Source organism: Blennius ocellaris (assembly GCF_963422515.1).
Source record: "Blennius ocellaris genome assembly, chromosome: 4".
Lineage (NCBI taxonomy): Eukaryota > Metazoa > Chordata > Actinopteri > Blenniiformes > Blenniidae > Blennius > Blennius ocellaris.
In genome coordinates this window covers 15,671,632-15,959,989 of record NC_137653.1, presented here as the reverse complement: position 1 = coordinate 15,959,989, position 288,358 = coordinate 15,671,632, and the positions used below count along the sequence as shown (strand labels likewise).

The window sequence follows — 288,358 nt, the reverse complement described above, 5'->3', positions numbered from 1 at the left end:
GTTCATAATACCAAACTAAAACTTCCAACATTATAACCCATAAATCAGAGACTTTTAGTGTCACTAAAGCCCTATTGCACGGGATTAGTATTACGTAGAGACCAATGGCAATTTGTAATAATTGTGGAGGATGTCTGCTGTTGACAGCATTTTATAGGAGTAGGCCAATACACCACAGGCCTATGGACCATTTGCAGAAACAGCAAAATGAGACAAAGAAGAAGAGGTACATTTTGGGGGAATATTGAGACGGATGATACGCATAGCAGCATGCATTAACAGACTTAATACAAACGCCCTGACAGCTCATTATGTGGACAACGCTGCTCACTGTTCTCAAGTTACATTGCTGTTTTGACATAATTATTGTTACCACGACGATTACATACCATGTGACAACAGCGGATGTTGCAACATACACAGACGTGACATCATATCAGTGCTCTGATGTCAGTAAATTTGAGTAAAATACAAAATTTTCATATCCCGTTCGAATGCACTGCAAAACAGACGTGGGGGTGGATAATTCACAAGTTACCATTGGTCCCTAGGTAAAACTAATCTTGTGTAAAGAGGGCATAAGCTTGAGAATGGCCACTATACTCATTATTATTGATTGAAACAAAAAGAACACACCGAATGTCACAGCAGTGGTTGGTGATGGGTGACTTCTGCACCACAATACATAGAAAACAGAATTAGTGCCCCAAAACTGATGTCGCAAAACTGCCCTCTGTGTAGATCACCTAAAGAGATACACATATGTACATTCAAGCTATAAGGTTTGTGCAACATTAGATTTGGAATTGTTCAAACCATGACATTTACACAATGTATTAGTTAATCAACTTGTAAAGTACAGATGTAGGTGTTGTTGTTTACATTTCATTTTCTGACATTTTGCCATCACTTGTTTTGCTGCTTCTTCTTGGGCGGCAGTTTTGTTCAGAGTAGCGTTCCCCTCTATGAATGTCCAAGTATGGATGCCACTTCTCCGATGGAGTACATAATGATTTCAGACGCTGCGGGTACAATTAGAATTATGAACATGGACACATGCAGGATTACCCAAAACAAACTTTTCTTTCTTACCTTCCACAGGGTTCCCTCTGCTCTTACTAATTTATATCCAGCTATGAGTGGGATCCAGATAAGAACCGATCCAACCATGGCCCAGCCAAAAGTGTGACCCCAGATTGGGTACTGGATATTTCCATAGACAGGAGGGACTATGGTCATCAAAGACCATACCAGGATCACCTACACAACAAAGTCAAAAATGCACAAAATTCAATATATATGGTCTCAGTAACAATGATATCCTTATAGGGAGTTTTCTTTATTTTATCAAGTCACATTATAGTGTATGACCACGATGCAATGCAAACTAGCAACTATTAACACTTACTTGACAACTGCAGGCAACACAAAACATCTCATAGTCACTGGCAGATAGACTGATTAATCCTCTGTTTTTATTTACTTCAAAATATATTGTTGTACGGAACTATGTAAAATACTCTTTAATCTCATAACAACTGTTGAATTATTTGATTTGTATGGTCAGGCCTTTAGCTCAGCCATCTTTGATACGTCAAGCTAATTGCAAACATCTAACTCAAAAAAGAGTGAAATATTTAAAGATAGAAAACAGATACTTTTAAAACTCAGTATTTGATATGTATCTGCTAATGTTATTGTTCAAATTCTCAAACTAAATATAAATCCATGTGAAATTGATTTCAGCTTCTAAATTATACTTACTTTTCATACAACAGAAATGAAGTATACTATAGAAAAGCACAATATTAAAGTCATAGTCACCACAACGACGAGGGGGCTAATGATGAACCAACAAGCTCGCCACAAGAGCCAGAAGCAGAAGCTCTTTTCTCCAATCATCATCTCAATGTCTTTGATGAATCGATTTCCACCTGTGATGCATAAAAAGTTTGCTCAGATTTACTTTTCACAATGATGTTAATATCAATTGATTTATCTCCAAGTGCGAAATCCTAGAATAGAAAGTTTGTGTGATTTTATCAATTCTTTTCATGGATTTTACACACACACACACACACACACACGCACACGCACACGCACACGCACACGCACACGCACACGCACACGCACACACGCACACACTCACACACTCACACACTCACACACACACACACACACACACTGGTTGCTAATTTGGTTGAATATGTCAGCTCATTACATTTTATTTACCATATATGTAGCAGAAGCCAATTATCTCCATCAGAGCCAAAATGAGGATCACCCAACCACCAACGAATTGGTCAATTAGAGATACCCAGTATACTCCTGCCTGTGTCAAACACACAAACTCATTTTAACACATTATGAAATTAAATAGGATACTACTGTCAGAATTATCTTTATCACTTCTTGCAGACTAACTGTACCTGGGTAACACAGGGAAGACCCAAGAGGAAGATGATGGCATTTAACAGTATAGCCAATGTGGCACGTTTAGATTTTAACATTTCTGGGAAGGCATCTTCCAAACAGGTGATAATCATCTCTGGTGACAAGAAGATGAGTGAGGTCAGCGATAAGTACAAATTCAATTTTCCACAAATGAACAATGTTGTGATAGACAACTATCTTTTCTTTTTTTCAACAGACAAAATACGAATACAACAGTAACGCAGATAAAAATCTGACCTATGAATACAAACATAGTGTCCAAGCCAACATCTGTGAGCATGAAGAAGAACATAATGGACCACAGTGGGGAAATGGGAAACTTGGCGAGAGCATCTGGATAAGCGATGAATGCCAGACCAAATCCTGAACAAAAAGTGGATAGAAATAAGATTGGAAAACATTTCAAAATCTTTTGATTTTGAAAAAACAAAAACAAAAGATAATGTGTGGTATAAGTCACCGACCGTCTTGTACGACTTCCGAAACAGGCTTTCCATAGACGTGAGCCATGTGTCCCAAAGTTGAAAATATGGCAAAGGCTGCAAATATACTGGTAGCTAGAGAACAATGAAAATAGTCTCAGAAAAATCGATGAAAAAAATCCATTGCTCTATTTCACTTGAATGAACCTTTCCACGTCGAAGAATAAATCTTTCGAGATATCCAGCAGACATTTGATGGTTTTTTGAGATGCATTTTTGATGTCACCATTTGGGAAGAACTAGAGTAAAATATTTCCAATATTAAATATTATGGCTTTGATATTTCAATAAAATATTTGCAGCAGTACGCACATAACAAATCAAAAATGAAGTATTGTACCATGGTTAGCAAACGTCACAATGATTGAGTCCAGGAGATTGTTGTTGTGGAAGTTACAGTAGGAAGACAGAGCTGTACTTCCACCGAATCCAATAGACAAGGAATAAAAGGTTTGGACTGCAGCATCTTTCCAGACCTAAAACAAATCATCCATGATTTAAAAGATGAGTAGAGGAGAGAATGCAGCACAGCAGCAAAGAAAAAAATTATAGCTTGTTCTGAAGTATTTAATCACCATGAAATTGTTTTTAATCACTCTGGAATTGTCAAACTGATAGATAGATTTTGGACACAGTGTTGTGAACAAAGAAAGTTGTGTCCTTACCACCGCTTCGGTGAGTTTGGTCAAATTGATTTGGGAACCAATGAAGAAGTCAAGTCCATCTTTTGCTCCCTCTAATGTCACGCTTCTGATCAGCAGGATGAGAATTACTATATATGGAAATGTTGCTGTGAAATACATAACCTGGAAAGACAATGCAGAGATATGAACACCAAGCATGTTAACCGGCATCATACTGGCTCAAATTGTAAAACTGTTTACCACACCCATAATGGGTAAGCCTCATTCGATTCAGGATCGTAGTGGACTCACTGAATGCCTCAAACTGTTATGTTTGCATCCTAAAAAAACAAACTGGATATGAGGTGGATGTTACTGTACTTTGCCTGATGACTTGATGCCTTTGATGAGTGCTGCAGCAACAACTATGGAGCTCAGGAGCAGACAAAGAGCCAGGTGCCAAACTACTGCTCCTGTTTCATCAAGACCACTGGATCTCTGCAGAGCCACAATGCTGCGAGGGAAGAAAGGGACACGCAATCTCAGCAGTATGTTAAGCATGTACACGTTTGTCTGAGTTTGTGCACATGTGATATTTTGAACAAGTGTGACATTTACTCCCAATACTGTTCACTTGGACTCTGCACTGGAAAGGTGGTTGCATTCAGTGTTGAGCAACTGTTGTTTTCCTGTGTCCAGTTTACCATTATGTCACCAGACATATTATAATGCACTGAAAGAAAAGATGAACAGTGGGCAGGGCAGCTTGCTTATACTATACTAATATATATATACTAAAATTGTGAAAAGGTACCTCTAGGTTTGGTGCCACAGTTACTGTCAGCCCAGCTGAAACAGTCAGACCAGGGAAGACTAAACTGCATGGAGGCGAACATGTAATACAGGCTATAGGCAACGATGACGTTGTAGTATATTGACACAAGTAGGTTTAACATAACCATTGAAAAGCCAACACCTGGAATGAAAAAAGATTAAGAGGCCCTTATTAAGAATAGAATAGAATAGAATAGAAATACTTGATTAATTCCAGGGTACATTCTTGTAGTAGTTCACACAGAAAGTAACACGGAAGAATTCTCCTAAACTTAAAAAAAAGTGTCATACAAAAAAGTGCGTTTGCCTCATCGGTCAGTCTCCCCTTGATATTCTGAAGAAGGGAAATGCGGAGCAGTATTTTTGGCCTGTTCATAAACACTGCGACATTGACTTCTCTCTGAAAAGTAACAGCTGACTACAAAAGCGAAGGCGGCCACTGGAGCATCATTCTGGGTGAGTCACTTCATCATTGAGCACAACAAGTCCTTCCAAGACAGTGAGATGGTAAAAGAGGTATTAATTGAAGCAGTAGACTTTAAAAACAAACCAAAGATATGTCAAGAATTACTGATACACAGCGCAGTGAAGCCGTGGCCGAAGAGTTGACCCGGAAACATTGGAACGATATTGCAGACTGCGAGTGTTTCTCACTGCAATTGAACAAATCTACAGACATGAGTGACTCCACCCAGTCGCTCATTCTTATTCGGATGGTGTTTACTGATATGACTGCAAAAGGAGGGCTGCAGCCAGTTGCTACATTCATGTGCTACTGTTTTCGGGAAGAGGCTGAGGTTGATTCGATTGCATTATTAATTGCAGCACTGTTTCCCCTCAATTCATCTGAAGTGGAGGACATTTTGACACTACAAGCTGACAGTCATCTTAAGTCCAGGGCTCATGGACAAATTCTCATTTCCCACCCACAGAGAAAAAAACTACCTCAACATGAGAAAATGTACTACTGAATGACTGCATTGATCAGCTCCAGCCTTTTCCCACATGAAGTATATTAAGTCCAAATACAATTCTACCATGACAGATGATCATTTGTTAGTGTGCTTGAGGCTGGCAGCAGCTACTGTCCAACTTTGCATCCCTGGCTGATTCTAGTCAGTGCAAGCGATCAGAGTGAGGTATGACAAAAAAATAAATAAAAATAATGTAGAGAGTTGTATTGTACAATTTGAGTTAAGTGCATATAAGGTAAGCTACACCAACATATGTGGTGCAAATAAAGAATGCTCAATATTAAAAAATCAATAAATGTAGGTTTTCCATTTTATAGTAGGCAGATCATTTTGACTTGATTATTTTAAAAGTAACTCGCGTGCTGAAAAGTTGTGTGCACCGCCGCTCTACATGATACGTTATGGGTAAATCTCGTATGTCTATAATCTGGCTTTTTTCGGCTCACCTTGTAGTATTGGTACTGCTCTCCACATATTGATTGGCCCCTGGCTGCAGAACTGACCAATAGAAGTTTCCAAGAAGAAGAGAGGTGTTCCACATAAAAGCAACATCGTAAAATATGGAATAAGAAAGGCACCTGGTCAGAGGGATAGAGATATGTTTACATTTTCCATGGTGTCACAATTATGTACTTATGTTGCACCTAAAAAAAAAAAAAATAAAAAAAATAAAAAAAAATATATATATATATATTCTTACCTCCTCCATTCTTATAAGCCATATAGGGGAATCGCCAAATATTTCCCAGACCAATAGCATAGCCAATCAAAGACAACATATACTCTGTCTTGTTGGTCCAATTGCCACGCTCTGGATTCTCATCACCATCACTTGTTTGAGATCCCTGCCAAAAACAGATTATTCCAAGAGTACAATTGTACCTAGCCTATACGTTGTTTAAACCTTAAAGTCTAATAAGTTAAATCAACAACTTTCAGTGGAATACAGTTTCGCCAATAATATAATCTCCAGTCAAGCACAATGTACAAGAAAAATATATCCAGGATTCCCAGCTCTGTGGGGTTTGCAGTGAAACTGTTGTTTCTGTCATGACTTGGTTTTTTGGAACGTTGTCTTACAGCAATAATTCACTTACCTTGATGTAAACAAAGTTTAAAACAAAAGATTTTCTTTACGTTATTTAAGATTATGACAAACCTGTTCAGAATAAACAGGAGGATAATCAGACTTGTTTGAGCTCCATTTCCGCATGTTGCCTTGTCGGTTTCTGCTGCTGGTCTGAATTCACTTCCCCCAACCAGCAAAATAGAAAGGCAGGGCTGCTGCCTTCAGGCAATTTTGATTTTAATAAAAACACTCAACCAGTCACTCTATTAGTTGTCTTCTAAACCTTAGACAACGCAACCATACCTGTGTGCATTTCAACACCTTTTGTTTGCCTTAACGTCTACAGTAAACTTTAGTAATTTACATCTACCTTTATACATGTTCTTTATTGCAGCACAAAACAGTGACCCAAAGTCAATTTATTTTATGTACATTGCCTGAGAGCTCATGAGCTATGTGTGTTTGTTGAGCACACAAGAACTGTATGTTAACTTAAAAATAAACCTCACTATTTTGGAAACATTTCTTGAAGAGCAACTTTGGCACCAGTTACATGAATAGTCATTGAGAACATTTTCTTGAGTCTTGACAAAGCATCTGGGTATGCAATGAAAGTCAGGCCAAATCCTGAAAATAAGAACAAAAAAAAGTAATCACAGGCTACAATAAGATTTTATCTAGCTGGTGTTCATGTGGTTTGTCTAGCTGACCTTCATCCACCACTTCAGCAACAGATACTTTGTAGACGTGAGCCATGTGACCCAAGATTGAAAATATTGTAAAGCCAGCAAACACACTGGTCCCTACAAAGAGAAAAGAATTGTGAATAGGTGGGAATGGAAATGTCACTTTTTTAAGCTTTGAATCAAATACGGATCATGAGCTTACCACAATTAGTCAGTGTGATTATAAGTGTATCCTTGAACACATGTTGCGAAAGTTGTTAGAAGAACAAAGAGTTAGGACTCTGCCCCAGAGTGAAAAAAAAACATCTGTGGGGCAGCATCTTTCCAAACCTAACGCACACCATGACACCTTTAGTCAACAGATATTATATTATATGTACTTGTTTAGTGCGTAAACTATTTACCTCTGCTTCTGTCAGCTTAGTCAAATTGGACTTTGAGCCAATGTAGAAATCCATCCCCTCTTGAGCACCCTCTAGTGTCACACCTCTGATCAGCAGGATGAAAATCACCACATAAGGAAATGTTGCTGTATAATACACCGCCTGGTGAAACAGCAGAAGGGTAACTTTATGAGAAAAAAATAGCAACTTGTAGTATTTCAAATTCATTTGTGCATTTCATTTGTACAACATACAGTACAGCAGTGGATAGTAATAGAAATAATGCTTGTTCACGTGTATATATATATATATATATATATATAAGATACATTTTTAACAACCATTTTGCAGGCAGATTAAAATACTGCTTAATCGACTGAAGACAAAGTGCCAATCAATTTAAATTGAAATACTTGCTTAACAGTCTCGTCTTCTCTTTTCTTCTTTTCACTCATTTTGGCTTCTGCAATTCATCTTTGCTTAATAGTCCCTTGAAAAACAATGCAAGCTACAATTTTCTTGAATTTATAAATCCAACTCCTGTATGCTTCGAATAGGATATGAAATAAACAAGTTTTGGAAAAGAGGGACATTTGGCCACCCGACACGATATGGAAGCAGATGTGGCTCACAAATCAATTTGAAACGTATTAACAGAAATACTTTTTAATTTTCATGAAACTGCATTTTTTGACTTATGAATAAAAATGAATGATCAATCATCCAAACTACATTTTCATTTTCTTATCTAAGGCTGCTTATTCGGTGACTTAATTAAAATGAAAAAGAAAATTGACGACTAAGTTTTAATTTTCAAAAGACACTCCAGCAAATAGTGACCAAAATTCATTTTGAAATGTCAAATTTGAAAGTTAAAATGCATTAGCAACATGACGTTGCCACACATTCTTCAATTCCCCTGTCAGTGCTGTTGACACCAGTGCAAACGGGCCAGACCTGTGCAGGCCAGTCATTGCAGGTTTCCTGGAAGCCTTATAAGTCTGAAGACTGGCCATGTGGCTCATTGTCTGATCAGAGATCTGTCTGTCTGTCATGTGATACCATCTGTATGTGGTACAAATCTTCCCTCTAAATCTCTGGAAGAAAGCCTACGGTCCCTCAGTTAAGCAAAGGTGACGAACCTGTCTTCTTCGGGTGTTGTCTTCCTGGGACACATCACAAATATGTGGACATAAAATTATATAGATTCTTATCCATACATTCTTTTATCTAAGACTTTTAACCTCATTTCAATCCCCCACTGTTTTCAGAAGAGAGGTGGATTGAATTGAGATTAAAAGTCTTAGATAAAAGAATTTATGGGCAAGGATCAATATAATTTTATGCTCACAAATATGTGAACGTAAAATAATCTTGATCCTTGGCAGGTTAATGGTTAACTATAGTTGTCCATTAACCTGCCAGTTTCATCAACATGTAACACACACTGATCCTGGTCCAACTGCTATGGCAGTCTCACCCTGCAGTAGAGGCACCAATCTCCATATGTTGACTGGACTTTGGCTGCAGAACTGACCGAGTGCGCTCTCCAGGGAGAAAAGAGGAATTCCAGCCACCAGCAACATGGTGAAATAGGGGATAAGAAAGGCCTCTGGTAGATAGATGTGGTAGCACAGCAAGGTTAGATATAATAGAATGAGCATAGTGATATCAGGTAATGGCACATCTGTTCAGGATTTCAATATTATGAAAGAAAACATAATAGTGTTTTTCCACACTGTTCAGTTTTGAAATGCCAAAAGAGAATTACTTATTGGAGAAGCAGAACTGTTTTAGGTAATTACATTTGCAACATTATGTATTTTTATTTTATTTTGTATTATTAACAAAGGTTGACAAAACAACAAAGACAAAGACTCCATCCTCGTACAGTTGTTTAAGACATCGTATAGATCAGAAACTATGTTTCTCGACTGGCCTAGGAATGCCTTGGTTTGCCACCAGAAGAGCTGGAGGAAGTATCTGGGGCGAGGGAAGTCTGGGCAACTCTGCTTGGACTGCTGCCTCCGCGACCCAGCCCCGGATAAGCGGCAGAAAATGGATGGATGGATAGATCAGAAACTAGAAAGGGGACTTCTAAAAGTGCTTTCTATATCTTAAAACACATTCTACAACATACAATAAAATGGGTGAAATTAATAAAAATAGCAATGTCATTGTTCATGTTTGTTCTGGTGTTTTTGTGTGTGTCCAAGGCCACGTTTACATGTACCAGGGTATTTAAAAACCAGTGATGCTTCTCTGCCATTGGGCCTTTTTACATTTACACATGAACGCAGCTACGAGTTACAACAAACAAGGATTCCTGAAAACTCAGTCCACAGTTGAGATCTGGAAAAAACTTTGTAGCTCTGTTTGCATCTGAACAGGGCAGGGGGACATTTTTTTGTCACACTTTATGATGTTGTATTTTTTTTTTTCAGGGTTCTGATTGGCTTAATGCTTCTCGTTACACTGCCCCCTACAGGTTTGATTGCTCATAGTAGCTCCAAACCAGGTAGATATGCAGGTCCGGGTCAATGAAGGCTTTTTCGTAAACGTAGAGGGGAAATATCTGTTTTTGTAAAAACCTAGGTACATGTGAACACGACCTAAATCTCCCCTGTGGCCGAAGTTTTCAAGAATGATCGTTTGTGGTGTGTAAATGCAAGGCCCAAACGCAGAGAAATATCACCTTTTTTTTTTTTAACAGCCTCAGGCTCTTTGGTTTCCCCTCCCCATTTCTGATTGCTGCACCTGGTGCCTTTAATATATAAGGGACTTGTCTTGTGTGTTCTGGTTGTTGGTTGGTTTGTGTTTATACTTCCATGTTTCTGCCCTCCTGTGTTTTGTGTTGCTGCGTTACAGCGAGTCTGAGTCTCTGCCCTCCTGTGCTGCAGCTTTCATCCTTTTGCGGAATTTACCTTTGAGCTGTCGCTTCCCTGTGCCTTTGCAGACTGCTACTACAGGAGGACTTTGTTTTTGGACTTTTGTTTTGTTTTTGGGACTTTAAAATGTGTTGTTTTTTTCAATGAGGGTGTCGGGCATCTCTTGTCACTTGTTACTAATTGTTACTTGTGGAGCCATTGTAAAGCAATATGGTATTAAGTATATACTAATCCCCTGAATCTATTTCTGTCTAAATTATTAGTGAATAAAGCATATCTGGATGTATTTATGAGAAAAACTTCAGAAAAGTGTTTTCAAAAATTAATGAGTGACCAGTGAAGTGAGGGATCTTTCTCAATTCATACCTCCAATTATCAACACTAAATACAGTATATCTATGACTGGAGTCTGGTGCTCTCAGTTTGAGACAATATTCTATTGGGTCCCTCTTTTCCACTCTCTACAGGTTCTTTCACCTCCAAAATTCCAGAACTAAAATATAATAAGGTCAATAACTTCACTGTAATGTACTGTGGACCAATGAAACTCTGTCCTCTGTCGGTCCTGCTGATCAAACTACAGCTATTAGTTTGACAAAAAAAAGACTGTATTAAGTGTACGGTACTGCATTAAATAGATTACACCGCAAAAGCATATATTTATATAAGCTAAAAACAAAAATAGATAAATAAAAGAAAACCAGACAAATTAAATTCTCATTTATGCACAAATCATTATTGTTTTACATATATTTAACAACTACATGTGTTTCACAATATTCATTGACGCTGTTCAATTCATTCATGAATGTTTAAATGTGATACGTTCCTACTGTAATATATAAATCTGGTGAGTCATGTATGTATACCTCTTTTAACCTCTGCACAATAATGAGTTTTTTGTTTCAAAGGTTCAGAGTTCAATACATTGACGTGATAAATGAGTGACTCATTATTTCTTTGATATGCCTTAAGCTCAAAAACGTATACTCTGCTGTATTGCCACTGCTCCACTGTGCATGTGACCAATAGCTTATTTTGGAAGGAATGTGTAGCTCAGTCTTAACCGCCATTCAGTTACTTTGATATAATGTAATGTGATTTTTCTTTGGTGTAAAAATTATAAAACCTGTTTAACTGGGATACAGCTGGGTCAAACTCATTACAGGCTGTTGTTTACTTCATTTATCTAATCTTGGTCTTCATACAATCTATTCGTGCTTACTCTAGATGGAGTAAATAAATGGAAATAATGTACAAGGCTTTTCTCAAACATAAAAGATGTGACAGTGAAATCACTCTCGTTACATTCATTGTGTTTTCATTCTCAAACCTGAGAATAGATTCCTGAAAATTATTGCTGTAGTTTCGAGTTGAAAGCAGTGAGTAAACAGTATGACATGTTTTCTGTGTGCGAGTCCTGAGCTTCTCTTTTCTTTAAACATAAACAGACATCAGAGCCTTGATTCTGAGATCTTATTCACATCCTCTTCTGGTCTTCTTGGGTTGTTCTCCCCCTGATGGGAGCTTTGTTTTGAGTAACGTTCGACTCGGTGGACGTCCAGGTAGGGGTGCCAATCTTCAGATGGGGAACTCAGTGATTTCAAACGCTGGAGAAAGTAAAAGCCGCATCAATTTAAGACCTGGAGACTCTTTACATGATGTTGTATATTGATAACACATGAGCCTACGAACCTGCCACAGGCTTCCTTCTGCTTTTGTCAACTTATAGACAGCGACAACAGGGATCCAAATGACAATAAATGCAATCATGCACCATCCTAGAGCCAATCCCCAGGCCGGGTACGGGATGCCATCATAGGTAGGAGGAACAAAGGTTATCACCGACCATATGAAGATCACCTAGACAAAGAGAGGAAGTTCAGCGGCTGCTGGATGAGATAGACAGAGGATTCCCCATTTCTTCATGCATTTTTGAGTAGTGTTGAGTGCATAGTTTATATACTAAATAATTGGTGAGGTTGTGCTCACCACCATGATGCAAGGGCTGATTAAAAACCAACACGATTTCCACCACAGCCAGAAAGCAAAACTCTTCTTGCCAATCATCATCTCAATATCTTCAATGAAACGGTTTATTCCTATAAGAAGAGAATCAACATGCTAAAGTGTTAAGTTTAAGGTCACTTTCATGAGCACATGAATCAAATTTCTCGAAGACAATTTTTACCGTAAACGTAGGAGACACCAATGACCTCGAAGATAGCCAGAATAAGCAGCACCCAGCCAGCAGCAAAATTGTCCAATAGAGTTACCCAGTATATCCCAGCCTATCACAAATACACACACAGAAATAGATGTACACATCAAGATATTGTGTATCTTGTAAAACATTATAATATAACATATATTGTTTGATGACCTGCGCATTTGTTTTTGATGTTCATGTAGTTAATCTTATTTTGACGTCATTAGCTTTATTAGCATTTCTTTAAAAGTAAGAACAGTAAAGTCAGTGTTTCAACAACATCTTTGGCCAACTGTCATAAAGGTTTGTTCCTACTACCACAGCTCTTTAAAACCTATTACAACACAGCTCATCTGCATCTCTACCAGGTTTCTTCAAAATCTCAATATCCCAGCCATGTTGCTATCAGTATATTATCTCTAATATACTAAACATACCATAGCTGGGATATTGGTGACAATGCAGAAACATTTTTACAACATTATTTTACGTTTGACTGGTTTCTTCCTCGATATAAACAGAAGGATGTTGTTGTCATTAACATTTTCACAAGATCGATCTTTGAAATTCTTCATAGATACATCAGGGACATGAATACATTCATTTTAAGGGATGCATAATTGTAATCTAAAACTAAATGACATATACATGCAAAATTTACATTTGCATGATGCATTCTTAGAAACAAGTATTTGTGGAATTTACTCATCTTGTCGAACCAGATAAGTTCCTTTCCCATGCTAAAAGTAAACAAGTTATCCAGTTCCATGTCAGACGCATACAATGCAAAGATGCAGTGAAGCAAACTTACACTTGTGACACATGGCAGGCCCATGAGAAAGAGGAACGAAGCTGCTGCGATAGTCAATAAACCACGTTTGGACTTCAAGGTTTTAGGGAATGCATCAATGAGGCTTGTAGTTATAACCTCTAATGACAAGAAGACACAATTGAAGTTAGAGAAACCTTACGATGGAATGTTTAATGTTTTCAATATGAAGTATAGCATCCACTAGAAGATTGTAATCAGACCTATTCCTGCAAACTGAGAGTCCAGACCAACGGTCAACAGCATGAAGAAGAACAAAATGGACCAAAGCGGAGAAATGGGAAGCTTTGACAGAGCATCTGGGTATGCAATGAAAGTCAGGCCAAATCCTGTGTAGACACACAATTAAAGTTATCAAAGACAACCTCACGAGAATTTGTATTTTATCTTAGTGATGCTTTGTGTATCTGACCTTCAGCCACCACATCTCTAACAGATACTTTGTAGATGTGAGCCATGTGGCCCAAGATGGAAAATATGGCAAGGCCTGCAAACACACTGGTCCCTAAATAGAAAGAGAGTACATATTAAATATATATATATATATATATACCGTATATATATATATATATATATATATATATATATATATATATATATATATATATATATATATATATATATATATATATATATATATATATATATATATAATTTTTTATTTTTATTTTTTATTGTGCTCGTAGTCAGGCTCTTACCAGAATTAGAAAGTGTGATCATGAGGGTGTCCTTCCACATATTGTTGTGGAAGTGGTTATAAGAGGAGAGGGTTGTGACTCCACCCCAGGCAATAGAGAGTGAAAAAAAGATCTGTGTTGCAGCAGCTTTCCATGTCTAAAACACATAGTCACACATTCAGTCGGAAAGTTTTATTTTTGTGTGTAAACTGTGTTTGGTCACAAAAAGCTGGAGGTTTACCTCTGCCTCTGACAGTTTAGTTAAATTCGACTGTGTACCAATGAAGAAATCAAGCCCATCTCGAGCGCCCTCTAGTGTCACTCCTCTAATCAGCAGGATGAAAATCACCAGATAAGGAAACGTTGCAGTGAAATACACAACCTGGAGAAACAACAAAAACATATATTTGTGCTTAATTAACAATTTCCATGCACCAGTATCGGCACAAGTGATCAACTTCTTCTTCTCGAATTTCTGGGTGAAAGCTATTTTTCTTAGAAGATGATAGACAAAGACAAATGCACATTTTGTTCTTTGATTTAGCTGTAATATAGAGGGAAGCATTTCTAACAAGCGCTAGTTAAGAAGAATGCTATGAAAGTATGTGCATCACTTTGAATTAAAATAGTTAGCCTTGCTTTAATGTATCAACTACGCCTTAATATCTCTAAATCCCCATAAAGCTAAAGTTATGGACAATATCTTTGTAGGTTGTACTTATATCCTACTTAACAGGTGTCTGTATCAGCATCTTCACATGAAATAGTGAACAGTGATAATGAATTGTTATTTTTAGATTGATATCTCCAATTTTTTTTAATCATTTAATGGTATTCTAGTAATGTAGCTGTGTTGACCTCTGCTGATCGTTACAACTGGGATGTTAAAATCGGTTTGTTGTTGGCTCTCTAAAGTAAAATAGAGTAAGCCTGCACAAGTCTGTCTTATTTAGTTTTTCACAGTTTGTAAAGCCGTGGTTTAGTTAGGCATGCACTGACCATTGTAACTAACTGTCAGTTGAATTAAATGTCAGCAAGATATTAAACACTTGCTGAGGACGTCGATGAAACAATAGTCTTTTCTGTACTGTCTCATAGTAAATAAGTACCAGATTTGTCTCTATGTGGTGTGACAGTTTAGTTTTCGGAATGAACAGATTGTTTGCCAGTAATATGCACACCGGATGGATGAGAACCTGATTTGTGTAGGGGGTTGACTTACTTTGCCTGATGACTTGATGCCTCTGATGAGCGCTGCAGCAACAATTGTAGAGCACAACAGCAGACAGAGAGCCAGCTGCCAAATTACAGACCCTGTTTCATCAAGACCGCTGGATCTCTTCAGCACCACAAGACTGAGCAGGGAACGGAAGGAGACAATCTTTTATACAACAGTAGTATGAAAACTGAGTGTGTGTTCATGAGTTTGACGTGAGCGTACAATCCTTACTTCCAGTACTGTTCACTCGGGCTCTGGACTGGCATATGGATCCTATCGGACTCAGGACAGGTTATGTTTTGTTCAGTCCAGTTGGCCACCACCACACCACTTACATTACAATGCACTGAAATAAAAGAACATATGTGTCAATGCACAATCATTATACCTTTAATCCAAAAATATGGCTTAGTAGATTTCTCAAGAATGACCACAGTATTAATCACTGAGCCTGACAGTCAAACCAAAATGATGTCATTGTGGCCCAATTACATGAAAATGCAGATCGTGACTAAACACATGATTTCATCAACAACTCCCAAACAAAAAATATGAGATAAACAGAGCACCTATTGGTGTGGTGCTGCAGTTACTGTTAGACCAGCTGAAACAGTCTGACCACGGCAGAGGATTTTGCATGGAGGCGAACATGTAGTACAGGCTGTAGGCGATGATGACGTTGTAGTAGATTGATGATATGACATTAGCAATGACCATTGCAATGCCAACACCTGTAGAGATTATCCACAAATGTAAGAATTTATATTTTAATGATATTTCAAACAATTAGAATTTTCTTTTTTCAGTCCATCAAAAGAGCATAATTTCCCCTAAAAGACAGAAGCATTGGTTTACTGAGTAGGATGAGAAATGTGGTACTTTGGTTAAAGAGTAAAAAAAAAAAAGTTAAGGTCTTATGACTGAGCTAAATTGTTTACATAGTTGTCCATTAACCACACTTCTCAGTGAACCATGTCTCACCCTGCAGTAGAGGCACCATTCTCCATATGTTGATTGGACCTTGGCTGCAGAACTGACCGAGAGCGCTCTCCAGGAAGTAAAGAGGAATTCCAGCCACCAGCAACATGATAAAATAGGGGATGAAAAAGGCCCCTGGACAAAATGAAGAAAATGTTGGAATGAGAATGGTGTTGTCAAGTAATAGATGGGCACATGGATTTGAAAGCAAACACTGGCATACCGCCTCCATTTTTGAAGGCCAAATATGGAAACCTCCAGACGTTCCCCAGTCCAACAGCATAGCCTATCATAGAGAGGAGGTACTCGGTCTTGCTGTTCCAGTTTCCACGCTCATTGTTCTCGTCTCCATCATCTGCACTCAGCTCCTCCTTAGAAAAAAAACCATGTTTTAAAGTGGTTGAAGTTGCAAACATTATTATGTTAATATTATGTTATTAACATATATTATTATTATGTTATGTGTGTGTGTGTGTGTGTGCGTGCGCGTGTGTGTGTGTGTATATATATATATAGAGAGAGAGAGAGAGAGTGAGAGAAAGAGAGAGAGAGAAGTCATATTTACAATAGTCACAGTATTTAGCAGTGCTAGGACAGTGGTATTTATATGCATATTCTTACATATATCAAAGTCATTGAGTCATGAATTACTTATTTAAAATCCACAGAAAAAGTTTAGATGTTCTTACCTGATTGACCACTGCAGGATTTTTGAATATTAAATTCTTCAAATTGTTCAAGCCATAGTTCTTCATGTTGTTTGATTTGCTTCTCAGAGCTCTTCATCCCTTTATGACACCTGTCTCGTAAATGTTGTCTTATAATGCCCCTTTCAACATAAAGGAGTGATGTTTCAACCAATCACCTGTCTAGATCCTCCCTTAAGGTGTGTGTGTGTGTGTGTGTGTGTGTGTGTGTGTGTGTGTGTGTGTGTGTGTGTGTGTGTGTGTGTGTGTGTGTGTGTGTGTGTGTGTGTGTGTGTGTGTGTGTGTGTGTGTGTGTGTGAGTGTGTAATGCAAAAAGACAACAGAAGCACAAAGTTGATGCAAGTTATCGTCACACTCACTCAGACCAAGTCAGGGAATGTTACATCAAACTATAAATAACCAGATTTTCAGACTTGAAATTGCAACACAAGCTGCTATCACTCCACAATGTCATGTTGCCAAATTAGTGTATAAGCCTCATCTCTCGTATTTCTTAGAGGAGTACCTGCATTTTATCTGATAAACAAAGGAGTAGAGCTGTGACTGTGTGTGACTCAGGTGGGACTGTAAATCCTTGTTTCTACTTCAAGCCGCTGCTGTGATGGATGATGAGTAGAAGTCATTGTGGTTAATGACATACACCCATAATGGTAATACTTTTGGCATGCGTATGCTTGGGACCTGCAATTACATATCACCGCAACCTTGTCACATTATGACTGGTGGTATCTGTAAAATATCTACTCCACTTTTATGATTACAACAGATACACAGTAAAAAAAAAAAAAAAGTGTTAAGTTTGCTCTTAGAGAGTTGAATTTAACTCTGTTTCAGATCATGTTTTGTCCCACTCAAGAATGGACAGTGTTTTCATCAGCAGTGTGTTTCAAAACAAGAGCTGCTTCCACATCCTCATGAGATAGCACTGCCTCAGTGGTCAAGGATCTCAGCTGACCATGGCCTGGCCCACCAAGTCAAGAAAAAACATAATTTTAGTGACTCCTGCCAACACATTTGCTCAATATATTTAGTTATAAATTAGTAAACTTACTTTTGGGTCATTTGCAGACTGAGGCACCGCTTTCTTCTGCAGTTTTTCTTCAGCTGTTATGCAAGGTATCCTGAACCACTCTTTGGATAGTAGAAGTGCTCCTATGTGATTAAATAGATGCAGACTCATTATGACATCAACATTTCTCAGGCCAATTTTGTGTTTATTGTTTTAAAAACCTTTTTGTAACTTTTTAGAATATGGGTCTTCCAGATCAGGGAACAAAGCAACTTTCCCTTGTGGATACTTCACTCTGACACTTTTTGAGGGGACGTCCTGGTGTTTGAATTCAATGATGACATTCAATTAGACATCATTAGAAACAATCAAACAACTAACAATGTTTCTTCATACCCTCAATGCATGACTCTTGCATGTGTTTGTGTCATATCAGGAGGAAGTATGTTGATCTGAGGATTCTGGTGGCATCTTTCAGAGATTTGGGTTTTGCATACGCTTGCACCGGGCTTTGTTGTTAGGATGTTTTCATTCAACTTACCATGCATAAGACAGGAAAATAATTATGTAAAAACATTTTCCATCCAGTGGAACAACATCAAAATTAGACTGAACAACAATGTCCACTCACTACTTTTGCCTCATAGTTTATGTGTCATGGCCTTTTAGGTTGACTTCTTTCAGCAGCGGTTGCTTCTTTAGGAGGGTCACATGAGGTGAAGTTTAGAATGACACTACTGTCAGATGCTACTGAGCATGACGGTAATGAAGATGATGATTGGGAAGTATCTGTGTTAAATCACTCTATATGAAGTGCTGATCCTCCCATCCAAACCCTCAAAATTAATATGAACATGTGTCAATGATTAGCAAGTTCTTCATTGCTCAAGATGACTCGGTAGGTTTCGGGTGACTCCTTCACTACTCCTTCAAAAACGTCTGCATCAACCTCTGTGTCAGATTGATCATACACCGTTCTATCGAGCTGTTTGTGTTCTTTGTACGTTACATTTTAGGCACACTAAAGTAAAAGGAAAAATAAAAAATGTTACACATTTTGAAAGAACAATATCAACAGGTGATTCCCATCCATTTTAACACACATCAGAAACAATTGTCGTTCCGAAAGATTAGGTACCTTAATCACATTCACGTTCAAGTCTTTGGTGGTGTGTAGTATGTAGTAAGTTAAATTGTTCAAAGTGCTACTTTTTGTCTCGGCCTGCATGCACAGTTTTAGTTATGACACAGAAAGCGCAGTCGCTTTTTCTTGCCACAAGAGAGAGTAGCTCCAAAAGAAAAGGGACTGAAGAGAAGAAAAAAGACTTCTGCTGCTGATTGATGAGCAGGACAGGAGCAATATGTTGAGCAGTAAAATACTTCAACCTTAACACACAGAATCCATCATTCATGTGTGCAATGCAGCACTTTGCTGCGGCAGTATGAAGACAATAAAATAACAGGTTCGCTCCTAATCCTGGGGAATGAATGTTTCACTTCATCGTCTCTGCTACAAGCTAATCCATGTGCTTCAAGTGAATAAGATTGGCTCGCAATTAACGATTACAATACTAACAACAATTTTGTTGCTAAAACTATGACATAAAAGAGTGCAGCCACATATCAGCACAGCAATACGGTGTTGAGAAATTAGGAACGTTTACTTTATCTACCTGACAGATAAGCTACTTGTAGCAGCATTTTGGCAGTTTTAGCTGCACACAGTCATGTTATTTTTGTATCTTTTGATTTCTGTGGCACACTTTGGTTAATTTCAATCCTGTGTCTCCAAAGTGGGACATTGTATGACTCTCATTCAACACTGGCGTTTCTTTATTCCCTCATCTACTGTTTCATTTCTCTTCACTTTTGCTTCCAAATTAAAAGTGAAGTGAAAATATTACTGTGACACCACCAATGTCAATTACATTGTTGTCACAGCTATACAGTAGGTGGTCATGGTCATGGAGTTCATGCAGAAATCCATATCACAGTTGCTTAGGGAAAGATGGAGATGCATATCTGCTACATGTTCTCACTGTGACAGAGAGCCTGCGGTCTCAACTTGGTATTTTGCGTGTCTAACCTTTGGTCGGTGACGTTTGGCCACAAGCTTTCCTCGAAAAGCTCATAATGTGTGATAAGGATTTTTCGGTGGAACCACAGAAAAGAAAACAGTGCAATTCCTTGTGTGTGCGCGTGTGTGCATACACTCCCCCCCTTCCCCTCTCTGTCTCTCGCTCTCTCTCTCTCTCTCACACATCTGATATGTGATGGTCTATGTTCCAAATAATCAACTGATGCAATAACCTCTCATTGGGGATTTCCAGTGTTATTTTTGAGTTTCGGTTCATTTCCAGTCACCAGCAAGGATTTGTTTTTGCCTTTAATTCGGCTGGCTTATTAAAGACTATTAAAAATAATCTAATGTCTCATTTGTATGTCCACAATCTATTTCTAAAATCTGGGCCAAATGCAGACCATAGTTTTATGGTGATGTTGAAGTTGTCTGTCCTCCTTTTTTTGCTCCTTCACACTGAAATACTCCTTGAGTGTTGTCATCTGTGCTTCATCCCTCTCCCTGGTGCATATATGCGTTATCCTCAATTGTCAGTCACATGTTCATCTCTCATGTCTGTGATTTCTATTAGAGAATAGCCTGCCTGTGAAATCTGGTCAATCTTTTCTCTCTGGTCGGCACCTTTGTCATCCCCTTTTTTTCTTGTCATTTTGGATTACCTTTGACTATTTTCATTGCTTCGGTGACTGACTACTTGTGTACTGGACCCTGCTCGAAATGGCCAAAACCTGTGTGTTTCTACGCTATGTGTTTTTGTCCTTTGCCTTAACCCTGTCTTCATTTGACCATGAGATCTTGAATGTCAAACATAAGCAAATGTACTGAAAGAGTGGTGTATCGATGGTCCTACCAAAATTGTGTAAATATTTCAGTCTCTGGAATGATTCAGCAGTTCTTATTCTTTTTTTAAATTTTTTTATGAAAATTATATATCAACATGAAGAATGGGATGCACCGAGTACAGTGTAGGACCAAAGAGAAGGCAAACTCAACATGAAAAGACATCAGAGCCTTGACTCTGAGATCACATTTACATCCACATCTGATCTGTTTGGGTTGTTCTTCCTCCGATTGGAGCTTTCTTTCGCGTAACGTTCCCCTCGGTGGACTTCCAGGTAGGGGTGCCAATCTTCAGAGGGGGAACACAGTGACTTCAACCGCTGCAGAAAGAAAGCAGCATGAATTTGAAACCCTTATGCCGGAAATGATATATAGAATGCACATATTCCACAAACCTTCCACAGGTTTCCTTTTGCTTTGCCCAGCTTAAACACAGCGACCACAGGGATCCAAATGAGGATGAAAACAACTATGCACCAGCCCAGAGCCAAGCCCCAGTCTGGATATGGGATTGTTCCATACAATGGAGGCACAAAGGAGATCACCGACCATACGAAGATCACCTAAACAGACAAGATATGAAGCACACATTTTAGCAGCTGCTGGCAGGAAATAAAGATAAGTTTTCTTTTCTCTGTGTGCTTTTGGGGAGTGAAAATAGTTGTTGAACTCTTAAATTGACACGAAAACAGTTAAACACTCTTTTGAGTCCTAATCAGTGTGAAAGTTAGTGAAGATTTTTATAAAATTCCTTTCATTTTAATAAAACTACTTCCTTACTTTTGTCAGTTTGATGTGTGTTAATGGGCATTATTGCCGAGCTGCCAACACTGCATGGGTCAGTCTCGTGTCTAATTCTTTCTTGGAAGAGTAGCTGGAGCTGGAGTCTGTGCGTTTTTTTTTTTTTTTTTTAAGAAAATGCTTCATGACCTGAATGTTTGCAGTGCCCAACTCAAACACTAATGACTATGAAAAGACGCATAGTTTTTTCCCCTCTTTTTTTTTGTTACACTCCAGGTTGATTAAGGAGCCCCTAAACATTAATTTAAACTGACTTTGTACACAGAATAAAACAGAGGGGATATGTGCTATAGCAGGATGTGAGAAAAGCTGCCCTTTCAGTAATTTCCTCAGAGACAGAGTCAGAGCATTTTTGAAAAGTTCTACCTTGGAGTCATTGAAAAAGCTGTTTACTTCATAGCAGCAACACTGTTAAGCTGTAATACTTTTTTTTTTTTTTTTAAGTTAGAACTCAAAAGAAAGAACAATTTGTGAGTTTTGTACTTACAGCTATGACACAGGGGGTGATAAAAAACCAACAGGCTCTCCACCACAGCCAGAAAGCAAAACTCTTTTTTCCGATCATCATCTCCATATCTTCAATAAAACGGTTCAATCCTGTCGAGTGTGAGAACAGTTTAAGATCATCTGTAATCTTACATTGGTATTTATATAAATGATCATTTATACTGTTTACCATATATGTAGGAAACACTAATGAGCTCGAAGAGAGCCAAAGCAAGCAATACCCAGCTGCCGACAAACTTGTCAATGAGAGTTACCCAGTATATCCCAGCCTGTCATCAAAACACACGTACAGACACAATGTATGGCGATGAGCAAGTGATGTGGCTGATTTCAAGCATCCAACACATTGAAGCAGACTTACCTTTGTGACACATGGTAGGCCCAGCAGGAAGAGGATGCAACTAATTAACACAATCAGTAAACCATGTTTTCCTTTCAGTGTTTTGGGGAATGTGTCACTCAGGCTGGTAGTTATCACCTCTAAAGACAACAAGACAAAATTGTGGATTCAGCAATCAAACCGCAGAGGCATTATTGTTTCCCATATTCAGCTCAAAGTGTAAAATCAAACCTAGTCCTGCAAACTGAGAGTCCAGACCAACGGTCAACAGCATGAAGAAGAATAAAATGGACCAAAGTGGAGAAATGGGAAGCTTTGACAGAGCATCTGGGTATGCAATGAATGCCAGGGAAAATCCTGCAAAAAGACATTAAAACAAAAACAAAAAAAAACATCATTGGAAGCCACCTGTTGAAATGAAATTGTCAGTTAATTTTGCTGAGTTAGTTTATCTATCTGACCTTCATCCACCACTTCCTTTATAGGTATGTTGTAGATGTGAGCCATGTGACCCAAGATTGAAAATATGGCAAAGCCTGCAAACACACTGGTCCCTACAAAGAGACAATGAATATTACATTTGTTTGAATGAAAGTATAGATTAGATTTTACATAACAAAATAAGGAAACAGATAATAATGTTGGTAATCAGACTCCCACCAGAATTAGCGAACGTGATCAGGAGTGTGTCCTTGAAGACATCGTTGTTAAAGTGGTTATAAGAAGAGAGGGTTATGACTCCACCCCAGGAAATAGAGAGTGAATAAAAAATCTGAGTTGCAGCATCTTTCCACGGCTAAAACACACAGACATATACAGTTTTATTTTACATCAAACAACTGTCATGTGTAAACTGTGTTTAGCTGGGGGTTTACCTCTGCTTCAGTCAGTTTAGTTAAATTTGACTCTGTACCCATGTAGTAATCAATCCCAGTTTGAGCGCCCTCTAACGTCACACCTCTGATCAGCAGGATGCAAATCACCACATAAGGAAACGTTGCAGTGAAATACACAACCTGGAGAAACAACACAAAGGGAACTTTGTGAACATGTGATAGATTGTATTTAGAAAATCACCATGATCTTCAGTCTGAGTTTGAAATATGGAGAAAAATGTATATTGTACTTAACGTAATGATCCATAAATGTTGTACTATCTATGTGTTTGATTTTGTCACATGGATGAAGAGGGTCACATGGATGAAGAGGGTTTCTCATTAGCATAGCATAAATAATAAAAAAAAAAGATATTAGCGAGTGTCTGTCTGTGTAGTCAGTACTTGTAATAAGCCAAATTTGCCCCATTGTATTCTTTTATATACCGTATTTAGAAGTTAAAGTGCTCTGATGCTGGAAAAACCAATGCCGACTGGAGAACGATTAAGCAAATGCCCGTCAAATAATAGTATCCAACTACAAAAAAGCATGGGTGCAAAATTTAATCTGCAAGTAGTTTCTGTCAAGGACAAAAACATATACATTGTAAAATGCAATAAATTTGTAAATTAGCATGCTTGGACTGGGTATTGTGGATTCGAAGCACTTTATTTGCAAGTGGTGTGAGTGTCTGGGAGCATGTCGGATAATAATAATTATAATGATAATGACGATGATGATGATTATTATGATTATGATAATAATAATAATATGATGCTGTACGTCATATGTGGGGCATATTGACTTACTTTGCCTGATGACTTGATGCCTCTGATGAGCGCTGCAGCAACAATTATGGAGCTCAGCAGCAGACAGAGAGCCAGCTGCCAAATTACAGACCCTGTTTCATCAAGACCGCTGGATCTCTTCAGTACCACAAGACTGAGCAGGGAATGGAAGGAGACAACCTTCTATACAACAACAGTGGTATGACAACTGAGTGTGTATTCGTATGTGTGTTTATGCGTTTGACGTGAACGTACGATCCTTACTTCCAGTACTGTTCACTCGGGCTCTGGACTGGCATTTGGATCCTATCGGACTCAGGACAGGTTATGTTTTGTTCAGTCCAGTTGGCCACCAACACACCACTTACATTACAATGCACTGAAAGACAAGATCCATGTCTCAATATTATCACTATTTGACATGTATTACTGACTGTCGCTGTCACTGACGTTCCAAAACCTAGTATTTATGCCAAAAATACTTGATGGTAATACAAAGATTTATCAGAACTTCACAAAAGTAGCAGATAAACTGAGCACCTATCGGTGTGGTGCTGCAGTTACTGTTAGACCAGCTGAAACAGTCTGACCACGGCAGAGGATTTTGCATGGAGGCGAACATGAAGTACAGGCTGTAGGCGATGATGACGTTGTAGTAGATTGATATCACAACTGTTACCATGACTGTTCCAACACCAACACCTGGTGGGAGATCAAGCAAAAAGAAACATCAGAAAATATAGTGAGCAAACAGAACTTCTCCCCTGCCTCTGGCTCCTGAACTGAAAATTTGGTATATTCTTTATGGAACTGTTGCAAGCAAAGAAATATGTGCAAGTTACCTGTATGTGTTTCAGGTGAAAGTATTATAATAAATGTCACAAAGACAAACTTTAGGCCAGTTGTGATGTAAAATGTGAATAGCGAGACTTCTATTGTGCGCCATCGGCCCATCCAACCACCACCAACCACTCACTCTCACACTGCAGTCACACAGGCAGTTCAGGGTTCGGTGTCTTGACCAAGAACACTTGGGGTGTCTCATCTCTGGCCTACATGCAGGCAGAGATGGGACATCAAACCTGCAACCTTCCGATTGGGAGACGACCGCTCTACCAACCAAGCCATGTTGCCATTTATATATTATATTAATGAAGTTGTGAGCTGCGTTTTACAATATATTTTTAGCCAGTAGTATTTGACAAATGGACTTGACTGTAGCACACACACTGCACCATCTAAGAGGTACAATAGTTGTAGAATCTCAGGATCTCCTTTTATACACATGCTGATTTTCTTATCATTTGGATCCGGCTGGTGTTTTGCTAACACAATTTCCTCTGTTGTGAGGGTGACAGTATAGTTTCATTATAGCTCTACCCTTAAAGAAATCTTTGTTCTTAGAGTGGAAAGTCACTCCATCACATGGGAGGCAACATTTATTGGCATGAAGTGGTAGACTGAGTTGTAAACCTAATACCTCAGGTAAAGCATGTTTTAAAAGAAAGGGTTAAGGTTTGAAGATTGAGCCATCTTTGTTTACATAGTTGTCCATTAACCACGGACCTCATTAAATCAGGTCTCACCCTGCAGTAGAGGCACCATTCTCCATATGTTGATTGGACCTTGGCTGCAGAACTGACCGAGAGCGCTCTCCAGGAAGTAAAGAGGAATTCCAGCCACAAGCAACATGGTGAAATAGGGGATGAGAAAGGCTCCTGGGGGGAATGAAGGATTTTATGACACAGGTAAGAAAAGAAAAGCTCAAAACGAATCATTACAATGGGGAAAGGGTTGTCAATTAAAGAATAGGAAGGAAAAGTAAACACTGATATACCTCCTCCATTCTTGTAGGCCAAATAAGGAAATCTCCAGATATTTCCCAGTCCAACAGCATAACCTAACATAGAGAGGAGGTACTCTCTCTTGTTAGCCCATTGTCCGCGTTCAGGCTCCTTGTCAACATCATCCACCTCCTGGTCCTGCTCAGAAAAGATAGATAGATAGATAGATAGATAGATAGATAGATAGATAGATAGATAGATAGATAGATAGATAGATAGATAGATAGTCTTACCTCTTTGACCACAGCAGCATTTCCAAAAATTAAACCCTTAAAATTGCTCAAGCTGTACTCCTTCATCTTGTTTCACCTGCTTGTTAGAACTCTACATTAATATTTCAAAGGACTCCAGCAGGTTCATTTAAAGTGTCTACTTCAAACACAAGTGAGAGATTATTGAACCAATCACCTCCTTTGGTCCGCCCCAGGAGGTGGGTGTGTGTGTTTCTTGAACTACAACAAATGCTGCATGAAGGTGATGGAAGTTTCCATCACACCCAGTCAATCTGAGCTGGTTAATGTTGCTTTAAATGTCTCGTGATTACTGTTGCAGAACGTGACACCTATCCTCTCTGAGTATGACTGATACAGACACAAAAAGAGTTGAGCTGTATCTGTTTCTCACTATCTTGTGATAAGTGTGCATGTGTTGTCATCACAACTCTTAATAGTGGTGCAATAAATACAAATCATTAAGGTCAATGATCTGTACACGTCATGACAATCCTACATTTTGAGCACCTCCTTCCTAAGCACAGTCAAAGCAAGTCCCAGGAATGAGAGTGATTTGTGTGTCCAAGTCAACAACACATTTGGTGGTCATTGTCTTAATTATTGGCAGATAGCTGTCAGACATAAAGTAAATTAAAGCAGCTGTATTGCAAAGGCCTGCTGCTTTGCAGAATTTATCTACACCTTGTAAGCATTGAGGTTTATCAGTAATACCTCTTGTTCCTCATGCGTGTGCTTTTGGGAATTGTCAGTGTATGGGTTTACGGGATTTCTGCTCATTTTATTACAAGATTTTGACCTCATTGTGTTGCTCATTACGTGACGTGGTAAGTAAATAATTATTTCTTCACTGTTACTGTCCGTAAGGCGATCCAGGTGTTTGCACTCTTCACCTGTATTTATGTCTTGTATGCCCCTATATCAACATTTTCAAAGTATCAAAGCATTCTTCATTGTTACAGTAAAACTGGTTCATTACTTGTTTTACATAACCCTCATGTGGACGACTCAGATGATCACAGCAGTTGTTTTGCCCATACTGACACTGCAGAGGTTAACGGATTTAAGAGTGATTAAGTTACATTCATGATGGATGGATACTAGGACTTCCAGGTTCCAGGTTATTTAAAAAATGAAAGCAATTCCAAACTAAATTACATTTACATTGTTTTTATTTAGAAAACTATCTGAATTCTGACTAGAATTTATTTCACTTCAGAACTGTCACTTTAAGTATAATTAAGTATGTTTTTGCTAATGATTGAGCTGGACTGTCACTGCTGGCACTGTGTGTGTGTGTGTGTGTGTGAGTGTGTGTGTGTGTGTGTGTGTGTGTGTGTGTGTGTGTGTGTGTGTGTGTGTGTGTGTGTGTGTGTGTGTGTGTGTGTGTGTGTGTGTGTGTGTGTGTGTGTGTGTGTGCGTGTGGCTCGCAAGCATTACCGACAAAGTTTGCGCTGCTGAGTTTTTAAACATAGATTGAGATGATGTGTTGGTTTGGTTGGCAGGTTTTAAGTAGAAAGAACATTTGAATGACTTCAGCGTCAAAACAAAAGATTTTCTTACAACGCCGATGAACGACTACATATCTGTCTCTGGGTGCCTGTGGTTCATACTTGTTCAATATCTTTATTCTTTGAGTCAATAACAGCTTTCCTGTATGTCATACAGATTAATATAGTTATTGCACAAACAGCATGAGTTAAAGTGGTCCAGCCTTTGTGATGTCTTATCTCAGTAGATGTGACCTTTCTGGGCACTTTGGATTGTTTTCACTTCCATTTCACCATTTTCTCTGTAGGAGGTGTGTCCTCTCCAACCTCACACAGTTTCTACTGTCATTGTTCACATTTGTATATGAGTAGGATACTTTTTAAAAGCGCTCACTGTCTGTCATTCAATAACCCATCAGACAACAAATGCATGTGTGACTGAACGGTGGGTGGATTTTAATGAAATAAGCTTCCAATTTGAAAACATGTAGATTATATCAGTCGAGGCTGTTTGCACAAAAACGTCATTTGCAGCATTCGTTCCAGACGAATGCGTCCTTTCTGGACAAATTGCGTTGCAGTCCATTAAACCATCCACTCACAGTCACCACACACTTTGTGCAGTGGCAGGAACACTTAACGACAAATAGCTGTAGAGTGAAACATAGGTAACCATTGTCTCTTAAAATAAAGAAAAAGCACACAGATTATTTAAATAAATCCTAAACTTTATTTGGTTTGCAGTGGGCTTTAGGACAAAAACCCTTTGTCTCTATGATATAATCTATCCATGCAGTGCTTACAGTAACTTACAAGAGCATAACTCATACTACAATAAACGATGAAGAATTTGTCACATGGGACTATTTTTGTACGTCTGAGATAAATGATGATTTCACTATGGACAAAGATGATGTCCAGGAGATTCAAGCACTCATAGTATCCCAATGCAATATGATATTTTTATGCAAAATACATGATAGTACAGACTGTAGAATTTGATAAGGTAATTCTTGATTTTACATTATATATGCAAGATCCCCCCCCCCCACCCAAATCATCACTGTGAAACAAAAAATAGACTAAAAGGTATACAAGAAGAAAAAGTAGTTTTGAAACAATAAAGATTATAAATGACATTAATACTCTGAAAAAGGCCTCAGGATCCGCGGATCGTCACATGCAGCTGATAAATTCAACTACAAACATAATGTGCTTTCTATTTGGGGAAAAAAAATAGTATGGATACTCATTCAAGGATTAAATCTAAAATGAATAAATCAATGTGCAAAATAATTGATGCAATTAGTTTAAACTGCTGAGACGCACAACAAAACTTCTTCACAATATAAAGTAGTTGGTCTTTTCATATGACTAAAACCTGGAGTAACTTTCTAACTATCTCCTTCCAAACTGCAGTGATTTGACACCAAACGGCATGTATATAACTAAAGCTGTGTTCATAAACATGCTGTCAAAAACGGTGTCATACACTTAGACCTCGATGGTTGAAGCCTGGCGCAGGCAGAGGGTTGACTCTGACGGGATGTCCTCACGGCCGATCTCGTTCCCGTCCAATCGCAGCGTTCTTAGTTTGGAGAAATTGATCACATCCACCACATCACAGAAACTGCCCACAGTGAACTCTACAGCCACCAGAGAGAACAGAGGTTGTGGTGAATTAATTAATTCATTCATTCATTTGGCAAAAAATACCTAATTGGTGTTTATTGCTAACATCTCAACAACAGTGTAGAAAATACATCTTGAACATGACATTCTTTGTAGCATCATTTAGAAATGTGTGTACAAATGTTAGTGAACTCACACTTTGAAGAAAAAAAAACAACAGTGCAGGGATGTTTTTAATAACTGAAGACATCATAGCAACGATGGCCCGTTTCAGCCGCTCACCTTTGATCTGATTGGCTTGCAGATAAAGATGCTGCAGCGTGGAGCTGACGGACGGGATTCTCTCCAGTTTGTTGAAGCTCAAGTCCAGCTCCACCAGCCCGGTCACATTGAACGTGTGAGGGGGGATGCCTTTGTCTGTGAGCTGGTTGTGCGCCATCCTAACATATTGGAGTTGAGTGAAACCGCCCAGGAAGCCATCGGGTAGAGAGTTGATGGAGTTTGACTCGAGGTAGAGCTGGTGCAGATGTTCGGGGAGACCTTCTGGGACCTGAGCCAGTAAATAAACACACACAGCACATTTTGATTGGACAGGCCCTCTCACCTTGACATTTGCAAACACAGATAGAGAGTTACCTTTGTCAGCTTGTTGCCGCTGATGTCTAAAAGTGTGAGCTGGTTTCAGCGACGAGCCGATGTCTGTGAGAGCATTATCATGGAGATACAGGATCGTGAGGTTATCCATACCCTCAAGGTCTGCAGGCGTTACCTAGGCAACCATTGCAATCATTTATTGTCCAACATCTCTCCCTCAAAGTGCAAGTAAACAGAGGATGGAGAACAACAGTGTGCATGGCAGTCGTTTACCTTTTCAATCTTGTTATGGTTGATTCTCAGGTCTCGTAGGGTGCGCGGCAGGCTCGGAGGAATGCTGGTTAGATTGTTGTGTTGCAAATATAAACGCTCAAGCGCCTCCAGCTTCAGAAATGCCTGCAAAATGAAGAGGAGAACCCAGTACTCTCCACATACTTCAATAGCTGTGAAGCTCGCAATTCAAAATGAAACTATATCAAGTCACGGTGATTTACATAGTATTAAGACAATGTGTTTCAAGTTTTGTGGTTTTTAAAATGTTGACTCTTGTTAGCCACATTTATGTTGAATACTATGTGTTTCTATATGTAAATTCAGAAAAAAAAAAAGTACTGTTATATTAATCAGATTACATAAAGCCTGTGTCTTTTGACATTGAAAGCATTGGTCTATTTCACTGTGACAAAACATTTTTGCTCATTATTGCCCACGATTTAATCAAATACAGCTTCTCCTTTTTTCAGCTTGTCTTTTGTCAAATGCCAATTAAGAATTAGGAAACATATATATGTCCTACTGTCGCTGAAACAAGCTTATTTGTATTAGAATTTAAAGACATAAAAAAAGCTCTTCCAGTCATAGAAAAAAACAAAAACACAACACATTTTCATTAACAAGCAATAAAAGAAAGCTGGCACAATCTTCCAGCCACCTGACAATCATTTGGACCCGCATCACAGCTTTAGGGCGCACATGTGTGTCTGGAAATGCCTGCAACCAGATGTAGGTTTACCTCCTTGCCAATGGCATCAGACGTCAGCTGATTGTGATGCATGATGAGCCACACCAAGCTGGTTGCGTTGGCGAGAGCAGAGTCCGGTATAGCTGTGATGGCATTATGCTGGAGGTACAGGTATTTAATGCGGGAGGAAATAGTTGGCATAGTCGTCAGGCCCCGCCCATCACAGTACATTGCAACGGAGAAAGAAGGGGGGCAGTCGCATTCATCTGGACACTGGATGGCAGAAGCATCTGCCTGCAGGGATGACATAGAGTATGCCTGGCCCCTTGGTCCATACAGCCATCCCAGGGGGTCCGGTCGGGAGAGAGATATTGGGAGTAGGGCAGACAGGAGAAAGACTATCACCGGACGCATGGTCAAAGACTCCAATGTAGACTAGCACAGAAAAATGGAGAAACACATTGGTGTTAACAGTCAAAATAAATCATTCATAAACTGGCCTGCTGCAGTTACAGTTACAGTCACTCTTTCAATATCATCAATCCCACACCACACAGTTAGTCAATAGTAAAACACATACTTTTTGTTTGTGTTTAGTTTACAGGATACTTGTCATACAAACAGGACACCAATGAAGCCACTGAATTATCAAAAACTAAAAAATACCTCACACCTCTGGAGAGCAATAAAGTTATTCTTGCTCTTCTGTATATTGTTGTAAGCTCATGACCTCAAATCTGACCTCACTGATGAACAACCAAAGAAGCCACACAGATTCTGACTCTCTTCTAGAAATAACAGCATGCAGAGAGGCACATTCTTGGGGGTCTTAATCCACAGGGACACAAATAAGAAAGAAAGGGGGGGGGGAAGTGTTGTCCTTGCTAAATGCTTCTCATTACTGCCTTTGAATTCTGTTAAAAATAATAAAATCAATGCTCATTATGTACTGAACAAAAGACATGCACATGCACACACCTACCTGAGGAGCGAGACTGGCCCTCCTTGTCCCCTCTCTCAGACTCTGCTCAGAACTAGAGGGGACTCAGACAAACATTTCACCCAACATTTCTCCCCCTCCCTGCCTCTTTTCCGTTATGCCAGCCCCCTCTCCACCCCTATTCCTGCTCCTGTGCCTGTGACTACCTCCACCCCCTTGTCCAGTCGCTTGCACCCCATTGTCTGTGTTCAGGAATGGCAGGAGCACCCCACACCCCACACCCCACTCCAGAGCCTCCTCTTTCCACTAATGTGAATGATGTGTGATGCAGTGGCCCTGAGGGATTGTTCCCATCTGTGGGCTGCACACTCCAGCCAGCTGAACCCCACTTCTTCACAACAACAAACCAACCTTCAGATCTCGGTCTAGATCACTGATTCGAGATCTTTGGACCACTGATTTACTTTTTTCTTTCCTTTACTTTCACAACTTTTTTCTGCCAAAAAAAAAAAAAAGTATAAAAAAAAAGAAATAAAGATGTCCTCATAATAAACAGGCGTAATGTGGTCATTCAAACTGACAAGAACGGGTTAGATTAAACAAGATAAAACAAAATGTAATGATTTTAGAAAATGAGGGTAAAAATTAGTCTTTCTTTGTATTTCTTGCTTTGGTTTGTATTGAGTGATGTAACCTCCAAATGGGCAATGGGATGGGTTGAAGAAGAAAGGCAAAGAAGGTGAGTATGAACTTTAGTTTTCTCATGCGATATAAATAGTATTTCAGGCACCTGATGTCCTAGCCGACAGACTTCCCTACTGCTTGTACTCATTGACTTGATTCCCTTCCCTGCTCTTGTAATAATTACTATGTCTGGAAGAGGCTGCTGTAGATGCTTGACTCATTAACTCAGTGTGCCCGTTTAAGGTCGACAACTCTGGATAAAAGAATCAAGCAACATTATACATTATAAAAAAGGAACATATTTTCCATGAAACTGAAGTTTTTTGTGATCAAAAGTGCGGAAACTGTGAATGTCAAAAAATGCAGGAATCATTTTTATTGCTTCATGCAGTCGCTGGGCTTACAATCTGATAAGCAATGCAAAAAAGATGCCACAAAGGTCAAAAATTGTTGCCAACAGTCCAGACTTTGCACCATATTAAATATGTATGATTTGAATACAGAGTGGAAAAAACCTAGAATATAACAGGGAGGTTTCTGCAGAGCAGTTCAGTTCAATGCTGGAGACAATACATAAATTCAATACCTGGAACTGCACAGTTGAACAGAACTTGTGTTTTTCTGCTTTTATTACTGCAGCTCTTATGAATGACGATATACTGCAGATCCATGTTGTCTCACAGGTGTGGAGACACGCTTCAGAGAATTATTAGACTACATGTTCTCAAGTGGTTTAGATATTTTCTGGAGCCGTGTTTGTGCAGCAGTGCACTTTCTTTGGTAACAAACATGTAGAAAATAAACACTGACATGCAGCTGCACAGGGCGAAGGGAAAAGACTTGGAAAAATGTAACTATTAAAAAGAGAAATTTGTTTTTGTTCATTTTGTCTATAAGTGGGACAACTTTCTTAAAATAAAATAAGCATTTTCAAATACTGCTCATGTGGATTATCTGATAATGCAGAAAACAAAAGATGCAAGTATTCAGCTTCTTGATTAGAAAAAGACTCCCGTGCCAAGGAGAAAGTGTAATGCTCAGAGTGGATCCAACTCCAACAACCTTACATCTTGTAAAGGGTTAAATGAAAACATGTGTGACAGTCCTGGTTTTGTCTGCCGGGTCTGGATGTGGGCCTCTTCCTGTCTCTGGATTTTCTCTCCAACTGCAGCACCATCTGAATCCGTGAGCTCAGCTTGATCTCTCACTCCTCCAAACAGTCGCCTCCATCTATCTCCTTGTCAGAGTTTTATTTTAGGCCGACTTTTAATTATGAGAAGAGTTGCAAAAGTGTATTTTAATTACACACAGTTATAACGTGTTTCATTTGTAGTGTGTTATGTATGTACTATGAGGGTTTTGTCATCCTTGTCACGAAAAGCTCAGTTTCACTCTACATTGATCCCTCTCCGTGATTTCTTAACATTCACTTGGCTTGTTTGCAACTCTGATGTGATGGATAGTTGTGCTCTATAAACTGGCGATGTTAACCTCCAGAAGCCTCTTGTAAACCCAAACCATTACAGACAGGCTAAAATGTCTGTAATGGTAATAAAAATTTGGTAATAAAAATGAAAAACTCTTGTGCGCTCCCCCTATGTAAAGTCACACTCTGCAGTGGAAAATCACTCCACCATCAGCCAAAAAAAATGTATAGCACTGCTCCTATTCATAGTTTTCCCTTATTCATTGCTTTCCCTCTACACTTCTCTGCTTTTGCTAAACATACAGAAATAGGTTTGGAAATAAAATCATCCCAAGTTGGAAATACGCTTACATCCATCTTCATTACTCTCTTCCTCATGTTTCGGGTTCAGAAGAAGCTGGAACATATCTCAGCATGGATAAACTCCCGACAGGCTTCCAGTCCATCACAGAGAGATAACACAGTCAAAGGATCCTCTATGTGCACATTATCACTTACAGTCAATATACAGTCACTGATTAACCTCACAAATGTGGTTGTGAGAGGAAGCCAGAGTGGAAAAAACCCAGACAACCACAGGCATAACATGCAGCGTCTTCACAGAAACCCCAGTTGGACAGCAACTTCAAATCAAACTCCACAATGTTTGTATATTTAACAGGGATGGTTCACATTAATAATCATTGTCAGAGTCAATTATTTTCATCTGTCGTCTCCGTGGAGATGTTACAGAATGCTGAAAAATTGATTGTGAAAACGAATCAATCTGTTGCATCACACATCCTCCAGCTTCATGTCGCAATGCACTGAAGTAGGTGAAGGCTGCATACTTCCTTCGTTTACAGGATACAGGTCTGTCCCTGGTTAGGAACAGAAAGACGGACTAACGCACAACACTCACATTCACACAAATGGGCAATTTAGAACCAGAAATGACCCACAATAGGATGTTGTTGAACTGTAAGAGAACAGAACAGTGGCAGGAGAAAGCACAGTGATGCACAGTGGGTGGGTGGGTGGGGTGGGAAGAGATATTCTTGCTGTGAAGCAACAGTGATAAGCGGTACACCACCAGTGTGAAGTTTGACCAGAAAAACTATGTCAAACAAATTACTGAGATTACTGAAAATAATGTGGATAAACTAATAGAGGTAAGACAAAAAAAGAACCGGTTATACAACATGCTACAACAGTTTTCAGTGTTCATGCAAAGCTATGCTCAGCGAACTGCCTTCTGGTCTCAGAAGCTCAAAACACTTCTTGGAGTGTGTTGTCAATCTTTTTGGAAGTGTAGTCACCAAAATGCAAACATAGCACTTTAAATCTCTTGCAAATCTTTTGAATTACTACATCATATCTGCTCTTGATATGTTTAAAGAAACTTCTTGTGTAAGTTGGCTGGGTGCCTCACACATGTTACCCAAGATGGTTCTTCCTCATTGCAGCCATTGTGTCCAATGTCTGAGAGTAATAGGTTTTATAGCCGACTCCAATAAAGGGGGGGAAGAAAGAACCAGATGTCTTCAGTGCATTGCAGCTGTGCAGGAGAATGGTTTTAATTAAAGAGCTCTCCTCTGTTGTGTTGATGAGTGATAAGTGTATAGCCTCTTAGTGCTTTTCAAGTCAATAGTTTTTTGTATTTTCATTGATAAAGGCAGATCAACCAGTTTCACAAGTAATCCTGTATAATAGCTGAAAAAACCGAGAACGTTGGGCAGTAACTTAATGTGTCTCTTCCACAATAATGAAGACACGAGAGCCATCTCAGGTCTGATACAACAGGCTTTGTGGTTTCTATGAAGAAATTCCACAATTGCAGTTACACTGGAATTGGTGAACATTTCCGATGCAACGAGACGGCAGCCGTAATCATCAACAGGTCTGCACAGTGCTCTCGAAATCCTTTTTCAAAAAACACAGTGATCGCATATGTTGCAAGAATGTCGGCAAAGAATCTGATATTTTCGTTTCACAATGTATTCAAATGGTGTTACGGTCATAAAACCTTTTATATTGTCGTGTGGCGCCCTGAAGAAAATCAAAAAAGGAGTGTACAGAGGTGAGTGTGAATTCTAAGAAATGCATTCATAGACCTTCAGAGTGAGCTTCGACAATATGGGTTGGTAATTTGAGGCTCTTTAATCCGGGAGCAAGAATCAACCTCACGATTAAAATATGAAGAAGACCAATGTTTGCAAAACGTCCATAAGCCACAGTTTCATCCAAAGCAGAGCCCTTTTGAAATGCTATGTCTTATGTTGCAATAGTGAAAGAAAGAAATCCTGTACTAACATGTACAGCCTACGTACTGCAGCATGTGATAGACGAGAGCTTTTATTACGCATTAGAGCTGCATGTCGACCACAAGATACTAGATGTAAGAAAGGAACAATTTGATTTGTGGGTGTTCTAAATTAAATGAATGCTTCCTAGTTCTAGAAATGATGATTTAGGTGAAGGTTCGGAGACTTGCAGCAGGCCATAAAGCCATACATACTGCATATAAAAGTGATTGTGTATCAGTTTTATCTGTGTTGATCTTACTATGGAAATTTATGAAATTGTTTAATTTGCAGTTTAGGTCCTGGTTCTCTAGTTAAACCAAAGGTAATGCTCTAACTGTGCATTAAGCCGGAGAGCCTGTGGGTCCTCTCTGGTGAAACACCATAAGAGCATTATTCAGTGTTTTAGCTGTGATTTCATCTTTTGCATAGACTCCAATACTTCACACGTTGCAGTGAGCAGTCATATGAGATCAAAGCGTTTCCAATAAAACGTCAGATTTCTGTCTTTATGAGACGGTGAGGTGGTTGACCTCTGGTGGTTTCAGGACAGAGCGATAACAGATCTATGCAAACAACGTAAAAAAACAAAAAAAAACAGCGATGGAGCTGATATAATTCAGAGCTGTGGGTAATCCAAGCACTTCAAAGTGAGAGATCAAGTTGAACTCTGGGAAGCTCCAAACACATGCACCCCTCCACTCTCACCCACTCATCTAATGCCCGGGTCACGAGCAGCGCTGGGCCGGGATCAGAAGATCAGAGGCCCTTTCCCTCTCAGCCCAGGCTGTGAACTCCTCACTGGAATGTCACATAAATTATCCTTCTGAAATCGGGTCCTCGGGGACCCGCCTACAACCTAAACTTGCAAAAATATCGCCGCTTGCGCAAACTTTTACGGAATCAACATCAATACATACAAACACAGGCTTCATGTTGAAGCCGGCGCATCACAGGAGTTTGACTAAACTATTGTATTCAGATGTTTAGTCATCTGGCTGCCATACTGATGTCTGTTAAATGTGCAATAATACAAAAATGCAGAGTTTATGATCACGCATCCATCCTGTAGAAATGTTGTTTCAACCAAAATAAATAATGGAGGAAAAAAACACAACAACAACGGAACATTCTGTAAAATCTCAAGCTCTGTGATGCGTGGCAGTCATGATCAGCCATGATTCCCTTTAAATACACACTCTGTCTCTCATTTCCTGGACAACAAGACCCACTTTAACCTTTTATTACAGAAGATTTTGGAGAGGGAACATGACAACAGTTGTCTTTTATTCCTGTACAGAGAGGCTCATATACGACAAAGTGCAAGCAATCCACAGAGAGACGAGCATAGAGTTAATGCTTAATTCATCCCAGCCTGTTTGTGTTATTCTTTAGTCTTCAAGCTGAGTTCTCTAATCTATACGTCACCTCACAACAGAGGGAAACTATCTCAGTATGTTACAAACAGAGACAGACGTTCTCTTGAACATGAGCAACTATCAAGTCGATATGGTGAAGAGGACGGAGGTTTCTTGAAAAATCACTCGGTTAGATTTTAGGTAGATGTGTCAAATGATTGCCAGATGAGTGTATTATGCAGTGCTGAAGAGGAAGAGGATAGTCTGTGATCTATTCTATCAAAATACCGCAAAATACAGATTGGTCCTTCAATATAATGAACATAAATGTGCAAGAATGGAAGAAGCAAAGTTACAATTCACATGCTCTGGAACGACTCTTAACCCAGCCTTGAACAAAAGCTGATGCAAAACTGATTCTTGTCTCACACACACACACACACACACACACTGAACACTGAAATGGACAAATATTGTGAATACAACATAAAATAGAAGAATAAAGTGAATAAAGAAATAAAGTTTGAAAATATGGTTGAAATACTGTTGTTTTTTTTGTTATTGTTTATATATATATATATATATATATAGTGTGGCTCCTTCAGGTAACTTGAACCATGGCACCCCAGGGCAAGGGGGCAGAGACACCATGAGATAGAAAGCAGATGCCCAAGTAGACACACATGCATAATTCACACACAGATGTTCAAGATTACGCCATGTGCAGCTTCCCTGCGCCGTCTCACATAGATAAAAGCAGCTGATTTGTGTGAGAAGAAGAGTTATTTAAATCACCCAAGGAGACTTGCAATAATGAAACAACGCACTTGCGGAATATACTGCTTCTATAGAGGCTATTTGTGTGCTTCACTGAGAGGACGAGTAAATATAAGACACACTTGTTTGTCTTCAGTTATTGCTGCCGTTATTGTCGTTATCCATTATGAAAATGGATGCACTTGGTTTGGTTTTAATGTGCTGCTTGGTGTTCAGCCGAGTGCACTGTTCAAGATTGAATCCACAGCGCCATCTCGTGTAAGTGGTAGGAAGTGAGAGAAATTGAGTGAATAACAAAACGACTTTGAGGATAATCGGCGAGATCTGGAGTGAGTTACAATAAACCAGCATGTTATCTGGTCCCAAAACGGAGACAGAACTCCACAGTGTAACCACAAAACATTAGTAACACAAGAAAAGAGAGAGACAGGGTTTAAAAAAAAAAAAAGAAAAGAAAAACACATGAATGGTGAGGTATGAATGTGAATACCACAAAGTGGCTATAATGACAGTTGTTGTATTGAAAAAATGATATAGTTTTATCATTGTCCTCCGTAATTTTACAATCTTTGGAAAGGTTTGTTTTATACATAATTAAGCATGTAATGCTTTGATACTTCATTGATTAAAAAAACCCAAACTCTACCAGATGTATAAAAAAGAAAAAAATTACATTTTGCATTACTTATTTATGTTTCTCTATGATTGGTCCTTGTTTAAACTACTTACTTGTGCTTTTCTTACATGAAAAATATAAAAATTCAAGTAAATGGAACTTAATTTAGTTTCTTTTTAAATGTTGTATCTTCATTCTATCTCTCTGTGGTGTTTGGGAATGCTGATGGTTTATGGGTATTGTAGTATTTGGTGTTTTGAAATACTGAATAAAATACAGGAAAGACAACAAGAACGCTTTTTGTTTGTTTGGATGAATTTAAAAAGATTGTTTAAAATTTCTTAAATTGTCAATGTCCGAAGAAAAATCTGTGTAAAAGTTTGAAGAAATATGTTTTTATTTCAATACTAGATATATTTCTGTAAAGACATTAACCTGAATCATTTTTCTTGATCCCACAGTTAAATTTGATTTAAGTTAAATATACTTCTCAGATGTATTTTTCTACCTCGAGAAAGGTCACCAGCATTAAACAGTACAAATGAATAAAGGTAGAGATCAACCATGATGAACATCACAACCAAGATGTCAGAAAGTCAGATCAGGATTTTTAAAATGAAATAAAAATACAAAATAAAAGCAGCTGCTGACACCTCCTGCCTAAAACCCCAAAACTCTGAAGCATTGTATGTTTAAAGCAGCTTTAAAAAATAAAAACTCAAATTTGTGTGAGCCAAATGTTGATGTTTCCACTCTAGTGGCTGCATTATACAACTTGTTGAGTGAAATGCAAAATTGTGTTGACTTTTGCATGTCTCTACAGTATCTCACAAGCTCGAGGATTTGCTCACCAAACAGGTTGGGAGCTTCCAGGTACATCAGACTTCTTCTAAAAGTAATTATCATGAGAACAAGATGACGCATGAAGAGACATTAAGCGATTAATCACATCAAGCGTGAAATGACAGCTTGTTGTGACAATAATATATCCACCTTTTCTCAGCATAGAGGAAGTCTGTAGAGATCATTGCATTCACATCAGTTCAACAGGAGTTGGATTTTCATTTCTTCATATGTATCTTTTTAGTCAAGACTAGAGTATTAGACTACATAATGTTTTATTCATCTGATTTTCACAAATCCTTGCAGTGTTCTTTCATTAATTTTTAAAGTTACTTTAAAGCTGTATAGTACTACAGGTCCTTCTTTAAAAAGTATTGAATTTACCACTAGTTAATATAAACAAACAGCAATGAGTTGCTATGAGAAATAACTTGTGCATTACTTTTTTGTTTTTGCTATTAAGTCGTATGTCTTAATATTTAAGAAAAAATTGATTAAGGAAATAATGATAGTCAAAAACTATGATTAAATGATATCAGGAGTAATGACTCAGTCATCCTCCAGCAAACAGGAGTTTTAGCCAATAATGCTAAAGATAGCAGCTGCTACAGTGGCTACTGGGCCCAGAGAGAAACAGCAGCTCCACACACACTCCAAAGGGCAACTTAGTAACTCCAAGTAATCTAGAAAAGTTGTATTTGGAAGTTGGGAAAGGATCAGAAACCCCCCCCCCCCCCCCCCCCAAAAAAAAGGAATAAATACATAATCAAAGATCAAATGCCTCATATTTTGATTAATTAAAGTATGTATATGTCCTTTTTTTCAAATATGAAATATTAAAAGAGGCAGTCTGAAAGAGTAATTGACAATGCTACGTACAGAAAGGCTGGGAGTCGTATTCACACATTCATACACACTATGGGAAAAATGTATCAAATAAACATGGGACATCCCATTATGTGTGCGATCCTGTATGGTTTTCCTAGAGGGAGCTCTTCACATGCTCTGATCAGTAATGAAGGGCCTAATTTGTTCTTCTTCTGCTCCACCTTGCCCCTTTTTCTCACAGCACTCCAGAGAGAGGAATCTGGAACCGTTTTTCTCTCTTCTGCCAGATACACACACACACATACAGAGAGAGAGAGAGAGAGAGAGAGAGAGAGAGAGAGAGAGAGAGAGAGAGAGAGAGAGAGAGAGAGAGAGAGAGAGAGAGAGAGAGCGAGAGAGCGAGAGAGCGAGAGAGAGAATGGTCTCTTTGGCTCCCCAGGTACTTTGTGGCTTCAGTGCCTTGAGGCAAAGAGTACCATATACTGCAAGACACACACACGCACGCACGCACGCACACACACTGATCAAAAGATTCCAACACTTGCTCTCCATTATTGAAATGCTCTCCAATACCAGTTATTCCTGATTTCTTTTATTTCTTTCTCCTCTTTTTCTTTTTCTTTTTTTAAATCTTTCCAGTGTCAGCAAACATGTTTACACCAAAAGTGTGTCAAACTGTTAACCGAGGGCTGTGAGAAGGGGGGCAAGAAGACATGAGTGTGTGAAGATTATGTAGGAGGTCTGGGGTCTGGGATGTGGGCAGTGTTTGAAGAAGAGGAATGCATTAGACAGTAGGACAAACATTGCTGGTAGCTTAAAAACACACACAAACACATGGAAACACGTTGACATACAGCTCCCGGGGGTTTCATTTGGAATTTAGGACATCCTGTCTCTGCTGTGTTGCTCCTGAACAAACAGGTATGTGTCATTTTGCTACTTGTTTCTAATCTGTTTGTCACCCTTTCCTGTGCAAGACAGGCAAAACTTGACTTGATTGCAATAGAATGTGTTTTCCTGCAACAGTCATATCATTGCAATGCTGTGATAATGTGCTACTCTGTAGTGAGGAGGGGAACTAATCCTTCCTGATAATCCTAGATCTCAGTTATATAATAGCACGGTTCATGCATGGTCTTTCTGTGCAGACCATCTGCGAGGGTGTTACTGTAGCCATGTGTGAGGGGAGGATTCTATTCCTCATGTTGATAGGCAAAGTTTGATCACAGAGAGAAGTGAACGCAGAAGAAATCACATCTGCTTGTGCTGCATTTCAAAACAATGCTTTACAGTTTTTCAACCATTTGATTCTAATTTTTCAATTTATGACAGAGGGGATAAAAAAACCAGCCAATGACAACAATAGAAAACTGTTTTGTTTGGACATTACTGAGGTTTTTTGTCTTTTTCATATTCGATACTTTCACTAAGGTCAAGTCGGTTCTTAAAGGGGTACTGCAGCTACAAAGTCTTTCATGAGACAAGAGTAAACATGAGTGGCAATTTGTGACATGTAAAGAAACTCCCAGAGGAACAGATTAAAACTGTTTTGACCACCACTAACCCTTTGCTATGTTGGCATTTTGACACACTGACATATCAACCTCATTAACTGTCATTCACTTTTGACTGAATTGAACCATAAGCGAGAGTTTTGAACAAATGGAAATTTTACCTCATTGTAAGGTCAGAAGAAAAATAAAGTACTAGTAAATCTGTTGTGACTATTATATAAATATTTTTATTTTACAGCTTTTCAAAAGGTGCATTTAAATGTTTTCCTGTGGCTCTGTTGATGAAATTACAAGTGAAGTCTGAGGGGTCGACAATAAAACTTTATTGGAATGTTAATGGATTTCAAGGTCGTCCATTCAGCATAGCTGTTTTAATCAGAGAGATAAAATGACAGAATTTGTCTTTAAAGTCAATCTGTCAATCTTTTATGAACCCTTCATTTCTGCTGAAATACTTCATCCCATGTGTCACCAGTTGTTTTCATGGCTCTCCTGTGTGGCTGCATGCTGGTGCTGCTCTGTGCTTTTGGCTCTGCGCGGGCCACTGTTGACCACGACATGGACTACGGCGGCGTCCCGCTGTGGATCAACCGCCTGCTAGGTGAGCCCAGCGTGATGAGTCTGCAGGGCCGAATGGACCCGGCCTGGTTCAGAACTAACAACCCGCAGGGCTGCCCGCACCAGTGTGACTGCCCAATCCAGTGGCCCACTGCTCTCTATTGTGACCACAGAGGTCTGGCACACATCCCCGACAGCCTGCCGGTCACGACGCAATACCTTTTTCTCCAGGTAGGACAAACACTGACACACGTTCTTTAGTGTGTGTTGCTGTAAAGTGGTCTGCCACTTATACCTGAGGTGGTTTCTCTTTTCCTGTTGACATTACGGATCTTTAACTTCAGCTGCTTTTCACGACACTGTAGGAATAGTGTTTCTGTATAAAAAGAGTGAAACAATAATACCTGTCTCGTGTTTTTCCAGGCAAACAACATCTCATCCCTGTCCTCCTCTGTCCTGGCCAATGTTACTGGTTTATACTGGCTGATCCTGGACCACAACCAGATCCAGAGTGATAAGTTCGAACGGGCCTCTCTGCAGAACCAGACCCAGCTGCGTTACCTTTTTGCCAACCACAACCGCCTGAGGTCAGTCCCCAGTGGTCTACCGGCTGGACTCAAACAGCTGCGATTGGCTCACAACCGAATCAGCAGCATCGGCTCAGGAGCTTTCCAGCACTTGCATAACCTGACGGTGCTGCTGCTGCAGGGAAACCGGCTGCAGACCATCTCAGACGGAGAGCTCAAAGGTATTGTTATGATGAGTCAGTCACATTTTTCTCACCTGCTGTCACCTGAGAATGAGACACTGCGTTTCCTCAAGAGGTTAAAGTATAGTTTTGCATGTTTGCTCAATGCGGCACGCATCATGAGTCATACCTAATTCCTTCGCTCTTCTATATCTTCGATGCATCTTGGTTGATGGCTGAAGGCAGTGTTCACTAGTCTAACATTCACACTTCTCATGATCAATTTCCTTCAGCTGCATGTTTTTGGACTGTGGGAGGAAACCACGGTATTGTGAAAAGAGAAAAAAAAAGGGCAGGCAGGGACAACATGCTAACTCAGCACAGAAAGTCTGAAACCCAACTGATCTCACACTTTCGTCAGTCTCACTATGAGGCGCCAGTGCTAACCACAACATGCAGTTGCAATAATGAACATATGAAGAAAGCTGTCAGTGATACGTTACATTGTAGTATTTACACAAACAATATCAGAATTGCTTGTAAAAGAAATTAAAAGTGCAGATCCTCACCTGATATGTAACCTAATGTAACAGACATTAGCGTTGAGAGTGCTCACACTGATTTAATCTGTGTTTGAAGTATAAATATCTTTATTTATGTCTTGATGTGTGCATTTCTAATTATGCTCCTTAATTCTCACAGGTCTGGGAAGTCTCAGTCTTCTGGACCTGAGTGGAAATCTGTTTTCATCCATCCCAAGATATTTACCTCCCTCTGTCCAGCAGCTCTACCTGTCAAACAACTCACTCTCTGGCCTGGATGAAGACAGTTTCTTCGGGTTCCTCGACCTGAAGTATCTTCGTCTGAGTCACTGTGGTCTGAAGAACCGAGGCATCCACTCGGGTGTTTTTAACTCCTCCAGCCTGGTGGAGCTGGATCTTTCTTATAACAAACTCACTTCCATTCCCACGGTCCCAACCACGCTGCAGTACCTCTACCTGGAAGCAAACAAGATTCAAGGTGAGAACCACAAAGAGAAGACAGCAGCCACCTTCAGAAGCTATTGAAAGGGAGGCGATGACTACTTTTTAAACTAAAAAATATACATTTCAGAAGCCAATGTGATTTCAAAGCAACAAAGAAAAAAGAGGAAGGTTTTAGAATGAGCCATGATTTAACTAAACAATATACAGACATGATAACTTTTTTAGTACAGATGGAAGTTTAGCATTCAACAAATAATAACTTACATTTTGAGAAAAAAGAATGTGTGGTAAAAGTTCTCTGCCATCAATACTCGTCAAATGTTTGCCAGCCGGATTTTGTTAGTTAGTGAAGGGAAAAGGGAGGAGGCCGATTCCAGTAAAATGATCTTGTGTTTTAGTGCTACTTCACGGATGCTGGTTGAGGGTTTTTTTTTCAGAGCTAATTTTAACTTTGGAGGGTCATGGAATCCAGGAAGCCCATCTAACTTTGGTGCACATACAATGTTTTTTGCACTGGGGATATTGACACGATTCATATATCATGTCTATGAGGAGCGAATTGCTTGCACGTGTGCATAGAATGTAAATCTTGCCATTCAACAAGTACAATAATGGTGAGTTATGTGTGAACTCCAGGGGATGTCTGACAATCCCCCGCTGTCAGTGGGGCAGAAGAATTGTGGAAAATGTGATGGGAGGCTCTCATAGCCCCTTTGAACATGGTCGCCCCTCTGTGCTGTATATGAACCTGGGAGGGGCTGCAGTAGGGTGAGGCGAGTCAGAGAGAAAGAATGGGGGCCGGAGGAGGGACTCAGAGGAGGAATTCAAGTGAAATGCTGCTTGGATGTGAGGAAAGTGGGTTAGCGAAGAAGCATGGAGAGTGCTAAGAACATCTGTGAAGGAGGTACAAGTGCCAGAGGAGCCAGAAGCACACGCTGTTCCTCTCTCCAGTCTCCCCTTTCCTACCCAAAATTTCAGATTATATTGCAGCGCAGAAACCTCGGCAGCCACGGGCCAAGATGTGAATCACACAGCCACCGAGCAGAAATGACCTGATGTGTGGCTTCGGTTCACTGGTTCTGGCAGAGTGAACGTGTGCTCTTGTTTCCCGACCTATGATGCAGCCGGCAGCTGAGCCATGTACCAGTGAGACAGACAGACAGACAGAAAAACACTTCCGCAAAAACATACACCTCATCGTCTAGTAAGTAGCCCGACAGCTACCGCAGCTCCCGTCTGCCAAGGCCCGAAGTCTGGATTGAGAAAAGCTCTTCTAAAGGCCTGAATGAAAGCACAAAGGGGTGTTGTGGTTTCCACTGCCTCCGTTTTTCACCACAGCACCTGCAAGGCACCTAATGGTGAATGCAGACTTCTGTATACGAGAGGAGGAGAGCTTTTTGCAGACTGTTTTGATTGGACAAACATTGAAATGTGGTTGGAGTGTTTCCTGTAATGATTTATGTGACTAACATATGGTACATGATGTCAAATCAAAGCAGCCTGGACTCGTGCAGAAAACACGCTCTTGTGGAGACGGTAACAATCAGATTGCTGTCGATGAAGAATGATGGGTCTTTAATAACCAATTAATGTTATTCTTGTGCATTTCTCACCACAGAGTTCAACGTAACAAGCTTCTGCAGAGAGGTGGGACCTTTGTCCTACTCTATGATGAAGATCCTTCGATTGGATGGAAATAAATTGTCCTACCAGCTGCTGCCTCCCGATTGGGTCTTTTGCTTGCGAGTGCTTCATCGTATTTATATTTGATCCCATCTTCTGAACATGGATCAAATATGCAAGTACCGAGCATGACTGGCCAAACTCACCTCAAGCTACAAAGAAAAAAGAATGAAAAAACATGTCTCAGCTTTATATTTCTGCTTTGTCTTCCAAGTCAACATCTGCGAATGAAAATAACAAAAATATAATTTTAAAAAGTGACAAAAAAAATTCAAATGTCTTCAATATGGATACAGACAAAAAGCTGGAATCCAAAAAGACAAAAAAGTTATTACTCGCCAGTGTCATTTTATGGTACTGAAAAGAGTGAGGATCAAACGATTTCCCATCTTGTCAGTAAAACCTTTTGGGGTTTCTTTTCTCTCGCTGGTTCTTTTCCGAGCTATGTTTCATTTGGGTTGAACATCTGTGTCTGATTACAAAATAGGAAATGGGACAAACCCTCCTCATTTCTGACTTCATTGAATAATCAGCTGTGGTTAAACAGAGATGTCTTATTGCAAAGGGAAAGAAGTCCGTCAAACTTCAGTGTCTTTCACCACAGCGGATGTGACTCAGTTCGCTGGATGGAGTTTATAAGTGCAATATATTGAATAATGGCGTAACATTATATGTCTTTATCGTCACATATTATCTACCTTGATAAAAAAAAAGAAATGTTTGCTGTTATGTAAAAATTAGTAGAATTAATAAATTCAAACTCAGTATCAAAATAGATGGACCTGTAACACTGATCAAATGGTGATCAAATCTGTAATGTAATGGAAATCATTGTGCACAGTGGACTTGGAGTGGTGCTATAATAAAGGAAGCATGAGCCTGTCTTGTGTCATCTCACAGTTTTTAATAATGGAACACGAGCATCCATTCCAATGGGTGCTGCTCTCCTACCGAACAGACCAGAGGGATACATCACTCAGAGACAAAAGACTGTGGAGTAGAATCATTCTCCACTAAGGAAATGAGAGACACGCAAACCTATTTTCAGGTGTCTTGAGCAGGGGGACAAACACAATATGTCGGTCAAGAACTCCCCAGTCTTAACAGATGTGTTAAGTCCTTGTGTTGCTTTTCAAATGACAGTAATATGTGTTGTTGTGTCTTCATATTGTGGTATTTTTGTTGTTATGATTATCATAATAATTCAATTACATTTTATTTGTATTTGTACAGAGCCAATAACATTAGTCATTTAGAGGCACTTGAACCAAATCAATTATTTCACATGAGTAAGCATAGGTAGAAAGGGAAAAAACTCCTTTTCCATGAAGAAACCTGCAGAACCGGGCAGCTTTGCGTCATTCTGTTTCGGGTTATGGAATAGAAAGAGAGAAAAGGCGAGGGCAGGGAAAGAGAAAACAAACAAAGAAACAAGTCGATGTCAGACATCAAACTAATGGACTCACTGCAGACTTCCCCGCAGACTAAACCGATAGCATCTGAACTAGAAGATGACCAGCCTGATTTGAAATCAGGTAACACTCACATAAAGGAGATTCAATGTATTTTCTTACTCAAGATGACATGTGACAGATCTGTTTATGTATTGTGATTATAGAAACGAGTGTAGTAGTCAGTGCATTTTAGCACAAGTCAAAGAGGTAAAAAACTACTTTTTTTATGGAATAAAGAGGAAACTTCAAATCATTTATGATTTGTTGGCAATAGAATGAGATGTGGTTTTTGACAATTGGTTCTTAATTGATATAGGAAATTCTTTATTCCAAAAAAAGGTAAAATAAGAGACATAATGTTGAAAATTACTTACAATAGTGTCGGTAATATCTATATGTTTCATGTCCCCTATATGAAGACAATACCGGATTTGGAAGTCTGGCAGTTGACAAATACAATATCAGATATTTTATATAACTGGGCATGAGATCTATTTGGCACCAGTAAAGCCTTTTCACACTATAAACTCTTTTGGTTTAACTGTTAAAAACAAATTATGAGGAAAAAAGTAAAGGTAGAGAAATTATTAGGTTGTTTTTTTTATTTTATTGATAATACATTTTAATTTTTGGCCGTTCATATAGAGTAATACAGACTATATATATGAAAAAAATTGGACACAGATCCCAACAGCTTTAACAAAACAACTTTTAATGTGAAAAACATTAGGAACTTGGAGTGACGAAGCAAGTGGTGTTGGAGAAGAAGGGCTCATCCTCCCACACTTGACATAGTTCATCTTGTAACACTTTTTTCATTTGTTCTCCATGATAAAAACATTAAATTAAAACATGTTTCTATTATTTTGAAAGAAGATTCTAAATATATTTCTTCCATTTCTTCAACAGTCATGTACACAATCCAGTCGCTAAACGTCTCAGTAGAACAGTCCTGTCCTGGAAACTCTTGTATGTTTGCATCTCCATGTGCACTGTGTTCCCTCAATAAATCTACTGTCATATTTTCCAGGTGACACCATGTCTTGTGTGTTTCAGACTGGTGGTATGTCTGGATCCAGTTTTACCAGAAGTCACTCACACAGACTTCTTCACAGGGATGAAACTGTCCACCGGGTACACGTGAAGTCATGGCAGGAGGAGGCAAAGTGAAAATGAAAAATGTTATAATAATTGACATGGTACAACCACACTCATCGGACAGATCAGTTTGTTGGGCTTTTTCCCCAAATATGGTCACTAAACTAGATATATCCTTATAACAGAATAAAAAGACGTGCATTCTTTCCCCCCAAAAGTGAAAATCAACAAATCTAACCGGGGCACATTGGGGACCGTTCCAATGACGGCTCTACTTTGCAGGATGAGTTCTTGTTGTTGAAGTGATTTGGGGTGTGAACCCTTCTCCCTCACACATGTACATCAGGCCTCCATCACATTCCTAATGTTCAGAACCATAAAGATCCAAAACCAGGCACACATTCACGAGCAGTGGTAACAGCAGCATCTTTAGACATACTGCACTCAGCTGCAGAGTTTTATTAAGTGAACGTTCATAAAATAGAGAATTAAAGTTTTTAGCAATTGCCACCTGGCTGAGTTTCTCTTGAAGGGACAGGTACTGCAGAGCCAGATGACACAGCACTGAGGAATGACAGTGATTCTGCTGTATTGACCTCATGCATTCAGGCAGCCATTGCACTGGCAGATGGCAAGTGAAATATTTTCCATCATTACCTCCAGGCTGACTGTTTTTCAGTTAAGAAAGTGTAATTGAATGTTTATCTACAAAAATTTTGGTGAAATCACACCTAAATATATGACTGACCTGCACATTGAACCCTTAGAGGGATTTCAGTGTCAAATTGTAATGAAAAACTATGTGTTTTAGTGGATGACACTTCTTCAGCCAAACTCCAAAGCAATATTATTTATTTTATATCTGTGGCTTCAATGCAGATAATTTCATTTTTGTTTTCATTATGTATTTTGTAGTCAGACAGGATTATCTTCATGTATCATCCTGAAGAGAATGAAACCTTGGCCGGTTGAAACCATTAAAGTTCTGGGCATTCCTCTTCTCTGAAACCAAACCTTTACCTTAGAAACAACCAGTCAAAACAATCTGCTATGAATCTCTCTCTCTCTCTCCTGTGTCCAAACAGCTATATTAAGAGCTACTATGATCAGGACTGCTGAAATAGCTATCACATCTGTGTGCACACAGACATAAAGCCTATACAGAACGATGCAATTATGTAAGATATGACCAAGGCAAATATTTCAACTGAACCCAAAACATGAGGAAACTTCTGTTTGATAGATCATGTTTTGTTGTAGCAATTCTTTTTGAAAACTCGTCTCTTTATTTTCCTAGATGGACTCAGATTTGTAAAGAGCAAGTGTCTGTAGGCTGAGCAGCAGAGTATGGGATGATAAAAACACATCAAACCAAACAGCTTTTCTTTGCTCTCCCTATTGACTTTTATTTGAAGTTATCTGCTGCCGTATTAGCGCCTGATTATCAGCACCCAGGATTGGACCTTCCAACTGTGTCCGCTCCTAGAATAGGCATGACATGTTTGACTGATCTGGACGGTCAGGCAACAGGCTAAATTAAACCTTGTGTTTCACAAAACCAAGTTGCAGCATCATTTGGCCTGCATCAGAAAACTGATGCCCACTGGTGCTCGGTGGGCATCTCAACAAGACAGCGCCTTCGATTCTGAACATGTGGAGGGAAGTTTCATGTTCAGAAATTAACCCAGATTCTTCCTACAGTGTCTGTCTGGCTGTGCTGCATAGACATATTAGCTGATATCCAACAAAAGGTGGGTGAAGAGCGGGATAAACACAGGTAGACGTACAGCCTAAAGTATTGTTACAACGAAGACGGAATCTGCTGAACAAAACTGTTTTCAATTATGTACATCGTTTAACATTATGTCACCGATCTTTTAAGGCATTTTATTAGGTATTTGTGGATCCCAGTCAGCTTTCTATTGATTGGTTCTTCATGTGCCTGTGAGATTAAAAAGTGCAAGACATAGAAAGGGTTGAGCAACACACAAGTAAACCATTTCACAACCAGCTAATAGAATAGTATAGTGTATAAATAGCGATAAAAAGTTTCAAGAATAATTTTGAATCTTTTCAATATTTTATAAGCTGTATGTAACTACAATAATCCAACATGCATTGCAATGGATATATCAAAAAGTTTTTGCATAGTGGAAGTTATGAAAGTTGCACTGCAGTCATTAAAAACTGTAAAGCATGTGAACTGTTTTCATCTTTTGGCCCAACGTTAATGTGAGTGTAAAGCAAACCAGACTACACAGCTGCCTTTTATTACTTATTCAACTTTGGTTTGGATCAGCGAATCATACCACGAAGACATTCATCTTGATCAAAAGAATTTTGGGACTAAAGGCATCATAAGGTCTTCACCTTTTTTCACTTGCTGATTTGATTCTGTCCTCATGTAATAAGACTTAAGGTAAATATTTGCACTGATTCATCAGGAGTTTGACACTGAGATCACATAAGAGCTCTTAACTAAATTGAGAAGATACGGCTCCTACAAAGAGCTGACAGCAAAAAAGAAAAAAAGAAAAAAGAACTCACAAGTCGTGACAAAGTTTTGCAAAATAAATAATTGTAAATCACAAGATGAGCGCATGATAGTTGTGATCCATCTATTACCACATATTACTCTGTGCCCTTTAATTGACAAGAAAATACTTTGCGACTGACTCAAAACCTGGTTAAAGTGAATTATTTGGGCAATTGTTTCATGTTGCTTTAAATGACCTTAAGTCACTAATGTTCCAAAACGAAGATGATTTACAAACCTCCACAGCAGACAGAGACGTTACAAAATTACAAAGTCACAGGCACTGTGTTGTTCACCGGTTTCCACCGATAACATCAGAAGGATCCAAATGTTGCTGTATTTGCAGGACACAGTTCTGAATAGTGGCTCTGTCACAAAAACAACTTTCTTCCCCTAAAATTAGTGTTAAACAGCCCAAGCTCAAATTAATAGTGGAAATACATGGATCAATTGTCTCTAACGCTTGTACACCCTTAAAAGCGTTGACAGGAACATCGGGACCTCCCAGCTTTGTGCGGAGTCCGCTTGTTGCTAGGTGGAGAACTTCACCCTAAATCCAAGGCAGGCTTGTAGGGCTTTTGTGGTTTTGGCCGACAACAGAGGAAACCGTTAGTTACATTCACAGGCCTGTTTACAAGTTAGGCTCAGACCTCCAGCCCTCTCATTAGACACACACACACACACACACACACACACACACACACACACACACACACACACACACACACACACACACACATAAGAACACACAGCTGCTGTCTTGTCCTTAAGGTCTGAAGAGAGTATCGTCCATTTTACAGTTTCCGGGATGCAGTTCAGGAAAAGACTTTTATTTCCAATGAAATTAGACTTACTTCCCAAATCAAGGCACAGATGAATTTGTAAATGCTATTTCAAACATGGGCTTGGTGCCATTTTACTCTGATAGTAACACACTATATACTATATTTTTCCTCAGTCAAGACATTTGTTTTTCGAACTCACAGCCTTCATTACACGATCAAACTTGAAAATGAGATTGAGAATAACTTCAGCCATGTCTGCAGAGTTCTTTATAAGAGCTCTTTTCCCACAATCCCTGTACTGCGCTCGGGGCAGTGGATAATGCAGTTTAACTCAGACGTTAATAGTTGTGGTTTCCCCCCATTGTATTTACCAAAAATGACGTTTTCAGTTATCTTGCTGACGAAGCATCATGAGAAGTGGGAACAATCTGAAGTCATGGCGGTTAGGTATGAGAGGTTTTTGATGTTTGATGTGGAGTTGATGGTCTAGGTTGAACACTGTGTGTGTCATGTGCTGTTCCAGTCTGTATCAGACTTTACTCATTTGACCAAGGAATACTGACACGACAACTAATGCAGCTTCGTTTGTGGAACACATATCCGTGGAAAGCACAGTACAGTAACAGTTACATTTGCAGCTATAATAATGACACATAGTAGTTTTACCATCCGCCACGTCATGTTAGTAGTTAATTATTTTGTTTCTAAACTAAACACTCTCATATTGATTATTTGAAGGACTTATTGGTTCAGTTTTGTTTACAACAACCTACGCTCTCAAGATGTCATCACTATTTGTATTGCCTGGGTTCGTACAGAATCAATAAAAACAGATTAATTTTATTCTTCACCATCAACCTGGAATCAATTCCAACCAGACCTGAAACTGTCCGAACTGATTACCCAGGGAAAATTGAATGTGAAATTGAAATATCTGTCTGAAGGATCTTGTTATTGTTCTTGAGCATTTGTTTAAATGGCACTTTGTCTCATGTGTCTTTGTATTTTTGTTTATTCTATCACTTTATGTGTAACTTTAGGTAATATGTGTTTTAACAGAACTTGTGTCTCAGAAATCTTACATGTCTAAATGAAGGTCAGAAACAGTTTACAAATAAGAGTGTACATAATTTAGTTACCAGTCTTTCATGTGGTTTTGCTTGCCGGTGGTTAAAGATGGATTTCTAAGCCCTGCTCAGCAAAAAATAGAAAACGATGTGGAAGAAGGAATTGTTAGTCTTTGTTGTGAAGAAACAATTTTTGTTCATTATCGTTTTTATTGTTTGTGTTTCTGTAAGATCTTTGTTATGATTGTGTGTTTCATACGTCTTTGTTTCAAGAAATCTTTCATTTGTATTTACACTATATTTCCTTTGATGAGTGAACTTAGCTTTGTTTAACTCTGGCTTTGTGGTATTTTTGCTTATTTTTGTTGATCTGAAATTTCACTTCAAAATAACGTCTTTTATCTACCTGTCACCTTTGATGAAGAGCATTTGAACGACTTCTGAAAATATCAGGGCTTTTTTTTTTCTTCTCATGAAAGTCTGTCAGGGTGCAAAGTTTCTTTCTACATTTGATCAGTTGGACATCGAGTATCTATGATTTATGATTAATACACTTGTTAATTTTTTAAATAATAAACTTGCACAACGCTGTTGTGGAAAGCTTAAGTTTGTAAAATCAATAACATCCCCCTGATGGGCATTCCCATTTGAAGAAAGAGAGAGTTGGAGAAACCTATACATTTTGAGTATGTGGAGTATGCTGTCAGGATGCTGTTTCATCTCAGCGGTAAAACACTTTGCAGAGTTTTCAGTAAACATGGGAGAGAATCTATTACAGTATTCCCCCTGCTGTTCTCCCTCATGGGAGCTTTTCTGGCTGAGGCCCCAGTGCAACCCCTGCAAACCAAAACAGTTCAATAATCCAAATCACGCTGCAGTTGACAGAACAGGCCGTTCTTGGAAGGTTCTCAGATTATTATAAATACGAAGTCTTTTTGGGCTCGAGCCTGATCCTGAATCGTTCTTTCCCTCTGCAAGGAAAACATCTGCTGTAGCATATAGTGGCACTGATGAGGATTGCTGCTCTGAGGACTTTCTGCAGTAGAAGCAGGTCATCATATAAATATCTCTCTCTTGGAATCAACAGGTTCGATTTAAACAAAGTGCTAATATTCAGCTGTTTCTGTCCACACACAGCTGACCAGTGCCGGTTACACTCCAAAAGCTATGTGATTTTGTTTCCACATGTAAAACCAAACCACAAAGTTCGACCTTCAAATGTTACCTGTCTGATCTCAGCATGTAACATTTGATTGATACAGCACATGAATTGCAAACAAAGGGTGAAGCAAAGAGATGCATTGAGAAGAGTGTGAACTGTCATAGTTTCACACAAGACAATGAATATCTGACACAGAATGTGATGATAGCTGAGGTGGTTCGTATCTTGATTTAAGTGTATGTTATTATGGGTTTAATTTTGAAAGAAGAACAACACTTTCAAACACACACACAAAATAAAGCCCAAGTCGATGTCCAACAACATCCATCTTCTTTTCTGCTTAGTTTGTACAACCGAGAGTCTTCATACCTCCTCTTCTAAATGTAACCTCTTCAAATGGCGCCTTGCAACTTTGAGCATGATTGAGTACCTCCCATATGGTTGAGATCGTTACTCCATCAAGAAGATTGAGGCGCACCACCCACACAGAGAAAGACCAGCTGTGATCTCATTCTGATCCAAAGGTCAGAACCATATGGGTGTGGGGACGGAGACCAACCAGAAAACAGAAAGCTCAGTTCAGCTTCACTACAACAGATCAGAACACGACAGCAACCTCGTTGCTGCAGCCACCTGTCCACAATCTAATCCCACAATACCTACTCACATCAGGACAAAATGTGTGAAACCAGACACTGGTTTCACACTTGACAGAGAACTCTTCTGGTACACGCCCTCATGTGATGATGCCAAAACCAGCACATCATCTGAAAAAAACAAACACAACATCCTTTGGCTTTCCCGCATTATGCCTTTCTGATATATATCAGTATATATATGTATATTTACAAAATAACCACAGCTATAATCAACCCAATCGAATAAATTATACTCTGACCTACAGTATAATCACATCATATTGACCTTTTTACACGATACGTTGTTTATCTGATGAAATATGTCTCAGTGGCATGGAGGTGCAGTGGCTAGCAATGTTTGCTCAAAGCCCCCCAAAAAACTTGGTTTCAATCTGAGTCGAGACACTGAGTCGAGTACTTTATTGGTGTGTCAATAACGTACCTGTTGAAGTAATGATCAATGTTACAGACTAAATTAATTACAAAGGCGATGTCCGTGGATGTTTGTTCTTTAAGGACTACCTTTGTACCGTGTTTTCCCTCCTTCAATTACCAACCACTTGTGAGCGACTTGTGGCCACAGACCAGGCCGGCCACATTTCACGTCAGTCCAGTGCCAAACGGTAGTGAACGACTGACAATTTGTGGCCACCTCATTCAGAAAATGACCAAACTATACAGTGTCAAATGTTTGATTTTGACTTTGTGCTTATAGTTTTGAGATCCTTTCTGATGATATAATAATATAGCTGTGATACATGAAACATTGAACAAACTCATGAAAGGCTGCTGTGCGCAACTGTTTCCAATGATGTCATTGCTAATGGAGGCCCAGAAACCGTGATCCTCTCACAGTGAAATGAGGGCATTGCCGTTGATCACAACAGCTGAGTCATTAAATCTCTTTCTAGGACTCTATTACATACACAGAGGTCGAAAAAAAGAACACCCACCCAAAAAAGAAAACATGACATATCTCTCACACCTTTTTCTTTCCTCACTGTGTGTGTGTGTGTGTGTGTGTGTGTGTGTGTGTGTGTGTGTGTGTGTGTGTGTTGCATTTCCTGAAGTAGCTAGTTAGTTCCAGATGTTTAGCCCAGTTGCACTCAGTATCCCAGTGCTGATGTCACGCTGAGCAGTTGGGAAAAGTCGTGAATTTGAGGGAAGCAGGATAAAGAAAAGTTTGTATAGATGTGTGAAGAGACCGTTTCCCTCATATGTTTGCCTCATTATCGCTCGGCTGCAGCTCACCCAACTGGAATGCAGGACAGCGAACACATGTCCACATCCTAGCCCCTGGTGACAGACACACACACACATACACACACACACACACACACACACACACACACACACACACACACACACACACACACACACACACACACACACACACACACACACACACACACACACACACACACACACACACACACACACACACGGACTGTTAATCTTCACAGTGCCACCCAGTCCAACTTCCTGAAAGCCCCAGCTCAACACCCTTTGTCTCAGCTGGACTTCGGTAATCAGAGTTTGCCTACACAACAGGAAAAACACGTCCTCCTGGACATCCAGCTGAAACGGAGAAGATGCCATGGAGTAAACGAAGAGAAGCTGCTAATAAAAAGCACATGACTGGATCTGTGTGCAGTCGTCTAAACAATAGGGGAGCGGGAAGGAGACAGAGAGGAGAAGCAATCACAGCAGGGTTGGTTTCTAAACAGAGATCCAGTGTTCACATTTCTCACAGGCGTCTGATACTTGTGCAATCAGACAAACATCCAAACATGTACCTCTGTTTTCCTGACACAAACACTCTTGATGGGACAAAACAAAAATAATAACAAACTGTGATGCAGTTCAAACAGACGAAAGAACCTGTGGTTCCCCAGAAGGAATTAAGATTAAATCTGTTCGGCCCTCAGCCAAGCAGAGGGGGAAAAAGACCCACTGTGACCTTCAGAGGGGGAGAAGAAAAAAAAACCCGGGAACAAGCCCAAACAGCATGCTTGTCCACCAAAGGAAAGAGACGGAGAGGGGGAGAGGGTGGAGAGGGAGGGGAAGGTTATGGACTGGGAGGGAGAGAGAGAGAGAGAGAGAGAGAGAGAGAGAGAGAGAGAGAGAGAGAGAGAGGGAGAGAGAGAGGGAGGGAGGGAGGGAGGGGTAGGGAAAAAGTAATAGAGGCAGAAAGAAGAAAAGACACAAAACTTGTGACTTGACAAAAGAGGGCAGGTACCAAGGGCAGGTAAGATGCTTCTTGTTGTTTCCATCCAGGCTGCTTTTTGATGCGATATGATCAATAAGATGAGAATATTAACAGGAGCTTGTTTACGTGTGAAACCCAGAAGCACAGAGAGGCAGTGTTTGGGGGGGGGGGGGGGGAGCTGGAACAGCCACAGCTGAGCCATGCTGGTGTGTTTCTCCAGAAACACTTTGCCATACAAGTGGTACTCTGTCCTCCGAGGAGCTTCTGCTCTCTGCAGCTCATCTGCTCTTCTCGGCTCCTGCATGCACACCTTCATTCCAATGTTTTCCATCCACCCATGGCTTAGAAGAGATGCCTCTGCAATGAAAAGAAAATATGTGGAATAGCTTCAATTGTGGTTCACTTCAGTCGTTGCCCACTTTAGCTGGTGCAATTAGATGGACTTTCAAGCAGACACGCAGAGAACCACTATTTCTGCTCCCTGGACTCTGCAGTGAATTCAGAAGGACGTTATTAGGTTTTAACTAGAAGTAAATACTGGGGGGGAAAAAACAAGAAGAAATGTTCTGGGAATGAGTTTAAAAGCAATTGAATAGACTCAGGTTGTTTTTTTGTTTTTTTTAGGTCAATGGAAGAATGTTTCTGTAGAGAATTTCAAAAGTTGTCTATTATTGGGGGAAAAAAATTTAACTGTTGATCTTGGTGGAGTTGGCTGATGATCAATACAAAGAAGCAGGGAGTGAAGCGCCCAGTAAGAGAGAGAAAAACAGACTCTCTGCACAAGTGGAGACTGTTGTAATGCTTCTCTTTATTCACAAGGTTTTGTTTTTTTTTGTTTTTTTTGGGGGGGGGGGTTCTCATTGCTTTCTTTATGCACCTGAGGATCACTCTGTATAAAGATCTTCTTGAGCAGAGAGACCATCACTGTAAACTCTGCAGACAGTTATGTCTGTGCTGTTGTGCATATTTCCTAATATTTTAAGGCTGATAAGTGAATTCTTCTGTGAACGAACCACCCTTTGGTTCATGCATTTTTTTGTGGGTTTTGTTTTTCTTCCCAAAACACTGGTGATGATTTCTGGGGGAAAGAATGCCAAAACAAAACAAAGGGGTGAAAGGATCTGATCATCACTCTGTGTAGACAAAATGTCTCGTTTCAAGCTCATGATGTACACAAGCAATGCTCATATAGGCTGCTCTAAAGATTTCCAGACTGTTGTACTGTGGCTTTTTATTCATTGATGAAATAATCCTGCATGCAATCCTCATAGGTCACAGGAGGCTGGAGCCTGCAGGCAACACGGGGCAGAAAGGCGCAGAACAGTCTGCACAACTCATGATACACCAGTTTAAAATCTAAATATATTTGAAATGGAGTTGAGTAGAAACAATATAAAACATTGTCAGCCCCCTGGGATTAAAACCAGTCTTGGTTTCTTGCATTTACATAAGTTAAGGCAGGTATCTTTATTATGAGAATCATGACAAGTTGATTTCTAGTCTTAGATCCTACCTGTATGACAAAGTGAATTGACTTGGTGATATTATAAGGTCACAATGGATATCTTTGTGGTGCTATATGGCTGAATTCTTTGAAGTTCTGTGTGATCAAAACTAAAGAAAGAAATCAGGATCTGGTTAAAGGGCATGAAACATGTCAAATTAATGGTGAGTGAGTTATAGTATTTTTTATTGTCTGATTCCAATTAAGAAGAAATATCAGTGTGGACAGAATATGTGTGTGATGAATGTGTTGTCTGTTGCCAAGCTAATTTGTATCAGATTTTCTTACAAAGCAAAAAAAACAAAAACACTGCAATGAGGCAACAATCTCTGAAACTGAAGTGGAGTAAAAGCTGGTTCTGGTTTTGAACAAGCTGCTGTGAAACTCTGAGAATGAAGATGAAGAGAAGTGCCAGGGAATGCTGTCAAAGAAAATGTTCAGATCTGTTTATTCAAGCCTGACAGACTCTGAGCCTCATTCCTGTTGTGGATTTATATATGGCCTTCATCATATGGACCAGATGCTCTCATATTCAGACCAAAGGGATTTCAAAAATAATGGTGGTTTGTTTAAGTTGTGTAGCCATAATTTACAGCAGGCCTATACTGACTTGGTACTATGGACCCATTTCCAATGAGGTTTTTAACTTCAGAATTAAGAGATGTTGTTTTTGAAAAGGAGCAATTCTACTGATTCTTCTATGGAGATTATAGTTTCTCGTTATGCATGTGCATGTTTTCTCCTGGTACACTGGGTTCCTTAAACAGGCCAAAAACATATATTTGAGACTAAATGGTGACTTTGTGTTAGTGCCTTGTTTCTGTACGGTGGTGTGATCGAGTGGCCACCAGCCCACAGGGTACCTGGCTTCAGGCACGAGCTCCAGCGCCCCACAACCCTCAGTTGGATAAAACAGTCTGGAAGATGGATGGACAAAACCTGAAATACACGTCTGTTTTTCTTTCAGTCTATAGCAGTGGATGATTCTACAGTGTTCAGACAACTTAGCCAAATGATGTGTTCAACACACCTTAAAAAGTAACAAGCTCAAATATGCCAATTATAAAATTCCCTATTTTTTAACAACTCTCAGAGGATTTCAGAGCACTCCAACTCCCTCCGCAAAAAAAAAGAAAGAAAAAGAAAGAAATTCTCAAGTGAAAAACATCCTGTTTGTTAATGTTAAAATATCCTACTGATTTTAGGCCCGAGAGTTTCATTGGGACTTCAGTTCAGAATCCATCAACATTTCTCTTCTTTAAACTTTCACACAAGCGGTTTTCCCTGCTGCAGCTCTCCCTCTAGATCACTGCTAACAATAGAGCCTTTATCCCAGAACATTCTTCCCTCCTGAACCGATTTCCTGTATCAGCGACTTTTCTTAAATTTAATCAAACAAATCACTCCTCCTCAAGACTGCAGTGCTGATTCTCTTTCCAGCTTCAAGTGCCACACTTCTAACCTCTGCCATCCATTTTTACATAACAAACTTGAATGGTTATGTAACTCTTGTATTTTGATAATATGACAATTTCATCATCCAGATTTTACAAATGAAGAAAAATAAAAAGACTTGTGAAATCCTCCAGAGCGATGGACATATTAGGACTGTTATCTCTCAATGGACACAAACATGAATAGTTGAGCTCGACAGGACAGTGTATCTGGGATGCCAACATTTCCCCGTGTTTCAAAAGAGATCAACCTAATTTTATGTTTAAAAAAATTAAAAGGTGGAATGACCTTCACCTGCCAATCCGAGACATACATATCACCAACAGTATGTTAAAGAGATAGAGGCTGGAGGAACCACTCCAAAAGTCATCATACTAAAAATAAAGATAACAAATGAACCCTTTTTAATTAATGCTTTCTCCGACTCCTTTTCAAGCATATTAAACCTTTATTGTCTTCATTGTTATTTCTTGTTTTTTAATGTGTCACATTCATTCATTCATTTTCCACCCAAAAAAAACACCTTCATGAGCAGCAGCTCTATGACAAACTACTCCCACTGAACATATAATCCCTTCAATAAGGGCAATGCCCCAGTGGATTCGTCTGCTGACTCAGTTTGCAGAGTCAAATGGAAGTTCAGAGTCATGATGGCAAGATAAATAAAGGCACAAACCCAGAAAATCATGACAAGCTGAACAGTTGTTAATCATCCGCTCCGTTGCTTGGCTTGTGTGAATTACTCAGTTGGATGGCCAGTCTGTAAAGAGACTAGCTTTTGGTCCATCAGAAGCAGTGACGTGCCGTGAGGTTCATGGCTGGTGAGTCACTGACTCCTCTGGACTCAGATTTACAATTGTAAGAACTGAAAAGAGCCTCTTATTTCAATATTCATCCAACAGCATCAACTGGTAATGCTTCATATTCCATCAACATTCCTCTTTCAATTACACTTACACCAACACAAACATAAACGCAGGAATACATTTGTCCTACAAAGAAAGTTTCTTTTATAGAAATGGATAGAGCACCCTTCTTGTGTCCACACAATTCATATTTACTGTAAACAAATGATTATTTATTTAAATTTTTACTTCTGGCACGATGCCCAATTTTAATAAACCTGCCTCCCCCGACCGCACGTCACTGATCAGAAGCTTTGAGGCTCCGCAAATGTGATGCTTCATTCACGCAGACATGCTGCAACACCTTAGTAGGTTCTCTTGCTGCTGGCTTATGACGAGATATGACAAGAGAACAGTTAGTGCATGCTTCTTTCCACCCAAATACATAAATGCTGTCTCAAACATAGACGAATTGAAGCTGTGTGACTCCCAGTGGGATGCTTATCAATTTGGATGTTCTAAACTTTGAAATTGTACAGAAATAGCTGAACACAATACATTGATCTGTCTCTCGTCTTTTAGTCCTCAATATTGATGCGATAGGAGCAAAAAATCATATTAATAATAATAATAGGTCCCTCTGTAACAACAAGTTTGATCAAATCATAATGGCTGAACCACTGGAGTAGCTCCAAAACAGCAGCTGTTGTGGGGTGTTCCCACACTGCAGTGGTCAGTATTTTTCAAAAGTGGTTCTCGAAAAGTAATGGAGACCTGGCAACAGGAGCACTGATACACATGGCCATCAAAAGTTGGTCTGTGTGGTCCGCTCCGATAAATAAGTTTATGTAACTTCAACTGCTGCAGACCTTAAAGCTGCTTCTGGCACACACAAAAAAACTGTCATAAACACAGTTTATTACAACATACCTGTAGACTGGCCTCTGCGGCCATGCTGACCTCTGTCCACCACCTGAAATGATCAAAAGGTTCTTTATTAACTTTAACACAATTAATGCGTTTTAACATTCGTCAACACTTTAGTTCAGACTTAAAATAATTTTTAGTTGCTTTAGTAACAATAACAACAGTGAAATATCTCAGTATTCTTTAGACACCTCATATTTCCTCATCTCTAATCACCACATTGATTACCATACTTTGAGAGTGATTGTGATAGTAGCTTTGACCCCAGAAATTCATTGAGATCTGAAAACTCAAGTACACAAATTTAAAACCATTGAACTGATCACAGTCACCACATGGGCCTGATAGAGTTCAAATCAGGTATTGACGTAATATATTAAGTGGCTGCCACATGCAGCTAAACATACTGTCATCCAGCTTTGGACAGAATTGTTTACAGCATTGAACTTTCAAACTGACACATTCTCATGCTCCTCTCGAAATAGAAACAGCCCGAAGGCACATACCAACAATGACTAAAGGAAGTTTAAAAAAGTAACGATGACGGAATCGGACTTTACAGAAGCAATACATAAGCGTGTTGACATGTGAGTCAGCAAACTCCCGCCGAGCAGGAGGCACTAAAACGAGCAGTTTAAGCGATTTTTAAAAATGTACTACATGCATTTGCCGTGGAGGAATTAAAGGTCAAAAAAACCTTCTTTTCATTCACTTTCGTAGGACAATGAAGGCTGGCACGGGACTCCTCTCTGCATTGGCCGTGTTCCTCTTGATGGGACTGGTCTTAACTCAGAGAACTCGGCCAAAGAAGCCCACCAAGCGCCCAGCTACAACCAGAAGGCCTTCTGTATCGCAGCCCGAGCCCAAGGAGCCCACAGACTTCCCCCCACCCATCCTGGGGCCTCCTTCCATGTTTCCCGACTGCCCCAGAGAGTGTTTGTGTTCCCCAAGCTACCCCAACTCTCTCAACTGTGAGAACCGCAACATCCGCAACATCCCCGTCATCCCATTCAGGACTCACTACCTGTACCTGCAGAACAACTACATCTCCGAGGTGACGGCGGAGCCTTTCCTCAATGCCACCGAGGTCCGCTGGGTCAATCTGGCAAACAACCGCATCCACCGGATAGACAAACAGGTCTGACGGTTTCCTCTGAACACGTTCTTCAGTTGAAACAAGGACTGCAAAAGGTCATTTCTAATCCATTTGTTTTGCAGGTATTCGATAAGGTCCCAGCACTGCTGTATCTCTACGTACAGCGAAACCAGCTCAAGGAAGTTCCTTCAGGTCTCCCAACAAGTCTAGAACAGATTCGCCTTGGTAGGAATCGTATTTCTAAGATCCCTGCTGGCGCCTTCAGTAAGATGGGGAATCTGACTCTGCTGGACCTGTACTTCAACCAGGTGAACCTGACTGTTATGGCTTCTACACTGTTGAGTGGTGTCACATGGAGATTTAGCTAACATGAGTGTATGTATTGATCTATCAGTTAAGTGACAGTGACCTGGGAAAGAACACATTCAAGGACATGAAAAGCCTCATGCAGCTGAACTTGGCCCATAATAACCTGAAGAAGATGCCTGCTGGAGTACCTGGCAGCCTCATACAGTTATTCCTAGATAAGAACCACATAGATGACATTCCAAAGTAGGTGTAAAGTACATTTACACACAATTGATGAGCATGTACGCATACACACGTTGCATGTGTAATACAATTGGTTAGATAGATAAGATATTCATCTTGTGACTTATGGCCCTGGGCAGAAACTACTTTGAAGGCCTTGCTCACCTGGCCTTCGTGAGGCTGAACTACAACCAGCTGAATGATAAGGGAGTTCCCAAAGGTGTCTTCAATGTGTCCACGCTGCTGGACCTGCAACTGGCCCACAACCAGCTCACTTCAGTCCCTCTCATCAATGGTCATCTGGAGCACCTACATCTCAACCACAACAGCATCGAGAGTAAGCAACCACTCCCAGCCTCCCGAGTCATTGCTGGGAACCTTCATCTTGAAAGCCGAACTCCATTAAAACAATATTTGGTCTTAAGCCTGCAGAGATATTTTCCTTATGATTTTTTTTTTTTTTAAGTAAATTGGAAATGTTTGGTTTATTATTGTCAACACAGCATAGGCCCACATCTGCTCGACAGCCATGTGGGTTTTAATGCCTTCGATAACTTCTTTCTTGCGGTGTTTCTTGCGAACTCCCATTTTACTTTACATCTTTGCTCTCTACAAGCTTTTTGGGAGTTTTTAGTAACTCCAAGCTTTTGTCGAGTCTTTGCTAACTAACTCTCATCAACTCTTCACTGTGCCAATGTTTACAAGTTTTATTAAGAATCCTGCAAAATAAGCATGCTAAAACAACATATGGGCACAATAAGATTTCAGTATCATTTTGCAGGCGATTTACTACAAATAACAATATCAGTGGCATTATGTGCAAACAAGTATTCAATTGAACTTTGTGTGCATTAGGGTGTAACATAGAAATGATCCGATTGAAATGTTTTTTTTAAATGCATCGAAATTGGAGGTACAACACAGAAAGTATCTTACATCAAAGTCTGCAAACAACGGCTGTGGCGAGCCAACTGATGTCTCTAGTCTTGATATCACTAGTGATATATGAGATAGTTTGCTTTTCAAATGTGGTAAAAAAATAAATAAAAAAACAGAGACAATAACAATCAACTCGTGTTTTCAGACAGTGGTTCATAATACATGTTGTACATGAAGCCATGAGCTATATATTCCAGATTCATGAAGTTAAACATGCTAAATATGTAGAGTGTGTTGTTGTCAGGGCATCCTGTTGAACACGAGATCAGAGTTCAACTCCAAGCTTTTATCAAATTTTCACTAACTCCTTGTTAACATTCATTAAATCAGCCGTGGGACTTCTCAATCAACTTTTAAAGTGAATGCCTTTTTGAAACAATGATCCACAGAATAGCATTATGTTGGCGATACCCTGCCTTTAATTTTCACCTCATTATTTGAGAAAGTAAGTAATTTCTTTCAACTGTTGATATGACTGCACCTATTTCAACACTAAAGCTGTACACATTGTAAATGACAAAGCTCTACTACGGGTTTGAAAATCCTTTTTTTTTTTTGTAAATCACACACATAAACTTTCTTTTAAAAATAAAAAAACTAAAACAAAAAAGCATAAGAAAATTAACTGTCTGGTTTTAAACACAGATGGATGTTTATTTTCTACTGCGGTGAAAGAACCCATGTATTTGATGAACTGAGTTGTTTTCATTCAAGTACTTTTTAACCATAGACTAGTTTATAAATCATTACTCAAATATAAAGAAATAAACAAACAAATAAATAAATTCATTAATTAATTAGTGTATTTTCTATATATATTTTTTTTTCTTCTAGGCATCAATGGCACCCAGATCTGCCCCTTCAACCTGCAGGCTGACATGAGTGACCACAGTCTGCTGCCAAGGCTAAGGTTTGTTTCATCATGTCACATCTTGTTTTTGAACAATGCAACCTGGTAAAATGGGATTCTTTGACAGGAAGTAAACAGGAACTGAACAATCCCAATATCGGGAACTACAAATCTTTTGAAAGTTATTTAAACGACATGCTAAAGACCTGTTCTGTTGCCTCAGGTATCTGCGCTTGGATGGAAACCACCTGAGTCCTCCCATCCCTCTGGATGTCATCATGTGTTTCAGACACCTTCACTCTATTGTCATTTAGGAGAACTCTTCCTGAATGCCAGAGGGCTTGCATGCACATACAAACCACAAAAGCACATGTAGACACAAAAGCGCCAAAACTCCGCCACAATGTAAAAAAGTACATTAAAGACAACACCCAGGTTTGATGCAGCTGTGGAACTACGTAACCAGAAGAGGGACCATGTGAAGCTGATGAGACGTTTCACTGGATGTAATCACAGGTTGAACTACAAACCTGCTGCAAAGCGGATACACCAACATGCAGAGTTGGGTTTTTTTCTTTTTTTCTTTTTAAATAAGTGTTACTGTTTATCAGCCATTAATTGTTTACAATATTACAATGCAACGGAAAAAAAAGAAGAAAAAAATTGAATGAGCTAAGCTTGAAAATACAGAAACATTGACGGACAAGCTGCAGACACTGAGAGTTATGTTCACTCTCACAGGTGATCAGAGTGGAGCATCCACTGACGACAACACATACAACTCCAGTGGAAGTCAAAGAAATCCTGTTAAACATAGCTACCGTGTAGTTATGACCGTCCTGAATGTGCCTGTGATTTTCAAGGTACTCCATGTAAAAAATTTCATTTTATCCTCCTTATTCTTCTTTATATTATTCTTGTGTATAAAGAAGCTTTGTACAAATAATGGAAAATAAAAACATTTCTTTAAATATTTGATTTCCATTGTCTGTGACTTTCTTGTTTTTGTTTTTCTTCAACAGAAGTCAGATTTTTGTAGCTTTTTTTGCATCACCACACTTCAGAATCAGAAACAGAATCAGGTTTATGGCCCAGTTATAGTTCACACAATGCAAGGATTTTGTTTTGATGACACTCAATGCATATAATGAACTCCATATAGTAGTTGGCCTAAAATCAAATGATTGATATTATGGCAATCTGGTACACTAGTGCTTTGAGAGCACCTTCATGATTATAATACTATGAAACTCTATAAATACAATTCAGAACAATACAATGCAAATAGAAAGTGCATCTAGGAGTTACAGTATTTACATCCCATCCCTTTCTATGACTTTTAATATTTTATAAAAAAAAAAATCAGATGAGAAAAAAAACATGCTTGTGGTTAGTAGCCTTACCTCACATTAAAAATAGTTCTGGTTCAATTCTGTACTTAGTGGTCTTTTAGGAGGTAGAATGCATGTTCTCCCTCTGTGTGTGTGTGTGTGTGTGTGTGTGTGTGTGTGTGTGTGTGTGTGTGTGTGTGTGTGTGTGTGTGTGTGTGTGTGTGTGTGTGTGTGTGTGTGTGCTAGATAATGTTATGACTTCTATTTATGTCTAAATGTCTAATAGTGCAATAAAAAAACTGCAGTATCATTATGACACAAAGGGGAAAATATGCATTCAAGTAGTTTCAGCAAGTGATGGAGGCAAGCAGAAAGGAATTCACAACCTCAAGGAATGAAAACTGGGCTGAAGTCATGACTGAAAGCTGCATGTTGGAAAGAAAGAAAGAAAGAAAGGAAGGAAAGCCTGCACAATCAGACACATTTCTACGTTTCAGAGGCCTCCCTCCCAAAAATAATGAAAAAAACAACTCTTTTTGACTGAAACGCTGTTCAAAATTCTCATATGAATATAATTAATTTGGACTAAAGGATGCAATGTTCACCACCCTCTGAACACACTCAGAGTCTTTTCACTTGGAATTTCATGAGATTAAGTTGAGTGGTGCCCTCTAGTGGAGAATAAATCTACAGCCCAACACAGGTCGGGAATTCCTGAGCCGTGAATAGCTGGCAGCAAGTGTTTCATTTTTTCATCTTTTAATTACAATACAATGAACTTTCTCATTCAGCCTGGAAACTTTGCACTTCCCTCCATTGCTTACAGTTGCCGGGCCTGCAACTACATCATCAGCACAGGTTAGTCCTGTTTCCGTCGGACTTCCCTGATTCCAGTTCCTTCCGTTGCACCTGAATTCACGGCAGCAGCCCAAAGGTCACCGAGGCAGAAGAGTGAGCAGGTCTGGTTGGTGTTTCCAATCAGGACTCGTCAGACAGGAGTAACGTCAGAGCGAGTGGCGTTGCTCCTGCAGGGAAAAGGCGACTGCACCAATCTGTAATTGACCTGAATTAGATGTCATTTGCAGCACAGAGGAAGACATACGTATACCTCGAACTGTGAATGTGCACACACCCTGATTTCATCAACGCACAGGAATCTGTGACGCTGTGTTTTATTGGTAAAGATTTTCTACGGTTTATTCGAAGTGTCAATCAACACTGTAATTAAAGGCAGTATTGGGGTTTTTTTGTGCATTCACTCTTGACATGAACTTGAAATACATCATTTGTGTAGACGGCCTTACGAGTTCCCTTCAATGGGATAAACGATTCACAAGTTCATCAGTGGCTGCAGGCGATTGTCAATGTCAGACACAATGAATTAGCCCTGACATCAGGTTTGTGTCAAAAAAAAAAAACTGGATCTGTCTGCACCTCTAATTTCTTTTTGATCTCACATCGAACGACCTGCTCTCAATTATTCTTCACCACCTTCATTTGCAAATATTCTTAAAATTTCTATTGGTCAATCTGTAAATAATTTGCAATCATTTGAAATCCGCAACTCTTTACTGTGAAGTGATTTACGTAACATGTTTCATTTAAATGAACATATAATCATGTAGTAATCATATTTTAACCTAATTTTATACGGATTACGCAATGCGCATGTATTGAGAGGATGATGAAACTCTACCCATTTGAATCACTCAATAATTACACATCAGACTCGTGACGTAAGAGGGATTTCTCTACAACATGCCACAAAGGAGGAAATCAATATTGTTCTTTTCCCTTTTCTTCCTTTCAGGCCTGGAGTCATGAGATGACAGTTCCTTTAAATTTAGAAACTTCCTCCTCCAGTAATTTCTTTTAACCTCTCACACGTGCACGTACAGGTTGTTGCATGTGTGAATGTGTGCGCGTGCGTCTACATGAGCTGCTCAATACCTGGTGGCATCCCCCTGACTGCACTATAAGAGGAGGCGGCATGGACACACTGACACAGCTTCTCCAGGACGCTTCCCCTGAGTGACACACACATACACACACACACACACTCACAGGTGAGTCTGGAGCTGCATCATGGTGGCAGGTGATGGGTCCTGTACGGAGTTCGTTCGATTGTTGTATGAATTTTAATATAATGTTTCATTACTTTTGAAACGATTAGTTTAACTGTTACTATTGATGAAATGAAAATAACAAGAAAATGCAATTGTTATACAGTTAATTATAAATAGTGAACGTGATTTATCAGCAATACCAATCTTTTGCAGTTCTATCTGATAATTAGTAGAAATTACGTGATTTGGACTATTTTCACGATCAGGCGGACATTGAAATGGACAGTTTAAATTATTTTCGATCAAAGCAAAGCAAATATATCAATACAGAGGAAGAATTCTGTGGAAATGTTGTGAAGATATTTCAAATGTCTAATCGCCTTCATTGCTCAGCCTCCAGATCACCGACGTGATGAAGATGCTGCTCAGCTGCTCAGTTTGTCTGCTGGTCCTGCTCGCCTGTCTGAGTGGACCTGCACAGAGCCGGACTCTGCAACTGAACAGCTGCTCTGTCACCGTTCACCTTCATGAGCTGCGAAGCTACTACTACAACATGCGAACAGCCGTGGTGAGTCTAACACACACACACACACACACACACACACACACACACACACACACACACACACACACACACACACACACACACACACACACACACACACACACACACACACACACACACACACACACACACACGCGAAGAGAGACCAGAGACACCGGCAACGTTATCATCATTTCGTATGATGGACTAAACCTCTTTCAAACTAAACTTTTGACTTTACTTACTCTGGAGCTGCACTAATTGCAACAGAAATAGACAAGTGGATGGTTTAGATGCACCAACGCTACACCAAACACATATAATAGTCATATAAACTACATTGTAAATCTAACCTATTAACTGGGGCCAAATGTAACACACTGGGAATAAGTAACAGAGTAAGATAAACTGGGGTCAATTATAACATAACATAGTGACATTACACAACAAAATGACTATTTGGTGCGACACCAAGCATTTATGGTTCAAGATTTAGGACGGTGTAATGTGATTCAGAAAGAATTCAGGAAGAAATATCCAGAATGGAGACACCCTGTCAGAGTAAACACACCAGAACTGTTTTTCCAAAATATACTTTGTGTTTTGAGCACAACGAGTGTAGTAAACTGTCAGGAAGTGACTGACCCAGTGTGTTTTGTGTTTGTACATGACAGATATCTGACAACAGTGACATCGGAGTGAAACTTCTGGACAAAGCTTTGATCACAGATATTCAGGTAAAGGAGTCCTTGTGTTGCGTTGCCTTTTTATGTACTGTTTATGTTACTTATTCCATCCTCAGAGAACTTTGTATCGCATGTTCTTTTTTCTTTTTTTTGTTCGGCTGCCCTAATCAATTTCTCCCCAAGATGACAGAAACTCAAGTTTGAATTGTGCCCATCTCTAACAGGAGGGTCAGACTTGCTGCTTCATGCGACTGGTGCTGCGTTTCTATGTCGAGAGAGTGTTTGGCAGCTTCAGCGCTTCCTGGCCGCAGTACCAACGCTCCTCCAGCGCTCTGGCAAATGCTTTTGTCACCATCAGAAAGGATATTAATGCATGTGTAAGTGTCCCCCCCCCCATATGATGGTGTATGTACTGAATATATCGGCTTATAATGAACATAGCCGTGAGTTGTGTTCACAAATTCGCTCTGCTCTGTGCAGCACTGCCTCTGTGAGGATGACACCCAGAAGAAAATTGACTCGGTGCATGCTGCGTTCAACCAGGTAAAAAATAAATAAATAAATCACACAACCTTTAAAAAAAACAAAACGTTTTCATATTCTCACAATGAACTGCAGAGGGCGCTGCAGATTAATCATGTAATATGAAGAGAAAGGGATCTAACTATTCAGGCTTTTTGTATGTTTGGATCCTGAGAGTGAGATGAGGGCAAAGCAGCAGGAAAATTCAATCAATCACAGAATGACCCTTGTTATAATTTTTTTTAGAACAAAACATAAAAAAATACTGTACTTTTAAAAACCACTGATCTAGCAAAACAACTTTGTTTTACCTCACTTGTTGTTATTCACTTTTATTTCCTAATTTAAAACTGTAAAATCAACAGAGCACGTTTTTATTCATATAATTTCAACATCGACAAAAAACAGATAGTGAATATGTATTTATTTTTACTCACTCGTTATACTGTTCTTTTGTCTCATCCTGGAACAGCTTGAGATGAGCCAGGCTGCAGAGAAGGCCATGGGAGAGCTGGACACTGTGCTGGACTGGATAGACAGACTCAAAGAGATCAACTGATCTGAAATCTCAACAAACTGCACTTAATAATTTGTTTACTTGAAGACTACAAATTTGAAAGGTACACTTCTGTACCACTGCGCATTTCTTTGTTGGTACATGAATTAACGTAATGTGCTTTATATCCACCAATGTGGAGTTTTTGTATGTAATATTTATAATTACAAAATATATATCTTACATGTAAGAAACAGCAAACTGCTCAAGGGGTTCTGCCACTGTTATTATAAACACTGTTATTATAAACAATGATATTATAAAGACAAAACAAAGCAGAGAAATGTATGTTTTAATATTAAAATGCTGTATGTTTAACATAAATAAAAACTTGTCAATGTGAATATCCTGTAAGGTTTTGTTTATTCAGTAATCAGTGTAACTGCCGTAGTAGAGTAACAGGAAGATATTTACACTACTTTACAGCAGTGGATCTCACAGTTCATTATATTAGTTTAAGAATAAATACACGTCATTCATTTGTACCTAAATATTGCTAATTCCTCATCAAATCTCATCTGACGGTTCAAACAAACATTTTGAACTGATTAAACTTCAAAGAAATACCATATAATTTATATCACTGTCCAGATTATACGCATGACAATACTGTATCACATTGAAATTGGCTCCAACAGCATCCACTCAATGTTTTATCATCACTCCTTCACATGTAGCAGATCCACACGTTTCTCGATAAGCATGTGTAATGTAATTCTACGTAAAGCCTTATCAAAATCTATCTATCTGTACTTGTATGGGTGGGAACATCATGTGATTGTGTCGTCATGACATGACGCTCCCACTGTTGACGTTTTAACCAAGAAAAGGTCAAGAAAAGGACAAGAGCCACATCGAGACTGTGGCTTGGTGGCAGGGCACAGCAGTGGTTTGTATTGTCATCCCACATCATGAAGAGGTTCAATTCTTGGCCGAGGCCTTTCTGTGTGGAGTTTGCTTGTTTCTTCCTGAGCCTGTGGGTGGATCAATCCTCACGCAGCTTCCTCAATAAATGGCGATCACACATCAGACAGCTGAGACAGATATAAGCGTTGCTGTATGAAAGGATGTGTTCAGTCATATTGTAAATTTACTATATAATAAGCAAACTTTTATATTTGTGATGCACCAATTCTCGTAACTTTGCTTGCTCTAGAACAGCCTCCAATCGACTGTCTATCCTTGATCATTACAAACCCATAAACACATTAAACAACTACCAAATGTTAAGTTACACAAACACTGGCTATGAGTCTGAAGCAATCTCAAATTAAACAGGTTTTATCTTTCTGAGATAAAACCTGTTTTTTTTTTCCACACCCGCTAGCCTCAAAGCGAAAGTGAAATTCATTTCTGAGTAGAAAAAGGTACCTACTTTGTTATAAGACCAAAAAACTACAGTTTTAGTAAAAGACAAGTTTTAACAGGATACAAATTTTAATTTCAAATGGATGCAATTTTGTTTTGCACCGTTAAATTCTAACCTTCAGTCTTAACACAAGAAGAAATAAACCATATGACCACTCCTAGATGTTAATTAGATAAAAGCTCACGGAAGCAGGGCTGAGATGGTGGAATTCTAATGACTAACACAGTCAAACCTCATGTGGCTGACATCAAAAACTACCAACAGTCCCTATATGAGACCAAATGACAACCAGGACCAGCAAAAAGAGGAAGAGTCATTTACAGGCACTGAATTAGTCAGGTTCTTAAATTACAGCAGGATGGAAGCAGTCAGCGGTGGAGTCAGTAGAGACTGTCTCCTTCTGAACCGTTTCCCATAATATAATAATAGTATTTAGTTGTTTTTTGTTGGGTGTTTTTGCATTCATCCATGTGGGGGTCAAGACATATGTAAACATTGACAACGTGCCAGTCCATTACAGGACAAACACTGAGAGACTGACAACCACAGACTATTATTCACTGATGCAGGGATTTTAGAGTCACCAAATTCAACTATGGAAGGAAATTGGAATACCTGCAGAAAACCCACACATGCACAGGGAGAACACAGGTAGAAAATGCATAAAGTAATACAGTACTTGGTTGACCACTCATCATCTTTTCTCCAGAGATGTTCACTTTTCACATCTGAAGAGAGCATCTGGGAGAGTTTTAAGATTCACAGAAAAGAGACAGAGACAGAGACAGAGACAGAGACAGAGACAGAGACAGAGACAGAGACAGAGACAGAGACAGAGACAGAGCCAGAGGCAGACATGGAGCCCATAAAATGCACCAGCTTGGTGGAGACATACGAGTCAGGGTTGCACCGTATGCAAAGCTGGAACAGTTTGATGTCTGAAAAAGACAGAGCTCGTGTTGACACAGAAAACCCCCCCAAAAAACTTACATGAAGTATAGACCTTTTTTTTATTGAACGAGTATCATTGTGACGGTACTGTTTTAATATTTGAAACAATACAGTACAAAAAAACAATAGTAAAATGTGTTTTTTTAAGGTACATATTCGAAAGTGAGAGTTTTGTTTTGTTTTTTGTATAATTATTCATCCAATTTGAAAAGAGAGCTCTTGGAGCTGTTCGCTTGTTTTAGTTTTGTTTGTTGTTTTTATCAATATTTAATTCCAGAGATTAGTTTCTGTTTTTTGTGCCATGTACAGTTATTGAAGTTGAAATGCTGCCGTCTCTCCTCCCTGCTGTTAGCTGGAGCTGTTGGTGTAGTGGTTGATTCAAACCAGCCCTCTAACCGACTGATGTAACTCCTGCTGAACTTAAAAAGTGAATCAGTCATTAGACTGACCCACAAAGTGTTGACAGCTCGGTCACACCACTACAAAAATAAAACAATGCTCACATCAATGAAACATCAGAGTTGACAGAGATTATCAAAAGTAATGAAAATGTTACTATTTAAAGTAATTATTTACTTAACAATTATTAATTAGTAAAGTAACTGCAGTATTTTTGAAGATGTAACTCCAATTAAGTAAAATTAAAAGTGGCAAAAGTAACTTAAAGTGGCGACACCATGAGAGAAATAATTCACCCAGCTCTGTCCATTAGAGACAGAAAAACCGACTCAACTCTATGTTAGTCGAGATTGTTTTTCTGTCTCTATATACTAAATAAAGTGTGAAAGACAAAAGTAGTTAGGGAGGCTCCTTTCAAATGGAAGTTTGAGAGAAGAAGTTTTCTCTCAGACCTGAAGGTTGAATGAAACCCATTTCTGGGGCAGATCAAAAGCACAAAAACAACATTGTGTAGTGGATGACTGGAATAAAGTCGAGAGAACGATGAAGAGGAGGCTGAACAAATAGTCAGCGTACTGAACAAACAGTTCAAACGTCAGAGCTTCACATGAGCACCTTGATCGCCAAACAACAAAACACAACGGAGCGTGGGGCCGTGCTACTGCAGTCACCTGCCCTTACTCTCGGCCAAGATGACATCAAAACAACCACTAAAACTATGATTCATCAGCTGAATTGCACCCAGAAACCGGGTTATTTTTCTGCTGCTCGAATTCAGTAATCATATGTTTAAAAAAGCTATTGGAAAATACAGTATGAGCTGTCACGACAGGCAGTGCTTACATAAGTACAGTTAACACCACGTAGGCTCACGAAAATGCCTGCATGCAGGCAGGATACAAAGACACTTGTACACACACACACACACAGTAAAAATAGAAAACCAATATTGGAGAATCATGCTTATAGCATCAAAACTAGAATATCTTAATCAGTAAGTGTGAGTTTTAACTAATTTCGCCTTGAATCTGTGACAAGCTGCAGATCAACTGAACTTACTGTGCAAAAAGGAATTCAATTTTAGCCCTCCTGGAGAAATGCTTGCTCAGCAGACACACAGATACTCAACTTTGGTTTCAGGTTGCAAAAATGTCTTCTTTTAATAAGGCTTGCTCAGCTCTACTCATTTGATGATGCTGAGGAAGTTTCTTCAGCTCGTATTTGCGTACTGTATTTTGCGGTTGTCCCCACTTTCAATACATTGAAATATCTCCCACGGACGTATGATGCATAGATACCGAATGGGAAGCGCCAATCATCAGCGCACATGTTTCCGCTCATGTTTCCCCCAGTAAGTTAACGTATCCCGATGATTAAACAATTCATCGGAATCCCTGGAATTCGCTGGACATCACTAACGTATTCTACGAATGTCGCTTTTCTGTTCTGCAGAATTCAGAAGTGGAAATCCACCCACTCTGAAATCAGTTATCACTTCCATCTCGTGTGTGACTGGATTGCAACAGACTCGCCATGTGCTGATGACCAATTGTTAAAGCTTACACTTCTTTGGCAAAGTTCTTTGACTAAAGTTTTATCACGAGAAAATGGAAGGAACGCTGACACACTTTATCATTTGATATAAACAAAAACAGAAACTGACCTGTGAAGGATTCAGTGACATACAAAACCACACACGTACTTAAGACAAGCGGTGTGAAAGTGAAAGAGGAATGCGGTGAACCTGTTGATAAAGGCAGATTGGTTTCCTCTAAGTACTGTTTTTTGCAGGGACACAATTTTTCAAAGGTGCGGAAAATGTGACGCATAAAGTGGAAAAGATGTTCGGTACATTGTGCAACTCAACGAAAGACAAGATGGTTGTGCAATCAGATACCAAAGATTCGCCACATTTTGACACCACTTCATTTGAATTTTAAAGATGCTGCAGTTTCATACCAGGGGGGCTGAATGAGCTTGACATGATATCAGTGCTTTGATTTCATGTCATGAGCTGAAAGATGCCGCGGCGCTGAGAAACGACATCGGAAACGGGTTGTGTCTCTTTTACCTTGTGAGCTCTGACAGAACAGAGAGGCGCCCTTTCACCGCAGCGTCACCTGATCGTATCCAGGTCTGCTCAGTTAAAAGCGACGCGACACGCACAGGAAATAGCAACACTATGAGCTCCTCACAATCAGACTCCATTTCTGAAAGATCTAATTGAATGTTTGCAAGTTCAAGTCCCACTGCAGACAGGTCACTGCTGTGGGTCACCTGAGCAATGAGCATGACTCCCATCAGCTCCCCGGAGCACCTTAAATGCTTCATATAATGCAAAATTCACTTTCCAATGGTTTTGTAACAATAATATGTGCGAAGGCCCCAAAAGAGAAGACAGATTGTAATGTTCCTCACTTGCTCGCTCCAACAAGCGAATCAGAAATGGCCCCGTCTTGACATCAAGTGGGGTATTAACCAATCCCCCTGGGTGTGGATCCTCCCTTTGATCCTCCCTCAGTCAGACGAGCTCTGCCCTCTGAAATTAGGAGCAGCATTTTGTTTCTGCCCTCACAAACAGAAACAGCTATGGCAAAGGTATCAGTTGCTCCGTTGTTGACTGCATCAATGACGACAGAAGTCGATAGTTGAATCCCTTCGTCTGAGCATCGGAGGACCGAGTGGATCAGTTTTGTTCTCGCAGGAAATTTATCAACAAACAACAGAACTTCCCAAAGTTTTGCATGTGTGCGGGAAGCATTTCATGGAGGACTGCTTTCATAACATGGGCCCATGCAAAGCGAGCTTTGCAAAAAAAAAAACACAGGATAAAGCTTGGATCTGAACCAGCCGTGCGTGACTCTACTACAAAAGCGGGAAATGTAAGTAATATTATTTCATGTTGCTTTACTGCACGGGTGTCAAACTGATGTTCTGCAGTGCTGCAGCCTTGTATGTTTTTATGTCTCTAACCCTGCTTTACTGTGTAGACATACTTAAAGTAATAGACTTATAATTTCCTGTATTTAGAGGCTTCGAATGTCTTATAATGGTGTATTGTAAAATGTATATTTTTGTTTTAGTTTTTTTTTTTTACAATTTTACAATCCCTTTTTGTATACTTCAGTTGTGGTAAAGTAATTTTAGAAATATTCATGTAAATCTTATCAGGCATTTTTGGCTCACTATCTTTTTTTTCGTTATATTGACATTATTTTTACTTTCAATGTATGGCACATATGCATAATAGATCACTTTCTACGGATGCTGAAGTACAGATTAACTGCTCTGGAAATTTCCTCTATCGCCGTCATTGCAGGACCGTTGTACTTCACAGCATCACAGCTCTTGTTTGTATGCATAAAAAATTATCTAATTGCTCACAATGGATTTTCTATTCATTTGTTTGACATAGAAGAATCATCTACTCCCACCAACAACATCAAAAAGTACCGAAGTGTAACGTAGCTGCATCATGGAGCCGTTTGCTGTGTGTCCAGTCTGCACGCCGCCATGCGACGCAGACAGGTTAGAGCTGTTGACAGAAGAACTCAAAGGATGTTGCAAAACTGAGCCGTCGCCACCAGACTTCTATCCTTCCTTTATCCCGGAAGGATGTCGTTATTCCACTTATTGGAATGTTGAGCAGGTTAGTCAACCTGGAGTTATTCATTTGTGAGAATTGCATCCGAAATTGTTTCTTTATGAATCTGTGATTTTATCTTTCTTGTATTTCGACCTGGCCGCCATGTTGGTGTCAGGACACGGGACAGTGTACCTTCAAGATCCACTTTCCTAAGACTTTGAAGGGAAAATGCAGATCTAAGACTGAGACGACATTCAATAAGTGTTAAATTAATTACATTTTTTACCAGAACACTTTTTCAAGCTGGTCTGTTCTCGGCATTGCTCTCACATGATCACAAACTTTCAAAACCAAAACACTAAAACCAAACCCTTAAAATAAAAAAAATATATATAAATTAGTGACAAGTACCAAGATGTATTTAGGATATTTTTACAGGTTTTTTGAAACAGGTATGTTGCTGACATGATGGACCTCATATTTGAGAAAGCCTTTGTGGACCCAACGCCGTAAACAAGTGCAGTGTCGGCCGTCCTCGTCCCAGAGGATTAAACTGCAGTGAGAGCAGCCTGACAGGGAGGTCGTCACCAGGTCCAGGTTCAATCCAGGGCCAGTTTAAAGCCTACAACTTTTTTTTTTTTTTATGTGGATTGTGCAAGTTCAGTCCTGTGTTTCAATTGTGACTTCTTTTTTTTTAAAGGACATTGTTTTATGTAAATAAATGCTCAAAAAGTATCTACAGAAATGACGCCTATGAATTCATGAAATATATGCACATCATCTGTTTTTGAAAACTATACAATTAAAAGAACAGCAAGGTCAAGATCTTAAAATGTGTAATAGTTAAATGTGTCACATGTGACAGCTCATTAGAATTTAAATGTTCCGACAAGAAATGGCCTGTTCTCAGCACAACTCACCAGATGGACTTTTAAAACGGTTAAAATTTGCACAATAAACTTTCAATACAACATTTTGAGACTGCTGAAACCTGAGATCGTTGTAAAACTGTATAATATGGGACCTTTAATGTGGCTTCCCACCGCATACCAGCAATAGTAGTGGTGAATACGGAACAGGGAAGTTCACCAAAATAAAGTGTGATTAGTTAGTTAATAAGCTATTTAAGCCAGCCGACTCCTGGAGCTTTCAAAAGTAGAGTGGTGGGGAGAGAATTTCCATCTATCCATTCGCTCTCATGTTTGTACCAGCTGTCAATTTCATTTCGAGCAGCTAAGGCAGTCTATAGTTCAAGATCAGAGTTGAAAACCTTCTTATTTGGTGAAGCCTGGAACAGGACGACCTGCAAAACCTTCTGAGTGGCGTTGCTTTAGGGTCAGGCTGTCGGAGGACTTCAGGTGCGGGGCTCTCAAACTGTGGGAGGACGAACTCCCCTGAAATTAAACCACGTTGCCACATTATTTCATTCCATTTCAATGAAGACATGCACACCACCACCATCACCTTTTCCTGCTGTTGCGCCCCCCAGTGGATGCCCACTGCAAACTTTGAGAACCACTTTCCAAATCAATGCACAGTGTCATGTCGCCATTGCCCGTTAACTTTGCACATCTCTCTTCTCCTGGTGCCTTTCTCTGGCAGCCAAACGATCTTGGTCTGCATTGCAACCTCAATTAATCTAGAATTATTTGGTAATTTTATTGTTCTGTTTGAATGTATGTTTCGATTGTTCCGCGTTGCTTAAACATCATCCTGAAACGAGGAAATACCGAGTTTCAAGTAAATATCTCATGACAGGCAAGTGATAGGATATTTCAGGGTGTTGTTTCCGCGAATAAATGCAGCTCATGTGTCAAGTTGAACTTTGTAACCTCCGAGAAGGGATTTATTGAAATATTCACAAAATGAAACTGGAGGAAAAGAGGTAAAGCACAAGGACAAACAGAAACGCAAACCAGCCCATCACAAACTCATGATGGAGAGGATTACTAATACTAAATGTACTGCTTTCCTTCTAACTTATCGTCACTGGATACTCACACATGACAACTGCTGTTGAAAAGCATCCGAAGCATTCGGTTACTCACATAAGATGACAGATCACTGTAGATCTCATCTGATCATTCTTGGATGAAATGAGGCGGCACTGATCTTAAATTCATGAATGAATGGAATTTAAAATAAAAACAAAACAAAACATGAGGACATGATACCAAATGCAAAGTCTTTGAAGCAACTCAGACAACAGAGTATAGGTCTATCTTAAGAGTATTAGAAAATGTATGCCTGCTCGTTGGAAACTATACAAATCATTGTTTCTTGTTGTACTTTTGTAATTTGTGTGTGATAAACAATAATAAGTCCCGTCTCACCAAAGGTCACTTTGTGTTGCATTAGATTCCTTGACAGCAATGTAGAGTTTACCACTCGCAGCAGGGAAATCTGGTTTTGTGCATGTTTGCGTGTTCCACCTGTGTATGTGTTTGGTCTTTTATTCTGGGTGCTGCAGCATCTTCTAACCAACTAAAAAAATTTTTTAAAAAGCAGGCTTGTTAAACTATTTACTGACTCCAGCTTGACTGTAAGAATGTGAAAGAAGCGTCACATCTAAATTGTTAGGTTTGCATTTCGGTTAGCCACAGAGAATAAACTGCTCCATACAAAATACAGGAACTCTTGAATGAACTGTGAAACAGCAAAAAGCTATGTGACAGGTAATTTAACTCCATACCGCCAACAGGATGTGCTGTAGCACCACTGCTGAAGCTAAAGCCATAGGGTGCCACTTACAAACAGGCTGTATACCACCAGTCCGTGAATCTGGGTTTGAAGAAAAGCCCCTGTTGAAAATATTAGATTTGGACTAAATTAATAACACTTCAGGGTGTTTGCACTTGTCTGAAATGCAGAAAGTCAACTAATGGCCTCAAGTCAAGTTCCTGTTGGAATCATTAAAAATGCTTCTAGAAGTGTCACGTTCGAGCAGAGGGATTTAAATAATCCAAGGATTGTTGGTGATCAGGGATAATCAACTCCACCCACCTGACAGCAGACCTTTGTATTTTTACTGGATTCTTCCTCCACATGTTTCTCCTTTGAGGCTGCACTCACTCACCTCACTGCATCAGGCCTCCATGTTACCTTCAGTGTGACACAAGGCTCTAAGATAAACAAACTGTGGTTTGAACCTTTACAAACCACCCCCAAAGTTCAGACTGTGCTGTTTACATCCGGCAGAGGTAAGCGCAACAAATGACCTTCCCGGCAAATATTCTGAAAATGCCAGTATTGCCCAATACTAGTGGCCAAAGACAGAGTTCAACTAGTCTGCAATTAAAATAAGATGTAGATAAGTGGGCATTCCATATGACCAAAAAAGCACTGAAGGGAAACCACGCCTCTGTCTCTTTGAAAAGTGAACCAGAAGCTGCTGGGGTGACAATTGAAGAGCCCATAATGGAATTTTAAGAGAGATCACCTTGACTGATTGTCACAAACTCAGAGAAAAAAAAGAAAACCGTTACATGTTTCACATACAGAGGGAATCCACAGCGTCATCACTTTAAAACCACATCTTAGTGGTGACACTGTTTCCATTATTATTGTGAAAAATTAATTGACTTCATTACAAATAAATGCTATTTTAAGCACTATTCATTGGGGGCATCTACCAATTCTTAAGCTTCTGCTATGACTGAAATGTGTGGTCCTCCTACTATTTTTGAAACTACTACTATTTATAATCAAACTCTCACACTGACAAAAAAAAAACTGCTGTTCATTATAATTGTTGTATTATTACTATCCATACTAAAACTGTTAATTGAACTTCTATGTTCCCAATTTCCTGAGACAGGTTTTTTTTAATATATAATTCTACCACTACTAGCACTATCAATACTAATACTATAAATAATAATAATAACAATAACAATAATAATAATAATAATAATAATAATAATAATAATAATAATAATAATAATAATAAAAATAAAAATATCATAGTAAATGCATCAAGTAGGGATTACTGACACATTATGTCATGTGAAATTTTCGGATTTGTTAATGGCAGAGGGTTTTTTTGTTGTTGTTTTTTCCCATGACAGCTCAAGAGTTTGAAGTCAATCAAAAGTTCTCGTACCTCATGGGAGGAGTACCTCATGGGAGGAGTACCCCACTAAAAAAAAAAAAAAAAATCCCCACGTATGAATGTAAGCATATTTAACCTTTTCGCTTCCAGTAAGAGGAGGAGCGTCTACGATTCCTGTTATATTAGGGTTAGATTAACCCCAAAATGTGCACTTTGCTCTCCAGTGAGTTCCCACTGAAAACCTCCCTCCTCTGAGAAGCGTGAGGACCTGATCGACGTCGGCTGATCCAGCAGCGCGCCTCCTCTCTGCAGCTCGTCCAGTATCATGACTCCTCTTCGGCCTCTCCTCCTGCTCCTCCCGGTGCTCCTGGCGCTCCTCGGCGCGGTCAGCTGCAGTCCGCTGTGCAACAACCAGTGCTGCCGGTTCGTGGAGGGCTTCCCTGTCAGGCTGAAGCAGCTCAGGCTGAACTACTCACAAATCAGGGACTTCTACGTGAGTGCAGTTTGCTCTCTTCAGGGGTCCTGCACGTCATTGCTGCTGCGCCCTGCGCGCGCCGCTGCTCTCTGCGCTCCTCGGCCTCACGCTTTTGTTTTCTGTTTGCAGGAAGCCAATGACGACTTCGACACAGCATTGCTGGATCAGAGCGTCGAGGACTCCTTCAGGGTAAGATTTCTCCGCATGATGAAGACTTTGTAAAAACGATCCTTTATGCATACCAGCGGAGCGGTGCCCCGGCTCCAATCAGGATGATCCGGCATCTTGCGCGTGCATAGGGAAAACAAAACATAAGAATAATACTTTAACTGCGTCATGTAAAATGCATTTTCAGATCGAAATATAGCTCTTGCACACGAGTCGATTTCCTAGAGAATGTCACATTGAAATATTTAATTGGATCCGTAAGAATTTAGTCTAACCTTTAATTGATTGATTTACAATTATCTTACATTTATCATTGACATAAATATCTGTTTTCTGAAGGAGACTTGTGAATGTTACCAGCCATTGCAAAGTTGCAATGACAAGACATAGCATGACATTAAACAGCAGTGCAGAAGAACAGCACAATAGAAAATGAAATTCAGTGTATAATAGTAATACTTATAGTTGTTCACTACAAGCTTTTTGTCTTTATATTTACAGTAATTTTATTTTCAAACATCTGTTCCTTCTTTGAAACATCTCTCTGGTTTCTTCATCGTCACACTGTGATCATGTGTTGTATGTCATGCAGTAACCGCTCTTGTTGTCTGCTCTCTGTTTCCTCCTCTCTATTAGAGCCCCTTCGCCTGCCACGCCATGAACAACTTACTGGATTTTTACCTGAGCACAGTTTTGCCAAAAGCTGTGGCGGAAATGACCGAAGACATCAAAGATCTAAAGCCTCACGTGGAATCCATACAACTTATTTTTGACGAGCTCAAGAGTGACGTCACCAAATGTGTGAGTACAACTGACAGCGTGTATCTGAGCGCTACATGTTCTTCATGGTCTTGCTGTGCCGTAGATTTCACATTGAGTGACAGCAGGTATTATACACTGTAAACCGGAACAAGGTGTGTGTGGTCTGCTCATGGTCGCTGGATAAAACCTCTAAAACCACTGTTTTGATTTAAACTATAAAAAAAGATTAAATTATTCTGTTATTAATCTTTATTATTCATTTGCACACAAAAAGGCAAGACAGGAATACAATATTTAATCTGCTTGAATTAGTGCCTTGGGTGACTATAACAATTTTAAAAAAGTTGATTTAAAGAGAGAATTGTCTGGAGTTTTGATCTGGGAAAAGACCCACAGAAAGCGAAATTTGACCTGTGGTAACATCTTCTGTTGACTGCTCTCTTTACAGAGGAACTACTTCTCCTGCAAGCAACAGTTTGACATCAAAAACCTAAACTCCAGTTACACTCAGGTAAGAGTCCAGTCCGCAGCTTCAATGAGATAAATGGAAACGTGTTCTGTGTAAATTGTGCATGCACTTTAACCCGTGGAAAATGACCCACATGTTTGTTTGTTTGTTTGTTTGTTTGTTTTAGATGGAGACTAAAGGTCTCTACAAGGCCATGGGGGAGTTGGATCTATTGTTTAACTACATTGAGACTTACCTGGCTTCAAATCGGCACAGAGGCCAAGTGGAGTGAAGACCTTGCAGACCGTATTCAAAATGTGATTGTATTTCTTTTGCAAACTGTGACTCTCCATACTTCCTGCACTCTCTCCGTTATTTTCCATGATACCGCATGTTGATTTTATTTAGTGTACCTGCTGAACTCAAGTCTCTTGTTCAGAGACATTTGTTTTCATATTTGTCCCAGGGACAAGTGTCAGTTTTAGGACCATTTTAAGTCCGACACAAGAAGGAATCAAACCTACCATTTTTTTTTTTTTTTTAAAGCTGTCATATTTATGGTTTTCACTTTAATATTTCATTTATTTATTATGTGCAGTCGAAGGGCAGCATGGTGGGGCACCCCTCACAGCTGAAATGTTCCTGGCTGATAACTGTGGCCCAAAGAGGCCTTTCTTTGTCAAGTTTGCATGTTCTCTTTGCAAAGACCCGATTGTGAGATGATCTATGATTTTATCTCTGTTTTAGCCCTGTGATACACTAGTCACTTGTTCAGAATGTACCAAACCTTGAGCTCAGTGTTTAGACCCCAGGCTAGTGTGAGCCTGGTCTGGATGAATCATCTCCTAAAGACTGGATGAGAGTATGACTGATTTTTACATTATTATGAATTAATAAATAAAAGCATTTTTATTTCTCAAAGTTGTTGTGATGTGCCATTTATTCAGAGTGGCTCACAGGTGGAGCATGGAACAGTTCATATCCTGCAGCTCTGCTGTAGAGATGAGGAACTTTCAAGTGCAAGTTCAACAGGCTGATGCAAAAACCTCAAACATGACCCATATACATCACTTACCAGCAGAAGCCCTGCTGGTGTATCTTAACTTACCGTATCTTTACTCACCTCAACCCAATGCTATATGCACACTTGCACATCTCTACATATGCATGCAAAATGGACAACACTGAGTCACATAGACACAGATATAAAATGGGACCAAACACACACAGGGCTTTAGCAACAATGGTCTAAAGAGCAAAAAGCTCTCAAGCTGTTCTGCTCAGGTATGTGAGCTTCCAAACAGAGAACCAAGAGGGATATCAAATGGGTGAATTAAATGGGTGAATATTGTAACATGTTCTTCTTCCAGATCTCACACTTGATCTCAGTGCAACAGGCACACATAAACCTCTGAGGCTCCCAACTTGCATGAATCCGAGCTTGACTCAGCGCTTTGCAGCAAAACCACAGTCAGACATCTTATTAGTTTCTTGCTTCGTTTTTGTGTTTTGAGTACTATCATTCCAGCAATGATGATATGTACTGAAACGCTATCATGCATAACATTAGTGCAATAAAACCACTCTATTTTGGTCTGTGCCACTCCTGAGTGATCTTGTGAAAGTACCACATGAATCATCCTTTTTATCTCTGTGGGAGGAATTTTTGAATATATGAAATGATCAAGCTGTTTTGTCATGGTCACATAATGAGTGGTTCTGTGTGTGAAGATTGAAAAGGGTTCATGGCAGGATGATTAAAAAAAAAAAAAAAAAGCAATGACCATAATTCTAAAAAGTAGAACTGCAGGGCACATGAGGACATTCAGTTTTGACGATCCAGAACACTTCAAACTGGGTAAATCACTGATCACTGATATGTTTCCTCAGAGATCTGCTCACAACACTTTTTTTTTTAACAATGCACAACCTCACTCATTCAGTTCACACTTTTAAAACTTTAAGTTGAATTGTATGAGCTCATTAAAAAGTAGTTATGCAACTCTTTCACATCTCGGGCTGTCTGAACATACTGTATATGTGTCTAACAGGAGATAGATAGACAGACCGACAGACAGACAGACAGATAGACAGATAGATAGATAGATAGATCTAACACCCCGAGGAGAAATTCCACTGTCCAGCAGCTCATCAGAAGAAAACATTAAAAGCATCAACCGCACTTCCATTCCTGCACCACTGTTAGTTAAATGAGAAGAACCAATCATTCCAGTGTCTTCATTATATGAGATGTTAGTACCACAAGTCTATACTCACATAACTCTGCAGGGAACCCCACCTTGGGCACCGGCACCAGACAGGATGTCTTCCACAGCTCTGGTACTTTACCTGTCAGAAGAGTCCTGTTGAAGATCCACTGGAGGGGCTCTGCCAGCTGAGCTGCACGGTGTTTCAGTCGCCTTGGACACACTCCGTCCGGGCCCGCAGCCTTCCCTGCACAAAGTTTTCTGAGCTCCGCCCTGACCTTATCCACTGTAAACGACAGTGGGACAGGAGGAGGTGCTGTCCTTTTCAGCCAGTGTTACAGAAGCAACTTGTGGCAGCTGACATCACCATGAGTGGAGGTGGAGGTGGAGGTGGAGGTGGGCGTTGGGGAGGTGGGGATTTGTTCTGCTGCAGCTTACGCTCCACCTTTCTTTTGTAATCCAGTTTTGCTCATCTCAGTGTCCCCGTTAGCTCCTGGCGGACCTCCCCGAGCCTCTCCTTGTTCCCCTCTTTGAATGGCATTTTTTTTTCTGGTTGAGGAGCTGCTTAATGGAGCTGTTAATCCAGGGTTTGTTATTGGGGTAACAGCGCACATTCCTGATTGGCACCAACTCTTTGAGTGTGCGCTTGGGTCCATCCGCACACCACCTCCGATCCCTGACAATAACAGGCAACATAAGGGGTTTGTATGAGGGCTGAAGCAGGACCAGAATATGATCAGATCTTCCAAGGGGTGGTAGGGCGGTGGCAGTGTCGGCTCCCTTGGTGTTTACAAAGGACAAGTCCAGTGTTGCATTCTCCCTCGTGGGACAATCCACATACTGCACTAACCCAGTCAGGTAGGAGGTGGGGATAGTGTCGTTAAAGTCCCCTGCTATAGCAATAAATGCACCCGGGTGCTTGTTCTGAATGAAAGCCGCAGATTCTTGAACGACGTCACATTATTCAATTTTGGCCTTCTTTTAGTGTGAAAGTGAGAGACCATTTTCTTATTTTTGTACTTCCAGGGCAGTTTTTTCCTTGTTCCATCATCTGTGTGGACATCACTTGTTGTTTGTCCAGTTGGTCTCAGGCCAACAAGACAACACTCAAACCCCTCAGATGTTTCTACAATCAAGCACTAAAGGTCCTGGACAGAAAGCCCCTTTGTTACCATCACTGAAAGAATTTTAGCAAATCCAAAATACTCAGATTTGACAATCTAATCGTATCTCCTAATTTAAAAACCATCTTCAAAATTGTAAACAATACTGCTCCACCGCCACTGAAAATCTTTATCAAACTTTACTTCGAACAAACAACCAAAACATTCCGCTCCATGGCTCACAGAAACTGTGCAATCCCCAAACGATCCTCCACATTTGCACAAACAGCCTTTTTATGTAAAGCCATTAAACTCTGGAATTATGACCCTGTCCTCCAGAGGGGGGGCACATGGATGTCATGTTTTCATTCCTCAATTTTTGTTGTAAATAGTAGAAATTTGTCTCAGTGTCATTTAAGAGTGTCTCTGTGAAAAAGCCGCATGTGGGCCATTGAGAACTTCCACGAGAAGTGAAACACAAAGAACAGCAACAAATGGATAATTAGGTCAGTGACATCTACACACTGTTGGGACCTCACAAGACCGCAGAAAAGTAACCAGAACCATTTCATTATTGATTTGAAGGATTGGATTTTTAGTTTTGGAAGTATATTTGACACATTTGGAAGTATTATAAGATCCAAAATCCTTCAAGCTTTACTGTTAATTTTGATCATTGAACTTAATTTAATTTAATTTCCAAATTAATTGTTTACTATATCTTATGAGATTGAATTGGTTATTATTTCATGTTAAACAGGTGGTGCTCCCGAGGTATCAGATTCAATTTCAATAAGATAGTTGATAACAATCTTTGACCATTATTAATCATTATCGATAGCCAAACTCCCAAAACAAAACATAAATGGTACCACATGATTCTTATGAGGTAAGAAATCCCTACACTCATCCCTCACTATTTTAAATCAGGAGACTTAGTAACATTTAATTTATTAAGGGAGAGATCCGACTCCAAAATAAAGATGACTAAAGATATTGTAACATTAGTCAAAGTTTGCATGCATGATGACGCACTCTTATTTGAAAAAGTGATTCAGTAGGATGAATCTTGCAATTGCATCATTGTGCAGAATCAACTTGGAAATATGCTAATAAGTCACATCCCACTTTGCATCATGCAAGCGGAACTACATCCTGGATGGATGGATGGATGGCTAGCTTTAATCATATAGTACAGCATTTTTCAAAACCACATTTTCAAAGCACTTTATAACAAAATCTAAAGAGTGAATACAATAAAAAGCATATAACCATGATGGTATTCTAAATCACGGTAACCAAGTATAAAAGACAATATTCATACTTGTGTGGTTCCCTAATTGGGATTGAAGCTGTAGAAAGCAGAGAGAATCTTGACAGCCTCTATAAATACCTGACTATTCACCATGCATTGTGGTCCACACGACGGTGCTCTGTGCCAAGATTAATGCAAAGCTTCTGTGAATACTCTGGTAGTATTAATGGAGGCTGTAAAGATTCAAACTATTCATGAAGTGTATAAAAGGAGTCAAAACCATACTCAGGAATTTCTCGTTTACTCACACTGAACACTGAAAAACAGCTGTAATGAGCTTTGAATTTAATAAATCCACACTTGCTCCACACTGAACCTATTCTTGCTTGCTTATGTAAAGTCAGGATGGAAATGGACCAAACGTACAGAGAATCAACACACCACAGTTCATATAGGAAGCTTTAATGCATAAAAAAAACCCAAACATCCTGACTCATGAAACATTCTGTGATGTTTTGGATCAAATGGAAATGGACCAATGCTTAGACTTGTTGGGTTTCTCTGGAAAAAAATAAAAAAAATGAAATAAATAAAAACACCTAAAAATGACTATGTTCTATTTGGTGCTATATCAATAAAGTCGAATTTAATTGAATAGAGACACTGATAAGGTGGAGATTGCTACTTAATGTCATGGAGGTGACATGATTCCAACAACAAATCCATTCCATTCACACATATTTATATCACAAAGGGAGTCAAACTTCCCCTTGTTTCAGTGTTTTTCTTGTTTCTTTTCTTTTAACACGTGTCATGTTAAGGCTGACATTTTGATTGAGAGAAATACTGTCGATTCTGACCGTGCCGTTGAAAAACCTCATTCAGGATCAGGACCTGTGTGCTGCTTTCTATTCAGGAGACATCATGAGTGCCCTCATGCCCATACAAAATTCATGAAAACTCCCAAGAGGACACCGTCAATGTAGCGGCTACAGAGACAATGACATGAGATGTGTGTGGCAGGTGATACTGTCAGTTTTGATTTCTAGAACTAACCTCATCAATGCACAAAGCTGTGACACATCCAGCGGGTTTCCACTCAAGATTTGACAAAAAGATAACGCGTTCCAAAGAAGTTCCACATAACCACCATGAACTGACATGACTGCAGACCAGAGGCTTTCAAACCTGTAGTCTTGAAGGGGTTCTTCACTCCACCAAATCTGTGGTTCCAGACTGTAAACTAACTGCAGTTTGCATATCAACAGATGGATGACACATCCATCCGGGGGGTAATCAATGAAGGGATGAGTCTGTCTTCCAGAGAACTTTTCTAAAAAGCGTATCCTGGACTTCAGAGGAAACACGTAGTCTGCAGATCCTGACCGTTAAACTCCTGGAAGTAGAGAAGACCAACAGCCTTAAGTTCCTCAACCTTCACAATCCCGTGCGAATGTGCTATGTCTGTAATTTGTAAAGTAAAGATTCCACCGCAAATTACCTAACGTATTTCTCCGAAAACCGACGTCCTGTGATATACAAAGGTCACATATTCCTATGCGAATACGTTGCAAGAAACACAGACGTGGAGGAGTAATTTACAAAATACCGTTGGTCCCGAGGTAAAACTAGTGCTGTGAGAAAAAGGTCATAAGTGTTAAAATTGTGTCAAAATGTGTCAACATTTTTCAGACTGAGGGAGTTTTAGAAACTAAAGATACATACAACAATGTTTCATCATTGTTACTATGATCAGGACTCTAAAATTGTTGCTGGTTCAGAAACACTTGTGAAGACTTTGTAATGATGGTTAGCTTAAACAGACATCAGCAATGTTTTCGTTTTGTTAATATCCCTGGAGGTCGCATAGCGGGTTTTTCAACATAGATTCAGTAAAATCTCCCCGGGATTCGTCACTGGCTCTGACACATAAATATTTCACAAGACCAACAATACAAACCAATGGTGGAATTCAAAATATACTGACGATGCAGTTATTCAACAAGGAACTGTGCATAGTCAATGTGGAAATGACCATATTGAGCAGAATGTTCAATTACGTACACATGAAGAATGTGACAGACACACATCATTATCATAATGTGACAGGCAATCGATTATATATGGACTGTATCTCATCACGGACATGAAAATAACTTTTTGCTTGTGGGTGTATGTTTTCCAAGAGCTAACAATTGAACCCGCACCTGACAAGTTTTTTTTTTTTTTTTTTTAGCAAAACATCACAATCAAATCATTTACTATCGAATTAAAGATGCTCAGCATACTGCTAGATAACGTGATTCAACTTAAGGACTAAACTCATCACAATCCTATTTAAAGGACATGGACTTCCTCGCCTCTTAATACAAGTCGGGGCCGAACAAAATTACATGAGATTCATATTACTCTCTCACCGGGAGACTGTGGTCCAATACAAGCACCGAGTAAAGGTATTGAACAGGTCAATGAGTGTTGACACATAACAAAGAGACAAAATCTGAACATTAGAAAAGATACTGTGGGTTATATGACAAAAAAAAGAGACTCAAACAAGAGATCTGAAATCTACACTATGTACAATATGTCAGAGACTCAACATGCCTCAGTTTAGCCAAAATGCATAGTGTTTCAAAAGAAAATGGGATGAATCCATCCAGACACACAACCACACTCTCGAAAGTCACCAATTAACCTTGCATGCATGTTTTTGGACGGTGAGAGGAAACCCTTAAGCACTCAACCTCCACACAGAAAACCCCACCAGTATTGGAACCCATGACCTTCTCACTGCCAGGCAACTCGACGTTATTTGCTTCTTTTTTTTTTTTTATCTACTCTTTGGGTTGTTTTGTCACTTCACTTTCAGGTTAGTGGTAAGAACAAGCAAGGTGCTGTTGTTAAACATTTGCTCGAGTAAAAGTAATGTCAAAAAATACTCAAAGTATCTCCTTTCAAACATAATTTCTCTGACATCTGAAAAAGTACAATAAAAAAAAATAATGATGATGAAAATTTTGTTTTGTGAAAAAGATGTAGATGGAAGTCATTCATTTTCTCCATTAAAATAATACATTTGTTGGCTAAAAAGGTTTAAATATTAATTCAAATTGTGGGCATCCTGAGTAGTAGACCATGTGTTGTAAATTGTATGGAAGTAAGGCTGACATAACATATTCTAGTGAGTGTAAAGTGTAGAGAGAGAGAAAAAAAAAAAAAAAGAGTACATATTTTCTGCGAATCTACAATGAAGTGAGTCAAAGCGGCCACACTGACAGCACCTGAGAGTAACAACAATCGACTTTCCAATGTCGCCATCTTTATGTTTTTCCATTTGATCATGTCTTAAAACCTCAAATTCAGTCTGAGGTCTCGGGCAAGAAACTGAACTCCCGACTGGTGTGAAGTGATGCGTGTTTATGTGCAAGACTTATGTTGGCATGCCACTTCAAAGAAGTGTGTTGGTGCTGGTGGAGAAGTCATCTCCTCCCCACGGTTCCTGTTACTATTAAAAGTGTGCACATGAACACATGACATATTGGTGCCCCAGACTGCTCAGGATTTCCCAAGAAACAACATACATTTATGTCTTTGAAGGTCAAAATTCTTTAACCATCAAAGCTTTTTTTACATTTTCTTTAAATCTTATTCTATTTCTAGAATTGCTCGTATCAGATCCGTATTTACCCATTTCAGGCAAGAAAATGGGCCCTGATATTTTGGGGGCAGATTTGTGTTGCATTGCAGCAGTGTTTGGTGTCATATCATATCAGATCATTATAGGGAACTAATGAAATCCTTCCCCGGGAGCTCCAACACTCCAAAAAGATGCGATACAGGTGGAAGATCAATAAAAAAAAAAACATTTCTGAGAATTTGACATTTATCTTCTAATCATTTTCTTCCTCTTTTCAATTGATCGGCCGTTCTCTGCCTGCGACAAACTGTCGTCTTAATTTAGTTTTTGTCATTTTATGAATTGAATTTGTTTTCCATTCATATAGAACACATTTTATACTTTTTAATAGACCAGCGATAAACACAAGAATATCTGTATGGGCATCTACACCTATAGATGATGCAATCTAACGAAGCAAATACCCGTATCATCACTTGAGAGGAAGACGGACATGCTTTCCCGCTCTTGTGAAAGATTTGCACCTACTTCTGCACATACAGGCGCCGCAGCCGAACTCATGTGAAAACGTACAGCTTCAGCAGCTTTGCCGAGATAACATCTCGCTGATCTCTATTCTTGGCCTGTTGGTTACAGGTCAATCAGCCATGGCTTGTGTAAGAGGATGTGTGTTTGTGTGACAATCAGAGCTGGCATGCCACTTCAAAGAAGTGAGCTGTCTGTCGCCACCTCAGCCGAGAAAAGGACATCCTCCACATCCTCCCAGCTCTGAATCGCTGTGCGCGCAACTCCTGATTCATTAAAATCTAACTGTTCTTGTGTTGGACTAAAATATTTATTATTGGGGTTTTTTTTTTTTTTAGTGTTAGAATCTGCGAAGGAGAAAAATTGCTGACTAAAAAAGCACGCGAGTCGAAAATTTGCCTCCCAACTTCAGCATGACCTCTGAACACATAATGGAAGGGGCTCAAACAGGTGATGTGAGAAAAGCACCGTGGGCGGACACACTTGAGTTTTTGTTGCATTTGCCGTAAAGGCATTCAACCTCAGCAGGACTGCCACGATGAGGAACTCCCCTGTCGCCCCCTTTCACACTCACCTGGCAGACAGACATGGCCGACAGAGATGACTGTGGGTTTCGTCACACTCAGAGCTGGAAGCTCAGAGCTGACTGATGCCTCACACCTGAGGAGAAACAACCATGTGCCCTGGCGGGAAATGGGTTTTGAACACCCCAGTGTTGGCAAACGTCTGACTCAAGGCCACTCGGCAGTCTGCAGCTTCGCAAACGCGTATATTCCAGGAGTTCCTCGTGATGGAGACGATGAGACAAGCCCGTCACGGGTTGAGTCTGCGGACGCCTCGTCAAACCCCAAGTCGACCCAACAACCTGAGTCAGACCTGCAGCACGTTGAAAAATTATTCGCAACTCAAAACATGGGATTTCCTCCTTTTTTTTTTTTTAAACAAATTGACAGTTTGTTCAATACAGAAACCATTTGACCGTCTAGTAAAAACCCCATTATGCAATAAACATGCAGCAAAAATTATTTAATGTTTGTGGTAAGAAGTTAAGAATATTGTCTGAAACAAGAAGAAAAGTTAGTTTCATCTCCAAGGAGATTGTATCCTATACTATACAAGTTTTCCATTGGAATAAAATGTATTCAATTTCTTTTTGGGATTTCATTCTGACCATAAACAATCCCAATTTCAGGATTGCGTAAAGATGTTTTGTTCACCAATTTTTTTTTATGGCATTAGAGGAAGAACGTTAATATCATTTGATCGAAATGCAAGAAACCAAACATGTTGATAAAAGCATTTCTAGTGATTTTCAAACAGTCGTTCACACCTTCATAAAATTGTGGACAAATTCAGGATGGGATACACTGAGCGCCAATTCAATTACATATTTTTTGAACTATGTCATCAACGGATGTGTAACATGGATATTTGGGGATTTTCAAATGCGGTTTATGAATTCAAAAAGAACAAAAAAGAGAGTTTATGTTTCTCGTTTTTTTTTTTTTTTTAATCCAAAGCTGAAGCAGACAAAAGTACAGCTAGTGGAACTGAAGAGACTGACAGACGGGGGGGAGAGAAAAAAAAAAAAAAAAAACACATCTGTGCTTCAACTACAAAAACATGTTGAGGACAAAAGAAAAAAAAGAACATTGTCACATTCATTACAATCTTTACAGTGAGAGTTTCCGAGGTGCGACGCAACAAGGTGATACAGACGTGGTTTAACAAAGTGAAATGGACTCAAACGCACAAAATCAATCATTTTCCCCCCGGATCCCGAGAGCAGGAAGTGGAAGAAAACACTGAGCCATGTCAGAATGTGATTTGCTGGTGGTACGTCGGACTGTGCTCCGTGCTGAGCAGCCGCTCCTAAGTCATTCCTTCCCTCCCATCAGTCCCTCCACAAAGAAGAGTTGTTAAAACAGACACTGCACCGCATGGATTGAACTGACACAATCAACAGCAACTCTGGATGGCCACCGTGTTCCTCGCACTCTCCTGAGGAGGCTACAGCTTACATAAACTCACATCTCACTCCATCTGTCCAACACATCTGCTCACAGAAGTCCCCCACGGTAAGGTCGTAGTGGTACTTCAAAGCTGACAAATATGTCTGCATAGCATTGACCCTGAAATATACTCTGGCATCGTTTAAAATTCTGAATCATAGATAAAAGCTTGAACCAAACAGTAGGTAGGGGTTAAAAGCCATTTGCTGAAAGCAATAGTACTAAGGCCAATGTTAAAATGCTTATAAAGTCCATGAAAAAATACAGTATAGTTCGGCTCCTCCTCTCCCACAAGCTACACGCAGGACAAAGTTGGGCCAGGTCCTGCTTTTAAACCTGGCCTCCGTCTCCGCCTAAAACTTTGTACCTGAACCACAAGCACAGATGAAGGTAGGAGAGCAGGGCCTCGAGGTGCTCCGTCAAGAGTGGCACGTGGCCCACGAATGAGTGCATAGGCCTCTGTTCAACATTCACAAAGACGAACCAAACCTGATAAAACTCTCCCAGTCCGAGCCCCGAACATTGGCTATTTCCCTCCAATTGTGACAGTCGGGGGTCCGAGTCTTTACATTCCACTCGTCAGTTCAAAATACATCTGTTTACGTTGTACGTTTGTGAAAAAAGAAACTTCCCTTGTTTTGATTTTTTTGGGGGATTTAGCCGTTGGATACAACATTCACAGGTTTGGGCGCCAGAGAGACAACTACTGCTAATGCTAAGGCTTCGTGTCCCAAGCCAATGTTCTTGCCCCGCTGAGTACACAAACTGATATTTGGGAAAGATCTCCTCCCCTCCTCCTTACTATATAATTATAATCTCTTCACTGGTGTAAAAACACAAAACCAACATCCCCTCCGCGAGAGCGGAGCGGAGGCTGTGTTAAAATGGTAGAGTAATAAAAAGAAACACTCTTACAAAACATTAGAATTTGCCATGAAAAATAAAACACTGAGAAAAATCCATGCAATGCGACTCTCGTGTGTCCACAAATTATTGCTTTTCTTTTCACAACCTGGGTTTTTTATGTGCATGCAGGTGTGCGTCTTTCAGTGGGCAGCAGCCTTTGGGTCTGGAAGAGTATTACTGGCTTTCTTCCTCCTCTTCGTCAGCAGTGGGTTGGTGGAGTCCTCAATGGTCTTGATTTTGATTTGCTCATAATCAACCCTCATTGTGGCCAAGGCACTGGTCATTTCCTCCTGCGGATGGCGGGAATGGCAAAAAATAAGTGAGTCCAAAAGCTCTCATTTATAGGGACAACACGAGGCCACAACACAATATTCGCATGGTGGACTGACCTTGACCTCCTCCCATACATCCTTTTCCTCCTTAAGGACCCGGCTGGTGTGGAGTGGAGTCTGAGGAACCTCCATCGACTGCTTGAGGACAACGCAGAAGAAAACTTAAGTTTCACTTTTGGACGTCTTACTTTGATCCAGAAAGTAAAGACTGAGATGGGGCGAGCAGACGGAAGCTAAGCCTGTCCAATTAGGAGCTTACATTGATCCAAGGATGATTCATGAAGTCTGTGATGGTCATCCTCTGAGTGGGCTCAGTCTTTAGGAGGGTCCTGATCAGCCGCTTTGCTGAAAAAAACAAAAACATTTTTTTGTTGTTTTTTTTTTATATTTATGTTGGTGAAACATGAAAGCAGAACTACTTTTCAAAACTAAAAAGAAGATTGATTTAAAGAAAAACCAACAACAATGGTTCTTGTATACAGGATTAATGGGTTTGTCTCTGTGAACAGGTAAATAATCTTACACCCTGGATGGTGAGCATTAAATGTTCAAAATCAGATGAAAAGAAACTGCAAGAGTTTGGTTTGTGGTGCACTGCGATCTGTTGGAGACCACAAGTCTGTCTATAGCAGGTAGATTTCTTTGAAACATTGCCCTACGCTTGTGTTGAGAAATGCTTGCTGGAGGCGGAGACAGTAAAATTTTACTATCTTTCAATTAGTCATCATAACTAATCCATTCCTTTTTTTTTTCTTTTCTTATCCTATACATGTTCGTATCTGCTACACAGATACGTTTCTATAGTCAGAAAATAAGACACCACTTTCAGTTGTGGCAGATGACAGCAGCAGGTAACAGGTGAAACAGCATCAGTTTCGATTTCTTGATCAGAAAGAAAAGACCAGTTTAACACTTCAGATGCTTTATAACAAGTCAGCGTTTCATTATATTTTTTTTAGAGAAGATAATCCCAATGACAAATCTCCAAATCAACTTGGTTGGGTGGATAAACGTGTGAATGGGAAGGTCGTTTCTACCTTCCTCCGATACGTCGGACCATTCAGGGTTGGGAAACTCGTACTGGCCCATCCTGATTCTCTTCTTCATCCCAGGAGAGATGGCTAGACCGTGGTTCGAATAAAACGGTGGGTATCCACACAACCTGTCGAGTGTTTTCAAATGGCAACGTGAGACACTGCGGTTGCAGAAAGAGTGTGCAGGCGAGAGAGGTGAGAAAAAGGGCCGACTTACAGGATATACATGATGACACCCAGTGACCACATGTCGCATGACTTGTCGTACTTCTCGGGACCCAGGACCTCCGGAGCTGTACACAGCGAAAGAGAAACCAAAGCCCGTTTGTGGACGAGCGACAACGTCGGCGGAATGTGACGGCGTGCACACGGCGAGCGGCTCTTACCGACATAGTAAGGCGTGTAGCAGGGAGTAGCTAAAGAGTTGTGTGAGGTGGTCTCTTTGGCAAAGCCAAAGTCTGTAAGTTTAAGCAGAGCATTGGGCCTCTTTGTGGAATACAGTAAATTCTCCGGCTGCACGGAGAAACCCAGGAGTCACATGAAAGGAGGACAATGTGGTTAGCGTGTCACTCGTGAAGATCTTCAAAGCAAACGAGATCAAGGAAAACTGAAGTGCATGATAAAACACAGGTCATGAAAACGAACCTTGACGTCTCTGTGGGCGATATTGACCGCGTGTAAATATTGGATGGCTTCGCCAATGCTCTTCATGATGTCAGAGGCCTCTGAAATTAGATAAAATGGCGCCGTTAAAAAAACAAAACACAAACATCTTTTTCACAAAGAAACCAGAAGGTGGAACGATCTCAGAATATATGTGTATAGAGTGTTGAATCCAAGACTTATTCATGTAAATAACGTGCGGTTCATTTCACACATGAACACTTTACCTCTCTCTGTGAAGGCCTGATCTCCTCTATCCTGGATTCGACTGAACAGCTCGCCACCGTCCATGCTGGACAAGACAAAAACAGACAATATGCTGGTAAAATTACCACATTCAACTTTCAGCATTCATTTGTTTGATGATTTTTTTTTTTTAAAAAGCTCAACATCTCGTCTTACATTCCACTTCCTGTTGCTAATGCTCCACATTCAAGCTCGTGATGGAAGCAAAGGAAAAGGACAGAAATGGTATTTAACCGCAGGCGAACCAATTATTCACTGACACAGAGAGTGAAGTGCCTCGGTGTTGTGACGTACAAACAACCGGAAATATGATATCTATCTAAACGGCTCCAAGTCGTGTGCAATTATTCATTAGTCTACTACTATATTTTTTGTTTAAATATATTTTTGTGAATGCAATATTGTTTTATTATCAAGTACTTTTGCTCTAAATGTTGTTTTGTAGTTGCAGTCATTTGTCTGTTTATGATTTATCAAAGAGTTACTGCTGCACACTCAGGTGATTGAAGACGATATCGACCACATTTCTCATGTGATCTCGTGGCGCAAAATGTTGCGCAACACCAGGAGCTGAATATTTAACCCCAGATTTGAAACGACCCCACTTCTCCAGACCTGATTTTAAAAATGAATAGACACAACAAAATACATAGAATTTAAACAGAATGTAGCTCGGGTATATCATATACATACACTTTGCTTCCTCGTACAACGTAACATTTGTGGTCAAAAGCAGCACATGACCTGGAAGTCTGTTTGACACTATGAAAACCCTCTTCCTCTGGATTTCTGAAAATGCAGTGACAAGATTTAAATGAGCAACTAACGCACATGCAGTTGTGTCGTGATATGTCCTGTATTGTAAGTGTAGTTTTCCCATAATGAAATAGTTTTTGTTTTTTTAATTCCCTCAACAGAAATCAGGGACGGTGTAACTTCAACCAATTGTTACTATACAGGTGTTGTTTTCGTTTCCACTATGTGTTTTGGCAAACAGAGAACATGAAAATCAAAACCAACAACCCCAGCTTGAACACATGTTTTTATTGATTGATCTAGTGTACTGCCTTTAGTATTCGATCTATGACTAGGAGAAAGAAGGAGAAACCGTTAACAGTGTAAGCAAATGATTTCAAATGCAGCGCTCGTCAGCCGAGGGTGAGAAACTTACAACGCGCTTGATGAGTTTCATTTAATCTTTTATCTCAGTATGACTGCGCGACTTTCAGATCTGATCATCGGCACCAAATTAGTACGCATCTATTGAAAAGCGCACGACCGCACAGGCCAAGTCTACAAGCATGCCCGTGACAAAGGCAGAGCGGGACCCGCATGCTCGGGAGTTGCGGGACAGCCCGGCTGCACTGCAGCACACTTCAAACTTCTCAAAATCACTCACTTATATTCGCGCTTTGCATACTGAGAAACGGAACGCGACTCCATCCACTGTATTCTGACGCAGCATTAAAGGGACTGTGAGAAACAAAGAGCAGCAGGCGACTTCGGTTGCGCAAATCTTTCTCACGTCGTCTTCGGATGCGATCAAAAAGATGAAAAGCAGATAAATTCGAACCACACCTTCATGCACTGCGTGAACATGGAGACAGAATGGTGTGAATTCCCAGCTCATCTCACACCATCGCAGCTGCCAGCTGTTACACCCCGACACATTTTGACTTCGCATCCTCTCACTTCTCATTTAAACGGCAGAAATGCAGTGAGTAAGGGAGATTGGTACATGAATGTATACCGACGAGTGAACCGCAAATGTTTAGGAGAAACTCCCAAACGCACGGAGAGAATGTTATAACCCCACTCTTTTAAGTAGTGCTGGGCAATAATTTTTAAATAAAATCTCCTTTAAAAAAAAACTACTTTTAATGTTCTGCACACTAGTCAAAAGCATTGGTTTTGCTTGTTGTGCTCATCTCTGCATGTGTGGGTGGGTTTGTTGACCACGACCATCTCAATGGAGCCCAAAAGCTGACATGTTGTGTTGGTCTGTTGGTCTAATGATTGATCACACATTATTAACATGGGATATAAACAGACTGCAGTGAGGAGCCTTCTATTGTGTCCTTACTTACAGATAACACAAAAACTGTGGACAAACCTTCACATGCCTATTATTTACCACTGCAGCTCTGAGTGGGGCTCCACTTTCCTCTGGTTGGGACTTTTTTCTGCCTTTATTGCTCCAGACACGGTTTTTGTTGGCAATGCCTTCGGCTGCAGAGACCCGACTGATCAGATGCTGACTGTAGCTCACTATGACTATATATCAGCCCAGATTTTCACAAAAGAAACAAAATGTGTAAGAAATATAAAAATATAGGTGGGGGAAAAAAATACTAATTTCACGAGATGCACCACCATATAAAATTGTGTCATTAGGGGAATTGTGTAACGAATCATCCATTTTGTTTGTGACAAGTATTTCTTCACATTATTCAGTACCTTGGAAAACAATCGATGTTCGAAATACACATTTTTTTTTAACTGAAAAGAACATCACAAACTGCATACTTGTCATTGCGATGACTCACTATTAAACGCTATGCTGACAATAAAATGATAAACACCAAAATGTCACCACCAAATTTCCTTCATTATGATGATAAGTGACTCGGCACAGTGATATGGTGACCTTTTCCACAACACAAGTCTGACGACCCATTTTCACTGAATGAGTCAAAGGCAGGTAGAAAAGAAGAGAGAGAGCAAATTGGTTTCATCAGAAAGTATTTTTCAAATCGGCTCCTCGTGCTGAGCTCATTTTTCTCAAGGAAGTTACTCATCCACATCAGCATGCGACAGTGTGGGAAGCCAGGTCCATTACCTCAACGCTACAAAGGTAACCACAGCGGTAACGCGCACGTGACGGGTCGACACGGGCTTGGTGGTTTGAAATGCTGCGCCATGGAAACGCTAAGGTGAGAAACGTATACCATGCTCATTTCAAAGAAATGGGTCATTTTCTTTTAAGATCATAGAGAACGGATTTACAATAATTAAGCCGGGCGAAATGCAATCCAAGCAAAAACCAAGAAGGTCCCTCACCACTTAACCTGATTTTTTACGGTAATAAAAACCTCCCTTACTTGCCTGCCTATTCTATAAAATGTGGAAATGAATTGAAATATGAGCATTTTGTCATGGAATGTTGATTTCTCCTCAAACCAAGTAACAAAAACCTCTTTATTCATTCATAAAGTAAATGTTTTTAGACAGTGAGGAATCTTTTAACCACAAACAAATTCATAACATAGCTGCTTTTTGTTGAACAAAGATCTCAGCAATCAGCAGGGTTGCCACAGTATTTCAGCGCCACGTCAGTCAATCCGCAAAGTTAATTGTAGGTACCGGTATATTGCGAGCTCAACAGTGGTTGCACAGATGAAGATTATCAGAGAGCTTTTCCATCAAAGTGAATTGAAAAAAGTTGACTGATTCCCGAGAGTGTTTGAGAGCACTCCCAAACAGGTAGCCAGTTGCACAAATGAACTTGTTAGTTTTTTTTCCCCCAATATGTTGCCGCGAGCTATTCCCCTCGGAATACTTGCATTTCCCTATCGTTGCCACCCATTCAGTCCACACTAGTAGCCGGCTGCAGCTTCTCACCCCTACATTTATCCAAAACATGAGGAAAGAAACTTGCTGCTTGAATGGTCTTTTTTAATGAGGAATTATTTAAACAAAATGGATAGAATGCACCATTTAAGCCCCCCCTCCCCAAACTGTATGCTAATAAAGTGCTATTCAAGCTAGGTAGAATGGGTCAAGGTTTGTTAATGGGACCTTCTGTCGACATGTTACAGTTTCAATGTGTGATTGTCGACTCACCACTCCATCACAATCAGCAGACACTTCCTGCTCTGATAAAGGTTCTCATAGACATCAATGATGCGCACAATGTTGGCACAAGGAGAAGCCCTCCAGTGAAGCTCCACTTCTCTTCGGGCTTTGGAGCAGTCCTGCAGCATCTGGACAGACAGAGGTGGGGAGGATGAGGATGAATAACATTAAATGAATGCATAATAGCACTTAACAACCAATAGAACAGAATCGGAGCCAAGGTGAGCATCCCGCTTTCAGGGGAGTGATCAGTTCAGCCCTAAACTAGTCTTTAGACATAGCGACCTCAGAGACGACCACAGAGAGAAGAGCAGTGCTGCCCTCACCTGGCCGATCCTTGCAAAAACATTTTCTACTTTCACTCAGTGCAGTTTGCTTTTAATGTGGCGCCCTCTGTGCAGGACGCCCTGTTAGTGCACCATTGAACTTACAACGTTCCAGGTCTGTGTAATGTCTCTGCTTAATTTCAAATCAACCAATAAGAGCATAATGTGGTTACATCTGTTTCACTTTCATTAAAAAAAAAAAGTATTGCATTATTTGCAAAAATCTTAAAATGATAAATAAGTTCATGTGTCCTAATTTTAGAAGTAATTTAATCAAAATGTGATTGTTCTCCTGAGAACTAAAATTCAAACATATTGTTGTGGGGAATGTGTGAGTAAGTTACAAAGTGTGTATTCAAAGTTAGGCTTCCCCATTTAGGAAGCAGAGGAACTTACTATGGAGCGGGTCAGGTATTATGTGGCTTTGCAAGTTGTAAATAACACAGTGAAGGCCATCGAGATTGTCACAGGAAACTGAGCGACTCCCTCACAGGAGTGAAAACAGTTGCTTGGTCAGTTATTAGTCTGTTGAAACTCCAGCCCGTCTCAAAGTAAAAGTAAAAGTGAAGAATAGATGAAGAGACTGTAAGGAATTATTTTTGTTTTTAAAACCATAGAAACTTATTAAGTGCCAAACTTAAAGTATTAATGGCATTTGTAAGAAAATTAATTGACATTTGACGAGGCCACATTATTATTACATTACAACTGTGTCTATTTTAATGAATTGCATGGTTGATAATGCTATATAAACGTTTGTGTTTGACTACAGATTTAATTACATGACACATATTGGAATCTCGCCAGCAAAACCTTAAAATATCTTCGTTTGATCGATGGAAAAAATTCCGCCGTGCAGCTCTGACAGTGAGCCACCATCTGCCCGTTTGGTGGCGTATTACATTCCATCGCTGCCCACGGTCACCACACAACAGTGGGCTTCATTCCAGTGGACAATGAGTTTTAAGTCTGCCGTCTGATCTCTGATGTGGCCCGGAGGCCTGTGGGTAAGTCCACACGCTTGCAAGAACTCAGGTTACCGGTACTTAGAATCACGGGAAATCGATCGTGTGCGTTTGCATCCATCAAGCAGTAACCTGGTCACTGAACAAGTTGGTAACTACTGACTATTCTGCAACATAATATTTTACTATTCCAATGGGACAATGCCAGGGAACACTTCAATCTAACCAATGTAAAACCAGAAAAACAGTTAATGGTATAAATCTGTAGTTTTCCATTTGTGTGGCAATTAAGAGCTTCTGGGGGGCAAGAAAAACTAAAATACAGAAAACTGAGAGTCCCTTTTCTGAACATTCATTTTTAGGGACTTCGCCAATGGCATGGGCCCTAGTTTCCTTTTGTTTTTATAGAAGTCATGATGGAACAAAAAAAACAACAGAAGGTTGGAATAATATTTCAGTAAAACACATTAAAACTAAATATATCATTGAACTAAACACACACAAAAAATAAACCTAAACGTAAGAGTTGCATTAGGAAGCATGAACATTAGGTAGTCCAGCATTCAACTAGGAATTGGTGGTAGATAAAGCGAGTGTGGCACGAGGCTTTTTTTAAATGCATTTGTTTTTTGGGGGGGGGTTTGTTTTGGGGGAGGGGGCCATTGTGCTTCAAGGACTGTGAGTGGGGGTGTGTAACCGTTCACACTGTGGAAACTGGCCATGGAGCGTCACGTTATGTAACCTTGTCCTCGGCCACAGTGACATGACTGTGTTGTATTTGGTGCTATATAAATAAAGTTGAAATGAATTGATACAAGTTGAAGTTTAACATTTGATTAAAATAAATCGTTCAGGGGGTTCAACTGCTGACCTTAGGCAGGATGCAAATAACATTCAGTAGGGGGTTCAAATCTACAGGACTGTGTTGAAAGGATGCAGAGAATGCCATTCTGAAAGTGCGTGGAAATATGAAATGCATCTTGTATTTATTAAAATTAGTGAATCAGAAGTATTTGATACATTTATTTAAACCAGGTTCAACTCCATAATGTGCATAAAACAAAAATATGATGGTATTGTCAGAGCTTTGAGATACCAATAACAGCAGTATTTATTCCGCTCCTTTAAATCCACACAGAAATTCAGGGTTCTCGCCAGGATTCTCTGGCAGCGAAATGGTGGGACCACTCTTAGTGAAGCCAGGTGTTTTGGAGCGCCCGGGTGGGTGGCCCAGGGGGTCTCTAAGGTTGGAAGCCATTAAGAAGATTCATTTGGCAACCTGGAGGACTATAATCAGTGGCAGACATTTACCCTACGGCACGGAGTTGACGTCAATTAGCGGGACCTTGACATCGCGCCACACTCTTATGCCTCCTTGTCTTGGAGGGTGATGAGCAATGCAGATCCTGCACAGCATTCCTTTAATACAAACATTAAGTAAAGGGAACACACTGAATTAATCAATCTTAAACTATCTCATATAAACTATCAAGGCAGCTGAGTAAAGTCACAAAATGACTTTCTAATCATTTCCCATTATTTTATACGACGTTAGTTGAACGTATATGATCAGACTCAGTGTAACTACATTAGTGCATGTTAAGCTGTATCCTTTACATTAGGTCCTCGGCCCATAATAAAAACAAGTTATTTTATGCTGCTCATTGGTGTGAACACGGTTCATAGATCATAAAATACAGGATACCTAAATAAAGGCAGACGAAAGGCCCGTGAATAATTGTTTTTAGAAGTACATTTGTGTACCGTTTCCATAATAAAAGAGAAAGTTTGTGTCTGAGCTGCAATGTTGGTCCAGTTTGAACGATTTTAATGCATGTTTTAACAGCAGGAGCCGATGGCCCAAAGTGATGCCTTCAGGGACATAATGCGACTCTGATGCGTGCTGCATGCTAACAGAAGTCAACATAATGGCCCGTCACGCTGACATGAACACTGAATACTATGTGTTGAAGCAGGTAACAGTCACGCCATAGAAATCTATTTTTAATAAAAGAGAAACCCCTTTTAAACATTTAACAAGCCACTCTTGCTGCTGACTGTCTTAATGAGTTCAATAACAATGGTGTAGGACGTCACACTGATTCATACAAAAGGTAGACGGGTCAGGAAGTCTAACAAAAACATGGATTAACATTTCATCCCTGCGACTCATGTGAAAGAAGTCGAATTGTACTTTATTAATCCCCTTGGGAAATTTCTTTACCGAATAACCCACCGGAGGGGAGCCATTGGTGGCCACACCGCACGGTGCTCGGGCCAATGGTCTTGCTGAGGGACCCCGGGGGTGGGGGGTGGGGGGTGGCTGTGGGGTAAGAAACCCACGCACACATGGGGAGAACATGCAAACTCCTCACAGAAAGGCTCTGGGCTGTTTTTGAACCCACAACCTTCTTGAGAGAGTGCGAACATCTGCACCGCCGTGTGGCCAAAAGAGCTCAGGTGAGCACAGACGATTACAAACACATTTCATAGAATGTTAATTAATGTATTAATATGCACAAGACTTAACGGTGACTAAAATAAGCATTGAGGAATGGAAATGACAGAAAAAGTCAACAAACGACAATTTGCATGGAGGAGTTATGAATTGCTCTAAAGTGAACTTCGGTGGGATGAGTTTGTTGCTAAAAATATCCCAATAATTTGCCATCTAAAATAACAATCACACGGACAATCCAGTCAACATCTCTCGACACAGCTACAACATTCACAACACTCGCATGTGTGTGTGTGTCCGTCAGATTTCGATGCGTTTTTACAAGCATTCAAGAAGAAACAAATAAGAGGATAACACTGTGATTTAATTTGACTAAAACAAAGTCTTGCAGTGAGTTACTTTATGACAATCTGTTTGTTGCCTTCCGCCCCCACCCCCCTCCCTCCCGCCCTTTTTTTTTTTTTTTAAATCACCAAACCAGAACTGGAAAACCACCACTGAGCCTTAAGAGGTTTCTTCCTGTTAAAAGGGAGTTTTCCACTCAACCGCCGCCTGCTTGTTCCTGGGGGAGTTTTTTTAAGTTATTTTTTTTTCCCTCTTTGCCTTGAAATGACTATATTGTTATTGGCGCCATCTAAATGAATTGATAATTGTGGAAACAGATATTTAATCGCATTATTTTCTGTGTTTTGTCTGGACGGCCTGTGACATAGCTTTCATCACTGCGAGTGTGAGAGGCTCACAGATCAATAAAAAGTGACTGTCTTTGTTACCAGGAAGAGTTGGTATGGTGTAGCCGTGTACGACTGCTTTATCTCAACCCTATACACACACGGCCCAGTTCAACCACCCTTTGGGACAGAGCAAACAAGGGCAGGTCTCAAATCCTGCGTCACAGCGCAGAGAAATGACCACATGAACCCGAGGCAAGAGATGCAGGCAATCTCATCTAATCTAATCATATTCTACCCCTTAATAGAAATGAGCTATACACAATTGATTACTTTAATAATGGGAATACAGTATCACTTTCACTACAAGGTGATTCTAGGGACAATGGCTGAATAAGTAAATAAGATAGGGTATGAATCTTCTTTCACTTTCCATTTTGTAAATACAGTTAAAAGTTATTGTAAATCGTATGTTACTAATATCTATTCCGTTTTACGCAAGCTTGTGTGGACGAACCGGTAGGTTGAAAACTCCCATTTACTCTTTATTGCACCAAGTCGAAGAGGAACTGGATGGACGTGTGCGTGCATGTGCTGGAAAATAGAAACTAAAAATATCAAACTTCCTTCCACAAATGCGTTTACACTGTCCTTTTAACACATGCATATATATTCGCACGAGAAATCACCCCTGTCACCTCTCGGCTGGTGCTTGCGAGGCCACACAGCCCCCCCATCTGCTGCTGGCCCTTTGAGTCCGAACACTGACGCTTGTGGGGAAGGAGGGTCATGAGGGAGGCAGATGGGCACACAATACACTTCCTTAGGCCAAAACAAAGGCTCCTGAGCCCAGCGCAGGACAGCAGGAGGTGGGAAGGAGCTAAGCTGATGAAGCACCCCATCCTCCACCTGCCAAGCACAAGCCAAGTGAAATCCCCGGGTTGATTATGGTGAAAACAAATAAATACATATCACATTGAGGGCAGTGGGTCAGTGAACTGCTGTCAGTAAGGGGGGCACAAAGAGTAAAGGTGTGACAGGTTTTTGTTAGGTTGAGAGGTTTTTCCAAACGACTCTTTATGTGCCTTTGACGATGGTGTCCCCAGCGAAGCAGCAAACATGTTTGTGTCAATCAGGCATGATCTGATTAATAGCGTCAGCTAAGCCTCACCAAACCATTTATCTCTGTGACGTGTGTGTTCGTACACCCATGACTTTAGATGCCGAGAGTTCTGCATCTTTTGTTGTGTTATTTGGACATATGCATAATATTTAATGCAGTCACAAAAGGAAAAACACGTCGGCGTGGAAAACAGACTCACCAACTCATTGGAGATATTCAAAACCAGCTTAGACACCAAGAATTCGCAATTTCAACTTGAGATATTGTTTAACGAAAGATGTACGAATTAATAATAGAGTATAATGTGCCCATGGCGGAAGGAAATAAATAATTGAGGATTTGTGAAGTTCGTCATCACTGTAAACGCTCACTATGCGTTTTCCTCTGCAGTTAAAGTGAACGTCTGTGTTCATAGCTGTGCGGGACTACCACACAGTTCCAAAACAACCCAGTTAATATCAACTGGAGCAACAGGTGAACAGGAAAAGTGCTTGAAAAACAGAAGTAGAAGTCATTCTAAAGGACTGATTTATTCGTTCTAAAATTAACCAATTAGTGCCAATTAGTGCTGAGAGCAATGGGGACTGCTGAAGACCGCAGGTCTTTAGTGTATTCATAACAAGAGCTGGTGAGTGAATGAGGATACGAGAGGAAACAATGATTGTTACGCACAAGCAGGTGACATCCGGGTGAAACCCAGATAACCTTCATGGGAGAGGCTTAAGAGATACCAATCAGTTGCAGACGAGTGGGACTGAAGAAGTGACACACAAGAGCAAAGGCATTTCGCCCCATCTGTAATATTCTGTGAACGTTTCCCTCTCTTTGAACCGGTCCCTCTCACTCCTCCCCTCCGTGAATCCCCTTCTGCCACTGATGCAATAGATACTTGTGGCTTCACTGCATAAATACCATCAGACCAGCGTGTTAACGAATGCTTTGAGATGACAGGGGGCCAAACAAGGTGAGCCGCGCAGTGACAGACTCTTCGGTTATTATAAATCATTATTTCATGCGCTTACTGACGTAAACAGAACTTCTTTCCATTCAACTCTACGAAGAGAAGCTCTAAATTACTCTCGACTAACGCTTCACCTCTTTTTGTAAATTCAAGGTAAACTAAAACATGATCGTTTAAACAAAAAGGCCAAACCACTTCCATGTGAATATGAAAGCAAGAGAGCACAACACATGTTCATGAATGAAGTACAAGACACGGGAAGCGTTCACTTCCCCTTTGCACAATCAACACCAGTCAACCACGTCGCTTCCTTATTTGAAACTGGTCACAAGACTCAAGTTTAAAAAAAAAAAAACACTGCACACATCAACTGGGCCAGGGAATCCGTTTCTGTAGTAGCTGTTCTTCTTCAGAACTCATTGTGTCGGTGCTCAGAAATACTCATGAACGAGGACTAGTTTTTGAAAGGCAAACCTTGCATCCGTTTGGAAATTACTCCGTATCAAATGTACAGTCAGAAAGACCCTAAACTAGCGTGCTCTCACAACCACAATACCACATCCTTCCATTGCGCTTCCCTCACGACGGAGAGATGCAGCAGAGAACGGCGAGGTCCAGCCTCGTGGATGGGTGGCCAGTCCACTCACTCAATATAATGTACGATTCAACCACGTTGAACATAATGCGTCAAAGGAGCTTACAACAGCACTGGGATAAATATTTGAAAGGAGATTGGGCTTAAACTAATCTGTGTTCGAAACAAACGTCAAGTAAATATTTACACAGTGTTCGTGTGAATGCACTAAGAGTCTTTTTTTTTCTAAAGTTGTCTGTCACACTTGGAAAACAAAACAGACTTCAATAAAAACACAGATGCAGTGTCAGAGCTGCTCTGTTGACCACTGGCACTGCTGAAAACTGGAGAGCCTACCTTTAGATTGTGATAAAGTCTCAACTTCACATATATGATTGGAATAGATTTAAAATCAAGTTAATGATCAACTTTTACAAAAACCAAAAAAAGACAGACTGATAAGGTGGAATCAGTAGATTCTTGTAACCCAGACAACTGCCATGCAAAATTCACACATTGAAATTAAGTTTTACCAAATCAATACATAATGATTATGAAAAATGTTGGCTTTAATATTTTTTCCACACCTTGTCCTTCCAGTTACTTTGTCTATGAATTTAGACGTTTGCATGATGGTGGCATGAGTTTCAACTGGATTATAAAAGTGTTTGGGGGGGTTACTTCCTCCTCTTTTTCACAAATGTAGATTAAGTGGATTTGTTTTATTCAGCTCCAATGTTCTTTTTTTTCCCTGTTCGAAATAAAGATACATTCATTTAAAAAAACAAACATAATTTCACCACTTTTACACCGAAACTAATTTAATAACATTTTAGAAATGTGTCAGACTGTTACGGACATCATTACGAAGCTGATGTGAAGTCCACACATCAGTGACGCCGTCGCCGAGGCAACAGGAATGAGAGGTAAACAAAGGTGAAGACACGATCCACATAAATCAGGAGAAGCTCTGAGTCCTGCCAGCTCAGCACTACTTTGGCTGAGTTTCCCCCACGGCAGCGGTAATGTCAGAATATCAACTTTTGCCATGTCTGTTGTTTATATAGACGCTAATCAAGAGTTGAACTCCAAATAGTTTTGGTTTTTTTTCTCGTGTACGTGTCCTGACTGCCGGCGTTACTGAGACAGGTTGGAGTGTTTTCATTTGCCAAAACAGATTCGCTCCTGGCAAAGGAAAGGCCTGACTGTTCCTGTTGCAGACTTCATTGGTTTATTATTGATTTATTGGCGAGGCCACCGGACCAGAGTGGAAAGAAAGAGACATAAGGAACATAACCATCACAAAAACAACAGCAGCAATAACAATGAAGTAGACTTTATCACATCTTCCAATTAAAAAAAAAAAAAAAAACAAAAAACAAAAAAAAAACCAAACAAGTATGTTGTCCCTGCCAAGTAAAAACAGTCTCATAGACAGATGTGCAACTCACTGCTAGTTGTGACCACAACAAAAACAGCATATATAAAATATGTGTCGGTGAAAGGAACATTTGCACAGCTAAATCCAGACAAAAGTCAGAGGGGTCTGGGGTTGAAATAGACTCGTCATCGAGTATGACTCCATGATTTGGATGAAACAGCTGTTATATTTTGGTTGTCATGTCTGCATAGGCTGACTATAACGTATTACTATTAAGATCTTTAGGTGTGTTTATACCCAATAAAACTATCACATCTGTTGGCCTTAATTGAAGAAAAACAGTATATAGGTTTAAAGCAGCTCTATTTAGGCCTGATACCAGCCTCCAACAACACAAATGTAATATGCACATGAGGGATGAGGGAAAAAAAAAAAAAAGACTACTTTTTAGACATCTAAATCACCTTAAAACTCAAGATCGTGTCACTCTATTTAATGCACAAAGAAAGAATTTGGTTTGCTGTTTTTGTTACCAGGTAACAACAAACTTACACAAATACAACTCTTTGTGCCGTTTTAAACTCGGTGCTATTTTCGACCTGAGGGTTGGGCTCTACCTGATTGCTCCCAAACTCTTGGGTGTCTTGTGAACATGTAAATGTAGTTCAGTGTAAGACGACACCTTCACACCGTTTAAGTGTCCCTGTGCCATACCAATGACCCCCAAGTCTGGTCTCGGACAAAAGCCACAATGTCAAAGTTATTGATTTTGCGAGGTGGGTTACGTAAGACGCAGTACGCGACAAGGTTGAAAAGTATTCATTTAAGGGCTAAATTCATGGCCGCAGCCCATCTCCAACCAGCGTATACATACTGTACGCACACCACAAATTATTCAGCTGCACCGTGAGCAGAAAACTCAGTCCAAGAAAAAACTTTTACAAGGTGACATCGCCGCCAGCTATGTTGGCAGACTGCTGGTCCTGGAGTCTTAATGAACTTAATGAATACGAAGGAGAAGAGGCGGGCTCAGCTGACGTTAGTCGTGGAAACAGGGGCATTAGTTCAATCGGCAGAGACGTCTGTGTATTTGGCTACTACATGCCTGCTTTAAAGGGGAGCTAGTTTTAAGAGTCATAGGCAGGGGAGGTGGGGAGGGGCGAGACGATGATGCAATCCCACAGTCCTTTGCAGTGACATCACCTTGCAGACCTTAAAACAAGCCTGTGTGTGTGTATTTATATGCACCATATGCAGATCGCTCACATTTTACCGACTACCTTCTGGTCTAATGTCCAATCAAGAGCCCACAGAGCAGCTCTCAAGGCAGGAGGGGTGTTTTTAATGCATGCCCATGTTTATAAGTATTTCAAATAAATGGTTGTAAACAAAAGCAAGACAATATTTTATGGAAGGCATTTTTGCTTCAAACCTAAAACTCATTTTGTTGGAGCTGGAGCTTCTTTTTCTCGAGGCTATTTAAGTGCAGAATAACTTAATGTTTGAAATTACAATTACAATGTATAAGTTCAATACACAAGCTCATCTGATTTGTAGTATTGTACAAATAAATCCTTACACAAGCACAGGACTATAGTTATTTAGTAGATTTATTTCTGCTTCTCACAGATTGTTACAGGTCTGTAGAGCATTTCCATAGAATTCAGGAGCAAAACAAGATATATACATGTTCACCCAATGCCTCTTTGGATCTCCACTCTATACTCAGGCTGGGAGTTAAGCCAGACCATTTCAATTAATTGATGACTTAATAACAAAAACAAATGAGTTAAAGCAGTTAATTTAATCATGCTTTTCTCTGACACTCCAACATTTATCAGCCCGGATGAGAAAGTTCCCTTCAGTATCTAAATGTGAAGTTGTACTTAAATAAAACAGTGGGATGGGAGTGTGGACAAGAGCATGCCTGTATGCAATGTATAGAACACAGACTTTGCTTTTCACCGATGAGCACAGATGCCAGCTCTAAAGTTAATGTTATTCCTAGTGTTGTACTTGAACAACACACACACACACACAAAAGGATAGTATTAGCATATTTTTCCTCACAGTATAGACAAGTATTTATCTTTAACTGCAACACTGGCTGAGAGTTGTGCTTTCACTTGGCATTAGAGATGGGAAACAGACACACGGCTACTGACTTCTTGAAGGGGGTACAAGAAGGTCACTGGTAACAGATGATAAAATCCACCACGGGATATTATTTTTGCTCCAAGCACAACTAAAGGTGGTGTCGTTTCTTGCCAAAAGGAGTGACAGCCGCTAATAAAACATGTCTCACGTGGACGGTGAAATTCTGGCAACGTGAAGTTTCCAAGAGTCCTGACCAACTTCAATCACAACATTTACGACTTTAAGGCAACCTCCATGAACTGCACAAGCTGCAAGGAGCTTTGAATCGCCTCCTCATGTTAACTTGACTGCATCGCATCCCTTCTGAAAGCCATTCAGAAGTCAACTCACACAAAGTGACTGGAACGAGTCTAAAAGTGTCACCGGTAACAGTGGAATTAGATAAAAAGGTCTTCTGCTGCCGTTCTGCATTTTAAAGGTGCTCTTCCATTCATTCCACTTGATGTTTTCTGATTGTAAAACTAAATCAGCAGGCGACGAGTCTATGATCAGAGTTTCGTCAAGAGAAAAAAAAAAAAACATCTGCATGAAACACAATGATACACACTGGATCTGTCAGAATCTCAGGAATGACACGGCAGTTGAATGAGCAGAGCTGGGCATGTTAATACAAGCAACACTGCATACAGACAATGGTAAATCACAGAAAATGTGTTGGCTGTCTGTCATTTTCACTGATTATTTTACATTTCCCACCAAATGAAGTCAATCTGGAGCCACAAATCATTTCTAACCTTTAAAATGAAGATGATGCACCTCATCAAGCTGTATATATAGTTGTGCTATACATACAAATCCTGTATCTTACGTTGCGTTTTGTCAAATTTCAAAACTCAACTTCCTTTCTATCGCACTGTAAAAACAAAACAGCCACGGCTGAGACAAAGTGCTGAACTTAAAAGGGGGAAGGAAAAAAGGTGGAAGAGATTAGGAGGAAGGTTTGAATGTGAGTTTTTAATTTTTGGCAGCCTGAAACAGCCCGTTCACATTCTCCTAATAGATTACATTCCAGCTAGCTTTATTGTAGTCGGACCGCATGTTCTTGTGCTAAAGGGAATCAGCATCAAGGAGTGGGATGGGACCTGTGCTCTCTTGCAGCTTTACTGCACTGGAGAATTTTGACTTTTTAGCCATTTCTTTAACGCTCTGAATTTTTTAGAAACAAATAAACTGTCCATGTTGAACTCAACTATTTTTAATTTGGATTTACTCATGGGCAGCTTATCATAAAATGCAGTTGGGAATCCTCAAGACTGTAAATTGAGCTTCTTTTTTTTTTTCTATTTCAATGCCACACTTGAACTGCAAGATATATGTCATTTTGAACGATAGCCTGTGTGTGTGACAAACATAAGAACAACATAACCGGAGACCCCCTCGGTCGAGGGCAACCTTTAACTGATAAGTGAACGTGTGGTTTTACTGACGTAAAAAAAAAATACAAGGGAAGAGGCGCGTGTGCGTATCTTTCGGTGTTGAATACACACAGAGAGACGCGCAGCTTAAGGAGTATTTTGGGTTGACGCACCACACAGGTTTTTCCCAGACTGTGATTCACTTGGGAATGATCATGTGCGACAGGGTGCTTTAAACAAACTTCACTTTACAATCCTGTCCGCGATGATAAAGGGAGTCTGAATTTTGCCTTCGGCGGTCTACGACTGCCGTGGATCATGTGTCAGTCACCTGTGAGCGAATAACTGTTGTGACGCTCCGTTTTCGTCAATCATTGACCAACACCCACAGTGATTTGTTGAGGTAGTTCCTGATACAATGCTGTCACCTCACAACCTCCAGTCAGCTCTCGCGAACTCACAGATTAGAGGAAATGGTGTCAACAGTAAAACCTGAGCACAAACAGACAAAATCCAAAAACATATATAATAGGTGAGATAAATTAGGTTCTCTTATAAGGTAGGTTGTTTAAATCACTCAAAGGAGGTAAACAAGTTTCATTCCAGGATGACTAATGATAAAAAAAAAAAAAAACCGAGTGGATAAACAATAGAATTACAAATGGAAACTTAAGTGCTTTGCTTATAAAACATTACAGAGTTTTAGTTTGATTATCGAGTCGCATTGGATATTATAAGAGGTGTTTCAGATGTTCTTCCTCACCTTTGTAGATTAAAGAGACGACCAATAGAAACACTCCCAACATAAAACACTGCTGCAAACTTCAATCACAAACTGGCGGCGTATAGTTAGAGTTTGACCTGTCCAACAATCTCAGAGAACACTAAACATTATTACCTTCGTGAAAGGCAGACCTTCCGACAGCGCTCAGGGCTGGCATCAGACTGAACCCATGAAAAACCCGTTTCTACTCAGGAGCTATTCATACACTGAAAATATTCTGCATGTGATACAAGGATCCTTTTTAGTAAATGTACAGATTTTTCAACAAGAATATCAAAGTTGAAAGTTTTTTATTTTTTAATCTTAACTTTTTTCCTTCTCGTAGTTGGTGGCAGGATAGTCTGCCGATTGACACCATCTTGTCTTCAACTTCTTCTTGCTACACATGAGAGTTAAATACTCATCTCAAAGGTCCGGGCAGACTTTAGTGAAACATCAAACTAAAGGACTGTTAATGTCTAACTTGAAACAAGTGGATGTCTCTCTGCAAACTCTGGAACGAGCTTGTACATAGACGTTAGTGTAGACCTCAACTTGTGCAACTATAAAGACTCACTGCTGGGATTTCTGCTGATTTGTCCAACTGTTGAATCCAATGAAACTTTAACCCCAAGAACACTTTGTGTTAGTTTTAATGGGGTATAAAAAAAAATAATAATTGTAGTAGTAGTATTGAGATATTATCTCATCATTCCTGTATCGATGTATTGTATCGCTCGCTTCTTGACAAGGATTGATCTGATTGTTGAGAGTTAACAGATAAAGACTAGATTCTCTTAATAGGAGAGAAAGACACCGTTTCCTCTACATTCATTTAAGAGTGGTGGACCACCTCCGCACCACTCCTTCAAATCTCTCTCCTTTCCCCCCCTTTAATTAACGTAAACGCACCACCACAGCAAGACCACCTTCACCACAGAGTCCTTCACTGGGTCGGGTACTCGTGAGTTCGGCCGCCAGAATGTTTCATTAAATTTGTTAAATTTATGTTGAGATTGTAGTAATTTTTCAGTACCTATTGTTTTGATCTTACAAAATTATAGACAGTTCCATCAGGTACACTGTGCACCACAACAAAGCACAACTTTCAAGTGTCAATTTAAAGGTTATTATAGCAATAATTTACTGGCCCGGCCCACTCAAGATGTCACTGGGCTGTGGCCCCATGGAGTCAAATCTTATTTAGTATGCACTTCATTGGTTCAGTTATGTGCTTTTAAATAAGTATGTTTCTTCCACAACATATTTGGCGTTTGGTTCGTTCAATATCAACTGGTTGTAGAGTGTAGCACATGTCACAATGTAGTATTTAGTCGTCTTCATTGCATTAGATGTCGCCATTCAAAGTCTATTTTTTCAAAATTTTCCCAGGGGAAGTCCCCAAGATGACTCTCTTTTTTGCTCCATTCATGCTTTTTTTTTTTTTTTAATGTGTATTTAAATCATTTGATTTGATGATTATATAGGAATAAGTGATATAGTATAACCTACTTTCAGTGCATACTTGTCTCCGGTCTTCTTCTGGAAGATTTCGAGCACTTTCCCATTGATGCCCAGTCCCAGCACCTGGTTGGTCACCTTGTAGTCGTCAGTGATGGCGTTCTTCTTGATCTGTAAGGAAGGTCTGGCGTGGAAGGGGAGGAACTGGCCGGCGGGGTTCTGCTGCCCGGCCGGGTTCTGCTGGCCCGCCGGGTTGGGAAACAGTGGTTGGTTCTGTGCGTTCGACAGCATACTGAGAGGTGAACAACGGCTACTTTCCGGCAACGCCGATCGGTCGCTGCTGCTGCGGCGGAGTCTTCCTGAGTTTCGCTGGCTTCTTTACTCAAGTGTTCGGAGTGGGGCAGCGGCCTGGCCCGAGGAGGAACCGGCGGTGCGGGGAGTCGCTACAGGTTAACAAAGTCACTCGGAGAGCCGACGAAATGCTAAGTTAGCTCGTTGTTTGCATGCTAGCGCGAGCCTACGCTGCTCTGTGCGATCCCCGGCTAACTGAGCTAACACTTAGCTTCTCCATCTCCGGCGGGTCCGTCGTCCACCGGCTCCTCGAACAACGCGGAACTTTTCTAAAACATGGCACAGGTCGGCTCCGGGGCCACGGCGGACAACCTGGAGCCTGGTGAGTGGAGGGGAAAAGGCGAGAAAACCCGGTGGACGAAAGACAGACACTACCAGCACGCCAGACACACACACACATACACACACACTTCACTTCACTTTCAACGGACAGCAGGTTTCTGTCTGTGACGTCATGGCCGAAGCTTTTTTTTTTTTTTTTTTTTTTCAGGGCTTAAAGGAGAAGCGCACCTCCGGAGCGGGGCAAGTTTTATGTAACAGTGAGAGTGAGGGTGAGGGCAAAGTTAACACATGAGATACGTGCTTTTTAATCTTTAAACGACCTGGGGTCTTATTTTTTGCTGAAGGTTGGCTGTCACTTCACGACAACGAGCTGTCTGGCCGAGGAGAGCCTCTTGTAATGTTTTGATAATAACAGTAAGAGAGGGGGACAGGAATAGACTCACTAATCTCTGACGGAGGTTTCTCACTGTGCCTCCGGTCATGTTTTTCATCAGCCATGAAAAGCAAAAGAGTGGTCTCAGCTCAAAGACATATGTGCCTGAAAAACAATAAAAAACAACAAAACACTAAACTGAGTTTAACTTTACTGGGGAGCAAGGATGTCAAACGTAGGGCCCGTGAATTAAAACCTGCTCGCAGGAGACTCCAATCTGGTCCGCCAAACCACCAAAAAATGGAAACATTTTCCAAGAAAACATGCTTCTTTTTTTTTAAACACATTTCTTAAGAGTAGCCAACACAACTCTGAGACCCGAGCTGAGATATCGAGGATACTGCCGTGAAAGTAACCATTAAAGATATTACCTAGAATGGCAGTTTCTAAAGAAAGTGCATGTGAGTTTTGAAAGCCATCTAGATTGTACTTGGTCATTACAGTGGCTTGTGGGTGAATCTAGAAAAAATAATAACAAACCAAAATTGTCAAATATCTTCAGAAGCATTTGTCATTGATATTGTACTCCCTCCTGTAAGAGGTAAACAATAACGCAGTAGTACATATTTGTTTCTCAGCACAACTTACCTGAATCCGGATGTAATTGCCCCACCGACCAGTCCCTCGAGAAACGAATGCTTGAAAAAGGATCCTGGGTACGTACTGATGCATCAAACGGCAGTCGAGGAATACAAACGCCATTTTGGCTGCATCGGGAGCAGAAGTGGTTTAATACAAATTCGTGACAATCATCACCAAAGGGGTTAACCGCAAAGCCATATTGTCAGGGAGCCCGGTTACACCTTGCGTTAACATGCGTTTCGGGTGATCAGATCACATGTCGTGAGCCCTCATTAGCCTTTACTTAGTCAGGAGATCCACATTGAGATTAATAATCTCTTTTACAAGTGCGTCCTGGCAGCAGTGCAAATAAACAATAATAAAGACAAGTGTGAACAGACACCAAAGCATTCTCACTCACGTCACTTCCTCTGGGACGCATCTCACCACATATGCTTTGTAGTGTGAACAGTCATGTGTTGCGAATGCATTCCAGGACAGTGGCGTCACAAGAAAATACATCACATGTAGTATGGAAACATCATCAGTGCATGCATGGTTTCATTTAGAAGAATGCACTGGTACTGAGTTATACAGTCTTTAAAACTTTCCAACTTTCTAAAGACACTTAAGAACATCAGCGTCCGTGCCTGGGGGTCTGCAGAGGCCCAGTGTGTTATCGCGCTCTGGGCAGAAGATACCATCCAGCACAAGCTGGATGACTCATCTCATATCTCAACCAGGCCATTTAGCGGAAGTGTCGTAAAAGCAGTAATACAATCTGAACTCAAGTGGCTGACCCAAAACACATGATATGGACAAGTGTAAACAGCCTGTGTCAGGACTCGTCATATGTGAGCTGATCAACCGAAATGCATATTAATGCCAGGTGTAAATGGGCCCTTAATGCAATAGCTATTGGAGAAGGTTTTTGGACATTTCACTATATTTTGCACCAGAAGATTTCATTCAAATTGACTTTATGTTGTGATTATAGTAACATAGTGTAGGAATTGTTTGGCTTTGTGATAATATGTACATTTTCATCATGTATCCACAACAAATAAAAACTTTAAGGTTTGAATTTGAAGGTTATTATGGCACTATTTTACCTGTCTGGCCCCACTCAAGATGGAATTGGGCTGTTTGTGGCCCAACACAATCAGAGCACCAGTTCATGAAGAAGAAAACACAACCAGAGCACCCAGAGGAAACCCACATGGGGAAAACATGTAAACTCCACACAGAAAAGGCTCGGCGGGTATTTGAACACATGGTCTTCTTGCTGTGAGGCGAGAGAGCGAACCACTGTGTGGCCTGGTTCATCTTTTAATAAAATTTGAAAAAAACAAAACAAAATATTTTTGCCTTTATTTTAAGAGCGTGATGTCATGGAGAGCATTGTATATGGCATGTGTTATATTCATTATATGTAGTAAATTAATTGATCAAATGTACTTGTAAAGTACATTTGGGGCAAGTCAAAAATAATTTAGAGTGATTGACAAATCGTAATAGGACCAGATCAGACAGGTTGAGGTGATTATGTTTTTCTTATTAGAAAAAAAAACAAAAAACAAAATATGCTTTAAGTGATGTGAACGTAATGAAGTGATTCAGAAACAGACTAATAAATACAGTAATAAATAAAATGACAAATGCAACTGGAAAAAGAAATTATGAAGCTGAACCACAAATATAAAAATGAACATTAAAAGTAAAAATATACAAAAATAGCAAAACAAAGGAAAAAGCCAGAGATGAATGTGTTATAATATGTTATAATTAGGGACCGAGCCCAAAAGGCCAGGCCACCATTAATTTTGTGTTTTGTTGAAAGCAACAACTAACACTTTAATGCACAAATGAAAAAAGTTCAACATTCACATCCAGTTAAGAAAGTAAAAAGTTGTTCCAGGACTGATCAATTTGCAACATTTACATTCTTAAAACACTGACATGAATTTGCTTTTAACAAAATACTCATTGAAATGCTTGATTACAGTCATATAGTAAATCATATCATGCACATCTGCAGTCATATAAAGAATGTTTTAGTCCCTATTAAATGATGCTTGATTTGTGTATTTATTAGTGACATTAAATGTAGTAATATATGCGGGTAATGTAAACCTGTAACTATCTTTTCTCCTGGTCCTTTCTAGTTTATCATACACCCTTTTATAGTTGTCAACCAAGTGCACACAAAACAAAACCATCTATTTTTAGTGAACACTTGATGACCAATACAAAAGTGCATGCGATACAACGCAGACTGATGCCACACTCTTGATGGACACGTGCACAAAATAGAGAGAAAGTGGTTGTTTTTCCACAATGATCCACTTAATTCTATTTGACTCCAGATATATGAGAACAACTAGGTTATTGAACAAGACACGCAAACGACGTCTGTTCCAAAGTGTTTGTCCTCATCTCAGAACAAACAATTCCTATTGTCAACACTAGATGGCGGACCAGACCTAATTGTGATGAGGTAAAACCATTTCCTTGAAAAGACAACTTCACAGTTTGTTTCAGTCTGCACAGAGAAGAACGTGAGCAGTGTTTGTTATCAGTAACACACACAACCGAATGTGTATATGTTTAAGTTTCTTTGTTAATGCTTTATAATTTGAGAACTGCCTAATGATTGAGTTCATGTTGAACTGAAACTGAAACGAAGTGTTTGCAAAACAAGTGCCTATCAACACAAGATCCTTTGAAATTGAAGGAACCTTTTCTGGAAATGTTGCACAGCATCCTTATTTGTAATATATGGCATATTTAAGACAAGCTTGCAAACTAAATAATTTTTGTTGTTGTTTGTGCTTCGCAGTCAGCTCAATCATGCTTGTTTGTGCACTTGTCGAGTTACGACAGCATTAATCACATTGACCTTTTCAGGATATCTGATTATGTACAATTTCAAGGAAAATAGTGCCTGAATTAGATCAAGAAAAATATTTTCAGAATCCCTATTACAAACAGAATAATGAAGTTTCATGGTGATGTAATGAGATAATCTGTGCTACCATAGTACAGTCTGGTCTTGTTGTCAGTGCAGAAACATATGATGTTGTTTAATGTGCCCCCCCCCCCCCCCCCCCCCCCCCAAAAAAAAGGGTGTGTACAACACCTTCCTGTATTCTAGGACTGCTGGGCTACGCTCAGTTAAACCCCAAAAAGGTTTGAAAACAGACTGAAACTCAAATAAGTTTACAATTTGACTTCAAGGTGGGTAAGATAAAGTAATGGCCTAATATGAGAAAACAAAGCTTGGCTTCTTGGAAATCACCACGGATAGTTTAAAAAGGAGACCAAGCACCAATGTCATCAATTTAAGGTCACGCAAAATACTTACTGTTTATTATGTAATGGGGAAAGCTTGGGTGTCTCAACCTATTAACATGCAGCAATAAAAACATTTCATTTATAGATGATTTATGTACGGATCAGGTATAAACACCCTTAATACACCAGCGGACCTCACTTACATAACCCAGTATTTCAGTCTTAAAGCACTTTGAAATCTTGAGATCATATTTATACACACACACACACACACACACACACACACACACACACACACACACACACACACACACACACACACACACACACACACACACACACACACACACACACACACACACACACACACACACCAATGCTGATGAGGCTCACCCATCATTGGGTTCAGTGGCTTGCTGAAGGAGATTCAGCATGTGAATAAGGTGAGAAGGGAATCAAACCACCAACATAGGGATTGAATGTTCAACCCGGGGAAAAAAAACAACCAGGGGAAAGGACTACTTGACAAACTAGGTGACAGTTTCCCCTCGATTGCAGAACATTATGTGCAATAATAGCATTATTTTCTGGAAAACAAAATAGATGAAAAGTAAAAGTGTGTTTCTATAAACTTCACTACATAATCCAATTCTGTGAGAAATACTGTGCAGGGGGAAAAAAATTGCTGAGTCAGCAAACTGCAACCTGGTTGCATTTTGAACAGTTGTCCAAATGCGTAAGGTGACAGGGAGAAATAGGAACAAATCTCGAATTACCATGTATTGTTGGGGTTTTTATGAAGCCAAGCAATCCATCTACACACACACACACACACACACACACACACACACACACACACACACACACACACACACACACACACACACACACACACACACACACACACACACACACACACACACACACACACACACACACACACACGATCTGGGAATGAAGTGAAAACTTGAATAGCATATTACAAACAATATGATATACGTGTAATTCAAAAAACTGAATCCGGGTGTTGAGATTAAGATTAAGAATAGCATTTTAATATTTTATTCAATAAAGGATGGTTGTCTTCAAAGATATCCTGTTATAAAACACCTAAATTACCCATATCTCTACTGTTTTGCAGAGACACCATGAGTCAATAACTATATCCTTTTGGCTTGTTTTCTTTAGGATCCATTTCAATGTTATTTAACACTGTTACATAAGTGAAGCACATCTCATGTCTCTTAACATACCGTACATAGAGAGTACACCTTTGAAATCACCTGTGCTCAATAACACACACACATTCAAGTGTACATTGTGCACACACCTCAGCACGCAAGGGTGTCTGACATTGGAAACCATTGCCTGCACTTATGAGAACTTTGCGCCGATGAATTAATGCAAGCTACGGAGTTACTTTGCATAGCTCCAGGCACACTTATAGCTTCTACTCAGACAGTGAGGACAGTCTGTTCCTTGAGTGATCACCTAAGGTAAAGTGACATTATTCTCTTCATACACCAGAGAGCTCACCGTGTTGGGGAGAGCGTTTCTGTAATGGATGGGTGACGTGCCATTGTGCCTCAGTTTTCCCCTGTCTACAAACATCAGGAATGCGTGGCCTTTGCACAGAGCAGCACAAACTGGCACGCTGGCATTTTCCTTTTCTCTTCTCCTTCCCAGAAAGCTCCCCAGACAGTCTCTCCTGTTACACAGCACTTCTTTTAACTTCCTGACAGGAATTAAATCTCGGGGGCACGAGGTGCACCTCCCTTTGCATTTCCTTCTCCTCCCTCTGTTCTTCATTAGTGTGATTAAGTCGGGGCAAGTTTGGATCAGTTATTTCAGGCTGGCCAGAACCCCTCTTTCTCAGAATAATCCTCCGCCCAGAGCTGAAACCCTAGCCGGCTCTTGATATAGACCCATGGTCAGCACTGGCTCTGATATGGGATTCTAGCACCTGAACACTCACAAGCCTGCCACCCAACATGGGACCTGCTGAACCTGCTCACCCCACTGATACACACACACACACACACACACACACACACACACACACACACACACACACACACACACACACACACACACACACACACACACACACACACACACACACACACACACACACACACACACAGACACACACACACACACACACCCCTCATGATCTCCTCTTTTGATCCCTTTGCTTTTTTCTCACCCTCTCTGTACGTATTTGAATTTGGTATTATTTTACCCTGTTCTGTCTCATCTCATCATTTTTGAACCATTCATCTATAAGATTTGTCTTACTTCTGCCCTAAATGCTGGATTGGACTCCAACTAATATTCTGTATATTTACAAGACAAACAGGGGGGGGGGGGGGGGGGGGGGTTGTAATCAACATGGGGTTATTTGAGAAGTGCTATGAATCACTTTTTCCAGCGACATCCCACCTTTTCTTGTCAGGTGAGGATGTCGTCTCTGCTGTACCACCCTGTGCAGTAGTAAGTAGTAGTGGGTCCACACGGTAATGGTTTCGTGAGTTCCAGCTACTTTTCTGTCTGTGATTTCTCATTGTGCTGAATTATTGAGCTGGCTCGGGTTGCCAGACTGCAGCCTGTCAAAACACATTTCGACGTGTTTTAGGCAGATGAACAAACCTCGCCTGCTGCATCTGTTACATTAAATACAGCCGTGATGGACTGTTAGCAGAGAAGAAGTGGTGAAGTGAATGGGAGGCCCAGGACAGTAAGGTGTAACGTTTTTTTTTTTTTTTTTTTTTCATTTACTTCACTGTCCTAACCTTTGCTAGGTGATTTCCACATGCAGGAGACGTATGTGTGCTCAGTCTCCCAGTGACAAGCTGTTTCAGGACAGTCGCTGACGAAGCTCCTGCTTTCTTTATCGTCTCTTCTCTCATTCACACTCTCCCTGGCTTTCTCATTTTCATACACATTACCGAGGCTGCAAAAAAAAACAAAAAACCCCAGCAATGAGTCATGGGCATTATCAGCTCCGGGGCAAAACCAGTCTTGTGATGGAATGATACACTTCTAATCTCAGCTCTGCAGCAGGCTGCTCGGACAGGATCTATAGTACAGCCTACAAACTGTGTCTGTAAATGTATTTGTTAAAAAGGGAAAAAAACGAGCATCGGACTACTGTTAGTGTTAGTAATAGTAGTAATAGTCATGGTAATAGTTACCTTTCAAGGTGAAGTAAGTTGTGAGGTCGATGGTACTTCAAGGCTCAAGTGGGCCTAGAATAGCACTCTTGCACGACACGACTTTGTGTATAACTTATTCATGCATTTCATATATTTTTAAGTACAATAGTAGGTCACTCCCGTTATCCTCCTCAAACACATAGGCCTGTTTGTGAATACCATTTAAAAGCCTCCACGAGTCAAGAATAAAGAGTATTTCTCTGCCCTTTGTCACGCAAGAGCACCTTCGCAAACCCAGGCACAAAGAGGAGGTGTGTGCACAGGTTGACAGGTCGCATTTTACATAAGAACTCCACGGCGCCATAGAAATGTGCACATGCATCCAAAACACAAAGGAAAACCCATCTATGGCTTGTCATCCATGAAATGGCTGGCCTCTTCCATCGTGCTGCAGGAAGCATGTGACCAGCAATGGAATCCCCCTTTTCAGTCTATGAACGGAGGCTGAACCGTGTCGTTCCCCGCAGAGACACGAGAGCCCTCCGGAGTCTCGTGGCCCCTATAAAAAGTGACCCGGGATTTGACGAGGCAACTTTGGAAGTGTGCACAAGCGAATCGAAGAAGTGGATTGAAATGACAACGTGCACTTAAAACAATTAAAACAAATGTATCGGACAGGCTAGAATTGATATGCAAATTCTACTTGTCTTTTGAGGTTATTGGGACAGCAACTTGCTTCATGCATGAGCAATTCCTCTCACGTTTTAGTCACATTGACATTCTTGGCCTCTTTCTTGCCTGCCAATAAAAAAGAGTCTGTGTGATGATAGGAGATGATTATTTAGCCTAATTCTGTGGCTCGCCCCTGTTTTGTCCTACTCAGCTGTGAAGAATGCCCTAATTTCATTTGCATTCCGTTAACAAGCAGCCACACACACACACACACATACGCACTCGCACTCCCTTCACTTTAGCACTTGCATGCCAGCATGGCCTTCTCTGTCTCTTGTTCCTTTCTCATATTTGCACATGCACAGGTCTGATTCTGCTGATCCACGAATACGTGGCTGCAGGATGCTCCAGTTATACTGCACAGAGCGAGTCTCTGAGGTTATCGCTGCTTTGGCACCGGGACCGACTTCCTCGCAGACACAACAATGCTTTTTCCTCTCTGTGATTCACTCCGGGCCACTGACCTCGTCCTGTGAGAAGATACACCCTCGCACTCGCTCCGTCATGCGGCCAGTTGAATCTGCTCGGCGCTGAGAAACCCACGGTGATAGAAGTGCAGTCAAAAGAACATGGTGGACTGCTCTGAATGATAACACAAACCCACAATGAATGGTGATAATGAAAATTTAAGTTACATTTATTTTCAGGGTAAATTACATCATATGGACTCGTTCTCTCACCCTCTCCTTGTTTGTGTGGGTCTACTTGACATGTGAACATAAAGCTCACACTGTGTGTTTGCATTTTAATTTTACATCTTGCTGTAATCCTCCTGATGTCAATATTGGTTTTGACCTCACGCGCATGGCTGTGTTATGCTTTCCGGTTTAACGCTCTGCAATATTCTTCATTTCAGTTGACTTTTATAGTTTTTATACATCTGCTTATTAGATTAAATCAAAGCCCCAATGGACACTTTCTATTCCATTCTAAGAAGAAGAATTTCCAAGACAACTTCCTTTCCAAGGGGAACAATATGAAAATGATACCTAAAACACAATGGTATGTATTTTGAGGAGGAACTTCGAAAGTCCTCACCACTGAAGTTTCTAAAATGATTTTCAACAATGAAATATGCATGAAAACAAATACTTTGACATGAGACTTTGGAATGTTTTGTCTATTTTTAATTTTTTTTTATATTGCCTGTGGTTAAACTGATATGGAAAGAGTTTATTGCCTTCCTGATGGGAATAATAGTGAATGATTGGCCTACCTTGTAATGCCAAACCTGGCTCACGTGACTCAGTTTTTATTTACGACCAAACAATCTATCATTTCCCCAAGTAGGAGTTTCCTAATTGTTGACTGTCCAGAATAAATGCTGATACAAAGCACGCGTTATGGCACTGAGTGACCTTGTTAATGGGATGGAAAAAACCAAATACAAACATTTGTGTCTATTACAACAGTTACCGGTAGCTCTTCTAATGAAGCGTGATCTGTGTCTGTCTCGAAATCTATAAATCCAGCAGCTGATTATCTTGTCTCGGTAGCTTTGTTGTTTTGTACACATCCACAAAATAGGCCTTACATTTTTAAATGTGGCTTACGTGGCATAATGGATTTTTCAACTCGACTCGACTCGACTCAACCTTAATTATATAGCATTTTAACAACAACGTGCTGCAAAAAAGTTCAAAATAAACAAAATAAAAGACAATGACAAAACAATGAGAAAATTACAACAATTAAAACAGGAGCTGAGCTTCAAGCTGTGTAAAAAGCCAAGGAATATAAATTGATTTAAAGACTAGTTTTGAAAATGGACAGTGAAGGAGCTTGTCTGATAAGACAACCGAAAAAAACATCTGTCCCCTCTCAGCTTCAGTTGGGACCTCGGTACCTCCAGGAGCAGATGATCCACCGACTTGAGGCACCAAGCACTTTTGCACCATGCCAATGTGGCACATTTTCAGTACGTGTGGCAAATATTTGAATCATTGCTTTTCCTGAATTGACCTCTAAGAAAGGCTGTGGACTCCCTTTTTGAGACTTTGATTTTCCAAAACATTTCAGCAGTGCCAAAAGCAGGCGCATATTTTTAGACCCACAATAAAACAGCCAGTTTCAAACCGATGTTCTCGATTCTAGAAAGTTTGCCATAATTGTTTTTGACATGTGGAAATGCATATTTCAAAAACCCAGCACCCTCTATGGGTAATCAATAGTTCCCCCAACCAGGGGGAGCTCAGGTCACCACTGTAGAGAGACAAAATCAAAAAGAAAAGGACATTGAATATGGAAAGCAGCAATAAGCACATACATGATCAGTAGTATTATTGCAAATATTAATGTCATTTTGTTACTATGGAGATATCAGCATTCGTTCTGCCTCCGTTTACACATTTCAGCTTTATTTGCCTCTGTCCGCCTCCCTCCCTCCATCCTGGGGGAGGCCATTGTAATCCAATAATCCATCCTAATCCAAACTGAGATTACATGAGGTGAAAGAGCCACTTTGTGTACGAGATTATCCTCCAGTTCAATTCAGTCCTATAGTTGATGCTGTGTATCCGTTTACATTCCAGCATGTTTCAATTCACATACATTAATGTCTGTGGATGTTGATATGCTTTGCGTGGTGGAGAATGGGGGCAGAGGTTCTCCTTAATGAACAGCTGTTCCTGTCGTCTCCACTTGTTTTTCTTCATCCCTTTCCTGTGTTGTGTGCATTAGCTGAGGTCAGCCTAGTGCTCTTTAATCCTGCCAGTCTGATCCCCATCACGTTTCACCTCCTACACTCAACCTAGTGCCCCACTGCCCCGGCACGTCTGCTCGACGAGCTTCACCGCAGACTCTGTATTCTTTATCTCGCTGGGGCGCCCCGTGACACCTGTAACTCAGCCCTGCGCTTGACACACAGCAGTGCTTTAACCTACAAACCGGCTCACACCATCACTCCTCTCCCACTGATTAAAGAAAGACAGCTGAGATCGGGCCCCATGAGACAACTCAGTTTAATCTTCATCCTCTCTTGTCTCGTCAATCGTCACAAAGCTGGGAGAAATCTGCTGTGAATTACAACTGGACTGGCGGTCATGTGTTCCTAGAGTCCCGTGCAGTTGCAATCCTTCGCTCCAAACTATTTTTAAGCTGCCCAGCTGGCACCACCGCCACCCCATCACCACCACCACAGGCGCGCACACCCACATAGATGTATGTGCTTGTGAAGGGCTGGTATGACAGTCCTTTGCTTCTCCTATGTCCTTATATGGTCGTATGACCCACACACCAGCATGTCCTACTAGTGTGGATTTCCATTCCTGGAGCCCACTCCTAAAACATACGTATATTCCTCTCTGCCAATCCCGAGTCCTGTCACGCCTTCTACCAAGGAGCTGACCTACTCCTGTCACACATATACAGTATGCCCATGTGGACATGCAGCCTGACACACACCTGCTTATCTATAAGATGTGAACCTATGCCATTTCCACAGAAGTGACATAAATAGATCATTTTTTTACTTATAGTCTATCTATACTGTATATACACAACACTGCAGTGCCTGCCTCACGTTTTCAGTGTACATTTCACCAACTGACAGGATTAGTAACATTAAGCCCTGAACTCTTGAACTTGGGATTTAATGCAGTCAGAGAACATGGTGGATATATTACCACTGCAGGCCCTCCACTGTTTTGTCCTGCAGTTATTCGTTCTCTGTTTGCTATAAGAGCGATGCCACTGTAGTATTTGCTCGTCGAATATGAACATTATGCCATAGCTGGCATCTGTTTACCTCAGTATAAAGAGCACACTGTCAAACCTAAAAACGTAACATTTGAAATGGAAACACGGGTGTTAATACAAAAAAAAAAAAAAAAAAATCTGGACCACCTTATTTATTCCCGGCTCACAGGGGTCTGTAGCTGAGCACAGCTGATCAGTGCAGGCAGTGGAAACAGTGGACAGATCACCAGGCCTTCCCAGCAAATGCAACATGAGACAGACAGTAAAACACGTGTTTTGGGACTTTACTAAGAAACTGAAGCACCCAGAGACCAAACACACCCATGCACAGGAAAGTAACAGTTGTTCTTCGAACCCATCCGTTATAAATATCCTAAAGTATAAGTGTTATAATTCCAGTTTGTTCCAATGATTCACTTCCCTTAAGCAGATTTTATTTAATATACTATCAGATGATATTTTGCTATCAGCATCATTGTCATTGTGAGAGATTGTACACTTATTCTATTTAGAAGCCATCCAAATGTTTTTTTTTAAGTGAGTTTTAATAATCCAACCCAGGTTCTTACCTTTGAAATGCAGAGAAAAATGTAATCATCTGGACCACTGATCCACTTTCTAGATAATACAATGTATTTGGGTTGTTTTCAGTAAAAATTATAAAAAGTCCTTCTTAAAAGGTGTGTGATTGAGGTTTATACATTTATGTACACGTAGTCATGTTAACAGAAGACTATCAGTGATGCAAAAAGGGCCTGATTGACAAGAAAACCTGGTACAGTAAAGGGAGACAATAAGGGAGATGGTAAAAAAAAAAACCACAATGTGGTGGAGGAGGTAGAGAGATTTAACCATCTTCTAAACCACTTTATCCAATTCAAGGTCACGGAGCGCTAGAGCCAATCAAAGCTACCAATGATCTCAGGCAGAGCACACCCTGGACTGTTTTCACATTTTAAGTTAAAAGAAAAACAACATATGTTTGAATAGTCACAAAAAAACCCTAAATGGAATACTGTAATTTCCTTTTTTTTGTTTATTTATTAAAGTTACCCTATTAAAAAAAAAACATAAGCAAAAAACAAAACAAAACATGTTTACATGAACCGAAACAATTTAAGAATTAGAAATAGTTTTATTTGACTTCAGTGGGAGAAGGGAATCGGTTTCCTCAAATGGTTGAACTTAAATTAACCCGTCAAGTTTTACAATGGGAACAAGGGGAAAGAGTTGGTCGGGGTCAGTCCAAAGGCAACAATATCTATTTCTCGACCCTGAGCTGTTGCCTGGCAACCAGCAGACCCTCATGGAAATTACTGCTCCCAGTTGAGAAAATAGTCCAGGAAGTGACCTCCACCTCATAAAACAGTGACATTTTTACACACTGGCTTTTGTATCGATTAATCAAACAACACATGACGTGTATATTAGCGAGCTTTATTGGTGTTTCTTCTTCTCTAAATTCTCTGCATATATGACCGCGTTAATCCAGATGACATGTATAATTTAGTCCAACAGAGCAATCATAATAATGCAGAGATAGAAGCATGTATTTGTACAGCATTTTTCCATGTACGTTTCAAGACGTTTCTATATCTCCCCAAAATATGAATGCTTTTTGCCACAATGACACATTTAAAATCTTACAACAGTTTCATTAATGATCACAAATGTAATGCATGGATACAAAATAAACCACTTTGTTGCTGTTTCAAAGCCAAGTTATCATGTTTTTGACTACTGCCACCAAATCAAAGGTTATTTAGCAATCAATTCAGATCATTAACGCGGAGCTGGGCGACACAAGGCTCCGGGGCCACATGTGGACCTCAGCTCATCCCGGACTGACCCACATAAGACCAAGGGTATAGTATCAATTAAAGGATGTGCATGTTGCAATGTTTATTTATTTTTACATTCACTCATAGTACATAATTTGTCCTTGTCACTGAACCCTTGCTTGTCTTCGTTGTGTTAGCTTGCAGAGCGAACAATTGTTGCTGTTGCCTACAATTAAAAAAAAAAAATTCTTGTGGTGTGAAATGTGAAACTTGTCAAATCCAATTAACATGCTTCTGCTACTACTACTTATTCGGTAAAATGGAATAAAGCTAAATTAGGTTCAGGTGAGGTCTCGGCGTTCCACAGCAATCCTCGTTTTCTATGTGGCGCCTGGGAAAGTTAATTGCTCGCACCCAGAATTAGCGCTCAAAGTTCAAAAGTTCATCTACTTGTTTAGAATGGCATGCAAATATTTGAAGACAAAGTGAAAAAAAGACCCTCGCTGATCCGGCTGAGAGATATCGTGTGTCACGCTGAACATTTTCGATTGTCGACTAGTAAAGAAGTGCACAAGAAAAAAAATGGATGCAATAAAATACAATATAAGTCTATAATAGTGTATAATTAAGAAAAGCAGATTTAGAACAACCATATTAAAAGTCAAGGAATAATTTCCGACAAATAAACACCTACTTCAAAAAGAACTAGACAAACTAAAAAGTCTAATAAAACTGGCTGATGGAGATGATTCTAAGTTTATTACATTGACCTTGTCATCATTACCGCTTTTCTTGTGTGAGTTTATAAAATGTTCATGCATGTTTGATATTAGAATAGGATCATTTTGTATGCAATGCCATGTTTGAAAGTTGGAAAGAGAATCCGATTTCACTATGAGGATAAAATAACCAGATTTACATATACAGTATTTAAATATGTTCTAGCTCTAAAGAACACTTTAACAGGATAAGTTGCTCAAAGAAATGCAAACCTGACGTGGAAGTCAAACAGTAAACTCATATATTGAAAAAAAAAAAGTGCATCCTCCAATTGGAAAGTTACAATGTTCTAATGTTATGAATCATTTATTTTAATTGGAAGTGTGAATAATTCTAAACCATAAAAACTAATCTGCCCTCCAAACAAACATGTTTTTTTTAATACTTACAAAAGCTTTTGTGTTATTTTGCCGAGCAGTTTGCCTTCCTACCATCATGCGCCTGGTGTTAATATAGCCTTGTGCTGGTATCTGTGTTCAGCCATCAGTGAAACATAAACATTAATGTAGTGCACAACGGCAAAGGCTTGAATTATTGATGCCCAGCTGATGGACTGCAACATTATTTTCTGCCTGGTTCAGTTTGTGTGTATATGAGTGGCTAATGTAGAGTGGGATCATCATGAGGGCTCCTGAGGGAAACTCTCCTTGCCTCTCTTCAGTAGGTCAGCGTGTTTCCTGTCAGCAGCAGACGGAAACTGGCTCTCCACTCTGCCACGGAAAGAAAAAAAAAACAAAAAAAACTCTTAAGACAACAATTCACCCAGCAGCTGTTACAAAGGGGACGGGAATGGACGGGAGAAGGAGAGCACTGACGAGAATGAGGCTAATAGCCCCCCCTCATCACACACACACACACACACACACACACACACACACACACACACACACACACACACACACACACACACACACACACACACACACACACACATAAACGTGTTCATAAAAAATCTTGTGTGCACACAACTGGTGCCACCCTGTCCTGTAAATGAGGAGTTTAATACCTTGAGAGAATGTATGAGTGCAACCTTTGTCTCGTGTAACAAAGTGATGCACTGTGTCCTCTTCAGACCTGATTTACTCTAATCAGCATTGAATTGACTTTCCGAGGAGCTGCTGATGGGGAATTATTGGCTCTCATAAGATGTTTTTTTTGTTTTTTTTTCGTTGACTTACAGCAGCACAACATAGCCACTTCCCAGAATTCTTTAATCTTGTTGACCAACACTGGAATGCATTGATTTTTACACTTAAGGAGCTGCAGCGACGGTACAAACAAGCTGAAGCATGTGACAGAAACTGATGACTGCTACTGTTTACAGTCGCAAACACAGACGCAGCACATGCACTTGTGTCATATACATACACACGGAAGAGCGGTCACCCAGGCATTCATTTTGCTTCACCGGTGCAAGTATACTGAATACAAACACAATCAAACTAGGTCAGTTAATGTGAGTAACCTGAAATGTGAGCGGAAGGATTTCAGGAGGCAGATGACAAGGGAGTCTCCCCAAACTCCAGCGATTCCCAGCTAAAGGTTGTGCTGTCTTTTTCCAGGAAACCTGAAACCCACCGTAAATATCTCATTTACCCAGCAACAGAAAGGATGTGACAATACTTTCCAGACTGTGGGTCTCACCAGAAAGTAGGAGTCTGCGGTTTCACCACAGATGATCTATAGATCCAATTCTGCGAGCGAGGTTCGGTGCTTGGGGTGATGACTTGGAGCACTGAAGGGACGTGTTTTAAAGCAAACCTTGGGGCCTTCTGCTCATTTAAGTGTGCGAGACTGGCGTGTATGGAGCCTTCTCGGGACAAACAACTTGGCAGCACTTAGTGAAGCAACTGGTTACTGCCTCAAATGGCAACGATGTGCATATAAGCTCACGAATTCTGCATCTATTTCTCTTTCATTATATAGTCTGAATGAGTCAGCTTCGTTGGTATCACCCTATAATACAGCCAGCGCCAGACAAAGTCCCCTAATTATGGTTTATGCCTTGTACATCACAGCCTAAATCTTTTGAATATACTGTCACCACGTTATACAACATGTGGGTCTAGACAGTCATATCAGCCCCTGCAATGTATTTTTAAAGCAGTTAGAATGTCATTAATTATAGTCAACTTGTATATGTGTTTGAATATCGAGCTTATCAATTATTTTGTGTCATTGCTGAATCCATGAGAATAGATTATCTTCTTTATTCTGATTCTTTCTTGTTTTTACAAATGCAAAATCCTTTTGTTATTGAAGCACACATTGCAAATGAACTCGCGATGCCCTCTTCTATAGTGCATAGGAGACAAAAATCATCACAAAAACAACATCTCCTCGGACCACCTGTTAATAATAAACATATTATACCGCCTCATTTATACAGCTGAGCAAGGTCAGGCTGTGAAAAATAATCTCCACAGAGCTTTTTGAGTGGGTGGGTTTTTAAGATATTGCGAAACGACCGCTTTGATGTGCCCTTGGAGTGTTGCTGTGCAGATCTGCTACCTGAAGGGCTACATGAGAGAACTAGAAAGATGCGATTGTGAAAACATTTAAACTTGCACACACACACACACACACACACACACACACACACACACACACACACACACACACACACACACACACACACACACACACACACACACACACACACACACACACACACACACACACACACACACACACACACATATAGAGAGGGAGACGCAGACACACAGTCAGATTCATTTCTCTAGACAGCAGGATGACTCATCCTCTATTCCAGTCCCAAATGTGACCCAGCCGGGTCATGTAAACAAGACGAGGAAACTGAAAACCTAAATATGAGGGATGCATATGCAGGCACCAAACACACTGACTGAGAGAGCGATGAAGAGAGCGATTGAACCACGAACAAGTTAGGGGGGGGGGGGGGGGGGGGGGCATTGTATGCACAGCAGGCACAGCTCCTCTACCCTACAGTCTGTGTGGAATGTAGATTGGTGGGTGAATGTTCTTGGATCGTTACCCCACCTCTCCAAACGATCTGCATCTGTTCAGCCTGTACAGACATGCGCTCAGCTGTGCGTGTGAGAGTCGTGTGAGCTCAGCTGCGAGTTTGTCATTGTGTGCCTATGAGTAAAAAACAGTGGGCCGCAGCCTTCTTTTGTGCATGTGGGGGCATGTGCTGTGTTTGTGTGTGTGTGTGTGTGTGTGTGTGTGTGTGTGTGTGTGTGTGTGTGTGTGTGTGTGTGTGTGTGTGTGTGTGTGTGTGTGTGTGTGTGTGTGTGTGTGTGTGTGTGTGTGTACTGGTGCAACAGGAGGGGGACTAATGTGGCATTCTCCTGCTGCTTCCAACGCCTGGTTCGTACCTCAGCTGTCCCGGTGGACCCGAGCCAGACGACACTCCTGGCTCTGGTGTGTGTCTGCACTCTGTGACCTGGGACTCTGTGTGTGTGTGTGTGTGTGTGTGTGTGTGTGTGTGTGTGTGTGTGTGTGTGTGTGTGTGTGTGTGTGTGTGTGTGTGTGTGTGTGTGTGTGTGTGTGTGTGTGTGTGTATTGTCCATTTCAGCTTCAAACAAAAAAAGACTTGTGTAACTGGAGAAATTGAGTGCAGCGCATCCTGCATTGAAGCTCTATAGACCAGTGACTCATTGTTCTCGATGAAGCTTCAGACCAGATAACACAAGTTTGACATCCGTGACATCAAATAGGCCTCATTTTTTTTTAATAATGCGAACACACAGGTACACCTGTTCAACTGAATATGAATGCCAGCCAACCTCTCAATCGCAGGGCAACAACCAAGTGTTTCCAGATGTGTATTAAAGGTTTGTGTTCATGACTTATTTTTTAGAAATGTCATTGGCACTTCAGTTTTAATACACTCAATGTAAAGCGTATATTTGAATTGTAGCAAGTGGCAAGGGCCTTTGTATCATTTTTGTATGTGACTCCACGTGTTAATCCCACTGTTGGAAATGACTGCTTCTCCAAATGAGGATTCACAGGATTCACCTTATTCCCACTGGATGATCTAAGTGTTACTCAGCCTCGAGCTGGATGTGGAACCACAAGATCACCGCATACCTAATTACTTGAATAGGCTCGATATTGACATTTGCGAGATCTGTAAAACAGAAAACATTAGAACCATTGTTTGGATGAAGATTGCTTTGATCAGCCTGAGCGTTGGCTTCCTCTGAGACCTTTTGTCCAATGTCAGTGCCGGGTTCCGCTCCACCACTGAAGTAGAATAAAGCAGTATAAAGCTGGATAATGATTTTGTTTTTTGAAGCACAGGTTTTAGACCTAGCAAAGGAGCTAAGAAGATTAAAAGAACAAAGAGACGAAAGTCTGAAAACATTTTAAAGTTTAAAGCCTCCATGCGCAATGAAACTCTGCTGACAAATATCTCAGTCGAGTTATAAAGACAACAACAACATGGATGGGGAAAGAGGGACTATACAGAGACATTGACACATGTTTACACTTAGAACCAACCGTGTAGCAACAGACAGGTCAAGATTTCTTAACCTGGTTGGTAACGAGAAACCTGTCACCACTCTGTCTGTCCTCCTCTATATACTCAGGACTCCAAATCCTGGTGCAGCTCCATATGGTGCGAAGGCTTAGGATCAATGGGAGTTTATTAGAGAGGAGAGGAGAGGAGAGGAGAGGAGAGGAGAGGAGAGGAGAGGAGAGGAGAGGGGCCATGCGATGTGTGTGTGGTCAGAAACATGTAAATCAGTGTGTCAAGAGTGTAGACGGAGGAGCTCTCCACCATATGGTCAGAAGGTGACTGGGTTGGTGTCTAATGGGATTGGTCTAATCTTCTTTCACAATTATGGAAAGACAAGAAGGAGAATAGACCACGTCTTTTCGAGTGAGGTGCCCACGACGTGCGCGCAGGTCATAATTGTTTGTGTGAAAATATATGAAACCTTCAGTCAACATGGAATATCAGAGTGTTCTGTCGTTGTTAAAGTGTGTTCCTTTGTTATCATTTCCGACGACTACGTCTGCCACAGTGCAGGTAATACAACATCTCCACTCCCATTGTTGTTTGCCTACCTATGAGTTCATCTTGACCTCTTTGAGTGTTGATGGAGCCACGGTGACTTGGTGCTGTTGGAAAGATCAAGCCACACCCAGGGCGATAAAAAATAATAACACACACGTCATTTTACCAAGAAGCTTCCTTCATGCTTTCTAAATCAGCTGAACACCTGGTTTAAATTCTGCGTACATACGATCACCCACTCAGCACCTCTCTGTGCGTTCGGTAATGTTGCTCAACCAGTTTCTGCTCCTGCTCCTCTTACGTGGATTCTTTTTCTTCCCTTGGGGCATCAGTCTGCTTCCATAAACAACAATGACTCATGGGTGTCAATGATCGCTCTTTCATAATAATTACCTAAGAGCCATCTTCGGATTTTGTTCGTGTGTGTGTGTGTGCCGTTGTACTTTCACAGATAGTTCTGGATTAAATAAAATGATGAGAAAATACATTAAAGGGATCAATCATTTCAAAACAGGTCACTCTTGGGACACGCATGACGATGCCGTATTTTCCATCTTAAGGCGTCGGTCTTTCAGCGCTTGTGAAAACGTTTTTAGGAACATTTCTGAGAAACACGCAGTAACCATTACACCTCAGGCCACGGCCTGTCAGTCGTACTCTTGACTCTGAAAACACTCGACATTGACTTGATCTCCCAGAAACCCTCAAAGATTATTTTGACATCATTGCTTCTGTCACGATAAGATTAATGCAAGATAAACCACGAATGGGGATCATCAGCATTATTAAGCTGGACTCACTTTACTTCTGTTGAAGGAACCGTGTTCATTTGTCTCGCTTTCAACCAATACTTGACATTTGTGTCTCTACTGTACAAAGGTTTGATCACAGCGTGCAGAGTTTCCTCTCCATGTAGCGTTGCTTCAATATTACGACCGTCAGAAAGATGAAACTGCTGCTTCAAGTTGCATTAACGACACCCTGTTTCTTCAGATGTTCATGTCCACTAAAATATCTTTGGTGTCACTGCTTCATCCGAACATTTCCCAACAGAATGGCTGGCCTCGTCGTCGGCTCGCAAACAGTGTTGCTGTGGTGATGGGATCACCAAACCAACCTGCACTCATTATTTACATCATGTCCTGCGTTTGGATTCAGATGACACACAGGCTGACGTATTTACTGTACTGTGAAGAAGTGCTGCCTCGGTTAAAAGGAAAGCCCCGTTGAGGTCCGAGCGACTGAATCATGGTCGCGGACACACGTGAAGCGCTCGCCTCCATCTGGACTTCGGCCTTTATGACTTTCGTCGAAGGCTGTAATAACCACCGTGTCAGTATCACCGAGCTCTGACTCAGCCTGTAACCCAATAACTGAGTGAAATCCAATTCACTTCATAGTGATTCATTATACTGATAGAACCGGAGGCCATTTTGTTTCTTGACACAGGCCCCAGGTGTCCGATAACAAAATCAACACTGGTAACCATTGGATACACCCATCCTTTAAAGCAGCACTTCAGTCTGTCCATTGTGTCTTTGCAAACCCCCCCCCCCCCCCCCCCCCCCGAGAGAACAGAGGTCATCAAGCATTTATCATCCGAACGCGAGAGAGGTCGGAGAACCGTTTGATCTTTTTGATGAAATCACCAAAGAGCAGCAGATTGCAATTAATAACAATGTTTATTTTATTTTTTTTAGAAAAAGAAACTATCACAACTTCATTTGGTTACTGTACAGTTTCTCTTCTCATCGTCACTCGGTCTTGATAACAGGTTTCATGCTGAACACCAAACACCCTCCTACAAACTCACACCACTAGTACAACATGACAGTATACAACTTTCTCTTTTTCCACATTTGCATTTTACATCCGTTGATATTCTGGAGTGAAAAGCAAGAGAAACCACTTCTATAAAAAAAAAAAAGAAAAGAAAAGGAAAAAAAAAACGGAGACGAGTAGAAATCCCTGACAGTTCCATTTAGAAAATGAGGGACAAGAGAAAGAACTCTTTGAGTGGTGTGGTCCATACCAACATGCACCGAACGTGTTTCCGTGTGTGTGTGTGTGTGTGTGCGTGCGATTTGGACAGCACCATAATTCACAAGATATTATGTGTGTTGAAGAGGTTCCCTGTCCTACATGAGACAGTAGAGGAAAACAGAGACACGGTGGAAGGAGGAGGAGGAGGAGGAAATCTAGGTCAGATTGTGGAGCATGCAGAGACCCCCCCCCACACCCCCCCACCCCTATTTTTTTTTTTTTTTGCAGGCGCACTCACTAATGCGATCTCTCGCTCACGGTGAACACAAGTGCATGCGTGTTCATTCATTCACGTGTTGGGACAACATGACTCAAGGTTAAATGTGTGATTGAGGGATGTACAAAGTATGTCTCCCTGAGAGATTCTTCTCTTCAGTACCATCAAATCCCTCCTCCGTCACTGGCCTTTCATCTACACCGACCCCAGAGGCATCGAATACCGGTAATAAAAATTTAAAAAAATAAGAAAGAAATGATCTTGGCTCATAGTAGACATACCACCCCTTCCTATTTATCACCCCATGATCTTTCTCATCTTGCAACATTTCAATTACCGCTGGAAAATGTAACGGGGGGGGGGGGGGGGGGGGTGCAGCCAGGTAACATTCATACAATCTTCAACGTTCCAACTGCAACTTTCCTGGCATTCGGCCCCACAGGTGCTTCGGTGCAATGACTTGCAGCTCGCCTCGCTTTTTCTCTCCCTCGCTCTATATATATATGTATACTCATTTACGTGAGCTGGCCTCGCATGGCGGTCTCTCGCAAACCATTCGTGAAGTACTGAGAGTGACAGTGACACCTTTGTGACAAGAGTTTGAGTGGCGCTACTGTCCGCCGCCACCCCCCCCATACACACACACACACACACACACACACACCATTTTTCACTCACATGGTGAAACAAAGAGGGGGAGGAGGAGGTCTGTAAATAGGTTGTCCTGTGCCCTCTCAATGTCTCTTGCAGTAGCACCTCACGACTAAAGCGCACACGTATTAACGTCACATATTGAGCTGACATGCAAGCACCGGGGATCAGGAAGGGGGGGGTTACAAAAGGAAAGAAAAGAAAGAGAAAACTTATTGCTGATTTCCCTAAAGCCAAATCCTCTTTAACCTGTATAAAAGGCATATAGACTGCAAGTATTGGACAAACGTGTCAGTGTTTGCAGGTCTCGGACACTTCTAAATGATACTGGATGAAAACGTGGATTTTCTTGCTACCTTTAACCTGATAAAAGAAAAGAAAAAAAATCTCTGTAGCCCTTTTTTCAAGTTTCAATTGTAGAAATATTTGCCCAGAAAGGGTGATGATGACCTTCAAGTGCTCAGAGTGTGAAGTGAGGCAAGTGACAGTGCAGGTGTGCTTTTGAGTGCGTCGCACTAAAACACTCAGGTGAGATCACACACACAGGTTAAAAACATAATCTCCAAGCTGTCCACTCACACGAGGAAGCTTTCTTGAAAAGCATTAACTAAAATCAAACCTCATCAACTGGCTGCGTACAGAAATTCCACAGCCACTCAAGAAAATCCTCTGTAGAAAATTGTTTTTTGTTTGTTTTGTTTTTTTAAATCATTATCTCTCTTTCTCCATTCAGCTAATATTAAAAACCAACCACTGGAGGTGTCGACACCTCGCAGTAGAAAACAAATATAAGAACAACCAAACGGGTTTTAAAAACACTTCCACCTTCATTGTGACTCCTCCTGAGGAGTGCATAAAGGAGGAAATGGAGAGAGAGAGAGAGAGAGAGAGAGAGAGAAGAACAGAGAACTCCCTTTCTCTCTCTCCCTATGAGACAAGTTTAGGTAGGACTGTGCGAAGAGGTATGGCCTCCCCTGAATCTCCCATCATGCTGCTCCTCAGTTTGTTGTTGGCCGCCGTGGTGCCTAAACTCGGCCCCCCCTTCGCCAGGATTGAGGGGAAGGAGGTGCTATGGTGCTCGGGGAGTCGTTTCACAGTAGCCCCTTGGCTCTTGTCGGCCCCGGGTAGGGGCTTGGGGAGCCTGCGATACAACCAAGGGTGTCTGAGGGCCTGGCTCGGGGTGAGGCGAGATGAGGGGTCCCAGTCCAAACACTTCTTGATGAAGTCAGTAAAGGTGGGGTCCTCGCAGCCCTTTAGCGCAGCACTCCACTCTTTGCTTCCGGGGGGGCCTCTCATCTTTCCCCGGCGGGAGCGGGCCCCCGTCAGCACCGTGGCCCCGGTGGGCAGGGTGTTGGCCCCGCAGTAGCGAGGGTGGCCCTTGGAGTTGATGAAGTTCTTTGCCCTTTTGGCCTGCTCCAGGACCTTCTGCGGGGGCATGCCGAGCAGCTCCATGACGCAGGCCAGCTGGTCGCCCTCGTCCTCACCGGGGAACAGGGGGTAGCCGGTCAGCAGCTCAGCCAAAATGCAGCCGAAGCTCCACATGTCGATGGGAAGGCCATAACGAGAGCCCAGGATCACCTCGGGCGCCCGGTAGAAACGGGACTGGATGTAGGTGTACACCCGCTGGTGTTCAAAACAGCTGGAGCCAAAGTCAATGACCTGGAAGAGACGGGGGGGGGCAAACAGTTTGTACAAGTGAACATCAAATGTATGGATGTGCGTCAAGGTGAACTTCCTCCCAGGTGGCGAACGGTCCCGGTGCGTTACCTTGATGCCGCTGCGGCCCTGCTGCTTCAGGAGGATGTTCTCCGGCTTCAGGTCACAGTGGATGATCCTGTGCCTGCTCAGGGCCTCCAGGCACTGCAGGATGGAGTGTGCGAACTTCCTGACCAGCGGCAGACTGAAGCCCTGGAACTTGTTGCGTTTGATGAGCTCGTACAAGTTCATGCTCAGCAGCTCAAAGGTCATGCAGATGTGGTTGCGGAAAGTGAAGTTTTCCAGCATGTGCACGACATTCATGGTGCCGTTGCGGTCGTGCTTGCGCAGGTGCTCCAGGATGCGGATTTCCTCCTGGGCCTGTCGGTGGAATCGCTTCTCGTTGCGCACCATCTTCAGGGCCAGGTGCTGCTGGAGTTTGTGGTCATACACCTTCGCCACCTGGCCAAAGCTCCCTTTACCAATGATCTGCAGGGGACAAGAGAAACGAGTCAATGTGGGTCGTGTGACGCAACGTCATGTGTTTTCCTGACATCGACCACCGCCGAAAACCTTTAAATGTGGAACACCACCAAAGAGAATGTGTCTGACCTTGAGGAACTCGTAGCGGTAAGCTAGGTGGTCATGAGGGACGTGGATGTAGCCGCCCTGCTCATCATCGTAGCCACAGTTGTTGTTGCCTCCAGCAATGGCAGGCCTCTTCTTGGCTTTGGGTCCAACAAAGTAGATGTCCGGATACGAGTGGATCTCTGTCTGCTCCAGGGCGGTGAGCTGAGGCCGGTACAGTCTCAGAGCCTGGTCCGGCGTGAGGGGCCCGCACAGCTTGCCGGAGTTGCCTCCGTTCTCCGCTCCGTGTGGACCCGAGGAGTCACCGGACCCCTTGGTGGATTCAGTGCTGTGTCAAGTGAGCGCGACGGAAAAAGCAGAGATCAACGACTGTCACGGTTGGTATTCACGTATTTGGGCCGTTAAACACTGCCGACTGACGTCTGTTATCACGATGTGTGTGTCTCTCACCTGTCGACGCTGTGCTCCTTGGATCCGCTGGAGACTGTGGTGGGTTTACTGGGGGTCTGGCTGGTGGTCCCACTGTTCTGAGTGGCCGCTGTGGTTATGGCATTAACCTTGCGGTTGTTGGTCGAGTCTTCATAAAGATACTTGACCTTCAGCTGGCCGCCTCGCACGGTCACCTGATCCCTCATGACAGTCTTGTTACTGACGACCTAGTGGAGGAAACCCAATTGTGTAGATCAGAGGTTTGGAGCTGCAATGGCATTTAAGTGAAAACAGGTTTCGTGCCTCCACCATTCCACAGATAAGTATGACAAAAAAAAAAAACACAGGACGTGTCTGTATGTTTTTTTTTTTTTAAAGAAGTCTGGATTAATCCCACAGCAAATCGAACAGTGTCGGTCGAGCTTCTTTTGGGTCAACCTTTAATTCAAACAACAAACTTAGTCACAGACCAGATCATAAATTTCAGGGATGTGACTTTCAGTTTGCGAACCAGCCCAACTGGCTCGACATCCAGTCAGGCAGTAAATGTTACGGAATGACAGACCCACCCCCAACTCAAACACATGCAAGACGGCCCACGGCTCTCCACTTCAGCACTGGCTGTTCGCTGTGGTGTTTAAGTACGCTCTCAAAAAAAAGCAAACAAACAACCTGTTAACTTGTCAAGCATTTAACTTTGTGAAATTATTTCAATACTTGGATTAGCTTTAGGCTGCCAACAGTGGCTGCCCACTGTCACGCTGCTGGAGCTAAAAAAAATAAAAAATTTAACTGAACAACAGTGAATAACTACGCGAGTTTACAATTCCTTTTCAAGAGGTCTGCTCCTAGACTCGAAAAAGAGGCAGATGCACCTTGGCTTGGCAGGACCTGCGAGGTTACAAGAGTTTAAGGAAAGGCCTCGAGTCTCGCCAGTAAACAGTTTCATTTTAGCAACCCCCAGGAATCCATTCCTCCTCGCTCCGTTTCTCTCTCACCAGCAGAAACGGCCCTCCACAAGATTATGGAGCGCAAGGGAAATGATGGTCATGAAAGTTAGATTATACTCTTAAAACTATAGAAGCGGTGTGGCTGTTAAGACACACTAACTCAGCACGGCCGTCAAATATAGACTTACACTGAAGAGGCATTAATTCGCTCTCTGGCCGTCTTTCTCTTGAATCAACACGTCTTTTTCCACTGGTTCAAGAGTGCAGAGGCCATTTGGTTCTCATGTTGTCTTTTCACTGTACGCCAGCTACATTAAGCCATATTCTGGAGCTTTAGGGATCGAGGCCAAGGGGATCGATGGCTCAAACCGTGTTGACTCAAAGACAACACAACGAGGAAACACACATTTAAAGTAGGTGCTGACATCGTCCACTGAAGGAGCGCTCCGCTGGAAGCGTGTTTGTGTTGTAGGTTTGCGTCTCAAAATAGAGCTGGAATGCAGGATTGGTTTCCATACGTGTAACCATATAGTCTTAACTTATTACAACAGCCCTGCTGCTGACCCAGGGTCCCATGCAGCTGTTGTCCCGAAGCTGTGCTGCAACCACAGTGAATGTCATTGATCGGGTCCCCCCTCACCCACCACAAACGCTGACACCGAAATTTTTTTTTTAAAAAAATCAAAGCTTTCTGCATGTGCCGAGCACACTGCGATATATTGCCAACTAGCAGGGTGAAGGGAGGATGTATTTTAATGAAATATTGAAAAGATGAGCGGGAGAGGAAGTGGAGAGTGTGAAACTCCCCTCAGAAAAGTGTAACAGAGGGTGGAGTGTCATTCGAGTGCAAATCTGTATGGGGCAACAGATGGAGGGGAGCTAATCTCTTTGCTGTCAGAGAAACACCTAAGCATGTCTACCTCCTCCTTCCCGAGCACAAATGGGGTTGCGCAACTTAACACATGGCGTGGCCGCGCAGGCTGTCGTCACAACAAAAACAGACGCGTCTACAAGCTGGGTCGCCGTCACAGCGAAACCAATATCTGCTCCAGTTCCGAACACCGTTCCTCCCTGTGTCTCTCGACTCTGTACGCCGAGATTCAACGAAACCATCCGGGGGCAGTTTCTTTGAAAACGTCATCCCATCTTCTTCCACTGAACAGGGATGACATTGGTTTATCACTTTTAATGGAGCATGAGGCATCACAAGAGTCCTGAACATGCCGAACTGGGGCGAGCCGCCGTCAGTCACATTCAGCAGAGGACAGTACCTCTGTGAGCGTGACAGGAAATACAAAGGAAGAAGGACGGGACTAGAATAGAAAACGAGGCCTCACCTCGGTGCGAGCCCACTAGCGGTGGATTATACGTGCTCCAAGAAAGGGAGCATGGGGGAGAATGTTGATTGGCGGTTTTGTTTGTGGGTCACATTTTCAAGCCCAATAAATCTTTACAATGTATCAAACCAGCCTCTTTTCTTTTTACTCCTGGAGGAGGAGGCCATATGCTTGTCTATGTGTGTGCGTGTGCATCGTTTGCCAACGGGGCTTTCAGAGAGGGAACATGAAGTGAAGGTATTTCACTTGGGATTATTTGACAATTCCAATAATCTCTTATGAAAAGGAATCTCATGGAGGCACAGTTCAACGTGATGGTTTACATATATTATAACGTGACTTGGTGACGTTTGCGCTACTGGTAATTGTCTAATGATATATACAGAAACAAATTAAAGTTAGAAATACTCCTATAACAGTTGTAAGATTGGACAACAACAAGGAAATGCTTTTAAAAACATAGGGATTTCCTGACTGTTTTTAACTAAGCATGTGACTGATTACTAATGTACTTTGTTCAGCGCTGCAGCACTAGAACTCTGTACGCCTGATAGCAGCAACTGTCAATAGCAGCTGCCGTTGTGCCAACAACAACCCTAATCTGTTTTAATGTTTAGCAAACCAATACTGCAAATAGTAACAGAGGCGGTAAAACTACACTTCCGACAAGTAGGTTAGACTTTGCTAATATTTTATGGATCACGTGTGTGCTTAATTGTGGATGCGGGAAAATCCACTACACCCCTGACAAACATGCCTGACTGCATGCAATAAAGTAAGTCTGATTTGTGATTTATCCATTCATCATGACAGATGGGGGAAGTTGTGTTCAAAGACAGAAGAGACAGCAGTTTACTGCGCAATGGTAAATCGCTGCAAAAGCTACACTGAAAACACAAAATGGTCTCCTCCCTTCAGGAGAGCTTCCCGATGAAACGAGCTTCCTTGTTTGTCCCCGGGCCGTTGATCGCTGCTGCTTGCGCGATCACGTTGTCTTCACTTGAAGGATATAAATCCTGACTAACTTCCCATGTCAGAGACGTAGAACCCACCCGGTGCAGGAAAGAAGGGGGGAAAAAAAGCCATAGAAGTGATGGATAGGACGAGGGGGTGAGCAGGGAATATCTCTCTGCGGAACAGGATGTCTGGACACAGTGCGTGCTTCAGCACAGGAAATGGAGCTTAACAAGCTTTGTGTGCGTGTACGTGTACGTGTACGTGTATGTGTGTTTGTTTGCGACTTTACTTACTGTGTGTTTGGACATCGGGGGCAGCCCAGACGGACTGTTTGTGTCAGTTTCTTCTTTAAGAATGTGGTCTGTCCTCATGTACGAGTCATAGAGACCATCGCCGTGGCGTGCTGAGGGGACAAAAAAAAAAAAAGACAGTAAGTCAGTGTAACAACACAGGCCTGTTAATTCCGCAGCGCACACACGCGCACATACTTGGAAAGAAAAGCTGCGCATGACGTCTGAAGGCAACGTCTACAATCTTAAATCTTCTCCACGGAGACACACAATCACTAGTTTGCTTAAAATGGGCAAAGCCTCATTGATTATCTCATCAATCACACGACCAATTCCAATAACTACCCTGAGGACACAAATGGCACAGCCAGACAAATCCCTCAGGCCAACCAAAGCAGGCACGCCTCATTATACTGATCTGTGTTGACCAGTGCTGATGATTATTGTCTGCCTCAACACACCTCGTCCACATTTACTTTGAAAAGGCCATTATTTGCAGTGATACAATTGCATCCTTTGTGCTTACATTGTATCCAAGGCCAGGACTCCGACCTGACCAGCTTAGATACGGCTTAGGGTCCCAGATCGCTCGCGCTGCAAGTGGTATTATTGGCCTAATGGGGGTAACAGATGCCTCTGTGACGACAGCATCTTTCCGTCTGTCCATCTGCCCATTCAGGCCGAGTCAAGTAGTGCGCGCACCAGGTGTGCACAGAACTGGATCTCATATGGACGGATGTGGGTGCCGATCATTCAATGGTGCCATGTTTCATGCTCACCTCTGTGGCATCACGCCAAACACCTCCTGTGAGGAGACGCGTACACGAGTAGATGGATGAAAGGATCTTTTGGGACAGTCGGCAGAAGACCGTTACTAAAATAAGAGACCCCCTCCCCCCCGCGCATCAGCTGGCTGTTTACCCCACCTGTCTTCTTTCCCACATGAAAAAAAATAGAAAGGCTGAAGGTACAATGCATAGTCGTCTGAAACTAGAATGAGAAGCTTGGTGACGTAAGCAATTTAAAAGGCTATTGTGTTGGTTAGCTCATTAACAAAATCATGTGGCCTGTCTGGCGTTGTCTGGGACTAGTCCCTGAGAGTGTTGTAACCATGTGCAGGTGCGTCAGAGCCCGTGTCCCCAATGCTAGTTCCCAAACAGACCAGCTCCGGGACAGATTAGACCTGCTGCTTGGATACAGACGCATTAAACCTGCAGAGCACAGCAAGCAGCGGCATTAGGGCTCCAAACACACAACATTAGGCACAAGAACAGACCCCATTAGCCTGCAAACTTCTAATCAGTCAGTGGGGGGTTCGGCACTTTCTGTGCAGAGTTTGACTTTGTTGTCCAAGCAAACTTTCTCAGGGTAAAAACATTAAACAGCTCAGACTTCAGCGTATAACCAAACATCCAGGCTTCGTGTCCAGCTGGTCCCCCTCTCTCTCTCTCTGCGAAGCCCCCCCACCTCTACTCAAACAGCAACGAGTAGAGAACGAGGTTCAAACAAACAAGCAGACAGCAGATCACGTATCATAAAACGTGAGTGCGACTACGGTGGGGCCAAGTCACCGCATTTTGTCCTCCTCTTCCTGGTGTCACAGACAGTACGCCCAATGTAAACCACGGGGTATCTCAGAGCGGTTTCCTGGTACACACCGCTGGTTATAAAGGCAACAACCACTCAATAACTCAGCTGATACCAGTGCACGTGCAAAATGACTTTGACAATGATAAGCAAGGTACAAATTCCACGACACTTGGTTAAACATGTCAATCACATCAACAATAGATCGAAGGAGGTTAAAGTTTGCTTGTTGGACGTGGAAACCCCGCAGGGACCAGAGACGAGGTGTGATGTGGACTCTCAACGTAAAAAAACACATTCAGAACCTGTCTCTTGTGTATCGTTCACAACACTGACAGTTCACGTCCACACACCAGGAAACAAAGCCAAACCATGATCTGGGGCACTTTCCTCAACCTGTGACACCACGGGCTGCTTTGTGTTCCCAGTATGTCTGCGTTGGACAACAGAAGAAGGAAACAAAACGTAAACACACATAAAGAGACAGAAGTGTACTTTGTTATGGTTACCTGTTGCTATTGGGCCCTCTGGTTTCCTGCTTATTATCATCATGGTTGCAATTAATAAGTGATGCCAGCATCCGAAGTGAAGAGGAATCCCGAAAATTAAAAACAAAAGTTCAAACTAGCACACGAAGCTAAAAGCATCTAAAACGTTTTTTTTGTCTTTCTTTCTTCAGTGTTTGTTTTTTGAGCAGAGACCAAGCTGTGGTTTCGGGGGTACTTTGACAGTGTTTTCTTTTTGCTCTTTTCGTATTAAAATCACAGTGTTGAGCGGCTCTGCCTGGCCGCAGTTGTTTAAAAAAAAAACACACAAAAAAAAAACCTGCCCAGGCGGTGGGGGTCGCCTCCCTCCGCTAGCTTAGCCCGCTAGCTGGCTGGTCCTCCGGAGAGCCGCTCCCTCGGAAAAACAGTCCGAATCCCGCCGCTGGACGCTCCGAGCCGGGTGCCCCTCGCCTCGCTCTGACGGTACAACGAGCCGGTCCAGAGCACCATTCCCGTGGCTTATTCCCGGTTCGCTGGCTCGGCAGTAAGCGATGCTACCACACTCGTCGAGACCCCCCCAACCCCCCCACCTCCTCCTCCTCCTCCCCCTCCCGGGATTCGTCCTCCTTCGGGACGGCTCTGGGGGCTGCCTCGCTCGCCTTCGGGGCAAATGGCGAGCCGGATGAGGCTAGCGGGTGTTTCAAGCCCCCATGTCTCGTGTGCAGAACCAGCCCGGGGATCCCCTTCGCGCGGAAGCCTCGCTGCAAGTCAGCGCCGTTAAAAGCTGCGCTGTTAAATCCTTCTCCGGAGCGCTGCGAGTATCTTATTCGACGCGGCTGTGTGTTGTTGCTAAGGGCGTCTACACCGAGCTCCGAGTCAGCAGCACCCGGAGGGAGGGAGGGAGGGAGGGAGGGAGGGGGAGACCGGCGGGGCGGGGCTTCCCTAAGGCCGCCCGGAAGAAGGGCGACCTCCAGCGGCCGCCCGCAAGCACTGCAGGGGAGCCGCGCTAAATGTGTTCAAGATGCGCTCTGTCACTCCACCGGAGCTTTGAACCCCAGATTGTGATGGGATGCACATGGTTTGTCTCACACACACTGTGTAGTAATTTTTTGGTTGAAGGCCACTTTTCAAACTTTATTCTCGGCAGGCCAAATGTATTTATCAAAGGTGATACACCCCGCGACCCTGAACTGGATAGGCGGGAAAGAAGATGGATGGATGGATGGATGGATGGATGGGTCGGTGGATGGATGGGTAATACAGAATCCAATAAGGGTCCGAAGTTTTTGTTTATTTTTTTTTCTGACAAAACTACTTTGACACGTTTTTTTATATTGTGTTAAGCATTTTTGATCACTTTGTTGACACGTCTTCCTCAAACAGCAGTCTGATTAATAGATCAAAACAATTGTGTTACACGCGTCTCCTGGAGCCCACACAGCGCTTTTGGTCAAACACTCCGCATACCCTATGAGGAAAAATTGTGGATCGAAACTGGAGAGGCTATGGATATGGATATCTATACAGGGTTGGTTATAGTTAGAGGCAGGGCAGAGGACAGACAGAGTGAGACCAGGCTGGCATGGGAGGGGGAGCAGGCTAAATTCAGACAGTGATACATGCTGGTCAGAGGGTGATGCTAATCTTAGCTTTTTCTCAGAGGTGAGAAGAGGGGTCTGTCTATATTTACTGCCATAAATACGCAGACTGACACAGTTTCAAGCAGCCCTCTGGTCAGCGGCCAACCCTTAAGCCAGTTTGGCCATGCTGATTATTCTTAGATGGTGGTGTATAGACTGAGTAGGGTGCTTACTACATTTCCCTTTCAGAAGAGTTCGAGGTGTAAGTGTGTGGAGCAAGCGACATTTTAATCACTGCCAATGAATTTCAACTACAGCATGAGACGGGACCAGGTGCAAAGCTACCTATAGGACCTGGTGAGGGTGTCCTGACTGTATTTGGTCCCTGAGCCAGTGACAGACATAGACACCTGCGTGCTGATTGGTCCAACACTGTGTTTTGCGTGACCTTTTGACTACAACGATCCAGCAAAACACACTTCTATCAGGACACGTCTACCAAGTGCCGTGGACCTGTGAGTATTGGAACGCAAAACTAAAGATTTGAATGTGTGGAGCAGAAAAGAACATAAAACAAAACTGCAAAAACTTGCTTCTGCAGGAACATTTGCACAAGTTGTACCCTGCATGTGCAGAGGTCTTGCAGTTCAGATGAGGTCTCGCCACCTGCTGGTGATTTCAAAGTAGTACAAGGAGCTTAATAAACTTTGATCTGGACAGTTAATTCTGCTCTGGAAAGGGGGATTGTGCGCGTGTGTGTTTGTGTGTGCGTGCTTGCATGCGTGCGTGTGATCTTACAGGTCTACTTCCATAACTAAAATCAAGAAATTAAAACATCTCCATCAGGTAATTGCCTTTTTATTTCATTTAGTTATTCTGTACAGTTCTACTCATATACTTATACACACTTTTTTTTTTGTATCTCCAATAAAACAAAATATTTTGCAAATAAAAATCATTTAGTCTCAAAACCCATGACTTAATATCAGGTGGATGGCATGAACCATAAAATAAATAACACACACAAACTCACACAGACGCACTCCAACAGAGGGCGAGTTCAAAAGACATGGATGCTCAGAGGTTGGGGACTCGGAAACAAAATATGACACATACAACACCACCCGAGAAGATTTGCACACACGCTAAAGCACCCACACATATACTCAGGCACCTGTGTGTTGAAACACACCTTGCTCAGATACACAGGGACATGTGAAACAAAAGGCACTGCCAGCAGGAACAGCTTGGGCTTTGGGTGGTGGAGTTGGGGGTAAAAAAAAAACAAAAAACAAGCAGAGCGTGTGCTTATGGACCAGGCTCACTTATCAGCACTGCAGTGTAATATGTAGAAAAGATTGTGGGATTGGATTTTTGGATTGCAGCAAAAATGTAGTTAAATTCTCGAGGGAAAAAAAAAAATCAGGCCACATTCAGAAAATATCAAAGTGGAATTTTTGAGAAAAAAAATATTGAAAAATCAGGTGTGAAAGCAACATTTTAAAGGGTTTGAAGGAAGTCTTAAAACATCACCTTCATTTCAGATATTTATCTTGCTGTGACGATTCAGGCTTATTTTCCCATTTTCGTCTTTGTCATTATGTTTTTCTTCCTATTACACTGACTTCACTACATCCTCAGATAAGTGAGGCCCGATGAGGGAGCACTGGTGGCACACAGACTCTCATTTGAAAACACTATTCACATTATCCGTAATGCTCTAAATGTTCACACACACACATACGCACAGTCCAGTAGGAATGATACCAAAAAATATTAATATTCATAATAACAACAAAGTTAAACCTTGTTACTCTTTTCTCCAGTGTCTACATAGCACATCTGTATTGCAAACACATCATTGGTACATCATAGCCATTATCATGAACTCTATATATTTTTGTTTATTTTTTTTGGATGGAAGGTGAGCAGATGAAGGGAGAAAAAAAAAATGGAAAGAAAATTGAACTGCACGCCCAGCCCTTTCTGTCGTGGGCTGGTCAGTGAGAGGCAGCTTACTATGCAATGGATGGTGGAATTTATGTGACACACACCACGTTCATTTCAGACCCTCACAGTCCGTATTCCCTTTAAAATCCTCTGACTAGATTTGACCCTCTAAGCTTTGGTGTAAGAGTCCGCTAACATTCATGTACAACCCAAATACAGTAACAGTGCATGGATCAGTAAAGTGGATTGCTTCTCTTGGGAGGCTTCATTTACAGGTGGAGTTCATCCAGGGTGGGTGAGATCAGGATTTAGGCAGAGGCCAAAGGAAAACGACACCACAGTTATCATGTGAGAAGACGTGCATGTATTTTTGGATGAGCAAGGAGGGAGGTGATAACGGGGTGTGATTGATGACCTCGGTGCCAACAAAGCACCAGAGAAGATCTTTGTTTATTCAAGTCCCTTCGTGTGGCAAATAAAGAACACGGGCGTGTGCCAGAGTAGGGTGGCGTGAGGTGACGGGGGGGCTTTGCACCCTCAGGTTTTGCTCGACACATGTGCTCCCTGAGAAAAAAAAAAAATCAGATGGTTCAACATTTCGTCCTGCCTCAAGAGCCGAGGGCAAACCCCGCCTCCTGTTTCCTCCCCTCACTCATCGGATAGCAGCCAATCTCAAAGTCTGGCCTTAAAACATCCACCTATTAAATCAGCGGCAAGAAATTTCAACATAACCTTTTTGAGAAAGTCCCACGTGAGAGTTGAGAGTGTTTGGATGAACTCAACAAGTTGAAACTTGCCTGTCCAAATCATAACCAGGGCTGTCATCAAACAAACACAGACAACACACGGGGGAAATCCACTTTGGCAGGTCAATATCATCAATGCATTTCACCTCCACACATCGTGATCGACTGCTGTTTTTTTTTTTTTAAACGCTGGTAAAGTCTTGAGTATTTTCACCTTAATATTCATAAGGGAGGTTTTTACAGAGTGCATCAGAATGGTCTTCAAAATGCTGTCAAATCTGCTTCTGAGAAAACCTCAGAACTCGCAACTTGTCCCTGTGGTGAGATCATAATTTCACTGTGGTCGTTCACATTCTTACCAATCAGCAGCCAAAACTGTCCCAGTTACTCTTGTGTTCCAGAAAATAAAGTTAATACAATTTGGTGAAAGAAATCAACACTTCACTTCCCCAAACTCAAATCAAAACAAAGAAGGAACACACAGTGTGATTGTCCTTCCATCCTGATGAGACGGCAGAAAAAAAACCCAACAAAAACAACAACAAAAAAACCCAATCATGCCTTCTGTTTTCATCCAAGCTCTATGTGCAGGGGAGATGAGCTGAGAGACTCATGCATAAGTAACACTTGCAGTAAAAAGCAGCAGCAGTAGCAGAATAAAAGGGAATCTTTAAAAACGCCACAAATTCATATCAGTCCCAGACGAAGGTCTCAGGTTGGAGTTCGCAGTGCAAGTCTTCATGTGCTTGTCCTTGGCACTGAAAACACCACCGCCCCAGAATCTGCAAGCAGACCACACACCCTGTGGTTCTTCACGTCGCCTCCAGCTCCTGATCTAATCTGCAGGGAGCAGATGTGTGGAGAGTGGTGGGTGGGCAGGAGGGTGGGGGGGTGATGGGGTTGGGAGGGGGTTAGAATGTGTCCTGAGAAACGATATGAATCTGTGTATGTGGGGCGCAAAGATGCGTTGGTCTCGCGCTCCGGATGGATGATGGGGGGGGGGGGGTTCTCTGGGTGGTCGGCGTTCAAAAGGCCCGTCTGTCCCTGGGTTAAAGTCATAAGGTAATAGGTGAGGGGTCGTGTTGTCGTAGGGCCTGCTGGAGTTTCTTTCGGTAAACGGAATATTTCTGCTCCACTGCTCGCACGCGCTCCGACTCCTCCTTCTCCAGGATTACCAGGAAGTTTTGAAGTTCCGGGACAGAGAACGCATGCCACTGTGAGGTGACGACGGAAAAGGAAAAGAGCTTTGTCACGTATTTGTGCAGATTGTTATTCTTGATTACTTGATATAAATCAATGCTGCATAAACCATAGCCAAATTAGCCTGGAAACCTCAGATGAACACACGCATGTTTGTACATCCTGCTCCCTCTTCCCAAAATTAGATGCTGTAAATTAGCTTTTTTTTGTGGTCTCAGTATATCTCGAACATGAATTATTCAAACCTACAGTGTAACAAAAAATTCTCCATTTTACATTAAAATATTGACTTTTGAAACTTTGGAAAAAGCAGATGATTACAAGTCGCTGAGGTCAAAGGTCTCAACTGTTTGAAAACATTTTTTTCAGGTCACTTTTCAAGATCCTACTTAAGGATGAACTTTTTTTGACAAAAAGTAATGTCTGTTAATTGAAATTACAGATTTAAAAACAAAAAAAAGGTGGTAGTGTTTGTTTTAAAGCACATTTTGCTGAAAAAATATGGATCACCAAAATTTTGAAGGTCACAAACAATCCAAATACAATAAAAAAAAAAAAAAAAAAGGTGAAGTCAAGCTGAATTTTCGTTCCGGGCACAAAATGATTCAAACTTCAAATATCATCACTGTTTTTTGCACTTTAATACATTTAACAGCCCAGTCATCACGCCCACTTTACTTTATAAAATCAACAAATGAACATGCTTAATATAAAAATTAAATAGAATCGTTGAATTGAACCTATTTTCATTTCTCACCTCGACCTCTCCCGTCTCATTTTCCTTCAGGACAAAACTGAGTTTCTCCGCATCTGGTCCTGCGAGCAGCCTCAGAAGAAGAGGACGCTCACACAGAGGAAGCTTCTGGAACAAGTCTGTAAAAAAATAAAAGCATGTGTTCAGTTGAGTGTTTTCTAAAAACAAAAACAAAAACAAAAAAACTGAAAAAGAAAGCTGGTTGTTTCGCCCTCACCTTGTCCGTCACGGTGCGTCTGCCTGTACAGCGCAAATTTCCTGGGATTGTCCAACACCATGAACTTCTTCAGCAGGCCCTGGATGACCTCTCTGGTGGTGGTCAGAGAGCTGATGTGGAGCTGCTTCACACAGTCGCATGGTAGGTAAAAGGACGTTCTCTTCTCGGCCTGCCCGCAGTCCGGCTCCTCCTGGTTCTCTGGCGGCGGCGGCGACGGCGGTGGCAGCCGGCTGCAGCCGCCCGTCTGCCGGGTCACTGCGTCTGAGCACGTCGCCTCCACGGCAGGGACTGTGACGGGTCTACTGAGCCTGAGGTGGACCTTAATGAAACCTGTGTAAGATCCATCTGAAGCCTGGGACAAGAGAAGGCAAAGACAAAATGAAGAAAAAAAACAAAAAAACCTCTCCAAGCGTCACAAAATCCAACTTATCAACAAGTTTAAAGCTTTCGAATTGTCACATTATTTATCATTCTGTGTGTATTTTTGCTTAATCGGTACAAAAAGTAACATCTAAAACATAAAAGTACGTGCTGTACTTCTCATTAGTTCCTGCTATCCTTGTGGAGTTGCCAGGCAACCGGGAGATTTCCTGGACCCGATGCCAGGACAAGTTGCATTCCGACTGAGTTTTGTACGACAAATTAGGCTCAGTCTCAACTTTATATTTAGTGAAGACATGAGAAATGATAGTAATAATGACATTACATATTCTAACTGTTCAATGAAACAGAATGAAGCAGAAGAAATATCAATATCAATCTATTCCTGGGAGTTGTTAAGCTCTTTTCGCTTAGTCAGTCATTCAAACTGTTGCATATCGATGGTCTATTTATGAATAAAGTCTAACACATATATAATTTTTGGCCTTTATCCAGTAACTTTGTTTTTAAAATTTTTTTAAAAACACCTTAATTTTTCCGTTCTTTGATTACTGCGGACAGTATTTTTACTCTGGGAGGCATTTAGTCTTTTGGCTCCACATCAGAAAGTAAGTTGGATTTGAATTGAACAGAGTTTCAAGCTCAATGTCCACCATCAGTTTGACATCCTAATACAATGCTGTTTATTTAAAAACTCACCAGCTTCATGCCATTTTCAGACACTTGAGTGTTATACTCTTCTATCCTGGCCCGCACCTCTTCCTCTGACAGATCATTCGTCCCACCTTCTTCTTCCTCCTTTGTCTCATTCTGCTGCAAAGTGTGAAAAAACCAAAAAAACAAAAAGGGAAAGGATCAGCACGGAGGCGTCAGTAGAGTGCTTCAATGTAACCAGCAGGTGGTGCCGCCACAACCTGTCCTGTGGGAATCAGAACTGCCAACTTGAAATTTGCTCAAGAGTAGGAATCCCACCAAAACCGGGAGAAACCCTCCAATTCAGCACCTTTGAAATTGGCCAACTTTCCAGTATATTAGCATTGACAGTAAGCCAGCTCCAGCAGGTGGTCTCTCTTGATCTCAACTCCCCCTCCAGTCTGCGCTGTCCTCCATCTTTGCCATGCTCACATATAAAATCTGACTGCAGGCCATTACGATTCATACACAAATATTAAACTATTTCTTTCCCTCCCTGCATGGTTACCCAACGCTGCAGCTTGACGTGGGGGACAGGAAACGTTGTGAATGGAGGTAATATCACACCACAAGAATATTGACAGCTCTGCCTTCTTCTCACTGTGTGAGTAGGAATGAACCTGAGAGGAGGAGGAGTAGGAGGAGGAGAGAGAGCATCAAAGAGAGGGAGGTAGTGTGAGAGAAGCCAGTTAAGGGGTAAGGAATGATGAAAGAGCGGCTGCTGAGCCAGCCTTAGCAACACAGAGTTTGACTGGGTTATTTATAGTACAGTGGGATGCATCCTCTCTATCTCACAATAGATTTTTTTTTTTCTCCTTTCTACTGTTCATTTTCATTTCTGGGGCAGGGGGAGCGATACTGTGTGTGTGATGGAGAGAGAGAGAGAGAGAGAGAGAGAGAGAGAGACAGACACCACATTCTTCAATACAATGGCACATTTCAATAGTATGTGCATTGTATGTCTACGTCTATCCATGTACGAGCTTAAGTCACTGTCATGATAACACACTCACGTACGCATGCCCACACACGAAGAAAAAAGAGGGACTACTATTATGTTTGTATTTCAAGCCTGTTTTTTTTGTGAATTTTGTCTGCCTGTGCATAGAAATAAAGGAGATCCCTGTGATTTTGTCCCACGGTTCATTCTCTCTGTTGCTACTTTTATCTCGCCTCCACACTTACAATCAGGCTCTCCTCATAGTAATTATGTTGCTCATCTTAGGTTGAGAAAAAAAACAACAAAAAAAACCCAGCGATGTTGAAAATATAACCCTTCATAGTTGAGACACATATCCTAAATCTATACCAGTCAATGAGTTTAAAGGCCGCAAACCATCTATAAAATTGTATATAAGATGGAAAACACTTGATGAAACTCAGCTGGTGTCAAACATGTGTTGTGCAATGTGGGTTGAGCACAAGGGCTGCAAAGGGCAGGGAGGAGGGAGGTGACCTGTATCCAGAAATCCTCCCAGTCCAATGCCACAAAAAAAAAAAAAAATAAGTGAAAAGAACTTTGCAGGAATTCCTGTGTTTGTATGCAAGTTTCTAAATGTACGGGAGGCAGAGCCCTGCCCAAGCTCCCTCCCTGCATACCAGTGAGAGCGATCAGAGGACAATAGAGCAGGACAATGGTGTGATTTTTTGTCCCTGAGAACTCCACAAAGTCCTGACCCAGTCACAGAGACGCTGATGACCGACTGGACGCAGAAACAGAAAAAGACATTTTAATTTGTACACGAACAGTTTTAGGAGCGCAAGTTGACAAAACACAATGTGTAACACCGAGCTCTGATTATCTATTTGTATATCAAATAAAGTCAATTGGAACAGCTTGACAACTGCTTTCATAGTTTTAAAGAATTTTACTCGAGCAAAATGTAAGTTTTAAACCTATTTAGTTTTGTGTAAATCACACGAGTGGATCGCGAGCGGAGGTCCAGGAGTCCTTTGGGTTGGCGCCAGACTTCAGAGGATTAAAGGCTTTGCTGTTTCGAGATTGTTAAAATTGCCCTTTGCACATTCATTTTTTTTTCCGACTTTCATCTTCACATTTGGTCACAATGAATATTTTTTGACCAAACGTGGTTAAGAATGAGAAAATGGCTGTTTGTCTGTTTTTGTTCAACAAGCTCCCAGACTGGCTGTTCTAGCGATATTTCATGGTCCAGTGACCTACTAAGAGAGTTCAGTATCTGTGCCAAACGTTAAATACAGAGCTCCTGATAAAACAATGTGTCTGCCTATATGACGTCCCCTTTGAATTAGATGCAGGTTCCACTGCAGCCAAAAAGGAGCATCTTCAAGCAATATTATAAACTCCAGTATTTGTTTTTGTTGAGTGTGTTCGCATCTACTACTATTCAGATAGATGCAGCGCAGCTTAAGTATACAGTAACTTCTACTGTTATATAAGGGTCACACGTGCATCTGTGCAGAAGCCGCGCAGACACGCACGCGCGCACGCACACACACATCCTCAGGCTGACATGAGTAAGTGTTGATGCTCTCACTCTGATGAGGCAGGACAGGACAGGTCGTATGACTGCTTCAAATGTCACTTCAAAGTGGTGTGTAAAAAACCTTTTTTAACTTTTAACCTTGCTAAACTACATCAAGTGTTTGTTTGCCTTCATGCAACAAGCTCTGTTCGAGCTCGACACAATAAACACTCCATAACTAAAAGCCTACACACACGCACACACACAACGGGACGCACATTCAAGCAGGCTGGCAAATCTGGAGCAAAAGGCTCAGCTCTGGAAATAATTCATAAAAAAAAGAGGATCTGAAGTCCTTTCCACCGTTAAGACAAATGCGCGTCTTTGTTAGAATTTCTGTGTCCGTGAAGATTTGACACACTGACACACATCGAATGCCTTTGAACCAAAATATCTGATGACGGTTGCCACTCGGATCTTTGCATATCTCGTTTTCCATATTCAAACACAGGGAACTCTGCTCTGTAAAGGACAAGCAAAACACTACTTTCCATACCAGAGAGGACATTTGCTATCGTGTCTTATTGTGGCCATGCCCTTCTAAATGCGCTAGCTCACAATGCTACTATATTATATTTCACACTTCGTTTTCTTTGGCCGCCAGTGGAATTGGTATAAGCCAGCAGCTTCTGTGCAGACGGGCCAGACATGCTAACCTTAATACCCGTCTGTGTCATGGCAGGAGTCCTAACTCCACACACTGACAACACAGCTGGTCAATTATTCAGAGATTATACCTTCTACAAGTCAGACACCAAAGGCAGTGCAGGACAAGCACAGCAAGAAGAGGGCTGGTCATGTTTTACATGAATGCAACTGCACATGCAGGCTTCTTGGGCAATGTGCAATTTTTTTTCTTTCGTGCTCTCATCCCATTTCTCTAAAGAAAAAAAAATCAATCTACCGCCTGCTGTGTACTAAGCCCCAAATGCAAACAAACCCTGCAGAGCGCAGAAAAAAAAAGCACGCAATTGCCAGTGTACAGTGGAGCAAAGCATCATCTGAGGAAGTGTGAATTTTGCCAACAAACCCATGAGTTACTATGGTAACTGCAAAGTACGGCTAAGTAGTTTGCCCCTACCTCACATGCACGAACACGTTGATTTGCATTGGACCAAAAGTATCAGCTTTGTTTCTAAGGCAACCTCTCCTACACAGTAGAAAGATAGCCTGTTTGAAATGTATAGGTTGGGATAATTGACCCTGAATCTCTGTAAAAAAAAAACCAAAACAAAACAAACCGAAAAAAAAATAACCCACTTCAAACATTATTTCTGTCAACTGGTCTTAGAAGTTGAAGATAAAACCATGAAGCAGCAGGTCTTCACCCCCAAACTAGGTTTTCAGGCTGTGTTAAATCTATACAAACCCTTCTTTTGATCAATGAGCTGCCCAGAGGCACCAAGTGTGATGAGCAAGGGTGCAGATCAATGTCACACAAGGCAGATGTATGACAGTAACCTCTTTCTACACTCACATATGTTCACACACGCACACACACGCACACGCACACGCACACGCACACGCACACGCACACGCACACGCACACGCACACACACACACACACACACACACACACACACACACACACACACACACACACACACACACACACACACACACGCTCACCCACACACCAAGAGGCCTAGTTGAACATGCACACACACACACACCACCACTTCCTTCCTCCACTTCTGTTTTTCAGTGGCATCATTTTTTTTTGGCTAAAAATGTCATTTGTTCCCAGCCTCAATGAAGCACCAACCAGCTCATCCACCCGAGATTCCTCTCACACCGTAACTCCACACATTGAAGGTCACCACTGCTCCAGTTTTATACCTTTGGTGCGTGCTTGGGTTTGCGGAAGAACGAGGTCTTCGCTGTGAAGAAAGTGAAGTCCTCGCTCTCATCGTCCAGGCTGCAGTACCCGCTGCTCATGCTGTTACTGCTGGTCATGGAGGGGGTCAGGACTGTGCTGACAGTCATGGAGAGGTCTCGGGGGCAGCCTCTGGCGCCAGGCCAGCACCAGAGCAACACGCTGACGACTTGAGGAAGTGGCGGATGGTCTTGAAAGCGCTGGCGCTGAGGTGACACTCAGCCGCAGTCAGCGTCCACGCACGTCCAGCTGCCCTTGAGTCATCCGGGAAAAGTCAGCCGTCCTCCGCTGATGCATCCGGAGAGTTCAAGTCCTCGCCAACGAGGGGCGAAACAGGTGAACTCGGCTCGGGTTCGGCACTTCGGGTGCTACCGGAGAGGGGACCAGGAAACACGAGAGCGAGGACAGACGTGTCACTTCCTCCTGATGGGTGCGTGAGAGTGCCTCGACGCCGGTGTCACGAACACGCGCAGACCACACAGTACATGCACCTGGTGGTTTTCAGCTGAATATTACAGACTCATAAGTACCTCGCGCACATATAGGCACACGGCGGTGTCGCGGAGTCAGCTTACAGGTTGGTTTCAAGTTAACCCGGCTCACCTGAGAGCACCTGTTATACTCGCAAACAAGCACTCATAAAGGTAATGCTGCATCCTGCTCTGGTCCTGTTCTGTGGCTTTGTTTAAAAAAAAAAAAACACACACACAAAAAAAACGGCTGCGAGGGAATGAAGATCAAATCCCCGGTTGCACGAGTAGCTCAGTAATGCCAGGGTTTATTTGTATAAGCATCCATCCGTGTGTGGAGTCAAGAGTAAACAGCATCGAAGGATCTCTTGGCTGCAGCCACAAGACATTCACGGATCCTATTCCGGCTCCTCTGTCCTCTTCTCGTCGTGGCTCAGAAATACTATGAGCGATTCCTCCCACTCAGCCTCTTTTTCTTACTCTCTCCCCTTTCCTCCCTTCTCTTCTCTCTGCCTGCCTTCACTCTCTCACTCTCTTGCAACCTTGCTCAACCATCTGTGGTTGAGTGTGTTATCAGCCTGCGAGCACCCTCCCCCTTCTCCCTCCACTCTCTCTCTTCCTGCATGCGACTGCACCCTGCAGAGCACGGCCACTTCCCCTCTCAGAAGAGTGAGAGAGAGCGAGAGAGAGAGAGAGAGAGAGAGAGGAAAGAGTAAACAGAAGAAAAAAAATGTAGATGAGCGAGATATGAAGCCTCAGAGCTACTGTATTTAACACGTAAAATCAGCAGCGACAGGAAGCCGAAAAGAGGCTGGCAAGATGGCTGCTGCTGACATTCTGCTGCAGCATTCAACGGTTGACTGGAAACCATCACAACCACTGTGGAGAGAGCTTTTATGGGAGGCCAATTCATAATTAGCACTAATAACCAAATCCAGTCAGCTGCACCACCAGAGACGACCTGTCATTAGGGAGAGGTCTTGCTGCACAAGTTAAGATAAGGAAAATGATAAATGACTGCCCTCAGCACAGAGATAACAGTGACCCCCTAACCTCACACTGACCCTTCAATCTGCCCCCTTCCTCATTAAATGCAGCAAAAGCACCTGCCATTGGTGAAATTGATTTTATTCTGTGCCTCTGTCCACACGTGCCATTTCTGGCCAAGCGTTTATGATTTAAAAAGAAAAGCACTCCCACTCCTATGTTGGTGAGTGGAGAGGATATGGGAGGGTTGCAGTGTGCAGCCCTGGTCCGTCCAGCTTTCATCGGGTGTCTTTTTTTTTCTGTCAGGTTTGATCCAGCTGAAGACTGATTACCAGCGGCTCAGCTCCCCTCTTCCATCAGTGTAATCACTACAGGAGGATACAGCGAGCATGGACACACACACACACACACACACACACACACACACACACACACACACACACACACACACACACACATGCACAGTAAACGATGCTGCTCTGCTGCTGGCTTTAAGTCGATTGAACTCGGTCAGTATGCTGAATGTGTGAGTGTGTGTGTGTGTGTGTGTGTGTGTGTGTGTGTGTGTGTGTGTGTGTGTGTGTGTGTGTGTGTGTGTGTGTGTGTGTGTGTGTGTGTGTGTGTGTGTGTGTGTGTGGCTGCAGTCGTGTCTGTGCATTATGGGGCGAAAGAGGATCAATTTCTGCTGATGCAAACACTATGAGGCATCGCAACAATACAGGAGAAACACACTACCACACCATGCAGGCGCGCACACCCCATACACAAACACACAGAGCCACGGCTATAAAACCGAGCGAAGGGACAAAAGGGACTGCGGGATATTAACTGTCATGTATTCTCAAGTCTGCAGTGCCGATGCCCTGGTTGAACCCAGCCCCAGAGTGAGTACAGAGACAAGTTGAGTTCACAAACCTCCGAGACAAATTTCACCATCTCACTCTTAAATCTGGCTTGGAGCTCATTATCTCCCGCAACACAGTCGTTAACCTCAGAGAGTACGATGCACAGCGGTGGAGACATTAGCACTCTGGCCTCATGGTGTGAAGGTTCTGGGGTGGACAAAGATGGGGCCTCTCTGTTTGGAGTGTGCATGGGCTTTCTCCCGGTACTCCAGTTTCCTCACGCAATACAAAAAGAGAGAATTGGTAATTCTCAGTGCGTCTGTCTATGTTTTTGTTCTGTGATGGACTGTCCAGCCTGTCCTGCCTCGTTTTAGCTGGAATCAGCTCAATCGCCCCCCCCCCCCCACAGCCTGGAAATGGATGAAACATCATAGAAGATGGAAGGGCGGAAGACTGAGAGTGGCTGTGGCCAAGATAGAAATGACTTCAAATCGTATTCTGCCCATCTCGTGTTTCTGTGGTTTCATGATATTGAATAGAACCAAACATGTCTTCGTAAATAAACAGAGAAATAAAATGTTAGCCTTTGTTAGTTGGCACCGAACTGTAGGGCAGTACTCCATCCTTCATCCCTGATTCACATCATCGAAATATTTCAGAATAGCATGATTGTGCGACAGTGCAGGCGTGTGCCCGTTCCCTCTAGAAGCGTAGTACTATCTGGCACTCTACCAGGGTCTAATTTTGCACTTTCTACCCCCCGGCAGCATAGAAAAGCCGCCAACTAGTTGCAGGCTAGCGTGGTTATCCAGTTTTCTTTTCTTTTTTTTCCCCCTGCGCGTGTGGTGTGTGTATTCGTGCGCGGGTGCACCACGTTGCGTGGGTGACTACGGCTGGTGATGCCAAGAGCAGTACGCAGACTCAACTCTCGCCCGGGTCCCCGTACACCAGCCTGCGCTGACACAAAGAGCGAGTGATTGAGGTAGGCTACTATTTTCAGGAGAAACTTTATATAATGACTGTATCCCGTGGCATGCACTGTACTAGATTGTGGGAACACAAGTTATAAAGCTGAGTGCAGTGAATAAAAGTGTTGAATTACACATCAACTCGAACTGTATAATAGCTCACGGGGTTTGTGAGGGCCACACAAGTTTAAGTGTTACTATCGCAGGGCTACATTGAGACTCTGCACATCTAGTAAAGGAATACATTAGAATAATGTCTTGCAATTAATGCCATGTTCAATTGAGGTCAAATTAATTTCTTCCAACTACACCCTGTAAAACCTAAAATGTTTTTTGGGGGTTTCTTTTAGTTTTGAGGGATGCAAATTTAAACTGCAGATAACAAACGATTTTCCTCTATGACACAAAACATCTGAGAACATTTTAAGTCACTCCTGCTTGGCTATAATTGGATTTCCTACAGTGATCAAACTAATTAGTTTAATTAGTCTTCCTTTGCAAACAATTAGGGACGTAATGATTGCTGACGTAATTGTAAATCCGGCAATATCTTGCAGCTTTAGTTGTACGGTTTAAAACTGAAAAGGATGTTGGATGTGGAGCAGCCAGGCAGGAGGAGAGGGGAAGATATTTCCTGAAGAAAGCAGCCAAGATGAAGAAGATTAAATCAGATTTGACTCATTTCCTTAACAAAACATGGTTTAAAAAAAAAAAAACAGTCCAGTACCAAACAAGCTGATGGCCATCTCCCAGGTGGAGAAGTGTACAGGACTCTGCGACACAAGCTTTGTTTCATTGAGTAAATACAGATAGAGCTCTTCCAGTGGCCACACTGGCCATGATCACTGCAGAAATGTGCCGAGTCTTGTTAAATTCCTGCTCCATGTTTGTAGCTTTGGCTGCCTCAGCTCTTTTATTGTTTTGTCTTCAATGTATGTGGAGGTTTTAATTAGAGAATGTATACTTTTATAATATCCAAATTACATTCCTGTGATTGCTAAAGCATTGCTGTAACATAACAGAATCATTAGTTTTCATATTTTGAGAAGAATGTATGTCATAATGTGAATTATTTACCATATATATATATTATTCATCTTTATATTATAAGGACAAAAATGAGTGTTTTTCAATGTATATCTTGTTCAGATCATCATCAACCTCACAGAGACGTGGAAGCTAAAGCGTTGACTATTGTGTGTACTTTTTCGCATTCACAACACATTTCAGCAACAGTGCAATAATACTAATAATGTTGATGTGACTCCTGATGTAACACTGTTGCATCTCTCAGAGCCAGAGATACCAAAACAGGAGAGCGAGGGCAACCGGAGGAATACAAGCAGTAGAGCAGGCAGAGGAAGGGAGGTGGCAGATGCTGATGTGACGTAGCACTTTCTGTTCTGAGAACATTCTGTGATCAAAAAGAAGAAGAGAAAAAAAAAAAAAGCAAACGAATGCATAAATAAATTCATAAGTAGGCTGCCAAGGAGGGACAGCATGCTGTGAAGGTGGAGGATGGTTACATAAAAGTGTAGGCAAAGAGATGCTGCAGAATGACGCCTGACATCACGGAGCCCTGACTCATGTACACCTCTGCGTCAAAAGTGTGTTTTTCCTCTCACCGCCTACATATGGCACCAATAGTACTCTACTCACTCCTCTGATGTGTCATTTCCTCCGGGTGTGACGTTATTCATCCTCATAGGTACCGTATGCTATTGCAGGTCAGTGGCTTTCAATTGGTATTTTGCATTTGTTGATAATACAATGACACTCAATTTGCGATAAATGGGGAAGCCCTCAGAGGTGTGATTGTCTGTGTTTGTGCAGGTCATGTGATGGACTGGTGAACTTGTGCAGGGTGGACCAAAGGTACCTTATGTTGAGGAACAGCAGGGAAGCAGTGGCGTCTGGGAGATGGAGAGGATTCTTTGGGTGCTCTGTCCCTCTGGTTGCAGTCGAGCTGGACCTCCCTCTCACACTCCAGGTGACAGGTGTAGCTGCAGTCTGGAAAGGACAAACCCAGAAGAGTGAGAAGTGCGTGCCGGTCGGTGGACGCCGGATGAATGAAGTCACGTCAATGATCCAACAGTGTGGATCCTCCTCCTCAGCTGGGCTGTTTCCTGTAGTGTTGATTAGTCATCCAAAAGTGGGTCAGCAAGACATGAAGAAGGAAACCCAGCTCTGATTTCATCAAACCAGGACGGATGGACAACAGACACCTTTACATGTAGATTTAGCTCCATCTAATGGTCAATGTCATAATTGCAGTTTAGAATTCATTAACAAAAAAACAAAACAAAACATAAAAACGCCAGGTTTGTATGTAGTAGTGATTTAAACTGATCAGAAGTCAAAAATACCTGCACACACTCATTATCAAACAGCACTTAGGGTCCATCTACATCTAGTTTCAGCCACCAGAAGGCAGGAGATCTATTAGAGTGAGATATTTTTACATTTCATCATCCGAACAAAACGATTCCAGTTCATCATGAATACACAAGCCAGTATAGAAGTACACGTTGTTAAATAGAAATTGTATTCATTGTATGGCAACAAAACATGAAACAAGTCGACCTAAAGATTTGAAGCTCAACAAACCACCAGTGCTGTAGGCTGACTTTCAACTCTCCTCCACCGCTCTGCTGGAAATGAATACATGTAGCCACTTCACTGAAACTTCCCTAAAATTGTCCTACTTTAATTTGTAGTCGGTTTCACATATGTCAGCGTCTGTGATTTTATGCCGCGCGGACTTTATTGTGGTGGCGGGCTTTCTTCAGAGACACACAGCCTCAGATCTTCATTCGCCCTCAGCCAGTGACATAATTCACAGTCAAGAAAAGTGAGATCTTTAAAACGGGAGGAAACTCTGAGTCAAATCCCTTTTTGTGGTCCTCACAAAGGGAATGGGTCCAATAAAAACACATTGGGCTGCATGCCACCATCGAGATGCTTTCAGAGCGAAATCTATTCCGACAATGCTCACTTTAGAAAACGCCGAACAAACAATAACACGGTTTTCGGTCTTTGTTGCAACCAGTGGAGTAGACAAGATGCGATCAGCCTGGCTCATTCCTCTGTCAGCTGATATTAGCATCTGCAAAGAGAGACCAACCTCTGCATCCCTCACACTCGGCATCAGCACTCGTCACCATGGCAACATGATCATTGATGACCACCGCTGAAAGAGAGGAGCTCTGCTTCCGTGAGGTAGATAAGGTCACCGGCGCAGGCCGGCTTGTCAAGACACTTTTTAATAGTTGGCTGTAGATTCTACACGAATAAAACTGACTGCTCATTCCTAAAGAGATTCTTCAGAAAAAAATAAAACACTTAAGGCTTTTGGCCAGAGCTGGGTCAAGGAGGAGAGGGTAATGGGAGGCAGGGCGGGGTGTGTTTACAAAACGCAAACAGAAGAGGATATCTTGCTCAAAGCAGTTTTGAGGTCAAATCGGATATGAAGGCCGAGAGAAGCGTGTGTGTGTGTGTGTGTGTGTGTGTGTGTGTGTGTGTGTGTGTGTGTGTGTGTGTGGGTGGGTGGGTGTGGGTGTGGGTGTCTGGCAGAGACAGAAGCAGAGGGAAAGGCTCCTCCGGCTCGCTGACAGCAGGGATGTGTCGAGGAAAGACAAGAGTTCCGATAAGGGATGCTCTCCTCATGACAGTTTAGAGGTCACTGCAGCGAGAAGGAAAGAAAGGAAACACCAGGAAAGGAAAAGAGAAACTCCTTTCCTGTCCTGTTTTCCTTCATCGACTCCCTCCACCATCCCATCTGGAGGTGGTGGCGTCGCCTCTCCGCCCGTCACTCCTCCATCTTTTGTTGGTTTTGGAAACCGTGCCAGGGATGACTTGTAGCAGGGTCCCGCCCATTTTTACAGATAATAAATAGAAAGGGTACAAAAAGGAGAAGGGAGAACAGTCGCATCTCTCACAAGTGGAAAGCCTTTCCCAAGCAAGTCATGGTTCACCCAGGATCATGATTATTCCCACACTGATAAGATACACTGTCGTCTCCTCTGATAAACACACACACACTTTAAGAACAATTAAGTGGGGTTTTTTTCTTGTGAATCGTTTTTTTTTTCTCTACGGGCACCTCCTTGAGATGCAGCAAACTGCATGCATGAGTGCTAATGAGCAGGTGGAGAAACTGCAGCGGTTGATCCAGTGACCCTGGAGGATTTCTGAAGGTTAGGCAGTCGTGCTGATGCAAGCACCGTCACGCAGAAGAAAAATGAAGGAGGAGAGCGAAAGAGAAACAGAGACAGGAGGATGAAGTCAGCAGAAAATCAAAATGAAACAAGCGTTTTTTTGTGTTTTTTTTCTGTGTGTGAATTTGTGCGCTTGAATGCAAATGTAGACGAACACGCCTCAGGGCTCCACGCTGGAACTTAAAGGGGGGGTTTCCCTATTTCTGTGCAGTGGAAAGTACACAGCTCCACTGTATGGAGAAGTTGCTCTTGAAATCCATTTCTCTCTTGGGGTTTCAGGTGGTTTTGTCTTTGCACCAAAAACTGCCTCTTTATTCCTCAATATGTTTTTTGTTTTGATTTTTGGAACCGCGCCGATTCGAGGAAATGATCCTTCATACTCTCTGTTCCTCTTTCCTTAAAAATACTTCAGTGACACATCAACCTTGTGTCGTTTCCTTCATCTCACTCCTTATTATCTAATGAGGATTTATGATCTGAGAACAAGGTAATCAAGCTGTCAGCTTGTCACCCATTTAATCTGATTTGCCTTTTTTTTCTGGTGAACCACAAAGCTGCTGGGTTTTTTTTTTTTTATCCTCTCAGCTTAACCATATGAATAATAGCATTCCATTTGTCCTTTATATCAGCTGATTTTCCGTCTTCCATAACCACTTCATCCAGACCATAAAACGAGAGTCTACCCCAGGTTACACAGGGCGAAAGACAAAATACAAGAGAATTAAACTCTTGAGAATCACAGAGAGAGATCCCTTTATCTATACCAGCCTCAAATCAGGAAGGTTGTTGGTGTCAGGTGACATCATCACCCACTGCTCCACAATCAGTCCATCAACATAGTTGTGGACAGACCTGCGTGTTTCGATTTGTACCAAACGATAAAGGTGCTACCGAGAAGGTAAATGTTAAATGGACTTCACTTCAATAGCACCTTTCAACTGTGTGAGCAGTCCCAAAGCACTTTACATGGCTAATCACATTCACCCATTCACACACACATTTATCTACCAATGGAGGCTGCTGCCATGTAAGACACTGCCAAGCCATTGGGAGCAATTTGTGGCATGTGGACATGTGTATCGACGACCGCTCTACCAATCGAGCCATGCCAAAGATCTCAAAGATCTCACTTCTGTAAATATTTCTCAAAAGAAACCCAGATGACGCATCCCAAAAAATATTTTATGAAAATATCTTTTGTGTCCAACTGGCTGACAATTTGTCCAAAAATCACACATTTACAGAACACTGGCCATGCTGTACAAGCAAGTGGAACAGAAGAAGCTTCGTACCGTGTGTTATATGTCAGAGTAATTCACTGGGGGAGTATTTATTCACCTGATGACCATAAAGGTACAGCACCATCCCAACATTCCCACAACGCACGTAGAGAACGCCATGATGAAGTTGTGCCATAAACACTCATTAGTATTACTTGTTCCTGCTCAGAGCTGTGATGCCTGGAGTTTCTGTGTGTTGTCTCAACATTAGGAAATGCTCTGGTGTTATGTGTCACCCTGGCAAGACACTCTCTTCCTCAGCCCTTTTGTCTCCAATCATTCCAGTCTGACTGCTTTGTCCGCTTGCACTGCCTTGTTAGAGATCCAGGAGGATAAGGACGAGAGATAAAGATGGAGGAAGGTTCCCATGGAAGCTTCGTCAATGCAGGGGAACGAGATGAGGCAGGGTAAACGGACAGCACGTCGAGATCTATATGTGGTGGCTGTGTTAACTTCCACTGCTGCATTTGGGTCGATAACATCCGCCGCGAGGATGATGGTGGCGAAAGGGGGAGCTTTGATTGCAGCGTGTTTAATGGAGACAATTTTACTCTCGAAAGAGGAGGCTCCGATTGTCGGGCTGCTTCAGGAACATTGATTCACGCTCATGTTACCCCCTTTTTATCTGCCAAAATCTTTATTCTTTTGTGCCTTTTCTCTTCACTCCCCTTATTGTTAGAAACTGAAGAGCCAGAAAATTGTCCCATTTCAGTCCCGGCTATTGAAACCTGAGAAGTTTCTGTTTGTAATCAAAAATTGGACTACGACAGGGGCTGGGCTATAGGGGATGTGGGTGCTTGTTCTGTTGTTGTTTTTTCTCCGTCTGAGACGGGCGGGTGTGGAACAGACAGATTAGCGATGTTTCTCAGGTCAAAAAAAGGATGTCTGTATGGGAGCAGATAGTGACGTAGACTGGAGACAGAGGGAGGGATGTATTTACTGCCTGTCTGGTGGAGGATGGTGCGCACAGGGGTCCGCGAGCTATATCATATGAGCGGGGATATTAACACGGTCGCTAATGAACCTTAAGGGGGTTCTGCACGTCTTACGAGGGATTTGAGGGGCAGCTTTAGGGTCTTTACCCCGTCTGATCCCATCATAGCTGATTTGGAGCAGTTATCATGTTCCCCTAGTGAGCGGCTCATACACACAGACAAACTGTGCAAAGCACATGCACGAAAAGAAGAAACAAATCTCGTAACAATGCTGCATTTTGGTATAGAAAGACTCGATTTTTCATGTATGAAATATTCATGAATGTGTTTTAAAATTAAGCCGATCATATGCTGACCTGGCAGACATGACCAAGCAAATCTCATCTAATCCTAAAGTGGAATAAGATCTGACCTCCTTCACCTTGACATCTGTGTTCATGCGTGTAAACAATCATTTCATATTTGGTGATGACATGCTTATTCGTCACCCCGCAGCCTATCTTTTCCTCTGTCCCTCCACACGCTCCCATCTGTGTGGCTACAGATGCTCTCTGAATTAACCAAACAAACAAGAGCGGAAGCAGGCTGTGATTTGTTTTGAAAAGCTTTCCCGGTTCAGGAGAGATGCAAATAAATCCAGCTGAGTGGTTTAAGGAGTTTTTTGGGTTTTTTTCTTGTTTCTAGAAGACAATACTTTTGTGGATATGCTGCCAATCATTTCAGGGTACCATCACTGTGTTCTGTGCTTCACCAATCAACCACAACATTAAGACCACTGGGGGAAAAAAAATTAAAAAAATACATATATATATATATATATACACACAAGTATATACAAATATATATATTATACAAGTATTAGAGAGGAAGTTAACATTTTATTCTCAAAGTTGATGTGGTTGAAGCAGAAGAAATAGGCAGGTGTGAAGATTTAAGTTGAGAAAATTGTGATGGCTTGAAGACTTTGTCAGATCATTGACAAAACTGCATTACTTGTGGGGATTTGGTCATCTGCAGTGGACATGGGGTCTACTGTGTCCAAATAGTCCAAAGACTGTAAAGCAAGTGAACCATTGACAGGGTCATAGGCAACCAAGACACACTGATGCATGTGGCCAATCGACTTAAAGGATCATGGTGCCAGGTGGTCAAAATGTGCTAATACTGCTTGGGGCCAATTTTCCACTATCGAGTTTATATTTACACAATTTCTCAAGTACTTTTTCCAACAAGTTCAAGCTTGATCATAGCGATGTCTCGAGAAGTACACTGAGGTCCACTTTTTAATGTGCACAACAAAACCCCTTATGATCCATCTATGTTTTTAATAGCTCAGTCTTCAAGAGCTGAGTAACACTGCATCGATTTTCTATTTTCCATTATGTTGTAAATTAGAGTGCCTGTTAAAAACGATATTACTTCCGATGCTTAGTAAATGTCTCTTAACCTCCATGCCCACAGGCTTTTCCGTTTTCGTCTCTAAGCCCGCCCAGAGAACCTTGATGAGATCACAGGGATTACTTTCTAACACTTCAGTGCCTGTGACTTTCTTCACATGCTGGGTGGTATGCCACTCTCCTCCTAATAAGTAAACTTGATACTGTTTTGTATAATCGGTTGGATTTTTATTGTGGAAAAACAAAACTGAATCTCTTAATACTTATACATTATGCAAACACAGCAGCAACAACTTGAAAATTAGCAGTTATTGAGTAAAAAAACAACGTGTTTGTACATACAGCCAGGTAAAACCTTCTCCTAATACCCATAATCCCCTACGGACCAAACTGGAGCCTGTACTCCTCAAATTATTAGATTCTTAGTCGTTTATACCATCAAAGTAGTCATTACTATAAGACAGGTTGAGTGAGAATGTGAAGATGCAGAGAAAGAGGAACCGAGGGATCGGTCTGCTGCAGATCACTCTTCAAAGGATTAATTGGGTTTTCTTACAGGGAAACACCATCTAAAAATAGCCGAGATCCGGCTGCAGTGCCTTGTGCTGTTGGTGCTGTTTGTGAAGCCTTCGGCGGCTGCAGCCTGACGCCACTCAGGTGGAGCAATGAGCCGTCGATGAAGTGATCTCTGAGTCATGTTCGGTCAGGCTGTAGCAGGAGGCGGTAAACATAGAAAAAGGCTGGAATGATACCTTCTTTTTTTTTTTTTTACTCAGCTGTCAGTCAGCGGCTGTGAATGAATCAATAATTCCGCAGCACGTAGCGCTTTTTCATCCAGGCCACACTTTGTGGTAATATTGCATTATGTATTCATGACGACTATCCAAAGACAAATACATTAGCAGGCCTTCTATTTTAGAGAAAACAGGGGGCAAATCGATGGCCTGCAGCCTCCAGCAGACTCACTCTTCTCAAATGTCTGCTACAAATATAAAAGTCAATATGATAACTCGGTTACATAGGAGTTTCTGGGCAGTTTGAAAATGCTTGGGCTTTCTGTGTCCGGCTGTGTGAAAACAAACAGTGGATGCTTTGCTCTGACCTGTTTACTGGACTATTCTGCTATTTACTGCCGATCAGCAGCCTGTGTGTGACGGCTCACACACGATCTTGTGCACACAGACACCATGGGACTCTATACAAAAGGGGTGGATCAGCCGATAGAGGATACAGACAAAGCGTGACAGAGCTTGAGGGCATTGCAGTTCAAAGACAGACCAGTGAGCACAATACACAAACATTTTGGCCTCCAGCCGGGTTTTGAAGCCCACCTGGTTCAGCGTGTCAACTCGCCCTCTTTCCACCACCCAAAATCGATCGATCCCTTTGTCTCAATGTGCTATAACTGCAGATCCATTGTCATCTCCATACCTGAGGTGGGAAGCAGAGATCCATTAGAGGAGGACCGCCGGAGGATCCGCAGGCTGTCGCTCCAGGAGCGCGACTTGGGCAGCCTCTTCAGCAGCCGGCCCAGCCGCCGCGACACCTGACCGAAGCAGGCGCTGCTGGCGTCTCCGTCCGAGTCACCCCTCACCTCCTCCAGACACAGTGACACCTGACCAAGGAAGGTCCGGCCCACCCCAACGTGCTCAACTACCCCCGACCGGACGCCAGCCACCCCTGCCTCCTTCTTCACCACCACTACCGTCCCCTCCTCCTCCTCCTCCTCCTCCTCCTCCAACTCCTCCTCCTCTCTCTGCCCCGGGATGAGAGGTGCTATCTGTGCCATGGATGGAGCATGGTGGCACCATCCGGCGGGCACCGTGCTGTGGGTGTAACTGTCGCTGGACCTCCTGTCCCGCTGCTGGCTGCCCCTGTCCCTCTGAGGACTCCCCCAGCGCCAGCCCCCCCAGTGCCCCCCTCTGCCATCCCAGCGTAGCCACTCTGCCACCGGTGCCACGCTCCGAATAAACAGCCCCCTCTCCGCACGCTCTGCCACCCCCTCCACCTGTACTCCTCACACACTCCTTGATGTGCTCGCCGCTGGACTTGCCTCACACGCCTCCCCTGGTGTCTGCACCTGAACGCTTCGCCTCGCACGCCGGCGTGCAGACATGAGCCCTGAATCTCTGCCGTACAACTTGTTCCTCTCTGGTCCTGCTGTGTCTCTCTTATCACTGCTCCCTCATCCACTCTTCCAATCTCCTCTCTCTCTCTCTCTTTCTCTCTCTCCACTGCAGCACCCACACACTCTGCAGTAACAAACAGCCAGCTTAAAGAGACAGAGACCCCCAAATGCATTCACGGTTCTCTTTTCCTCTCTCCCTCTTTTTTTTCCAAGCAACACGAGTCATTCACTTTTTTTTTTTCTCCATTCAAAATTTCACTTTGGATGCTTCAATCAGCATCTTCCACTGACAGACATCACACACACCACTGCAGAGATGCTTCCAGACCTCTCTCCTTTGCTGCCTCTTCGTACGCCGTCTGGATGAAGGGACGTGAGTCAGCATGGCTGTCTGACCCCGCATCAGTTCACATACCTTGCCGGACGGCATCACCTCAACTTTTACTGTGTGTTTGCTTGTTTGTTTGTTGTTTGTTTGTGTGTCTGTATGGGTCGAAGTGGTGCACAGTCCAAGTGCAAGTCCAAGTTAAAATGCAGCGTGGAGAAGAAACAGAGAGAGCCGCCGGGAGGCTTCCTCCTGTCCTACTTTTAAAACCAAAGACTTTGGGAGGAAAACAATGTGTTCACTTGTTTCCCTTAGAAGATAGAATCAAAAGCAATTATAAAAGATTGTTTCACCCCCCCACGTCACCGTTTACTTCAATCTGATGTTTCTTGTGGATATTTTTTTTCGGAGACAAGATCTCTAAATCTTCCTCAACTAACCAGTCAACTCCAGAGAGCCTTTGCCTTGTTCACTTTGCCCTAAACCACGTCTTCCTCTGCAGTTCTCCTATCAGTACCCACCAAGGGCAACCTAAATATAGCCTGCTTGAAAATCCCCACTGTTCTGCCATACATACGGCAGAGCAGTGATGCCCAGTGACGGAGAGCTCCAAACACCATGCAGGTCCTTCGGCAAAAAAAACCAAAATCTCATTCACCTATCCTGTATTTCTCACTTTATCGGGACAAGTTCATAATGAGCTGTCTGACCGGTGACTACGCCTCTTAAATCCTCTGATAAATGAGACAAATTAATGAATATACAATGCAATAAAAGTTTTGTGGGTGTTGTTTTAGGAAAATGAGATTTTTCTTCTTTGGGTTTCTGTTTGATTTAAATTTGAGATATATGAGCTCCGAAGGAATGTTTTGGCTGGAGTCTGGTTCAAACTGTATTCATCGCAGGTCTGGCAGAGCTGCAGCAGCGGTATGCTGGAACAAGAAGGTTATGATCCATTTAATGTTTTCTTCCTCCACTCGGAGTTGAGTTCTGAGAGGGTCCATGTGAAGCGGCTGAGAAGGGCTCCAGAGACAAGGCCTGCTCTGTGCGGACCCGGACCAGGGAAAGACGGAGTTTAAGGAAGTAATCCCGTCCCCGGAGAGACATCCGTAATGCCATGGGTTTAAAGAAAGGAAGGTTACAGTGGAGGTCTGCAGCACATGTGTGGCCAAACCTTGCTCACATCAATGGCTCATGAATGCTGTTTCTCATTGGGTAAGCTGTGTTTGGAAGGGGGCCCTGACCTCCCGGCCGTTCACCTCGTCGTACGGAGCGCTGACACGAGGACCGATCACAAACAGAAAGTCAACGTTAGCGTGACTGTGGGCAGATCTATGAATTTCACTGATGAATTAGCTTACATTTCTATTAATAAATCTCTTTCCTCTAAACTCTACATTAGTCAATCTAAACAGTTTTGTCTTTCCCAGGTAACGCATTAATGTTTGCAGTAACTCCACCAGTTATTGTGAGATAGTAAATGTAATCACTTTGTAAATATCAGTAACTTGCACACCAGTTGTTCACCATTTTTTATTTTTTTTTTTATAAAATCATCACAAGCCTCTAGGTAAATCTGAATATGATGGACACTGTGTGTAATCCTTTCCGACACATTTTTTTTTTTTTTAGGATTTATGAGTGTGTGAAAATAGAATGGAGGGAGTTTATGCCACATAATAAACTGGTTCAACATATGGCTGATGAATATGGAGACATTTTAGTATTCATAATGACAGCACTATCATGGTTTGACTAATAAATAATGATATTCCATTTTAACGTAGCAAATCCTTAATGTCTGCGATAAGGCAGCAGATGTAACACAAATCTGCTTACAGCCGCATTAACCCATTAACGGTTCATCTGCTGCTTAGATGCCAAATGCAGGGGTTAAGTGCCTCTCCAATGAAGCCTGAATGGCAGCCGTTTGAGCGTTATCTCTGCTAGGACATCCCTGAGATCACGCTTTATTGAGATTGACGAGAGGACAGGGCCAAATCTAGCATATTGGGGCACCGGTTCCACAAACAGCATGGCTCCCCGAGAGCTTTAATTAAATATTAATCTGACATCTGACTCTGTCTGTCTGTCTGTAATCCCACCAGCTCCACTACTGGGATGTAATCCTGGGCTGGAGACACCCAGTGCTGGGATTAAGGAGGCCTCTGTTGCCTCTCTCCTCCCTTCATGTCTTTGGCCATGAAAAACACGAAAAAATAGGAAATCAAATCATGAAAGAGGGTTAAACAGCCGTGGCCACGACAGAACCCAAATATAGTGCTCATGCTCATACCGATATATGAATCTCCTGCATATTTGATTTTTCCTCTACCACAGAGTATTTTTTTTCTTTTTTCTTTTTGGGGCTTATATTTTGCTTAATTAGCATTTTTTCTGCATGTTTGCTAAGCTCTGGATGACTGAATTAAAAATATGACAACAGTGAATACAGAGGACACACAAGCTGATTCCCAAAATGCATTGCTCCTGTGCAACACTGTCGCTTCTGCCTCACGGCCTCATGTGATATGGCTCATATAGTACATGTGTGTAGCATCTTTATGTACATATGGAGTGAGATTTCTGCACCACAAATACCACTCTCATCTAAGTCCGGAGGCTGTTAATAATGAGGGGTGGGGTGTGTGTGTGGTGTGTGGGGGGGGGGGGGGGGGGGGGGGGGGGGCAACAACATAAAACAGACAAAAGCTAACAATGAAGCGTCACAAGACGATCCCACAGCCGAGCTGCAGACGATGAGACTGGGAGCTCTGGCTCGGACTGACAGATTTCAGTGTAGGGCAAGGCCACAACAGTCCCCTGGGGGAGCCGCGGCATAGCGGCTTCTATTCACTCCATATGCAACAAGCCGGCAGAGAGAGAGGCCGGTGAATAAAGAAGGGCTGAGGGAGGGAAAGCAACGAGACAAAGGCACAGAATGATGGTTGTTTATGGTTGCATGGCCTCCGTCGCTCCCTCCCTGTCATTTGTTGGGTGTAGTTGAAACAGGCATGTGTGTTTGTGTGTGTTGTCGTTTCTATTTTGGCAGAATCGGTTCTTTAAATTCCTATATCGGTATTGCCTGGTGACCCCCGTGGCTGCTCACCACATTCACCTCTGATGGATGTGCATTTTAGAAGAAGAAGGAGCAGAGAACTGCAGTTGGCAGTAAAGTACAGCTAATTAGCCCCATCCACAAAGAGACATTGAGGAAAGGCAGGGAGAAAAAAAAAAGAGAAACAACTACTTTGAGTGTGTGTGTGTGTGCATGTGTGTGTGTGAGTGAATGGTGCTTCGGTCATCTTTCTTCTCGCTCCACTGAGCGCCTGCTGATAGCACACTAAATCAGACAGCTCTGCAGTGCCAGACAAACTTGCACTCTTTTCCTCCATCCCTCCCGCACACTGGCTCTCCTTCCTCCACAAGCATCCCTCTGAGCTTTGTCTCTCCCGATTCCCTCATAGCACCCGGCCAACACTTCTCCCTGCACTCCCTCCCACCGTTGTTGCCTTTTCATTGTTCCCCTTGGTTTTCTCGGACCTCACATTTTTGGGGGAAACGTCACGTCTCATCAGTGCCCCGTCTCCCCTCTTTTCCGTCCTCACTTCAGTCGCTTCATCTCACGCCACCCTGCAGCCGCAGCCTCCCCCCCCCCCCCCCCCCCCGTGACAGAGGTCGCTGCTGACACCACGCCAACTCAGCAGCCGCATCCACACACACCGACGCACACTTTCACGCGGCACACGCACTCAATCCTCAGGTGGAGTTTATTCTTCCCAGTGAGGGAACACGAGGACGTGTCATTCGAGTCAAGACTCTCGGGTCAAGCCGGTCCGGCGTAGACTTCCTGCGTCTGAGAACCGAGCAGGTGGGGGGTCAGATCATGAGAGTGTGACTGAAACAATACATCCATCAATCCATCCGAGCATGGCGGGACAGACCAGTAAACTGAATGCATTTCAACACCCTAATAATTTTAAATGTATTATCATTCACTTACTTCCTCACACTTTGTTCTTATTAACTGCAGTCTTGCAGACATTTCCTTTGAGATTCAGGATTTCACTAATGCCCCCGCTGTCATCTCCGCTATCTTTCCTCTCTCTCTTTGAACTCAGCTTCACAGAGTGGGAACACTGGGAGGCAAAGCTGGGAGGACAAGATAACGGGCTTTCCACGGAGGGATTTCGGCTGCGTATGTGTTGGAAAGTTGCTTTTCAAGCATGTCATCATCGCTGTCACAAAGACTGCTGGTTCGAGCTCTGGCACAAGGAGACATGGAGATGCACGTGTGCCAGTTGTGTAAAGGTTTTTTGCACCAGGAGAGGTGTGTGTCCCTTATAATCCCTAATAATGAAACAACTGGAAGTCAAATCATATACCAGCATGTGCAACATCTCGTGGTGGAAAAAGACGCACGAGCGGCCACTTTGCCTAATGAATGGCGCAAACTGCGCACGCTTTTCAAGCACACGAGTGGAAATCAGTGCCTCGGGTGTAGAAATTCCCACTGGACACGGCAGGAATCGTGTGGGACAACTATAAAAAAAAACACACAAAAAACCACCACTCTGACTTACTTTGACACTTGAGTGCCTGCGCGGCGACTTGCCGGCTGCAGGCGTCACACCAGTCCTGCGTAACGGGCTCCCTCGTGAAGCAGTGCCCCTCGCCCGTCTCGGTCCTCACCCGGGGGTCCAGCCCCCGGGGGAAGATGCTCCAGGCCTCCCTGCGGTGCGGCTCTGCACGGGCCAGCTTCACCACGCCGGTCTTGCCCTGCGTGAGCCGCTCCAGCTGGAGACCGCCGCCAGTCTCCGGGGCCGACACGCAGGAGGAGACGCCGCGCGGCGCGCCGTCTCCGCGCCGGGTGTCGCGTCTCCAGTGCGCTCTCCTGTGTCCGTTCACAGCGGCCCCGCTCGGCATGACATTGATGCCCGTCCCCTTGGGCGACTTTCCCCTCCGGCCGCCGGTGTTGCGGTTCGAGTCCCAGTTTCTGTTGCAGTCCTCGGTGATGAGACGCGCCCGTGTGTCCGCGGTGCCCTGCCGCCTGTCCCGGCTCGGGCTACGTGGCGCCCCGCATCCCTCACCGGGCATCCCTCTTCTTCCTCCTCCTCCTTCTCCACCTCCTCCTCCTCTTCTGCCCACTGTTTCTCCCACCGGGCCGGGAGACGCGGGATGGGTCCCCGGCTCGGATGCGCTCTCCCCGGAGCTCCTCCGGAACATGATCCGCTCCCAGGACGCCCTCCGGGGCAGCGGGAGCTTCTTCCTCGCGCCGGACAGTTTGAGGAGCAGCAGCTGCGGCTCCGAGTCCAGCCTGTGAGGACCCGGGTGCACGCTCACAGACGCCATAGTCCCGTTCCTCTGGCTTGTGCTCGCGTGTTTGAAGTGTGTCTTGTTGTCGCGCGCGTGTGTGTGTGTGTTTTCACTCCGTGCCCTGAATGTAAACCCAACTCTCCCCCGTCTGGCGTGTAGTAGTGACGCAACACACCCGACAGATTAAAAAAAAAAAAAAAAAACCCCGAGCGCTCGCTCCCTTCTAAATGCCGGGAGCGCGCATTAATCCCCAATCTCACACTGTTTGTTTAGGATTATTTCATGAATAATTCAATCACCATGTCCACCGAGGTAAACTTGTAAACAGCCACTGGACTTCTACTTTCACTGAAACATAAAACTTAAACGAAGCAGACTAATAATTTTCTGAAAGAAAACCAAACTGACAAAACCGAGACGCCACAATATCTGATCAGAATAAGTCTGTGGAGCTACAAGAAACGGCTTCATGAATAATGAATATGTAGAATAGAGATTATATTAAATCAGTGTCTTGCAGTTAAAAAAGAGTTTTCATCTGCCAATGAAACCGTCTTGATTTAAACACGCACTGACGTCGTCTCATTTAAATTCTACCTGATATTTGTGTTTCAAAACATATGATGATATTATGAGACTAATGTAGACCAGGGGTTTCACAGTGTGGGAGTTGGTGCCACTCTACACCCCTCACAATGTCTCACGTCAAGTTTTGTACTTTCCCCCGAAAACGTTTTTCACTAAAGATCAATAGTGATTTGAAATGTGATTCGAAATAAAGTATGTGGTACTATTCATATATATTCTAAAACTGCTGTGCTGCCCCCCCCCCCCCTCCAAATCTTGCTTAAATGTATGTCAAATCATTTTTTTTTAAATAGTGCATATTAACAAAGTGATTACTGCGTGTATGTTTAGTATTAAGAACAAAACAAGAATCATGATTCGTTCTTGAAAATGAAAACTCTAAAGATGAGTAAAGGCATTGGAATTCAGGCTTTTGCCACCTGCGAGCCCACAACTTAAAACAAAACAAAACAAAACTTAAAATTCGTTTGCATATTGCCTCATTGTAGAAAAGGATTAAAGTGTCACTGATAATGTCAACACTTGTGTGGGCAAGAAGCAGGGCCTAAACTTTCCACTTTGACAAAAGCGCATCACATGAGAATGAAGCAGAGGAGAACAACCCACACACAGTTAAACTAACCCCCCTATTAAAGCTGAGAATGCTCAAAAGAACAACACCAACACGCCTCCACATGGGGGAAGAAACTTTCTGTTTCATTCTGTCTCGGCCCAACGCTGACAGTTCAAATGTCAGACACGTCCGACTTTTAAGAAGCTAGAAATCCCTGTCAGAGATTGAAAAGTACTACAAAGGAACTTTTACTTTCACTTTTCAACACAAAAACACAGTGTACACAGATTGTGTTTATAGTTATGGCTATAATAAAAACAGACCGACTAAAAGGTGTGCAACATTACTATATATGAAACATTTCTCCAACCTTTTCCTTTGATATTTCACAGACACATAAACAAGTCAGGGAATCCCCCCCTGAGTACTGACCACTTTGGTTTAACTGCACTTTAAGCTGTAATTCACCAAACAGTCCCCGAATCGTCATCTTGGTGTAATTCTCTAAAGAAAACAAGCATGTGGTGAGAGATGAGATGAGTTTCCCAACTGAGTTACTTCTCTTTTAGTGGGAATTTGATAGAGTAATAACTTTTTGTCTCCCACCTAAACAGGAACATAAAGAAATTTGATTAAAACATTCGACACTGGTGTTTTCCCAAAGGGTCTGACAAACAGTGGCGTCGTTATTCAACATTTGTTTGCTCAATCTACAAATGAGGTCAAGTAGTGTCGTCTGAATGATCCATTAGTAAACAGAACAGAGGACAACTTGAGCTCTTCTTCCATCAAAAACAGACATAAAGAGAGAAAGTTTGACATGCATCAGGGCTATTGGATTAAATCTCAAGCTACAGTAGGGTGAGGCCTTTTGTCGCAGGTTTCTTTCCTCAAAGTTATTTTTTCAATCAAGATACTCTGTTTCTTTCGCAATCGCAGTCAATTAACTTCCCATGAGTGCACATGAGTGTGTGGCTTGGCTTTTGTCTGAGAAAAGGAAAAAAACATACTAGTAAACCGACCAGGATGTACCCTTCCTTCTGTCCGGTGCTAGTTAGGACTGGCACCAAAAGGTACAGAGAATGTAAGGATGAGTGACCAATATGTTGTCCAGGACAAATACAATAATATCGCCACAGTGAGATGTTTTGATTTAATCAGGTTACATTTAGACAAGTACAGAGCTTCCTCTGTGACAAACCGCAAGCCGCTGACTCGGCTTTTCCTGACAGTCTATCATAATGGCAGCCTATTAAAAATACAATAACACTAAATGCATTAATGAGGTTTGTATTGAGCGGCTGTACTCAGTCTGCACACACACCAACACCGACTACAAATCCAGTTGGGCCTTCCCCCTTCTGTCCTTGCATCTTATCTCCAAATTGAGTTTCACAATGTATTGATTGCGTCCAACCGTTTCCTCTTCTTATAAGACAGACTGCAGCTGATCCTGGATTCACTCCCCTGCGTCTTAATGGCAGATGAACCGAGGAGATTGTCGAGAGTGCGCGTGAGTTTAAGATCCAATGACGCTGCACTTCTTTCACAGAGTGGAGGGTCTGGTGAGGCTGGGATCCAGAGCGGCGGCAGAGCTGACGGCTCCCAGGCTGCAAGAGCCAGAAGAAAACGACAAACTTCAGGTTGGATACAAGCTTTGACAGACGATTCATGAAAATAACTTCTCACCTCTCAATGATGTTGTTGTTATACTGCAGTTCCCGAACTAAAATCTCCATTTCCTCCCTTAAGTGGTGCATCCTATCACACAAAGCAACATATAAAATAAAACATCTCACACACACACACACACACACACACACACACACACACACACACACACACACACACACACACACACACACACACACACACACACACACACACACACACACACACACACACACACACACACACACACACACACACACACACACACACACACACACACACACACACACACACACCTGGAGACCATCTGGTCTTTGTCCCTGGGTGTGACTCCAGGCTGCTGTCCTTGCCTCTGAGGCTGGAGAGTGAAGAGGATTCTGTCGATAGCCTGGGGAGAACAGATGAGACATTTCGCACTCAGAAAAAGATCCAGCCAGTGTCAATGAGTTTAAAAACAAGCACGACACAAAGGCCAGTTGATCAGCTGCTCAGCGAACACAGTACGGAGGTATGAGGCCTGAGGTCAGCAAATGAGAAGTCAGATGGGGACCTTATTCTGGCTGCGCTCACTCATCTCCAAGTCTGCCAGTAAACCAGCGGAGAAAGAACTGAAGTCCTGGAGTCTCGTCTGCATCTCCTGCAGAACGCTGCCAATAGAAGAAGAGGAAACTTGTGTCACATAAACCTGCCGAGTCTGAAATACCACAAAACTACAGTTTTATGTTTCCAGTAACACTGAAGGTCAAAAAAATCACACACATGGTTTTTGTCAGTGCATGTCACAAGCATACACTGACGAGGTATTCAACCACAGTTTTAACTCGAGAGGCTCGCTCTGTATGAATCCCTTCAAAATGACTGTTTGTCAGTCGACTGTATTCTTTGTGATGTTGTCATGTTTTCACGGTTGCTCTTTAAAATGACTCGTGTTTCGCGGGAAAAGCGCAGCAACATTTCCGATAAGGGAGGCTAATGACTTCTTTAAAAGATTCCAACACACTTTACATATTGTAGAATCATACAGGGAAGCTGGGAATACAATCCCGGCCTGCTGCATATATACTGTATGTTCTACTTGAGGGAATAATGAAGATGAACAAAATATGTTGTAAGCAATAAATTGTTCAACTTCTACATTGCATGTTGAAACTAAATAGAGGTTAGGATTAATGGTGCTCGGCTGAACATCCACACGCCCCGTGGTAATCTGCTTCATGTAAGCTTTGACCAGCTGACCAACAAGGTTGTAATAGTGCGGTAGACGTGTTCGAATCAATGGCGCCGGTGCAAAGTTTGCTCCGTTTCCTCCGTTCGGCACCGCGACCCGAGGACTGACCTGCTCCACGTCCTTGTGCAGGCCGAAAGCTCTTTGTATCGCTGCACGCAGTCCTCTCTGAAGAGAGATTTCACTCGCTTAATGTGGGATGACAGGTGGATTCTGGGAAGTGAGAGTTACAAGCAGATTACAGAAGAGCTCAGATAGGTGACGGGCTGGGACGCCGGCTGCACGGACACACAAATCCCCGATCGCCGACCCACGCTCACTTCTCAAACTTGTGAATTTGTTCGTCATTGTACGCCAGCTCTGTGACAAAAAGAGGACACCCGTCAGTTGAAACCTTGCACAAACAGTCCCTCCAGAGTACACAGTACAGGAAGTGGGCTTACTGCCAGTCAGCCGGTCTTTACGATAATGCTGGTGGATCGTCCTTATCTTCTGCTGCAGCATCTCCATCTTCTGACAGCTGTGGAAGACCACCTTTAGACACCATAGATACGTTTTTAGACACTTGGAAACTGTGCGCGCGCGCCTCTGTGTACCTCTTGTCGTTGCTCAGCGCTTCGGCCAGCTTGGCCTGCTCGATCTGAAGTTGATCCAGTCGGTTCTGAAACTCGTGGATCCCCGCGGTGTAGATCGGCAGGTGCTCATGGACCTGGATGGAGACAGCAGCCACACGGTCGGCATGCGCTCAGATCACAGGATTCTCTCTACTTTTTGTGCCTCATAAATGTCATTTCCCTTTAAACTCAAGAGCAGACAATCGAGCCTTCGCGAGGTATTTGCTCTGTAACACCAAAACATGGCGGCCATGTGTATGAATCACCTTCAGCTTTGCTCACTTGTAACATTGTTAATGATCCAGGGTCTCTGAAAAGCAGATATACTCTGATTTGACTACAAAAGAAGACATTCAGGAAAAACGAATCTGGTTAAAGCCACAATAATTTGGAGAAATCAAAATCATTTGACAGAAAAAAACCAAACAAAAAAAATACTCCCACCAATATGAAAATGCTCATTTACATGTATAGAAACATCCCAAGGTCGTCACCTTCAAACAGAAAGAGGAAAGGCAGCACTCCTCTGAATTGCGGCAGTCTTTGAAAAGCCCTGCTGGTGATGCCTCTTTACTTTCTCTCACCCTGTACTGATGTCAGATCATTCTCCCACGCACTGTTCAGCAAGTTGTAGCAAGCCGAGGGAGAGATGGGAATTTTGTCTTCTGTTCTTGTGTACCATGTTTACATGTGTAACCTTTGGCAGTGCGCATGCAGGTGGGCAGGCAACAGGCAGATAAACAGGTTACGACAATGAATCATTCTCATTCTGGACTCGGGGGACTTTTTGTGCATCGTATTCGTGGTTTGTTTGTTTCAATTATTCTGTTGTTTCACCCCCCCCCCCCCCCCCCCCCCCCCCCCCCCACAGTTCAAAGCTGTATATTTGAGGTTTAATTGCTGATAGGTGTGACTGTTTTTCTGTGCATGAATGGATGTTGTTACTCTTATGTGTGGGACATACCTCTTTAATCCCAACTACATTCAATAGCCTTTCATTGCAAATGTAACACTTTTCAAAAAAAAAAAAACAATCCCGGCTGATGTTTGTTCTTAACTCACCATTTTGAGTTTTTGGCTGTTATCATCTGGGCTGTTGTTTTGTGAAGCGTGAGGCCCTCTGAGAAACACAATGAGTTGATACAAGAGCAGAAGAGGGTTAGTCCTTTAGAGCTACAATCAGGCTCCCAGAAACTGTGATTTTCGGCCGTCTGGGTCGTCAAAGCCTTCACGAGACAAATTTAAGTCATTGTTTTTGCAGACTGTATGAGCGGAATCTGCGCTGACTCGACATGATTGTGCGAGAATACAAACATCATAACCGTGCGACTGCCCAAAATCTGGCAGTTTGTGGGAAACCTAAATCACAACAAATTTACTTTGACAAGAATGCAAGTGAGTGCACAGCTTACTCCATCCAGCCTGCATATTAGAGAACGTGTGAAAATAAACACATAATGTCATCCATCAGTGCCGTTAGCTAAACTCACAGTGTATGAATCCTGTGCTCCACACTGAAGCAGGACTGCAATCTAATGGTGATCATCGCGATACTGTGCAGGGCGTCTCCACACTCGCTGCGCAACTTCATCCTGAGAACCAATCAGAGGGCAAGAGCGTTGAGCAAAGACGAGGGAGAGAGTCACCGATCCGCTGCACACGTCCAGAAAGAGCATCACTCGGCAGTAAACGTGCGTGTCTCACATGTAGCTGTAGTAGCCCTGCAGCAGCAGCTCGCGGTGCGAGTGCAGCAGCTGCACCATCCTCAGATACTGGTGGACCACTCCGACTATCACCTAGACATAAAAGGGGATCAGAGAAGATAATGATGAGCTCCAGGTTTATGATGCATAACACTCGGGAAGGAGAATAACGGCCTCGTGGCTCAGTGGACCCGTTAGCCAGTCAGGGTTTAGCACACCGACGTGTCACTTCAGAGTTTGACGGATTGCTTCGAACACAGATACTGGGGCCGCAAATTGTAAATGGTGACACACAGGAGATTTATACAAACAGTTTTACTGAGGATGCTATGCAAACCATGGTCACACACTCCTCCCTTTGAGTTGTGTTATTGCAGTAAAATGCTTCGGACTATAAAATGTCATTTGATATTCTTTCATATTTGTTATATTTTGCCGTTATTGGCTAATAAATCTTTGAATTAGTGCCTTATAGGGTCAAAGTAAACACAGCTCCATGTTTCTCCCTCAGTACAAGCAGATATTCATGCCAGACGTGAAGACAAAGACGTACCTTGGAGAAGCTGTAGTCTGCCATGACGTCAAACCGCGATGGAATGATGGGAGTCTCCGCTAACAAAGAGGAAAACATCAGGAATTTGAGTTTTGATGTTGAAGGATCATCTGTATCTGTGAACTGTGGTCAACTTGACAATTATCCACTAAAGTCCTGATCCCAGAGGGCTCTAGTCTAACCCTGCACGCTTTAGATGTCCCCATGCTGCAGCGCACAGGACTGCGACTTTCTGATATATTTATTAGATTCAGGTTTATCAGATCAATCAGAAGCAGGATTGAAAATACTGGATTAAATGTTATATATTCCACATGAGTGGCTTCCATCTTAATCCGTTTTTTATGACTCGACCCTCTTTTGTGCAGCTCTATAATCTGTGTTTAAATAATTCTTTTGATTTATAGAAAACCTGTTTCACAATAACATGTGCTGTGACAGGACACGTCTTATATTCCAAATCTCTTACATGTCCGTCAAGGAATGACATTTATGTTTTGGTGTTGCATTCTTACGTTCTCTGACGGGCAAGCTGTTGTTGGCTTGGGATGCGTAGCTGAGGAGGATGAGCGGCTGGGAAGGCGAGGTGCTTGGAAGGTTCACCACTTTCATGTTGCCCTCCAGGGGGAGGTCATGTCCCAGGTACAGGGGGTGTTGCTGCTGTCCGTCTGCGCCGGTCTGTGACGCCACCTCTTCCAAGAACATCGACACTCTGATTGGAAACAGCGACACAGCGTTTTTTTTTATGGGTGCAACACAAGCATGCCGACCTATCCAGAGAAATAAAATGGAATAAAATTCAATTAAATCCATCCATCCATTCATCCCCTAGACCACCCAAGCCAATTGGTCACAACAAAGCCACAGTCCAGAAAGGTAAATATTACGAAAACGTGGATTAAAATGTGCCATTGAGCTGAAGCTAAAGCTCATTGAATAAGTGCATTTGCATTATAACAGAAGCGATAAAATTTATAAAGGAAGACGGGATAAATGAGCTCGACAGGAATTGAGGAATAAATTGCAGGCGAAGCCCTTCATAAAAGCCAGACTAAAGATGTGAGATTGACATGTAATTTGCACCATCAGCTTGTCTCAGATCCTCTGGAAAGTCGCTCCGGTGGCTTGGATTGTAGAGACTAAAAGCAGCATCACAACGGTTTTGTTCTGATTTTAGGAGCAATGGAAAACTGAGGAGTCAGAGGACCTGAAGTTCATAAACTAAAACCCTTTCAGTCAAATAGTCTGGTGGAAAACTGTAGTGCTTTGTAAAGTAATAAAATCATTTTGAAAACGTGAGCTAAAGTCTATACACTCAAAGTTCTACTGCGGGGATTCAATTAACTGAGAAGCAAAGTCTTTACACAAGCATCTGGGATTAGAGTTCTAATCTCGATCTTAGCCGAGACTCTGGGGGTATTATCACACATGATTTGCATTTGCTGCACATTTCTGAACTGCAGGAATTACAATGCCAGGTGGGGAGGTTAAGAGATCGAATAAGTCATTTCAATTTGACTCTTAATAGCTCTCCTCAGTGTGAATAATGACAAATATGACACTTGAAGATCCAGTGGAAGAGAATAGAATAAATATTAAGTTGTGGCATCCAATTCGCATATGTGTTGGTTTCCCTGACTATTAAAATCTGCTCCCTCTGATAGAATTCATACAATGCTGCACTGAGGGCTTTGGACTGTTTCGTTTGAGCTGGATGGCGTGCAGCGATTGGCCCGGGCAGACATACGTGTTGTAGTGATGTATGTAGACACAGTGTGCTGCAGCCTGCTGCAGACAGAAGAGGTGGACTGGTTGCCGCTTCAATATGTCAGTCGTGGCTGTGAAGAACTGGTCAAAGCCCCAACACCTTTCCTGGTCCGCCTCCAGTATGCCTGCTAGTACTGGGACCAGCTGCACCCTCAGACCCCTGCACAGAGAGAACGGTGCCGACGTGGATAAATAATAATTCTCATTACAGACCAACGGAGAGGCGTCTTTAAGTCCTGTGCTTTATAGGATGACATACTGCGACAGCTGGCAGCTATGAGGTAGGTGGTAGCTCCACTCTATCGGTCCACCCTCGGCTCGCTGTATTCCGGCGATGGCCCCCATGGGTTTCTGTGCCGTTATTTTGTACCTACACAACAAATACACACAAGTCAGGCTGACGGATGTTTAAACATTGGTGAAATAAGTGCACGTCCTCGGATAATCACAGTGATTCTTTTCTGCTATTTTGATGCCCGCCCCGCCCCCCCATCTGTGATGAGTGAAACACCACGCAGTCATTAAATAAATCATGTTGAGTCCAAACAGAACAGACCCGGTGTGTCACCACTTACATGGTGGGTTTGTTTCTGCGAGGCCCTTCGTATGGCGTGAAGGGAAGACTCCCGGTGGCCGTGTGGTATAAGGTCACGCCAATACTCCACAGGTCCACACTGACCCCATACGACTTCTGGTGGTGCTTACGCAGCACAGCGCGTTCATACATGTCGGGGTGCTGGAGTATGAAGAAAGTAGAGCCAGCAGGGTGAAAGAAGCTGGAACCCCAACATGATTTTTTTTTTTTTTTTCTTTTCAAAAACTCATAATGAAATAAAAATCATTGTTGTATGTGTGAAATTGTGGAAAACAAATAAATAAATGAAATGAAGCAGCGGGTACAGGCACACGGTGACAGACGTTGTATTTTGATCACCAATCTCTGTTTATACAGTTCACTCATTTGGCCACTAGAGGGACACCATCGTCTCAAGTCTATATGTGGGGTGACTTTGACATAAACGTTTCGCCTCCACAGGTATTTATTTTTAACTGTATGGGTTCAGAACTGTCAGGCTATGTGACGTCACACTGGAAATACAGGAATTTCACATCCTGTGCTGGTTTCACAAGCAACGTGAGGGACTGTGATAAACAGACAAACACAGCACACATTAAAATTAGGATGTGAAGGGTTAGAAAGTCACATACGGTAACGAGGCAAAGTTATACAAAAAGAAAAAAACTACACTACTGAAGCTTCTCAAATAATCTAAAAACCTGCTCATGCCGAGAGTGCTTCCCATATTATTTTCACTTCATCAGCTCTTATTTCATTTGACTTTGAAATGTTTATTTATTCGACAGAAGTCGATCATCAGAAATGTTCAGTTATACCGAGGCAAAAAAACAATTTTTTTGTAATAAACACATTTTTTTACAAAATCAACACTATGTTAAGACAGTGTCGGTTACTGGATATTAAATTAATTATAAACCTGTACAAAAGGCATTTGACGACTGCTATGAATACAGAGAGTGAACACATATCTTTACGGGAGCATCTCTAGGAATGTTAATTATATCTTCCAAGCTGTTTTCAAACCCAAGTTTTGTTGAATACAAAAAGGACGTCTTGGAGCTCAACCAATCAGACGCTAAGCCTGTTGACTGACCTCTTCATGGAACACATTCAAGATTTGTAGCTAATTTCTTGTTATGAGGAATTATGACTTTGCTCCACAACAGCAGCGGAAAGCTTCATTTAAATTATTTGGCATCAGACATGAAAATGATTGTACATGATGCATGCAATACAACTGGTGTGCTTATTAGAGAGTTCATGTTGACGCTGTACCTTCGTCTCCTCGTTAAGATGAAAGATTAAGGTTTGAATGATCCTTTTCACATCAAAGAGGCACACTAATTACAGTATTACACGTTTATTATTGGATCTCGGCATTCATATCTTACACAAGTAAGTAGAACCTGTAGGTCAGCGCGCCACAGTAATCTCAGTTCTTCATGTGGCCTCCTTGGAAAAATTATTAGTCCACATTTGTTTGACAGCTTTATCAGAGAGATGCACGCATCGAAAGTCATAACATGGCAGTCCCATTGTCCACAAACACTCCATTTCTTCCAAGGAGCCACACAGAAAATAACACTGCTGTGGAGAACTCAGCTTTAAATTGTACACAATTCGGCTCAGTATCAAAATATCCGTTATCAATCTGAGTCAATCTTTATTCCTAAAGTGCCTTTCAAATGCAAAATGTGACTCGACGTTCTTTTAAAATACATTGAAAACACGCCAGGGCAGTGCAAATCCTGTTTGAAACTTGATATTCTGCTGACGTCTTTGTACTTTCAATTTTTTTCAGTTCTCATCGAAATGAATGCAAAATAGTTCTATCACATGCATCGTGTTTACTCATTTTCACTTGATGGGTTTCCCACTGGCCTCAGGCCTCACCTCCTACAATGATCCAGCAGGAAACTACAAAAGACTCCCCTCTCACCAGAAATGTTCATTATTTTGTAGCGTTTCTGCCATAACACACCAATTTTAGCTCTTGGGGCTATAATGAAAGTCAATATAGAAGGAATATTTTTAGACAAGCAGACGAAACATAGTCAGAAGATGTTTGTCTTACCAAATACTCTTCAGTCCCATAAATGGACATAAACTTCTCGTCATCCTCCAGCTCTCTTGCAGCGCCAAAGTCTGTCAGCTTGTACACAGACTTGCCGTCGTCCGCGACCTGACGCATGATGTTCCCCGGTTTAATGTCCCGGTGCACCACTCCGTTTTCCCGCAGGTGGTTCATGCCCTGCACTGGAGATGAAGCGAGGACGTCGACTTAGTAACAGACACGGCGCACAGTAAGAGAATATATGCACGCACCCACCTATGCACTGTAACACAGTGAGGAACTCGGTTTCTGTCAGTCCGAAGGCATTTTCAGGCTCCTCGAGCAGGTTGAGCAGACTTCCTCCCGAGCAATACTCCATCACAAGCACCTTCTGCTTGGAGGGCAGCTGACAACAAGAGACGTGAGGCTGTGAGCGGCACTGCTCTCCTACGCACTCCGCATTACAAAGACAACGGGTCAGCACGGGGTCAGTGTGGACCTGTGGAGTATTGGCGTGACCTTATACCTCACGGCCACCGGGAGGCATCCCTTCACGCCATACGAAGGGCCTCGCAGAAACAAAACCCACCATGTAAGTGGTGACACACCGGGTCTGTTCTGTTTGGACTCAACATGATTTATTTAATGACTGCGTGGTGTTTCACTCATCACAGATGGCGGGGCGGGCATCAAGATAGAAGAAAAGAATCACTGTGATTATCCGAGGACATGCACTTATTTCACCAATGTTTAAACATCCATCAGCCTAAGTTGTGTGTATTTGTGGTCGAGGTACAACTGCAGAGAAACCCATAATGTTCTTTCTATGCTTTTCCTGAATCGCGTTGCTTTGGTGTTTTTCTCAATCCAAATTTTGAATGGCCTTGTTTGGCTGTGCTTCGTTTATTTCTTGATAAAGTAGTGGGAAATGTGTCTGAATGCTGCTGTATAAACACATTTGCCTCGCAATGGCGCAGAGTTTTTATTACAGAAATCAGCAAGGAGGTTTTCAAAACGTCTTGGAGAAAAGAAAACACTGATGTCCTGTGGATATGTACTTGATAAAATCACTGTCTCTTCCAGTAATCTTAGTAATACTCCATAATGCTAACATAAACCCTCTGTGAGGGCCACTATCACCTCCAGGTGCCACCTTGAAACCTATTTTTGGATTTCTATGTGGGAGCTTTACCCCTCATCTGCCCAAAAGAACACAGTTCTGTTTTTTAAAATAAAATCCCCAAATAACGATATCTGCATTCCATCTTTGTCCTTGTGGCTGTGCTCCCTTTGTTACCTCTTCCACAGTGAACAGCCGGACGATGTTACTGTGGTTGAGCTTCCTCAGCATCTCGAACTCTCTCATCTGGACGTCATGGGGACGGTTGTAGCTCACCACGTTAAACACCTTCACGGCCACCAGCTCTCCTGACCTCTGCGTGGGTGCACACAGACACATGTACAGGTTAATCAACTCGGCACGTCACAGAAAGAAGCACACGATGAGACCGTCGGCAAAACGGCCCACATCACCGCGACCACAAGCCTTTCGTTAACATCCTGCCGCTCGCCGACGAGCCAAATAGCGGCGGCTGAAAACATCCGAGACAGATAGTGCACAGTGACGTCAAGCAAGTTTCCAGCAGTCAATCGTTTCTGATGATCGTCAGCGTGCAATTTACCTTATTACGCGCCTTGTACACGCTGGCTGTCGCTCCCTGACCGAGGACATCTTGTAAAGACCACAGATAGTTTGTTGTGCTGGCTGTCATCCCGGACATGCTGTGAGGAAGAGGAAGACAGAGAGTAAACACGCAGAGTTCAAACATGGCATTTTTCTGAGACTTGAGTGTGAAACCTGTGGATTTGGAGTTGCGTCCAGCTCGATCATGGGCTCTTTACATATTATGCAAAAATCACATTTAAATAAACAGTTTTTCTGATATTATTGTTGTTGCACTGCGGAGGATATATCAGTGCTCCTATGTTGCAGTTTAAGTTGACATACAGTGATGTGGAAAAAGCATTTGGGTTCTCCAGCAGGACGATGATCCAAAACACACCAGCAAGTACTAATGTTTACATTTTTTGATCTGAAACATTTAAGTGTGGAAAACGTGCACACAAAAAAAGTAATACATCAGGAAGGGAGCACATACTTTTTCACACTACTGTACATAACTCTTTCATGTATTAACTAGAATAAGTGCCATGCAACATTATGCAAACTGCTTGCGGCCTTTTTCTACAGGGAATGTTGCCTGTCAAGCCCTGCCTTCGGCAAGCTGAAGTCACAGAAATAGAAAAGTTGTGTTTTTTTCACCGTAAACCTCCATTTACAAATTTTGATTGCTTCAAAATATAGGGTCCGTACAGAGGAGTGGCTAACATTCTTGCTTCACAGTGCACTGGATGCTCTGGTTTTATCCCACTGGTTTTTGGTCACTGGGAAACAACCGCCTCCTGCCTGGGAAAATAAGATGATGCATAGACTGGTGGATGTGAGTGTTCAGTCGTGTGAGGGACTGTGTGTTGGATAAAAATTGGCATATGCATGGAGCAGGAATGGCCACGGTTAGTGTTAGATGTCAGAATTCGATATCAAGTGAAAAACTAAAATATGAAAACTTCAAATAAAAATAAAAAAATCTGTGATCTTATATTTATTTGAGAAATTAAGCCATGGATGGAGACTTGCTTACTTTAAACATACGACTTTTGTGTTTATTTTGATGAATTGTACCAATAGAACATTATGTTACTATGAGGACACATTGTCTTGATGTTGAGGTTGGATCGATGACGCAAACATGGAGAGTAATTTGATTTTCATACAAAGCAACGAACAATCAATAATACCTTTACTTTAGTTACTCGCTACTTCTGAGTTTGTCAGGCAGTCATTTACCTGAAAACAAACTTTAGTTGGTAGATTTCACCTAATAATAAAACATCGTTAGCTGCGGCGTCAGCTTGCCAGCATTCAGCCCTGCGTTTAAACTGGAGGATTTCTTCAGCATTATAAAGCTGGTTTGTCAGCGAGAAGAAGTAATGTCAACTTTGTCATGAAACAGCTCGAAGTACCGACAAGGTCTGGAGAACAGACGGCGAGGAAAACTGCAGCCTACCTGAGGAGCGGCGGCTCCTTCGCAGGAAGCGGCCAGTAAAAACAAAAACAAAAGACAAAAACCCACCAATATGGATAAAAAATGACGTTAGTTTTCTTTATTAATCCAAACACTTAAAGGCAGCAGCAGCAGGCTGCCCCGTGTTTGCATTGCGGCGACTGATGGAGGAAGTTTGGGGGAAGTGCATGTCTGTGGCTGAAGGCGGAAATGGTGCGTTTACAGTCAGCGACACGTCCCGGTCGGAACTTCCCTCTGCGTGGCTGCGAGTGTACGCCGAGGAGCTCATAGCCGAGGGGTGGGGAGCATTTCTATTAAACATTGTGTGTGGCAGGCTGGCCGGGGATAACCTCATCCGAGTCCAGTAGCCGGACACATGACAACAGCACTGGACGCCTTCACTGCAGTGGCAGCATGAGCCATGAGGCTCTGAGCTGGTGGCACCGACTGTCTCCAATCTGATTGGCTGCTTCTGTGGACACGTGCCGCTTTCGCTTGCACTTGGAAGTAGGATGTATTATTATTATTGGTTTTAATTTTTTTAATAACAGAACTTCCAAGCAATGACAATAACTTTGAGAATCCAATCAAAACATAGAAGACATACACACATCAACTTAACCATAAGATAAAACTGAACAAAACAAACACAAATAAATAATAATAATAAAAAAAAAACATACACTCGGGGTTTTCTTTGAGTTTAAATTATTTTACAAAATTATATAATCTTATACTATTTTTGTTCTTCATAAATTTAAGAGATTTAAAGTACAGACAAAGCTCTTTGTGACAAACATTGAAATCTGGCGTAGTCTTCATATATTCATTTTTGTGAATGAAAAACGTCCCCATCATCAGTAACACATTAAACGTCCGGTCTTGCAGGCTTTCAGCTATATCTACTCCAAATACAACAGTATTATTGTCCGGATGAGATGGGGATGCAAATTTAAACAAAAACCAGAATTGAAAGTGTTCCCAGAAGTAAATATTGTTTTTTTTTTAACTTAATTTTAATCCACACACACGCACACATTCATTCCATGTTTGTGGTAAAGCTGCAAGGAGCCACTACAGAGGAGCTGAACAGCTGCAGGTTGCAGATCCCAGAACATGAGGGTGAGATCATTAGCTGTAGCAACAGCTGCTTCTTACTGTGGTGTTTTCAATATTAACAGAACATATGAAAACAATAAAACAATGTAAAATGCCAAATTAGGCCGACATTCTGGGGGTTTAAGAGTTCATTGTATAAATGTTTTCGATTTTCCACCGTTGTCTTAAATGAAATAGGACTGTATTTGCATGCTTAGTAACAACAACGACACAAAAATCAAGAACCAATATAGCAAGCACTGTTTATTAAAAAACAGATCAACTACAAGAACTACACATAGAATTATATAAGGCCTATTTGATTAAACTACTATTGCTATTACTGTACAATATTGTACCAAAAAAAGAGTGTACCTCTGTAATGTACAACATTGTATATACAAAGTACATCTGAACACAGGATTCTCCAGTAATACAGAGACAACTATAAATAGATTTGACATTACGGTCTTTTTTTCTTTTTTTTTTTAGTTCTGTCATTTTCAAATGGACACAAAAATGCATATTTAACAATATTCAACTCCAACATATCCTCCCCACACAGTTAGTCCACATGCAAGCCAAGTTGTTCAAGTGCACGATGATTGATTTGAAATCGAAGAGGGTCCCAGCTCCCCACGACGGGACAACCGGGAAACAACGAACCAACCACCCACATGCCCGTCTGTGTGTTTGCTCTGCGCCACAAACACACACAGATACAGTCCCTCCAGTTGGAATGATGAGGTAAGAGCAACACAAATACACCAGGTATTACACCAACAGTATACAGAGATATCTTCTTTTTTTTTTTTTGCTTTTCTTAAAACCCTCAGTTACAATTTCTTACCTGGATGAGAGCATACAGGAATGCAGTATGTGTTGCATTTTTAGGGAGATTATGCAGAAAGGTTAAAAGACACGTGTATAAAGCCAGTTCATTACTTTTTTTTCTCTTTAAAAAATAGGTTTAAAAAAAAAAAAAAAACTAACAAAGAAAGCCTTTCATTGAGCTCTTCACTCATCATTTTAGTTGGTATTTGCAAAATTGTTCACATCGTACATTTGTCTCATTTCATCACCCGGATATAATTTTGCAAAAAAAGTAAATATCAGCAAAGAATCTCAGAGAAAAGTCATTTGATTAGGATTTGCTCATCATATCTCTACTCAATGCTGGTCTGCCACGACAGTCACCGAAGACGAGACAGTTCCGGTATCCCTGCAGGCTTTTTGTATGGTCACATGTGTACAGTGCATATACTTCTCAGCACTAAGGCTGCTGGTACTCGGGAGCATGGGAAATGTGTTTTCCTGTGCGCCTCCACACAGTTGCTGTTGGGTGGCCTCCACCTAAAAGACGACTTGGTTTTGGGAGATTTGCACTCATACTCCTTTATCCATGCATGCTCACACACAGGCGCACACACATGCACACATCCAGAGGGCTACAAAACTCCATATTTCACCGTGACAGATTTTGAGCATTAACTGGGAAAAAACACAAAGTAAAAACACATTTTGCTTGAGAACGCATCAGATGAGGTGGTTGGTTGTGCTTTTAACGAAACACAGGAGAATCCTCAGCTCCATGCTTCCAGTTATCATCATGGTTATTAAATATACATACACAGTATTAGAAGAATCAAACCCTTTTTTTTTTTTTTTTTTTTTTTACTGTTAAGTTTGAAGTATATAGTGTACAGGAGTAAAACATTACTACTTTTTTTTTTTTTTTTTTGGAAGATGGCCGATAGCTGGTACTGCAGATAAAGTGATGCAATCAGTCAGTTTGCTATTGAAGCTGCTGTCAAAGGCCCCAGCATGCAAGGAAAACCTGAAAGACGTTTAGCTGCCACAAAACACCGCAACACACACACATTTAGTGAAAATGTGCGCGTGCGTGCGTGCAGTCCAACATTACACACGAGAATGCTGGGCTTCAGTGGTCTCCTACACTTAAGATGAGAGGAGAAAAGCCGAATAATGCCACAAACTGCCAGCTTTCCTTTTTTTTTTCTATTGCTTGTGATCAGTGGTTTTCAATGTATGGGGTGGTGAACTTAAACCACATCTGTCTAAAAATTAAAAGGGGAAAAAAGGCATCCCCTTTATGCTGCTTTTTGCTGTTCCCAGGAGAATTGTCCCACACTTTGAAAACCAAAAGCTTCAGATGAATTCATGCCTTTGGTTGGCTGAGTCCGGTATGTGTTGTTTTATGCTCCTATTGTGGTGCTTTTACTAAACAGCAATTAAAAAAAAAAAAATAATAATCACAAAACATATCAAACACTGGAGGAAGAGACAAAGTAAAGCTCTTGATCACATGACTGACACTGATATTTGGCCCAGTTTTCTTTTATCATCACAAAAGTCCACCTTTAAACTCCAGTCGACTTCCTCTGAAGCAGCAAGTCAGTGTGATTTATTTCTGCGGAGTGAGAGTTTAACATTTCACAGTCTATTCTCAGAAATCAAACACTCCCACCTGGTCTGCTAGTCATGGGGTCAATAAAAAGAAAAAACAAACAAACAAACAGTCATGTCTATTATACAAAACCAAACAGTGCTTTTTGTTCCTCACAAAGATTTGTGTGTAAAGGCAAGTAACACTCTTGCATGCCCACTCAAATTCATACATCGCAAGCTACTGTATGTAAGCTCCAGGTGCTGCAGACCTGTGCGTGTCCGTCCTGAGTCCCGTTCCCTTGGCAAAGATTGAAAAATCCAGCGATCTCTTGAATCTCTGTGACGGCGAGAAGAAGCAGAGGTGTTTGCCCTTTGATAGTTGACCTATATTAAAGCAGAGCTGCCAGGAGAGGGCAGTGGAAACGACGACAGACAATTAAAGGGAACCTCCCACGTGAATGGGGTTTCCTGGACACCAGTGACAGAATGCTACACGCCAGTCGTGGGTTTAACAGGTTTCTGTGTGAAACACGGCAGGTGCTTCTGGAACCTGGTAAAAGAGCTGTGAGGATCTGAGAGTCTATAGGAATCTGTGTTGCCGGGCAGACTGCAGAGGGGGGGGGGGGGGGGGGGGGGGGGGTGCTAGGCTGGGCAGGACTTGTCATTAGACTGAGGTGGAGGTGGAGGAGGTGGGGTATGGGGGAGTGAGTGTGTGTAGCCTGCTGGTGGAGGGGGAGGCGTCGGTGGGACGGTGGAGGTCGGAGAGCCCATGGCAGGACTCCCGCTCCCTCCTCCACCCTTGGGGAACACCACGGGCTTGGGCCTTGTTGCTGGGGGACGCAGCTCTCTGAAAGAAGGTACGGACGAGGAGAGGGAGGAGGAGGACAGGGAGGGGGAGGTGGCGGAGGGCAGCGGGCTCCGCGGCTGGCTCTTGGCGGGGCGGAAGGATGAGGGCACGTCGCTGGCGGAGGAGGCGCTGCGCTGCAGCGGGTGGGCGTGCGAGGAGCCCCCTTCGCTGTCCCGCAGCAGGCGGGAGTGAAGAGGACTGGAGGGCTCTGAAGCCCCGCCTCCTCCTCCTCCACCACCACCGCCACACACACCTTTCAGCTGCTCCAGCGTGTCCAGAACCACGTCAGGCGTGTGCGTGTGCTTGGGTGTGCTCTGCAGTTCCAGCTTGCTGAGCTCACTCGTGGTCGTGTCAATGTCCTGCAACACGAAAGGCAGACATGAAGCGAGCCTCGCACAAGTAATCATCATCTCTGGAATGTGAACAGCAACTGTGAGCTCGGCTTCACCTGGGCTATAACCTCGGGGTCCAGTGGTCTGTGGTTGCTGAAGCTCTTGGAGCGTCCTGCTGGAGTGGACTTTCGTAACTGTGGACTCTCCACCTGAGTGTGTAAAAAAACAGCCTCCAATTAGACGCCATTCAACATTCACCCGTAGATGCAGGCTGAGGTTGTTAAGAGTACCTTGGCCTTGAGCGAGGAGTGGCGAGTGACCGAGTTGAGGATGCTGTGAGCGCTGACTGGTCGTTTGTCGCCTGCCTCTTTGACCAGGGCCCCACCAACAGGAAGAGAGGCCGTCCTCACCCCTCCTCCGCTGGTGCCTGGACTCGTACTGTCGCTCTCTGAACGGAAAGCTCTTCGGATGCTGCCAGACTCGGGACGCTTCCTCAGCCTAAATGACACAATTATTTCACTTATTAATTTTTTTTGCTATTCTGCTATATATTCTTCTACTTTATTGTGGTCTTATTTAAATCCTGGTATCGGAGTACCTATACCTACATTTTCATCCTCTATGAAACTGAAGCATTTTTGTTTTGTGTTTTTTAAATAAAGTGAAAAAAGTGCATAGATATATTCATCCATATTTTGGGGACAGTAATGGGACCAGTAAGCACATGGGTCATGGTTTTGAGTGACATAACTGGAATTTAAATGGTGCAAATACATTTAAGATTTCATCATGTCAACTTTACTTACAATATTAATTTAGTTATTAATTAGATTGACAAGATTTATTTTAGTGTCATGGCTGTAGAATTGTCAAAAATATATGGTTAAAGGTTGCATATGTCCCTCTTAACAAATATAACTCAAACTTGAAATATCTAGCCTTATTATGGCGTGTTTTTTGTTTTGTTTTTATTTAACTGTTTTGAGACACTCACATTGTGTGTCTGACTGCAAACTGCTCATATCCAGGGACCAACAGAATAACCAGGTTATTGACAAAATGCTCCATTTCTCTGTTTTCTGGTATTTTTTTTCCCTCCATTTTCTAAATAATCACAAAAAGTGGAGGAGGTATGGTTCATACAAGTATGCACACCAAATCCTGTTAGCGGCCACATGATAGGAGTGAAGGGATTGATTAACAGCTTCTCAGCTTCCTGTGCTGATTTCCATCACACTGCTGCAGCAAACCATTTAACACCTCAGCAGGAAAAAAAAAAAAGGCAAATTCTCTGGAAACTCCATCAAACACTTCTACTTTTTTCTTCTTCTTTTTAACCAGAAAGTTGCAAAATCCTTGTCGTTACAAGATTCATAAAACGGCCCAAAAAAAAAAAAAAAATCATTAAAAGTTAAAAACACACTTGTTCAGGTTGGCCAGATAGATGTCGGCCACGTGGGCTCCGGTGGGAGAGGCGGCGCTGCCTCTATTGGACACTCTCTCCTCCAGCAGCTCCCTGCTGTCCACATCAGGCTTTGGACTTCCCCGTCCCACATCGGGCCTGAAACAGACCAGAGAAAAGCTGATGAGTCATTGCTCAAGAGGTTTGGTTTAACTTTCATACAAAGGCAGGAGTGAAACTCTTGAAAAAGCAAAAAAATAAACCTGACAGGGTTTTGCCGTGATGCGGTTTTAGATTTCAGTTGTGAAATGTGGAGCACCTAACCATCTTATATTTTCTAGCATAAAAATTATCTATCATAGAAGAAGCCACTCTGTCATCTTGACGACGAAAGTTTGGTTTAGTAAGGAAATTGGTCTGTTATGATATGCTGATTGTCTCAACTTCCTTAGCGACGGGGATTTCCACCAGACCGCCTTTTGATATTCACGTTTGCTCAACAAACGCTCAGATCATTATTGAGGACGTTTTTGGATTTTTAAATATTGCTTGAATAAATAGACCAGATTGAATGTATTATTGAAAATGAAGGGAAAGAAGACCCCTACAGATTCACCAGGTGTGTAGATTTCACCATAAAAATATATGTATATGTATATATATATATATATATATATATATATATATATATATTTACATTTTCAAGAGCAGCTATAGAAACACATCTTACATGTCTTGGACCACAATGTACTGGTGCGGCACGAGCCCATCCACTCCATTATGTCGCCCCTCCCACCAGTCGTCGGATGCTCTCTGGTACAGAAGCAGTGAGGCGCCTTTCTTGAAGGACAGCTCCCGGCTGGTGCGGCCGGTGTAGTCGAACCGAGCGACGGCTTCGATGGGGTCACACTCTGAAACAGCCAAGGGGCCTGGAATTCAGGGGAGGGTACAGAGAGACGGGAGGCGGCAGAAAAGCAAGGGGGGAGGTGGAGGAGAGGGGAGGCAAGATTAGTGCTCGGCAGATTAGTGCTGCTACATTCAGTGGCGACACAAAGCAGTCACAAAACGGCATCATTAAAAGGCAGACGGATAAAGCTGTGAGCTGGCATGTGACGTTAAAGCCACTGTAACTTGCGCGTAAAGCGGGGCGACGTTTCATAAACTGGTGAGCAGAAGCAAACCGGCTATAGGTGGAGGGTATAAAGCACATACAGAGCTCAGCTTGTATCGTCACATACCATCTTCACTGTTGTGACTGACGTAGATGGTGTCGGGCGCCGGCTCTTCCACAAGGGGGGGCTCACAGTGCGGACTGTCACTGCAGAGGACGGAGAGGGCAGAGGAGGTTTGGAGGATGCAAAAGCTTCAGCACCAGTTAATGACTCAGCCTGCACTCAGGACTTTTACACAGTTACATAAGCTCATAATGTACACAGAGCACCGCTGCTCACGGCTGACTTCATACTCATCCTGTGTACTCCTTTAGATAACATTTCAGTTCAAAAAGGATCCTTTAGGAGAGCCAGTTTCAACTGTAATGATATATATACATATATATATAGTTTAATGTGTTTGTCAGGACTTTAAGGCTTCAATACTTGGTCAGAAAACACAACGACAGGTCAAAAGGAAACTCTTTACAATATTGCAGTTCATAATGGTAAAAGAAACACCCTCGTTCTGTTGTCATCACTTATTTGGTTACTTTCTGCAAGGTACTCACTATCCCAACTGTACCCTACATTACTCTGCTTTCAAACATTAAACCTCACTTAGTAAATGTATCGATTGTGTTTCTCTCTGTTAAAAGCACCTAGAAAGGACTGTGTTGTATGTGGTGCAAAGTTGAATTCAATTGAATTGACTCAATATATTTTGTTGCTGTATTGCAAAAAAAATGGCAGCCTTGATCTTTGTGAGGGCTATAAAAAATGATTTTCATAACCATATGGCAAAATTGTAACTTTTACCAGAAGAACATAGGAGAATTATTGCTACTAATTGAAAGAAAAAAAAAATAGAGGTCTTCAGTTTAAGTTTAACAAATGACCATGCATGTATTGAGTAATTTTTGTTTGAAATATATTGACTAATAGTATTTATCGATTCATTATCTCACATTCTCATTCATAGTTAAATTGACAGTTTCCTTCCAATTACCCGTGACAATAATATTTTAATAAATGTATAAATTTGACATGCAGGCTGAATGGGACACAAGTAGCTCATGCTGCCCTTGTCTGCTGTACAGTGTGTCACATTACAGTTCCCAACAATACAGACACATTAAATTGAATTCCAGGAGCATGCCGTCACCCTCTTTAACCAAGTCATGGCTCTCAGTTTTTTTTTTTTACAAAGTTGAAAACATAGAACCAACAACAGAACATTTTCTTTTCCTGTGATTTATGCTAAATTCTAAGTAAGACTCTTGACAGAAGCCGCTACTCTACTGGAGGAAAACATTATCTGTTGAACTAAGGATTTTTTTTTTTACAAAAGGAGGATAGGGAAAAAAATCCTTTTGGGAGGTATTGATGTGTTTTCTCAACAAACAAGAGTCCTAAAACGATGGGCTCTACCAGTGTGATAATATTTTTGTCGATGCTTTCTCCAGCAAATAATGAAAGCTGCTGTTCCAGCATGACCTACAGCCTTTACAACTGCACTGACCGGCAGTAATCATAATGACTGGGACCGAGGCTTGTCATTAGAGTAAAACTGAAAGTTAGTCCTTGTGCACGTTGTTTGTTGTGTGTGTGTGTATGCGTGCTGCGCTCTGCTGGGTCCACGGAGTCTGGCGGTACTTTAATCTCCAGTGTGACAGAGGGTAAGCTGATCCTCATGGCCCCCTGGCCCAGAGTGGGAGAGACAAGCCGAGCCCCCCCCCCCCTGCTATCACTCTTCGTCAACCTAAATCAACCATCTGTCCCACCTCCCCATTTCTGGCCTCCTAATCATCCCAGAGCCTCCTCCACTGTAGCTACTCAAACTGCCCTTCTTCACACACACTCACACGCACAACTCACCAGAACTCCTCTCCTGCTCCAGGGATGATGTAGACGGGGCCCTGCAGGCTTTGCAGCCCGGGGAAGATGGCGTCGTGGTGGATGATGATGGTTTTGATTAGTTCATTGACGTGGGCCTGGCAAGAGACCTGGTCGTTGCCCTCGGGGACAGACATCAGGGTGGGACCGAAGCAGATGGCCAGGTTATAGGGGTCCATCATGTTGTCCTCGCTGTACTGCGACAGGCTGGGTGCAAGATAGAGAATAGTCAGGGCAATAAATCATGTCATTTGTTTAAAGTAAGAGATACAGACAAAGTGGACTGTGCAGACAAACAACTGTGGCATTTCAAACGGAGCCTTGTGATAGAAGAATAAACCGTGAAGGCATCCATTGTCTGTGTGTGTCAAAATGTGAGCGATCTTACCGTAAACACAACCCTGGCTAGTGGTGAAGTGCTGATGGAGAGACTCTTGGCTGTGTGTGTGTGTGTGTGTGTGTGTGTGTGTGTGTGTGTGTGTGTGTGTGTGTGTGTGTGTGTGTGTGTGTGTGTGTGTGTGTGTGTGTGTGTGTGTGTGTGTGTGTGTGTGTGTGTGTGTGTGTGTGTGTTGCTTAGAGAGAAGAAGCAGGAGCTTCGTGGTGACTGTAAATCAGTCAAGAAAGAGAAGACGCTCCCTCATTTCCACATGGACTGTCTGGGGCCACTTGGTTTACCCAGGAGTCTCAAATGTCAGGTCTCCCACATCCAATAGCTTTTCCTCCTTCACTCCCTTTTGTTACTACCTCCCTTCACTTGAAGGTTTTTTTTTTTGTCACGGATTGAACGGGGTGGAATGTGTTTTTCCCCCCGAGCGCGTGCATCCATGTGCGACTGTTTTGAGTTTAACATTTCTGTGGATTGCGCTGAGGCGAATCCACCTTTTGCAACCTTTGGTGGAGTTTGTTTTTTTTTGTTTGTTTTTTTAAAGAGAGAAGTGTGATGGTGGTACGGAGGTGCAGTGGTTTTGGCATTTCAGTGAGTTTTTAAGCTCTTCGCTGTGCGGGTTTGTGCAAGTACTTTGGCTTCCCCTCTCTCCGTTCCTTACATTGGAGTTTTTCAACGCTTCAGGAGCCTCTAAGTGCATTACATGATCAATCACATTCACTCACACAATCTCTCATATACCTTATTATGGCTGCCACACACACACACACACACACACACACACACACACACACACACACACACACACACACACACACACACACACACACACACACACACACACACACACACACACACACACACACACACACACACACACACACACACACACACACACACACACACACACACACACACAGGAGAAATCTGGGGTTCAGCGTCTTGCCCCGGGACACAACAGAGACTTAAACTTCAACCTTGAGATTGGCAGATGGCTCATTTTACCAGCTGAACCACAGGCAGGAGCTTCCAGTTGTCTACAAGTAAGTGTGCATGCTTGTGTGTATGTGTGTGTGTGTGTACGCCCAGCATGGATAAAGCTGATATTTTAATGTGCATCGGGACATTATAAACAATAGTGGAACACAAAAATAAACATTACTCTCAGGAGGAAATTAAACTATTTCCCAAGGAGGTTAGCATCCAATTCATAGAGCAATGTAGGCCAAACTATATGTATTGTACCATGAACTTTACACTCCATACTTGACTCCATACAAAGCTCAGAGGATGTTTGGTTTTAGACCGAGAAGGCCAAAGATATGCAGGATTGTCGTGATATGTAGTGCTCGAAATGCTGAGTGAGCAGACCCTGATTAGGATAAGTTTTATGTATCGTTTACCATCAAACCAGCATTACTGTTGTTTTTGAACACAGATAGTTTTAAAGACAGTTATTTAATCTATGGCTTATATTTCACCAAGATTCACTGAATTGATCTTCCCTGTTGTGGTTTACTTGTAGTAGAAAACTTTTTTTTTTCCATCTGTGTAAACTGACTGTTATTGAAAAAATGTTCAGAGTGGGATACCACTGTCACATGTTGTAACCCATAATAACATGTTTAAAAAAGACGCAACAAACAGGCTGTCGTCACCAACACCATATTGTTTTTGAATCGTGGTCATGGTGTTGCTACTTCTCAGTGGAGTAGCGCTTTCATACGAGACTGACATAGAGGTCATCTGGGATCTGGGTTCGACTTCAAAATCTTTTTTTCTGAACAAATCTGAGAAATTCCAACATAAATACGTTCACTTTTTTCGCTACCATTGTCTTTTTTTAAGCTCTTACACGTGAGTATTTCTACTGTTGAAACCTTTTATTCTGTAATAAGTCTTTTAACTTATTTAAAAAAAAAAAGAAAACTTTAAAGAGGATCTAGTGCACTTCTATCACATGTGCAGCAGGTTGGCTGAGAGAATTTATTCTCCTTTAGGGATGATCGTGGTTATCAAGGCTGAAGTAAAATGCATTGTTCACACAAGACACTGTTTGAATTCAGACCCTAAAACAACATGAACAACAAAGAAAGCTCCTCACTGACTTGTTTCTTCAATCACACCAAATCAGTGTGGCCGTTTTTGAAACGGCATTGAGGGGACACCCGTCGATTGTTACCATCCACATTTTATTGTCTGCTTTGTTTTTGATCCCTGCACACCCAAAACCACAGTTTCCACATGTGGATACACACAGCGTGGAACTTTAGGACTTGGAGGTCCTGATATTATTACAACCACCATCACACTTCCAAGTTATTCAGTCTCGGGGAGGCCAGGTACTCACTGGTTGAGGAAGGCAAACAGGTATCTCATGATGATAAGAGTTTTACTTTGCAAGGACTGCAGTATTTTCTTGATGTGGACCGCCCGTTCCTGCAGGCTCTCCATGGCTGGAAAAAAGAACACGGCCACGACACCCAGGGGGATTACTCACACAAGCAGAGTCATAAACACACAAACAAAATGAAAGGAAGCCACGCTTACAGACACAGGATATGAGGTCATGGAAGACTTCCTTTGGGAAGAGCGCATGGTCCAGTCCTCTGAAATACAGCTTCAGTACACCGGCAATAGAGTCCATGTCATGGTCATTCTGGTCCCCTGCCAGGGGGTCCTCGCCTACATCCGGAGGACGAAGAGGATGGATGAGAAAATAAACCACCAGAAAAGCACATTTTATTCAACTTAATCATGTTTCCGGCTGGATTATAGTTTCACCTCTCTCAAAAGCATTCTTGATGTCATTGACTTCCACTTGTGAGCCAGACACTCTGAAGATCCCCTCGTGCTGCAGACCTACACGCACACAAACACACTCCACGATTTAAAATCAACACCTTTTGTGCTACTTACACTTTTTGTGTTGCTTTAAGATCAAAACAATCTAGAAGACAGCAAAGTGAGTTGAGACACGAAACAAAAAACCCACATGCCTAAACTCAGGAGAACTGGTTCTCATGAGAATTTTCTCACCGTGGCGGCTGATGAAGCGAATGCAGCTCTCCACCATGAGAGGAATGGCTTCACCCGAGTCCTAAAAAAAAAAAAAAAAGAAAAGAAGAGAGAGACAGGAAGAATCGCTGCATTTAGAAGGAGACATGTCAGGGTATTGGTGTAGTGCGAGGGGAAAAACACAGCACACGTCAATCATCACACAGGTCTGCACATGCATTGGTGCACACAATTAGGAGGAATGGGCATCAGGCATTGGGGGGGAGCCAGTGGGCGCAGCACCCAGCTGTTGCTAGGATACAACACCATTTCTTTTCCCCTTTGTTTGTTTGGGGTTTTTAGAAATCTGAGGGGTGAAGCTATGAAATACATGCTTGATTACACATGCAGCCACCATTTTGGTCATGCAGGTCTGTTTTTAATGATAAAACTACAATTACAAAATCAGGAAAAACGTTTTTTTTTTATGTGACTTTTGAATTAGATAAAAAAAAAAAAAATATATATATATATTTATAGAAATACAAGTCACACCAGTAGGGGGAGCTACAAACATGAGCTTCCCCAATGGACTGGTTACCTTTAGATCACTCTACTGATTCAGCAGTAGAAACATACAAATATGTTTTTATTTATCATTCTGACGAATGCGATAATACCCAAAGTACTGTCATCATCTCTGTGCCAATTCATGCTGTGGACAGTGTGAGAAAACATGCGGCATGAATTAAAAACAAAGCTGCAGCGGCTGTGACTGAGAATCTCCAGGCACACAGAAACAAATATACACACAGATAATTACCTGTTTCCGTACTGAAGAGTTTCTTCTTCCACTGCAGAGAGAGAGAGAGAGACAGAGAGAGAGAGAGAGAGAGAGAGAGAGAGAGAGAGAGAGAGAGAGAGAGAGAGAGAGAGAGAGAGAGAGAGAGAGAGAGAAATTATTTCACCAGAAATACTCACAACTCCAGTAATGCTCTATTTGTATATACACATGTTCATTGTGTGAGTGTGAGTGTGAGTGTGAGTGTGTGTGTGTGTGTGTGTGTGTGTGTGTGTGTGTGTGTGTGTGTGTGTGTGTGTGTGTGTGTGTGTGTGTGTGTGTGTGTGTGTGTGTGTGTGTGTGTGTGTGTGTGTAATGACTGCATGGCCCTTTTTCTCATGTCCACATTTAAATTCTGGGGATTTGTCAGTAATGTTGAGACAAAAATCTAATCCTTTGCACAACAATCATTAGAGTTTAAGGTAGAGAGCTGTTATACTGTAGTATCACATGACTGAGAATAATTTAAAGTTAGGCAATGACTAGTTATTGTTAAAGAGTACGTCTGTAGGAAAGTGTAAAGTTTTCTTTTGGAATGGAAAAACAGCTCAGTTTGTATCATTGTTGTGGGGATTTAAATATTTCCGGCAGGCCATCTTGTCATCTTTGACTCTAAATTAAATTTCTCACCTGGGAAATCAATAATTTTAGTATGAAGACATATTATAAAGATAGAATAGGAACATGCGTCAATAATAAGTCCCAGGAAGTGATGAAAACGCAGCTGTGTATGCATTTGTGTGTGTTTTCTTGATTCACCACACCTACCTGGCGAGGCAACAGTCGGTCTTCTGACCTAAAGGAGAAAGAAACAGGAAGTGGGGGAGGGGGGGGGGGGGCAGAGTGAAGGAAGAGAGTTATGACAGAAGAACCACACACACAGGCAGTTAGAGTAGTAACAGGAAACATAAGGAAACTGCTTCAGATTGAACAGGAACAGGGAAACACACTTCCCCCTTTAGCCCCCCCACCTCCAACACACACACACACACACACACACACACACACACACACACACACACACACACACACACACACACACACACACACACACACACACACACACACGGTTTCCTGTAAAGTAGTGGAAACAGCAATGCATGCAGCCCAGAGGAACCCCCCCCCCCATACACACACAGCTGCATCCACATATGGCCACTGTCACTGTGACCTACTCCAACAGCCTGTGATTATTAGATATATTAAAGCCATTCTGCTTCCCTGCATGGTCCTTGGTGTGTCCCACTGCACCACTCATCCCTCTTAGTTGCTCCCTGTTTAGCCTCTAGGCACCAGAGCATCCCCGAAATCCATCTCTATCCAACTGCGAGGCGGCCCGCCACTCCGGCTCACACACTCACACAGATGTCGACAAGGACAAAGTCTAAAAGGTATGAAGGACACTTTGGCACTCACTCTCTCCCAAGGTCTTGTCAATGAGGTCGTGCTTCGCCTCCAGCTTGGTGATCAGGTTCCTGCCTTCCAGAAACTCCTTGAGCTTCTACAACATACGCAAAAGACGTGTACAGTGCAGCGCATGTATGACATCTGCAACTCCTGTGAATCTGTGCTCATGACTGGGACTCACTGTGAAGTAAAACTGCTCCGTTTCCTGCTGGTTGGCCCGCCGCTTGGCCAGGCTGGGCTTGCTGAGATAGGACTCGCTGAAAGTGGACTTGACCGACTCCATGCTGTTGCTGTGATGGAAACACTCGGAGACGTCATAGTCCTCCACCGTCACCATGTCTTGAATGGTGGACAGGGTGGCCTCCATGGTTTTCTTCACCTGTCAGGCGGCCATGGGGGAAGACGGAACAAAATGTGAAACTTTCATTACAAGCGAACAGATGATGGAATGAAAGCAGAACAGATGTCCGACCTCTTCGTTCTCGATCTTGAGCGTGGAGAGGCGGGATTGCAGCTGCTGACATCTCTGGAGCAACTCGCTTTCTAGTGGCTGCTGTGCACACACCACACCCATCTGCAGAGACAAACATGAAGACCATATATCACAGTGTCATTATCTATCTTTCAGTCAAAGTGTTGGCGAAGCTGGATAAAACACCGGTAAAAGGCAAAGTGGAATAAATAGTTTGACCTATCTGGTGTACTACTGTAAGAACTACACTCGGGACTGGACGTCACACGAGCGCTGCATGCATACCGTGTCTCCCATGTGGGACTGGAAGTCAAAGCGAGCTGGTGGGCAGAAGACGTTGTTGTAGGTCTCCATCAGTTTCTGCTTGTCCCCATTGGGCTCCAGACTCTCCGCGCCGCCGTCCAGCGTCTCCAGGCCGGTGTGTTTGGACGTTTCCACGTTCTGTTCCGCAGACAGGTAGGTCCTCAGGGCACGGTGCAGGCTGGCGTGATATCCTAGGTCACAGCACTGACAGGAAGACAACCAACACAAAGGATAAATAAGTAGACTTTTTAAAAAAAATTTATTTTAATTTTTCACATTTCTACCAACAAAACAGCAAAAATAATGAATTATATTTGCTTTGTCAATCTTGTCCCATATTCATGTTTTTCACAGAAGACAAACAACAAACAGAGATGTACAGTACAAGATGTTCTGAGGCTAAAACAAACCTGGGAAGCCAAAATAAACACGGTAAAGTAAATGAACTCTTCAGGCCCACTGTACTAAAGGTTTTCTGTTTGAGAGTTGGTTAAATAAGTCCGGAAAGTGCTGCACTGCTTCTTTATATACCCGTTTTAGTTTTGTTCACAATAGCATATATTATTTTATGGACATGACCATGCAATGCATTTTATTAGTACTTTTTTATGTATGGAAAAAAATGAACAAACAGAAGTTTCTGATATAGTTTTGGGAAATGTTCCACCCACCACCTCCTCGCCCCCCCCCCCCCCCCCATTGTGATCGAGCTCTGGAGATTTTATGCAATAAATGTTATCGGATCTGTTGGTGCATTCTTGTACTATAAAACACCAAAATCCATTAAAACAATGCCTATAATCCAAGCGAAAGACACATGTTGCAGCGTCTTTGGAGTCCATTTCAGCAGAGAACAATCAAATACCTACTTGTCTGATTAATCATTATATCACTAACACTCCTTTTATCACATTCACAGCCAATGTGTCCAGCTGGTACGTGCCAGTTTTATAATTTGAAGAGCTACTGAGCAAGAAACCACCTAAACCTGACTAAAAAAACCCCCACAATGTTATGTCACTCAGTCACATTAACATCAACCCGGCTGACACTGATGCTCCAGGTTCACTAAATAAAGCCTAAATTATTAAAACAATAAATAAAGTGGTTCAGTGCGCGCCACTGACCACACAGATCAGCCTCGACGTGACAATGTCATGACAAATAAGCACCTGCTGCTGTCAGGTTTTATCTCTCCAGCTGGCATTGAAGACTTGGAGTCAAGCGGAAAATAGGTTGAATCTAGGGTGAGTTCACACTTTTTAGGTTTGGTGCAATAAAAACAACCTGCTGCAATCGATGTGCCAAAGTGGTTCGTTTGTTAAAAATGTGACGCCGGTTCCTGATGACAAGTCGAGGCCTCCCAGCTAAAGTACCCCGAATGTAGACTGTAAACAAACAGCTCAAAACCACACGGGATTTTATAGAATACGCAAAAGTTGCTAGTATGAGTACAATAAAATCTGCTTATTTGAAGCTTGCTCCTCAACACAAAGGCTTGAATCATAGACAAATGTTTTTAATATTGACCGTCTACATGAGGCCACAACACATCTAATAGGAAGTCATTGACATTAAAAGTCTTTGGATCTGGAAACGTGTCACGTTCGATCCTTTTCGCTTTCCCATAAAATGATGTAAAAAGCCAGATGACTCGTTCTGCTCAGAGGGACTTTACGAGTTCTCCATCCGATAGAAATACTTATGTTTCACTGCAAAGAATGGTGGCACCGGGTACAGAACTAAGCTGCAACTTGCTTTTGTTGGCTGGAGACAGTCATTGTATATGGGACACACTCAATCTATTTTTACGTTTTTAAGAAGAATACATAAATATTCAAAAAGCAAGTATCACTCAGACACATCACAAGGCTCTTTAAAAAAAAAGCGAAAGTGACCACTGACTGAAGTTAACACGAGACACTGATCGAGGAGCCACCGCACGCTTAATAATACATGTTGGCGTGTGTGTTTATACTCACATCAATGATGTCGGAAAGGTCATGGATGTAATATTTAAAGACACAACTGTTGGTGGCCTCCAGTGCAAGCAGGTACTCATTCCTGGCCTTAATGGCCTTCAGCTTGTTCTCCGTGTACTTTGCTTGTCTCTGATAAGAGAAAAAAAAAAAAAGAGTGGAAGGAGAAAAACAAGAGATTAAACGGGTGAAAAAAAGATGGACAGAGGGGAGGAAGGGAGAGGGATGGTAGGTGTTCGAGGGGAGACGCCTCAGTATCGATTAAGGATAACACGAAATGTTGAACCATGTTGCTGCGACGGGCTTCAGCTGGAGTAGACGAGGTGAGCAATAAGCCAGACGTGCACTCGTAAATCATTGATGAGACACGTGAGGTGGTGCGACAATAGGTAAGGCGCTCTAAAACCGCCCGTTTCCCCACCGCTTGTTGCCCTCCCACTTCCACTCCCCCGCCAGGGCGGTCGCGTCTCACCTTCTCCTTCATCTTCTCGATTTTTTTGACGCTGGACCGCCGGACAGGCTTCTCATCGCTCTTGATGCTCGCCAGCGTGTCAGGGGAGCGCGGCGTCTGCCGATCATCCTGACGACTGGAGCGCCCCATCTGCTTCTCCTCCTGCTTCTCCGCCTCTTTCAGCTTGGACTCGGCGTTGATGCTGTCAGTGTTGTACATGTGATATGTCTTCATCACCTGGCGAACAAGAGAGAGGAGCTCACGGATGTGTATTTTCCCAGTTTAAGCACACAATTCCTGCAGGTTTGGCACCAGATCAAATAGGAGGGGATTTTGCCATGTCAGCATCATGGCGAGATCTGAAGGTCAGCGCACAAACAGCACATCACACAGACTGACTCTTTTATTTTTTGGCCAGAACATCCAGCAGCGTCATTCCAAAACATTGCAGGGAATGAGTCACACAAGCGGCCTGCAATAAAGCAGCTTGGCTCTGCAGCAGACATTTAACCGTGAAGAGTTATACACACCGTGTGTGTGTGTGTGTGTGTGTGTGTGTGTGTGTGTGTGTGTGTGTGTGTGTGTGTGTGTGTGTGTGTGTGTGTGTGTGTGTGTGTGTGTGTGTGTGTGTGTGTGTGTGTGTCGGCCTCATTCCACTGACCACCACCAGAGCCATCATTATACCGTTCTGCTCCACTCCTTCCACAACGCTGCAGTCAGACTCACTGGTTTGGCCGTGAGCGAGCATGTGAGCGTCACTCCAACCAGATCTATTTCTATCTCTTACTATAGACTTTAATTACAGCGTAGGCTTGCTTTCATGGGCCTCGGCTAAGCGGAGGCTCTACACTTATTTTCTGGAGTAGAAAACACGCGCACACACACACACACACACACACACACACACACACACACAGACAGACTGCCTCAGTCCATTTTGGCACAGACATAAACATGTGGGCCCAGACACTACGATTCCTCACAACAGACTAAGACTCAACACTAAAACAACACTCACACACTGGCGTTATTAGTTTTGCAGGTTTGTAGTCATAAATTCAAAACTGATGAAGTAAAAAAAAAAAAAGTTTAAATCCCAAAGCATCTAATTTCATCTGAACTCGTGGAATAATTGTGCAGCTGCCCACACAAAATCATACCTGCTGATAGCTTTTGAAGTCAGGCTTACTGTCGACAAGTTGGTTTTGACTCAAAACCTGAAGCATCAGGAGAATTATTTAACACAGATGACTCAAAGGTTTTGAGTCGTGAGTCGGCTTTGTTAAATAATTCTCCCGATGCTTCACTATATCCTATGTACCTTTGTTTTTGTTTTTTTGCAGAAAACAAAGCATTTCTTAGCTAAATATTCCCAGTTCGAGTAAACGTTGTGCTTTACAGCCATTCTGTGTGGAGTTTGCATGTTCTCTCTGTGCATGGATAGGTTTGCTGTCGGTGCTCCGGTTTACCCCCCCCCCATAATCCAAAAACATGTTTTTGAGCCCATGTGTTCTTTCTCAGTTGATCTGCGGCGAGAATGAGAGAGTGTGTGACTGCCTGTGTTTCCCCACGGTGTACCTAGACCTTCCCATAGCAGGTGAGGAATGGAGCTAGTCCTCTGCAACCCTGAGCTGGATAAAGCAGCATTAGAGAAGGCAACAGAAAAATATGGATTATTTGGGGGGTTTCCTTACCGTATATAGCTCATTAAGAACTTTCATCAGGTCCTCTTGCAGCTGCACACCGACTTCTTTGCTCTGAAGAGACACAAAGAACAAGACATACGGATGTAAATAATCAGTTACAAATGAATCTGGCAGATTCTCCCGTTCGAACCACCAACCATCTTTTTTCCGTCATGCCAGAAAATCCATACACACTCACCCATGCGGTCAAATGACTTTCTAGCCATAAATCAAGTGTAGATTCTGTGGGTTGTTTTATTTATTTATTTATTTTTTTTAAAGAAGTCTCTCATCTGGATAAATGAGCACAACAGTGAAGAAGTTGATGGATGCAGAGGGAAGTTATAGATACTGATCTTTACAGTGGCAGAAAAAGGACAAAAGAGCCAAAGATGGAGGGTGAGATAGAAAATGTAGCATGAGATTTTAAAAAAAGAAGAGAGGAGAGAGGGAGGACAGGACAGTGTGATACAGGCACCAGCATTCTCCAGACATTAATTGCCAGGAGCGACTAGTGACTGATGACTTCATTACAACACAGTTTTCACACGTGATTCAGACAGATTCTCTTACATGCGTTTTATTTACACAGTTGCAAAATCACAGGCTTGTCTAGGAAGGCTTTGCAGTTTGTACAACACATGATACCTTCTATCTACAGATCCACTGGATGAAAAGATTTGTAGCCAGAGAAACAAGACAAACAAAAAATCTTCTTTCTAGATTTATGTTTTATCCAAACCAATCAGTTTTCTTCTAAATTATGATGAAGACGTAAATCCACTATCGGCACATCTTTGTCAGAATGTCAAGTCATTTTATAATGAACAGGATTCAAGGTTTCAGGAAAAGGCCAATAATGAGTTTCGGTTGAAGCAATGTTCTATTTTTAAAAATGAATGAATAGGCTAAATGTATTTACAAATAAACTGAAAGCAAACTGTTGCTCTGCTCATGCATTTCCCCCCCCCCCCCGTTAATCAACTGCTGTTTTTGCCAAACGAAGAGCGGAATGAAAACAAAAGCAGATTTCATACGGCACATGTCGGACACCCGTCATCTCCTGGAAAAGGGTTACAGGAGAAGATGAGGAGGACTGGAGGTTTATAAATGAAGAAATGTTCAAATCTGGCAGGGTGAAGGTGGCAGATAAGATCAAGATAATGTTTACATGATGAGGGGGGAGAGATAGATGGTTGACAGGGGCAGGTTGGATCAGAAGTAAGAAAAAAAAAAACCTTTATGAGAGGATTGAATCGGGCAGAAATGTTAACAAAAAGAAGAGATTTCAGAGAGGAAAGCTTGCATGTGTGGAGATTTAGTGTGACGCAGCAGGCGACAGTGGTAACAAGATAACCGAGGCTCATATTAGGTGACAACACTCTTGACCACAGCCAGTCAAAAAGCAATCAGCCATGGCTGTGCCCTGCCATCCATCAGCTCTGGATGTTGACCTTTGGACACCTCTCTCGCTTTTCTTTTTTTTTTTTTTCCATGTGGTTGTCTATTGGGGCACAAAGGGAACACAGTAGAAACATCTGGACCAGCATGCTCCATCTTGTCTCAGGTTCAGGTGTAGCTTTCACAGACTGCTCCAGTATCACGCTGCACCGCTTAACTCAATGGATGGAAGCCCCCCGACGCCGATGTGGATAGTCAAGTATGTCTTTGTGAGTATGTGAGTGAGGTTTGCGTCATGGCCCCTGGCATTGCTGGGAATGTTACAAATGAAATAATTATTGCTGTAATTGGCCATCAGAGCATTCGCCGCGTGAATGTCTGCAGTTTACAACCCAGACACGACGGGAGCAACTCGCCTGGCAAACAACAAACAGTATTGAAATAAAAAAGAGAAGGAGAGGCAGAGAAAGCCGCTTTTTGCGTGTATCAGACGGGCAGGGAAATGAAGGCGGAGGGTTTCCCATCGCTTGTATTCTAACCGTGAACGTGGTTCAAAGTAAACCTATCGGGTTGGGAATCAGCAGCAGCATCAGCCATGACATTCCACACACAGATGGCTTCACTTTGCTATCCACATACACACACGTCTATCCCTCGAAGGTGTCTTTTTTTTCCCCATCATCCACCCGCGGTACCTTCTCTCACTCTGGCTCTCACTTTACACTCAACTCCCAATATTGGAAGCTCCAATTAATTTGAACAGAAAATCGTGACTAAAGCTTTGCTGCATTCACCCTTTGAAGTGCCAGGAAAATTGCCCCGGCGTGCAGGAGTGTTCACCGTCTCGAGCTTGCGCGAAGCAAGGGGGGGGGGGTGGGGGGGTGTATGCGATTTGAAAGAGGTTGAATTAACAGTATTATCTTTGCATAATTGGCCTTCAAAGATTGCATATTTACTCTGATATATCCATCCTGATGATGAAGGACCATCTCACAGAGGAAAACTCTCCTTTGGTATTTGTTCTATCATGTAAAGCCTGTGCTTTCTATTCCTGTTCCTTTGTGATTCTGTTTTTCTGCCACATCTCTTTCTTCTTGTCTCTTTAATCTCACAGACTTGAGAGGAGCAGATCTGAGGAGACAAGAATAAGGCTTCTGTACGGAAACACAGACAGTGTAAACTCTCCCTGCGCGATGTTCAGCCGACTCGCTGTCAGTCAATAAATCAGCCACGACAGAAAACAGATGCAGGAAGAGAAGGACGTGGATTTAGCAAACCAGGCGACGGTCGCTGGATTTTCATCGTTTCATTGGAGCAGAGAAGCATAAACATAAGAGCAGCACCTTCTTTTTAAAGCACGGCCTCAAAGCCGACGTGTGGAATCCTCGCACAGATGACGGTAACCTCAACAGCGCATGAAATTAACGTGCGTTGGGAGAACAATCACATTACAGCTTCACGGCGTTTGCACACTTGCGCCTGCGCCCACCTTCTTGAAGAGTCGTCCTGAATCCTCGCTGATCTGTGCGAAGCGGGGGATGATGTTGTTGAGGTAAAGGTCGGACAGAGTGGCGCGGTCTCGGCTCTCCCTCTTCACCTGGAGCAGCAGCAGGTTCCAGCAGTTCACTGGAGACAAGATGCTCTGCTCTTTCCTGCAAACACACACAGATGGAGACTATTAAAAGGAGCAGGCAGATTTTTTTTTTTTTGGTAGATAATTGACCATCATCAAGTCTTTTTAACCTTCTAAATTAACCTTGTTATTCTGCTGATTACGGCTACGCAAACAGGACATGACACAAAGAGGAATGACGAATGCACTGATCAAGGAGAGTCGAGCGAATATCTCCTCTTGTACACAGATGAACAGATGCACCCACAGACACACACCCACAGTGTCTGTAAGCCAGCTTGAACATGGGATTCATCCAGGGTACAAAACCCAGCAGGAAGAGGTAGGGCTACCCCACAAGCACAGCTGTTGTCGGACAAAAAAAAAAAAAAAAAATACAAGGAGAAACGGACAGAAAAAGCAATCTGAAGGCTGTAGTTATTTTACTAGCTGCGGGATAGTTCCTCAGTGTTGTGCTGTCTTTGTTTCAAGTGTCCACAAAGCCATTAGGGGCGTCCATTCCCTGCTTACATGACCACACAACCACTTTTACAGGGCATTCACTCAGTGCGTGTGTGTGTGTGTGTGTGTGTGTGTGTGGTTGTGTGTGTAGTGTAAGTTATGGATGATCTAGTGGGGAAAATGGATTATGAGTGAGTGTAAGTGGATGAAAGAAGGCCTTTGTGTTGTTAAGAGGAGCTCTAACTGGATAGAGACCAAAGAGCTGCAAGGCATTGTACAACACACACACACACACACACACACACACACACACACACACACACACACACACACACACACACACACACACACACACACACACACACACACACACACACACACACACACACACACACACACACACACACACACACACACACACACACACACACACACACACACACACACACACACAGGGGTCAGGGAAAGTGGAACAGTGACCCCAAGCATACGCAATGTCAGACTGACAGAGAATGTCTTTGATTTGACTGAGGGGTATCGTGTGTGTGTGTGTGTGTGTGTGTGTGTGTGTGTGTGCGTGCGTGCGTGCGTGCGTGGTCTGAGATGAGTCAATAACAGTGATGTGATCAGCTGGTACAGGCAGTTACTGGTTTCGATGGTCAAATGACTAATTCACCGAGTGAAAGAATAACGTTGACAAGGAAAGACAAACAGAAAAAGAAAATCCACCTCCACAACAATTAAACGGACTAAACGCCGAAAGTCTCCGTTTAATGACGCTCGTGTGTCCACCACACTTTCGCTCCAGCTTCTCGATGCCGTCTGCGTCTTTTTCCGGCGCGTCTGGTTGCACAATGTAAAAAGAGGCCTGCAGTTCCTCTGTTGGTTAACATCGTCAGTCTTACTGCTTTCATGTGACATGTCATCCTCAAGCCACCGGTCATAACCTCAGCAAGCAGACAGCAGCACAGGGTGAAATATCACCGCACTGTCTCCGACTCTCTGTTCTCACACAAATGTCACCGTCTACTCAAAGGTCACATCCACATTAGTACACTGACTTTCTCTTTTTATTCTCAATATTTGACCACGGTGCGTGTGTGCGTGCACGTGTGTGATTGTAGAGGCACTATGTTTCCCACCCCACAGTCCAAGAACATGCATTTGAAGCAAAGAGTGACTCTGAATTGGAACTGAGTAACTTTAACTTGGAGCTAAAAAAAAAAAAAAAAAAGAAAGAAAGAAAAAGAACTGAATAAGTTGAAATTCTGATTCAACCTTTTACTTGATGTAAAAGTCCATAAAAGTTACCTATGCTATGACATTAAGTGCATATAGAAGTAAAAATCTAACCTTTTGAACAACTTCAGGATTTACTGTGCTTCGGCCAAGTGTCCGTTGGGACAATGCAAATTTGTGTTTGTCAAACATTAATTCCTGATAAAGTCGAGAAATGGCGAGGTGCATCACTGAGACAAATCTAAAACAGTTCCGTTATATGAAAAGGTAAAATAAACCCTGTGACATAAATTGCATTTTTATGTCATTTTCCCATCTTGCCTGAATAGCATCCAGGTAAAGTTTTATCATAATTTCATCACCTATTGAGGTTTTGTCAGACTGCAAGGGTAGAAAGTTCCTATAAATTTGAATTGAGAGATTTTTGACACTCATTTCGGCAAAGAAATGACTGTTGGTATTCTTTAAGTGGGAACAAACAACTAACACATTTCAGAGTGGTCAAAGTGGCTGTGGGTTTTTTGCTGCTTCAGAATGGTGAAACTGGTCAAACAGATTAGCATCCAGAAGTGCTTTGAATGACTGTCTGACTTGTGAAGGCTTCTCTGTGTGACCAATCAGTCTGTCAGCCTCGGGGCACGTACACACACACACACACACACACACACACACACACACACACACACACACACACACACACACACACACACACACACACACACACACACACACACACACACACACACACACACACACACACACACAAAATACAGTTAAACCATGTAAACCCCCCCCCCCCAATAACTGCTGCATGCATTTTGCCAAATAGCATGAATACCAGTGGTCTCTACGGGATCAACACACTCACAGCCCTCAGTGCTTGGAGCACCATCAACACTTGGCTGTACAGAGAAACAGAAACGCACACACCTACATTCAGATGCGCACAAATATACACACACATAACCGGAAAATAGCTGAAATTCCAGTGTGGCACCCCAGACAGAGCAGCAGCAGATGTAGGGCAAGTGGTACACAGATGTTGGAATAAAAGGAAAGAAACTGGGAAGTCAGAGAGGGGCATAAAATTTGATTCTACAATATTGAGATTGACATTTCATAGTCTATAAATTTTGCCTTTGTGATGTGAACGGACTGGGTGCGGATGGATGTATATTCTGTATGTTGCCCACTCTTTTCCTTCAGTTTTCTTCCCTCCCCCAATATGAGACCCACATACACACACTCTCAGTATTGATCTGAGCTGGAGGGAGGGTGGGTGTGTGTGTGTGTGTGTGTGTGTGTGTGTACTTGGGGGGGTATGTCCTCGCAGTTGGAATTGGGTTTCGTTTAGAGGACCTATTGATCTCTTTCAGTCTGTGTGTGTGTGTGTGTGTGTGTGTGTGTGTGTGTGTGTGTGTGTGTGTGTGTGTGTGTGTGTGTGTGTGTGTGTGTGTGTGTGTGTGTGTGTGTGTGCACTGTTGGTGAGCGATGAACGCGAGTTGGCACATAGTGGGTAAGTTGTTTCTGGAAGGGGGGGGGCATGCTGCATAAAAACAGAAAAGAAGAAGAGAGAAGGGGGGAAAAAGAGGAAGGAGGTTGTCGAGAAGGCCACAGTTTCAGTTGACAGGAAGTGAAAAAGAAAGAAAAAGACTACCAGAAAAGGAGAACACTTTTATCTCAGTTTATAAAGTATATAAAAGCGCCAACACAGCCAAAACAGCCAAAACATCCAAAACAGCCATTAAAGATTTAAGAAGAGAGACATTAGTAAGAAGTGTAAACCCTGTCAAGACCAGCATGGTTCCAGTTGGTTTCCTACACAATGAGGTCTCAGTGAATCATTTCGTTTTGTGCACTTGACTCCATTTGTTGTGTCTTTACTGTTGGAGCATCTGCAGAAGCCTGTTTTATCCACTGGCATCAATTTTGAGGAGTAAGCAATTACTGATGATACGCAGCTGTCCAGCAAATTATGCAGCTATTTATGTCTCAATGGATTGTTTAATGATGTATTAATGATACAGTCGTAATGACCCCAGAGTTCTACAGCTCTTTGAAATCAGCAGACGTGATCAGTTTTTAGTTTTTAATACACTTGTCCGTCTAATGTCAAACGCGGGGCCGAAACTGGACCCACCAGAGTTCCCAGTCCAACATGCTGGTTGACCCGAGTGGAACTTTTACAAAGGAAAATTAATAACTTCTGTTTCTGGGTTATTTACTTGGTGGACCTGTTTTATTCAGAATGGTGCTCAATACAAAAAACAAAAACAAAAAAAAAAATAAAAACGGTGAATTTTAACAGACATGCTTGATGAAGTGTTTGTCTTGAGAACTCATTTCCCAACATTAACCCGAGGAGAACTATTGCTGCAGAAAAAATACGGGCAGCTGAAAAGGACAAACATAATTTAGAGATTTTTAAATACGGAGAATCTGTGTTTAGACATTTCAAATTTCAAAAGATATTGAATAAAATGTCCATGTATTTGCAATGTCATTGCTATAAAGTAAAAAAAAGGGATATTTGGAGATTTGGTTCTTCTACTGTCATTCTGCTCATCTGGCACACTCAAGACAAAATTAAGACTTTGCGTGGAATAAGTTTGAAAACCAGCCAACAAACTATTCATGCCTGACTTCAACATACAGGTTGGGTTTTTTTTTTTTTTTAAGCTTCTTTCTGGTTTTACCGATATGAATATAGAGTCCTCAGTGATGATGGATTGCAGTCAGTTTCAACGTCGCAGCATAAAAGATGCAGAAATGAGATGCAGAGACTATTTCAATTATTGAAATAGAAAAATCCCTTTACCTCCATTTAGCTGTGGCAGCTCTGCTGAATATGTGTGTGTGCGTGTGAGTGTGTGCGCGCGTTTTTTATGATTAGCAAGCAGTTCAGTGAAACTCTCCCCGCGGGGACCCAAAACGCTCTCCCCTCCGAAAACTGTGTCAGTTAAATTATACAGGAACACATTATGCCGCTGAAGCTGGTGAGCTGCAGATTGTATCCGGGTGCATCTAATGAATCAATGATGGGAGTGAGACGGGGAAACATGAGCAGGTGAAACGGGGAGAGGGTGACCTTCTTTGAGGAGAGAGAATCCCTGTTTGGGCAGAGCGCCACACACGACAAAATAGTTAGAGCACAAAATCACCACCTGGCTATTTCTGGCAAAAGTTCTACTCACGCACATGCACATGCACACGCACACGCACGCAGAGACACATCGCCGATAAGAGGCAGGAGCATCCTGACGAAATACCCACTCTGACACACACACACACACACACACACACACACACACACACACACACACACACACACACACACACACACACACACACACACACACACACACACACACACACACACACACACACACACACACACACACACACACACACACACACACACGACCTTCTTTCCGTTTCATCTTATTTCTCTTTCCTAATGAAGGAAGTCACCCGTCTCCGTGACACTTAACTGGTTAAAAACTTTATTTAAAGACTTTGGGAGATTCCCCCCCCCCCCCCCGCCTCCATCAGGAACAGATATGAGCTGCAGGCTGGCACAATACGGTTAAAAAAAAAAAAAAAAAACTAATGTGAGATGTTTGCAATCCAGCTGTTCTTCTTCATCAACCCCATTTCCACGACTGTCCTCTCGCTTCTTAACAGGCAAGGATAATAACCTGGCAGATGCGGTAATGTGACATCAATTAATCTGAGCTGACGGCTCGCAGAGTCCTCATCTTTTCAGTCAAACACTGAACGGAGGCTGAATTTTAATGACGTCTTTTTCCAACATTGTTTCAGCGTTTTGTAATGTGGCAATACTTTAGGTTGGCTTTTTATTTTTTGTTTTTTTAAGCATACCATGAACAAAGGAAAATTTGATTCATACAATAGCATATTCATTGTTGTACAACAATTATAAATATTAGACCTTGAGAGATATAACATGGAAACGAATACCCTTTCCTTGCTTTTGTTTACCTTGTTCCAGTGTCAGAAAATATGAGAATATTTCATAGATCACACGTTTTAACAAGAGCTCATAAATATCCCAGTAAAATTGTTTCATAGTTGTAGTTCATGATGGCAAACTGACAAAACCTTTCAACGCTCATCTCATACTTGAGATGCACTCGTGTCGTATTATTAAGCAGCAGCCAGGAGCACAGAGCGGCGAAGGGGGACCATGTGTCCAGGTGAGTATGACGTACTTTAGTAGGTGGTCTTTGGTGCTGCGAGTCTTTGTGAGGAACCTCTCGGCCAGCTTCTCCAGGTTGCGGCTGTAGTCCATCTCAATCTCGGCCTTCTTTCTGAAGAAGTCCTGCAGATCCTGCAGCAGCTGCACCCTCAGCTCACACTGCTGGTCCAGACACTTGAGCTGCTCCACCAGCTGGGCACGGATCTCTGCCAGAGGGGAAGGAAGAGAAACAAAAGAGTTCAAGATGAGCTTCGCTTTGGGTTGTTGTTGTCGTTTTGGTGTCTGTCTCGAGAGGAATCGACACAGCTTAAGCAACGCGCCGATTCTACAAATGGGTTGCTTTCCGGCATTTCTGGACCCGCAGGTCTGTTTTCTGTAACGACGTTAAATGCGTGTGATTATCCGTACAAACCAGTAAACAAGTTCTGTCTCACAAAAATGTGAAGGATGTCGAAAGCTAAAGCCTTTTGCATGTTATGCATTATGAGCCAGTCACACACCTGGCAGGCCCTTCAGTCTTGGACAAAATCCATTCCCCTCCCACCAGCTCCCAAAGCACAGACTGCTGAGCTCGCGTGTTCATCATCACATTTATGCTCAATAGTGCACATGCGAGTGTGCGCTCGTTCACGCAATCAGATATCATCTTCCACCGAGAGAGATCTCCAGAGGCATCTATCCAAGCTTATCACTTTTCATTTTCCTCCTGCCTCCTTCTCCCTCCTCCATGCTGCTCTCCAGACTGGCCTCAAATTAATAGAGAGCACTCACTACAGACACACTCGGTAACCATATTCAATCAGTGGCTACAAAAAGCTCCTCAGGAGAATCTGGCCAGCTGTAGCCACACGAAGACACATTTGCACACAAGGACACACACACACACACACACACACACACACACACACACACACACACACACACACACACACACACACACACACACACACACACACACACACACACACACACACACACACACACACACACACACACACACACACACACACACACACACACAAAGGTGATAAGCTGGATCAGTGCTGACAGCTGCCAGATTAATGCTATGCTCACATAGCTGCCTGTCAGTGCTGAGTAAGCTGCATATGTATCGGGAGTTAAGAAACAACACGCGCACAGAGTCGTCTTCAAAAATAATCTTCATTATTGCCCGTCAAATGCAGCTGCCCTACCTTTACATCGCTGGCTGTAGAGGAAGCGCACGGTTTTGGCCTCCATCCTGACTTCAGTGCAGTTTCAGACTCTCATTCACACACTCGCCGCACAGACCGAGTCACAGGCAGGCAGAGACTCGGCCGCCTGTCCGGCCAACAGCGACTGTTGACGCTGCCTTTGTCTGCAACAGCTGAGAGTGCAGTTTCTCATTACCACAAAGAGAAGTGGGATCTCTAAATGTGTCCATGAACACCCCACTCCTCCCACTTCCATAAAAACAGACCTAAACATTGTGCAAAAACTCGCCGGCGGCCTGTTGCCTTCACAGTCATTCTTTGCTGATTAAAAGGCCGAGACGGACGAGGCTTCCGGGCATTACGGCACAAGCGCACATAAATGACTGCACATCGCCTGCGTTTGTACTAATGACCTGTTGTGAACATGTGCTTTTGACAAACATGTGTTGTTGTCTCGTGGTCTGCGTGTGTGCGTCCGTGTATAATTTGTTCATTGCCGAGTGTTGTCCACGATGAAGTCACGGTTCCGCCTCCTGGGACGGCTACACAAGAAACCTCACGATGGCGTCCTTGTAATTAGACCATCTGAGACAGCAGCACATGGATAGCACCTTCAGTGACAAGCAGCTCCACCACAGCAGCGAGGGGCTGGAGGGTGGATTGTACTGAGAGGAACCAAGTGACAGCATTCTCACAAGCTTCAGATAGGGAAATCTGTGTCCGGAGCATTAAAGTCTCTTTTTGGTCAGTAATTTTCAGATTTGGATGAATAGTGAGTTTGACGCGCCATTAAACCAAATACATCCCTGCGTGACATGGCTAACCCGCAGCTTTGCAAACTAATGAACTCCGTTGTTGCTGGACGTCACAGCCGATTTCCTTTCAGGAATCTAAAAAAATCACCAGTAAGACAGAATTAGTGACAGACAAACTCGCCACTGCAGAGAGGAGTGATGATGTTAAAAAACGATGACTGCAGATCTCGCCGTCGCCCTCGTCCCTCTGTAACGGTCATCATGCCGAGTGAGTAAGGAGGAGTGGGATGTGAACTGGAATGTAACGCCTCCACCCCCCTCCAGACGGCCCGCTCATATTTTCCAGGCAGATGAGAACAGGTCTTGTAACCGTTCTCTGGGATTCTACTTTACTGATGATCTCCTTTCTCTCCCCCGCCCTCCCCCCCGCGCTCTCATCCGCCTCCTCTGTCTGTAGTGCTGAGGGCCGTCTGGCTCTGTCTGCAGGAGACGTGTCCAGTCCACTTTGCTCACCATTCCCACTGCAGCACAACAGTGGCCAGGAGCCATTCAGCAAACGATGATGGCTGCTGGCTTTGAAGTGACTTTGAAGTTCCCCCAATGGTGCAATTTTCATTTTCCTGTTTAGCTGACAGTTACACTGATCAGCCATAACATTATGACCAATCATGGCCATCTGTGTGATATCGTGTTGGTCCCCTTTGGCTGCCCTATATACCTATTAAAAAAAATCATCTGTGATGCAGAATGTATTCCGACACTGTGCTGCAGCACATTGAGCTTACAAAATCCCATCCCTCCACACTCACAATACAGACAATTGTCATCTGTAAAAAGACAGACTGCTACTTGTTCTCCTTGGCCCGATGCAACAGCGGTGACAAAATCTTGTCATTCTGCCACGGCACTGGATGACGGATTGTTGGCCGAGCTCCACCAATTCAATCTGGAAAACAATCCAGTGGTGTGATGAGGGATTTTGGATTTCTATACGCTCAGATGATGCGCTGCCAAATAGTGAACTCGGTCACCCAATTAGACTGGCCACCACCTCTGTTGAGCCAGACCACACGAGCTGGCCTTCGCTCCCCACGTGCATTTAAGGCTCGGATGCCCGTGACCCCGTCGACGGTTCAGCGCTTCTCCCTTTCTTGGACTTCGCTTCATAATTAATGACCCACTTCAGACTAGAAATCCTCAGAGATCTGCAGGTTTGGAGATAGTCCCCATCCAGTTGTCTCGCAATCACAATTCGACCTTTTGTATTTATTTGCTTCTAACATATCAACCTTGGGAGAAACATTGATTTTGCACCCAATACATCCAGAAACTACAGTTTATTTCAACAGTTTCGTCTTTTCTTCAGGACCTCCTGTTTTCCCGTCGCTGTCCAATCAAACATCTTGACACTGCAAATGTTCACATCATCATTATTATCATTATTAAATGACCCAAGTGCTTTCAGGTGACTTTTGTAAAGAAAGTGCCACAACCTAGCATGAAACCACAAAAAAACCCCAGAAAACTGAGGAGTTCCTCTCTCTTATCCTCGAAACCTATCACTTTTAATAATTTGAAATTTATCACATCCCTCTTTTATGCGACCATAACAAATGAAAGCAAAAAAACTGAGGGATGATGGACGGAGACTGCACAACCACACTGGACCGGCATGACCGCCATGGTCAGGGGCTGCTGTTGATCTTGCATGAGTCTGAAGCTAAAGACCTCAGGTCAAAATCAAGACACGTCGCTGCATACAAATGCATGGATGGACACTCAAACAACGGGAAAACAACATAAATATGCAGCGGCAGCCAATATAAGCAGCGACATAAAACCCACTCCGCTCTGGCAAGAACAATACGACGGCTAAATATAGTTTCCCTGCAACATTACCTTTTGTAGCTAAAGTCAGTGAATTCACCAGCCCCTTCAGGCTGCTGTGTTGGTGGCTGACAGAAGTGATGGTTGCCCTGCGTGCTGGCCTACATACAGGAGCCATGCACACCGCTGCGAGGACTCGTTATACCTGAAAACACCGTGGGCTCTGGGTACAGTGAGCGCACACGCGCTCGCCACAAGCTGTCACTTGGAGCTGTGTTGACAGCGGCTATGCAGCACGTCCATGGAAGCCCCACCCCAGTTCTGTCCTCCTCTATTACTATACTAACACTGAAACTATTGTGAAGGTACCATGTGAACATACACACAGACACAAACGGACGTCAACAACAACACAAAGATTCTAGCGTTATCTTTCAGAGGACAGATCATTGACAAAATCTGTAACTTGGACCTCTGAACCTGAAGCATCAGAAATACATCTGTTTGCCAAACTTCAATCCAGATTGATCTTTAAGGGGGCAAGTTGTAAAATTTTGGTCATGACTTTGTTGTTACATTGAGTACCAGAGTGAGATCAAGTCTTTTATTCTTTTAGGTTGGTCGTTGCTCTAGTCCAGATATAGTTTAGGTGTATTCTTGTCCGACACGTCAGTCGTCTCAGTCTTTGTGTTAACAATACCACCTGCTCCTGGAGCATCTTGTGCTCTAAATCTACATTGCAAGAGTAAATTGGGCTGCAGAAAGTTTTGGAGAGCTTGCTGAATGTGTTGTATATAAAAGCATCACTTAGGACAAGCTCAATAAATCAATAATACTTATGGTAGTATTGAAGGTAGGGCAACAGAACGGTGTTTGTTTCACTGCTTCACACAGGAAGTGTTTCCGGGGCCAGTTCGGGACATGCTCAACTGAAGAAGCACAACAACAAATCAACAACTTCACCATTGTTGTTGTAACGACACCCGTTTTTAAAAATCAACCACTGTTATTGGTTGATACGGTTTTTTTTTGCAATAAGAACGTTTTTTATTCTTTGGGTGTGACAAAAATCATGATTTTAAAAAAACCAAAACAATATAGGGCCACAAAAATGAATTAGATGTTATTAAAAGATATACGTCAGATCCAATTACAGAAATGTAGCTGAATAAAATTTTGACCATAAATAAGTGATAATGGTTTAAAGTTCAGAAGATAAGATGCTATATTTTATGAACTGCTACTACACGGGGCTTAGAACAAAGTTCAATCATGAATTCACATTGTACAGATAAAGCAATTTAGAAAAAGTGTTTTATATAAAGTGACTTTGAGAATTTAGCTAAACTCTTGTTTGCAGCCTTTACGCTTGTCTGACCACTTGTTTTCTTGATCCTGCTTGGTATTCTCTTATCACATTGTACAGCTCCTAAATGTCAACACTTGGAAAATATGTGTTATTATAAAGTAAAGTAACCAATATGTATTACACCAGCGTAATCCTTTAAACACCAGCCTGTCTGCCAGCATTGGATGTTCCAGCCCACAACTTGTGCCAGGTAATCAGTAATCAGTAATCAGTAATCGCAGCATGAGCACAGAAACACATGCTCGCACTCAACTGTTTACTAGTTCTAGAAAACAGAAAACAACAAATCAGGAGATGTAGCTTGCTGCAAGGTACAATATTACCTATTCTTCTGGCTTCATTTGTGTTTGTGTGTGTGTGTGTGTGTGTGAGCATGCAAATGCATTGTGTTTATGCAGTGAGGCCTGGTCTTTGTTGCTCTGGGGGCTGATACTGCAGTACAGTCTACCGTGTGTGTGTGTGTGTGTGTGTGGGGGGGGGGTTATGGTTTTGAGTTGTACGACTGTGAGCTCATACTATTGTCCTCAAAAGAATGAAAGAAGCAGAAAGAAAAGAGGAGAAAGAAACACAAAGTAGTGTAAAGGGTGAGTAAGAGGGCGGGCACTGCGTCAGTGTGAATAATATGGCCATTCATCCCTGTACACACAGGAAGAGAGGACAGAGAGACGGGAAGTCAGTCGGACCAGTTCACTGCCAGTGGGGAGCACACGGGAGGGGAGGGGCGCACTAAAACAACGACAGGAAGTGTGCGTGTGTGTGTATGATCGAGTGCTGCAGGATGGAAAGGGGGGGTCAAAATAAGGTGTGTGTGTGTGTGTGTGTGTGTGTGTGTCTACCAATGAAAGGGCCTGAAGAAAAACAGGCAGCTGTGGAGATCAGCAATATAACCCTCTGAACCTGAAACCAGGCAGGAAAAGAGGGGAGAGCGACTGAAGGATAAAAACTGGGCCATAGGTTTGCAGGAATCAAGGGGGGGTAAAAGTGTGTGTCTGTGTGTGTATGTGAGGGGGCATGGTTCTTTTTTTTTCTTCTTCTTTTTTTTGGGCAGCTGGACGAATAGGTCGATAGAAGCCTCGGGTTGCAGGTAGTATTTTCTAATAAGATTCTTCAGCAGGGTGGACTCTATTAGTTCCAGACATGTCTGCATGATTCTACCTAAATGCGCAGACACGTATGTATATGTGCACGCACACACACGCACACACACACACGCGAATAAGTAAAAAGGGGAGTAGAGGAAAAGATAGAGTTTCAGTACAGTAAGTGTTGGAGGGAGAACTATTGCAGGAATGGAAAGAGTCCAGCCAATGTCTTTTTCTTGGGCCTGGACATTTCCTCCGAAAAACAAACACACAGACTTTAAAACCTATGTATGCAATTTCCCCTCTCACCAAGAGCCTTAAATTTTTTTTTCGGAAAAGTAGTGTCGTCTTGCCTCATGCAACCTAACAAGCTTGTGACTTTTAGACATGGAAAGCGCAGCTCAAGCCAAACCTCAGTAAATGCCCTGCGCGGCGGCAGAGGGAAGAAAGATGGACCAGTGAGACCACGAGTGAGAAAAATAAAAGCTGCTCTGATTCATAGTCGGCAATAAATAAGTAAATTACATTATATTTAGTCAAATGTGAATATGATGGCAGTATTTCAGCTGCTTTGCAACGTCCCTTTCACAGAGGCTTCATAATGGAGAACAGTAGCGGCTGATGCTTTCTGGAGTAAGCCAAGAAGCCAGTCCCTGACCTTTCAGTTTCACACACATGCACACAAGCGCACAGACACACACACACACACACACTGCAAATAATAATTACACTTGAAATGCAAACGTACAATCAAGCACACTCGTGCAATTTAGGTTACTGACATGCAAGACAATAATCAGGCTTCAGAACGCATTTCCTATAATCATCAGTCAACAGCTCCCTGACGGTTTCTGTGTGATTTGAAACTCCAGTGCAAATTTGAACTCTATGTCCTTCAGGACGCAAGAAATATTCGATTAAATAAACATCAGTGTTTTGTCATTGTACAGAGATAAATGCTTGGAGGGATTGGTGCTGTCTGAAATGTCACTTTTGATTTAAAGATACTATTTCTGGGGATTTTATTCATTTGGGTTGGTAAGCAGACAGTAGATTCATTCAGGAATCGTTTTGCTGTTCCTCACAAGTGAACTCCACAGGTGTCAAAGCGAGTCCATGAGACAAGGCCATGTTTTCGCATCCACTTGGTGTTTTGATCACATCCTCCCTCCCCGACTGTGCCCACCTGGGCCTCCTTTCATTTCCTCGTTCCTCATGTAAGTAAGTGGCGTGCTCTGTCTTCATCGTCTTAAAACTCTGGATTCAGATTTTTGTTAAAGCTGCAAATGTACGATTGTCATGTTTAGACTAAACGGGGTGATCAGGAAGTTTTGTCTGTTGTTGGGTTAAATTACAAACTGCTAGATTAGATAGCTTGCTTTGTTGATTTTGAGAGTATTCATTTGCGTGAGTGGAGTTTCTCCCAATACTCAAGTTACCTCCTACAGTCCAAATATATGTATTTAAGTTTAATGTGTAACAATAAATGAACCGGGATCCCAAGTTTCTGTGCTTGTTGAGACTTAAGCGTGACACTGATTTATGACTGCCCATTCTATAAAAGGTTAAAACAGGCAATTTGAGGTTTTATACAGTACACGTTGTGCTTTATGATTGGTGATACGACACACTCCCATGATGGTGTTTGTGAAGGGGGGGAAGGGAGAGAAGGAGGAGGCTGAAAAGGAGGTGACGAGGGGTGACAGGGGGAGTTTAGTACTCAGCGGGGGCAAATTCCTCTGCACTTTGACACTAATCTACACCTCTGTGGACGACGTGAGTAATGGACCCTTTTGCAACTCGGAGACATGTCATCTTCCGCTGAAGAAGGAGGCGATATGGTGGGAAGGCCAAGATGAGCCTTGTGTCTTTACGACGCAAAAGTGTGCTTTCTGTTTCCGAGCCTGTGGTCTTCCGGTTTGAGGTTTTTGTTAGGGTTCGCCGCTCCCCACGAGCTGGGAGCAGAGGTCAGAGGTTAAAAGGTTGCACGGCTACCGGAGGGGGGGTGACAGGGGGGGGGGGGTCTCTGTCTCTCATGTGAACCAAGCAGTCCAACATCTACAACAAAGTCAGTTTAAATTTCGGCTCTGCTTGTTTGCCTCAACAGTTGTTGAAGGAGGTAATAATTACTCTAGAATACCAATGAAGGATATCCCACCTCCCTGTCTCGACACATTTCCCCCTCCTGACACCAGCACCTCATCCCACCCCTGTCACGCTCTGATTTTCTCTCGCATGGTGGCAGCGAGGGCTGTCGACTGGTCCCTGCTGGGCTTTCTATGCATAATGGAAAACAGTGCTTATCAAAAGTTAACTAGCTCCTCACCCACTTACCAAACCTCCCCGCCTGCTCTACTAACCTAGACTTGATGAGACATTGGGGGGAGGGGAGGGGAGTGTCTTGCCGAAACGGGAAGTGGAAATAGAAAATTTCATTGATTTTAATTGACACTGACACTTGAAACTACGGATCATCTTAGTTAATCCTGAGCTGCGTGACGCAACTGTTAGTCCGTAAAGTGTGACAGAATAATGGAAGAAATTACCCAGAATACCTTCCGGTGTAGGACCAACTTTGTAAATGACAGTACAAATAGATATTTTTTCTTATTCGCTCATTGACTTGAAAATTAATGAAGTCTTATCGGCTGGTACCAAATACATTTTACAATTAAATGAGATGACATGTGTCCACATCACTTCAGTCATCCTTAATTCTTAGCCTGTAGACTGTGCGCGTGTGTGCATGTGTGTGTGTGTGTGTGTCATCCTCAAGGGTACCATCCACCTGGTGTCACTTCTATTTCCTGTCTCTGCTGGACACAGCCATCTGGGCCTCAGTCTGTTCCAACCTAGCTTCATCTATGTCTCTTCCCCTCCATCTTACTTGGTCTCTGGCACAGAAACACACACAAATGCACACAGACGCACGCACACGCACACGCACACGCACACGCACACACTGTGCCACAGGGAGGCAAACCATGACTGTAGAGCGATCTCTGCCATCTGTCTGAGGCGGTATGAAAAGGTATCAGACAAAACCAACACAAACCCTTGCACACAAGACACAAATTGCGCCACGCTGGGCCAACGTGAAGAAGCAATGTTTCGCTGAGCTGTCCTACTGTTGCTGTGTGTGTGTGTGTGCATGTGCATGTGTGCATCTTATGCAGTGTTTCAAAATGGCCAGTGCATAACACCCCCTTTAATCAGCTTAGGAGCCAGTCAGGGGATTTGACTAATCCAAAACACAACTATAAGAAGAAGCCCACTGTGTCTGCCTGTGTGTGTGTGTGTGTGTGTGTGTGTGTGTGTGTGTGTGTGTGTGTGTGTGTGTGTGTGTGTGTGTGTGTGTGTGTGTGTGTGTGTGTGTGTGTGTGTGTGTGTGTGTGTGTGTGTGTGTGTGTGTGTGTGTTTGGTCTGTCTCAGTGTGTGAAGTACATTAAATCAACCTCGACAGTTGTGGATAGTGCTTCCTCTAGGCACCGAGCATTATCAAAATCACCCAAATGGCGAGGGATGGGAGCAGACCTCCTTCATGTGCAGACTGATCATTGGGTGGGTAGAAGTTTGCTTCCATCTTCATTAGCAGGTTAACACTTGTCATAGTTCTGGAGCGTGAGATGCAGCATGGAATGACTCACTACTCCGAGATTAAACAGTCATGAATCGTTCAGTCAGCCCTTCCTCATTTCCACTCCATCTTTCTTTTGCTCTGGTCATGACCACTGATTCGCTGGGACCTCGAGGGCTGCGGAGGCATGTGCACGCGCATGTGGAAACTCCTCCCTCGGGGAAGTATCAGCGCTTTGAAGCCTAACACACTGTGTAATGGGCTCCCTCTGTCATCTAACCGTCGTCCATCACAGCCCCTGTCACACAGCAAAGTGTAAATACACACACAACCTCATGGGCGGAAAAAAAAAAAAACGACGCACGGTGCTAAACATGTGTACGTGACGGGTACGCAAGTCCTTACGCAGCAAAGTGTTATCGCCAGCATTCCACCAGACATCAGTGGCATTCCAAAAATGGCCGCACGAAAATTGCAGAGATGGAGATAGGGGAGGTTGGGTCGGAACGTGCGAGTTAAAGACTGTATCTGCTGATGGCTGCTGATCCTTATCTGGGAGCGAGTGGAAAGCAGCAAAGGCATGGGGAAGAGTGCAAAAGGATATGTTCCCTCACACAAGGGTTTGAGAACCAAAACAAAAGTCGAGGAGATGAGATACTATCGGCGCATTCACCTTGAGGTCATTATATCGCCGTCTTCTGCTGCAAGTTTTCTCAGACGGGGAGGGAGGACGCTCCGGGGAGGCTTTAGTGGGCATGTGCACAAGATGAGGTGATGCAGTAGAAAGAGGAGGAAACACACCACCGACTGGATGAGCAAGCATGAGTGTGCGGCCACATGCTCGCGTGACCATCTTTATGAAGAAGAATTCACCAAGCCGTACGGCAATAAATTCAATCAATTATTCATGCGATGAGCACAGACTACTATCAACTATTTTTTTTTTTTTTGTCATCGACTCAAGTCATTCGGCTCATTTGGATCAAGACTTGCCTCACCCACTGAGGCAGACTTTAAAATCCGGCCTGTGGATGTGAAGATAGCGTAGCTCACGCTTTATAATAAAGCTATAAAAGTAAAGGTTATCGTGGAGGTAAAAAACGAGGAGGTCATAATTGGACAACAGCGTGTGTGTGTGTGTGTGACTCAGAGTGATACAGTGGATGCAGCTACTGCAATGACCCCTCCTTCTGCCCTCTCTTCCCCATTTTCTCCCACTGTTTCATCCTCCCCTATAACCCACCGCTCCAAAGATATAACTCATTCTCACGCTGGGTAAATGCGCGTCACCGCGCACCCACGTGTGTGTTTGCACACGACAGAAGTGGCCTTGCAGCGTAATGACTGCAGCAGAGGGACCGGCTCCCAGGACCTGAGGTTGGCCAATGAAATATGGCCTCCATTTCAAACAGGTGGCAGTCCATCACAACGACCCCGGCAGACACCGACACGACAAGCAGACAAGAAATCACAACAATGTGCACGTCTGAGCTCCACCCTATTTTCTCCTCAACCCTCGGAGAATGCAGCTTTGTAGACGGGGGGGGGGGGGGGGGGGGGGGGTCTAATTTGCTGTGAAATGAAGAGCTTACAATAAGTATTACTTTTCATCCATCCATTTTAACACAGCGACAGTCGCGTTCAGTTGTATGCATCCTGGCTCACATTCACACCTGCCTGCACAAGCATGTGTCTGGATGCTGCAGAGACACTTGGAGGGAGGAGGAGAGAGAAACTGGGCCAAGCTGCACGGAGAAGCTCCCAGCGAGGACAACTCCACACCTCAGCACCACGAACCCCTACAGCAACGTTTTCTTTATAAACAGCACAAGAAGGACATGAGGGAATCAACTTTAGTTTTTACTCCTTTCCTTCCATTTCACTGCAGCATTATTCCCTCTTCGCTGGCTTTAACTCGAGTTGCTTTCATAAAGATGTGAAGTAACTCCGCTCTCAAGAGGGAGACCAACCAGTGGATGCTTGTTAAAAAGGGGATGAATGAGAACTCAGGTCATTGTTCACTTCATAAATTTCTCGGGTTAAAACCCACTCCGTACTTCAACTTTCCTCATTAGAGATGAGCTCCTTAATTAATATTTTGGAGCTTCTTCCTGTAGTGAGAACTGCAGAAGAATTACTTGGATTATGTTCAAAAACGTTTTCCCTGCATTTATGTGTCGTTTATAAAAAGAATTCAAACCATGTGCAGAAGAATTAGATGACAGAAAATGCATAAGTTAATACATTCAGGAGGCTTAATGTGAGAGTGATACAGATTACACTAATCAGCGTCTACAGTCTGCCCGGACAAATGCAGCTTATTATTTAAAGCAATACTTTTGAAAAACCAAATTATATATTTCATTACAAAATGTATACCACAGCATATACTGTCTGAATTAAGAGGATGTTTTATGTTGCAGAACGTAAGCATTCAAATGGATTCTAGTACGTTATGTCAATGCAACAGCTGGATGAGGGAAGCAGGGTTTACAGTTATGCTCAACAGTGTTTTCTAGTGCCTCCGACAGGAAGGATGTTGAGCATGAGTACGGTAAAATGAGTCAAAAATCCCAGTGCTTTATAACCCAGTGCTCTGCGGCTATTCAGAGGAAGTAAAAAGAGGTCTAAATTCCACTCACTCAATTAAATCCTTCACTTTAACTTGCTTGAGCATTATCGCTTCTCATTCAAATAATGATATTGATTCAGACTGTTTCACACAAAGCGTTCTCCCAAAAGATGGGAGGGGTGAGGTTTGGTGCGCGCTCAGTGTGTGGTTAGAATATATCAGAATAATTTTCTCAGCAGCAGAGCAAACCTGGGTCAGTCCGTCTGTGAATCGTCACTCAGCCCGTGTATAGCTCAGAGCTACGAGCGGTGTGTATTCACAACGGACTCAAATACAGCCTTGAGCAAATTGTCACACTGAACTAAAACAACAACACCCACCGGGGCTGGGGGGGACGGGGGGGGAGTATCAAAATGACTATCTTCCTTTTCTCTGAGATGGTGTGAGAGAAGATTGCCAGTTTGTAAACCACTGCAGGGGGAAGAAACACTCACCTGAGGTCAGCCCGAGGACGCCTTAATACACAGTGAAACCAGCCTTTGTGCACGTCAGACACAGAAACACACATACACACACACGCGCGCGCACACACACCCCAGTTTCACTTTCTCACACATACTTAGCTACTTAGCTACTTAGCAAGCATGACATATCACCCACATGATCGTCCCCATGGCTCAAATATCACAGTGTCACGAATGGTCTGATGGTCGCCATCACAGTCAGCTAAAACCTGCCTCTCAGAGGAACAATCTCTCTTTTGTTTCGCAATACCGCTGTGAAGTCTGAGGTCCGACGATCCGGAACAAATGTCCAAAACCATGAGGCGAGATTAGATTTTACACAACGTACGAATCAGACACACGTGCTGCTTTACAGTATTTGTTCCACCACGCGTCTGTGCATACGCTCCTCCGACCAGACAGAAAAGAAAATGATTGTACTGCGATACACCCCAAGAGCTGGAAAATCCCACATAAAAGCACAACATGCTAGACAGTGTTTTTGGCATCAGATGAAGTGTCAAACCTCATGGCTGTGTTACTGAAACTCGACTTCCTGATATATATATATATATATATATCTATCTCAGTACTGCCTGCAACAACATGTTCCCCCGCAATGGTGCATACTGTTGGAACAATGTCTAGTGAATAAGGATACACATGTAACTTTGAAGGCCTTTGAAGAAAGTAAGAAAATGTATCTTTGGCGACTGTGAAGATGTTTATTAGAGATTAGGTGCCGAGTACTTGGACCCAGGCTTTGACCTTCACAAGGAGCAGAGCCGGCGATGAGACAAACTTCTGGAAGTATTACACTATAGTTTTAAAAAAAGGTTACTGCCCTTGGCCTTGTGGTCAAATCCTGCCGGTCACTTCTTTCCTTCTCAGGCATTTTGCCCTCTGACACCATGAGAGTCTGCTGCTGCCCAGTGAGCTTTAAACTTGTGATAAAAAAAAAAAAACAAAGCTATCTGGTTTCTGGAATAGACAGCCCTGATACCAAAAGGAAACACCTTTCCAAAGCGCAGTGAGAGGAACATGAGGTCGAAGACTTTGTGGTGTGTGTGTGTGTGTGTGTGTGTGTGTGTGTGTGTGTGTGTGTGTGGTACTGTTTGTCAGAAGGACATCATGTAGGAATCAGTACAAACACAATGGAGTACTGCAGTGTGGGTGGCCACACCCTTTCCTCCAGGCTCTCCTCTACAGCATCCCCTCAAGCCCCTACAAAAAAAAAAAAAAACCAGAACACCCCAGTAACATTTAAAAGGAAAAGCACTGCGGTGAGATGGACACGCCAGTACAACTCATACAAGAAAAAGAGACCCACGTGGGAGGGAAAGGGGAAAAACAAAGTGAGAGGTTTGACAGATTATCGGCTTCAGTGGAAACATGACAGAGTGGAGAGCGACAGAGTGAGCAGAACCAAGTCCACTGGGACTCGGTGGATGGGTGGGGAGGGGAAGGAGGGGCTAAGAGGGATAAAAAGGTAGGGGGGGGGGGGGGGGGGGTGGTAGAGTAACTGTCTAAAAGCGGGTAGATAAATACAGAGGAATTTGAAGAGAGGGAGAGGGAGAAAGCGCAGTGCTGTGTGTTGCATTGTGTACTGCAATGTGTGGCTGAATTATTGATGCTGCCTCTGAGTTAAAGGGTGAGAAGAGGGAGCACTTTCACACAGCGTAATCTCTGCATCGTAAACATGCACGCTCGCATACGCAGATCAGTCAGAGGACCGTATACAACACTCGGACTCCCTCCCTCTCCCCCGAGAGCGAGAGTCCCGAGGACTGCGAGGGGACGGGACGAGGTCAAGGGTCACAGCAGACCAGAGGGAGACGTGCGGCCCACACCTGTTCTGAACTTGCCCGAGTGAACTCGCGCCGGCGGATGATCGGGAGTCCGACACAAAACACATCAGACAAGCAAGATGGTCATTAGTGCCGTTTATTGTTTGCCAGTTCTCACCAATTTAAGAAGACTACAAAGAGCTGGGTTCTTGCCTTTTCTTTATCCCCTTCCCTGCTCGTGTTTTTTTTTCTCTCTCCCTGCCTGGCTCCCTTTCTTATCCGCAGAGGAAGCCTGTTTGATCTAGCAGAGTCCTGCTGTTCCTATTCTCCAGCTCCCAGACATCAGGCGTACACTCCTCTCTCGCTCACTGAAGAGAAGCGCTCCCTCCTTTCTGCATTTTTTTTTTTCCCTCCAAAAAAAAAAAAAAAAAGCGAATCACAGGCTCTCCCTCTCCCTTTCCCCTTGTTCAAAATCAGACACATTCTCCCTCTTGTACTCGAGACAACAAAATAATTCATGACTTCAAAATGGATGCAGTTGAAGCTCTGCTGAGGCCAGCTGTGCCGTGTGCATATGGACCATGTAGAATGTAAGCTATGTCAGCGATGTATTTGGTTCGGGGGACAGTGGCCGTCATTGTCATCGCCAGCAAAGCAGGACACAATGGAGAGGGATACAGGCAGGGACCTGACTCACTCATACAGTGAGCCGTCCTGGCTGCTTTCGCTCACAAAGACCCTGAAAACAATGGGCAGTTAAGTGTCAACGTGTTGTGTGGCGATACAATAGCCGGTTTTACACAAAGTCATCTCTCCCAGCTGGGTTTTTTTTATGCGTTTCCACTGGATTTCTGCGTGTTTTTCCACTGTCTCGGGTTCTTGAAATACGGTTTCTTTAGCTCTCAGCAGTGTTCCAAAGTACACAATCTGTTGGACACCTAAACATGAAAATCGAATATATCCCAAAGAGGACAAGTTTGATTTGTTCTTACAGCGAAGTTACCTCACACATCTTAATGCAATGCCAACATTCAGTGTGATTGCATTTGTTAATTGTATTTTTACACAGTAGTTTCCATGGTTACAGGAAGAAAAAAAGATTGTGCCTCTTCCACAAGAGAGTCAAATGGTGTATGGAGGAATCGCAGAAAAACCCACTACCACACAAGTTGGAAACTTTACTATAAGTTCAGTCCATATTTAACATATGTTGCACTCAGGAGCAGATGAAGTGGCTGAAGATGCATGCTGTTGGATTTTCCGCTGATAATTTCCAACTCAATTGTCAGATTTCTCATGCCAACAGCAAATGTCTGCATATTTGTTTCCACCTGCTTGGAGAGAAAAGCAAATGCCCCCGACAGTGAAATTAACATATCATTATCACTTTTTTTTTGCTGTGATAGCTTACGACAGTGACAAGTTCAAAAAATACACACATGCGTCAGACTGTAATTTGTGCAGAAACATCAACTTAGAAACAACTCCAAAATCAAATTTTAAAGCCACAATCCACCAATATAACAATTACTTTGGTCAAAAGTACCTGATGGGATGAGAGACGTTCTCCAAGTGTTGATATTTCACATTATAAAAATCTCTGTAACGCACACTTAATCCGACTGATGAACACGAAGCATGAACGTTTATTTGTCTGGTTTGACATGGAAGAGACATGTGACAAATTACATGATTAAAATGATCACATCCGATGGAAACGGGGGTGAAAAAATACAGTAGGAGGAATTGTTCTGCAGAAAAAAAAAACATTTATGTTTAGCCTCAATGATTCAGTGTTGGCACTAAAATAAAAAAAAATAAAAAAAAAAAGACTAAAGAAATAAATGAACCAATATTACTGTCACCCAATAAACACAACTGGAGTAACTGTAGAATAAAAGGATCATTAACACTAAAGGTTGTGCTACTGTAGTCAACATCAGCACAGCTGTGATTATCTTCTACAAGAGAATAACAATCAGATTTATTATTCTCTCCCTCTTGTATGAGAATGCCAAAATATTGTGCAGTATTATTAAAAAAGTGAGAAAACACAAATCTTTCCTGCATTCAAGTGTCCAATTTAGATGCTAAAGCAATTCTCAAATTCAGTGTAACTCTTAAAAAAACCCAGCTTTCATCACCAAGAATGTTGTGTGCATTATTCGGAAACACCGGCGATTTCAAGACATTTTTATGTTCAAATCATAAAGCAAATGGAATGACAATGACTGGTGAAGGTTTACGTTCACGCGCAGAGTCAGCAGCAGGAATTCACCCTACCGGACTGGGAAACTCTCTCCTTCACATTCCTCTGAGGGAATACCACCACCAGCACATGACAAGAGCCCCACTCACACTCGGCCACTTAGCCCTGCGCTGCCTCCCACTGCAACCTTTGCACAGAGAGAATGCCTGTGTGTGTATGTGCATAAGTGTCATGGACAGCCACCTTTAACACACATCGTTGCCCTCAGACAGAAAGAAATCACTGAGAAGAGGAGTAAGAAGCACAGGATTCTGAGAAAAATGGATGAGGAAAGAAAAAAAAGTGATGGGGGGTGGGTGGGGGTCAAAAGAGCATGCTTGTGTCAGACAGCTATGCCACCAATGTGATGAAGTGATTGATGGGGAAGCTCTTTGTGCTGAGGAACGCCCTTTTCTTCTTGTCTTTTTCCAAACTCACCCAGCACCCCCAAACACTCAAGGCTTGTCGTTGCTCATTTCTGAGAAAAACCTTTTTTTTTTTTTTTTTGTCTTTTGTCTCAGCTCAGTACAGGTCCGGGCAAAAATCTTCTTCCGACTTTCTTTGCCTTAAAGAAACAGACAGTGTGTTATCTTTACAGACAACATCCAGCAGCCTCACTGAAACCCCCGTCCCACATGGGCCAGTGCACAGCAGGAATGAGTATGTGTGTGTGTGTGTGTGTGTGCATGTATGAGGGGTGGGATGTTCCCATTTCCACTCTGTTTGAAGCACATGGACTGAGTCGGAATGTGGAAGGGGGGAGGGAGGAGGGGAACAGGAGGGAGAGTCAGGGGAGAGACGGAGGTGGTAATCCGAGAGGGGTATCCCACAGTGCAGGCAAGCACATGGTCTCCACACTCGACTGTGGCCCCCACTGCAGGGAGGAGAGGGCCACACTGACAGAAAAGACATCCCTTTCAATCACGCCATGAATAGAAGGATACAACAGTGGCTGGTGAATACCAAGAATCACCTGCGAACAAACACTTCCGGGTGCTTTTATTCAAACGGCTGTATTGTTTTTTTTCTTCTCTTTTAGGACCACAAATTGTCACTCAAAGGGAAAATGCCTGGTTAAAAGTAGGAATGTGACATGAACATCAAAAATTTTCAAAATATGTTCATATTTAGCGTGCCTATATATTACAAAGGCCTTTCTACTTTATATGGATGAATCTAGATGATGTCGGTTTGTAGTTTGTAAAAACTCAAGTGGGGGAAGGTAAAAGGTCGACGAGCCCGTTTTCTGCAAGCTGATGCATCTTCTCGACACCATCTTTTTGAAACCTGTGCGCCACTTTACTATGTTCAACACAAACTGCGCGTCCAGCATTTAGAAAACTCCAAGCATTAGAAACTTTAAGTTCATAGGGAGAACCCAGATGTGCAAAAATACTTAAATGACTTGCAGATTTTGGACTCATTCTTGCTAAATTTCAAATCATTGCTTCACTTGCATACAACAACCAAACTGCTTTCATCACCTACGGTGTTTTGCTCACTTTAAAACCTAAATTCAATATGCTAATGCTTTGTGCACGAAAACATTCATTTGCTTCGGGTGCTGCTGGGTTGTAATTAAAGCATTTCTCAACCCCTCTTCACCATCTTGTCTGTGTTGGTACATGCTCGGAAATAACACCAGACTCTGGTATTCTCTCATTAAGCAAATAATGTTCAGATGCATCGCTGCAACTTGCAAAACACATTGGACTGCTTGTAGCTCACCGAATAATGCCACAGCTATATGTGCTCTACAATGCAAACCTTAAATAGCAACACTCTTTAAAGTCAAACCTTGTATTGTGGTGTTCCCATACAGACATGTCATGGGTGTGATATTGCACAAGTACCAAGCAGGACTTGTTCACTCTTTAAGGGACAGGTGACCTGGAAAAACGTCTGCTCAATCTGCTCAATCCATTTTGCTCAATGTCAATAAAGTACGTATCAAGCTAGTTGTAACGATAAATTGGGGGGAAAAAACAGGGACAGACGAAGGATGGATCAAATTAATACCATCCAACAAAAAAACACTAAAGCTTTATAAATATGTCAGATGTTTGTTTTTTTCAAGTAATCAGGCTGTGTCAGCACAAAAAACATAAACTGGTTGGCTTGTTCAGTCAAAACCATATCTAAAGCGCATTGTCAACACCAGTAAATTAATGTTTTAAAGTTGATCATACTGTGCGATCGATTACTCCATGTGTACGACAACCCTCCCCACACACGCAGCCGTGTTAATCTTGAGATAATCACACTCAAGCTTGAGAGATCCGTGGGAGATTAAATGATGTCGTGCGACGGGCACATCAAAGATCTATCGCCCATATATGTTGCGTGTGCAGATGGCGTGTTTAGAGACCATGACTACACATATCCCACAGCCTCAGGACACACACTTTAAGCATGTACGAGCGGGGTGCACATAGAACCACGTTCCTCTCGTACACTTGCCCTCGGTCATGCACAGTGAGAGGACGCATCAGGAGAGGTTTAGTTCAACGGGCTCCTGTGATGGAGCAAATCTGAAACCTCAGATATGCACTTGTGCCCGCAGCATCTCAGCAGCAGGAGCTGGAGCTGGAGCTGGAGCTGGAGCAGGAGCATGCCACAGGCTGCAGGTAAACCACATTTTCCGGGTGGTTTAATTTACACCGAGCATGACACCAGCGCCAACATGTTACCTCAATGCATTCAGGGTTGCGGGCAAACAGACAAGCTCATATTCCACCACCACACCCTCTAATACATGTAGCGTCTGTGAAGCTGGGGAGATGTGCACTTTCTCTCCACGTGCGGTCAATCCCACAGCGGACCAGTTCAATTCAAACGGGTCACAGCAGCAGATTTTGCGTGTTATGTTGAAGTTTGGACAATGTCCGACATTCACATGCTCTAAACCAACAAACCCAGACCTCAATATAACCTCCCACTAAGGTCGTGAGCAGCAGTGCACACACCCGAACACCAACCGTACATCCACCATGCTGATAAAGTAAGGTGTAAGTGAAGGTGAGGCTGAGTGTGAAGCGATAAGAATTATGAGATTAAAGGAGGTGAAGAAGGGCCGACACTTTCAGGAGCAGAGAGCGGGAGATGCTCCTTTTTAGGGCAGAGACCCAGTCAAGAAAGCATGTGCTGTTTTTTTTCCGTTTTTTTTTTACAATACTATGCAAAAAGAGGGCATGGGGGTTAACCGTGGGAAAGAAAACTGCGGTACCCTCACATTTAAAGTAGATTGAAAGTAAAGCTAGGACTCAGCACTTTAAACAAGCCTCTGTAAGCCGACAAGAAACACTGAGAGAAAGCGGGAGAAACATCTACCAGGGAGGCTCTGATGCTGGGAAGAACGGAAATAGAACTGGTATTCTCTCACAGTAAACCGGGGGGAAGAACACAGTGTTCACACACACATTGACATACGTTGTAGGAGAACGGAGAATGTAAAAGGCTGTGACTGTGTGTATGTGTGTGTGTGTGTGTGTGTGTGTGTGTGTGTGTGTGTGTGTGTGTGTGTGTGTGTGTGTGTGTGCGTGTGAGACGCAGTTTCAGCTGAGAAGAGGTGATGAATTGCTTCATTAAAATAGCATTAGAGGTGTTTGAACCCGGGTGCCAGTGTGCCATGATTGCTCTCTTCCAATACACAGAAACTTGTTACAATAGTGAAATTCTCCTCTTGGAAGCAACCCAAGACACTCACACCCACAGTTACTCATTTAAGGCATTTGATGTAAAACTCGGACTGAAATGCCACCTCAGGTTTTTCATAAAAAATCTGGATAAAACCTTCAATTATAGACCAGATTGTTTTCATGAAACAGTAACAATTCAGAATTTCCATTCATCAAACAGCCCCTCGCTTAATCCCACACACACACACATACACACACACACACAGAAAAAACAGTAGTGACACCATGAAGAAAGAAAGTGAGGAAAATTTGGAATAAAGAATGTGCAAGAGGCCAAATATGAAGAACTGGAATGTAAAAGCAAGAAATCAAAAATAAATATCCTGACAAGACCAAAGTGTGAAGGTTCAAAATGAGAGTGAAGTGTGTGTGTGTGTGTGTGTGTGTGTGTGTGTGTGTGTGTGTGTGTGTGTGTGTGTGTGTGTGTGTGTGTGTGTGGTGGCAACCTGATTAGCCAGACCCTACAGGGGAGGCAAATCTACATTATTCTTTCTCATTTCCCTCTTCTCCTCACAAACCCAGAAAAATGGGGGCAATTCAGTAACCCTAGCAACCAACTCTGCCTACGTGCAGGGAAAAGCTGTTGATGGAGGGGGAAGGAGAGAGGAAGAGAGACAGAGATAGGGAGTGAAAAGGCTAATACAAGTACATACTCCACACACATGCCGACTGAGCTGAGCAGATGAATCGTACAGTCTTGTAGAAGTGGGGTTTCTTTACACCTTCATACCTCCTCTATTCAGACCTCCTCTTGCATGATTCCCAGATCCCTCCTCCTCTTTCTTCTCTCTTCCTTTCCTGCCCCCCCTCCTGGCCTTTGCTCATTTTTCCTCCTTGCTTAGACCCCTTGCTTTTCAGCCAGTACGAAGGCTGTTCAAACACAACCTGTTTCCTCCGGCCTCCCTCGGGAGCATTATCCAACCTTTCTGCTGTTGTGCTTTCTCTCCTTCCTTTCCTTCTTCCTTTCATTTTCTCTCACTTCTATTTATTTACAGCTGGATGTTTCTTCTATTGATTGTCTCACGGAGGATATGAGGGGGCTTTGTCTTTGGACCCCTTGGCTTTTTATAGATCCCTCTGTTCTTAAAGATATTCGAACCAACACACACACACACACACACACACACACACACAAATCATCTCTCTCTGCTGGCTGTGAGTCAGTGTCCGGCCGAGGCCATCCTGCATGCGCACACAGTGTGTGTGTGTGTGTCACATGTGTTGTAATCATAAAGTCATGATTATTGGTTTAAGTTGCCATGGGAGGGGAGTTGAAAATGAATGTGTCACATTTCATCAGAACTGGCAAATGTTTTGAGAGAGAGAGAGAGAGAGAGAGAGAGAGAGAGAGAGAGAGAAGAATAGAATAGTATGGAATTTGAGTTGAAGACCAGCAGCTTTCACAATAGTCTGATTGTTCATTGACTGTAGGCTGAGAGGAAGAATAGGACTGAGAAGAAGGAAAAAAAAAAAGAAAAGGCCAGATCATGGCAATGCATTTTACATATTTGCATACTCATACTGGTTGTTGTGCTGTGGTCGTGTGTGTGTGCGTGTGTGTGTGTGTGTCAGATCAAGGTGGTGAAATATACATAAGACACTCATTCAAAGGTCATGAGCTCCAAACCATGGCGCCTGATTAGAAAAGTAACCACCCACACTTCAGCTCTATCATGCAAACTTGGCTTTTAGGAAGTTGGGGGAAAAAAAAAAAAAAGCTCCTGAACTAAATGAGCTAATCAAAGTTCTTATGATGGTTTGCAATACTTGGCCAAACTACCTGAGGTAAAAAAAAAAAAAAAAAAAAAAAATCAGCTTTTGATCTGTAGCTTTTGAGATGGAGAGTTTTCTAATCTGGTGCAACGACTTGACCTTTCAAATTTTCAAAAGGACAATTCAACTGCTATTGGATTCCTTTCTGTTGAACTTCTGGAGAATATTCACTGTCAAAATATACAATCAGTATCAGAGGCTACCCTGGGATACATTGGCACACCAAAGACACACTATTTGTACATCAAGGCAGGAGCACCTGAAAAAGAGGGAGGGGCGATTTCAACCAATCCCAACATGCCTCAGCGCAGTCGGCCCAGTGAAGGGGTGGCAGCCGAAGTGTCAACGATTAGCCAACCAGGGCAGACAGAACATCTGTTGCCCAACAAAGCATCTGGAACATCTGGCACCAATGACCAGGAGTCAACTAAGCAAATGAACTCTGACCTTAGCTACTTGGCTGCCCCATTATTTCTTCCTGCTCGTGTTTATTTCATATTTCTTTCATTCTGCATCCTGACATTTAATTATCCCATCGACTTTGAATCACGAACTGATCATCAACTCAGTCCACACTGCAAAAAACACACTCACCGGCCTGTAAACAGAGCTTAGTCCGAACGCTGAAGAAAGCCAACTCAGCACTTTGTGAAGTTAGTAAATTCAGCGCTGTGTGTTTTCTCTCAGGTGCCACTCGCAGCCCCGCAGTAAATCGCCATATCGAACACTGAAGAATGAAGAGGCAGGCAGGTAAAAACTCAACAGAAAATCAATGAGAGTTTTCAGGCATGTCGTCTGTACTGCTGATACAGCAAGACGAAGCAACTGCTATGACGCACAAATCTGAAAGGACAATAGAACATCTGACTTGGAACGCATTGTTCTGATGAATGGAGGATTTTGTTTCTGAAAAAGAAAAAAAAACTAGTTTTTATCTCTGTTCATTTGCATTTTGAGAGACAAGTGTGTTAATTGCAGAGCAAAAAAAAAAAAAGAAGCTTCATGAAGCAGACGTACTTCTACCCAATATGTGTGTGTGTGTGTGTGTGTGTGTGTGTGTGTGTGTGTATGTGTGTAGCAGCGTATTCCTTCGCCTGCTTTGTGCCCAAACAGGAAGGCTCACGCACTCCTGTATGATCCATCCACGTTCCAGCCTCCTCATCCTCCGTTTCACACAAACATCCTTCCTGAATGATTATTTTAAGCTCAGTCAGCATTTCCATTCAGCTCACAATACAGCATTCAGGACCACCCTCCACATGCACACACACAGACACACACACACACACGCACACACTCACAACCTACTGCATCCAACACACACCGACAGATGTCAACACACTCACACAGGGTGCAGCGAGTAAACGTTACCATTCAGGGTGGTGTGATTGACTGGTGGTTGAGAACTGCATCACAAAGTTAATGCAGTTTAGCTTTAACTAACCAGGGGTTGTTAAAACGATCACGCACACACACAAAGCCCCAAAGCTGTCCCTAATTGACCTCTTGCCATTTTATAGCTATTACATCTTAAATAAACATAAATCAGTGGCAATACACTCACAAGCTAAAGTACAGGAAGAGCAAAGAGCCTCACATAAAGCAAAGACACAGGCCCATAATCCTGCTGACAAAACCTCTCTGAGTCACCACTTTTCCCGTTGTGAGCCAGTGAAAGCACTCATTTATCTTTAATCATACGTTTCTCCAGCTGCCTCGTGAACCTGTACCTTAGTAGCTTACTGTGGTCACACACACTCACTACATGAGTGTGTGTGACCACACCGCCAATCATTCCTCGTCAGGGAAAAGAGGTCAACATCAAATCCGCCAAGTTAAATTGTTTCACCGTCACATCTGGAAAACAATCGCAGCGTGGAAGAAGTGCACAGGGCTCACTTCTTCTTTATCATCATCATCTCCATCTGTTTGCTCGAGGTTAGTTGAAAGATCAATAATTTTTTCAGGCAAAGGCCCCCTTTTTTGTATTGCTCCAGCAGACTGTGAAAAAAAGCCATAATCAATAAAGTTTATCAGTGGCAAGAAAGACATCATGTTAAAAGTTCGCAGATGTGTAAAAACTCCGGCAGATGCGGAGGTGTGGAGCCAAAACGTACATGAAAAAAATGAAACATCTGTCGAATGACTTTTAATAGTGGGTGCTCCTTCAGTTTTCCACTGAAATGTTTTCCACAGTCGGAATTAAAGCTTTCCACTCTGAAGTTGAATGGGAAGAAGGCAGAAATGATTTGGCGACGATTTCGCCGCCAAAACAAAAGGTAATAGCGTTTAACCAGGAAGATCAAAAACTCCTTGTGTGTGTGAAAAGGTTGGCGATAGGCTTATTCTTGAACTCGGCTTCAGCAACGGACACGACGCTGCAGCTTCGTGGCAGCATTTCTGTTCAAAGTCTTCTCTTTCTTCTGTTTTTTTTTTTCTCTCCCTATGTCGGTCACCTTTCTCTGCTCTGTTCGATACACACCCTTTTTCTTCACAAGTAGGAACATTCCTGATATCAGCCAGGATCCCACATTCGAGTGGGAGCGCTCCGTGTGAAATAAACAAAGCCTGAGAGAAAGAGATATTCAAGCGTCACTCTGCCATTCAAGAAGCAACTTTCGTTGACCCCCGGTGTTGAGAGGCGATGTGACTGTCCACTGACGCCGAGAGCATCGCTTCACGTGCACTTTGAAGTTTGTTCCACACGTGAAAAACAACACATCAGTCGGGTTTTACAGGAGTCAAGCAGTCACCACTTGGGTTTGTGAATCTCCAGCACTTTTTTGAACCTGCTGACACTGGTAGGAAAATGAACTCAAGACCAGCAACAGCATGTTTCACAGCGGTACGACAAAAGACTACCCGTAGTACTGGAGCGTATATGATAGCATTGGCACGGAGGTTAATCTGGAGCTGATGGAATACCAGATGGAGCGAACATCTCACATTATAAGGACTCATTCACTCATCAAATGCTTAATTTACTTCTGGGAGAATAAAATGCAGACTTATGCGTCTCCCTCTCTTTCTGCAGAGGTTTACGGATGACATCCAAAAGGATTTACATTTATTTTCCCCAAACCGCAGCAGCGTATAGCCGCAAAGTCGTTCCTACTGCTTGATTCTCGATGAGCAGGTAGGTATGGAGCCTCCTCTCCTCGCTGGACTGAAAGATCAGAGAGGATCTGTGGAAGACTGGAAGCAGGGGAGACACCTACTGACAGAGGATGACATGTATAGCAGCTTCGCGTATGGCTGTGTGAGACCCTATATTACAGAATCTCAAAAGAGCAGCGCACAGGGTAATAACACACCGTCTGTCTCTCCTCGAGACAGCAGACTGCTGGGAATGGCACGCACACACACACACACACACACACCTGGAGACATCCTCACATAGAGGGGAAAACACACACACACACCTCAAACAGCTATGTGGAAGCACAGGTTTAGCCTTCTCATCTCTTCATTCCAGGTAGGGGAGACGGTATGTGGAAAAGCACGTGGACCCAAGTGAGGACAGAGGAGAGAAAACAACACAGCTGTTGACTGGGGAGCAATGAAGTAACTGACAGGAGAAATCAATGCACAGGGTCGATGGACAAACATTAAGTCCGCGGTCTGACAAACACGGCAGACGAGTCCACAATGCAGCATGGACAGAAAGTCTTTACATGGGCTGCCAAGCATAAACAGCAGTCTACCAATACTAATGTCTCTGTGGTGACAAACAAAGGGGTTTTCAAATAGACAGGTGAACCAAAGGGAAGTTGTTCATAAAAGGTGTGGTTAATGTTAACGGGAATACAGTTACACTGGATTACTTTGTCTGTGTGTTTGACTGACAGGCTTTCTAGGGAGCAACACTAAAATCAATCCCTGCCTCATGTAGACTCACAGAAACATGAATTTAACAGAACAACAAACTTAATCGCCACCACGGGATATGAAGGTGTGACAGTGAAACTGTGATTAACACCGTCACCTTACAAAGATAAAGTTTGAACGTGGCTGGCTGAGCCATTATTCTGGGGTATTTGCATGCCTGCCTTGTGACGCTTAACAGTTTTTCCCCCCCAGGTAGTCCAGTTTCCTTCCTGAATACAATGACATCTCTCTGCATTAGCCCTGCAGTAGACTGGCAAGCTATCCAGGATGTAAGCTGCATTTTCCCGGCGTCAACTGGGATCGGCTCCAGCAGCCTGGGAACTTAAGTTGGATAAAGTACTATGGAAGATTGATGGAAGAATGGCTGTGTGGCATTTGCATGCTCCCCCATGCCTGTATTTTTTTTTTCTTTCCCTCTCAATACTTCAGATTCCTGCCTTGATGCAAAGACATTACTCAATGGTATATACACTGTCAAGCTATCCAGGAGGAACCCTGCATCTCTGGTGGTGTTGGCTGGAAGAGGCTTCGGGACCCTGCGATTCAAGTCTGGGATGAGATGGATGGATGGATGGATGGATGGATGGATGGGAAACAGATTTCAATCCCATGAAGCGGTTTGTAAAGTTGCAAACATTAAGGATGATCTTGTAGAGGAATGGTTCTTATCCTGCTCGGCACTTGTTAATCTCATCAATCAAAATATTGCAGCAGAAATCTAGTTACACATCATAAAGCAAACTCTATGCGGGTTCTCCGTTGTTTCCATCACTCATCTTTGTGTTAAACACCAGAAATTCCATTATGGACAACTCCTTCCAATTCAAGTGTGGTGAGGTTAACGACACAGACACAAGACATAAGCGCCTTGCTCCTTGGATTAAAATGAGAATGACGAGGAAAGCAGTTGTCCATCCTATCCAGTCGTCTGCCACTGCAGTGAGCTGCAAACATGCTGCTCGGTCGGAGGATCATATCTGATCTCCTAACATCGCTTCACCTTTCCCCGTGTGTACCACGTAACGTTATATCGTGTGAGAGCAGACGAGAACTCCCCGTCGCCAAGACTTGAATCCTGCACGGCAATCAGCCACTAAACAGTTAACACCTCAACGCCCCTTTTTTTTCCCAACAACTACAATCTGCTCTGCCACCCCTGCTGCTCCCATGTCCTTGATCGTCAGCAGAGGCGGCGGCGATGGACTGATCAATGAGCGAGCCTTCGCACAGATTGATCATTTAAATTGGCGAACTGCGATCTAATTCATGCCGGAGCCGCCAGTGCAGAGGCAAGGCGCACAGACGGGCAAGAGAGAGAGAGGGAAAAGAAGAAGAAGGGGGAGAAAACGCCCTGCCTGCCTGGTTCAATGTCGAAACATCCACCCAGTGGGTCGCCTGCACAAAGTACATCCCATCACCTTCACCCAACACCTTTTACAGACTCAGCTCGGGGCACATCTGGACACCACCGCGGATTTCTTTTTTTTTTGCCACCCTGCCTTTGTTGACCATGTGTGCGCTGCCGCGGCAGCACTCACACGCCTGGAGACACTGATCATGATGTTCTATTCATAACTGCAATTATTTATATATTAGTGATCCGCCACGTCCGCATAATGACAATTGTCGTCCATAGATTGCGAGAAAATAATAATAATAAAAAAAAAAAGGTAAGCCTTCCTTTTATGGGGGGGGGGGAAAGAGGTAAGGCTTCAGGGGGAGATAGAGGGAGAGAAAAAAATCATGCATTTTGCCAAGTCTGGGAAAAAAAACACAGCATATAGCGAGGAATCACACATCCCCCTCCACCATTATAGAGTATCCCGGTGTCCACTAAAAACGTAAAACGCCTGGAAAAAGTTTTACCTTTAACTTGAGTTTCATATTCGGCCACGATCTCCTTGTCCTTTCGGAATTTGGCTGGAGACGTCATGGCTGAGTTTGGAGATCAAACCACTTGTCCCTCGCAGTGAAGTCTATCTTTCTCTCTCTCTCTCTCTCTCAATCAATGAAAAGATCAGCAGTTACAGGGGAAGAAAAGCAGCCGCTCCGGCGCAGGTCTGTTGGAGTTTAGGAAAGGAGAGATCGCGGCTCCTCAGTGCGTTGCCCGGGGATCTGTATTGTCTCCCTGCCTCCGCTCACTCAGGGCGCATTGTGAGTTTGGCGCTGCTGCCGCTGCCGCTGTGCTCCTGCTCCTGCTCCTCTCAGCCGCCGCGCCGCGCCTCGCCGCCTCCTCAAAACCGGTTATGGTGCAAACAACCTCAAGTGAAATGTGATTCATACCCTTCTTTAAAAAAAAAAAAGAAAGAAAGAAAAGGGGAAAAAAAGAAAAATGGCACTAAGTTTTTTTTGTTGTTGTTTAGTTTTCTTCCTTTGCTATGATCGAGGCTCGATCTCACTGTTGCCTGTCCAAAACTAAACTGCCCCCTTCTTGTTCCCCCTCCTGAAGTGAGAGAGGAAGGAGAGTGAGTGGGGATGGAGGGGCTGGCTGCTGACTGCTTGGCAGCCCACAGTGCGCAGGACCAGCCAACGGTTCGTCTGGGATTCCCAAACGCAGAAAAGCATTCTTGATCAGGTGAGTTTGGTCTAAATATTTCACTGAAAATGCGTCACGAAAGGCCAAACTTCACATATAAAGGCAACCCATGATGCATAATTGGATCATCAGTCAATTTACAATCTTTTTCAACTGAAATCACTAATTGCGACTGTGTGTTTATGAACTAAAATCCTCACAATTTGGAATTCTGTGGGAATATAACTGGGTAATTTCAGTACAAAATGACACGGAAGTAGTGATGGCATGCATAACTTTCATACAGTTTGTTCGAAGAAGATAAACTAGTAGGTGTATAAATTGCAACAAAATAACTTTTCTATATCAGGCAATGTCCCCGCCTAACTTTATTTTACCACTGAAATAAGACAATGATTAGATTTGAACGACATTTAATCACACCAATCGCTTCGTGTGAAGCTTTGAAAAGTGGGACGGTTCAAGTTGAATTCCTATCCAATCACATTGAGACGTTCCATTGCAGCGAACCAATGAGGACGCGCCACTGCGGAGAACATCCAATCAGAGTGAGCGTCGAGGTCTTTTAAAGCTAGATGCAGGAAGTGCCGTTAAATACCAGGAAGTTGTAAACAAAACTGACAGCTAGTTGGTTAGCTGTAAACTAACATCCGAATGGATGCGCAGCCAGCTGTGTGAAACAGGCCAGTCGTTTGCCGACACCGTGTGTTTGTTTACAATACAGTGGCCGGTTTTCTTACACCGAAATTGCGTCGCGGCGGTTTCTACTTTCCTGTATGTTTGTAGGACGAGCTAACATTTAGCTCTTCGTTAGGAGGAGGCTAGCGTCTGCACAAGGACGTAAGAGCGACCGCCGTCGTCAACAATCTACATCTAATTATTAAACGAAGCGGACGGGACAGCAACAGACGCCCACCGTCGCCCGTTGTTATCTGTTGAGTTTGCTGCCCGGAGGCAGGAGAAGCGAGAGAGTTCGTCCGTTTTCTGCTATTTGGTGTGAGCACAACAACAATGTCTACATCCAACGCCAATTTCAAAAACAAGTGTGTCGCTCAAGTGAATTGCATCTTCTGTGAGAGTATGCTCTGCACGAGAGGCATGAAGGCAGTGCTCCTGGCAGACACCGAGGTCGAGCTGTTTTCCACGGATATACCTCCCAATAGGTAAGTGCTAATCCTGTTAGCAAGCGCTGCTAACCTTTGTTTACGTCTGATGAGGCTAAAGCGACAGTGCACAACACCGTGAAGATGCCTGCTCACAGATTGTTGTCGCTGTCCAATATCTGTTTTGCTTTTGAACACGTTTTCCTCTTATTCATATGCTTATGTTTGTTTGATTTTTAAAGTTGTGACTGTGTTTTTCAGTCCTTGTGTGCAACTTTCAGATGATCTGATCTGTGAGCATGTCTGAACTGCATTGGATGTGTTATTCTAATTGATTAGGATCAAATTATTCTCTTCCCATAGTGGCGATCAAAATACACAAACGTGTACCCAAACTGTGATTAACAACTTTTACAATATAATGTACATATGATATCATTGTTGTGACTTGCATCCTTTTTATGCTTATGTTTGTTTCTCTTTGCATGCACCCTCCCTCCCCCAAGAACTGTTGACTTTGTGGCCAGCTGCTACTCCACTGAAAGCTGTAAATGCAAACTGAGAGACATTGCATGTCTCAAATGGTACGTAACAGTCTTTTTTCTTTTTGCCTTGCAGTGTTTGCTGTAGAAAAACCATCTGCTGATGAAGTATGCTAATGAAAAGAACACCCATATCCCCACAGTAAACAGTTTTCATGTAATGCCGAGCTATTATAGTACATGTTATTCACTGATAATTTTACTATGCCGATTTTGAAGGGCATGCAATTACTTTAATCCATATATGGTGTTTGTCTGTCCAACTGTCCAAAATCATTTCAGTTATTTTGCAATCATGAAACTACTAGTAGTCAGTATCTACTATAGTAGTTTTCACTTAATTTTCTGTCAAACATTCACGATGCTATACTTGTTAGTATTCAAATCAATGTCATTAAGCATTTATTGCTGACGTTACCTTAAAGCACAGGTCAGCGCTAGAGGTGCGCTATGGAAACTCTTTTGTTTTCCCAAGCTTTTGTTGTTTTTATAGAGGGCAAAAACAAACATCAGTGAGATAATAGACACCCACTAGTTGAGTTAGCACTTTTCAGAAGTGCCCCCACTAAAATGCTGACTAATGTTTCTTCTTTATTCTCTCCCTCTCCCAGCGGTAATGTTGTGGGATATCATGTCGTGGCCCCCTGCAAACCCTGTCTGCTCTCTTGTAATAATGGACATTTCTGGATGTTCAATAGCGAGGCCGTATCAACTCTGAACAGACTGGATGCGACAGGTCAGTTTTAGAGCCCTTCCTGTTTCCCTGCAGTTTCTCTCTTGACATCCAAAAAAGTCCTCACGATTCCCCTCCAAATGTGTCTGCAGGTCTGAATCTGCTCTTGTGGGGCGATCTTCCTGAACTAGATGACAGTGAGAGTGAAGAGTCGCTAAACGCTTCAGAGGAGGAGTGCATCAGGTAGACGCAACAGGTCAAATTGAGAGACCCCCCCCAAGCACCGATAGCTGAGAGGTGGACCTGGAAAAGTGTACAAACCACGCTGGGATTAGACTGAAAAGATGAGCCTTAAAGGGTAATCAAACACTTGAGTTTCTCCCTCTCTCTTTCTCTCTCTCTCTCTCTCTCTCGTCATAAATATTAGGCCAGAGTGTTTCCGGCTATGGTGTCACCGCAGGCGGTCACCGTTTGACCACTGATGTGACATCATTAAATGAGGTTGCAGCCGAAAACACAACCTGCTTCAATGTTTGAATCTGCTAATCACCACAGAGGGAACATTTTCGTCCCCGTAATTTAGTGTTGAATTACCCTTTTGACCTGTGACCACTTTCCACTGTTAAAAGCACAGACACACATTTACATAAACCCATTTCACTCCCCCCCCCCCCCCCCCCCCCCCCTACATCCGTGTGGACTTGGACAACTAGACAATTTAATCTAGTGCTTTCTGCTTTTCCGTGGTCGTAGTTTGGATCACTCTCCTGAGAAGTTGACCCTGTGGGATGATGAGTCGCTTCTTTCAAGCTGTTTACGTTACACCTGATTTTCAGATAACTGCAATCTGCCTTTTTATTCATTTTAATGGCAGGTGTTCTCTGCCCTATGCGTATGCTGTAATAGGACAAACTCCCATTAACGGTCATGTCTTGAAGACATATTCTCCCGGTGTGGCTGGGTGCAAATGAGAAGTTGATTGTAACTGAGTGCTTTTTTTGAATCTCGCATATTGGAGAAACCGCACAAATACTGAATGATTCCTTTGCTTTTTACGGAGCACATTTGTTTGATCTGACATTCTATCGGGGAGTTTTTTGAAAAGCTAGCACAGTGTTTGGTAAACCTCTTAACAGCAGCAGTATGTGTTTAATACCCAGACGAATTCATAACTGTAGCATTATCCAGTACTAACATACTAACCTATGAATGGATGTGCTTCCACCTGCCTGGGGTATAAACAGAGTGGAGGGGGGGGGGGTGTATTTATATATGAATCATAATAAACTGAGTCAATGATCCCGCTCAATTTTTAAATATGGACCATAAAGCAGACTTATAGAAACATGAGCTCTGAATGGATGTCATTGTCTACAGTGTGTTTCTGTTCCACCACTGTTGGTTTTTTTTGTTTTGTTTTTTTGTAGCAGCATACCTGTAGCACCTAAAGAGCGGAGAAGAGTCGGCTCCAGAGAACCACGAGACATCAGTATTTAGCTTGTCTAAAAATATTGATCGGTTTTTCTGGGGCCAGTTTCTTTTAACTAGGAGTTCTCTCTTCCAGGCAATCAGCTTACGACACTTGTAGCTGATCAATAAACCTCAATTCATTTAGCTTCTCCCAGAAGTTGTTTGTGGGCAGTTAAACCCTTTTTAACACTGTAGACTGCAGCTTAATGGTACTTTTTAGCTTTCAGCTGATGGTCATCGACTAACCAGAAGCTTCAAACCCCCCCCCCCCCCCCCCCCCCCCTCCAGTCGTATTTGAGTAAACTAAAATCTGTTCTTTTTGGCGGTGCCATCCCTGAGCGCTTGTTTTTTCACTGCAGTGACCTGCTGATAAGGTGATCGTGTCTTAAAGTAACAGTCTTAGTGAGATTTGCCTGTACTGTTTTCAAACATTGAATGTCACTCTTCTTTCTTGAAGGAAAAGGATAAAAGGAAAAAAAAAGCTGCTCCCCCCCCCCCCCCCCAATATTAATTGGCATCTGTGTATCTATGCTATAACCTCCAGTTGAGGAAAAGGTTTTCTCCACACCCTCCGCCAGTAACATTACAACTGACAGTCTGTTACTCTTTCACACCAAAAACTGTCTGTGTGGATAAATTGCATCTGCTTGGTATTTATTAAATCCACAAACCAAAAATGTATAACCACATACTTTCATTTTGTTTACAAGCCTTGTTTACAAATGCTTTGGTTTGTGGTGTGTGATTGTACTTCTGTTTTTGTTCATGTATTTAATATTTAATTGTGTAGTGCTTTGTTTTGTATGTTGAAGATTAGATGTATACAGTTTTACCTCCAGAAGGTATCACTCGTGAGCTTCCTCTGGCTAGGACAATTGTCAAATATGATAATCAGAAGAACTATTTAAGTGGCCGTTTCTGACGTGATTAACTTTGATTAACATGCCCTGCTGAAAATGTATATTTTGAAATTGCACTGAAATCACATCAAATGTTTAAAACAAAAAAAACAAAAAATGATTTGTTGTTTTGTATGCTTGTTAAATTAATAAACTATTTTTTTTTCTCAAAAATATCCGGGTTGTCTTGAAGGTCTACTGTCATGTTTTCCTCATTAATCCTTGTAGTAGAAGACAAATCTTTTTTTGTTTTAAGCAGCCCCTGACACAGTGGCGCACACTTTTGCTGTTATGCAATGAAAAAAAAAAATAAATCTGAGTGTAAAATGCTCTAAGTATTAAGGTTTCCACATCTTAAACCATGAGAACGTGATCTGAGATTACTTATTCACCCCTCTGGAAATACTGTTCATGAATGGTTTTCACAAAAACAAATGTGTATTATATAAACGCAATTTTACCAAAGACACTGGCTTTGAGTATCAGGCCCTCCAACACAGGTAACAGGGTCAGATAAAGGCTATTACATGAGCGGGATTTCAGGCAGAGGACAATATGTCTGTGGATGATCTACAAACGTCTGTTTCAGTATGAAGTTTTTACTGATTTGCCTGTACTGTGACTTTTCAGCTCGTACTGTGTGGTCCCAGAGCTCCACATGCACAACACGAGTCCCTTTTTCAACCTGACCTGACTGATGTTTGGGAATTTGTTTTTGCATGCCTCTGTACGAAGCATTCTTTGCTGCTGTTGGGACACGTACAAAGTAATTTAGGTGGTGCGAAGAAATCAAATTGTTGTCCTGGACCTTGTTTTCACATGTTTTTGGTAGCATCTGTGCAAATAGCTTTTCATGCCTAAACAACATCAGCATTTTTTTCTTTCCTTCTTTTTTTGTTGCAAATCTTACTCTGTTCCACAAAATGTACTGGTCTTTTGATTTAAGTTTAAAGTCCATGCACAATGTATCTCGGTGTATGTACTTTAGAGCTTTCAGTGCATATGAGAGGTGCAATATATATATATAAAAAAAATAAACCCAGAATTTAAAGTACTTTTCAGATATGATATAGAAGCACATTTGGGCCTTTTTTAAGTTCTGTTGGTAATTTGTTTCTATTGCTGTCTTTTGTGTTTGTGTCTATTATATCCCATCCATTTTGTTTGAGTGTTTACCACTACTCCAGTAACTGTTACTCTGATTACTTAATAGAATGCCATATAACAGCAAACAAAACATTCTATAAGTCTACAATCTTAATTCAGTCGAACAACTGATATTGCGCTGTCCTCCTATATCCAAGTGCATTAAACAAATCCAGTGGTGAAGGCCAAGTGTGACGTCAGTGTATTCAAGCCCTCTGATTGGATCTTCATGGAGTTCACGCTCCAGCGCGAGCTGACTGCATCTGCAGCGAGCTGCATAAACAAAAACATAGTTGTTGTTTTTTTAATAGCGTTTTTGTCAATGTACAATGGCGAAAGGAGAAGATAAAGACATTTGGTTGCAGATGTATTGTCAAAACAATTTTCATGAAGGACTTTTCCAAGAGGTCATGGAACGCACCACAGCACTCCAAGCGCTCGGAGGTCCGGTGCAATTTACAAGCGCTCACTACAAACTCCATGGCAGGATTCAGGATTACATTATTTGCCATTATATTATTTTCAAGACCACGAAAAGCTGATATTTGTCACCGTCCTGTCCACTGGAAAAGCAGCCACTTTTTTTTTGTTTGTTTATATATACAGCTGTGCTGCAGCAGAAGGTGAGTGCAGTTGGGTTTTGTTTTTATTCATAAAGGTATTTATTCTGGCTACACGAGTGATGCAAAGGCTTTTTATACTGCATTTCTGCATGGTAGCATGTTTTTTTGTAGCCATAAAAAAGTCATTGATGGGTGGATTGACTCAGACTAGCACAAGTGAAGGCCTTGCTATGAAATGCACTGCCGCCACTGCATTTTCAAAGGTTTATGGTAGGTTTAATGCGCATATTACTCTTGTGAACTTTGAAATGGAACCACAGTTAATAGTGTTCATCGTTAATTGTGCTTTTCCCTGCTATGGCATGACTCCAGAAAACTTCTTCCACTCAAGTATTCAGTGCCTCAGGTATAAGCAAAACCAAAGAAAAAGCATGTTATTCAAACGTAAAAACAACCATAGGTGTAATTTAATACACGATTCAGAAATTCTTGACATACAAATACAGTAAGTGGATAATAGGGGAAGAACTTTAAATGACCCATCAGGTAAAATTAAAAACAGGCCTCAGAAAATAATCAAATTTAAACTGAAAACATATATGAAAGCGCGCTGCGTGTCTGCCACAGGTGTTTTCAATACTGCCTGATTAGGGTGTCCTCTGGCTGAAGTTACGTGGCGTTCGCCTTAAATTCCTCCACCTTGGGAGCCTTAGTGTGTTTGGCTTTGTATTAAAGTAAAGGTGATAAAGCAGAGTATGCGCGAACACTCGTCTATCAAACAAAAAAAGGAGAAGTAAAATGTACACGTTTTCATCCTTCATAAGCAGTCAATTGTATTTGGAGTCAGTTTAATGACACATTTTAGCCTTCAGTACTGACTACTGTGTGAAATAAAGGTTGAGTGACATTTGGTGGCAGATATTACCCGGAGCACTCTGGCGCCATCTGCTGGATTGGCAGTGCAACGACTTGTACAAAATTCAATTGAAATACTGTAATTAAATATAATGTGTCCATTTTGTTTTTCTGATAGTATATGTAACTTGTTTGTTATTTTATTACCATATTGTGATCTAAATGTGTAGTGCAATTTAAAAATTAATTCATGGAGCAATCTGTATATACTGTTAATTGTTGATCGAAGGGATTTGAAATGAATGAGCCCATATATATTGATTAACTAAAGAACATAATAAAGTTGTTTGGAGAGCCGGTTTCTCTTATGCACCAGCAAATGAGAAATGAATGTTTGCCTCTTCAGTTATCTTAACAAGATCAGTCACATTTCCATATTTACTTAATTCATTCACCAGCGGTACCTGATCACAGAGCGTTGGAAGAAACTCTGGGGTTCAGTGCCTTGCTCAAGGACACTTCAAAGTGAAACAAGAGTGGCTCGATCTGAAAAACGAGTTGTGGACCTTGAGAAAGACTCCTGCAAGAGTTGATTATAAAATTGTACTTCATATCACTCCAAAAAAACAACAACCCACAAATGAATGTTTTGGGATTGTGAAAGTAAAACCAGATTACCTGGTGAAAACCGAGGCACAGGGAGAACATGCAAACTCCACGCAGAAAGGTCTCTCGGGCGCAGACCTGGGACTGAGAGGCAGGGGTGCTAAATTATACTGTTCTTCAAAAGAAACAGTGTCTTCATTGAACTCAGCCATCAAAACATGCACAGTGCCGCAGCAAATAAGTCTGACGTTCATCGGTGGAACCAGATGTGAGCTGGGTGTACGGCTGCGGTGGCCTGTAAAACACATAAATCAGACACTTAACAAGAACCTAATAATGTGAATTTTTATTTATTTATTTACTAAATGGGACAAATATCTGTCTTGAAATTTTTTGAAATTGCATGAAAGTGAGAGTCTGGGGATCATCTCGGAGAGCAATTCATTGCTAAACTGCCATCAATTGTAGATGATTTCTCAATTTGGCCACACTCTAATTGGGCTTCCAACCAAGCTGCCTCTAAAGGCAAACTGCCAAGTGCTCAGTGTGGTTGAACAGAACGAGAGCTGTTTTTTGTTTTGGTTGATTCATAGTTTCATTTGCAAATAGACATGCATGATATGCCTTGTGATAGTGGTGAATTCATTACTCCTTGTTAAAATCAGAATTCTACTTGGAGGGACAATTTGAAATTGCAAAAGTGCAGGTATTTAGGGGTGCGTGTGTGTGTGCGCGCGTGTGTGTGTGATCAGTAGTAAATTGGAGAGAAAAGGATGGAAACATTTAAAGAAAATTATATCTTGGTTAAAGTCAGTTTTGAGTTGCTTAATGCTTTTGGAACAAAACCTAAAAATCTATTGTATACTAGTGGTTTGCAGAATGTTTGTTATAAAGCTCAATAAAAAAGAAAGAAAAGAAAGATAGAATGGCAGTGAATGACTAAAAATAATCATGGGAACCTGTTAACATCTGTGATCATGAGCAAGTATAGAGTTTAGAAATAATGAAAGGAAATAATGAAGGAGAAAGAAATTAAAGAAAAGTGTAAAAAAAGGCAAAAAAAAACAACAACAACCAACAAACCAAAATTAGGAATAGAAAATTGGGTTTAATATGTGTAATATGTGTGATATTACAATATATTAAGTACATGACATATGCCTAGTATTTGACTTAGATGCACTTATTATGCTTATTATGTTGTTTTATTCTGTTAAAATGTTTTTGAGATCATAATTAAAAGAAACACTTTTGACTCACAACATAAAACACCAGAGGCAATTGGACAATGGGTTTTTATTCACAGTAGCTCATCTTCTTCAATCCCCAGTATCCACCTCGCTCACACCAATCACCCTCTCCCACTGCGACCTGAACCTTGTCACTGCGTCTTCTCCTCCTGCCTCGGCCTCCACTCTCAACGTCCTTCTCATACATGATCAAACCAACTCAAACCTGGCCGTCATGTTCCCACCACACTCATGTACCCACTTTCACACCTGTCCATTGTGCTCTCCATTAGTCGTCTTCAGACTTGATCGTTTCTTGAATTTGGCTCAGGAAGGGTGACTTCACTCACCAAAATTAACAAAACCCTCTGATCCACTTACAAATAAATATATGATGCCCATTACAAGCAGGTTTTCACCCTTATCATACATCTAAGGTCATCTTTAACTTAATGGAAGTAGAAATCTGTGTTCCTAACACTAGATGGTGTAGTTGTATTATTAATGGAGACGGTCAGAAACGGATCTGGATAAAGTAACAGCGCGGGAGAACCCTTCAGTGTCCACAGAACCTCGATTAAAGTCTGATAATTAAACGTATTAAGAAGATTCTAATTATTAACAAAAATCTGCTATATCATTTAATTATTTCCGAGTTGATGGAAACTCCAAATAGTGTATTTTAACTCAATTTCTCTTTAACATCTCAAAACTGGATGCATTGATTTGTTTATCACAAGATTTTCCACTTTGTAAAAAAAAAAAAAGCACATTTCCAGTTTAGTTTAGCAATCATCTACAAAACTAAGCTCTTACGCTTTTCATGTGAAAATAAATAATGTTACATTTAAATAGCTCAAGTAAATGTCATTATTGTACTTGGTAGGACAGATGAAGAAGACTGCCATCAAATTAGCGGTCACCTTGATCATCAGACAGCAGAATATTTGATAAGAAATATAAGGAGGTTCATAAAAGCTCTGCAGTCTGTCATGGTCATCTCCTGATAATAGACCTAAAAGGCTGGACTAATGTCCAGCTTTGGTTGATTATGCATATTAATGACACCTCAAGAATTCATCACAAAAATCTTCTTTTTTTTCAATGGGTGAGGAGGGCAAATGGTAATAAATGGTTGAATTTATTCACTTTTGGAATAATCCCTTTAATCAAGGGATGAAACTTTCAGGAGACCGGCAGACCAGGCTCCTTAAATCATTAAATAATTTAACAGGATCAATTTTATATGTAATATGATCACTTAGCTGTTTTAAAAAAAAGAAAAAAAAAACTCCTTTAGGAGCTAATGAGCCCGTAAGCTTGAGAAAACTAATTTTTTATTATTGAGGGATAATAAAAACAATTGCTTTTCTGTGCTCAAGCAGGGGAAAAGGAACTGCAGGTGGCATTTGCAACAGTGCAGGTTTTCAACAACTGGGCTGCCTACTGGCCTCGCATTATACTCTGAGGCAAGCTGCACTGGGCCTTTGTGGAAGTGCTCGAGATAACACAAAGAGAACTTCAAACGGGCTTCTTATTGTGTTCTATTCTTCTGGGCAAGCTGATTACAGTTAAGGATAAAAGTTGTTCCTATACAGTAAACTAATGCGGAGAATCAGAGAGCACTAATTAAGTCATGGGGGATCTGAGGCGGTTGGCTTGGATGTGTTCCCCAACACCCAGACCATGGGGGTTTAGTGGGAACTTTACAGCCCAACAGCAGTCAGCATCAAAGGTGTTTATTGTCAGCTGAATGTCCGGTAGAGGCATGAACCGCTGGATCTTCAAAGCCACCTGGGAAAAAAAAAAAAAAAAAAAACCCAGAAACTACAGCTTCTTAGCCTTGCTCGTCTATTCTGCTCTTGTCTTTTCTCATTTCACTGCCCGAGCTCACAGCTTACTAAGTTGTGAAAAGCCATTTTCGAAAAGCCACTATATAAAATCTAAAATACACATTAGCATTATAAAATGAAAGCCTTTGCCTTAATTTCTACTGGCCGCTGTGTTAAATGAATCTAATTTAATTGGTTTTCATTTGCCTCAGTGTAATGAAAATTATACAGTTAGAAAGGAGCTTTAGATATACATTCCTGTAAAATCACACAAATTGTGAATATTTGAACCCATCGTGCAGGTCAGTGTCAGCATGTTACATCTAATTTTCAAATTTAGTTTCAATAGAATGGATATTACTATGTTTAGGTGAAGATGCTGCATGCTTCTTGATCACAGCGCTGAATAGCTGCGGCTGAAGCATCATTTCTGTTTGTTCTATGACCTCGGTAGACACTGAATAGACGGATCCTGTGAAACTCTGTGTAGGGTTTTGTATTTGTGTATGTACTTTGAGGTTTGAGCATGCTGCTGCTGTGTGTGTGTGTGTGTGTGTGTGTGTGTGTGTGTGTGTGTGTGTGTGTGTGTGTGTGTGTGTGTGTGTGTGTGTGTGTGTGTGTGTGTGTGTGTGTGTGTGTGTGTGTGTGTGTGTGTGTTCATTCCTCTCACTACACGTTTGCACATGGCATCAGTCGACGGGAAGTTAAGCCCCAGACAACAGTATTGACCAGTTAAAAGTCTACGGTCCTGACCTCTTTTGGATTTTTCTTTGTGTGGCCTATTTTGTAACTTGTCCTTGTGTCGGAGGCGGGCCTTTCCACATGATTCAATTATTCACATCCATCCTTTTTTTGACTATTTTTTTCCAAGTTCTTTCATTTTCACTTATTCCCTCTACCAGTACTTATTTTCTCGCTATTATTTAAAGCTGTGTAATGGCCTCACCTGTTGCCCAATCCAGTATCAACTTCTGTGTGAAAAAAAAAAAAGAAGGGTTAAATACATTTGACCGCTTACAATTTATTGGGTGCTTGTCCTATAGCCCTGCCACAGAGTTTGTAAGTCATTCAGCTACAGGTGTTTTTTTTTTTTTGCACATATATTTCAAACTATGATCACGAGTTGCCTAGAAACATTCAACATGTACATTTTCTGTTAGTTGCTTTAATAATGTAGCAATATCCTGACTATCCACGCAGATGGAGAGGGGACAAATGCATTTCCTAAACCCTTTTCTCATTACTGGGAGGGCCTGTCCCACTGCCTGTAGCCTCCTGCAAATTACAATTTAGTATTCTACGAGTTAAGTGTGTGTGTGTGTGTGTGTGTGTGTGTGTGTGTCGGGGGAGGGGCAGAGAGTGTCTGGTAGAAAACCTTTAATCCGGGTGCTGTCAGGCCCAAACCCGGCTTGACGTCCCATTGATGTGGAACAGAACAAAACACAGGGCCCCTTGCTAAGCTCCCACTGGCTCGCGCGCGCACACACACACACACACACACACACACACACACACACACACACACACACACACACACACACACACACACACAGGCACAGGGCCCCTCTCTAACCACCCCCCCCCCCCCCCCCCCCCCCCTCGGCCTGGGCCCCCACTCTAACTGGGAAGGGCATTCCTCAGCCTGTGCACATACATGTGCAAACACAAACTCACTCAACATCATGTACCGTGCATCGTGTACTTAAATTGGCGCACAAACAAACTGTGTTGGGGGGAAAAAAAAACCAACAACACAATTCTAAATATTTGGGTACTGTGTTGTCATTCACAGGTGGTAACAGCTTGAGGATTTCTCATATAGGATGTGGGTGCCCTCATTACCATATGTAAACTTGTGTGTGTGTGTGTGTGTGTGTGTGTGTGTGTGTGTGTGTGTGTGTGTGTGTGTGTGTGTGTGTGTGTGTGTGTGTGTGTGTGTGTGTGTGTGTGTGTGTGTGTGTATACTCCTAAAGACTCAAGTAGATAGGTGACTATCGGATTTGACATACTTGGACCTCATACGCACACACACACACACACACACACACACACACACACACACACACACACACACACACACACACACACACACACACACACACACACACACACACACACACACACACACACACACACACACACACACACACACACACCCTTTTGGGGGATGCTGGGATACAGTTAACAGAAGCCAGATGCTGGAGTGTGTGCTGGCAGTAATGAAAGTGTGTATCCGTGGTGACAACAAACAGTTATTATTGTCCTGCTGTTTGGACAGGCTCCCAGCCCACAGCATCTCTGTTTACTATTAGCTTAAAGGAAGAGAAAGAGTGAGGAAGGAGACATAGAGCAGAGACGAAGAAAGTGAAAGGCAGACACATGACTGAGCGGATGCAAAGATGACTTATATTGGAATAAACATATGTTTTAGGTAATGGTCTGGAACTGTCAAGTGTATTAACGTTCATTTGGTTGTCGTTCTCTGGGTGACCAGAAGGTGGAGATGTGGGCAGCAAGCAGTGGTGCTTCAGAATAAGGTACTCCACCTTTGACCCATATGTTGGCCTTGAGGCTGAAGTACTTCAGTTCATCAGCTCACTTTCAATCCCGATTCTTTGGTGGTCCTGTACAGTTGAACCTGATTCATCCATGAGGTCACGAGGAAGCCACACACCTTCTGTTTGGGAAAAGCTTCCAATAAAATTTTTGTGACACACACCCATTCACACTTACGTGGTCAATGTGTTCTCCCCCACCACCTCCTCCAAGACCAGTCTCACCTTTAGTTTCCGCTCTTAAATTGCAGAAAGTTTGATCCGCAGGTGCCAGATTTCTGCTGCTTCCGTTCTGGAATGTCAGAACTCCGAGTGAGCCGTTTGTTTGGGCCGGGCTACAGTCCAAAGAGGCTCGAGCGGTCCCAACCAAAATGTTTTTATTGACGGGTGAAAGCAGTTAGACCGACAGCACCGATTGGTTGTAATTGGTCGGCAAGTCAGTGGCGTGTTTGAAATACCCTATGTAAAGTGGCAGTTTTTAGGAGTACACACACACACACGCACGCACGCACACGCACACACACACGCTTGCCCCTGTTTCTCCCCTCCAGTCTCCTTAAGAGAAGCCAGATGGGCCACGGGGAAGCAATCGCCTCTCTATTTGTCTTGGTGCTGATCAGGTTAGTGAAGTGTTCTCAGGCCTGGCCAGGAGTGCACACACTGCTGTCTGTTGTCCCAGCTACTCGCTACATAACTCCAGCCAACTGGCGGGGTCATGCTGTCGGACTGTCTAAACAGCCGCGCAGCGACGAGCGGCGAAAATGCTTTCGCGCCCGTACAGTACAGAGGCAACAGTGATGACCTGTTGGTTGCAAAGAACTGAATTGTTTGATGGTTAGTGTACAAATATGAGTCAGTAAGGTAGCTGGTAGCCAACATCTTTCATCTGCTGATATGGACACCACCGTTTAGCACTGGGTCAGTGGATGGGAGGTGTTCAGGCGGTGGTGTGTGTGGAGAAACATTCCACCCATTGAATACACAGATGGTTTGGTTTAGAGCAATGAAATGAGCACCAGACACAGAGCAGTGACAGTGAACCGAAGCCTCAGTGATGCACACACACACACACACACACACACACACACACACACACACACACACACACACACACACACACACACACACACACACACACACACACACACACACACACACACACACACACACACACACACACACACACACACACGTATGTAGTGCTGACTGCCCGGGTTAATGGAGTGACGGAATCCAGAAGGAATTTACTCAAGGACTCGGGGAGTGAACTATTAGGTAGCCCTCAAGCTGCCCAGCAGACTGTCCGAGAGCCCACCGTTTTTCCTCCGAGCAAGGCATCTCCAGTGCAACAGAATAGATGTTGATGAAAGAGGTATTATCAGACAAATCAAAGAAAACAATCCCTATTCAAATTAGTGAAACGCAAAGATCCATGAGATTGAACAATAAAAGTGGAGGAAGTTGCGAAGGGGCCGTCCGGAGTTTTCAGGGCCGCACCTTGGCAGTGAAACCTGAACCCTCCCAGACTTGCCCACATCCTGATTGGCTGGCCCTCCCATGAACCCTGACCCTTGACTTTGTCTGGGACTTGTGACCTTGAGTGAAGTACGGGCCGAGCGTTGCGTCTCCTCCCGGACTCTCATATGCGCTCTTTTCTCCCTGGCTTCTCCTCTCTACTCATTTGTCTCCAGCGAGAGCGGGTCGGCGGGGAGGAGACGGAGAGCAGAAATGTCAGCGAGACATTAAACAGAGTACGTCTGTGTGTGCTCTCATAGTCCAACCTGTCTGATTTCCCCCTCCTCAGCCCCCGCACCCCTTCTTCCTCCTCTTTGCGTCTCCTCCATATGCGTTTCTCCACAGAGCAATAAAGTCATCCACTTCTCTTCAAATCTCTCAATTTCTTTTTGCTCAATCAACACCCTTATCACTTTTACTGCAGTCTATTTTACCTCCCTTTGCCCGTGTATACTTTATTATAGCGAAGTGTCAGGGTCAGTGCCATCAGTCATACAAATAAAACAGTTGTATTTTAGCATTATTTAGCAAAACATCACGACTTTAAAGAGAAACAATAAATAACTGACATCTATCGAAGTCGATATTCTTTGTGTGGGCTGGATCAACCTGATTAAGTTCACCGCTTTAGCAATAACAGTGCATACATTTCTGTCAGTCGCTTTGCTTTTTTCATAATTTTTTATCTTTCGTTCATTATTCTCGTACTTGGATTAAAACTAATACACATTGCACAAGCACTGAGATATTTTGTGCCCAAAAGAATTGTGAAATTCAAACAGAGGAAAGAGTTATTGTGGTCCTCCCAAAATAAAGTGATATGTTATTTTAAGCAAACTGCACTTCATGTGAATACGACTACCCAGTTAATTACTCAATTGTCATCAGCAGGCAGACAGTAACCTCTAGTGGCACTGATTATTATGACAGGAGCATTGTCCAAAAGCCCTCATTGAAGTATGGAGATGTCTACATTTTAGAACTGATTTTGAGTCATACTGTAAAGATAAGATAAGATTAGATAAACAGGGTCCAATCCCAGACCTTCAACCACGGGTCAAAATGCTATTTTGAAGCACCATTGCCTTTATTAAACTTGATGTCACCTTGTATGACAATAGCTTTTCATACAATTGTAAAGGCAAATATTTGCTTTAAATTAAGATACCAAAAAAATAAATAAATAAATAAAAATGCTACCATTGTTAGCAGAGGGAAATGCTCTTGCGCTACACTCAACATTGTAAATGGAACAAAAACATGGCATGAATGGCAAAATTGACTATTTACAATAGTGTAACCAAATCAATCAAAGTGTGGTCAACCTTTTCTTTGTTGATGAACTTGTTCTTTTATTTTCAAAGGGCAATGAACAATGAAAAGCAATTTTGTTGTGTCGCAATCATTTCACTGGCATTTTTAATACTGAAATGATCATTTTGAAAAGTACACATTATTAAGCACGAGAGAAAGACATGAATATTTACTTTGAAGTAAACTATTTATTACAGTGCATTCAATATCAATATTTTGGCTAAATTTGTATCTGTGTTAGCACCCAGTGTTTTTTTTAAATAGCAGCCCAGAACGAGATGGATACCCATATATATTTCATGATTGAGGTGGTTGTACTTGTGGCACACTTTTAGACATGACATGTAGCGAGAGATGTTGTACGTCGTCAGACGTCTTTTCAGTTTTCCATGAAAATATGGAACTCAGCATCCTCAACACTGCACATGAAAGCTGTTTCAGGTGTTAGATGTGTTTAGCATATGATATCATAATATTGATTCATTTTCTGCACAAAATGCCTTACAATTCTATTATTTCATTGACTCCAAAACAATATTCCTTGAATATATACATACATATCATTGGATGGATGTTTTTCCATGAGCTTTGAACACGTCAAGGTAGGGGGGAAAGCGCAGTGGCCGAGTTTATTAAAATAACAAAAAAAAACCACTGACAAAATAGTTTCTTTTATGCTGCAAAAAAATAAGTATAATAGACCGTCTGTGTCCTCTCGCTCACATCAGTAAATCATCTCCTTTGAATTGAAAGTACCTGCTCTACCCGACATCATCATCAGTAACGATCATTGGTTCATCTGTGTTACTCTGAAATGCTGTTGCTCTCTGTCAATCGTGACTGAAATGGAGTGATGAGGTCAACCGGGCTGAAGTGAGGCGAGTTTATGTGATGTCCTTTTTTTTTTTTGGACACCTTCATGTCTTTTTGGCTGCCCGATTGCATTCTTTTTGTCATTTATGTTCCATTTTGTGGACTTATGACATGATTTCCATTACAAATGTAACCATTTTATGATTTTTTAACATGGGGTTTCAGAGTTTGTGATTTAGATTGTGTTTTGTTGAGCAGGTTTTGTCTCGTATTTGGTCGGATCCAGCAATCTTAACTGTACAGTAAGTTGACATGAGTTGTCAAATCTCTGATGTCAAGTGACTATCTTGGCATGGTTAGGGTTAGGTAATCAAGAGGAGTAGAAAATACTGAAATTTCTGTGAGTAATTAAGTTTTCTTGTACTTTGTTACATTCTACTTGAACCCCTGTCCTCTCAGTCTTGACGGACCTCCATCGCTTTGCCCGGATTGTTCCTTGTTTGTACAAAGAAAATCTCCTCTCTCCTCCTCTCACACCTGTGGACACACACACATCCATGTCCCACACATGCACACAGAGGCGTCCCTGTGTGCCGTCCTGGTACAGAACATGGCAGCAGAGTGCAGCAGAGCACAGCAGAGTGGTGTTTATTTTATTGGATGTTTATTTCACTCTGTAAAACATGCCACTCAGGGACGTTGTGAAGCGATGTACTCAAACCCCTTTGCTCTCCCTCTCTTCTCTCCCACTCCCAGTGTAAACAGTGTGTGTATCGCGAGTGTTTCCTTTGCTAGTCTGTGTAGACGTGTAATCCGTCCAGTCAGACGCTGTAAACAACATCTCTACATGTTTATAAATACTGCCCAGCTATTCTAATGAATTTATGGTAATGCCTTGTTCTACTGCTTCTGCTGTGTGGACGAGCTTTTGTGTGGAAGGGGTACGCGTGCGTGTGTGCGTGCGTGCATTTCTATTCTGTTTAGGAGTGCTGCACACTTTTTACTGGTTTGTGATGCTCCTGGAGGGGGCTTTATTTTCTGGAGCACAGAGCCTGGTTAAAAGCTTAAAACCTGTGACAGCATCAAACACTGAATGACTGTTATGAACCAATGTGCCACAGTACGAAGTCCATTAGCGAAACAAGTTTGTTTTATTCCATTTACTTGCCTTCAACCAACCACAGCAAGGTCTGATCTTTTAATAATGTGTTTTTATTCTATTTTTTTTAGAAGTTTGTGCCATTGATTTTTGACTTGGCATGGACAGCTCATGCCACAGGGAATGTGTGTGCATTATTAAACCTGCCATTAACTCGTGCTATTTCACCACATTTCTGTGCTTGATTAATATGCAGATGGATATCAGACCTATTCCCCTGTATTGCATAGACAGAAATACTGACTTAAAGTGTTACACTCGGCAGAGATGTCCAAGACAAAGGTTGAGCAAAGCGTGCAAAACCGCTGTAACCGTCCAAAACAAGAGCTCCCAATGTGAGACCAATCCAGCAAAGGTTAGATTTTGACTTCGATGAGTGAGAAAGTAATTGTTTTAAAATGTGTGACATGTGAAAGCGAAGACCTCCTCATGTGATGACTGTTCCCTCCCTAAATTCACGAAACAACCTGTCCCAATCAAAGTGACACTGAGCAGCTCTTTCCGACTCTGCAGAGTGCCGCAGCCACCGTTACATTTGAATTCTCATTTGCCCATTTACTCTTGATTTCTTTTGTTCAAATAAAAACACCTGCAATGTGTTAAAAGCTTAAAATTGACTTTGCAATACAATTCATCACACACGCATCGCATATCAATAGTCAAATACAGACAGAAATTGCAAAGTAATGAATTTGCGGTAGTTGAGATACTGAAGACAAAACCACATGACGGTGGCAGTAATTTATCTGTCTCTGAACATGATGCAGTTTGTGCACACACTCCACATTTTGCATGATTATTTGTTTGAGGTTGTCTTCTTTAGTAGTTTCCTTTTGCACTTTGTTGCCAAAGGGGCAATTAACAGGGGCCATTAAAGATTGCAGTCTATGATTGGTCTGTGACGAACACTCAGCGCCCACATTGTTTAAATAACAGTCACTCATACACAGGTTGACCACACACACACATGCACACAGCTACACACACCTACACACACACACACAGGCATGGACTCCTCTAAACCTCTGAGAATGTGTCTTGAGCTTCGAGATGCCTTTTTGTGCTTGGAGTTGTTGGGGGGGGGGGGGGGAAATGAACTCATGACAAACAAGACAAACTGACACTGAGAAGTTGTGTGAGTTTATAATCATCACAGACTGAGGATTTAACCACAGCAGAGACGGACAGCACTCGCCCTCAGAGTTAATCTAATGAGTGTCATCCCTGGTGTGCAGGTAAATAGGCTGAAACGCAAATGGTAGATTTGCTGTTCAGTGGTTCTCAATGTGTGCTACATGTGTTTTGTTGATTTGATTATTTTGCCTGCATGCACGTCAGCAGGTGTGTGTGTGTGTGTGTGTGTGCGTGTGCGGCAGCGGGTCTCAGACAAAGCCATCATGGGCTCCCTCTCATCAGGCCTGACAGGTGTTATTACATAGAAATGAGAGCAGTGATGTATGCATCTGTAATGTGGACCTGTCCTCTTCTGCTTGATAGAACCTGGCGCTTCTCATTATCGTGACACATCTGAGAAAAGAACAAAGTACCAACACTTCGCCTGAAGTGCGGCTCATAAGGCAATATGAAGCATCATAAGCGCATCTCATGAGGACATTGACATAAAGTGACACGTCACTTTTTAAAATGCGTTCAAAGTACTAACAAATCTGTTGTCAGTTTCATTTAGTGCAGATAAATGAGGTTTCTCCTGTGCTTTTGGTCGTTGGGATTTTAAATGGACGGTACAGCACTTAAAGAAGAAAAGAAGCATTTGTTTTGATTTGACCTTCAAAATTGTTTTACGGGCTAATAAAATTCATAAACAACAGTCACTTCATTAGGAAATTAGTATGTAACACGGGTTTTATTCAAGTAGGAATAAAATACACAAAATGTTTTCAGACAACAATGACAGCAGCTCTCCCCGCTGCTATTCTGCTCCTAAACCTCAGAGAAATGAGTCACAAACACATCCCAGCCAAGGTGATATTTGTCGTATTGTTTACCAGATCCACTTGGAGGCGTCTTTCCTTTGTATACACCCTTAAAGACAATGTTTTATTCAGTTCACATGCTGGTTGACTCGCATAGTGAGAGGATACAACAGCCCCTTGTGTTGTTTGTTGTTCATTAGTTAAACTTCCACACAGTTTTGTCTCCACTGGAGTTTACTGTTGTACCACGGAGACCTCAGTTTTTATTTATTTATTTTTTTTCGATTTTTCTTTTAACATTCTGCTGTACTCAATGTGTATGCTACACTGCTGTGATCACAATGTGCAGTAACAAAATGGACAAAGCTAATGGTACAAATGATGAACATGATAAAAAAAAGAAAATGACGAGAATACAAAAACAAAACAAGAGACAAAAAATTCTGCCAGCCTTCACGATGCTACTCTGAGTTTTTCATCCTTTTTGAACTATTTGTTGTCACACTGTTACTACTGGTTGTTTGTTGGTTATTTATTCTGTCTGTATATGTTTGTGGTTATCGAACAGCATGGGATTGATGCTGTTTTTAGTCTGAAAGTCCATTACTCTGATTGCTATTGATAAGAAATGTTAGAATGTGGCACATTTATGCATTCAAGAAATGTAAGCTTTTTCACCTAAATATTGCAGTCTCTACCCCTTCAGTAATAGTATTAAAAAAATGGTTCAAGAAAACAAGATAACGTAATAAAAATTATGTATTATTTAAAATAGTATGTTTACGAGTGTAGTAGAACATGTTACTTCCATGCGTTTAACCGGATCTGAAAGAGATGTATAATGTGAGGTATTTGTTGGAGTCGGAGCTAATGTGACTGCTCAGGTGGGACCTGTCGTGATAAGCAGGCCCACCACAGGGATGTACACTCTCTCTATCTTGCTCTCCCATTATACCTATTCATCCTGCTGCTGTCAGTTTCGGACTGAATGTCCCAGCAGAGATATGCCAGTTTGCTTCACAGCTTTCAGTCAAATAAGAAAGAGATGAACCTGCTGGCTACTGGAAGACATGGTTCTGATCCATTTCTTAAGAAATGATAAAAGCTGTATTATTACATGTGTATCTGTGTGATGGTATTCGCTAGTCCACTCTACGACCTCACTGCAAAGGGCTTGGTTCTGTTGCAGAGTAGAGTTTGCATGTTCTCCATGTAGCTTTCCCTAGTTTCTCCAGTTAATTGGTCCCCGTTGAGCGTGTTGGATTGATGGACATGATTCTTTCTGATAAAGTGCATTGAAGTCCCGATAGATGTTTTTTTATTTCATAGCTCCACCCTGGCAAGGGATCCGAGTTTGAGTCCGCAATCCACTCATGTTCCCGACTGTCTCCTCATCCAGCATTTCTTACAGGGTTTTGTTAATGTTTTGATATTAGTTCCAGTCACCGGTTTGTTTTTTGGTACTTTTGCTGTATTTGTTTGGAAACCTTGCCTTTGTGTCTGAGGCTGCATTTAGGTTCAAGCCAGTCATTGTGACATGATGCAGCGACTCACTGTGGTGACTGCTTCAAAAGTGACCAGTCCAACAAGACTTTTTGTTTTCCTTTGGATCCCCCAGTTGCCAGGACAACCTTTTTTTTTTTTTTTTTTTGGGGGGGGGGGGGGGGGGGTGGTTCTAAATTCAAAATTTGGTGGCTGCTATGACCAACTTTCAATTTCTGCCTTCTCATAAACGCAAGGTCTCGTGACTATAACAATGAGGTGCCTATGACTTGCTAATTTTTCTGTTTGAGATCCAGATTTCTTGTGGGTTTTTTTTTGTTTGTTTGTTAATTTTGCACCTCCTGCCATGAAGCAGTGACTGTGATGCATGTTGAAGTGAGATCAAGGACCACTGAATGATCAGGGTGGCCGAATGGTGGCTCTGTTCAAATAGAGCAGTTATGATCATTTGGATATTTTACAGAGAGAAAGTACAGTACTGACATTTTAATTTTAAATATATATTTACTCTAGTATTCTCTTAGACAAAGCCAAGCTGTTAGTGTGACCAAACCATTTGTGATTGCTTGACAAAGTGTCTATCTTCTCACCATTGCAGGTCCAGTACTCTGATTGCCAATGCCGAGAAATGTTTACAGTATCAGTGAAATCAGAAATGTGGGGAATGAAAATAAAACGCCATGTTTTTGCAGAAATATCCAATGCCAACATTTTTTTCCAGCAGTTAGTGTGTTGTTTGAAAATCTGTGCTTGATAGAGTGAATCCAGCTGAGAAATCCACTTAAGACTCTGCACACCTCCTTTACATTGAAAAACTAACTTACCTTTATGGCCTTTATAGCGCTATAGTTACTCCAGAAGAGTGACCTTGCACTATTTTGCAATCTGTATCACAGCAGGCCCTGCAACCGAAGCCTCAATAATTATATATTCTGTAATTCTCATAGCAGTTTACATTCATGCTAGTGCACTTTCCTTTGAGTGCTTGAGCAGTTTTCCTATTTTTTTTTTTTTTTTAACTCAAAAGTGTTTTTACATGCATTTTAGAACATGAACATTTACACAACTTCCTTGGTTGCTCTGTGACAATGACAATGTTCTTAAACTTGAGACACTGAGTGGCCTATTTTGATAAAGCACAAGATGTCTTTCATGGATAAATAATGGCAGCACCCCCAATAAACAGTCTGAGGAAAGTTTTCTCATTGTATTTAGACCTTCTGATTGATAATTCATTATGTGCTTGAGCATGTTGCTGGTTCCCTCCGCGATGGCTCTAGGTGAATAGCTTGAAAGGACAGCCCAAGTGTACGAGCGACTAAAGTATACACATTTTATTACCCTTCATCCCTTTATCTGCAGACGTGAAAGGGTCTATTCACTTGGCTGGGCTTATGCAGTGCACGAACAAGCAGCCAGTCCCACGTGTGTTGGCTGAGTTTGTCCATGTTCGCTCCAACAATTGAAAGGGACAAAGGTGAACCAACTGATTTGTTGCAGTCGCTAAAATAATAGAGCAATTTCTTTCCTTAATGCTCATGGTCTGCTGTTGACACACACACACACTCTCTGGTGGAGAAACACACGCGCACACACACACACACACACACACACACACACACACACACACACACGCTCAGGCAGCCAGGTCTGCTGAGAACAGGCTGTTCGCTCAAATCGTCCTCAAACAATGAAGTGCTGAACAGATCACATCAATCTCTCTCAAGAGAAATATTAGTTCCCCCCCAACCTCCCCCCCCCCCCCCCCCCCCAACCCCACGTACCAGAGGAGGCCGGGGTTGCGTATACATATTGGTTTTTTTTGGGGGGGGGGGGTTTCTGCCTGTGCACACTATCCATGGATTGGTATGGCAGAAAGCTTAGACAGTGGAAAGAAAGATACATTTTCGTCTTGTCTCAAATGTCGTCGAATCCCACCCGAGAGGCTCACGCCAGTGTTGAATATAGCCGGTGAGGATCTGCTGCCACGAGCGTCCTGCCCCGACATAAAACAACGTCTTACTGGCAACTGGCTGCACATCAATTACACCTTTATTTGTTGGCTGGAGGTTGGGTGAATGAGGCCTTTTTTCACAGTGTCTTAAAAAAGGATTTTTACAGCAACAGTAGAGCAATGATTTATATATATATATTTTTTTTTTTTGCCCGGTTTAATAGCAGCAGTATGATCCTAAAATAAACTCAGGTAAATCAAATGTTTCCACAGTTAAATACCTTTTTAACACTCGGCATGTTTCAAGGAAAATTAGTTTTTCAAAATTTGAATAAGAAGAGAAGGAATATGAACTGATAAGGCAGGTTTAGGATTTAAAAAGAAGTTTTCCTTTTCATGCAGTTCTAAGGTTCTCTCTCTCTCTCTTTTTTTTTTTTTTTTTTTTTTAAGAAAGTCATTCTCGCCCCATCTTTTTCTCCCACCCCCCACTAATCTCTGTATATTAGCTCTCAGGAAGGGAAAGCTCTCTCCATGTGTTCTGGCTGTTTTAATATCTGTCATCTTCATCCTGTGCTCCATCCTTCTGCTTCCTCCTCTCTTAGTTTGGCTCTCGGTTTCCTCCTGTCTTCATATTTCACTCCTTTGTTTGACTCCTCTGTCCTCATCTCCGTTCACTCTATCCGTCCTCGTCAGGGGCCGGCGGTGGTCAGCAACATGTGTGTGGATAGTTTTGAGGCCGATGATGAGATCTCCCCCATTTAGCGCGTTGTCTTGTCATTTCTCATTTGGCACGGTGCTTTTTGTCAGCGCTGCCCCGCTTTCTTGACACTCCATATAAACATGCTGATTGGAGCTGTGGGACTCGTGTGCATGTGTATGTCAATGGTGCCAAATGCGCACCTGTGTTTGAGTGCTAAGTCTGCAGCGACATCTTTCAGCAGATCATCTATTCCATTACATTTTGCTTCCAAACGGTTAATGCTCAGAGACACGCCTTTTTTTTTTTTTTTTTTTCCTCCAGTAATGTCTAATTAACTTTAAAACTGCATAAAATACACCTACCGGTCTCACACACTTTGATATTCATTATTGTCAAGATTGAACTGACAGCATGCCCTTGGGGAATGAAACTTTTTTTTTTCTTTTTCCCCCAGATGAATAAAGGCTGTTAAATCAAGTGTTTTCCCTCAGAAAATGAATGTTGTACCACGCTGAAGATTTAGTTTCAGCATAGCATAATATTTGGCACGGAGCAATTTGAGCAGTTTATGCCATAATCTGTAGAGACTGTGGCGGCCAAACATAGTCTTCTGCTGTGATTCAGATGAATTGGTTAATGCCGGCAAAGGACCTCAATGCCGAACCTTGACATCGTCAATCTTGCTCTGTAAGTTGTTCTTCACCAGAAATGATACTCCCCTGATCAAGGCTTTCTTTATGTTGAACCGTCGGCCTGATCAATAGCGCATTTAATGAGTAATTCCGTCCCATTTTACTATCAAGGAACGAAGAACATTTGTTTGAAAAAAGCTTTTTTGTGAGGACTAGTTGTGTTTTGAATAAAGCTTTCATGAGGCTGAAAACCTGAGGGAGTTGCCTTTGGATATAAAAGCACATTTAATCCTTGGAGTATATTGAAAATATCAGTATCACCATACTTGGAAAGATCTGAAATGCACTGGATGGTGATAATACCAGGAGTTTAATGAGGTAATTACCTTCTTTCCTAAATTTAGTCATAGCCAGTTTAATGTCTCATGATACGCCACACATGCGCTGGACCTGGATAGGGTGTCTTCTGACCTGCATGGAAAGTCCTCAGTATGAATATTACAGATACTTTTTTTTCCCTGACCTATTGAGCAGAAAACAAGAAGTTATTATTACGAGCAATTCTGTTTGATTTTCTACCAAATACATTGTTTTTCACTATTTGTTAATGATGTCTGTTTCACACATAATTGGCATGTAAGATGAAAAGAGTCAGGTTTTGGTTCGACCAACGCAATATCACTCATCACTCTTCTCCGTTATTGTCATTCACACAGACAGACGAGCGCGCATGCATGACAGTGGTGCGCGAGACCCGTGTAAACCTGTTGGAAACACTGGAGGATGATCTGAGGGTGATGCTGCATTATCGTGTCTTGATGTGTTGTGGTTGTTGATCAGCTGTTATGTTGGTGTGGATTAAGTACTGAAGCATAATAGTGGCCTTACATTAGATTCGGATTGTTTATTTATCGTGGGACATAATGTGCAGCTGCTTCATTGGCTGTATAGGCATAAGCAACAATACTTATTTTGGAGGGGGGGGGGTTATGACTGATACTGCTGGTCCTGACTGAAACAGCACTGCATGCTACTGCCTTCAGGTGAGCAGGGAAGCACACAGAACAACAGCATGACTGGTTAGATTTATAGACCATCATGCATTTTGCATATCTGTGGTGGATGTTGTACCCTTATTGAAATTCAGAAGGTTTTTTCGTGTTTTCCTTGTAACCCCTGAAAAGGAAAGGAAGAACTAATTCTCTCAACCCTTAGTGAACGCTATCACACTTTGTTTGCTTGCTTCAGAAACGTGTCTCTGCCTTCCAAAGCTTGCCCATTCTCATTTTTTTCTATTTACTTTTATGTCTCAAGTACATTATTTTGTTATTATTATTAACCAAAAAGCCAGACTCTTTCGCCCGCTTTCCCTCACTTCCAGGAGTGCGAGAATTGAATATTGCATTTAAAAGTCAATTTCCACGATGGGATTACGCAAATCAGCCTCTCCCTGTTTCACCCTTTTGCTTCCATTCATCTCTGATTCATCCTCCTCCACCTTGATGCATCTCTTCATTTGCTGTGGTTTACTCTATTCATTTGAAGACATATTTTTTCATGCTCAACAGCCAGACTCATGTTTTTCCACTTTGCATTGTTACGTTGCCCCTGGCCAGCGTGTGTGTGTGTGTGTGTGTGTGTGTGTGTGTGTGTGTGTGTGTGTGTGTGTGTGTCTGTGTGTGTGTGTGTGTGTGTGTGTGTGTGTGTGTGTGTGTGTGTGTGTGTGTGTGTGTGTGTGTGTGTGTGTGTGTGTGTGTGTGTGCGTGCATTTGTGTGCATATACAAATACTTTGTCCAGGCCTTTTCTACCGTTAAAAAAAAAAAAAGAATTAAGACAGAGAGCGAGAGACGGAGAGAAAACAACCCTAAAAGCAATTACTCCTATAACATTTAATGCTTTTGGTCAATGTAATTCTATGATTAGAAGTGGGAGTTATTTATCTTTCTATCTATTCATTTGTGTATATCACCCTGACAGATGGGGGACTTGGTGAAATTGCACTAGTGAAATGAATTAGGGTAAGGAGACTTGGGTGGACAAAAGCACACATTATTATCCCACAATCCCACCTTACCCTGAGTCAACCTCTCTCCGTCTCAGCATCGGTAAAAACACACTCAGAAAGAATTGTGATGAGAAATGCATGAGTCCAATGCACTCTTCCTCTGCCATTGCGCATGAGACTTGAGAGACATCCAGGTTGCACAAAGAGGACACGTTCCCATGTCAGGAATTGAAACAGTATAACATTTCATTGTATCTGTAGCATTTCTGAGGATCAAATGTGATTGAAAAATGAATTTAAAAAATGATAAAAATCAGTGAGACATTAAGCATTGAGGTTTAAAATATTTTAATGGAAAACGATGAGCTGTGTGGCTGGCAAGAAATGGAAAGTAAATGTCTTAGTTGTAATCATTTAAAAAAAATATTTTGTCATGCAGATGATGAAATACTGCAAAGATAATCGATGTTTAACCAAATCTTATATTTATGAAAGATAAATCTCTTGTTTCTTCAATATTATGCTCTTAAATTCTTGATGATGTTAACAAGGAAAGTCACAGAGTGACAAGAATTTACAGCAGGATCCTTAACAGGCAGAAGTTCATGGAAAAATAATAAAGTTATGTATTATTCCTGCCCAAAAATATAATAAAATATAGTGTGATAAACTAGCAAACTGGCATTTTTTCCCACAATACATATTTAATATATGTATTATTTACATTGTGACAATGTGCATGGTCAAACTTAATATAATAATAAAAAAAGTTAAATGAAATGTGCACCATAATTTGGCTTTAATCCACTTCTTTAAATGTGTACATAATAAAATCAATACAATACCTGAACAAAATATACATACAACCCCAGCTCAAAAAATAAATACAAAACAATCCAACAAGTAACAATAACAAATAAACAAAAACAACTATTAATAAATTATTTGATAGCTTTAATAGCTATAAACACATTTTTCACTCGGAGGTTTTTTTCTTCTTCTTAAGAGGTAGAACAGTTGGGTTTTTTCAATAAAAAGGCCTTGAGATGAATGTGTTGTAATTGTTGCTTTATAAATAACATTTAATTCAATTGAATTGAGAAGTTGGGTGCAGAAAAATGCAATATGCAACCATCTGAAAAAGAAAAGAAAATGTAGCATTCCTGCTTGTGCATTAAAGTAAACACATCAACATATTTGGCACAGCTTGACACAAGATAAATCACTGGGCAACAATGTCGACAATTACTGGTTTTGAAAAGAAATGTTGATGTTACATTGAGCAAAATACAAAAAAATGCATTGTATCGAACTCTGTCCTCAGCAGCCTCCTACCTCTGATCTCTGGCTCTCCTCCTTCCCCTGATTTCTTTCTTTCTTTTCTTTTATTTTCACCTCTGTAGAAGGCGTCTCTCACCCGCTCCACTTTCCTCTCTGCTTGTTTACAGTAAGCAGGTCCGAGCAGGATGGTTTTACCTTTTATGGACATTCTTCATCCACGGTAAAAGTACACTAATACAGCGGCATGTTACCCAACTCCCCCTCCTTATTCTGACCTTTCTGGTGGGTTACCACCAGGGATTGGTGGACTTTGTGCGTGTGTGTTTGTGTGCACCGACGAGATCACCAAGTCTTAAGAAGCTTGTGATGTGTGGTAAAAGCACCTTTTAAAAATGCCTCACTCATCTACATAGACAGATAGTGGCTGTGGCTGAAGTTTGTTTTGAATGTCTGGCTGTATAAAAAGCTCTTCTCCGAAGTGTTTAGGTTAGACTGGGGGTTCCTGCATCCGACACATACACGTACACATACACATGCATTCACACAGGCACAGCTCACAAAGCAAGGCAGGTGCTATTGAGTAAAACCTGCTGTGAACACGTACAAGTATTCAGCGGAGGAATGAGCGCAAGAAAGCAATGGCATACGGCATTGTGCAGACATAGTGGGCATGCACAGGAAATGTCATGTTTCAAAGCAGCGTTAATTAATATGTGAAGACAGCATTAACTCCTATTCTTACTTAAGCTCTGTAATTCCACCATACACAGTGCAGCATCAATTAAAACCCTTCAGACCTTCTCCACTGATGCTCTTTGCTGCATGTCAAGGGCAGGATCCGATTCTGTAATTTGCCCCTGCCACTCGGAGCCGCCGGCGCCTTGAGTAAAGGCAATTCAAGAAAAGGAAATATGCAAGCTTATATGCAAGCTTATATGCAAGCTTATATGCATGCGTGCGCTTCTTTGAGTTTGTGTGCTTTATTGATATATTTGCGTCCCTGTTTGTGCAGCAGTTTGGGGCTTTAGTTCGCCACAGGGTGTGTGGTAGAATATGACCTCCATTGGCTATGAAGTGTGTGTGTGTGTGTGTGTGTGTGTGTGTGTGTGTGTGTGTGTGTGTGTGTGTGTGTGTGTGTGTGTGTGTGTGTGTGTGTGTGTGTGTGTGTGTGTGTGTGTGTGTGTGTGTGTGTGTGTGTGTGTGTGTGTGTGTGTGTGTGTGGAATGCCAGCGTCAAGGGCCTGAGAAACAGCCATCTACAAACAAACACGGGCTCGTCTTTCCCTGTTGCCCTCCTCTGGTCCCTATCACTCACATGAAAACACAGAAACAGACATACACACACACACACACACTCACACACTGTGCGGTTGCATGGGAGTGGTGTTTATTGTCTTAGTGTTAACTAACATTGATGCCATATCTGCCCTCTCTAATTAGATTTACCTTTCCTTGTTTTTCTTTCCTTTCAGTCAAACCTTTTCTGCCTGTTGCTTTCCCGTTCTCCCCCAAAGTTGTTTTTCTTCCATGTGTGCATAGAGGGAATGGTTAAAAGAAATATTTGAGTTCCTTTCACTTCTTCTGTCTTGAATCTTATTTTTTTCTTCTCTCTCTCTCTCTCTCTCTCTCTCTCTCTCTCTCTCTGTTTTTTTGTTTTTTTTGTTGAAGTTTTGTTTTGTCACTCCTTTGACTCTATTACCTGTCCTGTGCCTCCTTGATTTCCATGGGAATAGCAGCACCCTGTGGTTGCTCCCAGAGCATAGCCAGCGGGGTCCTCTCTCTCCCCGTGCCCCTCAACACTTGCAATACCCTCAGCCCACCTGAGGGGTGTGTCACCCCCACCTGAAGGGGTGGTATACCTTGCTGTGGGGCATACACACACAAATCCCCAAAACAACATCCAATCCCTACTGACAATGCAGCGCCTCTGTGGCATGGTTAAAAAACAGAGCGAGTGTGTTTTCTCTCCAGAGCTGCAGGTTGCAGCTGACTGTCAGGGGATGTGTTGTGATCTCCCCATTGTTGTTTTGCCTTTTATGCGTTTCCTCATTCTATCTCATCTTCTCCTCCTCACCAACTGGTCCTGTATGCTTTTTGAGTTTTTTTTTTTTTTTTTTGTATCAACAGCAAAATTGAGAAACATCAACACTTGTGTGAAGTACACACAGAAACATGCACATTGCAAAAGAAAACAAAAAAACTTTGTGGCAATAGCCACAAAGTTTATTTTAATGCTCCTTATCTCATGACACAGAAACAAGAGGATTACTTTCACAGGCCTTTGTTGAAAGTAAATGGTAGTGCCAGTGCGGGTTTGTGTTTGTGTGTGTGTGTGTGTGTGTGTGTGTGTGTGTGTGTGTGTGTGTGTGTGTGTGTGTGTGTGTGTGTGTGTGTGTGTGTGTGTGTGTGTGTGTGTGTGTGTGTGTGTGTGTGTGTGTGTGTGTGTCGGCGGCTGATTTTAGCAACACTCGTTTTCAGTGATAGTCTCCGGTTCTGTTTTGGAAAGAAAAACTAAAAATGTCCCAGAGCTGGTGCAAGTGACCCAACATGCCAGCCGTAAACTCCTCTTATGGTAGTGTTATGGCCGTGTGTGTACATCTACACGCGCTATGTCACTTTGTTTTCCCCTCTAGATTTAAAGCCTTACATGGAGACAAACAGGCACCAGAAGCAAGATGGAAGTTCCCCAGACAGGTTTTTGTTGTGTGTGCATACATGTGTGTGTCACTCTGTGCCATAGTGTACACAAACCTTAGAGGCCCATGGGTGAGGGCTACCATATCAAAGGTTCAGTGAGCAGGATTAAGTATCACTCCTCTGCTTAAGAAGGCTGGGTCTTGTTTAGGAGGGACAACAATAGATTGCAGAACATTAGACTCATACTAGAGGGGCGAAACCCAGTCCGCATGCCCTGCAGTACAGGTGTGTTAATCTGTCTTGTTTAAATTTGATGAGCTTGCTGCTCCCCCCCCCCCCAAAAAAAAGAACATCTAACACATCTAGCATCCTCAGTCCCCTTTTTCCAGCGGCTGTCACCTGGCCCGCTCTCGTTTTTAATCTGTCTTTGAGTCCTCAGACACATGTCTGGAAATGAAAGACTGGAGAGTTGAATGCAAGAGGGAATAAGAATGAGAACTGACCCCCCTACCCCCCTACCCCCCCGTATCTCTCTCTCTCTCTCTCTCTCTCTCTCTCTCTCTCTCTCTCTCTCTCTCTCTCTCTCTCTCTCTCTCTCTCTCTCTCTGCTCCCCCCTCTTGCTCTCACCTCCTCCTCTCCAGGGAATGTTTTGGGGCCCAGCTCATATTTTGTTTGCACAATGCATTCCTGCAGGCTCTTTATTTATGTCAATCTTCCTTTTGATCAGAGTCCGGTTACCACCGGTTACCCACTCGCTGCTCCTGTGAGTGAAGGAACCCACCTGTGATGCAGACTGTGTGTGTGTGTGTGTGTGTGTGTGTGTGTGTGTGTGTGTGTGTGTGTGTGTGTGTGTGTGTGTGTGTGTGTGTGTGTGTGTGTGTGTGTGTGTGTGTGTGTGTGCGCGCACGCGCAGGAGTCTGGGGCCTTCATTCCAGGGAAAGTTTACCATCAATTAATATGGCTAAATGATTCCCTCACATGGTAAAGTATTTATGTAAGGTGATCTGGCTGGTGGCGGAGCCCTGGACATCTGGCTGTGATCTACATCACAGATGGCTCTACCTGCACGCACACATGGTCCGCGTGCACACACACACACACATGGAGGTGGGGTGAATGCGTTTGTGTGTGAGGTTACGCGGTCTGTGTGTATGTGCTGTACATTTCAGGCATTAGTGCCGCTGCTTAAAAGGGAATGGTGAAGTCAGGTCTTTCAGTGGGATGCATGGACAAACCGCTGAGAGCAGAGGTCACGCATGCTTGATTTCCAGGCCTGGTTAGGAGTTTCATTTAACAAGTGGAGGAAAAGCATATGACAAAATCACCCAGAATAAGAAATAAGAGAGAGACCTCTTTGTCTAAAAACGGCACTGAAAGACCCTCTTGGTTTTTTTATGTTAATATGTGGAGGATGTTTTTTAATGGTGTGGACAAAACCTGGTTCTGTTTACCTTTCCCCCAGTCACATGCCATTGCTGCTGCATTAATCCGCATCGTTTGCTCTTAGTGTTTGCTGGGAATCTTTCAGTTGTCCCTTTTAGCACACAGCATAGCATATCCAGTGTAGTTCATCTTTGTGAGCTATAATGTGCTTTAGTGTGCAGCAGCAATAACTCAAACTCACAGTTTACAGGGGATTTGTCATATTTTAAAGACCCTTAAAAGCCTCAGAATCCAGAAACCTGCTTGTGTGACTCTTAAGGGATGTTTGACAGATGACTTATCAATTAATATGGGTATTGATTTCCAATATTAAAAGGTCACAATAAAACATGTTAGTTTATTTTCAAATAAATGTCCTCTCATAATTTAATCAAACTCAGACTCAATGTGAAAACAAAAAAATAAAAGTGTCTTATTAGCAACCTTAAATTCTAACAGAGCAGATATTCAATATACACTTATGAACAACATATTAAAAGGAACATTAATCCTTACTTATTAAGTCTTACAAAAGCCATTTAACTTCTGCACTTTGTTTTATTTCACAGGCTTACGTGAGGATGGTTTGAAATCGGAGTTATTTGTTGCTTCACATCCAGGTTACATGAAACAATGTTCCTCTGGAAGCTCGGTCTCGGAAGCACTTACTTGCACATTCATGTACTGATAATGAGGCTTATCTCACGTGGCATTTACTGAACATTGAGCAGTAACCTTTCAGTTTCTGCATAGATGGAAATAGTTTAATGTACCATCTCATAAGGAGAATAATTAAGCTTTCCAAATGATGTGTTTGTACATGCCTAACAATCCTGCAGTGTAGAATGAACATTAAGTGTTTGTCGGAGGATTACGCAAAGACTGAGCCCTTCAAGTAACATGCCGCGATTAATAACGCTGGTTCCTGAGCAGTTTAAACTAAACATAATGACTATAATTTCAGCTAAATGTGTTTCAGAGTCCAGAAAATTCATTGGCTATTGTCACTATTAAGAAAAAGCTAAAACTGATTCATCACTGCTATATTAAGATTTAGAATATATTTAATTCCACCAAGTTGGTTCAAATAAATGTGTATTCATGTATATGTAGTTTTTTGTTTCGCTTCCATGAATGAATAATAAGAATTGGAGAAAAACCAATGTTGCACCAGTTCTTCCCTCTGCTCTGATTAAACAACCATCAAGACAAATACGTCATCATGAATACTTTGCTAAACTTGGTTCGGTTGCACTTTGCCACATGCTCTGTCAGAAGACTTCCATCTACATCGTATTCGTATTGCCTGTAGCGGTTTGAAGCACTTTCCACTCTTAGTGACATTCACCCGTTGGGTAAATGCAAGGTGCTGGCGATCCGTTAGCAGAGGGTTTTGGGGGGTTCAGGGTCTTGCCTTCGCCCTGTGCAGGCAGAGCTGTGGATCAAACCAGCGACTGAGATTGGCGGAAAACCTGTTCCACTACCAGAGCCACAGCTTGGTTGCTCAGCAATCATGAAACCAGGTGTTTTGCTTTAAGTGGACTGTAGATGTTTTTTTGTTTGCTCCGCATTGGAATTACCCCGAACACCGCGGGTGCGACAGTGACGTGATTCATCTCTGACAGCTGCTCAGATAAACAACAGTTCACCCATGTGATACTTTTTGCCACGTCTTTGGAGTGACTGTGTTTAAATGTGAGACAGGGCGTTGCTTGGATTGTGCTCACACAGTCAATGAGTTATTAAAGATGAAAACACCGAAGTAAACATGACTTGATTTTGATTGGCTGCCCCGTTCCTCTCTCCTGGGTTATGTTCATGGTGGTGCAAAAGACTGTTCTTGGCTTGAAGAGAGATGAATCCCAGGAAAGGTTTTCCTTGAAACCAGTCCTCTGTTCTACCCTCTTCCTCCCCCTCCTCTCCTTCCCTCCATCCTGAAAGAGCCCTCAAGAGATGTGTGTACCCTCTCGCCGTCCGTATCCAAATAATTAATCCAAAGCAATTACTCTCCTCCTTCATCTGTCCGTCGGCCCGCTAACAAAACATTTCGACACGTGTCCTCATCACTCCCCTTTAATTAAGGCAGAACTATTTATCACTCCCCTTTAATTATCCTAGCCTGTTTATCAGTCTGCCTTTAATGGAATAGGCACCAGAGAGATACTCGTACAAAACACACCCGCTACGCTTTCCTCGCTTCTGCCAGTTTTGAACTCAGGAAGGGGAGAAAAAAAAACAAAAAAAACAACAGAAAACAATTAGTGAAGGGAAGACAGGAAGGAAACAGAGAATTAAAAAAGAGAGAGAAACTCTGGGAGAGAGAGAGATACAAGTTGTTGTTTTGCTTTCTCTGCTGGCAATCAGGGTGATGGCCACACTCGCACACTCTGCTGCGCTTTTGTTCCCCTCGCAGAAAGCTTCCGCAGACGCCATGCAGTTCACACTGAGTTCAAACACACACACACACACACACACACGCGCACACACAAACGCACACACAAACGGAGATCAAACGCACCTTCACAATAGTTCTTTTGTGTTCAGTAACCATGGTTTCTGTCAGGTTTAATGCCTAGCAACATGTGTCACGGGGCAGCCACTCACTGAGAAAGGGAGGGCCTCTGATACACTTCATAACAGCAGAAGTGTTTGACCATGAAACACATTTTACTATCGCGGCACAAGCTTAGAGGAGCCGAGTTTAAACATGGCAGAAGGAGTTTTTGAGCCACTACCTACACATGGTGGTTTAGTGTGTCCACACTGGGCCCATAAGTGTGTGCGTGTAATTGTGCAGCCGATCTCGAGCACAAACTTGTTTGGCTCTCTCCTCCCAAACTGTACACATTAACGGAGTTGTCCGTCAGTCTTTAAGCAGCTCAGACAGTGGAGGAACCCACAGGAGAGCGGAGGCAGCTCCTGAATCACACCCAGAGAGAGCACTCCACCCCCGGATCCCGGACTTACGGGCCTCGCTCTGCCTGCGAGCAATTTGGTGAATGTAAATTGGAACCACGCATGGGCTGGAAAACTAGCAGGGTATCACACGTACACACATGGAGAAACACACACATGCACACACACACACACACACACACACACACACACACACACACACACAAACAAGCTGCGTAGGGTCAGAAGTCTGGGTGTCACACCCTGTCATTGCAGATTAAGTTATGCAAAGTGAGGTGGTCAGGCAGCCAACCCCTAGGGCTTAACAAGCAGGAAACACTAATTGGGTCGGCTTGCTGATTGCTATAATTGCTACTGTGTGTGTGTGTGTGTGTGTGTGTGTGTGTGTGTGTGTGTGTGTGTGTGTGTGTGTGTGTGTGTGTGTGTGTGTGCGTGTGAACGTGAACGTGAACGTGAACGTGCGCACGTGATTGACTGTGAGTGGAGGGCTGAACAGCCTGCTGGGTAACACAGTGGCACTCAGCCTGGACTTCTCCCCTCATAGGAAGAGAATAAGATATTTTTAAAAAGAAGAGGAGAGGAGGTAACACAGGGTTGATTCAAAGAGCACAAAGTGACAATATTCATAACAGATATATAAATATATGTATATGTTCTGTTTATTTTAGCTGTGTTAAAGTGAGAATTAGAGTGAGATTGGATCCATATTATATACTGCCTTAGCTCATGCTTTTCAATTAAAGGTGTGTCATTTAATATTACATCACATTTTTTTTATTAAGTTGTGAGCGAACAGTCGTCACTGATCTTGTACCAGCTCAGTATTTTTATATAGTCTGCAACTGTTATGCTCATGATTTTGCTGGAAGCAAGCTTTTGTCCTCTTCTCACTCGCCATTAATTAAATTTTAAAAAAAAGTGTGTTTTGGGGTTTTGTTGAAAATTTGAAAAAATAAATGAACGAATGAATGAGTGAGTGAATGAATGAATGAATGTCCCTGCTCTGTGGTGCTATCCAGGGAAGGCTCACTCCACACATCAAGAAGTTTGCGACAGTGAAGGCATCGTTCTGTGTTCTATATATTCAAACTTCATGTCAACGTCTAAGGGCTTAACTCGTTCTGCGCCACTGGATAGTCAATGTTTCTGTTATAACCATGCAGTCCTTGGAACCATGTAAAAAAAAGAAAAGTTGATTACTACATTGACAGGAGTTAATAATGTGTGTAAGATAGCATTTCAAAATATCTTCTTCTCAGCTATAAACAGCTCCTTTTCTTGAAGGAATAGCATAAAGCCGATGTGATTATCACAATCTGAATGAGGGAAACTGTCTAAAGGGGCATGTGGTTTCATTTGAACAGGAAGAGCTATGAGCATTCAAACAAAAAGGTAAAAATAACAATAACTTTGTCAGCCACACATTAACTTTATTAAAGCCTGAGGCAAGCTCGCTTATCGAATTGAAATAGGCAGTGTCAACTTGGTGGCTCCAGCAAAGTCATTTTTGTTGTTTGTATCACAGGTTTTCCTCAACTGAAGCAATGAAGTATTAATGGAAACGGCTTCTGTGTGCTGACAGGTTCAGTATACCACCGCTCATACCGCTCTCGCATTGTGTTGGATGTAAAGTAGTGTTGCAGGAGCCCTGATATGCTTGTGTGTTTGGTTGTTTTAATCGTGTGGCCAACAAGCTCAGTGACCAGAAAACCCCCACAGATCACATCAGGCAGGATGGAAAATGACTCTCAGATAATACAAAATGTCATTTTCATATCTTTCACACAGGAAGAGCTCTTCCCTTCACTAATCCAATCAGAATTTTTAAAACGCTGACTCTCCCCATCTTCATTTACCTGACTCCACCTCATGTTTCTGCCTCTCCTCATTCTTTACTTTATTCTACTATGGACACACTATTTCCTTTTTCCGTACTTTGTTCCCTCTCGTCTTTTCCAGCAAACCAATACACACACACACACACACACACACACACACACACACACACACACACACACACACACACACACACACACACACACACACACACACACACACACACACACACACACACACACACACACACACACACACACACACACACACACACACACACACACACACACACTGACAAAGATATATCCTATCCTACACTAACTTCCTTCTTTAATGCGCTTTGGATGGTTCCACTTGTGAAGCTGAATGAACCAGCACACTCCTCTAGTCCTAATTGCCTGCTTTCGTCAGCCACTCTCTGACACACACACACACGCACACACACAGTCCTTATGAGGTGCTAGCGCCCAGTGTGGCTAACGATGCACAGCTACAAAGGCAGCACTGGGCCCCGTTACTCAGTTAGCCAGTCTCTGGGCAAGTGCTCCCCAGCAAGCATGCTGGATTTTAGGGTTTAGTGTCCCACTGAGACAGAATAATAAGTATATGTTTCTAATCTGTGTGCACGAATGTGTGAGTGTGCGCATGGGTGTTTGTGTGCAACAGCAACGCTGGAGAATAATGAGTGTGTGTTGCTAATCTGGGCCCTAGGAGACTACCTCTCTTTGCTCCTCACACACTGTCTCAAATCAGCGGCCTCTCTCTCACTCCGTCTCCTCTCTGTTCCTCCTGCTCTCTGTATGTAGGCTAATTTAGCACTGGCTTTGATGCGTTCTCCTGCGGGCCTGCGTTTCTCATATCCAAATGCAGGGATTAGCTGGCTTTTATTCTCCAAAGCCCATCTCATCCTGTTCTCCCTCTTTCTGTCTGCTTGCCATCTCCCCGACCCTCAGAAACAGTGGCAGGGACTTAACAACCTGACAACAACTGCTTTGTTGTTGTGTTTTTGTGTATCGGTTGTTAGCTTAGGCATTTAGCCCTTTGTGGGCCTGGTATTTACCAGAGCGTTGTGGGGATACGTGTCAGTGGGGAGTGGGATGGAGAGGAGATTTGCCAGGGATGACAGAAAATAAAGATGAGCAGAGGTGAAGAGAAACAAGTAATTTAACAGCCGCTATCTTGTTTTAAGATTCATTAGGAGGAATAATGGGAAATTATGTGGAACTAAGTTACGTCTCTGGGTGACATCATGAATTCCTTTGTAGTGAGCTTCGTGAGGGTACTTCCTTCTGCATGTTTGTGTGTGTGTGTGTGTGTGTGTGTGTGTGTGTGTGTGTGTGTGTGTGTGTGTGTGTGTATGTGTATGTGTATGTGTGTGTGTGTGTGTGTGTGTGTGTGTGTGTGTGTGTGTGTGTGTGTGTGTGTGTGTGTGTGTGTGTGTGTGTGTGTGTGCCTGTGCGTGTGCGTGTGCGTGTGTGAGAAAGAGGGAAAGAGATGGCAGGTCTCTTGGTGATATTCTAAATCCCTTTGTAGAGACAGGGACTGTCACTTCTGAGCGTGTGCGTGATGAAAGTGAGTGTTAAGCAGCAGACGCAGCCAGCATGCTCCCACAGAGACAACACACACACACACACACACCACACACACACACACACACACACACACACACACACACACACACACACACACACACACACACACACACACACACACACACACACACATGCACGCACACGCGCGCACTTAGATTGAGAAAAAGTCTCTTGATGATCTTTCAACAGATCTGCAGAAGTGGCTTAGGCAGTCAGGGCACCTCTGGGACTCTTCACAGACTGAGACACACACGTGTGTGCCACACATACACACACACACCTAAAAAACTTGCAATATACTTCAGTAGGCTTGATTTGGAAATGATGATACCAGAGATTTGGATGTAAAACTCATAATAATAAAAAAAAAAAATGGGTGTAAGCACAGTTCCTGGACTTCATATTATTAAGTGATTAAATATATTAAAAAAAAGATTTCAGAACTAAAAAAACCAAAACATTGTTGAAGATTATTTAGTTTAGTTTATTATTGCAGGTTTTAAACAATTTTCTGACCACGTAATCCACCTGTACACACTTACAGCAAATTAAATGAATCCATGAAAAAAGCTCAAATGAACACGATTTATGACCAACAAATC

At 42.3% G+C, this 288,358-nt stretch overlaps 13 protein-coding genes across 15 annotated transcripts; 5 read left to right on the top strand and 8 right to left on the bottom strand.

Annotated features, from left to right (window-relative positions):
- Nucleotides 1-2,419: 2,419 nt before the first annotated feature.
- Nucleotides 2,420-6,580, bottom strand: LOC308129509 (sodium- and chloride-dependent neutral and basic amino acid transporter B(0+)-like; the record flags this gene model as incomplete). The annotated part of the gene is made up of 11 exons (XM_080495453.1): nt 2,420-2,429; nt 2,706-2,817; nt 2,919-3,011; nt 3,277-3,412; nt 3,602-3,742; nt 3,941-4,073; nt 4,178-4,292; nt 4,374-4,535; nt 5,814-5,945; nt 6,068-6,212; nt 6,527-6,580. 11 exons carry the CDS (start codon nt 6,578-6,580, stop codon nt 2,420-2,422), a joined length of 1,233 nt encoding a protein of 410 aa, XP_080351579.1.
- Nucleotides 6,581-11,847: 5,267 nt separating this feature from the next.
- LOC308129508 (uncharacterized protein) lies at nt 11,848-26,396 on the bottom strand (the record flags this gene model as incomplete). Its single annotated transcript, XM_080495452.1, is given in 31 exon segments — nt 11,848-12,003; nt 12,089-12,256; nt 12,386-12,495; nt 12,585-12,684; nt 13,414-13,566; nt 13,568-13,615; nt 13,618-13,760; nt 13,844-13,936; nt 14,130-14,265; nt 14,350-14,490; nt 15,331-15,463; nt 15,559-15,673; nt 15,897-16,058; nt 16,309-16,440; nt 16,529-16,676; nt 21,136-21,261; nt 21,337-21,504; nt 22,230-22,339; nt 22,419-22,518; nt 22,611-22,753; nt 22,756-22,780; nt 22,783-22,946; nt 23,051-23,143; nt 23,250-23,385; nt 23,465-23,605; nt 24,275-24,407; nt 24,518-24,632; nt 24,794-24,955; nt 25,840-25,971; nt 26,091-26,235; nt 26,331-26,396. Coding segments are annotated over 31 exon segments (3,897 nt in total).
- Nucleotides 26,397-28,537: 2,141 nt separating this feature from the next.
- fmoda (fibromodulin a) lies at nt 28,538-32,021 on the bottom strand. Its single transcript, XM_080495305.1, is given in 7 exon segments — nt 28,538-29,463; nt 29,732-29,999; nt 30,086-30,128; nt 30,130-30,218; nt 30,317-30,439; nt 31,056-31,439; nt 31,987-32,021. Coding segments are annotated over 6 exon segments (1,038 nt in total). The 5' UTR covers nt 31,419-31,439; nt 31,987-32,021; the 3' UTR covers nt 28,538-29,311.
- Nucleotides 32,022-41,242: 9,221 nt separating this feature from the next.
- Nucleotides 41,243-47,069, top strand: LOC308128897 (lumican). The gene is made up of 5 exons (XM_080494607.1): nt 41,243-41,679; nt 42,748-43,061; nt 43,254-43,578; nt 44,221-44,538; nt 46,123-47,069. Exons 2-5 carry the CDS (start codon nt 42,756-42,758, stop codon nt 46,272-46,274), a joined length of 1,101 nt encoding a protein of 366 aa, XP_080350733.1. The 5' UTR covers nt 41,243-41,679; nt 42,748-42,755; the 3' UTR covers nt 46,275-47,069.
- Nucleotides 47,070-57,108: 10,039 nt separating this feature from the next.
- prelp (proline/arginine-rich end leucine-rich repeat protein) lies at nt 57,109-66,261 on the top strand. Its single transcript, XM_080494657.1, has 7 exons — nt 57,109-57,175; nt 62,588-63,005; nt 63,086-63,271; nt 63,358-63,515; nt 63,635-63,831; nt 65,268-65,343; nt 65,507-66,261. The coding sequence occupies exons 2-7, from the start codon at nt 62,592-62,594 to the stop codon at nt 65,595-65,597; spliced, it is 1,122 nt and encodes a 373-aa protein (XP_080350783.1). The 5' UTR covers nt 57,109-57,175; nt 62,588-62,591; the 3' UTR covers nt 65,598-66,261.
- A 2,831-nt stretch (nt 66,262-69,092) lies between these two features.
- On the top strand, nt 69,093-70,991 carry il19l (interleukin 19 like; the record flags this gene model as incomplete). Its single annotated transcript, XM_080495451.1, has 5 exons — nt 69,093-69,248; nt 69,899-69,961; nt 70,135-70,287; nt 70,391-70,453; nt 70,905-70,991. 5 exons carry the CDS (start codon nt 69,093-69,095, stop codon nt 70,989-70,991), a joined length of 522 nt encoding a protein of 173 aa, XP_080351577.1.
- A 10,678-nt stretch (nt 70,992-81,669) lies between these two features.
- il10 (interleukin 10) lies at nt 81,670-83,699 on the top strand (the record flags this gene model as incomplete). The annotated part of the gene is made up of 5 exons (XM_080494679.1): nt 81,670-81,837; nt 81,949-82,008; nt 82,624-82,788; nt 83,198-83,260; nt 83,385-83,699. 5 exons carry the CDS (start codon nt 81,670-81,672, stop codon nt 83,487-83,489), a joined length of 561 nt encoding a protein of 186 aa, XP_080350805.1. The 3' UTR covers nt 83,490-83,699.
- Nucleotides 83,700-93,425: 9,726 nt separating this feature from the next.
- Nucleotides 93,426-115,929, bottom strand: mapkapk2a (MAPK activated protein kinase 2a). 2 transcript variants are annotated; one of them, XM_080495467.1, is made up of 10 exons: nt 115,219-115,929; nt 100,961-101,100; nt 97,099-97,163; nt 96,854-96,933; nt 96,595-96,721; nt 96,426-96,501; nt 96,212-96,336; nt 95,434-95,519; nt 95,232-95,312; nt 93,426-95,132 (listed from the first exon to the last, which is right to left on the bottom strand). In XM_080495467.1, exons 1-10 carry the CDS (start codon nt 115,456-115,458, stop codon nt 94,983-94,985), a joined length of 1,170 nt encoding a protein of 389 aa, XP_080351593.1. In that variant the 5' UTR covers nt 115,459-115,929; the 3' UTR covers nt 93,426-94,982. The 2 variants fall into 2 exon arrangements, with proteins under 2 accessions (XP_080351593.1, XP_080351594.1); XM_080495468.1 differs by having other exon boundaries at nt 95,232-95,309.
- Nucleotides 115,930-136,963: 21,034 nt separating this feature from the next.
- Nucleotides 136,964-147,032, bottom strand: dyrk3 (dual specificity tyrosine phosphorylation regulated kinase 3). Its single transcript, XM_080495269.1, has 6 exons — nt 146,497-147,032; nt 144,404-144,513; nt 140,888-141,093; nt 140,462-140,765; nt 139,922-140,338; nt 136,964-139,813 (listed from the first exon to the last, which is right to left on the bottom strand). The coding sequence occupies exons 1-6, from the start codon at nt 146,537-146,539 to the stop codon at nt 139,082-139,084; spliced, it is 1,812 nt and encodes a 603-aa protein (XP_080351395.1). The 5' UTR covers nt 146,540-147,032; the 3' UTR covers nt 136,964-139,081.
- A 4,771-nt stretch (nt 147,033-151,803) lies between these two features.
- rassf5 (Ras association domain family member 5) lies at nt 151,804-177,280 on the bottom strand (the record flags this gene model as incomplete). Its single annotated transcript, XM_080495450.1, has 7 exons — nt 177,086-177,280; nt 176,509-176,968; nt 163,523-163,653; nt 154,000-154,113; nt 152,920-153,271; nt 152,706-152,821; nt 151,804-151,962 (listed from the first exon to the last, which is right to left on the bottom strand). Exons 1-7 carry the CDS (start codon nt 177,275-177,277, stop codon nt 151,804-151,806), a joined length of 1,524 nt encoding a protein of 507 aa, XP_080351576.1. The 5' UTR covers nt 177,278-177,280.
- Nucleotides 177,281-179,521: 2,241 nt separating this feature from the next.
- On the bottom strand, nt 179,522-191,828 carry ikbke (inhibitor of nuclear factor kappa B kinase subunit epsilon). 2 transcript variants are annotated; one of them, XM_080494482.1, is made up of 21 exons: nt 191,677-191,828; nt 190,231-190,330; nt 189,846-189,983; nt 188,825-188,954; nt 188,570-188,751; nt 186,491-186,651; nt 186,175-186,285; nt 185,896-186,075; nt 184,664-184,860; nt 184,149-184,207; nt 183,597-183,688; nt 183,383-183,484; nt 182,955-183,012; nt 181,875-181,987; nt 181,722-181,798; nt 181,599-181,638; nt 181,390-181,491; nt 180,604-180,700; nt 180,350-180,441; nt 180,072-180,143; nt 179,522-179,992 (listed from the first exon to the last, which is right to left on the bottom strand). In XM_080494482.1, exons 2-21 carry the CDS (start codon nt 190,327-190,329, stop codon nt 179,929-179,931), a joined length of 2,166 nt encoding a protein of 721 aa, XP_080350608.1. In that variant the 5' UTR covers nt 190,330; nt 191,677-191,828; the 3' UTR covers nt 179,522-179,928. The 2 variants fall into 2 exon arrangements, with proteins under 2 accessions (XP_080350608.1, XP_080350609.1); XM_080494483.1 differs by having other exon boundaries at nt 180,624-180,700.
- Nucleotides 191,829-193,021: 1,193 nt separating this feature from the next.
- On the bottom strand, nt 193,022-248,874 carry srgap2 (SLIT-ROBO Rho GTPase activating protein 2). The gene is made up of 23 exons (XM_080495014.1): nt 248,400-248,874; nt 220,275-220,467; nt 214,219-214,381; nt 211,338-211,400; nt 209,665-209,880; nt 209,196-209,324; nt 207,196-207,417; nt 206,911-207,012; nt 206,620-206,817; nt 206,448-206,532; nt 205,800-205,827; nt 205,014-205,044; nt 204,233-204,293; nt 203,978-204,055; nt 203,744-203,878; nt 203,544-203,649; nt 200,791-201,015; nt 199,000-199,079; nt 198,492-198,690; nt 197,783-197,920; nt 196,650-196,857; nt 196,476-196,568; nt 193,022-196,386 (listed from the first exon to the last, which is right to left on the bottom strand). Exons 1-23 carry the CDS (start codon nt 248,464-248,466, stop codon nt 195,823-195,825), a joined length of 3,384 nt encoding a protein of 1,127 aa, XP_080351140.1. The 5' UTR covers nt 248,467-248,874; the 3' UTR covers nt 193,022-195,822.
- An 838-nt stretch (nt 248,875-249,712) lies between these two features.
- On the top strand, nt 249,713-251,925 carry LOC308129694 (protein FAM72A). Its single transcript, XM_080495717.1, has 4 exons — nt 249,713-250,232; nt 250,679-250,756; nt 251,326-251,450; nt 251,540-251,925. Exons 1-4 carry the CDS (start codon nt 250,081-250,083, stop codon nt 251,632-251,634), a joined length of 450 nt encoding a protein of 149 aa, XP_080351843.1. The 5' UTR covers nt 249,713-250,080; the 3' UTR covers nt 251,635-251,925.
- Nucleotides 251,926-288,358: the final 36,433 nt, after the last annotated feature.

Excerpts from the sequence above, each read along its gene's own strand:
- LOC308128897 (XM_080494607.1), top strand. The coding sequence starts at position 42,756 with ATGGCTCTCCTGTGTGGCTGCATGCTGGTGCTGCTCTGTGCTTTTGGC. Across the intron at positions 43,062-43,253 it reads CGCAATACCTTTTTCTCCAG|GCAAACAACATCTCATCCCT; the intron begins GTAGGACAAACA and ends GTGTTTTTCCAG. Across the intron at positions 44,539-46,122 it reads GGAAGCAAACAAGATTCAAG|AGTTCAACGTAACAAGCTTC; the intron begins GTGAGAACCACA and ends TTCTCACCACAG.
- prelp (XM_080494657.1), top strand. The coding sequence starts at position 62,592 with ATGAAGGCTGGCACGGGACTCCTCTCTGCATTGGCCGTGTTCCTCTTG. Across the intron at positions 63,832-65,267 it reads CAACCACAACAGCATCGAGA|GCATCAATGGCACCCAGATC; the intron begins GTAAGCAACCAC and ends TTTTTCTTCTAG. Across the intron at positions 65,344-65,506 it reads AGTCTGCTGCCAAGGCTAAG|GTATCTGCGCTTGGATGGAA; the intron begins GTTTGTTTCATC and ends CTGTTGCCTCAG.
- mapkapk2a (XM_080495467.1), bottom strand. The coding sequence starts at position 115,458 with ATGCTGTCGAACGCACAGAACCAACCACTGTTTCCCAACCCGGCGGGC. Across the intron at positions 96,934-97,098 it reads TCAGGCCTTCACAGAGAGAG|AGGCCTCTGACATCATGAAG; the intron begins GTAAAGTGTTCA and ends ATCTAATTTCAG. Across the intron at positions 96,502-96,594 it reads CTACACGCCTTACTATGTCG|CTCCGGAGGTCCTGGGTCCC; the intron begins GTAAGAGCCGCT and ends CGCTGTGTACAG.
- dyrk3 (XM_080495269.1), bottom strand. The coding sequence starts at position 146,539 with ATGATGATAATAAGCAGGAAACCAGAGGGCCCAATAGCAACAG. Across the intron at positions 141,094-144,403 it reads CCCCGATGTCCAAACACACA|GTCGTCAGTAACAAGACTGT; the intron begins GTAAGTAAAGTC and ends TTCCTCCACTAG. Across the intron at positions 140,339-140,461 it reads ACCGCTACGAGTTCCTCAAG|ATCATTGGTAAAGGGAGCTT; the intron begins GTCAGACACATT and ends TGTCCCCTGCAG.
- ikbke (XM_080494482.1), bottom strand. The coding sequence starts at position 190,329 with ATGTCCGGGATGACAGCCAGCACAACAAACTATCTGTGGTCTTTACAA. Across the intron at positions 186,076-186,174 it reads CATAGCTGCCAGCTGTCGCA|GGGTCTGAGGGTGCAGCTGG; the intron begins GTATGTCATCCT and ends CTCTCTGTGCAG. Across the intron at positions 181,492-181,598 it reads CAAATTCACAAGTTTGAGAA|AATCCACCTGTCATCCCACA; the intron begins GTGAGCGTGGGT and ends CTCACTTCCCAG.
- srgap2 (XM_080495014.1), bottom strand. The coding sequence starts at position 248,466 with ATGACGTCTCCAGCCAAATTCCGAAAGGACAAGGAGATCGTGGCCGAA. Across the intron at positions 209,881-211,337 it reads TTCTTAATGAGCTATATACG|GTGATGAAGACATATCACAT; the intron begins GTAAGGAAACCC and ends CTTGTTCGCCAG. Across the intron at positions 199,080-200,790 it reads GGAGCAGGAGAGGAGTTCTG|TGACAGTCCGCACTGTGAGC; the intron begins GTGAGTTGTGCG and ends CGTCCTCTGCAG.
- LOC308129694 (XM_080495717.1), top strand. The coding sequence starts at position 250,081 with ATGTCTACATCCAACGCCAATTTCAAAAACAAGTGTGTCGCTCAAGTG. Across the intron at positions 250,233-250,678 it reads ACGGATATACCTCCCAATAG|AACTGTTGACTTTGTGGCCA; the intron begins GTAAGTGCTAAT and ends CCCTCCCCCAAG. Across the intron at positions 251,451-251,539 it reads GAACAGACTGGATGCGACAG|GTCTGAATCTGCTCTTGTGG; the intron begins GTCAGTTTTAGA and ends ATGTGTCTGCAG.